Source organism: Rhodamnia argentea, chromosome 2 (genome assembly GCF_020921035.1).
Source record: "Rhodamnia argentea isolate NSW1041297 chromosome 2, ASM2092103v1, whole genome shotgun sequence".
Lineage (NCBI taxonomy): Eukaryota > Viridiplantae > Streptophyta > Magnoliopsida > Myrtales > Myrtaceae > Rhodamnia > Rhodamnia argentea.
The window spans coordinates 605,275-887,727 of NC_063151.1; the positions used below are offsets into that span (position 1 = coordinate 605,275).

Here is a 282,453-nt window from a genome sequence, read left to right on the forward strand (position 1 = left end):
ATTGTTTAGCTTAGTATGAGATCATGTCCCTCGTTCTTTAACCGCTTGAAACTTTTTTAATATTCGAAAGATGTCTCGACATGTTATGAAAAACTCGAGTTTAATCATTGACTTACAATATAGTTATCTTGGACGACCTATATGAGGGCATCTTCAACTTGTGGAAAGTTGTCAAATAATTAGATTGTTTAACAGTTATTTACTCGCTTGATAAGACAACTAGTAAAGCCGGTGAGTCATTTTCAAATGATTTGACTTCAAATCAAGAGTCTCATTTCTACTGGGTCTGCGGCGTCGATGTTGTGCTTGAATTCAAATGACGCAAATCTCCGCTCAACAATAACTCACTCATCGAGCTCATCACCCGAATAATTTCTAAAATATCATGATGTTTCAACGAGAAGAGTCGATCTCAGCCGTGCCTTGCCTCTGCTTATTCGAATTTAAATTCACAGTTCACCAAAGAGTAGATCGGATGTGACAAAATCCTTGGATTTCATATCCTATCCTAGTCCTACCATGACTATAAATTTGGACGATCAAACATAGCCTTAGTTTGGTAATAAGGATCGGAATTGCCCTAGTTTGGGAAATAACATTTGAGGATACCCCCTATTTGTAAAATAACTCACCAAATGAAGAGGCTTTTGTCAATCCACATCAATGCTAGTGGCCATACTTAGGTGGTTAGCTTGTTATGTACGTAAATGTAGAGTCTAATTAGCAAATAACCGTATCCGTGAGCATAGTGATTACCGACATCATTAAGAATGCGCTTGAAATGTATTTTCTCAGGAATTTTGTAATCACAATATGAGCCATCAATTTGTATTTTTGGTCAATTCTTAGGCAACATTGAATGATACAATGCTCTATTTCTTTGGTCGAAAGAAATATTCCATCCGTCAAGCAGAATAATACTCAAAAGGTACATAGAAAGTTTCCAAGTCTAGCAAATTCCAAATAACTGCAGAAGAAAGCAAATGCCGGAAAGTAAATGACAAAGCATAATCTCATCCCTTAAGAATCGATCCGTCGGCTTAAACGTTTTGTGGCCAATCACTAGATTCAGTGATTAATACACACCAATTTCTCCCATGCTATTTGCAACGACTCGTGGTACGTGTATTGCTTTAACGTTCTCATCACCATCGTTGAGCCGTAACACCAACATTAATATGTTGAAAGAACACAGACCAAATACCTATAAGGAACTCCCATATTTATATCTAGATCTAATTCGGGATCGTAACACCTCCTGAATCAAAACCTAAACCTAAATCTTCCTTGGTGGTTGTTGACTTGACGAATGGTCGAACTAGTCTCTACGTTCATCCAAAATTAGCTACAGAAATATATTCACATAGAAAAACTTCCAAAACAGAGTGGGAGAGAAAAGAAAAGACAATTTAGAAAAAGAAATGGAAGTCATGAACTCCCCACGAAGATCCCTAAATGGCCAACACTCGAATCAACAAGAACAAGTAGAAATCTTGAAGATGAGTTCAAAGAGAGTTAGAGAGAAAGGGAGAGGAAGAGGGAGAGGGGGAGGGAGAGAGAAAGAAGTGCGATGACGGCTGTTGGAAACCCTAGAGGGAAAGGGAGCGTTGAGTCGGGCAATTGAAAACGTCGCACGTACAATGCTCTATTTACCTTTTCTTTTTATTTACATTAAGATTGAGATGTCAAGATTGACACACGTTACACGGTGCACATAGTTGAATCAAAATGTAAAAAGAAAAAAAAAACACACAAAGAGTTGCCCAAAACATTTATCTTTATTTCTACTTTCATTTGGCTAAGACACTCATTTTTTTTTCATTAAATGACCGAAATATCCTCGTCACTTTCTCTTTTCAATTTATCATTTTTCTTATCATACTTACAGACAAATTATTTTTATTTCTATCATTTCTCTCATCGGTTTCACAACAAAAATGCTCCATTGGCTTGATTTAACTCATAGACGATGGAAGAAGTACCAATCAGCAAGGCTAATTAGTTTTTTGGATGAAGATAGAAGCCTCGATCAAGTTCAAGACCCGATGACGATAGAAGAAGTACCAATCAACGGGCTGCTGAGCACTTTGAAAGGGAGATCGGTATCATGTTTGCTGCTTAAAATTGCTTGAAACGCCTTATTTGTACCATCAGTGGTATGCCACAAACCCGAAGACCCGATGATCCTTTTGCTTTGACCTCAGCGGGTGACATTTTTGACTCTATTTTAGAGATGTCAAACGTAGAATACTTCCTATTGATGTGGGTCATCGTATAATCGTTGATTCACGGAGAAACTCCTGCATTGATTGGGGGCATCATGTTTACTCTACAACACTAAATAACTTGTCATCTTTTTTTTCAGAGGTTAAATATTAAACCTATTATACGGTGGCGAATTTAGTCTTAAAATTTTTCAGTTTTATCAATTTAATCCTAATTAAAGCTTTTGATAATTTTTCAATTTAGTCATTTCGACTAACTTAGCCCGAAAAATACTTATGTGGATACTCGAGTTAGCTCGGCTAGATCGGCGGATGGGCCACATTGACCTAGGCGCCGAAGATCAAAATGGCATCGTTTTCCGCAATTAAACAAAAGCCTCTGAACTTTAGAAAACTTTTTCGTGTTGGCATTCCGCTTCTACTTTAAATCATAGGCAGAGGGATGCACATAGTTATATGAATGCGTGTTACAAGAAGGTGAAGTTGTTAGCTGTATATCATAACATGATGATGCCAATTCGAGGTGAGAGATTTGGAAAAAAAATTAGGAATCTGGTAGCCCGACGGTTTGACAGTACTATCGGTTATTTCTGACTACAAGATTTCTCGGTCAATAAGTGTTTTATACAAAACACGCGGTGATGGTGTTTGAGGCTACTGTTGAGATTGTGCGGTCACTGACAATACTGTTAGGAAAACATTTCCCAAAATATTAATAGGGAGGCACCTGAACCACCTTCAACCAAGGTGAAGCCTCATAGACCTAAACATAAAAGATTAGGGGTTTACATTAGGTTCCGTTGAAGTGGCTATATTTCCAAACTTTGTTGTTGATTAAATTCTGACATGGTTTGTATATGTAAAATTTTGTTTGAAGTAAAGTTTTCATTGTTTCTTATCTATCTGTGACATTTCCTATTAAGAGTTATCACAGAATCTATCTTCTTTAATAAAAAAATCGATGAACGACTTTCGATGGAAAGTACTTCGCCAAGGGATCCAATTCGCACGGGAGTTCAAACTAATCTTTTTCTCATGGAACTTGTGATCTGCCCTTCTCATCTCTCCTCCTAGTTACTTTTTTCAAATCCTCCTCTCAATTAATCAAGAATTTACAACATTAATTGTATGAATGGAAAGGGAGGAATTACTTTATTTTTGGGGACTACTCCAAAAGAAATATTCTAATGGGTCTATAATCCAGCAAGTAAGAGAGAAAGCTTGATTTATTGAATTACACTAGTGGTGTTTTGACAGGGGATGTAAAAGCTTCGGATCGATGGAAGAGGCACTTAAGTCACTGAATCGCCTTAGGGAGTAAACTGTTTGATGAGGGAGAGTTCTCTTCACTTATACATGAATCTTTCATTGATGCTGCCGAATTATCCGCTGCGCTCCCGGTTGAGCTCATGGTGCTACCTCCGCTTTGATCGCCGACATTGATCTCCTTTCTAATCTCCGGTTCGGCTCTCTTTTCGGGACAAATTAGCAACTTCTCGCTGATACTGCCCGGAGAAGAGGAGCATGAAGACGTCTCAGACAAAGTCGTGCCGCTTTTCGCTTCGGAAGCAGCCCATCTACTGAGCCTGATCCGGTCCAATTCGTCCGCGACTTCCTTCATGGTAGGCCTCATGTCCCGGTGAGACGCGAGGCACCGGAATGCCACCTCGGCCACCTTCTGCACGGACAAGTACGTCCACTCGTCCTTGTGCACGTTGAGGATGGGGTCGATGATCTCATCCAACCGCGCCCTCCCAATCCTATCCGTGGCCAAATTGGCCAAGTTCACTTCGTTCTGAGGCCGCGAGAAGTCCACGACCTTCAACGACGTGATGATCTCCATGAGTACTACGCCTAAGCTGTAGACGTCCGACTTGTCGGAAAGATGGAAATCCTGATGGTACTGGGGATCGAGATAGCCCGGGGTGCCCTGCGGGGCGGTCGAGATGTGGGAGTCCTCGAGCATGCCGAGTCTCGAAAGGCCAAAATCCGCGACCTTGGACATGAAATTGTAGTCCAAAAGAATGTTGCTTGACTTGACGTCTCGATGGTATATTGGGGGCTTAATGGAGTGGAGATGGGCAATTGCTTGAGCAGTTTCTATGGCGATTTTGAGTCTGATCGGCCAGGCAAGTCCTTGACCCCTCTCCCTGTGCAAATGCTGGCACAATGTGCCGTTGGGCATGAACTCGTAGATGAGGATCTGCTCACCTTTCTCGATCGAGCAACCGAGGAGCTTGACCAGGTTGGGGTGGCTCACGGACGACAGGAGCTTGATCTCATTCATGACTTGCTCGACGCTGTCCCTCTGTTTGATCCTCTTGATGGCGACCCACTCCTCGTTGCCGTTCAATTTCCCCGCGTAGACTGTCCCGAATGCCCCGGTCCCCAACCTCTGCCTCTCTGCGAAGTAATTCGTGGCTCTCTCGATCTCTTTGTAGGGATAGAAGGTGATGCTGCTCCGGCCCGAGGCCTCGGACAGACGGCGCTGCACAGTGAGTTGAGCTTTCCACTTGTTCCGCCGTCGAAAGAAACAGCAGATCAAGCCCAAACTGATCATGAGGGAAGCCCCAACCACAACACCTGAAAACAAAGAAAATAGATGACATGAGACAGCATTTGAACAGGTATCGCCATGAACATTCCTATTACTCACGTGAAGTTATGATCATTTAATCAAATTTGACAGGAAGGAAGAAATTACCTCCAACTAGAACAATTATTCTGGTGGTTCCTCCACATTGGCCAGAGAGATACTTTGCAGGATTGCACATGAATGCGTCTGCTTGCAAGACAAAAATAAGAAAACGAGGTCAGCACTCAGCAGGATGAGGATTTTCGCAATCACGCACACAAAAACAGCACTGACATTTTTGACTCGATAAGCTCTTCGGAGCAGCCACGATCGGCACGATCGAAATCGATTCCCCATAAAGCCTAAGTTCCGGTATAAGCACAAAAGTTAAGAAGAGCTAGCTCGACGCCGAAAACATAGAACTAAAAGGAACAGTCAACTATCATCAGCTACTAGAATCCACGCGGATTTCCGTGGCGATATACGTTAGGAGATCCCACTTGTGGAGGGTTAAGTTCAAAGTTGTCGATCACAAGTGCCCTCCAAAGTCAACAGATTCTGGGCTTCGGATGGATCCCTTTGGAGCAAATTCGGCATCGTTCAAAAGAATCCACGCAGATTTCCGTGGCGACATCCGTTAGGTGAAACAGCCCATCCGTGAGCGCGACGGGCTCTCCCTTCTCTCCTCCCCCACGCGTGCCAGACAAAGGAGAGGACAATAATGGCGGGTCGTTCTTTAACGAATCAAGAAGAAAAATGGGACGCCGACCCACATATTATATCCCAATTTTGACCCGACTTTAGGACGAAACTTGGATTAAGACAATGCTAATTGTCTTTCAAGGGTCCCCCGTGTATTATTGTCCGAGCGCTAATGGGGTCGCTGTGCGTTTACTTTTTCTGCGTTTTAGTGGGCGAACGTGCTCGTTTAACCAAACCAACCCACCACGCCAACGAAATTCCATGCTGCTGCGTCAAGAAGGAGATGATCTCGTCCTCGACAGAAAATGCGGTCTCGTCCGGCCACGAGCTATGATGGCATCCACTTGAATAGGACTAGAAACGGCATCCCGTCCCCTCGACTCGATTGAATCCGCAGCCGAATTCGTGCGGCGTGCTTTATTCCCAAACGGTGATATGGAGGAGTTATTGCATGAAATTTCGTATACATACTGAATTGAATGCGAACATTTATAGAGGTTGGTCTCACCAAACTCCATTTATGCTAGAGCAGTAACATTGATACCTAGAGCCATCAGGATAGGTTATGATGCTAAAGCTGGGTGTGGTTCGCAATTATCGGTTGACTTTAGTGAAAGAAAAAATTAGAGTTATATCGATAATTTATGGTTGGAGAGAGGCTTTCGTGAGAATTTAATTCTTATATTGTCGTTCGCACGAAAGAAATTACCGGGCTACGATAAGGTGCAGCCGCAATTTCATAGGGGAAGTAAACATTGTAGACTCACCTGATTAGCATAGCAAACGGGTCGTATTCTTAACCTAATACCAGCCGCTGTGACAATTAGCATATTAATTTTTTTTAATCTCATTTAAGCATTTTTAGCACGAATTTTCAATTTAATCGCAGAAGATAATTGGTCAAAACAGTCAGATAATAAAACCCTCCAACTAACCTCTCTGGCAGCCGGTGCCGGCCAAGAACCCGTCGCCAAGGAACCCCTCCTTGCACTTGCACCGGAACCCATTTCCGCCGCCGTTCGGCAGCCCCAAGAGCTTAAAGCAGTCCGCGTCCTCGGAGCACTCGCAACCGTCGCCGTTCAGCCACCACACCAGCTGTAGCATCTGGATGCCCAGCGACACCGACACGTTGTTCTGCTGTTCCGCCGATATCGCTGACAGAAAGTACTGGCAGCCGAGGGAGAGGAGCCTACTGCGGTTGAGAAACGTGGCGGTGTAGCTGTTCGCCTCCTCGGAGAAACAGCTCATGCTGGTGTTGGTCTTGTTGCTTGGCTGGCAGAGGGACTGGAAATGAGCCTGGATGACCTTCGTATTGGGCACATCGCAGGGGGAGGCCTTCGTGCAATTGTTGAGCAGGATCGCGTTGTTCCCCATCGGCGCGTAGTTGCTGCCGTAGAGCTGCTCGATGGACCCGAACGGGCGGTCGCACTTGGCCTCGATGGTGATGGTGACGGCGTCTGGGCCAGCGGACTGCACTAGGAAATCCCCCACGAGGGCGTTCCCGTCCTCCGTGCAGTTGAGCTGGATCGGGCAGCCCGGGGAGAACCCAAAAGGGTACGTTAAGTTCTGCTTCGCGGGCATGCCAGTGCCGCAGGTCTGGCTGCAGGACGGCTGGACGGCTCTACGCCCCTCCGCCGTGATAATAGGCAAGACCACGCCGGCCAAGAGGAGGAGGGTGGACAGAGCGGTCTTCGGGATCATCGGCCACATCGATTTGGATGGCGTCGCGGTGTCTAGCGAGATTGCGGGTCGGTTTTATCAACGAGAAGCATGAGGAAGGACCGGTAACTGTCGGAGAGAGGAGCAAGGCACTCCCCTTTTCAGCGGATTAGGTTTGGTTTTTAGGCAGGGGATCGTGCTGGGGAAGAGAAGAAGAGTTAGAAGAAGGAGAGGTGTGGGAATCTTTGGAGAGTTGCTTAGGACAGAGAAGTTGTCTTTTCGCGTTCGAGGGAGCAAATATAACGGAAAAGCTGAAATGGAAAGAAACAGCGTTCAAGAGGACCAACGGGGTCGTGGCTCAGGATGTGCTTGTACCCATCAATGAGACAGGAATTAAGGCTGAGTCCTGGTTGAGCAAGCAAATGATTCTCCGTTCTTTTAAGGGGATTATGTCAAGTTGGGGTTTATTCAATTGCCATTTGGGTCCCCTAAGCTAGTCAAAATTGACACTTTGACCGCGGGCAAGACTGGAACGGTGGTTTGTCATTTTGAACACCCTCTTGAGAAATATTCATGGAGGAAAGGACGGGGAATAAAAATAACCCATCAATATTGAACATGATAACAAGAATGAATAAAAAATGACCCGATTATATTTTTATGGAGAGCTTCTAGATAAGCTAGCCACGCATCAACCCCATTAAAGCAAGAACTCAAGCCATTACCCAATAGCGACCAGTCACTTCGAACACAACATCATCTTGCCTTCAAATTATTCGGCCATTATGGAATATGCATTTGGTCGTCTGGATTTCTAACTAGGACATGACTGGATAAGATATGATATAAAATTTATGGATTTTGCTATATTATATCTATTATTTGTTGAATCCCAGTAATAAAATTGACTATTTTCACATCATATTTTGTCCATTGCTTAGTATGAACGGCATAACAGTGTAAATGAACATAGAAATTTCACAAATGGAGATGGTAAGAATCTCTCGCTACACTCTTGCCTACTTTATTTTTATTTACTTATTTTTTTTTGTTATTTTTCCTTCTCTTTTTTATTTTTTAATTTTTTTAGTTTTCTTTAATTCTCTTTTCCCCTCCTATCATTTTAAACTACACTAATATGCCTAAATTACCTAAAATAGTAAATAAATATAAATACAAATACTAATAGAAATAAATAAAAAAGAAAGTGTTGTTATTTTGTATTATCTATATTAGAATATATAATTTTAACTTTATTAATTTAAGAATTTTATTATTCGAGAAAAATAATTTTATATTATGAATAGGAGAAATCCGGTCTACCTTTATCTCACCTCCTCCATTGGATAATTTTATTCGAGATATATCCCTCTTATATGTTACATCCCAACTTATCATGCTTTGGGTAGGCACCAAATATAGGATTGAAAAATTTTGATCATATCCTGACCACCAAAAAGCAGGCGTTTGTTCCAAAATGCTAACGCCCCTCATTAAAAACAGCGATCCATTCTTTCCTCTGTGTGCACTGTCATGGCAAGGGATAGTGGCATCGGCAGCTACTGTGGCCATCATGGGGAAAGTTATAGAGAAAAGCCAGGGTTTGGAGGGTTAGATATTCAGATAATTCGTTGTCCAAGTATTTTTAAAAATTCGAGGGAAGGTTGCAGAGGGTTTTAGTTTAGGTACTTAAAAAAAGAACATGTTCATTAAACGGCAGTTTGTGTTTTCTTTGGCTATTGAAGCAATTGGCGCGTCGAAATCACATTCGATTATTTTATCACCGAGTGCTTATCTTTTGAATTTAACAGGTTGATCTGATGAAAAGCAATTTCAACATGTGGGCCAAAGAAAAAAACAATGTTCGAATCGATCGGGCTGCTAGCTCCTCCTTTTCACCTTTTTTGTTTGCTTCCCCTTCTTTCTTGGATTTTATCTTGTGAGGTGGTAAATTGGAGGAAATGGGTTTTGCTAGCAATGTCGTACAATCAAATTCTCAACGCCAAAATAAAAATCCATGTTGGAGCTTTGGATTCAAAGACTCGGTCGACGGGGACACCACCTTCATAGATCACGTAGAGACTCATCTATACTTAAGAGAAAAAGAAGTCTTCGTGCCGGTGCCGCTCAAAGAAAAGAAAAGAGAGAGAGAGAAAATAAAACATAAAAAATAGAGAGCCGTGTTCCGCTGGACAGTGTTTGTTTGTTCTACAGTTCTACTTAGTGTTCCTTGTCTTGGATTTTTCCAACGTAATAATCACTTTGTAATAATTGAAAGTTGAATATTCACTGCACGACGTCGTTTTCACGGGGCTCCCTCACTCCTCTTCTGTTTGGTTTCTTAACACTCCATGTCTTGACTCTTGAGCCGCATATATATATATATATATATATATATATATATATATATATATTATATATATATATACCAAATATTTTTTTTTAATAAGCATATAAATGGTTGGCAACCGCTTGATCACGTGTTACTGTTACCGAATGAATTAAATTTGATGAAGTTTGAACAAAGTTCGACCAAGTAATCAGGAGAAGTTAAGGGCTGTTCATGGATACATACGAGGAAATTCTAGCTTCCGAGTTACATCCCGCGTTGACTTCTCAACTGTGAATGAGCTTGAAGGGGAAAAATACCACAAAAAAAAAAAAAAAGAAATTCAGAACTTATTGTACTTGTGTCAAATTTAGTTTTAAACTTTTCAATTGTACCACTTAAGTCTTAAACCTTTTGACGTTTTGTCAATGTAGTCAATCTAGCTAGTTTTCACAAAAAAGTTGACATGAATGTCAATCGTCCTATGTGGCACGATTGATCTTGACGTAAATAAATTTATAGCTTTTAATATTCTTCTTTTCTTTTTCTTTTTCTTTTTTTAATTATAGCTGCAAAGGTCGCAACCCTCCCCCAGTTACAAGGGTTGAACCCTCTCCCAGGCCACAGGGGTCGAGCCCTTGCTGGATATGGTGGGGGCCGCCCTCGTTTGGGTGAGGGTTGCCCTCATTGGATTTAGCCAGGGCTTGACTCTCACAACTTGACCTCACAACCTGGGTGAGGGCTGCCCTTGTGGCTTCTATCAAGGGCTCAAACCTCATGGCTGAGCGAGGACTTGGCGACCCTTGCCCATGGCCGGCGATGGCCCGACCAAGGGCTACGATCCTCACTAGCGCTTGGCGAGGGATTGGCAAAGGTCATTGGTCACAATGAAAAAAAGAAACAAAAAAGTTAGAAAATTGTAAGATTTATGTATGTCGGTGCCGGTCGTATTACGTAAGACGGCCGGTATCCATGTCGCCTTAATTTGCCGCGAAAATTGGTCGGATGAACTACATTGACAAAATGTGAAAATGTTTAGGACTCAAGTGGTATAACTGAAAGGTTGACTAAATTGGTATAAATATAATAAAATTTAATTTTTTTTTTGGCATTTTTCCCGAGCTCATAGGCTTCAAGTTCTTGCTTCCTTTCTTCTCGGAAACCATTTGTACAGTCTTAGTAGCAGAACTGAGTGGAGTTTGTTCAGTCATTTTCTCTTCTTCCTCGTTCACACAGCCCCAGAGAGGTTCTAGCCTAGCTCGCGTGTCAGGATCCAGTAATCTCAACTGATGGGCTCTGGCCCCTGGGCATGCCATGCACATATGACCTCTACATTGGAAGGGTTCTTGCTGGGACATCGAACGTCTATTGCGGATGCCGAACATTGATCCTTCAACGCAATTAAGTTGTATAAATCATCAGACTCGACATTCCTTCATTTTTGCTCCTCTGATATATAATACCGACACTACATTTAGGGTTGCAAATGAAATGGCTAAATGATACCATAGGTCAATTTGTCGATCACCGGGTATGTCTGGCCAAATTGCCACCAAGCAGGTGCTACGTCATTGAATTCCACCAATTTTTCTATCAATTATGGTGGCTTGGAACGATAAGCTCTTTCTTTGCAAAACAGTCTCGACCTGCCAATTCTGCCCCCGTTTGTGATTCATCAGCAATCACCTGGTGCTCGAGCCCTTGACACTCACGCTCGCAACATCGACGCCATCTGGAACTTGACCCCTCCTTTCTTGGTGCACGAGACACGGCGGTAGAGGACCGGGATGATCCCGGCCTTGGCATCTCCGATTTTCTTGAACGTGGGCATGGAAAGGTCGAAATGTTCCCACGGAGAATTGCAAAACCGGGCTTCAATGTGATGGAACCCGCCTTGGGTAATTTGTTCACCCTTTAATTAGGATTACGTCATAGAAGTCTCACATTTGTAATTGTATCACTTAATTATAAGCGAAAAAAAAAGTGTATATAGCAATAGCTATTCATAAGTCCAAGCCATTTGGTGACTAGGGGGCATTGTCCCTTTGAGACCCCTGTCGGGCCGCCTGACCCGAACACCCTGCCCGTATTTTCTTGTCAATGGGAAGTATGAACTACACCCTACTACCATTGGGAGTCATTAGCGCAGAAGATCTCGAAACAAGTGCCACAGCCCAGGCCATCGTTGAAGAGCGATGTGCTCAATGTTGTCATGGCTAAATTGGCTGAGCCTTTACCTAGCCACAAGGGTTGAGCCCCCGACAGGGTTGAGCCCCCGACGGCATTGAGCATAGCGTTATTGGAGATAATTCGATTATTACTCTTGATTCTTTGTATTGCAGCATGTATATCTCCTTTTGATTGTGCATATCCATGATTTATATGTTAACTTATAATGAGTTAGGCCCATATACTCTTTATCAAAATACGGAAATGCACAGAAATTTTATATTTCTCTCTTCCTCGTATTTTATTGTCTTGAACTTTGACATTGCAGAGACGAATCATGCTATTTGGCTGCCAAATGATTTGAAGATAAGGTGCGTCTGCTTGGAGCGATACTTCCCGAGTCAGGTCAATTTTTTCGTCGATGGCTTTTCCCATACCCATTCGATATCCTGCCCCAAAATACGAGACCCAATCTTCTACCACACCAACAACAACAACTACGACGACGACGCGTATTAGAGATCTCGAGCCTTCTTATACGTACAGAGAAAAATAACTATGTCGATGGCATCCCGGCTCGATGTCTCTTAGAAGTACTTTAATCAAACTCGAGATGTGTTTTTCGAAAGGAATCCAAATTCTGTCTTGGTTGTGAATACGGGAGCACGAAAGCTTATGTTCATCTAGGCTCTCTGGAATGAGCAAAATGTTCAAAAAAAGGGGAATCGCTTATATAAGTGCGATGGGGACTAAAATGAAAAAGTCAACTGCATGTGTACATGAGACGAAGCTCTAAGACAGTACATCTTTCGCTTCCACTAGTCTACTAAACAGAAAAGGCCAAATTGCAACTGCTATGGCGCGGCAAAAGCGTCATCGATCCACCGCTTGGTGTTGCCGGCGATGGAGGCTCTCTCTGCCTTCTTGACCGCGGCGGAAGCCGCCCCCGGAGAGGAGCCAAAGAGGGACCGCACCGACGCCCGGAGTCTGTTCATGCGCTTCCGCAGCCGAATCCGGCGCAGCACCGCGTCCCTGTCTAGCACCTGCAACGAGTGAGGAGGCTTTATGTACACATGGCTGGTGACCACCGCGTTGTGGTCGGTAGTAGTTTCTTCTTCTTCTTCTTCAAGTTCGCCATCCACGGAGGTTCGCTCCCCGTGGGCGACGGCGACGCTGTTATCATCAGCTTTTGAGAAAGCGGAAGCCATCTTCACAAAGTGAAATGAGTGAGCAAGATCGTGATCACGAGCGTAAGCGACAGAGTCCTTTTATATACAGCGATTTAGGTGGATCGGTTTTGACGGGTTCGAGGCGGTGTCCACATAAAACATAATGAGACACCAAACATCATGGTTTCGATCGATGGTCGGTTAGGTTTCAGTGAGATTAAAAATGAAGACACGACCAAAAACATGAAAAAACGAGATGTTGAATCGATTGAAACCGGCACACGCGAATCCAGTCCACATCGTATCGTCGGATGAGATTGAATCGCGTGGGATCCGTCTCATCCAACGGTGCGTATGAACTGAGCTCACGTGAATTGGGTTTAGGCTTTACCTGCTTAGGGGACTGGGATTCCCTTCAAGAGTGGCTTTACAGAAAGGACGGAATCAGATTCGCCGGCCCACTCTCTTTGATCGGGAAACGGGGGGCAAAAGGATTTTGCTTTTGGTTTATCGTTTGGACTTTATTATTATTATTTTTTTTGCCTTTTCTTGGTTTGCCTATTGAGGTCCTTCTCGTGTTGGGTTGCTTATAGAACATTTCTTGTGTTTGTATGAATTAAGAGCAACGCTAACATTAACCCACGGTATTGACATTTTAAGTGCGACGATAAATTACCTATAGATGCTAACCTAATTTATTTATATCTATTATACATATTAAATTTGCAAGTGTTAGAAAGTATAATTCAAAAACTTAACCGATAAATGGAGAGAGATCACATGAATATAAAGAGCACTTAATATCCGTTGTCTATCGAGATTCTCAACCTTTTTTTCTTTTTTGACAATATATTATCATGACGTTGTCGCGGCAACTTTTGCTAAAATAAAAGGATGGACATCAAATAGTTAAACATAAAGCAAGAATCTCCATAAAAAAGAAAACTAAAATATATGGAATTGGAAGGTGATCTTAAATAAAGCGCCTAGAGAAGCAAATGAGAAAAGATTAAAAAAAAAAAACCATTTTACTCCCTCAAGAAAGTTTTACACCAGCACTCGCCTTTTTCATACCAAGTTAGTCACACAAAAGGGAAGATTCCAACAATTGGAGGAAAGTCATCAAGAGGTGAAAATTTACGTTGCTTTGTACTTTCATTTTCCTTATTGATACGATCTACTGTATGTGTTAAAAAAAAATTACACAAATTGTCCAAAAATTTTTAAACCTATTGCACTTTGGTCAAATCAGTTATAAGCATTTTAATTTTGTCAATTGAGTTCTAAACATTTTCACGTTTTTTCAATTATGTCCATTAGGCCAATTTTATTTGGAAATTGCTAACGTGGATATCGGTAGTACCACATAAGACTACCGATGCTGTCATGGATAATTTTTATAAATTTTTTTCTAAAATTTCAAAACTAGCTAATACTTGTTGGCCACAGGCAAGGGCTGCCCGACCCTCGCCGACAATGGGCAAGAATCACGGCCCTCACCCAGTGCCCGTTAGGGGTCATCGGCCCTTGCAAGACTTGATAGAAAAAAAAAGAAAATGAAAAGAAAATAAAAGAAACAAAAATAAAAAGAAGTATACAAATAAACTGTCATTGGTCAGTGCCGGGTTGTCCTACATGGCACCATCGGCATCCACATCAACGATTATTGGTTAAAATTGGACTGGATGGACTCAACTAGTGAAACGTGAAAATGCTTATGACTCAATCAACAAAATTGATATATTTAGAATTAAATTGGTTAAAGTGCAATAGGTCTAGGAAAATTTAGACAATTTTCCCTATCATTTGATATGTCTCACATTTTGTCTTATTAGGAGAATTAATCTATATGATAGGGTTTGGATCTACTTAATATAAATTTTCACTAAAACTCTAACGGAGAAATTGATTAATGAGGAGATATATTATGCTATAAATTTCTACATATTATTTCCGACGAGAATTCTCATTGACGACAACGTTTAGTGGAGAAAGGGTCGTCTTGACCACCCAATCAACCCTTGACATTTGTCCTTCTAGAGCCAACCGGTTCATGTATCACGGATCCACCTAATTGCTCGACGGGTTGATCTTGAAGTTGACAAGACATTGCTTTGCTGTTACCTCAAGCCACGCAACAGCACCATAACCATCTGAAAGTATTGGACATGCATTGGTCGTTAAAACGGTGCGGATGCCATTTGTCACTACCTTATATCCGTGGACCGCCAACTGTCCAATTTAATCCGAACGCATAGCGAAATGAGATCCAGATACTTTGTCTCTCACACTTTTTCTCTCTTTAAGAGGACACCCACCCTTCTCGACCTTACGCTCATATTCAATCTCTTCTCTAAATCTCCCTCACTTCCAATGTTAGTAAAATTGCTGAAAAGGCTTGTGCTTCCCGGTTCTAACTGCGACGCAACAAAATCAATATAATTTTAGACTTGCACAACGCGTGGCCATCTTGCTAATGTTGTGTAAACATGTCATAGTACAAAGATTTTTTCGGACATCTTTCTCGGAAGGACTTCTCAACAAAAACAAGAGAGAAGAAACTATCTTCCTTGGACTCCTAAGTCATAGTTGTTATGCACCCAATAGATTCGTCAAACGGGGTGAGTCGAGTTGGGTCATAAATAGTCCGATCAAAATAAACCAATTTCACATGTTTGTAGCCCATTTTTATTGAAATACAAAGCTAGTGACCCAAATCCGACTTGACTCGACCCATGCCTAACTCATACTCGACTTGATTCATATTTTCTTAAACACTTTCATATTTAATTTAACTAAAGAAAACTCATACTTGAATTGAAGTGAGAATGTGGAGTGAGTGTTGCAAGATCGAGCGAGGGCGAGAGAAAATGAAGAGGGAGTCATAGATGTGGATTGGGTCTAAGGAAGTTGTAAACTCATTTATGACCCATTCTACACTCCTAATATTTGAACCCCTTTATGACGCATTTATTGAATATGGCTAACCTATATAATAACTTGACCCATCATATATGGGTTAAGAAATGGGTTTATAATCCATTTTGACAGGTCGAGCACCTTGTGGTAAATTACTCTAGCTTTGCCACTAGGATTTCACATAAAACTTTCCATACAAAGGATCTTTATTAACATTTTGTAACTTTTATAATGAGAAAATTCCAAATAAGGGCCTGGAGTGCTATCATTTTCTCAAATAAAAGCTTGAAACGGACCTTGTTTCAAATAATGGCCGAAGTGTTATCGGTTTCTCAAATAATGATGTGAAGTGGATATTATTTCAAATAAGGATGTGAAATGGCCCTATTAGTATAAAAAATGGGTTTGCCCTCATCGGCTGGTCATGACATTTTCATCATTTACTTTTTTTCTTTATTTTTTTCCTTTTTCTATTTTTAAAAAAATAAAAGGAACTCAATTTTTTTTTTTAAAAGATATAGTTGACTTTGCTAGTGCCTTCAACGATCCTTGCTCGAACCTAGGCAAGGGTTGCGGCCCTCTCCCATGCCCTCGCATCTAGTGAGTGGGTTCTTGGCCCTCACTAAGGTGCTGGTGATGCCCCATCGGCGGTGTGGCGCACGGCTACAGGCGGGAGGGCGATCCTCACGCCTATATTTCTTGTTTCTTTTTAACTTTTAATTTGTTTAATTTTAATTTAATTTAACTAAAAATTAGGTTAAAATTATCTTTTGATGAAAGTGCCCTTGATCAACCAAAATATTTAGTTTGTTGGTCGGCCGGTGAGGTGACACCTTTATTTGAAACAACCATGATCATTTCTAGTCCTTATTTAAAACAAGTTCAACTTCATGCTGTTATTTGAGAAAATGAGTTCACGTCGGGCCCACATTTAAAATTTTTCCTTTTATTCGCATCATTGTTCACGATGTTTTCTTCCTTCTTCGGCTTATAATCTCAAATTATGAATTTAGCATCGAAATAGGATAATATCAAGCTAGTATGTCTTAACATACTCTCGTTAGGTAGGACAACCATAATAGGACGCATGTCATCCTTGCTTGTGAAAACAAGTTATCCTTTTAAAGGATATCAGATAAAGAAGAATTGCAATCCTGTCTACAAAATTTATGGCAAGTCAATCTAACCTTACCCGCCAAATTACTATCAAAGTCCCACAAATTTTCATTTTTATCTCATTCATTTGCGTGAGCATCTGGAAGATAAGTGTATGCCTAATTCTAGATTAAGTATTGTGTTTATCGTGTACGACTCATTTGATGGGACTCGACTAGTCGTCCATTCATTGAAGCTATGATTTGCGGGAGAACATGCACGCTCTTCGGGAAAAGTACCCAAAAAGTCATAAACCTATTACATCGGTATCAATTCAATCATAAATAGTTTAATTAGATCAATTTAGTCATGCATATTTTCATATGGGTACCAATTGAGTCCATTTGGTCAATTTTGTCTACTTTAGCGTCATCCATGCCACGTAGGATAGTAGGCATTCATGTCACCGATTTCCGATTAAAATTGACCGAACGAATCCAATTCGAACAAATGCAAGAAAAGTTTAGGACTAAATTGGTTTAATTGAAAGGTTTAAGACTGAACTGCTACAAATACAATATGTCTAGGACTTTTTTGGCACTTTTTCCCTAGCTCGTGTAATTCAATGATAATAACAATAATAATCAAACATGGACGTGATAAAGCACACCTGAGAAGGTTCAACAGTTATGTGTGTTCTTATGTCTATGTCGATGACATGACATATTGACCCAACAAGGAAACTAGGACGCTCTTCATACATCACACTTCACTATATGGAATGACACTAGGACGTTCTTCAGCTTGTTCAGAAAAAATTGGCGGAACATAAGCTAAGTTGCCAAATCTAAGGTATCTTGTCTAATGTTATCAGTTGCGGGATGGTTTGGCTTCCTCGCTTTTCTGCGTGCACGAGCACACGGTTCTGTAAATAGACTCCCAATCAAGAGTAACCAATTGCTTTCCTTTGACCTTTTACCATACAGAACGAACGAGATTATAGAGATTTACGGGCCATCACTTGAGGAAACTGCGATAACTTGCCTCAGCCCTAGCCATTCGGCAACTCCAGAACCGTCCGCTCGTGAGAGTCTCCATCAAAGTAGCTCTCTTTCAGGAGATAATATTGATATTAGGACGGAGCAAAGCAAGTTACGACACATCAATGGATGGAAGCTCAAAGGGACGAAGCAAAGGAAAAGGTTAAATATGGCTTTCGAGGGCAAAAGGGCGCGGCAGGTTGGACATCGTCCGGTCTGTCCAGTTTTAGACCTCCTTACCTTAAATTCCCCATCCCATTCCGCGACCGGCCGGTTGTAGTGATAACCCCCATTCATGCCCACATTATTGCTGCGAGACACATGTCTCGTGGGTGGTGCTCGTTGAAAGCTGCCACCCGAGCTTTCGCGGGGAAGACTTCAGCCGTGCATGGTTGCGGAAATGCCCGTCACATGGACCGCCATGATCACATCGCATTTTTGTCAGGATTCTTTCTCTATCGTTGGTTTGATTAGGGATGCTTTGTTTCTTGTTTTGGGTCCATGACAAAGGCCCGTTAGATTCTAGGACAAGACAGATGACGGGATATATCTTTTCATTGGGAATCGTACACTGACTTTCGAAAAAATAATACAAGTAAACAATCTATATCCATATCGATAGGTTATAATTAGAAAAAGAATACATCTGAAAATTATTATCGAAATTCGCCTAAACTAGACTATGCCTATTTCTAATTTTTTATTTTACTTTTTGTTTTTGTTCTTTTACTTTTTCTCCCACGCGAGTCCGGCGAGGACCGCGACTCTCGCTAGTGACCAGCGAAGGCCATGAAACCCTTGCCAGATTTGGGGAGGGCCTCCAGCCCTTGCTTGTGGTGGCTGAGGGTTGGTTGGCAACCCTCGCCTTTGAAAAAAAGAAGAAGGGAAAATAACAAAAGGAAAAGGAAAAAAAAATAATAAAAATTCTAGTTTTATTATTTTTATTTTAACAAAATTATAAAATTTTCCACAATGTTTTAATAATATAAATTTTCTAATAACTTATAATTTTTGCTAAATTGGATTAAATGTGAAATTTTTTTTGTAATATGGGTCGGGTATGGATAAAACAACTTGTATTACAATAAATGGGTCATGAACAGGTTAATGGATCAATTTAGATCGGCTCATTTATGACCCGACCTGATCCATCCGTTTAACAGGTCTAGACTCCCCGTAGAGACACTTTGCAGATCCACTAAACTTGTAAGAAAGTAGGAGTACAATGATAATCATCTCTTAAGATAATGGCACAAAGAGATTGGGAATACTCATAAATGTTTTCTCTCTTTTGCTATCCTCTATTTACTTGTCTTGGCTACTATCTCTAATTGTTGGTCTATGAGATGTAACTTTTAATCTAAAAGCGACAAGAAGAGAAAATACACAAAATCTCTAAAAGTAGTTGGCTTCACCCGCCAATACTTTCAGGCTTTCGCTCCTTGAAATTTCCCAGAAATTCAAAGAGAGATGATTTGCACGAATTGTCCTCATTGAAACTTCATTTGGATAGGCAATTCAGGCCATGATACAACGCAAGATCCCAAAAACTGGCAGAGATCGTACCTCTATAATATAATACCTAATTGAGCTGTGCGTAATAGCTTTTCATGCAAGTTTATTCGATGGAATTCACAAAAAGACATCACAGTTTCTTATTTCATACCATACACCTTCTTGAAAAAAAAAAAAAAAAGGGCGGCGCTATTTCTACTCTCATTTTAGCTAAAACACTTCTTTTTGCTAATTAACTTACTAAAATACCATCCTTTTTATTTAATTAAATGTTTTTTTTATCATGCTAATCCACAAATCTATCTTTATTTTTAGTCGATCTTCATAAAAATGGAAAAGTAAAATTGATCACAAATGAAAAAGATTAATTTGTTAAAAGCATAATAAAATGTCGAACATATTTGTACTTGGATATGTATTAACAAAGGATAAACACATAAAGGAAAAAAAAAAATGAAATTTCGCGCTGTTCAACTCTTGATACAAAAAGAGAAATTAATATGAATTGTAAATTCAATCTCATAGCAAGTGGATCCATTTACGCAAGTTTGAAAGTGCAAAATGTGAATAGATTTTAAACCCCATCTTGCAATTCATATTAAAATGTGAAAAGCTAAAAAAAAAAAGCACAAATAAGCGATTTGTAACTTTAGAAATCTACAAGTCTATTTGAAAATTATCCAAAAGATCAAAATCTATTTGATAGTTATATTGGATTTTAAATTTCAACTTTACAATAAATTCCCTCAAATTATTTCATAAAAAACCGACAGTTAATTGTGTGTTCATAAGGTGTTATAACTAGAAATTTTTAATATTTTATATAGCTTTTCTAATTAAAATCTCATAAAATTAAGAATAACGAACTTCTCTTGAAAAGTGATAACATGATGTATTATAGAATGATTTTTTATTAGGTGTAATTTGACATTTATATTGTGAATTTGATATTTAAAAGGGAAAAGAGAAATAAAGACAGTTATGTTAGTTAAATTGATAAAAAAAAAGAAATAATAACTTGAAGAAGGAAGATAGAGAGTGGTATTTCGGTCTATCGATTGAAAAATGAGTGCCTTAGTTAAAATGAGAATAGAAAGAGCGCCGTTAAAAAAAAAAAAAAGGTAAAATATTTTTTACGAGCAAATAAAAAAAAAACTCAAGATATTGAATCAGTGCGTGTGGAAAGGGCAAAAGAAAGGTAAAGGAGGAGTCGAGGGGATGCAAGAAATAAACATTTGCCGAGAATAGGGAGAGTGGACATCAACTGTCCAATGCCCTCCAAACGTAACCGCCCCCAGCGAATAAAACTAACCGACAACGTTGTTATCGGTGTCAGACCCCGCATTGTCAGGACCCGTAAACCGTTCACCAACCGCCACTCTCGTCCCCACACGTGTCGCCCCCTTCCCAATCTCAGCCGTCCGTTCCACCCCTCCTATTTACATCCTCCCTCCCGCCCTTTACTATGATTTCATGATCTTCTCTCTCTCGGAGAAACCCCCGCCTCCATTTTCCTCCTCATCCTCTTCACTCCGTTACCTGTCATTCTTCATCGACCTTCAATCTTTTTCTTTAAAACTCTTGCCGTCTTTCGTGCCGATTTTCGCCCTCGGGTTTGCGCCGTTCCATGCCCCTTATGTGAGAGAGAGAGAGAGAGAGAGAGAGATAAAAGAGTCATATATGGCGAAAGACGAGAGAGGAGGTGGCACCATGTTCATGGAGAGCAACACCATTCCGAGGCCCAAGTTCAACATGATGCATTCCGACCCCAACATGTCGGCGATCCCAATCCCCGACGATGACTTTCCGCACCGCCACAGCAGTGTTTCCCCTGCGAGCCCCACCTTCTACGACCACAGCCGGATGAGCGGCGAGGGGTCCCCGATGATGATGTCCCCCTGGAACCAGTCCTCTCCCTTCAACAAATCTGGGTGGTCCACCGCCTCTGCAAACTACGAAGAGAACGTCCCCCAGAACAGCCTCATCGGGTCGCTTGTCCGCGAGGAGGGGCACATTTACTCTCTCGCCGCCTCAGGCGAACTCCTGTACACCGGGTCTGACAGCAAGAATATCCGCGTATGGAAGAACTTGAAGGAATTCTCCGCATTCAAGTCCAGCAGTGGGCTGGTCAAGGCCATCATCGTCGCCAATGGCAAGATCTTCACCGGCCACCAGGACGGTAAGATCCGTGTCTGGAAGATCTCCCCCAGGAACCCGAGCCAACACAAAAGAGCCGGCACGTTGCCAACTCTGAAGGATATTTTCAAGAGCTCCATCAATCCAAGCAATTACATTGAGGTGAGAAAACGCCGGAGCGCACTCTGGATAAAGCATTCCGACGCGGTCTCATGCCTTAGCCTGAACGAGGAACAGGGTTTGCTTTACTCTGCTTCATGGGACCGAACCATAAAGGTGTGGCGGATCTCGGACTCCAAGTGCCTCGAGTCGATCAGTGCCCATGATGATGCCGTAAATGCTGTCGTCGCCGGTGTAGATGACCTGGTCCTCAGTGGATCTGCAGACGGGACCGTGAAGGTGTGGAAGAGGGAGATGATCGGAAAAACCACCAAGCACACGCTTGCCGAGTCGTTGCTGAAGCAGGAGTGCGCGGTCACGTCGTTGGCCATGAATCGGGCTTGTTCCGCCGTGTACGGTGGGTCCTCTGATGGGCTGGTCAACTTCTGGGAGCGCGGGAAGCAGTTCACACATGGCGGGGTCCTAAAGGGGCACAAGCTCGCGATCCTCTGCCTCGCATCTGCAGGGAACCTGTTGTTCAGCGGGTCTGCTGACAAGACCATATGCGTGTGGAGGAGGGACGGGATGATCCACACATGCCTGTCGGTGTTGACTGGGCACACCGGACCTGTCAAGTGCTTGGCCACAGAGGAAGACCCGGAGTCTGCCAGGAAGGGCGATCAGCGGTGGATAGTGTACAGCGGGAGCCTCGACAAGTCGGTCAAGGTGTGGAGCGTGTCCGAGATGGCACCTGATCTTAATCAGATGGCCATGATGCAGCAGCAGCAGCAGGTGACTTATGATGCGGACTCGGTACCGTCGGATGGAAGCTTCTCTTCCGCTGGCCGGAACAGCCAAAACCGAAGGTACTGACCCCATCGGGGCCGGCCCTCGGATCCTGGAGAATGTCCCAAAAAGGGATTGTGATGACACCTACCTGCTGACCTATGGAAATAATTGTAGTTGGATGTGACGAGTGGGAGTTTCTACATGCTTGAGAAGGTAGAGTCTGTGAGCGTTTGCCTACCACGAGAAAGGGAAGTGGAGAACGGAGAATTCAATCCCCCTTTTTTTTAAGCCTTTGTAAGACTTTTGTTGTGAACCCACGAGGAATGATTATTAACGAACTACTATTGTTGATTTTCCGTTTTCCTTCAGAAAGTAATTATTGCAGCAAGAATTTTGAGGTTTCTCATTCAGTAAGGTTAGCCTAGGTAGCAGCAGTTGTTCAAGCAGAAGTTCCACATTCGAGGTATTCTATGCCATTTTGTCCCTGGTTCTTTGTCCGCTAATTAAAATAGAATGCATTATTTCGGTCAGAGAAGAAGGGTTAGTCAAGTTTCTATATATCACCAATCTGGATGCAGAGAAACAAAGGACTCAAAATCAGAGTAGCTTCAGCCTCTAGGAGATGAGCATTGATAAGAGTTGAAACAGAAATGGTAAAAATCTGCCGTGAATTTTTTAACATAAGTGGACAAACCAGAGAGTTACAATAAGTTTTGATCATTTGTCATCCAGGGCATGATCCACGCCTGAGGGTATTACGATTCCAGGAGACGGTAAATAACGTGAACCCTAAACGCCACCTTCAATCGCTAGTTTGCCAAGGTAATCATATTGGCAGTTTTGCAATGGATCAGGAACAAATCAAAACATAAAGGACCAAAAAACCTTGGGAAGTAGGCAAACGATGGCGAATCCCCCAAGGCAGTGAGAAGATGCGGTAGGGAAAGAATTGGATTTTTATACCTCGAAACGATGCTCTACATGAGTAGTTCCTGCAAAACTGAAAATCAGATTTACCCACTGTAGAAGTACAAAATGTGCTACATATACCTAACATCACAAAACTATTAAAAAAAAAACAAAACAAAAATCCTGAGGACTACAATGCTGTGAAGCATGCTAAGCATTGAGCAACCATTAAATGGCTATAGAGATGAGGGTTCCCAAACATGCATGTACACCATGAGTGCCCTGGCAGCATACCACAACAGCTAGAACAAGTTCTCTGTCGCTTCTCAAGAGCTAGATAAGCTGATGCAATCCTCTCAAATGCATATTTGGTTCTCAGTGGGAATGTTTCCGTGAGTGGCTTCTCATAGTTTCACGATGCATGCGAGAGCACACCCCATTTAGGTGACCGCTCCTACTACCAGCTGCATTCAGATCGAATGCTAAGGGAACGAGGGACTGTCCTTCTAGTATTCTCACAACCTGCAATGCAATTGTAAGATAATGAAGAATTCTCTTGGATTCGAAATCATGGAGAAATAATTACATGAGTGCATGTTGTGAAACAATGCTGCCTTTGATTGTGCATATTTTTTATAGGATGGAGTAATTCAATGCAACAGTGAAGTTTAAACCTTTGACATTGGAGGCCTTGATTCAGGATCTGGATGAAGACATGATAAAGCAGCATGGCTCATTACTTGCAACTGATGGCCGAAATCTTGAGATTGGTTAGAGGCCAAGCAAGGGTCTATAAATGAAGAACAGTTGGATTTGACTTCTTTCAATTCATGTGCAGCAAAGGGGACAAACAACTGAGAGAAAAAACTTTCTCCCTTGAATTGCAGCTCGATGATTCTTCGCCCTGTCATCAGCTCTAAAAGTACCACTCCAAATGCATAGACATCAACCTTTTCCGAGATTTTTCCTCCATCAACAAACTCTGGTGCAAGATATCTGAAATTAAAGGTATACATTTGACATGATCGAGTGTTCTGGATTTCAAATGATTCTCAGAATTCAAAATTTTTGAGTTGTCGCCACAATCAATACTATCAGTATACCCTACCAGAAGGCAACAACATGATATCAGCCTAAATGTATACAGCTGAAGAAAAAAAAAATTTGGGGGAAAAACAAGAGATTGCATGCACTGCATGTGGCTAAAACAAACAAGATCAGCAAAATATACCCCGAAGTTCCAATGACTAGCTCCTCTGGGCCAATCTCATTTCCAGAATACCATCTAGCAAGTCCAAAATCAGCAACCTGAATTAAAGGGAAAAAAGGAAAACAGAGTATTATCAAAATATGCATTCTTCTACATCAAATTTATTTATTGCACTATCAGTCAGAAATTTTCATAAATGGAAGCGAAAAGACTTCAGCAGAAGATCGAGACATTTCCGCATGGTTTTAAATGCTCATCAGTCATCACACATTCATGATTTCACAAGCCATATCATTGGTTAAAGCACGCAGGCACAGTATGCATCCCTGATGCATAAGAAGATGAATTATATCCTTTTGAGGGTACGTGTCATCCAGGAACATAATCCATGATAATGTTAAAGGAGGTCTAACTTTGATTGTGAGATATCTGGATCTATGCAGTACCAGAGGTTCAAAATCGTGAGTCAGGAGGATATTCTTAGGTCGCATATCTCTGTGAACGATACAGCCAACTCTACAGTCCTCATGAAGATATCTTAAGCCTCTTGCAGCACCAATAGCAATTTTGAGTCGGGACTCCCAATTTAGAGTGTTGCTTTCCCGTCCTGGCAATAACACATGATGTTGGACATTAAGAATGCAAAATTATGAGAAATGATGCGTAAACCATGACGTGTAACACTTAATGTAGGATTATACAAGGAAACCTGACTTATGAAATGAAATCAAACTTAAGCAAAAAAATTAGCACAGGAAGGCATACCATGCAAATGGAAGTCCAGGGATCCATTGCACACATACTCATAGACTAGAAGTCTCTTGCTGCCCTCGGAGCAAAATCCAATCAACAGCACAACATTCCTATGTTGCGCGCAGCTCAACAACCTCACCTCCCTACAAAAGTCAGCATCTCCTTGGGCTCCACCAAACTTCAACTGCTTCACCGCAACCACCTGTCCATTACTGAGAATCCCCCTGTGGACCAATCCAAAACCTCCTTCCGCCAGAAAATTCGGATCTGCAAATCCATCTGTTGCTTCCTCTAGTTCTGCATATGAGAACCTTCGTGGGGGTTTTCCAAAAGTTGGTGCCTTGTGTTGACATAGCGAGCATAGGGGAGGTGGCACCGAGGAAGTTCTGCCTAAAGAGACGACATCCCTTATGCTTGCATTGACAACTTGATCTGGTTGTTGGGCTTGCCTTTGCCCTAAGCTCGCAGTATTCATGTGACTCTGATTATGTCGAATAAACTTGCTAAACCATCTTCTGGAGATAATTTTATGTGTTTGTGTAGCTTTTTGATTGTTTCCAATGGGGAGATGCTTTACATCACGCATCTGATTTTGGGGAATCCAATAAACCTTACTGCTGTCAACTGATAGAGATGATGGTAAGGTTTTTGAGAGAGTCACAACCTTTTCCCCATATGATTCAAGTACTGTAAAGGGGTATTTCAACTCATTCTTTGTCAAATATGGTGAATAACATCCTTTCCTCCGTCCTTCAAAGAGTGGATTTCTTTCGTATAAGTGAAAAAAAGATCCTGCTGTGTCATAACTTGATGACAAACTTTCTCCGATAGTTCTTGTATGAGGGCTAAACAATTCAGGACTGCTGACTGGAGTAGAATGCTTCATCCTGTAGGCATTGAACTCTCCGCCATCCACGAATGGAGAAGAAGTTGCAGAATAGAAGGGGGTCTGGAGTTCATTTGAACAACCTAAATTCAATCTGAGAACTTTTGCTTGAGAACCCTTCATCACCACAATATTGCAGCGGACTTCCTCCAAGCAATGCGTCAATTCTTGCTTTAAGTTCCTGTATTTGGCAAAAGAGTTTATGACGACTGAATGTCCAACAATGCCTTTCCAGATATGGAAGGAAGAATTAAATTCACAGACTCAGGTTCTAAGTACTAAATACTAAGGTAACATGATGAGAAAACATCAAGGGAAGTTGAGTGGAACAATGATTGCAGGCTCCTGACAATTACCAAAGCAGATTTGGCCAAAAAAAGAATACCAAAGAAGAAACAAAACGTGAATGGATTGTCGATTTGCAATGTCCAACTGCTTTTCAATGCATTGCAAGTTTGACATGAAAATTCACAGCATTGAGCGTGAGCTGAAATTCATTGGCGTCTACCAGTAGAAGTGGCAACAGCATCTATTAGGTAAGAGAATGGCACATGTCAATAACTCCATGAACAGTCCAAACAGAGAGAACTAGAGAATGCTCTGCTTAGAGTACCAATGAGAAAAACTACTCATCTACAACCAATTCCCCTTTGGGAGCACTAACACTATGGAACTACTCTAGAGGAATCTCCTCATGAGCCCTAAAAAGTTTATTAAGCTTAAAATGACAAACTATAAATCTAATTAAGATGCAGGAGGTGACATGTATGCTTCCCAATTCAGATTAGCAGATATAAGGGTAAAAAGTCAAACAAAGGTAAAAGTCATACCAAATAAAGACAATTTGTATTGATACAGTCCAAGGAAACAATAATACATTTATATTAAATTACTTGTCCAGTATGACCCAGTTGGCCCCACATTTGCGTGCTTCGTCCGCCACCACACCACCAGGTTTATCAGAAACCACCTTTATCCTCACTCTAACCTGTAACCAAGCTTTCATTAGCATCTCATGATTTTGACTATCAAAACAGACTAATGGCTGCTAAATTGAGGATGTACTGTTACATGAAGCTTTGACTTCATTGTTTGAGAAAGCTAAAAGCAACATCCACCATAGCAGAGGACCCATCAACCATTTCATTTTCAAACGACTACGGCAAAAGTTTTGATTAAAGCAACAAGTTGGAAAAGAAAGCGTATACCGACCCAGTTTCATTTTCAAACAACCAAGGCAAAAAAGTTCAACAAAGCATCAATCTGGAAAAAGAAAGTGACTTCCAATACAGCAAAGCCAGCTTTTGCTTTTTAGGCTCGAAGATGGTAGGAATGTTCAAATTTTCGGCAGGAACATCACTAATGCATAGTGAACCACACGTTCCAAAAAATTCACCGTGCCCCATTTTTGACCAGAAACTGAGGAAACGTTAAAAGGAAGGCTGTAATGTGGATGAGCGTGATTGGACCATACAAATCATTTTGATCAACAAATCTTTTGCTTTTGAAAAGGGGGAAACAGGAAATCAGATATGCGGGGCCTCAACCAAATTACCAAACTATATTAATAAAAAAAGCAATCACATGCTAATCATTTATGGAATCATCCAATTCTCCGACTCCGACGCCTCAAGCAAGCCCCAGAGACACGATCCACATTGGCGATTGCACTCACTATAAGATTCCATATTTCGCCAGCACGACAACAGCGTATAATAACAGACGATTGCTGTCTTAACAAGCCAAAGCAACCGGCCTTCACGACACTGCAGAGAAAGCGACCGAACTACGTCGTTTGACGGGTCAAACTAACTTCAAACCGATTCTCCAAGTACTAGCTAGATAGTAGAGGACGAAAGTCGCGATTAAAGCCGCGACGTGGCAAAAACTCACAAGTTCGAGTCCCTGACTGACCTCGACTTGATCGCGAAACTGCATAACCATCAGAGAACACGAGTCGGAGATCCGAGAAATCCGATCCAGCAGCTCGTCTCGGTTGCTGGCCCCGCCATCCCCGGTCGTTCTCGCGAAATTCCACAGCCTAATTCGACCTTCAACCACGCGACACAACACAGGCACACACGACGGACGCGTCAGGCCGCAATTAGCCGCTCCAAAGCGCGAGCGGAACCAATCATCCAGAAAAGACTAGACTTTGCCCATGGGGGGAGATGTGACTAACCCGGTCGTTTGCACGCGAAGATGGCGAGCAAGGTGACGTTGTCGCCGGGTTGAACAACGTGGGAGAGAGCCCACGCTAGCGCAGCCTTAGATACGACCTTCTCCGCTCTGACGGCGACGACGACCTTCTCCCGCCCCGTCCTGGCGGCGCGTTGGCTTAGAGCCCCGTCGTGTCCCGGTGCCGACATTCCTACTTGTCGGAAAACGTTTAGCCCGCGAAGTGGAACTGAAGAGCGTAAACTAGAGAGAGAGAGAGAGAGAACATTAATTGGTCTGGTTGTGGTCGTTATTTGGTATTTCAAATGTAGTAAGACTAAACCGCGGTTACGTGACCGTGGTTAAGTGGGCTTTGGGATTTAGTAGGGCCCATTTGAATTATTAATTTATCAATGCACGAAAATCGTTGCGGTTATAATGTTAATGATTGGAATATTCCGGAAAACAGGAAAAAATAATCGGAATTATGTGTGTAAACAATTTGAGATTTAGAGCCGAGGAAGTACTTTGAGTGACGTGGAATTGGGTGACCAGAAAGAGGCCATGAACGAGATTCCTCCTACCGCAGCTATAATACACAAAGAACGATGCGGGTCTATAGATTAGATCATACTAAGTAATGAATATGACCCCCTTATCTATATGCCAATTTACAATCTTACTATATTACTCATTTTTAGATGATGTTTGTTTATACCCAGTATTACTTTAGGGTTTAATACCACACACACATTAAAAAAAAAAAAATCAAACTAGTACACATGTGGCAAATTCACCTCAAACTAATTTTTCAATAACGAAAAACCCCAAGCTGGTACAACCGTGACAAATTTATCGTCCGTTAGTTTCCGTCGAATTGGGTGAACATCACAAAAAATTCTAAACCGATACACATGTGACAAACGGAGGATAAAAACCTTAAACTAGCACACCCCGTCAAGCGCCACAGGTTATTCATCTCGTAATTTGACGGTAAAATTTAACATAAATTGATAGAGGATAAATTTGTTACAAGTGTATTGATACGGAGTTACTCGTCGTATTAACCTTATTACTCGTGAAGAAAGAGGCATAATTTGAGTGGGAGGGGCAAAGCCCGACCAATGTAAGTACAGAAGCAAACTCTCGTGCAGAGGAAAAATGAATCGAGGGCAGAATTGCCAAAGGGAGGGGCCCCTTTTTTTGGGGGTCCCGGTCGGTTCGACGGTGGAGATTATATTGATAAGAATGGCTAACGAGACAAGGGAAATATTTTCTGATCCTAGCCACATGCCTCCAGCTGCTTCTCATGTCCTGTCCAATCTTGTAAGCAGATATTCTAGCCTGTTTGTCCATTTTCGGAACAGTGGTTGGTGCTCCTAGATTGAATCGATTAACTTAAGTAAACCAAAATAACAAAACAATGTCAGAAAAAAAAAAAGAGGAAAAATTTTCCATAAATCCATCCTCGTTTTTATGCCACACATATCAAACACCGCTGATATGTTTTCGAATCCCACCTAAGAACATACCTACTTTCAAGGTCCCACTTCAATTGGCATCGGGGTTTGCTTTTCCCTTTACGAGGATCAAACGTTTTCTTTTCAAAAAATTTCAAGGGATTCGAAGTGCTCTTATTTTCTTAAATAAAGGTCCCGAGCGAATATTATTTTAAATAAATGCTTGAAATGGTCATGTAGTCTCAAAAAAAAGGGCATGGCATAAGGGGCATTTTCGTCATTCCTCATTTTGATTTTTTTCCTTTTTCTATTTTTTTTTTAAAATAAAATAAAAAAACACAAATAAGTGGGAGAGCTGCCCCTCCCTTTATTTAATTTTTAAGAAAAAAGAAAAAGAAAAAGACAAATAAAAAAGAAAAAAATCAAATAAAGAGAAATGACGAAAATGCCCTTGAAACCAAACTAGTTTTTGAGACTTCATAACCATTTCAGGCTCTTATTTGACATAATATTCACTTTAGATCCTTGTTTGAAAAAATGAGGGCGCTTCGGGCTCTTATTTAAAACAAGCTTTGGTTGGAACCCTTATTTGAGAAAATGAGAACACTTTGGGAGCTTATTTGGAATTTTCCCTTTTCTTTCCGAATTCAACCATCTGCTGTCCCAAGTAGATCCATCCCAAGACCCATCTAACAAAAGACCCAAACCGAACCCAAGCTCATCCCCTCCTCCTCGGTGATGCCCACGACCGTCGTTAGAGCCTTGAGCTAAGCCATTGCCTCGTCGCTGGTAGCGACCCTCAACTGCACTCTTTTTCTCCCTCCATCCTCAACTTTTCTGTCACCACCAGGGGTGTAGTTGAGCCGAGCCGAGTCTATACCTTGCGAAGCTTGCCTTCGACCCAACTTATATGTGCAATGCTCGAAACTTGGCTTGAACTTGATTGAGTATTAATTTTCTTGCTTGAGCTCGACTTGATTAGAAATTCGATAGCTCGACTCGATCTCTAACATTTGACTTATAAAATGAAACTCAAATCGAGCTTTATAAGCTCCATTATCATGTAATTTTCATTATCTCGCACGAGCTTATTTACAGGATCGAGCTTGACTAGACAAAATGGTCACATAGTTTGAACGATAGCCCCGACTCCAAGAATTGACGAGTCAATCTTGAGTGTACTCACGAGTAATTTGATTCGGTTTCACCCTATTTGTCACTGCCGCTCTCTCTCACACACACATTTCTCAGCCCAACACTCGAACGGCTTGATGCTGGATATAGTCTAAGCTGGACGCCCCAATCAATCTCCACCAAGGCATGGAGGTCGATTTGATTTCGATCAAGCTCAACCCCTCGCCTAGCAAAGCAAACGTGTGATGTGTTCATGGGTAGATTGGTCTTTTTAGTCTGCAGATTTTATTTGGAGACTCAAAATGCATGTATCCAAAACTCAATATGCAAATTGACGGGAGAAATTACAAAAAAGCCTAAGATCGATTTTAATTGTGCTAGTTCAATTCTTAAGCTTTTTTTTTTTTTTGGTCAATTCAATCCCAAATCTTTTTCACTTGTGTTAATTCAATCCATCCAGCCAATTTTAATCAAAAATCGTCGATGTAGACTCTGACCGTCCTATGTTTTTTTTTTTCCCTTTTTTTTATGACATTTCAATATGACCGGTGAGATCGCCGGCCGGGTGAGGCTCGATCTCGCCGTCACTAGGAGAGTTCGGCCTTGCCCAGCCCATCTGATAATGATGTTTATGGCTAAATGAGATTGAATGGTCAGATCTTATTGATGATAGTGAGGAAAGTAGGGACAAGCAGAGCGGAGGGGGGGGGGAGGTGTTGGGGAAGAGATGCATTGCAATCATCCGAGGGATGATAATGATGATGTTGATGGCAATATGAGATTGGATGGTAAGATCTTATTCACGACGGCTATACCTGTAGGATTGGCATATGGGAAAGGAAAGTATGACCGGGTCCGTCCATACATGACCGGTCACACAGTAATACAGTATGCATGGAAGTGGTAAACGATAGTAATGACATCCGCCATCGCAATTCAATCTCGAACGCATCAGCCTTTTCATGCAACTCCTGATTATCTCGATTGATAGAGCTCGTCCGGTAATCTCGGCATGAGTATAACTTCGAGCGGGGTCGCCTTTATAGTCGTCAGCCCGAAACTCTCGGACATATCCACCGGCGAATCGCCTGAGGTTGATATCTCGAACGCATGCAGGAACCTAGCCAGCAGAAAATGCACCGTCCGGAGCCCGAAAGATATCCCAGGACAGATTCTCCTGCCGCCTCCAAATGGCAGGAGCTCAAAGTTGGAGTCCGTCACGTCCACGTCCTTATGGCTGCTCAAGAACCTCTCGGGCCTGAACTCCAGCGGATCGGACCATGTTCCAGGGTCGATGTGGATTTTCGAGATGTTCACGATCAACCTCGTGCCCTTGGGCACGTGGTACTCGCCGATGGTGCAGTCCTCGGTGAAGAGGCGCGGCGGAGAGAGTGAGACTGGCGGCTGTAGACGGAGGGTCTCCTTCACTATGGCTTGGAGATAGGTTAGGCTGGCGATGTCCGCTGCTTTCACACGCCTCCGGTTGCCAATCCTAGCGTCGAGCTCTTCTTGAGCTTTCTTCAGGATGGGAAGGTTGTTAAGCAACAGGGAGATTGCCCATGTCAGGGTAACCATCGTGGTATCGCTGCCTCCTGCAATCATCGCCTTTAAATACGAGAAACGCATATTCCTCGTCAAATTCGATTTCCACTTGAGAATCGGCCTTGAAAAATAAAGATAACATCAAACAAGATAAAGTAGGTTTTGATATTGAACCGGTTCAAACCGTTTGTACTTGATAACTGGCCTTGAAACCAGTTCAAATTCGATTTCCACTTGAGAATCGGCCTTGAAACTGATTCCAAACCTCTCCAATAACGATTGTACAAAGCTAATCTTTGGAAGAATCCACCGGTTCTCCGTATAAGAACAGGAATTGAATTGGTGAAAGTCGGTTCTCGAATTTTTTTACTTAATTAGAAATCGAACCGATCATGGTGTGGACGGGCTTGGAATCAATTTGGTTCATTTCCCAACTGGAGCCGGCCCGAAATTTCACCGTCAAAATTTAGTCCTCTAACTTGATGAGCAGCCTTTATAATCGAGTGCTCAAGCTCAAGCCTTTTTTTTATTTCCGTTCAAATTGGGTTCTCTAACTTACTCGATTTCCAATCTATGTACTTCTTGAATTGTGAAACTTAACTATGTCAATGTTGTTGTTCAATGTGGGCATTTTCTATAATATAGAATAACAGCGACGAAAGTGCTTTTGTTTTTCACCAATCAAAGAAAATAGAAAAAAACTTTTTTTTTTTTTTTTTTGTTGCAAAGTAATGTCTTTATATATACTTTAGTTCCTACTGGACAAAATCTTCAGAACAACAAAATATTTTGTCCCTTTTTCTGTATATTACATTAACCGCATTAACCGACCAGATTAAACACAATTGAATATATAATTAAAAAGGACTTAACGATAAAAATCAAGTGAGTTAGAGGACCTAATTGGCACCAAAAGAAGTTTAAGGACCCACTTAGAAAAAAAAACTGCACAAATTAGAGGACTTAAATTTGGACTTCATCTTTACGAAAATAAAGATAATCCCAATATAAGATATAAGTAATGACTGGATAAGAATTGTACATTCATTAGGAAGCTTCATATAAGTAATTATTCTATCAAAGACTGCTTTTGGAGGGAGGAAACAAAAACTTACCAAGCATGTAGATTTTATAATGGTGTCAGAATCATAACCTCCGATTTCCTCGTCGTTAAGGACCGAAAGCATTACGTCCATGAAATCTCTCTCACCGTTGGTCTCACCTGAATCCTTACTATTACTCTTGCGTTCCTCTAACCAGCCACCCAAAATTTTTTCTAGTTCTTCTGCGGTCCTCTTCATGGCCTTCACATGTCCACCTAAGTCGAGCCACCTCAAGAAAGGAAGAGCGTCCGCCGCTAAAAACATCCCCAGGAAGTGGAAGAAGTCTCGTAGGGCCTCGTGGCACCGCTGCTCCTCTTCCTTGTCCGTCCCAGGGTAGCGCTTTCCGGCCACGATTTTGATGATCACGTTGAGAGTCAACTTTGCAAACCACTGTTTCAAGTCGACTGTGACACGGCCTGATGAATCAGAATGTACTCAGATGTCATGCCAAATCGAAATTTCGATTATTCTCATGAGCTGGAAGAATTAAGGAACCGTGCACTCAATCTCGGACAATACTTCATTGATCTCGTGTCATTCTATGTAGTTTCTTTTTGGGCAAGAGAGCTCATGGTCTATCTATTAGTTTGTCTATATATCTCAAATAGCATCTCTAAAGCCGCGAACTAAGACAATCAATTTGGGACGAATTTGATATCTTAAGTGTAAATCTAATGAGGTGTTTAATCGAATTAACCAATCTTTACGAGAAAACTGACCCAAAAAAAAAAAAAATCTTTACCAGAATCCCTCATGTATGGCAAATCTGATGCATCAGTCGATGAATTCAACGTGGACAGAAATTCGTGTTTATAGTATGTTCGTAGTATCTTCCGGGAAATTACTTCTCGCGGGCTGAGGACGGCATGCTTGACTGGCTCTTAATCTAGAGAGCGTACTGTAATTTTAAATTTGAAATTTGATCATTTTCACGATCTTATACTATGAAAACAACCAATGTTTACCGAAAAAGAAAGATTACTAAGACGACCATGAAGAGGCCTGTCATCAAGAGCCACCAAAACCACATATTTAATGGCCGTCAGTATCGGAAGAAGCATAACCTGAATCATCCTTGTTCTCAATACAGAGCTCGTGTAGCTCTCGAATGGCCACGTCCGCTTCTGAGGCCAGAATAGGGTTGAGCAATGACTCGACCCTCCGGTTCGTGAGCAGTTCCATGGTGACCATCTTCCTCACCTCGCGCCAGTACGAGCCATAAGCCGCGAATGCGAACATGGCGTAGTCGTAGGCCAGGATCTTTGGGGCCAAGAGCCTTGGCCGAGTGGACAACGCAAGGTCGTTCTTGGTGAAACATTCCTTGGCCATCTTGGAACTGCTCACCACTAGGGCTGGGAACATCCCGAGCCTGATGGTGAAGATGGGTCCGTACTCGTCGGCCATGGACGCCAAGGTCTTGTGGGGAAGCTTCGATTTCGCCAGCACCAGCAAGTGACCTATGAGGGGCCATGAGCCAGCGGCTTCTGGAGGGGTTTTGAGCTTGCTAGACGATCTCGATTTGAATAAGACAAGGATTGATAGGAAGAAGATGGCTCGGATTATTCCGGACAAGTGCGATAGGTCTTGCAGCATAGAGTCCATTTTTGCTGCATATAATGTGTAGGAGCACCGAGGAAAAAGGATGTGATGCACTTGTGAGGGCTTCTAGCTCCAAATTTATTGCAAAAGACGGATTGAAAATTTGTGGCTGAGGACATTTTGTCCTCGTCGTTATCCTTGGGTGGTTGAAACCTAGGACGATAAGGTTTGTACGGATCTATGAGTGTCCTTTTCGAATTTTATCACAAGTGGGTTACTCTAAACATATTATCTTGACAAGAAATGTAAGACGTGTCTGCTTAAGTGTTTTAAGAGTGTTTGTCTTCCTTGTTGAAGGGTTTAGATCTGGATCACCATGATTGTATTATACGAACCAACGACTAGGGCTATATACAGTTCGGGTATCGGTTCGTCGATAAAATTACGAATTGTGAATCTTGACGTTATGTGCATTTCGTTTATTTGTGCATTGCTTTTGCTTGTGGGTTCGTCCAACCTTGAAGTTGTAATTGGGAGCCGCCCATGGGTGAAGTTGTAATTGCAATCTTTTTCAAAAATATATTTGTTTTTCTTATAGTCAGATTAGGAAAGGAACCCTTCTTACGAATTGGTTATCTAATTCTCGCCGGTCCCTACGGGACATAGCAATTCAACGACTTTGTTGCTCTCTCGGATTGCTTATTGAATCAAATAATTCTCATTCGACAAATTAGGAAGAACAAACAGAGAAAAAATAAAATATACTAGGATAGCCGGTAAGGGCTTATTTGGATCGAGACATTTCACCTGTACCTGATAAAACATTGGTGGATTTTTTGCACGTCATACTTTTTAGAACTTTTCTTCAATTAAAAGGTAAAGCATGGATCGATGAATATCACGCATTTTGATCGTGGGCTTATATCTCTCGTTGTGCGCTTTTTGTCTAGTCAAGTATCATCAACGACATATATTAGTCATCTATGATCGTTCCTAGGAAGAGCCATTACTCGGACAATTGCTATGTAGAGTTTGACTTCATTTCGAGCAGAGTTTGTCGGCCAGTGATGACTGAATTGTTATGTCAATCATTTTCTGTGACAATAGATCGGAAGAATTACATTGGTAGAATAAAAAAGTTCAAAACTGAATTATCATCCATACAATAAGTTTATTATTGATCGGGTGATTTCCCGTCACATTCAACTCTCACTTGGAGCTAATTAAATAGGTCAAACTAGCCTGCTGCAAATGTGGTCTTAGCTCAAAACATTCACTTGGAACTAATTAAAGCACTTTGCCTAAAGTAGACCAGATAACTTTTGTGAACTAGCCTGACACTTCCTATGCTCAGTCAAAAATGGCAAACCCGTTCTGACTTATCTAGAACAGTTCTTCGTGGATTCTAAAGTAACAATTTGAATTTGCATCAAATCGATCTAGGGCTGAGTCTTCGTTTCCAAAATACGTGGAGTACTGTCACTAGCGTGAACTTTCCCTATAACCTGGTCCATTTAGACTTGGCAATTTTACCAAATCCCAATTTGTTCACTTTCTAAACTTAGTTCCTTTCAAGTATATTGACGTACTCATATTAAAGAAATTGTTCTTCTTCTATTTGGTCCGTTCAAGCCCCCCCGAAGGTCCCATATCCCTCGCTTGTTCGCCAAAATACAAATGTCTTTCCAACATTGACACTTTTCACTCAGTACCCCTTTCTTCATTTACAAACTAAGGAAGCCCTTCACTAGCACAAACGTCATGGTATTAACATTAATGTATATGAACTTGTGTATATAGATTATATTAAATCCCCACGCTCGAATTTACATATTAGCTTACACATCATGTCTTACCACTTTCAAAATACATCAAGAAAATTTCCTCAACACCTTGAACTACATTGGTCGTCCAGGTTTAGATGAATTAGCTCCTTGCTTACTTGTTAATCATGTTGAAGTCGTTTCCATGAGGTTTTGGGTGTAATCTTGGCTTTACGTGCAATGTCATTCGTGAACTTTTAATTTATTTCATATAGTCCATGAGCTTTAAGCCAACATGCGGTGTCGTTCCTGGACTTTTAATTTATTTACAGTGGTCCCTAAATTATCGATCCGTGTTCAATTTAGTTCCTCAATTATATGAAACTGAACTTAAATTAATAAAAGGATAACATTTGATAGTTTCATATAGTTTAAAGATTCGATTGAACATTTATCAAAAGTTGAGGGATCACTTTGAGCAAACTAAAAGTTCGGGGATGATATTATACATTGAGCTAAAATATAAGGATTACATTGAACAAATTAAAAGTATAGATAGAGAGGACATTACACGTTTGGTCAAAATACATTGACCATTTGTCTAATTTCCCTTTTCAAAAGCTACCAAAACCATACCCACTTTTCGGGAGCTAATCTAGCTGAGTATTAACATTCTCGAGCTTGTGTGTGTATCTAACTCTTGACTAATTGACATCGCAATGCAATCGCCAACTCGAAAGCCTCTTCATGCAAGTGATGTCTTTTAAGAGCCAGACGTGGAGAGAGTGCACAACGCGGTCCTTTAATTGTACATTTCGGAGAGCTTTCCTTTCCGCATATAGACTCTCCATCACCTCCATCGATAGAGCTCCTGAGTTAATCTCGGTCTGAGCACAACCTCAAGTGGGGTCGCCTTCAAGTTCGTCAGCCCGAATATCTCAGACATGTCCACCGGCGAATCGTCCACGGTCGATATCTCGAACGCATGTAGGAACCGAGCCAAAAGGAAATGCACCATCTCGAGCCCGAAGTTCATCCCGGGACAGATTCGTCTGCCGCATCCGAATGGCAGGAGTGCGAAGTTGGAGTCCTTCACATCGACATCCTTATGGCTGCTCAAGAACCTCTCGGGCCTAAACTCCAATGGATCAGGCCATTCCCTAGGGTCGGTCTGGATTTTCCAGATGTTCAAGATCAGCCGCGTGCCCTTGGGCACGTGGTACTCGCCGACAGTGCAACCCTCGGTGAAGAGGCGCGGCGCCGAGAGTGGGGCCGCCGGGTGTAAACGGAGAGTCTCCTTCACTACGGCTTGGAGGTAGGTTAGGCTGGCGATGTCCGCTTGTTTCACATGCCTCTGCTTGCCGATCTGAGCGTCAAGCTCTTCTTGAGCTTTCTTCAGGAGGGGAAGGTTGTTCAGCAACAGGGAGATTGCCCATGTCAGGGTTACCATAGAGGAATCACTGCCTCCTGCAATCATCGCCTTTAGAGAAAAACAAACATGTTTTCCTTGTCAGAAGTGAGATAAGAACATTAACCACAATACCAATCTAATTTCACGTGCCCTTCCACTTTTTTTTGGCCTTTTCTCACTTCATGGGCAACAAAAATGTTGGTCCAAATCTGGTCCAATAACGAAAAAGGAGAAGCGTAATACGTAATTGAGTCCAAATTTAGTCCCACATCTGCTGCCCGTGATTGGAAGATGTTCAAAAGGCACGCTGACATTAGTTTAAAAATCAAAACAAGCCCACAATACTATGTAAGAAATAACTTTAGTCTAACTCCAGTCCCTCTGATTTGAGCAGCTTTCTGCTTTTTTTTTTTACACTAGTCATTCTTCGCAAAACGGAGTCTAAATCTATTGACAATAATTGATGAGTGGGCAACTAGTATTATGAAGAAGAAAAGACTGCTGTAACGGGAAGTGAAGAAAAAAATTACCAAGCATGTAGCTTTTATAACCGTGTCAGCATCATAACCTCCGATTTCGTCATCGTTAAAGACCGAAAGCATGACGTCCATGAAATCTCTACCACCATTCGTCTCTCTCAAATCCTTACTATTGCTCTTGTGTTCCTCTAACCAACCACCTACAATTTTGTCTAGTTCTTCTGCAGTCCTCTTCATGGCCTTCTCATGTCCACCTAGGTCCAGCCACTTGAGGAAAGGAAGAGCGTCCGCCGCTATAAACGTCCCCAATAGGCGGAAGAACTCACGCAACGCCTTTTGGCACCGCTGTTCCTCTTCCTCGTCCGCTGCACTGTAGCACTTTCCGGCCACGATTCTGAGGATCACGTTCAGAGTCAACTTTGCGAACCACTGCTTCAAGTCGACTGTGACATGGCCTGATGAATCAGAATGAACTCAGATGTTATGTTAAACTCAAGATTTGATTATTCTCTGTGTTCACCGGAAAAAAGAAAAATAATTGAAACAACCAAGGAAAGGCATGCATATCGTCAAGATCCACCAAAACCACATAGTGAATGACCATTAGTATCAGGAGAATACCTGAATCATCCTTGTTCTCAATCCAAAGCTCGTGCAGCTCTTGAATGGCCACGTCCGCTTCTGCGGCCTGGACAGGGTTGAGCTGCGAGTTGACCCTCCGGCTCGAGAGCAGCTCCAAGGTGACCATCTTCCTCACCTCGCGCCAGTACAGGCCGTAAGGCGCGAACGGGAACATGGCGAAGGAGTAGCCCAGGATCTTCTGGGCCAATTGCCGTGGCCGAGTGGACAACGCGATGTCGTTCTTGGTGAAACACTCCTTGGCCATCTCGGAACCGCTCACCACCAGGGCTGGGAACACACCGAGCCGGATGGTGAAGATGGGTCCGTACTGGTCGGCCATGGACGCCAAGGTCTTGTGGGGAAGCTCAGATTTGGCTAGGATGGGCAAGTGGCCTATGACGGGCCATGCCCCTGCGGCTTCCGGTGGTGTTCTGAGCTTGCTGGATGATGTCGATTTGAACAATCCAAAGATTGATAGGATGACGATGGCTAGGATTATTCCGGTCAGGCAGGATAGGTCTTGAAGCAGAGAGTCCATTTTTGCTGCGTATAACGTGCAGAAGCACCGAGGAGAAAGGTTGCGATGCGCTCGAGGGTTTCAACACGCTCCAAACTCACTGCAAAAGACAAAGAAAAACATTGAAAATTCGTGGCTATGTGTTTTCCAATCCACTTTGATTATGTTGTCGTTTAGTGGCTTAGGATAACATGATTTGCAAGTGGTAAGCGTGTTTGTCTTTTTAATTTAAAGGTTAAGTCTGAATTATCATATTTGTGCCTTTTTTTTTTAACGATCTCCAAGAACATAAACCCTGTGTATTTCATATAATTATGTAGTATCGGTGAAATGTGAAACCGCCACATTCCAAGAAGATTAGTGGGTACTAAAAAAATCTCGAATATTCTATTAATACAATACGATACGTATCTAATTGGATATATCAATATGTTGCTGATATCATCACTACATACTTATGCATGTTTTTCTACTTGGTACGCATACATATGCATGTATGTACCTCCGAACATACACTTAAATAAGTTTCGTATCCTGTTCCCCAGATATGACAGAGTTGGAATCAGATTCGTTTGTTTGGGCATTTGTCGCTTGTCTCGAAGAGACAAGTCCAAGAATAAGACACACGTCCTTTTATCTTTTTCTTCTCGATTCGCGGTTTGAAAATTCAGCGCAGGGCGGCTCCGCTGATCCCAATTCCACGGGTGGGCCCACACGTGGTTGTCGGCCGGGAGAGGATGGGTGGGGTCCAGCTCGGCCCACCTGCACGACTTTTAATGGGCTCATCTTGGGCATTCCACAAGTACTAAAGAAAATTTCTGACAAAAAAAAAATGTCCTTATCAAATGACTAATCTCATTCATTTGTAAATTTCTTGGTTGTCGTCTTTCGTTTTATCAAATAATTTGGGCCATTTCGACCGAGACTCATAAATAGTTTATTTCAAGATTCTTGTCAGTTTATGTTCATTCATTTATCGATTTCTTGGTTGTCACTTTCGCCTTGTCCTATGATTTGGGACAATTCGACGGAGACTAATAAATAATTCATCCCAAGATTCTACGTGCTAATGTTTCCGAATCAATCAAATTCAGTGTAGGCTTATATCTCACTGTGCGCTTTTGTCTAGTGTAGTGTCATCAATGACAATAAATTAGTGATATATGATCATTGCTCTATTTGTTCTATCTGGGCACCTTGACGATCGCACATCCCTCTCTTATCTATCAAAATTCAAATGCCTTTCCAACTCCCACTCAGTATTCCTTTCTTCATTTATAGACTAAGGAAGCTCTCTGCTAGCACATGCATCCTAATGTGTTAACATCATTTGTATGTGAACTTGTACATCTAGACAAATTATTTTGACTTCAAAGTACATGGAGCTTTCTCAACACCTTTGACTAGATTGTTTGTCCAGGTTTACATAAATTAGTTCATTGCTTAGTTGGTAATCATGTTAAAGTCGTTCATAGCGTGAATGCGTTTGACTTTTCTTTGTCGAATACGGAAAGCCCATACATATTCGTTCGGCTGCTGCTTACAATTTAGCTTCTTCTAACGTTGGAATCTTCATCGTCTGACGCTCTAGATAGATTAGTACAGCTCACGAGGCAATCTTGGCGCGAGCATAACTTCAAGTGGCCTTGCCCTTTTTATGGTGGCTCCGAAATCCTCGGACATGTCCACCGAGGATTCGCCGGGAGTAGATATGTCGAACGCATGCAAGAACCTAGCCAAGATAAAATGCAGCGACTGGAGCGCGAACGACATTCCAGCACACATTCTTCTACCCCCTCCAAATGGTAAGAGCTCAAAATTATGGTCCTTCGCATCAAGATCCTCATGACTGCTCAGAAACCTCTCCGGCCGAAACTTCAAAGGGTCGGGCCACAGTCTGGGATCGGTCTGGATTTTCCATAGGTTGAATATCATCCTTGTGCCTTTGCGCACATGGTACTCACCGATAACGCAGTCCTCAGTGGGTTCGCGTCCAAGCAGAGGGGATGCCGGGTACAGGCGGAGGGTCTCCTTTACTATAGCTTGGAGGAAGGCCAAGTTCGCGATGTCCGATTCGATCGGATGTCTTTGCTTGCCGATGTGATTGTCCAGTTCTTCCTGAACTTTTTGAAGGATGTGGAGGTTGTTCAACAACAGAGAGATCGCCCATGTTAGGGTAGCCATAGTTGTGTCGCTGCCTCCGGCTATCATTGCCTTCCACAAAGGGAAATAAAAAAAAAAGGTTTATTTTATGTAGCAAAGACCTTTTATGTCCTAGACATGAATGCTATCCTCAGTCACCACTAACAGACTAATACTAACATAAATCAAGTTTAATGAAAAAAATATTGCATGGCCTATATAGACTATATAAATCAAATCTATCTCAATCGTCATTGTGTAGACTCTTGACTTATAAATCATGTAATGACTTTTCATTTTAGAAGGCTTGAGATATCTCTATCTTATCTTACTATGTAGGCCTATTAGTTGATGCATTTATACTGAACACTTTTTTGATGTGATGTGCACCCACTCAACTAATTAGTCCTCCCCTTCATAAGTTGTTAAATAACAGGCAAATAATTGAATTCCCTTGGTTGGGGAAGAGACACCATTATCAACTGTGCCGAGACATCTATTGGGATAGAAAGAGACAATTGGCATACTGTGTTCAAATTCTATTTTTTAACAGGTTGGGAAGAAGATGATTAAGATTAAGGAAGAGAGCAGCCAATTTCCTAGTGATCAGCATTTAGAAAGAAACCATAAATCCACAGAAAAGGGGAATTTGAACAAATTAAGCATACCAAGCATGTGGCTTTGGCAATTGTATCAGCATCATAACCTGCGATTTCCGTGCCGTCAAGAGTTGAAAGCATGACATCCATGAAGTCTTGATCACCCCGAGACTTGTCCAAGTCGACCTCCTTCTTCCTTCTGTGTTCCTCTAACCAATTACTTAGGATCGTGTCCAATTCTTCCATAGTCCTCTTCATGGCTCTCTCATGCCCACCCAAGTCGAGCCACCGCAAGAAAGGAAGAGCATCCGCCACTGTGAACATCCCCATCAAACGGAAGAACTGCCTCACCGCGTTGTGGCACCGCCTCTCTTCTTCCTCGTCCATCGGGGCGGTGCTGCTGTAGCGGCCCGTGCCGGCTACAACGTTAAGGATCACATTCAGGGTCAGCTTCGCAAACCATTGCTTCAAGTCTACTGAGATATGGCCTGCGTTAGACAAAGAGCAAGGCACAACGTTCTATTGATAAGGCTTACGCTGTTTTCTTCAATCTAAACTACGTTGTTTGTAATTAAAACGGATGGATCATCACCAAACTGATGTACCTGAAGCATCCTTCTTCTCACTCCAAAGCCTGTGCAACTCTTTAATGGCGGGATCTGTCGCAGAGGCAAGTACCGGGTTGAGCAGCGACCTGATCCTCCGGTTAGAGAGCAGCTCCAAGGTGGCCATTTTCCTCGCCTCCCGCCAGTACGGACCGTAGGGAGCGAACGCGAACAAGGCATAGTCATAACCCAGAATTTCGAAGAACAGAAGCCGCGAGCGAGAGGAGAGGGCGACGTCGTGCTTGGTGAAGCATTCTTTGGCTATCTCGGAGCTGCTCACCACCACGGCCGGGAACGACCCGAGCCTGAGGGCGAAGATGGGTCCGAACTCGTCGGCCATGGACGCTAAGGTCTTGTGAGGAAGCATGGATTTCGCTAGAACCGGCAAGTGGCCTATCACGGGCCACCCACCTGCAGCTTCCGGTGGTGTTTTGAGCATGCTTGATGATGATATTGATCTCCATAACACCCGGAACGACAGAGCAAGAATCACCAGGACCCCAACCAGATTGGTGAAGTTCAAGCTTCCAAGTGGGAAGTCCATTTGGGCATCAACTGCCCCCTGATTGAGTCAATAGTTTACGCCGACTCGTTCTTATCTTCTCGATTGCAAGGTAGGTGGTGATTTGACACCCAAGGTATGTATGTTCCCCTTGAATCTAACGGATGGTCTTGAATAGTATTCTTGAGTCAGATCATAGAAAATTTGACGCGTGTCCTTATCGATCTTCCTCTCAGCAAATTTTCAAAATCATCGAGATATTCCGTCTAACTCTTTTCCCTCTTCTCTCTCTTTGCATCTGTCTTCGCGAGACTTTTCTCCATAACATTTCTCTCCCTTTCCACGAGAAATCTGCTCTCTCTCTCAAATCCCCCTTCACTCCCGAACGACCAACGAAAAACAAGAAATACTCGTTTTCAAACCCTAATCACCACGGCTAACCCTACCCTACTGGCCAACTTCATTGGCATTTTTACTACAAACATGAAAGCACAAACGACGAGTCCTTTTCAAATTGTAAAGAACTCAGATGCTATTTTACTTTCTGATGATACTGATATTTGAGATACCTTTTCAAAATTAATCATAGATTCATTTTTTTTAATTTATATTTCATTAGACTGAATTGTTGTACTGGTTAATTATATTCAGCAAATAGCTCATAAAAGAATTTAAAATGATTAAATTAAAAATAATACCGGTGTTGGATTCACAACTTACTTAAATCTAACTTATATCTATGACTCTCTCTCGCCTCTCCTCAATCTTATACTTGTTCACTCCGTACTCTTCCCTCAAGATGGATATAATTTTTCTTAGACTAAGTTAAATATAAAAGTGTAATATGAGTCGGATCATGTGTAAGTCGGGTCAGTTATTGGTCACTAAATTTGTATTTCATAGAAATGAGTCAAAACGGGCTAAGTGTGTCAATTTTGGATCAAACTTTTTCTGATCCGATATAAACTCAAATCCGACCTTCCCATTTGACGGATCTGAATCTCAACAGTGGCCCGCCGTATATAAAGCTGGGCACGCAAGTTTCATATAATCAAACTCCCGTGCAAAGGGTAAAAGATCAATGATAGAACTATCGAGGAAGCACTCTTTCTGGGGGTTCTCTGTTGGTTCTACTTTGGCTATTGCTTGACAGAGTGAATAACACCACAAATGAATATGTTTAGGACAGGCACATCAGCAGTCTTAAAATTCAGCATATGCGGTTCAGTTTTAAAGCTTTCGAAAAGTACAATTACGTGATCGAATGTGTTAGATCAGTGCAATTAGTTTTTATGGCAAATCCGTCCAATTTGATTAATGAAAAATACCGATGTGCTTATTTGTTATTAATACGTAGTGCCAATCTATGTAGCACCAACACTCTTCGGGAGGCTCCGTATCGTGTTGGATTTTCGACACATGGTCAACTCTTTCGACACGCCGGCGACGTGAGTGTCGGACATCCCGACACGCAAAATCCGACACGCATGGGTCAATTTTTAATTTTTTAGGGATAAAAATGTAAATTTATGGAAACCTAATATTCTAAAAACAACTCCACCAACAAATGGTGGATTGTTAGAATGGAGAATTTGTCAATTCGAAACAATGAATGATACAAACAAATAAAGGATTAATTTTTTTTTTATGTAAATTCATTCTAGGTTCTTTTTTATTTATTTATTTTTTGTTTGCAGATTTGAATCAAATTATCTTGATTGAAATAATCATAAAATGATAATTTTTTATGTATATGCAAAAATATACATTTAATATACAGCGTGTCCCAACGTGTTGGAATTGTCTATTTTTGAAAAATGACGTGTCAGCATGTCATGTCATATCGCGTGTCGCGTTTCAAGATCGGTGCTACTTAAATGTCAATGTGGCATTTTTTTTCATATAATTTTTGAAGAAATGAAGTCGTTGATGTAGAGATTCTTATTATTGGGTCCATTTTACAGTATAAAAAGATAAAATAACCTTAGACATTAAAAAAAAAAAAAAATTGGCGGCCTAACCTATGCCCTCACCTGTGGATGAGCACCACTGACCCACCATCGGCGAAAAGGGTCAGAGAGGTCGTCGGGCTTCGGTGATTGTCGTCAAGGGCCGCAAACCCTTGTCCAAATCCAGGGAGAACCGTTGGCCCTCACTAGACTCTTGCCCAGATCCGGCGTGGGTCAGTGGTCCTCTCCATATTTGGATGAAGACGAAATGGGATTGATAGAGAGAAATCGGGAGGTAGTCAATTGAAAGGGGGTTCTGCCAAAAAGCTCAGCACTAATTCTAGCTAGATCTGGGCATAACAAACCAGCAGCGGTTCAAGTCCAGCGACGATAAGACGAAGGGGTGAAAAGAACCGATGCTGAGGTCGCCCGGAAGTCTGAGATCAGGCGATTGCGAAGGAGCTGCAACTCCTTCCCGGATCTGAAATAGGAGTTTCCGTGGGAAATTGGCAATGACCGGCTCCGGTTCTTCAATTATTAGATCATCAAATATAGTTCGAGTTCAATGTAGTTTATGATACCAAGGTGATTCCGATCAACACATTCGTTCTCCGCCTCTGGTATCTCCTTTGCCTCCACCAGCGTCGAAAGCTCCGGCTCCATCACCTCCACCGCGTCGGTGAGGCACACATACGATGTTGGCACCCCACAGGTGAAGGCAAAGGTGAGGGCCTGCCTGTTTCTTCTTCTTCTTCTTCTTTTTTAACTTTTAGGCTTTTTTTATATTTTTGTTTTTATTTCACTGTACTACAAAGTGGACCATAAAAGAAGAAGATCCACATCACCGAATCTTTTCTTCAAAAATAATATATACATATATATATATATATATATATATATAAATGCCACATGGGCGCCTAGTTTTTAAAAAAGTTACTCAATATTTTCTGTTCACTTAATTAGACGGAGTTAATAGAAAAATTTGACTACACCAATTTGACAAATGTTTGGATTTGATTGTATTTTTTTAGAGTTTTAGTATTAAATTGCACGTTCGTGACAAGTTTTAAGACTTATGGTATGATCATCGCGTCTTTTTTTTTTTTTTTTTGTTCACACCACATGCCTCCAAATACCTTCATGCGCAATCTCTAAGCAGGTATTCCAAGCAGTTTGTCTATTGCAGGAATAGTGGTTGGTATTCCTAGAATGAATTCATGAAGATTAGTAACCAAACAAATAAAAAAAGGTAAAATTTCATAAATCATACTCATTTTCTATTTCGTAAATCATTCTCAATTTTGAGCTCATTTTCAAAAGGGTTAATACGAAATATCTCAAACTGATACACATGTGACAAACTTATCCCTAACTAACTTTTTTATCACAAAAAACTCCAAAGCGATACACTAGTAACAAATTTACCATTTGTTAGTTTTTGTTAGATTTTACCATCAAATTACTGAGTAGCGTGATACGTGGCGGTTGATGGGTATACCGATTTATGATTTTTACGTCACAAGTGCATTAGTTTGGGGATTTTCTTGATATTTATCCAATTTAACGGAAATTAATGGAGGATAAATTTATCACAAATGTACCAGGTTGGAGTTTTTAATGGTCAAAAAATTAGTTTGGAGTAAATTTATCACGAATGTATTAATTTAGGTTTTTTGTGGTCGAAAAATTATTCTTGGTTAACCACCCGCGCATGGCGTAGTTCGTTGAGCTTGTGCCTTCTTCATTTCATGAAAGGTTGACGGTTCAAATCTCCCGACCGCGTTCCACGATTTAAGTGGGGGGCCCCAGCGGTGGGTTGCTAGGCCGATCTTCCTCCGGGTATAGTCACGGGTTGGCTCTCGGGCCGGACGCCGGGTGAAGCCTGGTGGCCTATGGATCCTGGATAGAAAAAAAAAAACGAAAATTATTCTTGGTTTAATTTGTCATAGGTATACTAGTTTGAAATTTTTTGTAATATTAACTCTTTTCAAAACCTTCCATATCATCCTTACTTTTGGGATCCCATTTCCAAGTTGCATCCAAGTTTTCATGCTCTTCATTAATCTGCCAATTTTTCCCCCAAATTTACTTATCTTGTCGTCCTCAACCAATCCATCAGAAAACCCACCCAACATATATTGGGGTTGGCAATGCAACCCAGAGAGAGCGAGGTGAGAGGGAATAGGTTGTTTTAACACTTTGAAAAACTTTTGTTGAAGATAGTAAGAAATATTTTGACAGTAATTGAAACCAGATCAAAGGTGATATGTGCAAGTGATGCTATCAAACAGATACAAATAATAATGACCGGTTATAAAAAGGCACACGACAATTTGCAGTGGTTCAGCTTTATTTTCAAGTATCTGTCCACTCTCTTCGTAACAACCTTAACACGGGCTGAATTCCATTAGTAAACTTTAAGACAAGTTACAATCAACACGTATTGATAAGGGATTTAGTAGTTCAAGGACTTGATTACGCTATATTTATCTAATGCCCTTTCGGTACATTTTCTTTATCATAAAAAATATTTGTGCAAGCAATCTTAGTTGATTTCAAGCCTAAACCACTAACATGTCAGAATGATCAAGCGGATGCAAAATAAACAAATTAGATGCCTTAAATAAATTCAGAGAATAGGACCAGGACTTAAATACCTCAAGCGAGCAAAGCATAACCTTATCGAGATTAATTATCAAATATCCGCAACGTGCTAATTAAAAAGCATGTCTAACCAAGATATAATTTCTAATTACTAATGTAATTCTAACGATTTCATTTTTTGGTGGGTTTTCTCGTTTATAAAAATTGAACCATATGCTATGCTAATCTAAATGTAGACTAATGACGTGTAACCCTGATCTAATTTCAGTGATGGACAAAAATAATACACTAAACTAATAGACATGAATTCTAACTTATATGATCCTAAACATGCAATCACTAAGTGACATGTCAATAAGAATGACATGGCAATGACGTGGCAATGACATGACAACAATAATGATGTGGCAATGCAAGTGAATCTATATATAAAAATATATAAACTATAAGAATACCTAATTTGAATTTGGAAATAAAATAAATAATGAATTATGCAACTTCTTATGTAACTAAACATGCGATGCTTCCGACCAAAAAAAAAATATGCGATGCGATTTTTTTTTCCGTATATTTCATGATTCGAAAATTCACTAAATTAAAAACATTTAATAGAGATGAATATAATCAAATATTCACTAAGCTCAACAATGAAAATAATCAAGAATCCGATCTAACATCTCGCAGCTCGAATTCTTCTAATTGGTAAATGCCCAAAACTTATACAAATCACGTTAGAATCGAATAATCTAACTTAGGTAACATGACATTTGAATTGAATTTTGTCTTAAGAAAATACCTAATTTGGAAAATTTGCTTCCAAAACGATACTGGCAACAACAACCGGCGATGGTCATCCCCGGTGTGAGACAAACAGTGACGGCAAGGGCGTCCCGGCAAGGTTCACAGCAACAACCAGTCCGAAGACAGTGATTCCTCAGTGGCAGGAAAGAGACCTCACGGTGGGGACTTGCAGGTTAGGTTTGGCCTTTAGGCAATATTGCACAGTAAGTAATGGGAAGAAAATTCGTTGGAACCCATATAGAGCAAACAAAACTTTAGCAAGAAGTCGATCCACAACAGCTTAAGCATCGGAACACTCCTAACAGTGACGCAGGAGGCGCCGAAGTCCAGAGCATTTTCACAAGTGAATTTTGACCAAAGATTCTTTCCCCGATTTTTAACGATGGTCATTGTTGACCGAGTATTAGAAAGAAGGGATATGTTCACTATAAGTTTAAAACTTATCACCAAAATGCAATTAAGTCCTAAAACTTATCAAATTGGTGCAATTGAGTCCTTCCGTTAACTCTGTCCAATTCAGCTAACGAAAAAGGATAATATTATATTTTTTTATTACTTTTTCTCTCCTATGTGGCGCCGACGTCATTGAAACAAGAAAGCTAAGTCCAAAATGACCTTGTTTTGGTCAAAATTTCGTTATTAAATAAATATTAGTTAAATTAAATTAAGAAATAAACAAAATTACAAAAGGGAGAGAGAGAGAGAGAGAGAGAGAGAGAGAGAGAGAGAGAGAGAGAGAGAGAGAGAGAGAGAGAGAGAGAGAGAGGCAAAAGCAACGAGGGCCTCGCAGCGGCCGCCAAGCGATGGTGGTCGACTAGGGTTGTCGGGCCTTAGCCGGTGGTCGGCGACCCCGGCCGACAACAAGCGAAGGCAACAGCGGGCTGGGGTGGGTCGGGTGACAACCTCGGCAGCGGGCGCCCTCAACTCGGTCCGGACGAGGGCCGGCAACCTCGCCCAATCTAGGTAAGGGCTTGTAGGCCCTCACCTACCGTCGGCCGGGGTTGCCGGTCCTTCAGATTAATTGCGCCAAAAAAATTGTTGAGATGTCCGGTTCTCGCCGGAATCATAAGTGGCACGCCGACGTAGACAGTTTGTGGATTCCGATAGCAATTGGCCAAAAGGTTACACTAGAATTTGCGCAAAGGTTTAAGACTACATCGGTAAAATTAGAGAGTTTAAGACCAAAATGACATTTGTTACTTCCGCACGGTAAATTCAGGGCTGCATTGGTAATTTTCGCCACTCCACATATTAAAGTTTAGATATAATGGAACTTCGAATGTTCTGCTTTAGTTCTTACAGGAAGCCTTCCACATGCATGAATTCGTGTGACTAAACTCTTGTCCTCCTTTAATAGTTTCATTAATATACCTATAATGAACTGCGTATAGTTTTGCTTTTTTTTTCATTGGGGATTACTTTTCGGAAGGAAGTTGCTGTGTCGAAACCGAAAATGTCGTAAAGAAGAACGGTCGAAATTTATCTGATATTCCCAGTTCTTACTCTTGCAAATGAGAGACAAATCGGCAAAAGAAAACAAATAATAGATAATCAGAGCAACAGATAAAACGACTTTAGTGAAGCACCAACCCTGTTCCTATTTATTCACGAAAGACAAACTGGATCCAGGTCACCGATTGTCTGGACGTGCAACTGCCAATGATCGGACGAAAGCTAGGCATGGAGAGCCAATTCATTTATTGGTAACTTACCCACATAACTTTTAATAGTAACTTACCCATCTAACTTGTTTCTCACGCAAATTCGTAGACCTCGTTTGGCAATCTCGGCGCGAGCATTACCTCGAGCGGCGTCGCCTTATCGACCGTTATTCCGAAGCTCTCCAGCATATCCACTGGGGAATTGTCCGGAGTCGATACCTCGAACGCATGCAGGAGCCTAGCGAGCATAGAGTGCACCGATTGAAGGCCAAAGGACATCCCGGGACAAATTCTCCTACCACCTCCAAATGGCAAGTACTCGAAATTACGGTCCTTCACGTCAACATCTTTGTGGAAGAACCTCTCGGGCTTAAACTCCATGGGTTCTGGCCATGCTCTTGGATCGGTTTGGATCTTCCACAAGTTGAAGATCAACCTCGTCCCTTTAGGGACGTGGTGCCCGTCGATGAGGCAATCTTCGGTTGATTCATGTGGCACGGCGAGCGGGCCGGCCGGGTGTAATCGCAGGGTCTCCTTCACTATGGCACGTAGGTAACTTAGGTTGGCCATGTCTGATTCATTCACGTATCTTTGTTTACCAATTTGAGCGTCTAGTTCTTCTCGAGCCTTCTTCAAAATGGGAAGATTGTTTAGCAGCAAAGAGACCGCCCATGTTAGGGTGATCATCACAGTATCCGTACCACCTGAGATGATGGCCTTCAAACAAGAAATACATATTATTTGCAGGTTTGAGATATGAAGACTAAATAGGCATGATCACGATACTGTCAAAACAAAAGTGCATGTCGAATAAGGCGTGAAGGTCGGTCGGTCGGTGTGATGTGGGTTGAACATCGTCTTGCAATCTTAGTCACTGTTGTGACACAAATAACAAGTAGTAGAAGTCCGATACTCGTCTTACGAAATTTTCAGCGTCGGAAAACAAGGACTGAAACGTATAAAGCAGTGATTTTAAGAGTGGGAAAACAAGGCGTACCAGGCATGTAGCTTTGACGACTGTATCAGCATCGTAACCTCCCATTTCCTTGCCATTGATGGTCGAAAGCATGACGTCCATGAAATCTCGATCACCGCCCTTCTCACTCGTACTTTTGCTGTTCCTTTTGTGCTCCTCTAACCAGCCACTTAGGATTGTGTCCAATTCTTTTGCGATCCTCCTCATGGACTTCTCATGGCCACCCAAGTCCAACCTTCTCAAGAAAGGAAGAGCATCCGCCACCGTGAAGACCCCTAGGAAATGCAAGAATTCCACCAAGGCATGGTGCCACCGCTGCTCCTCTTCCTCATCCGCGGTGGCGATGCCGTTGCAGTAGCCCTTACCGGCTACGACCTTAAGGACAATGCTCACAGACAAGTTTGCAAACCACTGCTTCAAGTCAATCAAGATGTGGCCTGTGGTAGAGATAGGCATAGGATTAGGGTTTTTAAATGGAGAACTGAGAGATTTTATGAGACCACAACCAACTATTCTAAAAGTTGAAGCTGTTATACCATGAAAGAGTTGATGGGACCACAGCTAAATGTTCTAAAAGCTTAAGCTGATAAAAGAAAGCGTGGTTTAATATTTATATATTCCAACAAGAACACACTTCTATGTTAACGGAAAATGCTTGGCTTGGTTTTTTTCTCCACACCAGTAGTTGAATCGTTTCATACAGTAAAGTACCTGAATCATTCTTCTTCTCAGTCCAAAGCTTGTGCAACTCTCTAATGGCAATATCCGTCATCGAGGCCACGATGGGGTTGACCAACGACTCGATCCTCCGGTTAGAGAGCAGTTCGGTGGTGGCGATTTTCCTCACTTCGCGCCAATACTGACCGTAAGGAGAAAACCCGAAAAAGGCGTGGTTGTAGCCCATGACTTCAGTGGCCAACAGCAGTGGACGAGACGCGAGGGCAAGGTCGTGCTTGGTGCAGCATTCCTTGGCTATCTCGGAGCTGCTGACCACCACGACCGGGAACAACCCGACCCGGACGGTGAAGATCGGTCCGTACTCGTCGGCCATGGACCCGAAGGTCCTGTGAGGATGTTGGGATTTCGCTAGTATGGGCAAGTGCCCTACGACGGGCCATGCACCGGCAACTTCGGGTGGTGTTTTGAGCTTGCGAGATGAGGTCGATTTGAACCATACGTGGATCGATAGAATGAGGATGGCTAGGATCGTTCCATACAAGTGGGTGGAGTTCAGGTCTTGAAGCAGAGACTCCATTTGGAGTTTTCAGTAGATGGATCGTTTGGTTGTGTGTTGCTAATTTTTGGAGGACGAGACGAGAGCATGCGACTTATAAAGCTACAGGTTATGTTCCAATTGAGCATAAGAAGTCGCGACTCCTCGGATGATCGTTGATTACTCCCCGAGTGCGACGGGTAAAGCACATCCCACGTGTTTCGGAAGTACGATTCCTACGTAACTTAGAGCAATTGGACTTTTGTACTTGAGATTCTTGACGAAAGGGAAAGCAAAGCGCGCGTGTCATTGCAGAGTTCTATGCGTCGATGAATAATGTGGCTGTGTGGGTACGTAAAATTGTCGCAAGTTACACGCTAAAAGAAAGCCACGCTATTGATGGCAAGGAAAAAAGGGAAAATTACCATACACAAAAAAAAAAAAAAAATCCTAAAGTATTTGTGTTGATTGAGTCATATACTTTTTGAAGATTTGTCAATGTGGTCCATCCGATCAACTTTTATCCGTAATTGCTAACATGGATGGCATGCATCCGATGTGGCATGACCGGCGCCTACATGGATAATTTTAATAATTTTCTTTCATTTTTCTCTTCTTTTCCCAACGGTGGGTCAGCGAGGTTGCTAGCCAACCCTCGCCAGCCACAAGTTAGGTTTGGCTGAGGACCTCTACCCCTCTCCCAAATCCAATAGAGACGCAACCCTCGCTTGGATCTTCGCGAGGGCACAGAGGCCCTCACTCATGACTAGCAAGGGTTGCGACGCCCTTGGCGGACAACAAGCAAGGGCCCACCGGCCTCACCTAGACCTCGCCGCCTAGAGTTGTAAAAAACGCACAAAGCAAGGAAAAAAATAGAAAAAATATATGTAAAAATAGTAAAATTGTTCATGCCAGTTCATGTAACATAAGACGCTTGCATTTAGTGATTTCCGAACATAATTGGTCATACGAACAACATTGGCAAATCATGATATGTTTAGCACTAAATTAGCATAATTAAAATGTTTAAGACTGAATTGGCATAAGTATAATAGGTTTATGACTTTTTGTTTTATAATTTTCCCAAGGGAACACTTATATCTGTTTTAAATAATATGTATACGTAACGTAGTCTAAGAGGGAAAACCTGAAAGAAGACAATTCTGCCAAAATTGCAAAGTTCCTTTACCCTGAAAAAAACTCAGGTAGATGTAGTAGTACAATGGTAAATCCAAGCACATTAAGTTCATTATGAAAAAATGCGTACCTTTGGCAAGAGTTTATGAGTGAGTTCCCATGCACATTAAGTACATTAAGTTCTTTTGTAATTTTGATGGATACAGATGAGTGAGTTTATGTTAAGTCACTTAAATGCATTTAGTAGAACTCCTTTACTATTTTTACGTGGACAAAAGTAGTTTATAAAGAACATGGAAATCTCTAGAGCTTAATATACTTAAAACACTTACCACCCACCTGGGTGGCGCAGCTGGCTTGCGCACTCTTCCTCTCGCAAAAGGTCGAGTGTTCAAATCCCGGAGGCGTCGCGGGGTGACTTACCCGGTGGCACGTGTGTGGTGGCTAGCCCGTGTTGCCCCCGGGGTTTACCCCCCGGCTGCCGGCCGTGCGGGGGTTCCCTGGGTAATCAAAAAAAAAAAAAAAAAAATACTTAAAACACTTAAAAAAATGTAAAGTTAATTAATAAAACACAAATCAAATGATCTTCCGTGTAAATGTTCATCCATTGCGTTGTGTTCAATTCAAGAGGACATGCATCATGTACAGTACAGGTAAAAGGGATACCCTTAACACACCTATAAGACTTTACATCCCTTAGTCACAGACAAAACCACCAAAATGAACAAACCTACCAGGTCCCCATGCTCACCTATCCCAGGTTAAGAACTTAAGATGATATGGAATATTAAATCAAAACTACAAAATACAATCATGGGTTACAGAAAAATGTCTTACTCGATTTTATTGGAAAAGACTAATTAAAATGATGAGGTAAATAAGAACATTTCATATAAAAAGGAAAAAGGTAAAAAAAGAGAGTAAAATATACTTAAAAAATATTAAAATATTATGTCCCCGGACGGCCGGCGCTGTCTGGCCAACCAAAATTTACTGGATTGACTGAAATGAAACAATTGCAAAAAGGTTTAGACTGAATCGGCAAAAAAAAAAAAAGTTTATGACTGAATTGCCTCAATTGCAATAGGTTTACGACTTTTTTGGTAATTTTCTCTGCAATCAGCGCATTGAAAATCAAAATATTTCCTTGTTAAGTACATTTAACAAATGCTTTCCACGCACTCGTCAATAGTACTAAACAAAAAATAGCTACGGAACACCGTTTAGAACGTTTCATATAAAACTAGGTAAAAATATTAACTCAATTGATAGGGATTGGACCTTATCAATTTGGAATATAGCGAATTCAAAATTAAGGAAAGAAAATTATTTCCCGTGCATATGCGGAACATTGTGAATCACCTTTCTCCAGCCACGTTTTTCATGCAATTCACTTCATATTGTCCGTATGTTTTACCACTAATATACTTCAACTCACTCAAACAGAAAACTACAGTTCACGTTTTTCATGCAGTCCACTTCGTATCGTCCAAATGTTTAACCACTAATATTAAATTCAACTCACTAAATTAGAACCCCTGCAACAGAAATTACAATATAGCCGCTTGATCAAGATTTATGTATCTACAAATTAGAGCCAAAACTCAGAAAGAAATGCATATGATGCAGCAAGAGAAGGAAAGTAACTACTTAGAGAGAGAGAGAGAGAGAGAGAGAGAGATTTGAGTAACATATGCGTATTGTTAGTAAATATTCGTGTATTGTTTTTACTAACATAGAGCTGACAAAATTACATGCAACTGGACCAATTCTACCCGAGAGACTACCTTGAAAATCGGTCTCATTCCGATTCCAATAAATCTAAGCCACGGCCCACCGATGGAAGGGTCATAGAAGGTAAGCGGAGCAAGCGGTGTCGGTAAGCGAAACAGTGCCTTTGTCCGAGTGAAGAACCACTTGGGAACCAAACTAACTAGACTGAATTTGGAACCGGTTTCACAAAGCCCAAAACAACCTAGTTTTTCTCTTGGCATATTTTTCTCTATCTCTCTTGTTATCTTTTCTCTCCAACCCACTCAAGCACTTTGCGACTCTCTCTCTCTCTCTCTCTCTCTCTCTCTCTCTCTCTCAGCTCGCCCTTGCTTGTTTGAGGCTTGCAACTCTCACTTCTTCCCGACTCGCCTTTGCTCGTTCGCCCTCATTCATCTTTTACTCTAAACATGCTCATATTATATTGCTATAAAAAAATGAAATAAAAAAAAAGAACAAAAGAAAAATAGGTTCTTGGGCAGACCTGGAATCAAACCGGAAATCAAGGTAGATTCCAAAGTCAATTTCAGGGCAAACAAGGTAGGATCCAAGTTCCAAAAACTGAAAATCGATTCTTATATGGTAGATTTCAGGTTCCAATTGTGTAGCCTACCCACTCCAAAATTGATCGGCCCCAATAAAAGCAATACTTACAGGTACAGTTAGTTATTAAGCAGATGCAAGTACAAATCTTGCAACTTAACTAGAGCCATACATGGATTGATAGGATGTGGATGACAAGTACAAATCTTGCAACTTAACTACTTTTTAAGGAAGAGCATGTCACCTATGCAGCTTCCCCTCCTAGGAATTTTTTTTTTTTTTTTGGGTTGTTGGAGTTGGTGGGGGGGTCGAAATTCCTAAGACCATTGATTACTAATGCAAAGTACGATTGAAAAACAAATTATGTTCCAACTGAGCTTAAGAAGTTGCAAAGCCTCGAGGTAATTATTGATTATTCCCCGAGCGCTACGCGAAAAGCACATCCCACTTGTTATGAGAAAACGATTCCTGCATAAGTTTGGAGTAATTGCACCTTTTGTTCTGGATGACAGTGAAATCACATCTGCCTTTAATATTTCATCCAAATATCTAAACTTAGGTCTCTATTTTAAATAATTGATCACTTATAATAATTCCAAAGTCTTATGTGTTGGTTAATATTATGCTGGAGTTCTCATTTACGATGCATGAATCAAAGTATGACGAGTTAGGCCGGGCGAAAATTTATCGGTGCGGTGACGTTAAATGTATTAGGTACAATACAAACAATCGAGAAGAGGTGAATTGATTATTTAAGAAAACTTGAAACATTTTCGCATGAAGTGTTGGACATTGTGTAGAAAGTGCACTGGAATCATGCGCGTATTATAAACCGGTTATCTACGATCAAGAATATAAAGGAGTTAAACGGTTAGAAGAAATGCAAAGCATACTTATAGTGGTTCGGCCTATTCACTTGGCGGCCTACTCCACTTTCTCAGCTCTAATAGCATAAATCAATACTTACAAACGACAGCGATAATAAAAAGCAACAAATGCCACCTAAACTACCCAAAAAACGGACCAAGTTACTTACAATATATTTTTGACAAAGATATGAAAGGGGTATTCTATTTGGAAACTAATAATCCTGTTGATTTCCTAGTATTGTGGAAGATCAAATTGGAATTGGAAGTTGTTTTGTCGGCACAGAGGATAGGAATGAACGATCACTGTCGGCGGCCTCCCTTTCCACACCAGTGATCGGAATGTTCGGTTTGAGTCATAACTACTAGTCATTTCAAGTGAGCTCGTAATAACCCTACCATTGTAACCCTACCATTGGTTACAAGTTGGAATAAAACCGGAGTAATCTTACACTCGCGAGTCACGAGAGCGAAGAGGCGAAGAGAAGAGAATGGTGAAGAAAGACCAAAGTGCTATTTATTAAATGGATTGAAAGTAGATTTATAAATACTCATACGTGAAATATAAGAAGGCCCATTTAAATTAATGTAAGTTAGAATATGGGCTTGTCACACGTGAAACCCGTCTGTCTTAGCACGGGGCCGAAAAAGCTTCATATCATTTGCGATGCATGAACTAAGCCAGACGAGTTATGCTTGGCAATTATTTATCGGTGCCGACACATAGGCTTTTTTATTAGTAAAAAAGGGTGAGAATGGGCAACCAGCGCCGGCGACTTATCTCAGACGTTACTACAGGACAACGCATCTTAGACATTACTACAGGAATTCCACAATCATAATGTTCGACTTAAATCATTACCGTTACTCATTTTGAGCGAACTCACAGTCATCGTCAATTCATTGATGGATGCGCACACGTTGAACCAATGGCAAGGAGAAAATTGCCAACAAAGTCATTTTGAATATTTTTCATTAGTTGTTGCCAGAAAGGGAAAATTACCAAAAAAGTCATAATCCTATTGTAATTATGTCAATTTAGTCTTAAATCTTTTTTGTTAATTCAATCATAAACCTTTTACATTTATGTCAATTCAATCTATTTGGTCGGCCGACACCGACGTAAATAATCTTTAATAGTACTTTAATATTTTTCAAAATTTTTAATTATTTTTGTTTTTAATAACATTTTTTCTGTCTTTTTCTTTTCTTTTCTTTTCTTGTTAGGGAAGTAGGAGGCCGTTAGACAAGGACCTGCAAGCCCTCGCCGACCACCAAGCAATGGTCACAAGCCCTCGCTCGCAGCTGGGCGAAGGTCGCGACCCTCGCTGCGATCGGAAAGTAGCGAGGCCTCGTGGCCCTCACCCAATGGCTATCGACCTCCTACCAGCCCTAACAAATTAAATAAATAAAAAGACAAGAAAAAATTTATAAAAGAATAATTAAAAATTTTGAAAAATATTAAAATACCATTAAAAATTATCCACGTCGGTGTCAACCGACCAAATGGACTGAATTGACACAAAGACAAAAGGCTTAAGATTGAATTGGTAAAAAAAAAAGGTTTATGACCGAATGACATAATTACAATAGGTTTAAGACTTTTTTGGTATTTGTTCCTTGCCGGAAGCCTTGCTTATGCATAAATGCGTTGACAAACTCTTGTCCTAGTTTAATTTCGTTAATCAGCAAAATTTTTGGTACCTTCAAGTAACTCCGTACAGGTTTGCTTTTTCATTTGGAATCACTTTTCCGAAGAAGTTCCGGTGACGGAGTCGAAAAGTTAGTAAAGAACAATCGAAATTTAGGTAGAATCAAATTAAAAGTTTAGTCAACTTTTGGAGTAACAAGTGTGTCAAACAAATATGATGTTAATTAGGCTCCTTTTGTTTCGCGGAATAAGTTTTAGAAAAACATTTTTTTTCGAATTTTTTGGCGTTTGGTTTGTGAAAAATAAGCTAGTGTAAAAAAATATTTTTTACCCATAAGAAAAACTCATTCAAAAGTGAGGAAAATATATATATATTTTTTGAAGAGGAAAACATTTTCCTCATATTCCATTCCTCCTCTCTTTCAAATATTCTTTCTTTATAATGATTTTTTTAACTTTCTTTTTTGTTTTTTACTTATTTTTTAGAAATTCAAAAATTTTATAATTTTTTTTTCTCTTTTTAAAAAATATTTTCTTTTCTTTTCTCCTTCTTCCTCCTCCTTTCTCCACCTGCCATGCTTCCTCCGCCGATCGCGGACCTCGTCGACGGCCAACAACTCGTCAATCGCCCATGTCGTAGATCGATAAGCCCTAATCTCACCTGTGACCGATCGTCGACGGTTGTCGAGGCCAATGACTAGCCAAAATTAGAAGAGAGAGAGAGAGAGAGAGAGAGAGATAAAAAAAAAGATTTGAAATCTAAAAAAATGAAAAGAAAAAATAAAAGATATTAAAATGAGTCCATGGAGGAAAATCAAATCTGATTTCCATACCAAACGACGAAAAATATTTTTGGGTCTTTTTAGTATTTTAGCCAAATACCAAAAAGCATTATCATTTTCTTGGAAAATAACTTTCTTGAAAACGTTTTTCGAAAATCTCATTTTTTCGCAAAACAAACAAAGCATGAATGTAAGCTAGAGAAAACCAAGATGTCCGAAAAGATTGCTAAAATTAACTTGGGATGTTTTACTTCCATAATCATTTTAATTATTAGGGGTGAGCGGTTCCAACCGCTTCAGTATAGGTTCCACTTGAAACCTAGAACCTACTCTGCATATCTTGGAACTTAGAACCTACCGTGTCACAAGGTCTAAGGTCATACAGATTTCACTTATATTTTTAATTGGACGATTGTAGTGAATCATTACCTTTAATTACCACCATCTACGACTACAATCATTTACTTCAACTCATATTTAGACACACGAATAAATATGAAATATTAACAAAGTAAAAAACAGTCATAAATATAGCTGAAAATGGAAGCTCGGACTAGTGGTTATAGATTACATACTCATCACCGGACGTCATGGAATACCGCATGATCGCGCGAAGAAATATACCAAGAAAAATATAAAAATTTGTTACGAGTTACATTACAAATTTCATATTTCACCTATTTAGAACTTGAAACCTACCCGTCAAAATAAGTTTTTTCAATTTTTGGAACCTCGAATGTACCCTCCATACCTTGAAATCTAGAGCTAGACTAATTCCTCACCGGTCCGATTCCAGGTTCCAGATTCCAGATTCTACCCTAGAATCATGCTTATCCCTACTACTTCTTTTCCTCTATACTTTTTATCATGGATCGAGATTCTATTCTTCCTTTTCTGGTTAATAGATGAAATAAGCCCCACTTTCTTTCCCGTAGGAACATCTGGGCCTCCGATTTTAGCCAAGCGGCCGGCCTCAGCGATTTACATACCTCACGCTTTTACGGAAAGAATTACATGATGCTGATTTGAATAAAATCAAAACATATTTCATATGGTTATTTAATGAAGAAAAAGATAATATATCTGCTCCATAATATAAGAGATCGTTACACGTGACCTTAGGATTATTTAATGATTTGTTTATCCTCACTTATATGTAATTTAAGAAAATCCGATAAAATCATATGCAAAGATGATAGCGACGATATGTTTTACATGGGTTATGCATCTCTTATTCTCAAAGCATCCTTATTACTACCTTTTTTTTTGGGGGGGGGGGAGGGGGCGCAGTCGAAATACCAATTTCAATAGTTGGTTAGTGACAAAACATATGACTCGTTACAGCAATATGAGAGGAATATTATTAATCAACGTCTCCATAGCATTTGTTAAACAACCCCGATACATAAAAGTTTATCATTTTCAATGCATCTTTTTACTCATATTGTATGTAATCAATGCATCGGAAACGAAGAATGTCCTCAAGAAACTCGTTAGTCAAATTCATATGATATGCACGACATGTCTATAACCAAAATATCAATACGGTTTTGTACCGAAGATTAATCATTTATAGATGAGGGGGTGTGTGAACTTTTGATATGGGGAAGCCATGTTTGTCGCCGTTGATGGAGATAGAGGTCACTTGTGTAATCAGTAACTTACAAAAAACATTCGTATTATTATGAGACAACCGGCTAGGAAAAGTTTACACGACTCTGCATCGCACTAGTCGACAAATATAACAAGATGACAACCGGGTCAATCCATTCATCTTGTTGAATCTGATCGCACAATCGCCGTTCCCTGGAGGCTATCTCCAGCAAGACATGACATGAAAATGACCCGGCACATAATTTAGTTTGGATTAGTCCAAGATTCCCACTAGCTCTGGGAGTTCAATCATCAAGTGCAGAACAACGGGACTTTCCACTCCATAGATATTTATCAGGTTTGCTCTGAAAGTCCTCATGACTAACGTAATTTACGGAAGTCTGTTTTCTAGAAGTAATTCTGAAATGACAGCTACTACCATGACAATCTGATCATACTATTATTATTTCTAACTCTATAATTTTTCAATTAATGAGTACTTTATACAAAACACGCGATGATGATGTGTGGATCTATGATCAGAAATAACTAATAGTACTATTACATTGTCACGAAAGTATTTCCATTCTGAAATTGAAGGATTTCTTTCTTAAATAAAGCAATGGAACAAAAAAAAAAGTAATGTCACAGTAATAATCCTGAACCAAACTTAGGGTTAATAATTCATGCCTACGTATCAAATTCGAGTTAATTGAGCCGATTGCATGTCCCTGCAAAACCTTGTAATTTTTTATTTGCTATAAAAATTAAATTTTTTTTTTGCTAGAAGCTGTAAAAAATAATTTGTTCTATGGGAAAATTGTCCAAAAAGTACTAAACCCCGTTGCACTTTTGCCAATTCACGCATATTTTCTTTAAAGGGTCTGTAATGATATCCTCGATATATCTGCATCACCCTCAAAATCTCAGGACTTATTTACATTGACATGAAGCTCCTGATATTATTTGGATTTATTCTTTCTTCTTGGTCGATAGCGGACCTAATTCACAGAAGATCCAAAACCATCGTACGCAGCAGGAGACAACCGAGGCCTCACCGTAACTCGAAGCGGAGTGGCCTTGCCGATGGTCAACCCAGCAACCGCCGTCATATCCACGGCGCCATTGTCTCGAGCGGTGCTCACATCGAACCCGTGCAGCAAACTGGCCAGCGTCAGCTGCACCATTTGAACCCCGAAGTTTGCCCCGGGACAAGCCCTGCGGCCACCCCCGAACGGGATGAGCTCGAAGTGCTGGCCCTTCATGTCCATGTCCTTACACGTGCCGGCCAAGAACCGCTCAGGCTCGAACTCGTCAGGCCGCTCCCAGACGCGCGGGTCCCTCTGGAGCTTCCACAGGTTGGTGATGAGCCGCGTGCCAGCGGGGACGCGGTACCCTTGGATGGTGCAGTCCTGGGTTAACTCGCGCATGCCCGAGAGAGGGCCGGCCGGGTACAGGCGGAGGGTCTCTTTGACTATGGCTTGGACGTAGGGGAGCTTGCTCAGGTCCGACTCTTTGACCAGCCTGTCCCTTCCTACGTGGACATCCAGCTCAGCTTGGGCCCTCTTGATGGCGAGCGGGTTGTTCAGGAGCAAGGCGAGAGCCCATACTAGGGTGACGGCGGTCGTGTCCGTGCCTCCTGCGACCAGAGTCTGGAACATCAATTAGTAAAGTCCACTAGGAAGACAATAACTGCTAGTCTACAGGGATTGATCAAAATTCTTTGTGATCAATCATACAAATGTATGATTTTTCCAGTGTTCAATATGTCAAAAGCTTCTAAGCTAGTGAAATTTTGTAGCATCCCATGTATTTGGGTCTGCAAACCTTCAAAAATGAAGTAAAATCCAACACGGCAAGGAAAAGAAAATATATGTTGTAAGAGAGGAGAATCCAATACCATGGTTGTGGCTTTGTTGATCGTATCAGCATCAACATCCTCTGCCTTCGACTCATCTTGGACAGAAAGCAGAACGTCCATGAAGTCCTGCTCGACAGTAGCACCACCCGATGAAGGCTCCTCCTCCTCCTTCTTCTGGCGATGCTCCTCCAGCCATTCCTGAAAGATACTGTCCATCTCTTTCGCGGTCCTCTTCATGGCCTTCTGATGCCCTCCCACGTCGAGCCACTCCATAAAAGGGACGGCGTCTGCCACCACAAACAACCCCGCCAGGTGGAAAAACTCCCTCATCGCCTTCAGGCACCGCCGCGCCTTCCCCTCGTCGCCCCCTGCCGCACCACCGATGGCGTACCGCTTCCCCACGACCATTCGCAGGATCACGTTCAGGGTCAAGTTCCCGAACCACTGTTTCATCTCCACTGGGGCAAGGTCCGCAGCATCTTTTGTCTCGATCCACCTCCTGATCAGGGAGTAATGGTTAACTTCATAAAAGGTGCATCTAATTTGTGCTCATAGCTCATAGATTTGGTCGATTAATGTTTACTGGAAGTGGAAGTAATGCAACCTAGCATGATCCACCGGCTATGTACTGTGTCCTTAAACTCACTCTGTTAATCTAGTCTATGCATAGGAAATCAAGGTAAGTCCGATGAGTTCTCTCTTATTCGGAGACATCAGATGGTGTAATTATATGGATTACTTTCAAACTTGGTCTGGCCTACCTGTACATAGCTTTCAACCAAATCTCCATCTCTGACTCTCTGATATGGCTCAGCAGCTCAAGCCGGCGATTGGAGAGCAGCCCCAAGGCCGTTACTTTCCTCATCTCGCGCCAAAACACCCCATACGGGGCAAACCCGAAGTTCGCATAGTTATATCCCAAGAGCTTCCCGTTAATGAGCTTGGGACGTGAAGAGACCGCGACGTCGTGCACCGTGTAGCACTCCTTGGCCGCCTCCCAACTGCAAACCACCAACGCCGGGTGCATGCCCACACGGATCCTGAAGATGGGCCCGTATTTGTTGGCCAGATCACCCAAGGCCTCGTGTGGAAGTTTGGGTCCTGCTAGCAGGTGGAGATGGCCGAAAAGGGGCCACTTTCCGGCTGCTTCCGGCGGTAGTTTGTCTTTGCCGGCTCTGGATGACCTCCAGAGTAACCAAACCGTCAAGAGCAAGGCCGTTAGGATTCCGATAGTGCTGGCGTCAAGGCACGAGAAGAGGAGATTCATGGTGGCTCTCAAGAGCAAAGTCCATTGTTCTGTCATATTCGGTTTTAGCAGTCTATAAAAGGTACTCTCACTTACATATGTGTGTCCTTATCAAAATCACCTAAAAATCTAGGAAGAAAACATACGTAAATTTTGTCTAGTCTGCTTATAGGACAGGTGGTCTCCATCAGCTTAAGTGGCTCCTTTTGCAAGGTTATCACTTTCAATGTGTTTTTGGAAAAGTCTACGATGAGGAAAAATTCAGCAACTGTCGTTATTCTAGCAGAAGGAGACAAGCGCCGCTTCACCGTGACTTCAAGCGGAGTGCCCTGGTCGACGGTCAGCCCAGCAGCAGTAGTCAGTCATATCCAGAGTGTTATTGCCTCGAGCGGTCCTCACATCAAACCCGTTGAAATATGACACGGAAGCTAATTAAGACCTCGTAAATAAGTCAATGTGAAAAATCCAGAGAAATAACGAGAAACGATAAAGGATACCAGATTACGTGGTTCGGTCCGAATATCGATACCTACATTCAAGGAGAGAGTCAGTAAGAATAATACACTATAATCGGAGAATCGAAATTACAATCGCTCAATACGTTCGTATTTCCCACATCTAGATTATATACAAATCCTAAGTGTTTACAAATAAAATAACTCACAAGTGGATATAATAAAACTCACGAACCACAAAATTGAATTGCGTTCAAAACTCCTCGCAATCAAAGAGAGAACGTCGCTTGATCATTGTCTTCCTTCGTTGTTAATCTCTTCTTGCGCGGAGTCCACTGTGCGGCTCGGTGTTAGTAAAAGAAAGAAATCCTCCTTTCTCTTTTATTTCTTTCTTTCCTCTCTGGTGAAGATTTTCTTTTGTAATGGGACCCACCGACTTCTTTTCTGTTGAAGGACGTCCAAATCGTGGTCCACCGTCGAAGGTGAATATTTTCCTGCACAATCCAATCCGGCGGTGTTCTCACTTTTCTTCCTTCATTGGATAAAGCAAAATATTATCTAACCGCAATATACGATTAAGATATCTTGTGCATATCCACTAGTTAGTTCGTGTTATCCAATACGAGACGTTCCACGTCCATCAAATCGAAACAATTTTCGTAAACGGGTCAAATTCGAGATATAATTTAACAGAATCCATGCAATAAACTGGCCAGTGTCGGCTATGCCATTTGAACCCCCCAAAGTTCGCCCCGAGACAAGCCCAAGGACCGCCCCCAAACGTCCTTATGTGCACCGGCCAACAACCGCTCGGGCTTGAACTCATCGGGCCGCTCCCAGATGCGCAGATCCTAACGTTGGGAACATAAGACATGTCATTGGCAATGCTTGACACAAAGTCTCTCTTCTTGATTATTATTCTTTGACCGTGCAATGTGTCGAAAGCTTTAAACTGGTGAAATTTTGAAGCATCCATATGTTTGGGTTTAAAACCTTCAAAAATAGAGTAAAATCTAATGTTGCAAGGAAAAATGTAGCGTAAGAAATGCTTTTTCGGAGCTATCATGTTACCATGTGCTCCTGGATACTATGATAATGGCAGATTGCTTCATCAACTGACAATGAAGGACATTTTCGGTATGACCTGTATCAGATGAAATTCGCAATGTGGGTTTTTGCTTGACCTTGTACCAGCTGAAATCCTGTAATTTTCATATACAGCGAAGAGAAAAGAGTGCCTTGAAAGAATTCTCACTAGGCTGCTGGCTTCGCCTAACGCTAAGGGCTTCTAGGTCGAACGGAATTTGCTTTACTGAAACACCATAATCTCGGCACACATTGAGTTCGACGTCATGTATATACTACATATATGGAGCCCCTTCACAGAATTGACCAGTGTTCAACACCTAAAATAAAACACAATAAGAAGATGCTGTCCGTTGCTCAAGAGTAGCCAAATTGCCAAACAGCTCCGAATCCAACCATGGCCAACACAGTCAAAACAGTTATGGGAAAAGAGTTGCACCGTTCGACCAGACCATCTTAAGATAGCTTTTAATGGCATCTAGACAGGGAAAGAAGTCACCAGGGTCAGAGGGACCACGTCCTCGACCACGCGGAAGATGGTGACATCCAGGACGATGTTCTTAGCGATGCTGTTTGCGAGCTCGAACAGGCACACATCAGATTGCTCCAAGTTGTTCTCCAAAGCAAAGTTCTTCCATCCAGAAGACAGACCCCCACTCCCACGCCCCGTGAGCCTGTACCGGGCACGCCATGTGCCCTCGCCAACACGAAGAATCAAATCCTGGTTGCGGCGATCCATATGCGTTGTTGCCCAATCAGTAGGAATTGACTGTGTAGCAAAGAGATCAGCAATGAATATCACAAATTAGCTAGAAAGGCTGTGAAGTATAAGGAGCTAATAGAATGGACTAGGAGTACAAAGACTTACCAAATAAAATCTCTTATAGACGTGCGTGGGTCGCATAACTACCAGGAAGCTATCGCTTGATGCTGCAGCCCGCGCAAGCTTGAAAGCGGAGGATTCCTCCTCTTCTGTGACAGGTCTTCTGTTGGATGTGTAAACTGGAGAGCCCCGTGAACCGATAAACAGGGCCTTTGGTGTAGAATCTGTCATGTGCATACATAAAAAAAAGTGAACAATTAGAACCTTGGGCTGCTGATGGAGTACTTCTGAGAGAAAAACTAGAACTCCATTTAGGAATTTACACTTGTGGCATTATAGTTTCTATCTACTATCCATCTTGTTTTATTTGCACTGAATAAATCAAAAGACATATTTTCATCGCATGTGAGTAGTTCTTAAGTCAAATACCCGGTTTTTCCTCCAGACAATCAAAAGCGACAGACACTTTCTTTTTTGGAGTAGCCTTCTTCTTATTATGTGGCTTCCCCGAAGCACCCACCTCGACCAAGTTTTCAGAAGCTTTAGCTTGAGATAAGATATTGCAATCAGCTACTGTCACAGTCCCATCCTTCCAAGGATCCTCAGTAAGAGTTCGTTTGACATCATAAGACGCAGGGGTATGCACAGCCTCCACTGCAGAATCCCCGAGTTTTCGCTTTGTACCGCATTCTTTGTCCATCGGTTTGTGGCTGCATCTTTTATGGAAATACGCAGCCTCCTTCTCGCACAAACTATGCTGGTTGAACACTAAGACATTGAAAGAGGACTCTCCATTGTACCTGAATACTAAAATATCATTCTTCTCCAGAGCATGATCTTTCACGAAATCTTGCCAACCATGTTTGAAAAGCAAATTTTCATCATCAGCCACGGTGCCAACTGTCCATGTCGCGCCACTAGGACCCTTTAAGACCACATTCTCAGGTAACTTGCTTCTCAGATTCTCAGCAAATTTTTTGGGTATGGCCTGTGCACAGAGAAAATCTAACTACTTACTTTCGAGAGAAGGGACCACGACAAAATATGCCACGAAACCAGTGAACTCAACAAGAATCAAAATCATTGAAGAAAGAATCAACATTGATAAGTAAATTGACATCCAGAACTACAGCTGAGATCATTTCCAGCGAGCAAAATATAAACGTCATTGGCATCTTGATGGTCACAGGGATTTTGTGTTGTGGCCATCATTGTTATCTAATATCAGTCGTGCCTCTCACAGGTATGACTCTGCTTTATGGTCCCCAAAGCAAGTTTGACCGACTCATGCTTGCCACCATATTGACATAAATGAAAGCATAGTACCACTAACACAATGCGATTGGGATTCTTGTCACTCTTTTATGAACCGGGGTTTCTCTAAGACAATACTTAGGGCCACCCAGGACCTCCTCCCCTGTAACAACCTGTTTGTGATGGGTCGGATGGATTCTTGCGCGACCCAATTGGTGTAATCGGTGTTTCAAAAGGCTTATAAACTCAACATTGCGAAAGAAAATTTGTGATCGGCAACTTATTATGAGGAAAAATTTAGTAACTGATGCTGTTGCTGACTTAACCTAAGTCTGCCACTCTGGCCTACAGCAAGCCATAATCAACGAAGGCGCCCTCTTTTTAAGCCAACAAGGTCCACCTTCTTCAGTTTCCAAGCTGGTTTAACCACAAAAAAAAAGGGTTTTTTTTTTTTCCTTTCCTCTTGCTGGAAATAAGAGGAGTGAATGGAGGGAGGACTCACGAGCTGCTGATGAAAGTCCCCATGAAGAAACTGGCAGAAATGGATGGAATGGAAATGGGTCCAGTAGATCTCCTCTTCCCAGCTTCTGCATTCCTTGCATGTCCCCTCCATTTCTGACCTGGAAATCAAGAAACTTGTTACAGAACAAGAACGACTCAATCTGAAGAAATGTTCAAGAAATTGGAAGCAAACACTGAAATGAGAGAGAGTAAATGAATAACATTCCTACTCAAAAGTGCTGAGCAAAGATCGTTTCAAGAAGCTTGAGAAATTTCTTTTACCCTCCTGTCAGCGTGAGCCCTAACGCAAAAGGAACAGGTCAAGAGCACGAATCATCACTGGGGAGCGAAACCAAACCAGTAGTTACTTACTGTTACGCGGGAGTTAATGACGTTATGGGGTGGAGTGGAGTTACGGCATAAACGGGAGATTAATTAGTCAAGCCGGAGATACCCCCCCAAGAAGAAGATGTTGGTTCATCCCGTAAACCCCACGTGGCTTCCACCGACACAGCACACTGTTGCCGTCAAAGGACTCGGAGCTTGTCTCTTTAATTGCTGTTGACGTTTTAAAGCGTGGCAAAATCCCAAGAGGCAAGGGTTGAGCGATAGGACCGACCGAATCGGAAATCCTCCGGATCGAGTCGAAATGGCTAGCTACGTTCGGTTTCAAGATCTCCATTCGATTTTCGTCCATGAAATTGAAATCGGTAATTATCGGTACAGTTTCATAAAGAATCGAGACAGCCGGACCGATCCGATCCGATTAGTAATCCATTATTAAAATTAAAGTCCATGATGCTCTTCCTTATTAGTAATCCCTTGGTTCGGGAACCGGATCGGTCCGGTCCGATCCTTTATCTCAGAAACTAGGAATCAATTTTTTCGATCATGTTCTCAATTTTCTAGATGGAATCGGATTGGATCGGGAACGGATCACCGACCGACTCTCCCAAGCGGATGATGAACTTCCGTCAAGCGCCATCGTCCATTGAGCACGCGATGGTCACGTGCCAATCAAACCCTAAACGCCCCACCAAGAGAGCAAAATCCCTAAATCGTGAAATCTCCAAATAAGTATGAAGGGTCTTTTGGAATTTTGAGAACATACGGGTAATTGACTCATGGGTCTGCACAAAGACTTGACCACCATTTGGACGATTGACTTTTATATATATACACACACAACACTAGCTTCAGAGATTGGACACTTATCTGAGTAGCATCGATACCGGCACGACATACCAACACGTCCTTCTTAAAAATAGAGAATTCTGACATATTGAGACACATTGTATATTAAATGTATATTTTTATAAATGCGTTATAAATTGTATATGCGATGAGTTCCTTCTTTTTCTGTTATATCATGATTATTTTATTTTTTTTGTTCAACGACTGTATTAATTTTGATGAATGAATATATATGACTTAAGTATTTATGTTTCTGATATAATTTATTGAAAATGATTAAAATTGTCGGGATATTGGACTCACGTGTCGCTAGCGTATTTGGAGCACTAATCATTGATCGATCACATGTAGGAGAGTGTCGAGAGAGCGTCGGAAAGTGTTGAACAAGACACGTAGATCCCCAGTGCTTCTTGGACAGTTCTAATACTCAAAATCAAAGGCGGATAAGATTGCTTGCGTAAAGCATTGATTATACTGACGATGCAAGCTCCATTTGTCCTCTATTTGATTTTGACTTTACAGCCTACGCATTTTGACTTCTTCTAAATAAAAAAAAACAAATTAAAACTTGGCACATTGACAATTAGATGAAGATATGAATTTTCTTCACAAAATTTTATTATTTGACCAGAAAAAATCTTTTTTTTTATTCTTAATCTTAGGCAAACAAGATTAATATAACTCGAGAACGGAATTATGCATACAGTTATTGTATCATATGAAAATCCTTTTCCCCATAGGATCGCAAGTAAATTTTACACTTTTAAATTCTCTGATCGAATCGAACTTTTTACAGTGATAGAGGTGCCAATTTTCACTTTTCTCTTTTGTCTTTTTAAATAACTTATAACTCTATTTTGTTGCTGGATCGATGTTCCTGTCGCCGGACGACGCCCGGATACCGTAAAATTCACTATTCCGGCTGGGAAAATGTCGACCGAAGCAGATAAAGAGGCGATCACCGGATAAGAGCAAAGGTCGAGCCCGTTGGTCGCGTTGATGATGGTGATGCAATGTGGCTCACCGGACAAGAACCAAAGCCCATCAAGACGAAGTTGTCGCTCTAAAACTGTAGAGAGAGAGAGAGAGAGAAAGAGAGACAGACACCATGTTCGTGGCGAACCAGACAAGAACCAAACCCCATCACGACGAAGTTCTCGCTCAGAGAGAAACAGACACCATATCGTCTGTTTTTGTCTCTTCTGGGATTGTCTTCAGAGAATGAACGAGAGGGAAAGTGAAAAAAGATAACCATCATCTTGATTTGATGGGGCATGGAGTCACAAATGGAAGTCCAAACATTGAAACGATTTTAGATGACATGAAACTGATTTAGCCATCGTCTTTTGACTGTAGAAAATAAAGTTCAGCTCCCTTAAATTTGCTTCCTCCTCCTATGCCCTAGAAATGCGGACTCGCAGCAAAGATGGACTCACGAGCTCGAAAGTGCAAGTGTCGCCTTCCTCGACCCGATTGTCGCGGACAAAAGTGCGCAAGCCTTTGCTCAAACACCAGTAGCCGCGGTTGATTATGTCCTTCCTACGGATCATCGACACCGGCCACTTCTTCCCTCCTCCATCGCACAGCATGATGTTCACACGATCTTCCCGCTCCCCAATATGGTGGTTGCAAAACCATTTAGGAATAGGCTGTCGACACCAGTGAGAAGCAATTTAAATCTATCAAAACAAAAGACAAGCCGAATAGGAAATGCAACTGAGCGGATCGTATCAAAAGAGATAGGATTGTAGGGTCGAACTTACGAAGAGGGCTTGCTTAATGTGGTGTGCTTTTAAAGTTATCTGAAAAGAAACGCGATCTGTACCAGAAGATCCACATGCTCCATCTATGTCTCTCTCTGAAAAGGTCATTAATTAAAACTTTAGCACGAAAAAGGCATAAAGAAAATGTATCCAAACCAACTATAACATTCGCTAATATAAGCTGCGGGCTTTTTTTTACCAGGTTTGATCAGACTGGCCCCATTAGATCTAATTGCCTTGCTACTGACTCGATGAGAATTCTGAGCATGAAAAGAAGCTTCCCTCGGGCTCATAGTCGGGTCAAACACTTGCACCTTGAAACCGGCTTCTCCGTCGTACTGGAAGATCAGGAAGTCCCCAGTTTGTACGGAATGATCTTTCACGAACTTGGGCCACCCTCCACCGAAATAAAGCGTGCCCTCTTCTTTGATCAGGTCGACCATCCAGGAATCGCCGCCCGGGCCGGTTAGCGAAATCGCTCGAGGCCTCTGGTCTTTGATGTAATCTACAACGGCTGGTGGGATTTTCTGTGGAGATTAAAGAAGATGCTCAGAACCTCAAACATGAAACTCTATCGCATATTAAGGCCGCTCCGGATAAGCATTTACAGACGAGATTTCATGATTAAAACGATGAAGATTTTCTGTACAAAACGCTCCGGAATGTATGCTACTAACAAAGGCTGAATGTACAGAGAACAACCCATGAAAACGAGCTACTTTTTTGTTTTTTTTTTGTGTGTGTTGGCTCAACACTTCTAGTTACGGCTCTCCAAAAGTTAATCGTGCGCCAAAGAGAAAATGGCTGAAAGAAGAACAACCAGTCTAACTAAAGGAAGTTTAGTGCACGTCCATTTTTTTTTTCTTTTGTGGGCTCTGTTGCTTTAGAAACCTGTGCAAAGGGAGCCGTGGTTTCCGGATGTTGGCTCTCTCGCGGCGGACCTTCTGCCGCAAGCCCCTACCTCTGGGCGGCAGGTCACTGAGGCCGCCAGAGCCAGCCACAGCGAAGTTAAACCAATAAAACGAAGACTAGAACCGAACAAGAAGACCAAAGGAACGAATGTGGCCGAATGAGGTGGTCCATGCAGCGGTGTTCGCATGAACATAAAAATCGCAAAGAAGAAGAAGCGACGTACCATTCGTTCGGAACTGTGCTCGGCCAAGAAAAACTTGAAGAACGACGGTGGTTTCCCTGCATCCTCCATGGTTGGTGTATTGTTCTTGAGCGTTGCGTGCCTTAGACCGTTAACCACCGTTCAGTGAGCCGCGGCCGGCAACGGCGGTGGCTCTGTCTCGAGGTCGGAGAAGGAAAAAGGGTCAATGGAAGAGAGAGAGAGAGACTCCGGGAGCAACTTTCTGCCAAAAAAGACATCCCTTTCCCCCGATCAGCATCATGCGAAGTCAGACGAAAGGGAAAAAAGAGAAACCCCAAGCGCCCCACTAAATCGGGAAATCTTCAAATCTGAGAGGAAAGAGGAGGGGAATCGTGAAGGAGCATTATTATCTTGCAGCCCCTAAATCCATGGGTGCGGACCCTCAATCTCCAAAGGGAAAGGCGCAAATTTTATTCATGCCACGTTCGAGAAACCACCTTCCCAGGTTCACCTCAGATTAAAGAACAGGAAACTCTGTTCGGCGGTGCAGCTGGGGTCACCTGACTTTATGGCAGGTGATCCAAACGCCCTGATTCTTCTAATGGCTACACCAATGTTAATGGTATGGATTACACGTGGACTTGACACAGTCATCCAAATCTCAAGTTTGTCTCTGGAAACAAGAGAACTTTCTTTTTGGCTAATCTGATAACTGCAGCAGCAAGGCTAAAAACTACATGAGAAGATGCAAAAAACACCACTCTGTCTTTGTCGTTGACACGTCGCAGCAGGGAGAGAGAGAGAGAGAGAGAACCGATCCTTTGGCTTCTTGAAGAGGAGTGGGCGTTTCCCCCATGTGAGCTGAGAGCTTGCAAGACGATCAGAGATGGGTTGAAGAAACAGTCCCTTCGAATTGAGAGAGAGAGGGAGGTAAAGAATGGAAAGCAGAGGGAAAAGAGCAGGGGCTGGCGGTGAAAAATTGGAAACAAGGTGTCTCCTTGGGAAACAGAGGAGGCCCTAGCACGCCACCGCCCACATGGAGGCTTGAGCTCTCTCCTCCCTCTCAACCTCATACTCACTCCGTCCAAGAATTCCTCGCAGTCCCTCCACACATTTGTGTCGACTAAAATCTGTTGATGGCTGACCCATCAAGACAAACCTCAAAGAGCTTTGAAAAGAAAGAAGGTAAATATCAAAGCTCCGACCTTTGTGATGCTCCTTAACTGCCTTTATCGCGTGCTATTCCTTAGAAAGTTGCGTTCTTGTGGGACGAACAGGAGTCGCCAAGAAATCCCTTCTTGCAGGTGGTCGAGCCGAACACGATCACGCGAAAACCATGTCGAGCTCTCAACCCGTCGAGCACTTCAACGAAAGCCACTTGTAGCGACTGCAATATGACCATTGCAAGACACGGGGTATAGGGAGTAACATAAAAAAAAAAAAAAAAACTTCACTCGTGGAGAGAGAGAGGAGCATTACGAGCTTCTTCGCGTGGAAACCAGGGACCATGAACATTACGAGCTCCCGCGGCCACTGAAGAAGAAGAAGAAGCAGCTCCTGAGATTGAGAACACAAAGTAGCTATAAATTTTCTCGCCCTCAACTTTACCCGCACCAAATCCTCTGTTTTGTCTCTTCTGTGATTCTCTTCTCTTTGACCAAATGAATGAGATTGAATGTCAAAAAAATAAATAAATAAATAAACCAAACGAAGGCAGATGCTTGTTCTTTTGAGTGATCTTGTGCGCGCGGTGGAGTTGACAGCTTGATCTTTCCATTTTCGGACCAGCATGGAGAGTCCTCTCTTGTTTTGTTACAGAGCATCTTTCCCGGAAAAGCTGCGCCTCTTTCTGATGATCCGAAACGCGCCTTCTGCTGCTTCCAAATTTGAAATTTGGACCGGCCCGAGTCGGCTTGGGGCCAAGCCCAGCATGCAATCAAACATTTTTGGAATGATAGAGCTGCCAATTTTCTTTTTCGATTTTCCCTCCTGTTTTACCTTTTCTCTTTTTTAAATAACTTCGAGCTCTATTTTGATTTAGCCCCCACCCAAATTCCGTCCATCGGACGTCCTCAAATAATAGGCTCCGGCAAGAATGATTCGCAACAACGGCCGACTGTCGAAGGACGACCGCGATTTCGGCGAGCTCATTGGATTTCTCAAACTTCATCGGAACGGTCTTTCTTATTTAAGAAACAAAGCGAAGTGCTTGCTCAGTTACACTTAGTACCGCTGCGATCTCAGTCCATCGACATAGAGAGAAAAGCTAACAGATATGGATCGCTGTACAAGCCTCCGATTCGGAACGTCAGCTTTGTCCAAATGCAATGGACTAGAGTATCTACTGATACTCAACATTTTGCTGTACATCTTCGCTTCTTATTCACAAACACTTTGCACGTACGTAACATTTCACTCCAAAGTATACGCCTAGCAAATCTCGAAAAGGAAAAGAGACTTGGAAAAAAGAAGAAGATGCAATATAGAATAATAAGAAGCTTGGCACTGAATTAACCTAGAAACACTGAGTTTCCACAACATAACTCGGCATGGAGTCATGCATGACAGTTCAAACATCGAAAAGATTTTAGATAACATGGAACTGATTGAGCTACATTGTCTTTTGACCGTAGAAAATATAGTTCCAACTCCCTTAATTTGGTTCCTCCTCCCATGCCCTAGAAATGCGGACTCGCAGCAAAGATGGACTCACGAGCTCGAAAGCGCAAGCGTCGCCTTCCTCGACCTGATTGTCCCGGTTAAAAGCGTGCAAGCCTTTGCTCAAATACCAACCGCCGTCTCACAGTGTGATCCTTCCTACGGATCATCGACATTGGCCACTGCTTCCCTTCTCCGTCGCGCAGCGTGATGTTAACACAATCTTCCTGCTCCCCGATAAGATGGTCGCTGAACCATCTAGGAATAGGCTGCCGACAATAGTGAGAAGCAATTTACATCTATCAAAACAAACGACAAGCCGGACAGAAATGCGACCTGAGTGGATCGTAGCAAAAGGGATAGGATTGTAGGGTCGAACTTACAAAGAGGGCTTGCTTAATACGATATGCTTTTAATGTTATCCGAAAAGATATGGGATTGGTACCAAAAGATCCACGTGCTCCATCTATGTCTTTCTCTGAGAAGGTCATTAATTAAAATTTTAGCACGCAAGAGGCATAAAGAAAATTTATCCAAACCAACCATAACATTCGCTAATCTAAGTTGTGGGCTTTTTTTTACCAGGTTTGATCGGCATGGCCCCATTAGATTTGAAAAGAAGGGAGGAAAACATCAGAGCTCTGACCTATTGCGATGCTCCTTAACAGCTTTCGTCTCGTGCTATTCCGTAGAAAGTTGCGTTCTTGTGGGACGAACAGGCTTCGCCAAGAATTCCCTTGTCGCAGGTGGTCGAGCCGAACACGGTCACGCGAAAACCATGGCGAGCTCGTGCTTCAACCCGTCGAGCTCTTCCACGAAAGCCACTTGTAGCGACTGCAATATGGCCATTGCAAGACACGGGGTTAGTCAGTGATATCAAAAAAGAAACTTCTCTCCCGAGACAGAGACAGAGACAGAGGAGCATTACGAGCCTTTTCGCGTGGAAACCAGGGAACGAACATTACGAGCTCCCTCGGCCATTGAAGAAGAAGAAGCAGCTACCGAGATTGAGAACACAAAATAGCTTTAAAATTTCTCTCACTGAACCGTACCCGCACCATATCCTCTGTTTTGTCTCTTCCGTGATTCTCTTCTCTTTGACCAAATGCATGAGAGTGAACAAGAAAAACAAAAAATACAAAAAGAAAAGGCAGATGCTTGTTCTTTTGTGTGATCTTGTGCGCGCGGCGGAGTGGGAAGCTTGACCATATCAAGATCTTTCCGTTTTCGGACCTGCATGGATGGAGAGTCCTCTCCTGTTTTGTTGCAGAGCATGCTTTCCCGGAAAAGCTGCGCCCCCTTCTGATTCCGGGAAACACGCCTTTTGCTTCTTCCAAATTTGAAATTTGGACCGGGCCGAGTCGGGCGGGGGCCGAGCCCAGCATACGATCAACTTCCGGGTCTAATTTATCGGGTCAAGTTTTTAGAATTTTCAATTTCTCGTCAAATTTCCTCGTTTGCAAAATAAACTTGACATCCCCCCCGTTCAAGTTTTTCCCTTTTTTCAATATTCCGCTAATCAATACGAAAATGCTAGATGTGCTGAAAATTCTCACTCAAACCTTGCTTGCTAAGTGATCCGCCAAGCTTCGGTTAGGTACCGAAATTATCGGGATTCGTTAATTAAAAGAATGTCTTTTTCCAAAACACCTATTGGAAATTCCAGGACATTTTAGTATGCACGTGTCGCTAAGATTTGTTGGTCTACACCATATTGCTCCGATGGATACTGTCGAATGATAAGGTAGATAAGATTCGAGTGCCCGCTTGAAGTTATGTATGTGATGCGAAAGCACCTTGTATATCCGAATTCTCATTTAATTTTGAGGAACCGGTAATATCTCATCTAATGTGGGTCCAAATATTTTCGAATTCTCTTCGAAAATATTTTTTTAACTTTTCCAAAAAGATATTGAAGAATTCATCATAAGGTTGAAATAAAAAAAGTCAATAATACATAGAACTTCAGAAACTAGGAAGATTCCTTTAGGTCTTTTTCTTTAGATAACGATGATAATAGCTTCTTTTGCGATCATATGCATACCTCAATGTGAATAATGTTGAAGCATTAGTTAGAGATGATCGATGTTCTGAGTTAGAATGCCTTCAAATCAGTCATGAATCGTCGAAGAAGCCATGGAGATCGAGCCAAAAGAAAGGGAGAGAAACACTCACGATAAGACCCTACGAGCCCCCATCACCTTTTTGTGAGCAGATGCAATGCTCGCGAGAGTCTGTTATTTTCGGCTAAGGTTTTGTAGGCATGGTTTCGCTTGGAGGCCATTGTATTTTTCCGGAGCATTTGGTGAAATGTAAAATCAACAAGAGAATGAGCTTATAAGCAGATATGACCTACTGAAAGAGCCAACATTCAAACATGCCATAACCCACTCCTGATTTAAATATGAACTCCGTTAAATCGAGCCGCCCGGAATTTCGAATACCGTTAATCCAACAGGGAAACTTGCAACCATATCTTTCGGATCCATAAATCAACCCCGTGCCAAATCGTGCTCGTCGCTAATGTCGCGTCCATCAATATGCGGTGCTTGAAAAGAGGAGAAGAGCTTGTGAAGGCAAGGCTAGCTGTGGTTTTGCAGAAAGTGCTGGCGTTCCACAATCTTGTAGGCCTCCGAAGGACAAGTTGGATGATTTACGCCTACAAACGATAACGGCGTCTTCGTCCGGTGACCGACCGGGAGTCAGAAATTCAAATCACTTCTGCATATAATCTATTACTGCGCTTGGTCATATTAGCAGGACAAGGCACGAGACTCGTGAAAGGAATCCATCAAATTTCAGACAAAGTCCAAATCCTGGAGAACACAATGCAGTCAAAAAGACAAAAAGGGTTCGGGAGCAAAAACAAGGGAAGAGATTCTTGGGTTTCGTTTGATTTCAAGACATTCATATTGACCCTTGATTCATCATCATCCAATCCGAAGAGATTCGTTTGGTGGAAACTAGATTCACAAAAGTCAACCCACCACGAGCATTTTCCATAATCCCACATAATGAGACAAGACTTAGTGTCAACAACTAAGGACAAAGATTCTCCTAGCACTTGATTTCTTTTACATCATGCATCATCTGAACTCATATAAGTAAAGGGAGAAGTGGATGGAACGATGGAGGAGTTCATTCAAAGTCATCACACAGAACAATCCCTGTTGTGTTGCAGGTAGTGAGTATCAACTGGAAAATTCATGTCGAAATCCCATTGTACTTCCTGAACTGTTTATATTGCTAATCAGTACATCAAGCTCTACATGGAACTGAATCATGAGTAATACATAGGAAGCGAAGACATTTAGCAGATGTAATGTGACCACAAGAATAAACAAATTCATCTCCTCGTGAGGTTCGTCTCCAGTGAAAGAGCCCCGAAAGGGAGGGGAAAAGAAAAAAACCAGAAAGATAACCAAACCTTTACATGATTCTGCTGTTTGCTATGGAATCAACCAGTGAAAGCCTTGCTTCAAGCTCAAAAACTTCTACTGCAAAAAGCACCAGTGGCCTACATCGAGGATTTTGGATGAGAAAACCCATGGATGCCCCTTCCTACACTACGTTTCCGATTCCTCTGGGACGGTAGACAAAGCATCCGCGCTCACGAACGAAGGACTAAGGAATTTGGCAACAAATGCCCACATCTTGTAGACATCCTCGAAGTTGGTCAGGAAACCGAGCGACGCGGTAACAACCTCAACTCGGAAGAAAGCATTCTTCCCTCCCTGGTATCCATTCGCCATCGGCTTGCACAAGGCCATAGACTCAGGATCAAGAGGACCAAGTCGCTGTTTTGGCCCATCTACTATCCGTATGTGGCTAAGAATTCCGACCCCTAGCGATATTCCATTCTTCTCAGCCAGCTTCTGAACAATTTCTGGGTGGACCCACCCTCCTCCACTGTCTCGTATATTAAATGCCACAGCGGCGCCTCTCTCGTACTTAATCTTGGGGCCATATATTTGTACAAGGGGAAGTTTAACAGACCCATTTGAATTGGGTAACTGCAGTTGAAGTAAGGAAGTGACGAGCCAATTGATCAAAAAGCGTAGTCTTGAAGTGGTTTTGTTGAGACCTAACATGTTCACGTGATCAAGATGCCGGCAGATTACCTCCGGCTCTCGTCTTCCCCACTCTTGCCCATCGTCATAGTCCCCGTTGCTCAGCGAATCATCATCGCCAAGAGAAGTCATGGAAGCTTCCCCGGGATGATACAAGTGGCTCGAGCTTCCCGTGTGGTTGTCTTCCACACTGAAAGATACCCTGCGACCCATGCTCGCAAACCGGTTACTGTCTTCTAACATGGAGAATCTACTTCTTTCTCTTCCACCCAAAAGTCTGAACTCACCCTCTGTCTCTCTCCTAATAGCACTTTCTTTCACTTCTCGGCAAAAGTCCGATTTCAAGGAACTCTCCACTTGGCCATTCTGGAGACCATGATGCTGACTGGACGTGAATCCATTTATGCTGGCGCTCAACTTGGAACCGTTCAACCCAGGTTCGCCCTGGATTTCACGTTCTTCCTGTATCTCCCCTGAACAATGGGAGATCGCAGAAGCTTCCCTGCTTCCGACAGCAGAATCTAGCTCTTCCTCTTCAGGAATTCCCTTCACGCGATCCAACTCCTGCGACACTGATAGCACAGCTGCATCAAAAGACAACACGGGATCTTCCTGCAGCTTGAGATTGACCCTGCGCTCATCGTAAATGGGGCTCATAGATATCCTTGATGCAGGCTTAGGTGAGACACGCTTATTGTTTCTCCTGACAGAAATCCACGACTGCTGCAATGGTGGGCTCGTTTTGTGCCTGCTAAATTGGCCAGAGTGGTCAGAACCAAAGGGACTTTGACCTAGGTCGATCCAGTATGAATTGTCAGAAGAATCATCTTCACTAAATATAGGGCTCTTCATGACCTCTCCAACCGAAATGCTCTCCGTTTCCTCAAATATGGTGCTTGCCCCATCCCTCTCTGAACTGTTATCTTGTTCCATCTCAGTCTCAAAGACATCTCTCACTTGGTTGGATGTAAAGACACCTGAAAATGCAGGCATACTTGACCCACCTTGAGCTTCAGGTGTAGGTTCTTCTTTAACATTCATCACTTCATCTTCAAATCCGGCAAATACATCAAGACCTTCCATAGAATCACTCAAATATTGGGGAAACACGGGGACGATCTTCACCATTCCAGTGCCAGTGCGTCCTGACTGGTTTTGCAGGCTGGCCATCACAGACTTTTTTATCAAGAGGCATCCAAATCCTGTTGGGTCAGCCCCAAACACCCTGTAAAACGACGTGATGATAAAATCCGGTCGGAAGAGGGAGAGACCGAGAGAATCCATGTCCTTGGGACCCAGTGAACCAGCATCAAGTAATACATGCCAATTGTTCTGCTGTGCAAGTGCCATCCACTGGTAAGAGTACTTGGCGCCAGTTACTCTAGACTGAACAGGAAATACGAAAAGCCCAACGGCAGAATCCTTCTTCCTCCTTTTCTTACTTGATATTTGCTTCCTCAGCTCCCTGGAGCAAAGTTTCAAAGTAGGCCATTTGAACCAGGCGCTATGTACCTTAGCACCTTTTTCTTTAGCACTCTGAGCCATCCAATTGACAGATTGGCTCTCGTGATCGAACATGGTCAGCAGCTTCTTATTTGTATGGAAAGGATAAGACTCGGCCAGTAACTTAAATGCAGACCCTCTACTCTCGGTAAACACAAGTCCATATTCATTTTCAGGAATATTCAAGTAATCCATGATCCTAGTCTTGATATCATGTTCCGCACTACCTTTCTCAGCCCCGCCATACAAAGCATGGTTACTCAAATTCGCCGTTATCTCGGACAAGGTAAATGCTGACGACTCCCAACACTGCTGGGTCTGAACATAAGAGAACAACCCGAATCCGCAGTAATCGAGACATACCTTGGCAAAAGCTTCGGAGAGGTGTCCATACTCGTTCGATCTCAAATGGTCGATTCTCTCAGTGGACTCGAACTTGGGGTACATTGTGAGGAACAAGTTGAACGCTTCCGTTAGTTCGGGAACCGAGTCTTCGCTGCCGTAAATGCGTTCCGCAGCAAGGGCCGTGGCACGCAGGAACTCCTTCTGGGCATGAAGCCTGGCGAGAGATCTCGATCTCCCGATGCTGTTGTCTTGATTCGGGGACTCGGTATCGATGTCTTGGGACTTCTTGAGGGACCCATCTTCGGAAGCTTCTTCTAGAGCCTCTCTAAGCCTGCTCTCTTGCAGCTGGCGCAGTGTCGACGGCTTTCGCTTGCCGTCATCGAAAGCAGAGCCCTTTCTCCTCCTGCTTCTCTTCTCCAGGAATATGATTGCGGCACAGTGAGATATAGGCTTCCATAGTGAAAGATGCATGAATGCTTCCCACCAGAACACTCAACACCGAGCTGACAGTGAAGAAGAAGAAGGCAGTTTTTTTCCTCAGGTTTGAACCAGAACACGACTTTTATTTCAAGTCCGAAGTGAGGGCTAAAGATCAAAAGCAGATCCGCCAAATTTCAAATCACAAAGAGAAAGCAAAAGCGAGGGTCTATGAGATTCCCAGGAAAACTCTCTCTCTCTCTCTGTGCGCTTTTCAACTTCGGTTACCATACAGAGAGATACCATACACAGACACAGACACAGACACACACACTTTAGCTCTAGTTGATAACTGATGAGAGAAGCCCTCCCACTTTATGACCTGAAATTTCAAAAAACAAGCAGAGTCACCAAATATTTCTAGCATTAATATCCTTTGAACACCTTTTCTTTTTCCTGGGCTAACTAAGCCATGTCTTTAAAGCGAGAAGAATTAAAAGAGAAAAAGGAAAGAAGAACAAAGCGGGGGGTTTATCTAATAAGAAACGAACCTTTATTGCTCCCCATCAGAAGGAACATTAGCTTCTTTAACACCCCTCAAAGCCCCCATAATTTCAGGCGCTGTTCATACTGAAACTCCACCGTAACATCCGAAATGGAGGGGCATTCGCGACTCTTCAGCCCGGTGCGACACACAGATTACACATCAATGCCCTCGAAGACGAACTGGAGCCGTACAACACCGACGGACAAGGAGAATCGAAATTTGGTAGGAGAGTGTTTTCAGCGAGAGGAGGAGAGTGGGAGAAAGAGAAAAAAACAGAGACACAACCAGGAAAAATCCCAAATTTGTCACGTCCTTCGATGAAGAGGAAGAAGAGCAGCGGAAACAGCTCCAACGACTCCACCTCCCCCACGATCAGTAATCTCTCACCCTCACCAACCTCTCTCTCTCTCTCTCTCTCTCTGACTGTAGAGTGTTCAGAGCTGAGAGAAAGTTGGAAAAAAGAGAAAATGGGTTGACAGCAATCGTTAGAGATGGCAGGGGAGGAGGAAGGACTAAGGAGGTAGAGAGAGAGAGGTCATTAAATTCATCATTTACGACGGGAGGGTCAATAAAGACATTTGAGCATTCAATGCTCCTATTTCTTTTTGCGCTACCCCACCCCCCGCCGGGCCCTCGCCATTATTACACATCCCTCTTCCTCTTCTTCTTTCCCATTTTGCCCCTCCACCTTTTACCTTTTTTTATATCTTTTTTTAATTTTAATCTTCCCAGTAAAAAAAAAAAAAAAAACCACCACAGACTCACACAAAAGCCGTAAAGCACCCTTAATCGATTAAAAATTCAAAATGATGGCAGTTGACTTTGCGGCATCTGAAATGGAAGAAGGTTCACTCTATTTTTGTGCTTGTAGAGTTTCATATTCTAGACTTCATATGGTATTTGAAATTAGTAAGACCGAATATTTATCATTTGAAAGTATGGAAGGAAAACATAATGCGAAACAAAAAAAAAAAAAAATTGGCCGGGCGCATTATGCGAACATCGATTCTCGACGCGATAGGGGGACGGTGGAATTCAATTACACCACAGGCGAACACAACGAATTTGCCAGAGGAAGATAACGTGAAGGGTTATGTATTGATTTGAGGTTACCTCCCAACATTAATGCAAGGACATGGACATGGACATGGACATGGATTCTGTCAAGGAAGTTGAAGGGATGTTTATTGCTGTTTCTCGACATTGGTATGGGACCAAAGAATCTCATTTAACGCATAGTAGGTAGGACAAGTGAGGAAAACATTGAATGCCACTCCCCAACACAAAACCCTAGCTCTTGGACCATGGGCATTTTTGGAAGACAAGACCCAAATTATTATCATAATTATTTTTTTCTCCTACCCTTTTGTCTAATTGGACGACTCGCCACATTATTAACATATAAAATAATTTAGGGATTTTTTTTTCTTTATTACTTGTCTCTGTTTTCGAATAATTTATTGGTGAGAGATTGTGGGTTTCTTCTTCATTAGACTTGCGGGACGCAGGAGAGAGAGAGAGAGAGAGAGAGAGAGAGAGATCTTCTCTTGTTGAGTTGTCGCCATTAGCAAGGCTGGTCAACCCAGCAGTTTAAAATCGATGACAACTAATTTGGCTTGATACGTGAAATTAAAATAGCCAACTTTTTTGGGTGTATGGACTGAGAAAGCACGTGGGAGCAAGTCACGTCGGGTTAAGATAGGCTTTTCCGGTTCTTCCTTATCGATTCATCTCTTCGATATCATTAAGGATAAATTGTCGAGGTTAGCATTCAGAATCCGAAGAAGTGATTTTCTCGCTAACCCCAAGATGTGTAGAGAAAAGTCAAAATTCAAGACGCGCGACTTTGGTCATTTTATTAACTCCATCAATTTTATTGAGTAGGAATGAGGCACGTCCATGCATTTTCTCTCGAAAGTCTCCATCGACAAAAGAATCTCTCTAGAACCCCTCCACATGATTCCTTTCTTACGCCCGTTACCTTTTGACAATATGTCGGTTTAGGTTCTAAACTTTTCAATTGTGTCTACTTAGTTCTTAATCATTTACAAATTTGTCAATTCAATCCCAAATCGGAATGACTTCACTGGTAAATGGTCGAAAGATTTAGAATTCGATTGTCACAGTTGAAAATTTTATGATTAAAATGGCAAATCGTCAAAATATTTATAGCTAAATCAATAAAATTTAAATATTTAGGACCGAATTAGCTGTTGTATAATAAATTTAAGACTTTCGGACAATTTTCCCCACAGAACTCTCACCTTGTTCACTATTCAATGCGCAGCTCGCCTCCTCCTCCTCCTCCATAAATTCAATGCCGGCGAAGATTGTTGCCCCTCAAAGGGGTGAATCCGATCCTCTCCTTGATGAAGAAGGCATCGTGTATTATCTGTGGCTATCGGGCTCGAGATCTTGAGCATGTTTTTTTTGTTAATCCTTTTGGTTAATAACTCAATGTAGGAGTCGGTTGTAGACGTTATTCTTAACGGCGGGCGGGGTTAAAATCGGGAATTCGGGCCCCGACATCGTGGAACGCAACGGGATGTTGGGTTACGCTTTGGATTCCGAGGACTCGAGGAAGAGAGAATCTCAAGTCCTCGCGCGTCGCGTAGGTTCCGTTAAACGACAAATTAGGGCGTTCGCTGTGTCCTCCGTCTAATTTCTCGCGGGTTTTTGCCCGCGTCAACGGAGCGGGAAGGTGAGGACGAGAAAACGACGCTTTTGACCGAGGCGATCCGCGAAGGGTTGACCTCCGCCATCATTTTCCTCCCGTTGGACGGTGATCCTTGCGCCCTTTTTTCGTGGGCGTTGACGCAGAGGAGTCGTGCCCCATCATCAGCTCCTGCGGTACTTCGCATTAAACGCTGATTTGTACCATAAAATTGATTTGCTTTCGTTTGTTTTGAGCAATGGTATCGATGGCGATGAGGACCCATCCCCCTTTTTTTTTTTAATCAAAAGACATCTTTCTCACGGGTCAAATAGCGGCAAAGCAGTGCAATACCCTTGAAAATTGAAGTCTTAAATCGTGTTACGAAAGTGCAATTGAATAATAAAATTTTAAAAAAGTACAATTAAGTTATAAAATTTACGAGAAAATGCAATTGAATCGTAAAACTTTTAATGCAATCCAGTCCTAAAACTTATTAAATTTGTGGAATCAAGCCATTCAGTTAATTGCGCTTTTTGAAAATTTGAGGACTCGATTGCACTTTCATTGTGAGTTTTAGAACTTAATTACACTTTTTGAAAGTTTTATGACTCATTCCCATACACTTATCCCAAAATCGATAGGAGTAAATTTGGTTCCTCATATCCGTTGATATTACAACATATTGTCGCCAGAGCAAAAAGATTGAAAATTGAGATTTTCCTTTCGAAGGGTGTAACCTCCAAAATCGAGGAACATCCTATTTTCCGTGTCAAAGGTCAAATGCCTCGAAATTGAACTGCATCACCGTCAGGAATAAATTACAATAACGAGTATTGAATTTTATTGAATTTTGCAATTGATTTCTAACGAAGGGGGCCTATGCTCTATGGCAACATTAACCTCGTTCGAGGGAGAAGAGGAAAAGAAAGAAAGAGAAAATAATTGAGACACGCGGTGAACAGGAGACTCGTTCCTAATCCATATCGGTGGCAACTTGAGAAGTTCTAAAGATGGATCACGTGCATAGTCACGTGACAAAACTGGCAATCTATTTTGCCATATTCCAACTTTGTAGGTCCTAATTTGGGAGCTGTTTGTTGCCGATTCGAATTTGGCACCATCCTATCAATTTGACTCTCCTTCTTTGATTATTTTCTATGTTTGGTAATCAGGATAAAAGTCAAGATAAAAATAACTTTTATCTTGCCTCGTATTGGTTCCTATTCAAAACAGGAAAAAGTTGAATATAAAGAGCTATAGAATGGATAAAATTGTCCTATGAAAAAGGTGGGTTAAAGTTAGATATGACTTCCAATATTTATGGTATAAAAGCCATTTTTCTCAAAAAAATAAACTTCTTAAAAAATAAAACTAGAATAATAAATAAATACATATAATGTTGGAATTATGCTATTAAAAAGAAAACCCAAAGCAACAAAAGAATTAATTTTCGTTTTTATTTATTCTTGTTATTTTTTGTATATTTGAATTTCTTTCTACTCTATAATATATGTGGTATATATTTAGTATTTATTATTTTACATATTTCAGGTATAACGGTATAATTTATTATTTCATGAGTTTTTTTAATAAGAAGAAAAATAAAGAAAGAGATGGAAAAATAAAAAAATAACAAAGCAACTGAAAATGAAGTAGAAGAATCCAAATTTTAAATGAATAAATTCAAACTTAGAAAATGAAATTTCTAGTCCTTGAAGAATGAAGGACAGTGAATGGGTGGCGCTATTTCCACCCTATTTTGACTAATGCATTCATTTTCTCCAGTTAACTTATCGAAATACCCTCTCTCTCTCTCTCTCTCTCTCTCTCTCTCTCTCTCTCTCTCTCTCTCTCTCTCTCTCTCTCTCTCTGATCAATTTGTTGTTTTTTTATCAGGCTAATCTACAAAACTACATTTACTTCTATCATCATCTTATTAATTTCACAATACAAATGCTCCATTGCAACCATAAAGATGTCAATTTCCCATATTTTAATATCATTCTACCTAGAGAATGTTGTCAATTTTAATTTTTGATCTCAAATTTTCATTCACAAGAGATTCTTATTTATAACAGCTTATAAACACACAATTAAGTGCCTTCTTTTCTGAATAGTGCAACTGAAGCTATATTTCAAAGTTGAACATTAAAATTCAATTTTAATTATTTAGCCGATCTTCATAAAAAAAAAATGGAAAAGGGAATTGATCAAAATATGGAAAAGGTTAATTAGTTAAAAGCATGATCAAATATCAAGCATATTTATATTTAGACCATATGTAAATATTAACAAAGGATAAAGGCATAAAGAAAAAATATGAAAATCCTTATTGTTCAACTCCTGCTATAAAGAAAGTAACTTATATCGATTGTAAAATCAATTTCATAGCAAGTGGATGAAAACTTTAAAATGTGCTTAAAACTTTCCCCTAAAAAAAAATCTTAGCGGGTTTTTTTTTTTGGGTCCAAAATCTTAGCAGGTTTGAATGTGCATAATGCGTAAATAAATTTTCAATCACGTCTTGCAATTCATAATAAAATGTGAAAAACTCAAAAGAAAACACAAATCAACAATGTTTAACTTTAGAAAACTATAAATTTATTCCGAAAATTCACATACAAGATCAAAATCTGCTAGGTAATTAGATTGAGTTATAATTTTCGACTTTGAAATAAAGTTTATTACAAACCATCTCATAAAAAATGATAGTTAATTATGTGTTCATAAACCGTTATAATTAGAAAATTCTAACCTTTTATATAATGTTTGTAATTGAAAAATTGAGACCATAAATTAAAAATAATGACATCCGCTAGGCAAAGTGATAATATGATGCATGATTAGATGATATTTTATTGGGTGTAATTTGACAGTTATATTGTGAAATCGATAATTTAAGAGAGAAAATAGAAATAAAGGTTGTTATGTTGGTTAAGGTGATAACAAAAAAAAAAAAACAAATTGAAGAGAGAAAATGGCATTTCAGTCGGTTGATTGAAAAAAGGAGTGGATTAGCCAAAATGAAGATAGAAGTAGCGTCGCCTGCAATGAAATTTATATAAAAAAAAAAATTCGACCCTCTCCGTCTCCTTTTTCTCTATATTTCTAGTTAAAGTCTTTTTTTTTTTTTTCCTAGTTCACATTGAAGCTTTGAGAGTCATTTGTATTTTTTTAATTCACATCAAAACTCTAAAAAAGGGGCGAGAGGCTCGAAGTTTCTTCTCCTTTATAACTCTCTAGTTCATGTCAAAAGTCTACGAAAACAGTAAAAGAGTCCAAACTACTTCTCATCTATAACTTTATTATTCATATAGAAGTTTTATGAAAGTAGTGAGAGAATCAAAGCACTATATTTTTCGTAATTGCAAAAGTGAATGATCATATCTCTATCTTACTAGATTTGGCAGTGAATTACGAGAGATTCTTATAATCTGCCTTTGTGCATTTTCAAGTTCATTTACAACGATATGATGTAAATATCAAATAATTGACATTATAAGACATGAAAATATCCAACTTTATGACTATGATTCACCAAATAGTAGATAAGATATATTAAAATTCCTAGATTTCATATCCTGTCATACTCAATTCAAACTTGATTAGAAATCTCGACGACCAAACTGAGCCTTAGAGCCCAAGAGAATGCATTTCACATCATAAAAAAAATATATTTTCGATTTCTAAAATTGGAATTACTTTTTTTTTTCTTCTTTTGAAGAAAACGAAAATGGATTCCTGAGTCATATACTACACAACTCTTACGTAAGTGTACTCCATAACAATTAGAAAATTTGCTAATTTGTCGTTATTATAAGACATCGGGAGAATTGACACATAATCAACAACACCATTGCAATATTGAGAAGGGATAGTGACTTTTTTTTTAGAAATACTTAATAGGAAGAGTTATAGTTGGGATTTTCAATAATTATTAATATTAGAATAGGAGCTGCTAGTTTGATAGTTTAACAAGATCGTTAGTTATTTCGGACTACATGATGTCCTAGACAATGAGTGCTTTATGCAAAACACGCTAACATGGTGTTCGAATTTACGGTTGAGATTGTACCTTCCCCAAGAGTATTGTCAAGAAAGCATTTTTCTATTGGAATATAAGAACTAATATGTTAGTTTTTGTTGATAAGACACTTCACGAGGTAAGCAGAAATCGTAGTCGGAAACAAGACGAGCAAAGAGTGCAAGAGAAGTGCTCATTCCAAAGAAAACAATGGCTTATTTTGATTTATCCCCCATACAAGTGGACAACGCCAATTTCTCACGCTAATCTCACATTTGCATCTTCAAAATCCTCTTGACAATCAGCTAATTAACACTACTTTCTATTTCGTTACCTAAACCCTAACATTTGACACTTATAAGGTGGGATCGCTGTAATCAAGACAGCAACAGATTTGCAATTTTTTTGGCCGACTTCGACTAATTCATATAAATAATGTCGGGTTCGCTAATTAATTAGAAGATAAAATAACGAGTTATGTCGGGGGTGTGTTGGTTCTAGCATGCTCTCTGTCGCAGTAAAATAACCCTAGGAAAGCTTCGTAAGGATTCCAAATCAAGCTTTTAATTTAATCATGCATGCCTTGATAAGAACACACGTCATTAACTATGTCGCGAAGTAAAATATTGCTGCCTGTCCTGACATGCATGCGTTCTTACACCATCCACGTCGACGTCAAACTCAACCCCGAATTGTTAATCTTGCAACTTGGTACCGGGTGATGAAAACTACAAAGCTTGCAAAGCATGAAAAAAATTTGCCCAAGCTAGAAAGACGCACTAACCATCAAAGAGAAACGCACAAGCCCGTGTCACTACAAGCTTATCGCCAAGCTACTGCCTTTTTCAACGATGAGGGCCACCTTTTCTATTTTTGCCTCCCTGAATCGCTTTACACTTTTGCTTTCTGGTGCGTCTTTGAATTGGCTCTTTCCTTTCGTTCCCATGATGTCAATCCCCATTCAAAATCCCCTCTTTAACGTAAAGTTCATCCATTTCTTGGATATCATGAAGAGGGTCTTGACTCTAGTGGAGCCACACCAAAGCTTCAGGACAAAGCTCCTCGTTCGTCGATCCTCGAGAACAGAGAGATTTTAGACGAAAATCCCATGCAAATTTCAAATCTTTGGAAGTGGGGTCTTGTCTTAAGCACCTTTTGTTGACCTAGTGTCAATGTAGAGTTAAAGCTAATCGAGTCGCTTTAATCAATCAACTTCAAGTTAATCATCAAAGGGATAACATCATCGGAAGTGCTAAAATTTATCACATTGATAAATTTTAAGACTTAATTATACTTTCGTGATAATTTTTAGGACTTCTAATGCCCTTATCCTATATTAAACTAAGAAGACTTAATACAACAGGCACAAGTTTTTAGTTTCTAATTTGCTTGCTTCTTTTTTCCGGAGGAGTGGAGAATTATAATCCGGTGGGCCTTGCCCACATGCTTGATCAGTCAGGCCCGATCCATCGAAAGGAGAAAATCCACGAGAGGCAAGCCTAGTTAGATTGAATTGTTTTAAGAGTCATGTTGACAAGCATTTCGAGACACTTATTAAGTATGCTTAAAAATACATTTTTATCTTCAGACCCCAAAAAAATAAAAAATTACATTTTTATCTAGGGAGACCTCGTAGTTTTGTTTCTGATCATGTTGTTAGGGAGGCTAAGATTAGTCGTCCCTTTGTTAGCGATTCTATCGCCCCTTTCTTGCCTTACTCTGCAATTTTGCTTCGGGACCATGTACACATTATAATCAAAGCTGCCGTCATTTGGTTATGTAATAAGTAATTAAATCCAAACTCTGTTTAAGTTCGTTAATGAATCGTTTTGCCGGAAGACAACTCATTAGGATCACGATCGCGTCCTTCACATAAATAGAGCTTTAGAACTAGAGTAGAGACCATGAGCAGCATGTAATTTCTCCGGTTATTATAAGTTTTCGGGTCATCTTAAATTGTACATATTGCTTAATAAATCAAATTTCTAAATCGGTTTAGTATTACTTAGTTTAAAAGCAAGTTAACTAAATATATTAGCCACCGGGAGGTAGCACGTTTGGTTCGGCATAATTATCTTGATAACAATAACGTGGCAATAACAGATTAGATGCTTAAATAAGTAAAGACCTAACGTGGCGTATTATTATCATATGTACAACTTGCTAAAAGACCCAAATTGGACCATTGCAAATTCAGTCAGATTCTTCTTCAACGATACATGGCCATTTATTGAGAGAATTACCAAAAAAATCATAAACTTATTGTAATTATGTCAATTTATTTATATATATTTGCCAATTGAATCTTAAACCTTTTGTATTTATATCAATTCAGTGCATCCAATCAATTTTGACAGAAAATCGCTGATGTGGCTTGATCGGCATTGGCATTGCCAATTATTAATTTCAATTTTTTCAATTTTACTTACTATTATTTTTTATTTTTCATTATTTTTCTCTTTCTTTTTTTTCCTTCCTTTTTCCTTTGATCAATCTAGCTACCGGCCGGAGACGAGGGCTACCGGCCTCGCCATAAACCTAACAAGGCTCGCTCACTCCAATGGCCAACGGGGGTGAGCTTCTCTAGAGGCCGGCGAGGTTGCCTTTGGCCGGTCGTCGGACTGACCGAAGGAAGAAGGAATGAACAAAAAAAAAAGAAAGAGAGAGAAAAAAAAGGAGTTAATAAATAAACAAAATATTTAAAAAATATAGTAAAATAATATTTAAAATCGTCAACGTTAGGGATTTTCGGTCAAAATTGCAAAAGGTTTATAGCTCAATTGATAAAAAAAAAAGTTTAGCATTGAATTAACACAATTTTTATACGAACTTTTTAGGTTATTTTTCCCCCCGCTGCTCGTTTTCAGTTTGCATTAAGTGCTAATGATCCTAAATCCTGAAAAGAATTGGATGGTTATCTTCTCAAACGAACCGCCCTCAATTCAAGCACAGGCCCCCCGTTGAAGACGGTAATTTCGGCCGGGACATTATCCGAGTTCATTTTTAGACATGGGACAACTGAAATTCGTTGATCCCTCGGCCGGCCACCCTAGAACGCGCGATTTAGACAAGAGCACTCATGCCTTATCTGACCGAATATCCGTAGCCAAAACGTGTCCATTTTCGCCGGAAAGACCTTTTAAATCATAGCGGGATCGGCGAAAATTAGAGGCAAACTGCCATATCCCGCGCCACCGAAGCGTCCCTTTCCGGACGAAGGATCGAACTGCAGGGGACACCGTCAACGGAGCCTCTCGTCTGCACAGCTTCTTAGTTCTCATCTGCCCAGTTATAACGTCAGATCGTTCATCCTCGTCCTTTTGTGGATTACAAGAACCAAACCTTGGGCCTCCCAAGGTGGCGCAGCCCTCCTGGAAAATGCAGGCCTCGCGCTGCTGTTTACCGCTTGCTCTCCTCCTGTTCTCCTCCTGCTTTACATTTTCCTCTTGTCTATTGACCGCCGAAGCATCCCTGATCGCCCGCCGCCAGCTCTTGGCCCTCCGTGAGAACGCCGAGTTGCCCGACGGTTATGAATACCTGGTCGAGGTAAACGAGACTTTCGCCAATTCCAGGCTCAGGCGAGCGTACATCGCTCTCCAGGCATGGAAGAAGGCCATGTACTCAGACCCTCTCAACACGACTGGAAATTGGGTAGGGCCCAGCGTTTGCGAGTACAGCGGCGTCTTCTGCTCACCGGCTCTTAACGACCCGAACCTGAGTGTTGTTGCTGGCGTTGACCTTAACCATGCCGATATCGCGGGGTACCTTCCTCCGGAGCTTGGTTTGTTAGGCGACCTCGCTCTCTTCCACATCAACTCGAACCGGTTTTGCGGGGTCATTCCCGAGAGCTTCGAGAAGCTCACGATCCTTCACGAGCTCGATGTCAGCAACAACCGTTTCGTGGGGCTGTTTCCGAAAGTAGTTTTGTCCTTGCCGCAATTGAAGTATCTGGACATCAGGTACAACGATTTCGAGGGGAAATTGCCGCCTCAGCTTTTCGATAAGGACTTGGATGCGATCTTCCTGAACAACAACCGGTTCACGTCCACGATCCCCGAGAATTTCGGGAACTCCCCGGCCTCCGTTGTGGTTGTCGCCAACAATGATCTGAAAGGGTGCATTCCTAGAAGCATCGGCAAGATGGCTAACACATTGAATGAGGTCATTTTCATGAACAATGACCTCTCCGGATGTCTACCGCCCGAGATAGGCATGCTTGGGAAAGCGACGGTCCTGAATGTGGCATCGAACCCGTTAGTAGGTACATTGCCAAAGAGCTTGCAGGGCCTTTCCGCTATCGAGCAGCTGGATGTATCAGGGACCAAGATGACGGGGTTCGTTCCGGAAGGCATTTGCCGGTTGCCCAACTTGAGGAACTTCACGTTCTCAAACAACTACTTCAATGGCGAGGATCAAGCTTGTGAGCCACCTTCCAGGAGAGGCATTATCTTGGATGACAGAGAAAATTGCTTGCCTGCGAGGCCAAGGCAAAGGCCTGCTAAGGCTTGTGTTCCAGTGGTGAGCAAGCCTGTCAATTGCGGCAAATCTAGATGCAGCGGGCCATCACCGTCATGGAATCCGAAGCCTCCGGTTTCAACATCATCCCCTCCCAAGCGCAAGCTGCAACCACCGCCTTCTCCGACGCCTCGTCCTCGAAAATTGACACCACCGCCTGTTCAATCTCCTCCTCCTCCCGTTCATTCGCCACCACCTCCAGTACATTCCCTGCCGCCGCCCGTATATTCGCCTCCGCCACCCCCCACCAATCCATTCTCCTCCCCCAACGGTGCACTCCCCACCTCCCCCGGTCAACTCACCTCCCCCACCTGTTCGCTCTCCCCCGCCACCCCCACCCATCCACTCACCTCCACCCCCGATCAGGTCCCCTCCACCTCCAGTTAAGTCGCCACCGCCGCCCCCATCAGTTTTCTCACCCCCACCGCCAGTCCATTCGCCTCCACCACCAGTACATTCCCCACCGCCACCTCCTGTCTTTTCTCCGCCACCACCTCCAACGCCAACAATCATCCTGCCCCCAGAAATTGGCTCCCGATATCCCTCGCCTCCGCCTCCAGCATTCCCCGGTTACTAAAGACAACGCTATTCCAAGATGACTTGTCATTGTCCCCGACCCACTTTTTGACTCTGGCCGAGTTGGAATTATATGATCTGAAAGCGAGCGAGCAAGCAAAGCGTGCACGTTGCGCACAAACTTTTGCCAGATGTAGCAACCTATTGGATTACGATGAAGGTTCAGCACAGCTTGAAATGTGCCCTAGGGAGGCCCTTAAGTGACCTGACCATGGCAACGAAAACTGTACATCTTTCGACCAGACTGAAATTCTGATCTTGAGCTGTGTTGTTGTTTCATCAAATTTCTGATGTTCAAGGGGATCGGTTCGATGCATGTAAGGGAGCAAAACATGACTCGACTTGGTTCGGTTCCCTCTCTTTCTGTTTAATTTGTACAGAATAATGAGAAGGCGAACTGACATTGATGCCAAGTCGTGTCGGACCATGAAAACAAGTAAAGACACCCAGCCAAATATGTTCAGCCTCTCGATCAAACTTGAGATAATGCCCTTTGCAAAGAAAAACATCATTGGGGCAACTGCCAATCGGGGGGGGGGAATTACCAAAAAAGTCTTAAACCTATTTTAATTTTGCTAATTCAGCGTCGAACTTTTATTTTTGGGTCAATTGAGTGCTAAAACCTTTTGCATTTGTGACAATGTAGTCGATCCGGCCAATTCTGACTGGAAATGGCTAACGTTAGGCGGTCGGCACCGACGTTGACAATTTTAAACGATACTTTAATATTTTTCGAATTTCTTAATTTTTTTTCTTTTCTTTTTCCATATTCCCTTTTAGCCGGTCGACGTACCTCCGCAACAGGCCAAATGTGAGGGCAAACGAGATCCTACAACGAAACTCGCTCGAGGGCAAGCGAGATCCTCCGGTGAAGGTCGCCCTCGTCGGCCACTAGCAAGGGCAAAACCCGACCTTGCCATGCAAGTGGCTGGCGGGGGCGACCTCGGCGGCCTCGCCTCCGTTGATCGCCTTAACTTGACGATTGGCTGGAGAAAGAAGGAAGGGAATAAAAGAAAAGAAAGAGAGAGATAGAGAAAAAGAATAACTCGAAAATATTAAAGTATTATTTAAAATTGTCCACATAAGCGTATGCATTGATTTTCAGCCAGAATTGACCTAATTAAAAAAATTTAGGACTCAATTGGCTAAAAAAAATTAAGATTGAATTGACACAATTGTAATAAGTTTAGAAATTTTTTGGCGAGTTTTCTAGCAAAGGAGGTTTCTATGTAGTCACAAGGATCTAATCCTAGGGGAGGTGGAGGCTGTTGGATCAAGTGAGAGCAAGACTCACTTGTCGATAGAAAATATTGTAAGTTCCGGTAAGTGTTGTAGGAATTACGATAAATAAAAAAATAAGAAAACGCACGCGATTATATCCTACTACAACCGGAGGCGTTTGCCGACCCAGGTCGTGGGAGATACAAATAGCCCTTGATCCAAAGCATTAATGGATGGTGCTGGTGCAGTGTCGTGAAATGTTCAGGTGCATATCTGTATTTATATAAGAAGCCCAATCGGATAATGAATCCCGCATGTACTAGGTTGTCCAAAGTTAAAAGGAAGGAGGACACGTATTACGAGATGCGTTGTAATTCCCACTGGGATAATGTTATTATTGCACAGGGATTTTATGCACACATAAAAACAAGTCGCCCTCGTACGTGCAAAGGTTAAAGAAAACCATTTCCCCTCGTGATTCTCGATCCTGGGTCTCGTCAAAAGAGAGATGGACGGGCGGAGTAAAGGCGAGGCCCCAAACGCTAGACGACACCGAACCCCGCGTGGACAAAAGAGAGTATTACCTGGGAACTAGGGCTGCCCAACAGTGGGGCGCGGCAGGTCAGGAGGAATTGATGTGATTTTTGGAGCCTTTCGCTTCTCAGAAGGAGCAGAGGAACGAGAAAACCTGCTTCGTCGGTGGGGAGTCCTCCCGAAAGGACGAGGCCCGGCTACAGTTTTTTGGGGGCGATGAAAACGACGCTGCAGAGAGAGAGAGAAAGAGTCTTGGACTGTAGGGGGAAGCAGAGGGAGTGCAGCTGGATCGCGTGCCGGTCCAATTCTAGTAAAAATCTGTGCACAGGTTGAGGATCGAATCCGAGTGTCATCGAGCAGCACTGTGCTGCAGTGGTTTTGGCAGCAAAGAAAAGGAAAACCACGTTCGAAAAACCGAGCTAGAGAGAGAACAGAGGTCGCCCAACAGCTCCGGACGGAGCACTACCACCAGCCCGTCCAGTCCAGCGTTCCCCCCTCGCTTCAGCAGTTCAAGAAACTCCCGACGACTCCTTATCTTTCCCCCCGCGACGACGGGTAATTTCCCAAAGGGACCGTTACGACGGTCGACAAGAAAGGAAGAAAGAAGGAAGGAAAGAAACAGGGGAGGGACAAAAAGAAAATGGTGTAAAGAATTAAAGAAAGCGAAAGGAGAGAGGGAGAGAGCGCGCTACATGGAGGCCGGGAAATCCGGCGCGCGCTGCCGAGGAACACACGCAGCGCCTGCGAAATAATCAGAGAGCAGCATCATGCGGCGATGGCGTGCAATGAATGATGAGAGAGACAACATGATTTGATGTCGGGCAGCGTGGTGGTGGGGAAGCAATAATTGGGTCTCCCCCTCCTCTGTCTCGGTGGCGGTGCCTGGCCTGACCTGACCTGGTGCTCGCCACTGTTCATTTGTACCGTACGGGGCGGTGCTGGAGCTGGGCTGGGCGCCGGTGCTGTCTCTCTACTCTCCTTGGTTGGACCCCTCTGCATCTGACTTTTTGACCTTTGTATCATTGACATAATAATTTTAACCAAAGAAGAAACATTAACATAATTGAAATTAATAATAAATCGCTGTTCTGATTCCCCTACGTGCGCCGCCCGGATTGTATCGTTCTAATAATAATGGCGGTGCGTATAATTTCACCCCCGTAGACCAGAAATTACTCTTGTCTTGTCCCAGTAAAACTAAACCTTCAAATGAGAGACGCCCACGTGGAGGTCGTCCCCTGTCCCCGAGACCAAAGAACAAGAAGCCAAGCCCCGGAGTGGAGCGGAGACCACGGTCGCAAGGAAAGCTCAATCCCCGCCACGTGTCCTTCCCCGAGCAACATCGTACGGTGAAACCACCGCTTAAAAACACGCCCTCGCTCCTCTCCTCCTCCACGATCTTCTTCCTTCTCCTTCACTTTTTTACTCCACTTCCTCTCCTTCCAGGCCTTCGTTTTAGCACTCTTGACGGCCGCTAGGAAGACATGCCTTCGGACAAGAGCGAGCGCAGGCCAGCCCGGCCCCAGTGCGCCGCCGGTGGAGTTGGCCTGCACCCCCATCCGCCGCCGCAGACGGAGGCCCTGCCCTGCCCGCGCTGCGACTCCAACAACACCAAGTTCTGCTACTACAACAACTACAACCTCTCCCAGCCCCGCCATTTCTGCAAGTCCTGCCGCCGCTACTGGACCCAGGGCGGCACCCTCCGCAACGTCCCCGTCGGCGGCGGCTCCCGCAAGGCGGCCTCCTCGAAGCGCCCGTGCCCGTTGGCCCCGCCTCCTCCCTCTTCGTCTCCTTCCTCCAACTCCAACTCCTCCTCCGTGACCCAAGACCCCCTGCGAGGAGACAACCCGGGCTTGCTCCTGGCCCAGGCGAAGTCCGAGGTGGGCTCGGGCGACCGGGTGAAGAGGAGCGAGAATGTGGCGGGACTGGGGGTCGGTTCCGGACACCTGGGCTTCGCTTCTCTGCTTGGCTCGCAGGGGGGTCAAGGGTTTTTGGCTCTGGGCGGGCTCGGGCTCGGGACGGGGCTGGACGGTCTGGGGTTCGGGTTCGGTAGGGCGGTCTGGCCGTTCAGCGAAGCGGGCTTCGTCGATGGCGGAGGCGCGTATGGCGGCGGGGGACCTGTAGCGGCGGCGGGAGGCAGCGCGTGGCAGATGGGGAGCGGGGAAAGTGGAGTTTTGGTTGATGGGGATGGATTTGCCTGGCCGGAGCTGGCGATATCGATGCCGGGTCAGGGCCTGAAGTGAGAGTGCTCTGCTCTTTCTGCGTCGGGTTTTGGAGTCGGTGGGTGAGACTGGAGTCAATAGTGGTGGTATCAGGTTTCTTTTTTTTCTTCTTTTTTCGGTTTGGGGTTTGGGGGTTGGTGTTTTAGAAGGGTATAAGTATTCACTAAAATAGGGTTTAATTAAAGTTTACAGAGGAGATACTGTGATGACCACTGGAATGATATGGATGGTTAGCGTAGGCGGATCGTGGTCCGGTCAGTCCTTTAGGCTTCTTTCTGCGGTTTGGCCCATGACCCCCGCCCTGTATAAATCTTGGAATTTGGACAATCGAAATTGAAGTTAATGACTTGTCTGGGTTAGATTCGAGCTCTTGTTGCTTGCTTAGTTCCCTTTTTTTGGGTACTTCGGTTCTGTTCTGTTCTGTTCTGGTGTTCTGGTCTGGCGATGGAAGTCAAAAGAGTGTGAAAATTACGTGGATAGATGAGAGACTTGGGATTGGGAATGAAATGAGATGTGGTTTCAGTTTTGTCACCGCTCTATAGGGTTGTGATCTTTATTTTTAACACGGCCATCGGTGGTTTTGGGCGAATGAATGCCAAAAGAATTTGTGTTCATGCGGACGTCGATGGCGGGTCTCCATTGTCGAACGAGTCCTTCGTTGAGATATTAGAAAGGTGGATCCGTCACTTTGGTTGTTTGGACCTACCCACCACACCAACCCATTGATTCACCCCACGAGCATCCATGATGATCGCGCATCATCATCTCCAACCGAACGCACACGATTCAAACTGTGCCTGCGTTCGCGATCACCATCGCCATTGCATCGTTTCCCGCTCCGAAGAATCACGCATGAAAATCTTGGGAAGAAAACCCGTGTTCTTCCAGCTTCGGGGTGTCGGTAAAACCTTCCTTCCAAACATTTTTTCTCTAATGCTCAGTTTGTTTCGCGAAAAAATATGACTTTTTCAGAAAATGTTTTCGGAGAAAGTGAGGTTGTTTTTTCCCGTTGCGCACTTCCGAAATCTTCTTTTGGGGGTACCGTGGAAGATTTTTACGCAAGAAGAGCTGCCATTAGGGGTCATTCCTGCCTGAATTCAATGAATGGATCTTGGAGTACTCGGGGGCCCACTACGGTCACCGGATGATGGATAGCAATTGAGGTCAAAGATCGTACGTCGCTTATCCATTTACGCGGAAAAGATGGGCCTAAATCCAAAAGAAAACCTCAGATCCAGACAAAAAAAAGGAAACGGGGGAATTACTGCAAGAACGACGCCGGATTTTGCGGTTAGTACATGTTTCCCGGAAACTTTTCAAATGTTACACATTCCCTCCCTCAACTTACATTTTGATAGGGTCACTCATCCTTGGTTATATTGCCCATTAGCATGCGCAATGACTTCCTAATGGTTAAAATTGTATTTTCATCTTCTCCTTCTTTTCAAGGAAATCTCTGGTTTTTTACCGCTCCCTACAAGATTGAAAGTAATTAAGATAATGGAGAAAGAAAAATTAACAAAAGGTAAGTAAATTTGAAAAACGATTTTTAGTGATTTTCCCGACTCTTTCTCAGTTGGTGAGTTTTTTTTTTCTTTTCTTTTCACGTGGGCAAAAGAGTGTGTCCACTCAATGCTGTGTAAGTCACTACTTTATGCTTAACTTCAAGAAGGCAGCCCACCCTTATGCTTTCTATCGCGTAAGACGGCTGGTGACCACTTCAACGATTTTTGAATTAAATTGACTAAAATAATTATATGGACAAATCGTCCGAAATTAAAATTTTCAGATAGAAAAATTTTAAAACTGAATTGAATGTTGTAAAAAATGATTAATTCCTTGGAACATCGTTGACTGAAATTAACTTGTCGGGAAGTCAGCCGGCAAAGACGAGAAGATCTCGCCACTAAACCGATGTTAGTTGGTGGCGTCGGGGGCTTGTTGCTCGATTGGCATATGATACGTCGTTGAGATAATTGGACAGAAGAGCCTTAGCTTCAACCACTTAACAACAATAGAAAATTAATAAATCCTCGGACGAATCGATGGATGACGTATGTGCATGCGTCACACGAACGAGATTTACGGTCGTGCCAATGAAACAAATATTCAAAGCTATTTTATTTTTTCGACGGGGGAACCATCTTTTTCAGTTTATTTTGGAATTGGCCCCACTCCCCCATTTTCACTTTTTCTTCCCCTTCTGTTTTTCCCTCGTCTCCTCGCGTTTGAACGGACTTCCTGTATGCCACGTGGCATTCAAGAGCAACCAGAGCTATCTCGGTGCTGCGTTTGGTTCGGTGACGTGGCTCCTGCCCGCTCTTTTTTTTTTTTTTGCAAAGCTCACCGAATTCGTTGGATATTTTTTTTTGGAGTTAATAATACCATAAAAAATTTCAAAATTGATATATTTATGATAAATTTACCCCACACTATTTTTTTATCACAAAAAATCATAAACCGATACACTTGTGATAATTTATCCCAAATCGACAAATTTACCTTCCATTAATTTTCGTTTAATCTAACCGTCAAATCCTGTGTTGGATGACATGTAACAATTAATGTGCGTACCAATTTATGATTTTTACTCTCTTTTTGTTACAAGTGTATCGATTTGAGATTTTTTGTTGTATTAGCTCAATTTAATGAATGATAAATTTATCATAAGTGTATCAATTTAAGATTTTTCGTGATCACAGAAATTAATTTAGGATAAATTCATCACATATGTACCAGTTTATGATTTTTTGTAGTCAAAAAAATAGTTTGAGATAAACCCATAAATGGTTTGAGTTAAAGTTTGGTTCAAACTCTTCGGCGGTGTTTTAGTGGGGGTCGGGTTGTCCTACGCTAACACCTCCTTAGGATTTTTCGTGTAAAATCGGTCATAAAAAAAAGGTTTGAGAGTAATTTTATTTTTCTTGATAAAAAAAAATAGTTTGGAATAAATTTGTCATCAAAGGTGTATGAGTTTGAAGTTTTTCATAATATTAATCTTTTTTTTTTTTTCGCGAGATTTTTGTCACCATTGGGCCCTTGTCCATATCCGAAATGTCCACCAAGCACCGGATGTCCTTAGCCGCGGAGCCGGCGCTGCAATCGCTTTGGGTTGGGGCGTATAAGCTATCAATCCAATCTCATAAAATGTCACTCAAAACTGAGCGTTAGGAATACATTTCATCAACCGGCCTATATAAAAGTAGGGTACGAAAATATTTTAATCTCAGAAATCGGGCATGGTTTAAGTCCTCGCCACTGTACATTTCTCTTCTGTTTCCCATTAAATATTACGCCCGATCGCGACAATGCATTGTCGAGAATATCAGACTCAGTCTTGTTTCACAAGCTTCAGGTGGATAATGCCAATTTCGCCCTCTCCCCTGCCGAATCATTAGCAGATGTGAACGGGGATACTCTCGTCTTTTGACCCGCCGGAGACATTCCTGGCCTCTTGGGGCGAGCGAGGAAACCAGCCGGAAGGTGCGGAAAGGCCGACACTCCCAGTCAAAGTCAACCAATCCATAGGATGGTAGAAGATTACGCAAATACCCCTGGCCCTCATCCCAATCCTCACACACGACGAGCAGGTTTGTCCCGTAAATAAAACCAAGTTCAAACCCAGTTTTCGAAACCCGAAGCTCAGCCGCCGCCTATTAAGCTCATCATCGTCCTGTCGCCTGCACTTTTCCTTTTACTCGCATCTCCACAGCCTCTGATCCATTCCCCCCCCCTTCTCTCTCTCTCTCTCTGCTTTCTCTCAATCTCCTGAGAGAAAGCGGAATCGCTCACGCCTTCGACTCTTCACTCCGATTCATCATCACCCATCATCGGATTCTTCACAAAGCCCTATTTTTCTGATACCCAAACCGTAGATTTTCCCGTCTTCCTCTTCTTCGCCCCCGTTCCTTCCCCTGATCTTGACTTGGGGTCTCGATTCGCCCGCACGCCCTCTTGTTGCTCGATTCGTTCCTAAAAAATGGCGTTGATTTCTGCTCAGTAGAGTTCCTCTTGCACTTCGGTTTAGTCAACGAGAGAACTCTGTATCAAGTCCTCCTCTGGTTTCTACAACTAGCAGTTATGGCGATCCGTGTTACGTTCAGCTACTCCGGCTACATGGCCCAGAGCATCGCGTCCTCCGCCGGAGGACGCCTCAATGGTTGCCGGCTCTTCCAGGAGTGCTGGGTCCGGTCCCGCGTCCTCTGCCCGAGCCGGAAGCCCGACCCCGAATTCAGACCCCCGACGCCGGGGTTCGGCTTCTCGAATCGTTGCGCGGGCGGCTCGTACTCGACGCTCGCGGCCGAGGTTCTTGGGGCCGAGTGCAAGAGTCCGATTGTGGTCGGCTTGATCTCGTTGATGAGGTCCGTGTCTGCGAATTCGTGTTCAACCAATTCGATGGGCATCTTTGGGATCTCGCCGATCAAGGCATCCTCCATAATCCCCTTCTTGGAGGGGTCCAAGTGGCTGCCTTGCAACAACGAGGCCTTGCCGGGCTCGGCAAGTAACGATGTGGATAAGGGAGGGACGGTGCGTTGGGAGAGGGAGAACAGTGATGGCGATGAAGAGTGCATGAAGATGGCGGAGGTTCCCAAGGGCTCGGCCGCAAGAAGCGGGTGGATGGCACGGTTGCTCGGGGATTACTCCGAGGATGCTAAGGCGGCTTTCACGGCGTTGACCGTGAGTTTGCTGTTCAGGTCGTTCTTGGCCGAGCCAAGGTCGATTCCTTCGAGCTCCATGAAACCAACTCTGGATGTAGGTGACCGCGTTTTGGCTGAGAAGGTAGGGCTCTCCTTTCATTTAGTGTCTTTTGTTTGGCTAACTAATCTATACTTGTTGAGATTGTGGTGGAGGACTGAAATTTTCCGGCACTGGACCAGATTAGAGTGATAGCAACATGTAGCATATGATGCTAAGTTGGATTTAGCACTGGATGGAAATGGGTTTTCGGCATTAGCAATGGAGGATTTTTGTAGATGATAATTTTGTAGGGTAACCAACGACGCAATGCTGGTTTGACGAATTCGTCCACTATTGTACTTCATGACCTTTTTTAGTTTCTTCTTTCCAAGTTGGAGTTATAAACTTGCAGTAACTGAATGTTGATTCCTCATGTTTTGACATTGATCTATGCATTCCACATGGACTGTATCCCATGAAGTTTGCAATTTGCGTCCACTTGCGTAGGATTTGCATTTGCGGACATGTTTCGTGTCCGGACCTCATTCGCTTATCGATACTAACCTGATTTGTTTTGTTGGTGTTTGCTGTCTGTTGGCACCAGGTGTCATACTTTTTCAGAAGGCCAGAGGTTTCGGATATAGTAATATTCAAGGCACCACCAATATTGCAGGTTTCTTTTAATGAAATTTGAAAATTGCATTGAACCAAATTGTGATTGCTCCACAAAGTTTGCACGTTTCTTATTTGCTTCTTGCTTCGTTTGTGTCGTGCAGCAAGTTGGCTTCAGTTCAGCTGATGTATTCATAAAGAGAATTGTGGCGAAGGCTGGGGACTGTGTCGAAGTAAGTCTTTATCCTGCACCTTTTGTTCTGACTTTTTGTATTTTTTTTCCCCTTATGTTGTCCTCTCCACTCTCCTGCCTGTAAATACTATTTTTTCTCTGTGTACTAATTTTGGATGCCTGGTGGTTTTTATTGTAGGTTCACGATGGTAAACTATTGGTGAACGGCACTGCTCAAGATGAAGATTTCATCTTAGAGCCACTCTCTTACGATATGGAACCAATGGTAATGCTAATTGAAGCCGTACCAACTTAATTTGCTAATAGCATCACATGACCGTCATTTTGATCAAGTTTTCTGACTGTTTCTCATCAATTACAGCTTATTCCCGAAGGATATGTATTTGTAATGGGAGACAACAGGAACAACAGTTTTGACTCCCATAATTGGTGAGTTTTGTGTCCTCAGTTTGTTAATTTCCACCTGTTCTTGTGTAAAGTGATAGTCAAGTATATTGCAATACGGTGGAAAGAGACTTTTGCAACTTTTGTATGCACCTTCTATTACTTGGTTGTTTTCGGGATGCTAGGAGCTTGGTTCTGTTTTTTTTCCGTAGTTGAGCCCAGTGATCATCATTTGGGTCGTATATTTGTGTAATCGATTGTAATTCGCTTGATTCTGATTAGTGCGAATTCTGACCTATGAAGTTTTCATCCTTGCAGGGGTCCTCTTCCTGTCGAGAACATTGTTGGCAGATCAGTGTTCCGGTATTGGCCTCCCTCCAGGGTCTCGGACACTAGATATGATCCTCAATCTGCAAAAAAAGATGTTGCTGTTTCTTGACATAGCCTCAGGCTCGCTCAAAGGGAACTAGCTTTTGATTCCTGATCTAATTTAGGTGGTGATTTTCACAATTATTCTCCACTCCTTCTGGCTCATTCTTGGGCATTTGTGAACATATTCGAGTCTTCCTTTGACCTTGCACAGGCAGCTCACTTTTGCCTGTTTTTGATGGATTGTCTCATCCATCTTGTGAATAGTGAGAGGGGTAAAAAGAACAGAAAAAAGATCCAAAAAAAATAGAGAAAAACCAAAAATCCAAAAAAAGGGGAAAAAGAAAAAGAAAGAGGCCGACTGATCCAATAGTTTGTTCATTGGTTTACTTAGCCAGTGTTGCAATTTTTTCCTACCTGTAATGACATTTTGTTATATTTATAAGAGGAGTGGGGAGAATCTAAGATTTGTGCTGTAAGTAGCATTATCTTCATCTGTGTTTTTTTTTTTTTTTTTGATGATCAAATCTTCATCTGTGTTTTAAAGTGTGTATAAACTGAGAAATTTGCCAGTGCATTCTGTGAAGTGCATAATCCTTTGTGTCTCTGTTGATTTGTTCTTAAACTGAGAAATTTGCCAGTGCATTCTGTGAAGTACATATGCCTCGTCCCTTAGTAGATTTGTTTTCTTCAGCAGTTCGAAGCTGTTCTGCTGGATTGCTCGTTATTTCACTTTGGTCATCTCTTAGGTTTAAGTGTGGCTTGTATGTTAGCTTGAAACTTCACCACACTTTGGCCTAGTACATGTCCTTATTGTATTGAGTATGATGTCTGTATCAGCTTCACCGTATGCATGTCTCAGTTCGACTTTGCCAAAACGTAATTCATGTATGCGATGTCACATTTCTCTTCATGAAATAAGCATCATTAATACTTCTTTTTTAGTAGTTCGAAAAGGAGGCAGTTCTTGAGCTTGCCTCTGCACTTCCTCTGAAGCAAGAGATTCATGAAGACAATCCATTCTTTACTTCCCCCACAAAGAAGACGACAAAACAAACAAATGAATGCAGATCTGAGAGGGTATACACGAAGTGAAACAGTTCGAGATTAGTATAATGGTGGTGATGAAGCCATTAATCATATGACATGAACAGTACAATGGGATTTTGCTGAACTGAGTGAAAGCTAAATTTCTAGAGCCTTAGAATCAACCCCAGCCAAGCCTTTTGCTTTAGAATTGCGGGTAGTCAAACTCAAGCCGTCTACTCCTTCATTCATGTCCACCGTCTTGTATCTATACCAAGATGCGCACAGCACATAGAACCCAAAATTCACAACGCTTAGCCCTGCCAATAACCAGTAGAAGTAGTTCAACTTGTCCCGGTTCAGATTGTTACTCGCGAGCCATCCACCGCTCACTTTGTTCACCACTTGCACCACCACCGTGCTTAGGAAGTACCCGAACGCCAAAGAGCACCACGAGATGGCAGTGCTCAGTGACTTCATACCGGCCGAGCTCTCTGCGTAGAAGAACTCCAGCAGGCCCACTAAAGTGAACATATCAGCGGCTCCGAATATCGCGTACTGAAAGCCGAGCCAGAACACGCTCATGGGCAATGGCTCCGTGGAATCCACCATGTTGTGGTGGACAGCCACCGACTTGCGGTGGGTCTCCACCACTCCAGCCACCGCCATGGAAATGGCCGAGAGCACTAGCCCTATGGCAATTCGCTGTAGATGTCGGATTCCGGTGGGGATACCAGTGAATTTCCTGGCGATGGGGACGAAGATGCGGTCGTATATTGGGACTAGGATGAACATGAAGAGCAGGGGGATCACCGGGACTGAGGGGCCTGGGACACTGAATCCCCAGATGTGGGGGTTCATGGTTGTGCTTTGCTGGATCGTGAAGGTCTGGAGCTGAGCCAGGCAGGTGTTCATGAAGACCGTGCTAAGCACGATTGGAAGCATGCGGAGCAGGATCTTAGTTTCTTCGACTTGTGTCACCGTGCACAGGCTCCAGGGTCCAGTAGTTGATCCACTACTGGGACTCGGAGCGACTGCTGCTCGATCCAGGAATCTACAAATTAGTTCGTTGGGTTCCAAGGTGAGCTTACTTCCACAAGCAATTACGAGCTGCAATGTGGAAGGTAAAATATTCAAGAGGTCTCTCAGGTAAATTGCAACTTATATGTACCGGAATTGGTCTGTTCGGGGGAGAATTTCATCGTTTGCCCTGGGTTCTCTGTCATGCACCTCGTGCAATTCTTCTGTCATCGCCGGGATCGGGAGACTTGACTTCCTGATGGAGGCTACTATTACCTGAATTCAATAGAAACACAATAAGATCACCGCTTGGAATTTGCAGAGACTATTCGTGCTTGCTTAATCGCATAGCCACCATTCGGTATTTGAAAATTTGCGTTGAGAACCTGCAATAGTACTTCCAGTGGATGTTGTGTCGTCTACCCGAATGGACAATTTACTACTAAAGACATGGGACTGGCAGATTTATTATCCAGTTATTGTTCTCATACCTGCATAATCCGAACGAGGGGACTTCCCTTGGGCACATTGTTCCTGTAGAGGGACTTCCCCATGCACACAAACACCATGGCGAACAGAACAGCGACGGTGCAGACGCCGAATGACCAGTCCCAGCCCTGGTTTGTGCTTATCCACACGATGAAAGTGACCCCGATAATGGCCCCGATGGTGAGGCTGAACAGGAACCAGTTGAAGAAGCTGGACAGCTGGGTCGCCTCCTTCGGGTCCTTCTCATCGAACTGGTCGGCCCCGAGTGAAGGCAGAGCGGCCTTGACCCCGCTTGTCCCGAATGCGACTAGGTACAGGCCCAGTGTAGAGAATCGCAGCCTGGGTGCCGTTGGGAGCGTGGCACTGGCTCATTTGGTCCGGCATGAGGCCTTTGCAAGGAATCGGCCTCAGCTGGTGGAAGTGTGCTTGTACTGCCAGCAGGGCATACCCCTATTTATCAAAGCAATCACCATCATGAAAATCATCATCCATTTAAGGGCATAGTTACCTTGAATATAAAGCAGATGTTAACTTGGTTCAGCAAGCTAACTGTATTACAATTTTAGCCGGAGTTATCAGTTGGACGCTAACAGCTGATTCATCTAACAAGAATCAATCATGACAAACCAATCGGTCAACGACTCCATCATATGTTTCTCAAGTTTTATCAGAACGAGTATAATATTGTTGTCATTCACATAAATAGCCGGGCGAAATCCTTCCAAAACTACTGTCAAATAGAACCCTGTGGCATAACAAAAGTGAAAAAGTTAGATTGATGTTTTCACTTCATGTGGCAATTGCATATCGGGGGACCGGTCGCAACACGACAAGGGTCTTCCAGGTTTGCATCAGGAACATTCTACGTATGTGCACAAAGTCACGCACGAAAAGCACGTACCGCCAACTCGATGCAGCCAAAGAGGACGCAGGTCTTGAAACGGGACAAATAGGTGTCGGATATAAAGCCTCCGAAGAGGGCTAGGAGGAAGGATGTCCCCATGAAGTTGGTGAGGGTGGTGGCCGATTTGGTCAGGCCAAAGTTCATGTAACCGTAAAAGTAGGTCACCAAGCTCACCGCGTTCGATATGAACGCCATGTTCTCTAGTCCTTCGGTCGCTGCATTGATAACACATGTACATATACAGTCGGACTCGTGGTCGGAAATATTCAGATAAACAAGCTTGAGAAAGAGGATGTATGTATGTATGTAACTCACCATAAACAAAGAGAGTGGCCCGGTTGCCTCCCCGTCTCGCTTCTTTCTGTGGAAGGGACTTGACATCCCTATACATTCTCTATTAGGACAGAACAAGAATCACATCAGAAGAAAAGCCTCAGTGTTTGGTGGACAGTCTGACTCTAAGTCTGAATTTCAGATCATCCCAGAGCAAAGCCATGGAAGAGGGCATTATACTTCAGCAACTATCGCAACCAAAACTCGACGGGAAGCTTACCATTTTCGAAGAGCTCTCGGCTTGCATTTCGAGCGAGGAAGGGCCTAAGGGAGCGGTTGCTGAGGTGATGCGTGGACGCTCTAGTTGTGTTGCTATCTCCAGGGAACCTTTGCGTCTACATATATAGACAAGAAGTGTGCTGCGCATCTCTACGTGCTGACAAAACCGAGATCAGGAAAGCATCAGAAGGCATCTCCGAGTTTCGAAAGGGCTTTACCGGTTCTCTCGTTGTTCCTTTAATGCAAAAACCTTTCGCTTTCACTTCCCTTGCACCAGACACCAGACCTGAGGTGTCCATTGTCATTGGGTTTCCAAACTTTAATCTTCTTCACGTAGCAAAGTAAACTATTGAGGAAGGAGATTCATTGGTTGATCTGGTTAGTTGAGCCGGTGCTAACCACATTACATTATTATGTGACCTTGTCCTGTCCTGGAAACAGCAGCAATGGTACAGGCCATCGATATGATTAATAGTTAGGATGGTGGGACGTATTCAACGTTTAATAGCCATAGGGATGTAGTTTATTTCCCACAGGTACACGGGCAAACCTGCTTCGAAGTAAATTTGATGAATTCGCCAACCTTTCGAATTTGTAATTTGAGGGACGCATAAGAATGGAAGTTGATCCTGGTAAACGGACATTCTCCACGACCTTTTTAAGCTTATGCCGTGTTGGTTATTGCTGTCTTTCATTGGAAGCGAAAACGGTAAGAGGCCCTAGCCTCTTTTTATATTTTGATCACTCAGGGGCACCGGAGGAGAAGCCCGGCTTTCAATTCTTATGAAGATACTCAGAAGGTGAATTGTCGGTCGTAACTAAATGCAGGATTTGAATTCCTCCCGGTCGTGTGCAAAGGAACTTATATATGCTTGCGCGGGGGCATGAGAGCAGAGAGGTGGGCGCGGCCCGACACGAGAGTTGACCTAGAATATCGATTGACCGCAACACGAGAGAGAAATGTCGAATGTATAGTATCAACTTATATTGAAGAAACATCACCGCGTAGCTATATAGTCATGAAGAAGACTATGGTATAAAACTTATGTGCAATGTGTATAAGAGTCTCAAACTATCATAGTTCTCCGTTCACGATATGTCAGAAGACTGACTTGGTAATTGCCAATTCATAACACCAGTCCTTTGGAAAGGGGGGAAGTAAATGTGTGCGACTGGCTCCCCATAATCATTTGTTCGGAGACCAACCAACTTGCGACCTAACTCATACATGTGCATTGCATAATACATATACCTGCCGCAAAATGCCGTTTTCGTAGAAAACCATGTCGTCTAACAAGATAGTCAACGCCTAATAATGCTTGGATCTGCAGGTACTTCCATTATTAAGAGATAATGCGGAGGAATAAGCGTGCTTTTATATGACATCCGCCACATTGAATTTTCAACACGATCGTGTTTTTAAAATCTAGTCAAAAGACAAATCACTTCACCTCCCTCATGATGAAGACGGCTGTTCCGTTGAGCTTAGTCATCGACTTTTGCCTTCTTGCCCTGCCGCCCTTTTCATTAGGTTATGGGATAGCTTATTGAATCCTAAAATTTGTTGAAAAAGTACAATTGAGTTATAAAACTTTCAAAATGCACAATCAAGTCTTAAAACTTATAATGAAAGGACAACCAAATTTCAAAAATTTCAAAATGTACAATCAATTTTTGAAAATTTTAGGACTTGATTGCACTAATTCTACAAGTTCTAGGATTTGATTGTATTTTTTGAAAGTTTAAGAACTCGATCGCACTTTCAGGATAAGTTTTAGGAATTCTAACGCGCTTATCCCTTGAAATTATTCAAAGAGTCCAAGGGTTTTACTGTCCTCTTTATCTTTTGTTTCGATTTTCCTCTGCGATGTGTGATTACTAAGGGACGAGGCATATGTGTAAGTAGATTCTCCGATTCTCTCCGAAGTCAACCCTGTGATTGCCTGCACAAAAGCAAATGACGAGAGCCCTATTATTCTTTGTATGGAGACGACAAGATCTTGTCACAAATGGAGACAGAACTGGCTAGAGAGTGTATGCTGTCTTCCACAGGCAAAAGAATCAGCTGAAGAGACATGAAAAACTATCGAACGAACGACGACAAACGGCCATCTTCCAGGGGCATATAAACAATATTTGCAAGGTGGTTAAAAGGGAAGTGTCAAGAGACTTTATCAACTTCCACGAAAACGTAGTTCTTGGCGTTTTCCTCCTTGTGCTTGAGCAACAAATACAAGTTCATTCGCGTTGCTAGCTAGAGTCCAGACCTGCCAAACATGGCATGATCATAACTGGATGCCCAGAATCTGTTTTTTTTTTTTTTTTTTCGTAAGTTCATCTTCGGCCGATCGAATTTTGCTCAAATCTGCGGAGCGCTCCTCATCCAGATGTTGCGATTTCAAGGACACGCATGGCGGACCTGGTCTTTCGAAAGCCTTCTCATCTCATCCCCCGAGTTTTGAATTCTGTTTCCAGGGCTGGACGCCTATGCGTAATCGGATCCTGGTGTGGCAATACGGCGAACATATTTTGTATGGGCATTAGAGGACAAAAGGAACAGTTAGGGGGTCAATCCTAGGACTGTTTGGACTTCGCAAGCCAAATGATGCCATACATGGCAAACAGCAACATCTCTAACAATAAATCCGGGGAAAAAAGGCAATGGGTTAATGGAGATTCAAAAGAATCAGCCGTCGACTTTTTGAAGGGAAGGAACAGAAGAGCAGAAGGTGACTGCAGACGTGATGTTAATTGGACTTCACCAAACAAACAGGCCCTTTGATCCCTCATGAAATTAAGAGATTTCTTTGGAGGACCTGCCACATTGTCATCATTCCAACACCAGCAACCATCCAAAAGTGCCCTCGGCTGCGTTTGGAAAAGCTTTTGGGGAAAGCCTTTGGAAAAATGCAATACCTTTGGTCTAAAAGGATTTGGTGAATGCAAAGCTGTTTGGTACTGTATTAAAAGTGCCTTGAAAGAAAGTTTGGGAAAATACTGTTTGGTAAACATAAATTGGAATGCCTTTGGTGGTATTTTAGTATTTTTTAAATAATTTTTATTTGTTTTTTTTTTTCTTTTTTTTTTTTTTTCCCAACCCCTCCCTCCTCCTTCGCGATCCGGGAGCCGGGATCCCGGGTCCCCTCGCAGCCTGATTGCGTTGCTGTCTTCGCCTCCCCTAGTCCCTTTTGCCCTAACAATGCCCTCTCCTTCCAATTCGGCGACAAATTTGAAAGACAAACCTCGCCGATTCTACCTCTCAACTTGCTAAACTCCTTCCCAAGCCTTTTTATTTTAGGCAAATTCCCAAAAAAGTTGAAGCTTGTCTCATGTCGTAGCCTTCTTTTGAAGTAGGTCATGTTTTTTCTTCTTCCCAGTTTTTCCCACTTGACCATTGCTTCCTACTTCTTAGACTCATAAACCCTCTCAGCTCATCTCTCTCCTTTTTTCTTTCCTTTCTTTAATTTGATTTTCCTCCCCATCTTTTGCGAAGCCCGTTGTAATTTCGCTTCTCATTTTCCATCTCGGAATCGACATCCGAACGAAACCTACTTTTCCGCGCCCGGCCTCGCTGGTCGCGTGGTCGCTGGCGGTCGGCGCCGGGCGGGTTGGGTTGCCGCAACGCCGGCCCCTGGGGTCGTCTCCCCTGCGCTGGCAGGTCTAGCGAAGAGCGTGAAGTGCGCAGGCCAAACCGGAAAATCAAAAAATAGTTTGTTATGAATGCGGGGTTGAAATATTTTAAAATTTACCACCGGCAGGACGGGTGCAGACGGGGCCCTCCTCTCCTTCTTCTTCCACATTTAGACATTTTCCTTTGGTACATCCGTGAGAAATTGACTGCAACCTAATTTTGGGTCATCAAAAATTCCAAACCGATACATCCGTGAACAAGTTTGATCCAGACCAATTTTTGAGTTACTAAAAAACCCAAAGTGGTAGAGGGATAACACATTTACTATTCGTCGGCTTCCGTCAAATTTTACTATGAAATTAATAAGCTGAATGACACATGTTAATAACTCGGTTGACATGACAAGTCCACGTAGAAATCCATTACTCCCTCTTTGTTTCTTCAATTAGTCCTAATTTGAAAACAAAAGGGGCTCATTCTCTCTCCACCTTAGAGCACAAAAAACCCTAAGTCTTCCTCTTCATCGGGCAAACTCCTTCATTGTCGCCTTCGTCTTCGTGATTAGGCATCAAAATTTGTTTGAGCACGAGTTTAGCTTTGGTAATCTTGTTGCCTTTTGATTTTTTTTTCCAAATCGCGCTTCTCTTCGAACCACTTCCAATTGAAGCTATTGAACATCCTAATTTGGTGATTTGATGAGTTTGCCAAACAAACCCATAATAGAAAATTGAAGGCAAGAAGATTACAAAAGATAAAAGTGTGCTTGAGTGAGTTTCAATGCGTAATCAGAAGACGAAGATGATGATGAAGGAGAAGACAATCTAGGTTTTTTGTGACAGAGAGAGAGAGGATGAGCCATATTTATTTCCAAATCATGGCTAATTAAGAAATAAAAAGAGAGAGTTATGAATTTTCACGTGGACTTGCCACGTCAGCTGAGTTATTATTACGTGTCAACTAGCTCAATAATTTCACGATAAAATTTGATGGAAGTAATCCAAGGTAAACGTATCATGCCCGTACTATTTTAGAGTTTTAGGTGACCCAAAAATTAGTTTGTCATAAATTTATCATAGGTACACTAGTATTGGATTTTTAGTGACCCAAAAATTGATTTGGGATATATTTGATCACATGTGTGCCGATTTAAGATTTTTTGCGGTATTAACCAATTTATCTTTCTTCTTTAGATTGTTTATTAGGAAAACGCATATCCTAAAACAAATCTCCCTTCATCCACGAGGACAATTACCAACATATAAAACATTAAATTCTCGACAATTTCAAACCTGATAAATGAATATTATTCTGTTGTCATACATTTATATAAACAGTAGAAACACATTACTCCAACCCAAAATATAGCTTTAAAGCACTAACGAACCATCATTCCGTCGAGAAGAAATCAAACATGAATGTCAAGTGTTGTGCTACATTGTTGACTGTGGCAGTGAGAATCTGCCTATAAAATGAAAAACATAAAAACTAGGAAAAAGAATAAAATTTGGCTTTGACACTCCTTTTTTTTTTTTTTTGTGTTTTTACTATCATACCCTTTATGTGGCCCACCACTTATGGTACACATTTATATATATTATTTTATTTTATTATTGGGTCAACTCTTTTTATTTTTTTTCTTTTCCCTTGCGGGTCCCTCTTTCCTTCTTCTTTTTCTTTTTTTCATGCCTCCCACTCCTTTCTTTATTTTCCTTACAAATCATATATGTTTTCAATAGAAAAATTTCTTACTGGGCAACTCTTTGGATAACAGGATTTTTTTTTTCTTTTCCACTATAGAATGTTCAAGTCAAAGTTTCAATATAATATAAATCATCTCAACAGTTGCATGTTTATATCAAGAATCAAACACGTTTATTCATTTAGTGCATACTAACAAAGATTCACCTAGATGGTTTTGGGTTTTATGTGGGATTAGTTCTTAAATGTTGTGCGCATATTCGTGATGATGATGCCACAATGAACACAACTAGAGAAACACAATATAACTACAGCATTTTTGAGCAACTTTTGCTTGCAGTATATACGAACTCTTCTCCAAACCAGCCTTGGCGGTGGGTTTCTTTGGGCCGATCCCCTCCGGTATAGTCACTAGTTGGCCCTCGGGCCAGACACCCGGCGAAGCCCGGTAGGGCCGGTGGATCCTGGACTATAAAAAAAAAAAAAAACTCTTCTCCAAACCATAATTCCCCAAAATCCTCAAAGAAAAAAAAAACCTTATTTGCAAACTTAACATGAGATTAGCGTTGTTAATCTTGGATTAGTGGCGCTTTTGCTTTGAGAAGAAGTTAGGTGAGCACCTGTCATGCACATAAATCTAAAGCCAGAAGGAGCAAGAAAAGGCAAAGGAGAGAGAAAGCTAGAGGACCCAGAAGAATTTTGAATTTAGAGGTTGTGAATTGAATCAACATATAGAGATCTAGAAAAAAAAAACAGAAATTAATTGGAATAATCAATAAATTGATTTCGATGGTCTGCTACATGTGATCATTTTATACGCAGATTTCAATATATCTTTTTTTAACTTTCCATAGTGAAAAAAAAAAAACCTATTATCCAGAGACAGGCCTAGTAAGAGATTTTTCCATTGAAAACACGACTTGTAAGGAAAATAGATAAACGAGTGGGAGGCGTGAAAAGAAAGAAACAATAAGGAGCAAGAGGTGCAGAGAGAGAATAAAATGGACTCGCAAGGGAAAAAACAGAGAAGAAGGAAAGTGGGACTCGCAAGGAAAAAAGAAGAAACAAAATAAAAGAGAGGACCAAATAATAAAATAAAATGGACCATTCATATAAGTTTGCACTAGAAGTGGTGGGCCACACAAAGGACAGAATGGTCAAAACGTATAAAAAATTGAGTGTCAAAATCATAGGAGAAGTGGAAAAACCACTAACCAATAAAGAATTTAGTCATAACAGGGAGTCGTAGAGGCCCCACAAGAAAGGAAAATCCTGACTGGGAAATACCACCCCATAATCAGTCAGGTTATCAAGTCGTATTGTAATGGTATCTCAAAAGTTGATGATTTATCTTTCCTCCATAGGTTGATTATTAGGGAAAAACATAACTTCAGATAAATTTCCATCCATTAAAAAAAGGGACAGATATTAAAAGATAAAGCATTAACTTCTTGACGCTTTCAAACCCAACAAATGAAGATTTTACTAGTGTCATATATCTATGTAAATAGCAAAATCACACTACTTTGTCCCAAAATACAACAAAATTACTACGAATCATCTCACTCCATTGAAAACAAGTCAAACATGAATGTCAATAGTTGTACTATATTAGTGATGCTGGTGGCCATAATACTAGAAATGAGATTTGGACCAAAGCGATATTTATGGGCCTCATGGTCTTGTCCTTTGACATACAGGTGGTCACCTTCTCGGGAGGTCACCCATCTTCAGAGGAAGTGTTCCCACTTGAGCACACTTAACTTGAAATTCCAAAACTAAGCATTGTCGTTACGTGAAAGCTAAGAATCGCTTTCCCCTTGTTTGGTGCGGAGTTTGGTTCATTCATGCCTCATTCGCTATCTTAGAAATATGCCAAGAGCCACTCCTTGTTCGAGCCCTCTAGCCCCAACGACCATTCCCCACCCTCATCGGACCGAGTCATTACAAGCCCACCAGCTCTGATATCATATTGTGACATCCCTGGATTTAAATCACCATTTTGGGTGCATGTGAGCACCTTTCTAGGAGGTCACTCATCCCGAAACTTCTCCCACTTGAACATGCTTAACTTTGAAGTTCCAAAATTAGGCATTGCCATTACGTCAAAAGACGTCTCCGTGAGTTAGTTTCATTTTTCATATATGTATTCTAGAATCGCTCTCTCCTTGTTTGGTGCATAGTTATGTTCATTCCCACTTTATTTGCCATCCTAGAAACATGTCGGGAACCGCTTCTTATCCAAACCCCCTAGCCTCGGTGGTCACTCCCCGCCCTCATCGGGCCGGGTTGTTATATAACGGAAGGACTCGATTGCACTAATTTGACAAGTTTTAAAATTTCAAGTGAATATATTCAAAAAAAAGAAATAATAAATTGAAGAGAGAGAAGGGTATTTCGATCTATTGATTGAAAAAAAAAAATGAATGGCTTAACCAAAATGGCGGTTGAAATAGTGCCTCCCTTTCTTCTATTTCCCTTTTCTTTTATTAGTTGGTGTTGACGCTGAAATTTCTCCGACCGGTCAAAATTGTAAAATTCAAGATCCGAAATCTCTAACCATGATAGGACTCGACTCTTGACAAAAATAGTCGGATAAGAATTCCTAGCATATAGAAATTAGGGTCATTACTTTTCATTAGCAATTAGGCATCATTTCGTGAAGAAATCAGGAGTTGACCTTGGTCAAATTGAGAAAGTCAAACCTAAGTCTAAAATCAACCGATCATGTGATTCCATGCAAATAGTGTACACAAACATCAATTCTCGACCTCTGCATATAAAAGATTTACGGCTTTGAATTTCAAATTTTTATAAAATGGTCAAAGGTTGACTTTTCCGATCAAACCAAAAAATTTGACCTTCGATTGATCATTTCTAAAAATTAGCTTCTTTTAGACATTTGATATAGGGGAAATAAGATTTAAAAATTTTGGGACCGATTTATGTGGCCGGTGGAGACCAAAAGCTGACCATAGCACCCAAAAGGCCAAGCTCCAGACCTAAATCGAAACAGCAGAATTGAAGGGGGACATCAATGTTAGCTCTTTCCTAGATGGAACCCGCATGGGTCTTCATCCAAATGTACCATTGATAAAACCTAAGTTCTTTGTAGAAATTAAGGTTTTTGATTTAGATTGAATTTGGATGCAAGTGCTCTGAGGTTGAAGACGAAGTGAATGACTAAAGTAAACTTGCACCAGGTATTCATACTAATCAAAGGGGTGTGGCGGTTCACAAGCCGACGATGGTTCACAAGGAATGGTTCGTAGGACATGCCGAGTTGATCATGATGACCCGTCAAATTTCTGCAATTTGAGAGTAAAAAGCAAAAGCTATCGTTAGTTCATGGAATTCAAAGTGTTAGAATCATTCATTTATATCCACTCAAACAGTTAAATGGAATCATTCGTACCTTTTTGAATTTTTAAATGGGGCATATGTTTATATTAAAAATGACCAAATCTCTTAATCGACATGATGCCGTTCAAGGAAGCATAGAGCTTAGTTTGTTATGGTTGTCAACAAGTTATCAACAAACGAATATTCATCAGATGACCATGAAATGCACCTGTCAATACACGATGTTGAGTGGTCGATTGATCATAGCAATTCAACTATAAAACCAACGTAGCTAATGTCAAAGTAAATTTGACTAAGTGCTTGATGCAGAGAAATGAAAAGAAGAGATAAAGTAAAGATGCCGATTGATGCCTTAGATACCAATTGATGGTATCCAGTTGCACTCAAGGAGTTGTAACCGTGTGCAGACAAGATCGACGTGCAATCATGGGACAACTATTGTGGAATCGCAATTGTTACCGCTTGTAACCTCATGTAAAGTAATAATTTCTTGTGAGCAGTTACATGAAGTAGATTATGACAGGTGGTGTGTGGTAATTGTAGAGGGATCCACGGTTATCAAAACAATTTTTTTCTGCGTATTCTCAAATTATCAATATATTTTCAGTTTCCAATACTTGCATTTCTTTTCCTTTAATTTAGTCACTCTTAATCCTTGTTAAGAAATTCAATCAGTGCCGAAACCGCCTCCGATCCTCTTTCATAAAAATAAAATCAAAGTTCAACCTTTGGCGAAAGGTTTTTACCTAATTGGGAGATGTCTCGATTTCCAGTGAAATAGACAGGCAAAATCATCCTTGATGGTTTCCATATTTGGACAATTTCCTTCAATTTAGGTATTTTCTTATTATGAGTTTCCTTCAAAAATAAACTTAATACTGTTTAGAAAATAAAAGTTAGCATCTTCTTTAGCATTGCTCCTATGCAACTTATCCATTTTTCGTTACTATTACTTCGAAGGCTCAATTTTATAGTAAATGTCTTATTTGTTATTTGATTAGTCTCCTAAAATTATGTCAAATCGCTTAATTTTGTATATAAGGATTGGTGGTTTTTTTTTTTCCAACAGTAGATAATATACTTTTATGTAAAGCATGTAATATGTTTTTGTAGCATCTGAAAATATAGTAAAAACCATGACATAACAAAATTATGTACAATGACATCTCTTTATTTTTTCGCAGACACTCCACAATTCATTGTAGTTTTTTTTTCAATAAAAAGCTAAATTTAACATTTTCTTTTTTTAGGAACAACTTCGATTTAATTAAATTTCATCACATTTTCTTTGGTAATGTAATTGTGATTTTACTTTGGGAAATCTTTTAAGTGTTTTTTTTTTATCATCTTGTCATCCCATTGTTACGTGCATATAAAAATCGATTGATAAGAAGGAGTTCGGGGGTTATATGCATGGCAACAGCAAAAGGTTTATCTATGTTGTATTGTGTTAAACATTTGTTTATATTGGGAATTTTTCTTGGGAATTAATCTGTAAATCTACTAAAAAACTGTGGAAAAGAATTATGCTTCTAGAAAGTTTCTATCTGCGACAATGCTAATGTGTAATAGAAAATGCAAAAAGAGACTACATGGTGTTGTTAATACGAATGGTAACACCCACTTGGGAAATATACAAAAAACCGTGTTACATTCTTAACTATGGCAATGAGAATCTGCCTAGACAAAGAAATACGGAAGAACAAGGAAAAAGAGTAAATTTAGATCCATCATATTGAGCTTCAATTGGATTTTTATGCAATTTTGTCGAAAGTTGATTTATCTTTCCTCTATTGGTTGATTATTAGGGGGAAAACATATCCTCGAATTAATTTCCTTCCATCCAAAAAAAGACAGCTATCAACACATAAAGCATTAACTTCTCGACGATTTCATACCCAACAAATGAAGATTTTCCCAGTATCAATACATCTATATAAACAGCAGAATCACGTAACTCATGTCCCGAAATACAACAAAAGTACTGCGAATCATCACTCCATCAAAATCAAATCAAACATGAATGTCAAGAGCTGTGCTATATTGCTGTTGCTGGTGGCCACAATGGCACCGCAGGGAATAGTTACAGAGGCGCATTCTCAAGCATACTGTAGTATCACTTGCCCGTTAAAATGTGCGGTGTTCCCTAAACGAGGAGCCTGTCTTTTCCAATGCATGAGAAACTGTATCGGTCAGTCACTGATCGAGACACCGGAAGGCCAATGCAATTTTGATTGCGTGACATCCAAATGTTTCGATCCGCCTTCCGGTATGAAAGCAAAAGCTTCACCTTTAAATAGGAGATTTTGATTTGTACTTTTACTATGTGAAAATATTTGGGAATGTATAACATGGGTTTTTATGTGCTTTGTTTCGCTGCAGATGCCAACAAAGTCGAAGGTTGTGTGAAGTCATGCGCAGAAGGTTGCGAGAAATCTTAAGCCACTTAAGAGTCCGGAGGATCGTAGGTAAATAATAAAGTATGTAACTATAGAAAAGGCATCTTTGTTTAGTTAATTAACTGTCCTTTGGCCTCTATTCAATTTCATTGCGATCAGTTGATTGATCAATGATAGACATTTGCTGAGTTGGCCTTGAAGACTGTCGCGACCTAGAAAAATAAACGAGTTAATTTTCGGGCTAATGGATTATCGGGTTAATTAATTAACTAACCTAACTCGGACTCTCCCAGTCCATACCAAATCGCAACTTAGATTCAAATAATTAACATGACGTGTTTTGAATTGGAGTCGCCACTAATCATTTGGTGGTTGATTAGAAACCTAAATAAAATAGCGGGGAAAACTATCTTATTTGAACCGGGATTTTGAATTGGGATTTGGTTACGGATTTTCTACGCCATTTGTACCATTTTCATGAAAATATTTGATTTGGATTTTGATGGATTTTACTTGAAATTCAAAGATACAATTTTTTGGTTTTTTTCTTTTATGGGGATGTAAAACTTGAACTTTTACGATATACCCTGGGTGATTTAGAAAGAAAAAAAACGACAATAGTATTTACAGAATAAATTAACATGTATATGTAAATTTGGCGTGGAAAAAAATGTCAACCAACATACATTTTGTAGATCGAGATGGAAAGGATTACCTCATTACAAATCTTATAACGTTATGTTCCTTCAGATCCGGAGTTGGAAGCGGTCGAAATGGAGATGGCGTTGTCGGGTGGGCTATGTGTGGACTTCAGATGATGCTGACTAAAACATTTTTATTTTTCGATTTTTAGACTTTTTCCTTCTAAATTCCTCTCAAAACTCTCCACTTATTTCCCCCTTCCAAAAACCCATCCATCCTTCAAAAACTCTCTTTTCTCCCCTTTCTTCTTTTTTTTTTTTTTTTTTTCTGGTATTTGATGGGTTTCAGTATTTCACTGTTTTAGTATTTGTATCTAATTTGTTTTTTCCACTGCCTAGTCTCCATGAAAGTTTCCTTCATTATATGCTGCTAAAATAAATATATGATGATTTTTTAATTTTTGAAAATTGAAATGCAACAAAGACTTCTTTCTTCTATTCTTATTTTGTTTTATTAGTAGTGTTGAGACTTGTGGCACCATCGACATGTCAAAATCATAGAATTCGAGATTCGGAATCCATGATCGCATTAGAATGACAATAAATTCGGGCAAGAAAGTGAAAAATGTACGGTTTACGTGATTTTACATTAACAGCGTGTCCGTTTACTTTAACTATGTCAACATCATAATAAATAGAGCGCGTAAAAAGCAGAAGGAAAAAACAGAACACTGCTCTTCTCCCTGCTCATCTTTTGGCATTGCAGTCAGATTCTGCATGGGAAGCACCGGTCGTGCCATGCAACATATCGGTCGCAATCATTGTTCATCTCTCTCCCATGCGATGCGCGGAGATTCGATTCCTCTCTGTATCTTTCGTTTTCTTAACTTGATCAAGAAACAAATCAAGCAGAGAATCGCCTCCTTTCCTTGATGAAACACCAATGCACTATCACCCGCCCAGCAAACTGAGACCAAGCAGAGCTGTCAGTAACGCGTGCTTCTTCGCACATTCATACCAGCTGCCAAAAATGTTTTGGCCTGAGAGAATCCGTCACCAATCAGACCGACGTCGCTCTCTCCCTCTCCAAGTAGCAACTCTTCACACATGCGCCAAGGACTCCAACCTCGTCTTCGCTCCCATCTCCATCGACCTCTTGAAGGGCCACATCGATTTGAGCTCTTGCCCAGATGGAGCCCCCATGAGACTTCATCCTAAGCTACCATTGATAGAACCTAAGGCCAAAAGATAAAAACCCTAAATCGACCGGACCTAGTGGACCACGCAAACTCAATGATGGAGGTCTTAGAACAAGTAGGTTTTCCTTGATATTTCCTCAATGTACCAAGGAAAGCAGTTCCTAAGGAGCTGAGGAATACGAGGTTCTGTCAAGCAAGGACTTAGGGTAATCTGCGCAGCATCTCCCTCAAATTTTTTGAGGTGTTGGAAAAGACAGTTGCTTTCGTCTCCCTCTTTGAGTCTGTCGAAGTGAGACAGTTATGTTGAAGGAGGAATGTGGCAACTTGAGTCTTGGGAGCCATTGAAGCGTAAGTGAAAGATTATCAAATGTGCAGAAGTTGAGGCTCTAGGTTTGAATTGAATTTGGATGCAAATACTCTAGGTTGAAGATGAAGTGGACACTAAAAAATGAAAGCAAAATTGCACCAGGTATTTATACTACTCGATGGGTTGTGGCGGTTCGCAAGTCGACCACAGTTCACTAGTGATGGTTCGTAGGACATGCCGATCCGATCATGATGACGTGTCAATTTTCTACAATTTGAGAATAAAAACCAAAACTAACCATTAGTTTGTGGAATTCGAAGCATCGGGATTATTAATTCATGACCAATCAAACCGTCAAAGGTAATAAATCATACATTTTTGAATATCTAAAAGGGATATATGTTTATACCAAAAAATGACCAAGTATTTATAATCAACAGAATGTCGATTCAAGTAAGCCTAGAGCTTAATTTGATATGGTTGTCGGCAAGTTATCAAGAAAGGAATACTCACCAATGATCATGAAATACAACTATAGATACATGATTGTGAATGGTCGACGTTCATATCAATTCGATGTTAAAACCATCATAGCTAGTAATTTGACTAAGTGCTAGATGCAGAGAAATAAAAATTGAGATAAAGTGAAGATGTAGATTGAATCCGAAGATACCAATTGAAGGTTAAGTCCAGTGACACTGAAGGACTTGTAACCGCCAGCGAATAAGATTGATGTGCAATCACGGGGATTAAAATTGTGGAATGGCAATGGTAACCGCTAGTAACCATATGTTTTTTCTATGTGTTCTCAGTTTATCAATATATTATGAGTTTCCAATACTTGCATTTCTATTTCTTTCAATCTGTTTTTCTTAATTCTTCTTACACAATTTGGTTCCTATCTGAATCACTACTGATCTTTGTTTGAAAAAAAGATCAAAGTTGAACATCTGGCGAAAGGTCTTTCCCTAATTGCCCCATATCTTGATATCCGGTGAATTAGATTTCCAATATTGTCTCCCCGATGGTTTCCACATCTGGACAATTTCCTTCAATTTAGGCATTTTCTTATTATAAGTTTCCTTTTAGAAACCCAAAATGGTTAATACCACGGAAAATCCCAAACCGGTGCATACGTGACAAATTTACCACAAATTATTTTTTTGACCACCAAAAACCCCAAACCGATACACTTATGACAACTTTACCCTAAATTGGTATATCTATGGTAAATTTACCCTCCGTTAGTTTTCGTTAAATCTAACCGTCAAATTGCTAAGTTGGATGGCATACGGTAATTCACGGGTGTACCGGTTTGGGATTTTTACCTTCTATTTATCACATATTTATCGGTTTGAGGTTTTTCGTAATATTAATCTAATTTAATGGAGGGTAAATTTGTCATAAGTGTACCAGCTTTGGATTTTTTTCTGTCAAAAAATTAATTAGAGCAAATTTATCGCAAAAGTATTAGTTTAGGGTTTTTGGTGGCAAAAAAAAAAAAATAGTTTGGGGTAAATTTGCCACAGGTGTACCGGTTTGGGGTTTTTTAAGGTCAAAAAAATAATTTGGGGTAAATTTGTCACAAATATACCAGTTTGAGATTTTTTATGATATTAACCTTTTAGAAATAAAAGTTAGCATCTTCTTGAGCAGTGCTCTTATGCAACCTATCCATTTTTCGTCACTATTACTTCAAGGCTCAATTTTATAGTAAATTTATCATTTGTTACTTGATTGGTCTCGGAAAATAATGTCAAGTCTCTTTATTTTTTATATTACGCTTGTTGGGTTTTTCCTACCATCGACAAGGCACTTCTATGCAGAGCATGTACGAAGTTTTGAGCATGTGAAAATACAGTAAGAAACCATGACGTAACAAAATGATGTAAATGAGACACCTTATTATTTTTGGCAGACACTCCACAAATCATAATAATCCTTTTATCAATAAAACTAAACTAAGCCTAGTTATTTTTTTCCTTAAAATTTTCTTTTTTGAGAAGTTTTTAAATTAATTTTTTTTGGTTTCTTCTTCTCATGCCATTATTATTTGCATACAAAAATCAATTAATAAGAAAGAGTTAGGTGGTTATATGCATGATAGCAGTAAAAGTTTATTAATATTGGATTGTGTTAAAAGGTTTTTTATATTCTCTTTTACGTATTCTTGATAATTAGTCTGTAAGTTTACTAATAAATGTGGAAAGAATTAGGTTTCTTGAAAATTTCATTTTGCGACAATGTTAATACGTAATAAGAGAAAGAAATGGAAAAATTACCAAAAAAAAAGGTCTTAAAATTATTGCACTTATGTCAATTCAGTCCTAAATCTTTTAATTGCGCAAATTTTTTTGTCAAAAATTGTGTCAATTGAATTTTAAATATTTTTACATTTTACCAATTGAGCCAATTCAGTCAATTTTGATTGGAATGGCGACGTGGATGCTAGCATCCTACACAGTATGGCCAACTCTAACATGTACATTTTTCGATCATATATTAATATTTTTTTATTTTTTTTTTAAATGTTTAACTTTTCTTTGTGGAACTTAGGGACAGCCGGCCACAGGTGGCCTATCAATGAGTGAGGGCCGCGACAACCTCGCTTGACAGAGATCCGAAAAGAAAAGAAATAAACATAAAAATATTTCAAAATTATTAAAATATTATTAAAAATATCCACTCGGCGCCAGCGGTGTCACGTAAGACGGCTGGCGTCCACGTCAGCGATTTCCAACAGAAAATTTGCTAGATCGACTCAATTGGCATTGTTTAGAATTCAATTGGCACAATGAAAATATTTATGACCGAATTGGCAAAAATTCAATAATTTTAAGACTTTTTTTTTAGTAATTCTTCCAAGCGCAAAGTATTACATGGTGCTATGAATGGAAACACCAAGACATAAACAAAAAAAAACCACGTTATATTCTGGGCCACGGCAATGAGAATCTGCCTAGAAAAGGAAAAAGGGAAAAACAAGGAAAAAGAACAAATTTAGGTCCAACTTTTTTCAAATTTCAGTTGGATTTTTATGGGCAATTTTGTCTCTTCAAAGAAAATATACGGAGCTGCAGTAGCCCCATAAGGAAAGAAAATCACGACTTGGACTCCATAACTGATACGTTCATCAAGTCTTAATGCGACGACATTTGAGAAGTTGAGAATGTATTTGGGCTGATTGTTAGGGAAAAACATTCCCAAAATATATTTCCTTCGTCCAAAAAAGGGACAATTATCAATTGATAAAGCATTAACTTCTCAAGTCTTATTGTCATATTATTTTGAAAGTTGATGATTTACTTTTCTTCTATGGCTTGATTTTTAGGGAAAAACATATCCTCCAATTCATTTCCTTCCATCCAAAGCAAGGACAACTATCAACAGATAAAGCATTAACTCCTCGAAGCTGTCAAATTCGATGCATGATGATTTTCCCAGTGTCATACATCTATATAAACAACACAATCACGGGACTCAGTACACAACAAACATACTACGAATCATCACTTCGTTTGAAAACAAATCAAACATGAATGTCAAGAGTTCTATTGTGTTGGTGATGCTGGTGGCGACAATGGCATCACAAGCAATAGTCACTGAGGCGCATTCTCATGGATATTGTACTTTCGTTTGCCCGTTTAAATGCTCTGTACACCTAAGACGTGAGGCCTGCATTGCCCAGTGCATGAAGGACTGCCTCGATCCGCCGGTGGTTGCTACACTTGAAGAACAATGCAATCTTGATTGTGTGACGTCCAAATGTTTCGGCTCGCATTTTGGTACGAAATCAAAAGCTTCACCTTTTTAAATAGAACATTGTCTGTGCCACTTCTCTCTCTCTCCTCTCTCCATGTCTTTTTCAACCTCCAGCCATGGGGGAGGATTTGATTTCGGTTGTGTTTACCTTTGTTTTTGTTCTTTTCTGATTTCTTCTCTTCCGTTCTAAATCTAAAAGCCTTCTTCTCCCAATCTAGTTCTAGTAATGAGAGTTTGAATTTTATCGATATGCTTCTAGATCTGGGTACTGTCCTCTCCCGATCTAGAGACAAGAGTTTAATAAATATTCTTTAGGGGATTCAATGCGTGAATACTTTGTTCGTGTACAACTCCTTTGCCTCCAGATTCAATGGTGATTGCAAGAGGTCCGGCGTCTTGCTAAACAATGAAAATTTACTTTCCCAAATGTTAGATCTGTGTTCATTCAACCTCTTTTGGTTGTCTCTATACGCCGATGGTGTAGAGGAAGCGAAACTTAAGCGCGCACCGCTATTTGGCAACGCCGTATTTACTTGAAAAGGAATTTTCGCGTATGTTCATCACTGACGAAAATGCGAGATCTAATGATTGATTATTTTGTGACCATCCGTTCTGTGGAAGGAGTGTTCTTAATCGCTGCTCATTATTTGTTTCCTAGATATAGCCTTGTTGTGCAATATTTTGGGCTATTACTATGCTTTTTTTTTTGCTTTGCTAAGAAGTCTATGTAATTCTCATGTATCATTTTGAGCAATGAATTCGGTTTTTTTTTTGGACAAAAAAAAAAAAGAACACATGACCTTTTTTTTTTCTTTTAGTGTGTTATAATGTCTGGGAATATATAACATAGGTTTTTATGTGTTGTGTTTCGTTGCAGATGCCAAGAATGTTGAAGGTTGTGTTAATTCATGCTCAAACGGCTGCGAGAAATCTTAAGCTATTCAAGAGTCCGGAGGATTGCATTCGCAATGCCAAATAATAAAGTGTCTGTAGAAAATAAATTTCTCTTTGGGGAAGTAATTGTCCTTGGGCGTCGGACCAATTTCATTGTCTTGAGTCAATTGATCAATGACAGATATTTGCTGAGTTGGCGTTCAAGACTTTTTTCTTCTATTCCCTTCTTGTTTTATTCGTAAATGACCCCTGAATTTTCGCCTATAAGTCAAAATTATAAAATTCGAGATTCGAAATCCTTGACTGCGATAGGACTTGATTCTTGACCAAAAAGAGTCAAATAAGCATTTCTAGAATTGCATTTGTATACAGAATTACATTCATTACATTTTATCATAAACTAGGCATCATTTCTTGAATAAATGAGGGTTGACATTTCGGTCAAATCAAGAAAGTCAACCCTAAGCTCAAAAATCAACAAATCATGTCATGCAAATATTGCACACAAACATCAGTTCAACCCCTGTATATCGATTTAGGACTTTTAATTTCAAGTTTTCAAAAAATGGTCAAAGGATGTCTATGCATATAGAATAACTCTATATAGATGGACATCTTGGGGGAAAGAAGTCTACTTTCTAAATATTGACATAAAATGTAATGTAGAATAAGTCTATACATCTTATCATCCTTTCATTTGCTGGGAAACAAATGGAATCAAACTGTGAGACGTGATAACACTTTCTTTTAGGATTATTTGCCTCACAACATTGCCAATGGTCACCGGCAAAACTCTTCCAAGATAATAGAGTACCAAATGAGAATATAAGATAGCAATTCTGATATTTGTTCATGAACTCTCTAAAGAAACAATTGGAAACAATGGCTAAATAAAAATAGAAGTTTTTCGGTAAAAAATGAACGGAATCATATTGGATATGTTTAAGTGAAAATACACAACTCTTCATTTTGAAAATTGCGAATTCATATGCAACTATTCGTGTCTCAATAAAAGTGTTCGGACATGCCTCTTCATGTCCGAGTAATAGTAAGCTTCATGTTCGAGTAACAATTTTGGACACACCTATTTATCGGTTCAAAAGAGTCCTTCATGACCATTCATCATAAATGAAATCCAAATTAAGTAATTAAAAATTTGAAAATTAACAAAAAAAAAAAAAGCATCTCCTATTTGAATAGTCACACTATTTCACTAGAATATAATAATTAATTTATTATTTTAATTTCAAAAATAATAAATAATAAATGATAGGCAATTTTTATTGGTGACTACACAAGCGTGCAAAGTGCATATCCCTACGCTGGTATAGCGAGGTCTAGCCTACTTGCTCATTTCTTTATTTGAAACTCTATAATAGCCCTCTAACTTATAAAGTATTTTGCATTCTCCTATATTTCATATATGGGACAAGAAAAGTGCACTTTTTGTTTGTTTTACAAACAAACGTCAACATCATTTATACTATCATCATGAAATAAATTGGACCGATCACAATCATTAATTTCCCAAATGAATTAAAGAGTTAAATTGCCTTCCACAAATTTCAGTTTTAAAAATTGGATCTTTTCTATCCTAGATGAAATAACCATACTAATAATTTCAAAATTTTAAATGTTTTCTCTTCCAACGAATATGTGTACGCTTTTTAACATTGTATGTTTTATCAACTATACCTTTCTATAATTTGATGTTCTTCATAATAAATTGATTTCTCTTAATTATGTAGAATATAATAATAGGATTGAAATCGTGAAAAAAGTCCTAAACTTGTTGTGCTTTTGCCAATTCAGTCATAAACTCTTTAATTTTGTCACAGTCCTAAACCTTTTGCAATGACGTCAATTCAGTCTTAAACATTTTTTTTTGTGCTAATTAGCTCTAAATCTTTTGCATTTCTGCCAATTCGGTCACATTTGACCAACTTTGACCGGTGCTGGCGTGGTGTTGGGCATCCCAAATGTGGACGCCGATGCTTATGTGGAAAATTTTTAATAATATTTTAATATTTTCCAAATTTTAATGTTTTTCATTTTTTTTTTTTTTTATTTTCTTTTATTTTCTTTTCCTTTCTTCTTCCTCCAGCCGGTTGTCGATAGTGACCGGCTAGAGGCTAATGTCGGCAAGCTTTAGGCAAAGCTCACCCCTATCGGCTACTGGCATTGATGAGCCTCGTCGGCACTGGGCGAGGTAGGCCTCACCCAGCTATGGTGAGGGTCGACCTCGCCCAGGCCAAATCTAGGTGATCGCCGCATCTGTCATCTTCATCATGTTCAACACATGGATCTCGACCAAGCCGGCGCAATTTGGCCAGGCTCGATAGCGCCACGTGGTTGAAGAACCTAGATGAGTGAGATCTACGAATTTGAGGGCAGAGTTTCAGGAGCGAGAGAGCATCTCGTTGTCGATGCGAGGGGAGAGCGATAGATCGAGCTGCGAAATGAAGGGGTAACAATGAGGGGTCAAAGGGAGAAGGTCAGAGAAGAGGGGCGTGAGCGGACCTACAGAGGCGGGACTCCACGGAGAGAAAGGATTTGCATGCGAGGGAGAAGGACTTGTGGGCAAGTGGTTGTCATCGCCGAAGTGGTCGAGGATGAGGTGGATGATCTCTTCGCTGAGGCCATCGAAGGGGTCGGGTTGATCGTGAGGTGAGTCAGCGCCATTTTCTTCGTCTTCCTTCATTTGCTGCAGGAAACACAAGTTTATTGCAAATGGAGAAAGAAGAAAGGAAAAAAAAGAAAAATCAAAAAAATTAAAAAAATAATTTGAAAAAATATCAAAGTATTATTAAACTAGCTGGTTTTTTTCGAAAAATTCCATTTATTCTCATCTGGATGGCTGGCCTATCTAACAAAGAGATGTCCCTGAAACAGGGGATTCTCCGATCTAGCGAAGCATGTGTGTTGCCCAGGGCATAAGGGGCATGATGACTTGACGATTTAAACCCAATTCTCTCTCACAAGCGGATACGATTGACTTTAGCAATTGTTTACGTCTGTGACGGTGTCCAAGTCAATGTCGGCCGACATTCTCGTTAGCGTCGGTTGGCCAAAAGTTGGCTGGATTGACTAAATTAGCATAAATGCAAAAGGTTTGGACTACATCGGCACAAAAAAAAAAAAAGGTTTAGGATTGAAATGGCACAAATGCAAAAGTTTTAAGACTGAATTGGCAAAATTAAGATTTAAAACTGAATTGACAAAAATACAATAGATTTAAGACTTTTTAGATAATTTTCTCGATCGGGATCTCATCATACCATATGAACAACTTTTATTGTAGCTTTCACGATACTCTTCTCTCATTTGTTGTTAATATCTCGCACCGACAAAACATGTTAACAAGCATCTTGATTTATTTAAATTACTAAAAACATTGTGCATAAGTTCTCGAAAATTTGAAATGTGGAATAGTATTGGAGATTTCACAACACTTGTGTTACGTAGTCTCGTCCGGTAGATTCTCTCTGAATTTTCTTCTTGATTTTGATTATGAGTCTCCAACTCATTCCTTCAAGGGAAACTGGTACGGAGTCTGCTTGTTCCTGCAAAGGCTCTCCATTTCTTCCTCTCAATGGCAGATCCGTCGAAGCCCCCTTCACGGCTAGCAACCGCAGGCAACCTATTAGCGTCCACGACAGTTTTGAAGATGGCTTTCTCCGGCGCTGGTCATTCGATGGGGGCAAGTTCAGGATCAAAGGGTGAAAATATCCTTAGGGTTGGAAGCCTCGGGGGCTCTGTAGGAGCTGGGATTGGGATAGCCCTTCGACCACGAAGAGTGCGGCTCAATGGAGATGGTAAAGCCGGTGGAGGAACGAAATCTCTTTGTCTTGCATATAATTCCACGAAATGCTTCTTCGAAGTCAACGGAGGAGGAACAGAAGCAGCGGCAGCTTTGGCCTATCTTGAGACGACAGGTGCTGCTCGCCTTTCGGTCGTAACAAAAGTCGACTTTGTGGCCGACCCGATCACCCGTTTTTGTTCTTAATCATGGAGAAAGACTCCAGCACTGTTCGGTTCGGTAGGTCTGATCTTAACCCTGTTGGGGAGTGATTGGTGAGTCTGGTATAAAGACCAATGAAGAACCTCTTTCTCACGAGAAACATATAGTTAAGCTCATCTTCTGCGATGCTGATTCTCGGAAGCACAAGATGGCGCCACCACGAAGTACCTCAATAGCAGTTACCCTTCGCCTCTGTCCAACGCAATATGCAGAGATTCGATTCCTCCCTCTCTTATCTTTCTTGCTCTTAAACTTGAATTCAGTAGTTAGTGCATAACTTCCAGGTCTGGGCTCACTCTTATATGAAGACGCTCTCTAGCAGTACTCTTTAACTAGGCAACCAGTGTGGCTACTTCTCATGGGAAAAACTCTCTCCAAACCCCGTCCACCTCCAGCACCCAGCAAAATGGACCTGAGGGAATCGATCGCCACCCAGACCGACGTCGGCCTCGCCCTCTCCAAGCAGCTCCTCTTGACCCGGGCCAAGGACTCCAACCTCGTCTTCTCTCCCCTCTCCATCCACATCGTGCTCAGCCTGATCGCCGCCGGCTCCGCAGGGCCCACCCAGGACCAGCTCCTCTCTTTCCTCAGGACCAAGTCCACCGACCACCTCCACTCCTTCGCTTCTCAGCTCGTTGCCGTCGTGCTAGCCGACGGCAGCGCCGCAGGCGGGCCCAAGCTGTCTTTCGCCAACGGCGTTTGGATCGACAAGTCGTTGCCTCTCAGGCCTTCTTTCAAACAGGTGGTGGACGCGTCTTATAGGGCGGCCACTAACCTTGTTGATTTCAAAACCAAGGTCAACTTCTCGCTCCTAACCTTCCTATTTATCATAAATGCACAGATTTTCTTTGCGCATGGCCAGACCCCCTCTTTTTGCTTACCAATTATTTTCTTGGTTCTCTGATGTCTTTCCATTTTTTTTTTTTTTTTGCCCGACTTTCAATATCAATAGTCCGTCTATACTATTTTAAGCTGCGGAACCGATGATTTTGTTCTTTCTTACGTCTTGGTTAAGAATGTTGTTCTATGCTAAGTAGCTCCAATATTGACTCGTAACTTGCATACCCCTATCTAAATAGCTCCAATTGGAGTTGGGGTCCAATCTTTTTGGAGCAGCTATTTGGCGGTCCTTTCCATTGGCTAAAACAATGGCATTAGCTCCTTGCTTTCTTTTTTATATCAGCGTAGTACTCCATGTGCTAATCAGAATAAACTCATAGGCTGTTAAGGTGACTAGCAAGGTTAATGCGTGGGCTAAGAAGGAGACCAGTGGCCTTATAAAGGAGGTTCTCCCGGCTGGCTCAGTTGACGGTTCAACCCGACTCATTTTCGCGAATGCCCTCTACTTCAAAGGTGCTTGGCATGACAAGTTCGACGCTTCGAAGACAAAGCACGGCGACTTTTTCCTTCTCGATGGGACTTCTGTTCAAGTTCCCTTCATGACTAGTAAGAACAAGCAGATTCTCGAGGTGGGTGATGGTTTTAAAGTCTTGGGACTTGCTTATAAGCAAGGGGAGGACAAGCGTCGCTTTTCGATGTACCTATTTCTCCCAGACGCAAGGGATGGACTCCTAGCTCTCGTGGAGAAATTCACTTCAGAATCTGGCTTTCTGGATCGCCATCTTCCTCACGAAAAAGTGACAGTGGGGCAATTCCGAATCCCAAGATTCAAGGTATCCTTTGGGTTCGAAGCTTCAAAAGATCTGAGGAAGTTGGGATTGGTATTGCCGTTTTCAAGCGAAGGGGGATTAATGGAGATGGTGGACTCTCCTGAAGGCCGAAATCTCTATGTCTCGAGCATATTTCATAAATCCTTCATCGAAGTTAACGAAGAAGGAACAGAAGCAGCCGCCGCTTCTGCTGGGGTTATTATAACGAAGGGTGTGGATTTGCCGATAGACTTTGTCGCCGATCACCCGTTCTTGTTCCTGGTAAGAGAGGACATGACCGGAACAATTCCGTTTCTGGGTCAGGTGCTCAATCCGCTAGCCGGCTGATCATATGTCAATGAGGAACAACAATCTTATTCCTAACTAGATATGAACTCACATGAGAGGTGGTGTGGGTGATTGCATATGTCTGATGTATTAATCTATTAATGCACAATTAGAGAACGCTAACCCTTGTTGTGCTGCTGGGTGGGAATTATCATCACGTCTTCATGGACACCTATGGTCTTCGGTCTTCCCATTTCTATGCCGATGACTTGTACGATGCTGAACTCTTTGTTGGTCGGCTGAGTTGACTCGACTAATGTTCAGTTCGAAGGGATAAAATGTTCTTTTTTGTTTTCATGGGACAACCTTGATTGCTGATTCGGAATCTGCTGATAAATATTTATTTGTTGATGACTAGACTTGGACTTCGGTTTAGCGACTTCTAGATATGTTTTCATGATAATAGCATCTTGACTATTGTATATAGTTCTTAATCGATACAATTTTACTTCGATCTCTAAGAATCGGTGGATATGAATACGTTCGACCTTTGCGTATTGAGAATTGGCTATGCCAAATCCGCTTGACCACATATATTGTCGCAAGACTGTGCATTCTCACTCTCTCTTTTTACAACTGTTCGAAAAATCAGCTTGAACTCGTATATTCCCGCAGGACCTTGGAAGGTTTGCGGGACCTTCTATTCTTGCTGGGTAGGTTTAATCCCAGGAACCGTTGAGAATGCCCGGCTTACTGTCATGATGGCTTGTTGCGTTAATGCAAGATTGCGGTAGTACAAGTTCGGTTTCTCGGTTAGATTGCTGGTTAAGGAGCCGATGCATATGCATGAATTAGGCACTAATCACATATTCAACTCTTTAGGTCACCAACGTACAGATAAATTAAATTTGGAATACCCACTCGAGCTTTGGTCATTCCGTACCTCGCCTTTTAATTAATGAGTGTTTTATGCAATACACGTGATAATATTCAATGTGATACAAAAACTTCTTTCATAAATGAAGATGATGAGGAAATGGCACTAATGGCGAAGAAATTTAGAAGAACGACCAAAAATGAAAGAAGCCTCAAGAGGGAAAAGGCCATTCAAACAAGCTGAGCAAAAGACGTACTTTAATGACAAAGCAGGTCAGGATGTATTTGTTTTGAATGCAGGAAAGGTGATCACATCAAATCAAATTGCCTACTTCTAAAGAAAAAGAAAGGCAAGTTTGAAAATTCAAGAATGGACTAAAGGCAAAGACTTGGAGTGATATTGAATGTGAAGACAGTGATGATGAAGAGCACGCACACATGTCTAATGACAGGCTCTGACTCTGAAGAGGAAATCGAGGTAAATCAATCTGATGTTTCAAAAGAAGTACATGATTATATTGATGAGTTATGCTTAGAATACAAATCTCCCTTCAAATTGATCTTTGAGTTGAAGAGGGAATGTTCTAAGTTAAAGACAATAGGATTCTCCCAATAATGATAAGATTGACTTTCTACAAAAAGAAATTTCGCAACTTAAGGAAATCGAGATTTGTTAGCAAAAGAAAATGATTGCTCGTAACAGGAAATTTCAAATGTTACCAAAAAATTTTCTCTCGGTTCAGAAACTTTACATTTACTTTCTATACAAGTTCCATGTTATAATAAATCTGGACTTGGTCTTGAAAAAGAAAGTGATCTTCTAAATGATTTTCCTAAAGCTAAAGAGAGACTTAAACAAAGACATCCACTCCTCCGTCCTCCGCTCCAACTTCTTCGATCTCGTCGATTGTGGACTTTGGTCCCTCCTCCGACCTCCGTTCTGACGATCGCCACATTGTCTTATGCGGGAAGCTCCTCCCCCTACTGCTCTAGAGAACAAGAGATCACCACTCCAGACCAGCTGCGGAAGCCAAAAGAGCACGACCAGGAGGGCTCGATTGCCGAAGATCGGGAGGGGAAGTGCCGGTGTTACCTGATGGCGTTCACATTGGCAAGGTTCCCGACAGAGATGGCGCCGAGAGAGATGAGGATGAGGCAGAGCCGCGACATCGAGAAGAGGGCATCGTGCGACAGCGGCGATTGCAGCAACGAGCAAAGCGGAGGGGTTGTTTGGAATGTTGAAAGCCCTCGGATAGGGCCACTGTGTCTCGCTAGTGATTGGTCAAGGCCTCGTTGGGCTGCGTCTCGACATGATTAGGCTTGGAATGTTTAGCTGAAATCCCTTCACGAATTTGGTTTGGAATGTATAACTGTACATGGAAAACAACGGAATCAATGAAGAAAATAAGAAGAAAAATATTTTCTGTTTCATTTTTAGATTTCAACCAAACAACGAAAAAATATGGTCATTTTCCTGGAAAATAATATTTTCCAAGATTGTCATAACTTTTGTGAAACAAACGGAGCCTAAAATAGTAATGATTTTAGAAAAGATAAACTTTATCTTGCTGCCTATGAGACCCTATAAACATGCATTATGGAATCATTGGGAGCAGACGTTATTTGTCTCTGTCTATGTGGACACGGGACAGGCCCACTTCAAACTGTGGAAACAAATGAAGGCCAAGACACTCGATCACTAGTCAATCTCGAGTCATTTGCTTAGAGTTCATCCTCAATAGGAGACGAAATTCCAGCAGGATTATTCGAGGAGTTCTTTACGGGGTATGAGGCCACCATGGCTATGCCGCAGAGCTTTTCCTTAGCAGCAATGCCGCACTCCATCGTTATGTGGCCCTCCTCGCCCCATTCCGGACCCCATGTGTTAATTGCAATCGAGTACTTGGTACCCTGGACAATGCTCCTGTATCCGACGATTGCGACTGCGTGATTTGGCCTCATGCCACAATCTCCAGTGTATACGATAGATCGCCGATGGGAACGGCTCCAATGATCATATTCAATTGCTTTTAAAATGGAAGCAAGCATGTGAATTCTCAAATGAAACAACTCGAGCCAATGGCTAATTACCAATTTCGACACGCCTCTTGGAGACTCTTGAAACATCATAATGACAATTTCGAAAGAAGGATCAACTGTTATAGGAATAGTAGTGGTCAATCACCTTTTATTATCTGCAATCTGTCAGTTTTAAGCCTTTTCAAACGCTATTTTGATTTGGACCAAAAAAAAAAAAACGGTATTTTGATCCTTGTGTTCAAAATCGAACGCATCCCAAATCAGCTTGAGCACGTGTACTTCGGCATCTTGGATTCTCACTTCTTCTTTTGCAAGTTAATGAGGAATGAGCTGAAGCGTGCGCCGCTTATGCTGGATTGAAAAGTGTATCGGCCTATCTATCCTATCTATAGGCTTTATGAGATGACTATTCAATCCCTTAGTTTTGATTCCTTCGGAACCATTCTCTGATTAATGAGTTACATAAACGAACATCACTCGCATACTCCACCTCGTTTTTCGCACATTGTCAAAGCAAAACTGATTTGGGGGCATGAAGACTTTGTCGGTGTTCTTCTGTCAAATTCCTAGGCCCATAGACAGATGCAACCTGCGAACAGATCCCTCAGGCCTCCTAGTCTGAACAAAATGGCCCACCCATTCTTAAGCCCGAGAGAGAGAGAGAGACCGCGACGCAAGCGCAGTGCAGATTCTCGGAAGCACAAGATGGTGCCACGCGCTGCGTCGGTCGCACTCTATTCTTCAACCCCTTCTCACGCAGTGCAGATTCTGTAACGCGTGTTTCTTCTCCCGTTCACACCGGCTGCCGGAAAATGGACCTCAGAGAGTCGATCGCCGACCAGACCGACGTCGCCCTCGCCCTCTCCAAGCAGCTCCTCTTGACCCGGGCCAAGGACTCCAACCTCGTCTTCTCTCCCCTCTCCATCCACGTCGTGCTCAGCCTGATCGCCGCCGGCTCCGCGGGGCCCACCCGGGACCAGCTCCTCTCTTTCCTCAAGGCCAAATCCACCGACCACCTCCACCCTTTAGCTTCTCAGCTCATCTCCGTCGTGCTCGCCGACGGGAGCGCCGCCGGCGGGCCCAAGCTGTCCTTCGCGAACGGCGTTTGGATCGACAAGTCGTTGCCTCTCAGGCCTTCTTTCAAACAGGTGGTGGACGCGTCTTATAAGGCGGCCACGAATCTTGCTGATTTCAAAACCAAGGTTAGCCCTCGCTCTTTTTCTGTTTTTGGGTTCGAATACGTGTGGGCTTTCTTGTTTTTCTGTGGTCAGATGGTGCTGAGGCTGAGTGACTTCGCTCAGGTATTTTAAGCAGATAGGTGTTCTACCCACTTGCTGTTTCATGGGTTTAACACTTGCGTGGATTGAAATGCGAGTCTGTGTTTTATAGGTGAAAACACTTCGTAAAATCACTTTCTCTTCCAATTTTTCTTTGATTCGGGATTTGAAATACTGCTTGTAACTGGTTGACTTGTTAACCCCAACCTTCTGGAATGGAACATCTGGCCTGGTTAAGGCATTAGCTCTTTCTTGTTGGCTTGCTTTGGATTTATACACCTTCTAGGTGTATACTCCAAACATGCACAACCGATATGTAAATTCTCTAAATTGAGCTCATTGTAACCTTGTGTTAGAGGCCTCCATGATGAACATAAAAGGGTAAATTGATGGATAGTCTCAAAAATCTTCGTAAGCTTCGAATGAAAGCAGTTCAAGCGAGATGCGGCTGTCAATTGATTCTTCCAAACAATCATACAAAATTTACTTAATCCGGGCTTTAGATGATGATGTTTGAACCTATCAAGTTGGAAGGGACCTCGATTGCGCCCTGTACATGCATTTACTAGGATTTCCTATTGTCTGTCATATTATAAGCATGTTGAAGACGTAAACTTTGTGCTCCCAGATTTGAATTCGCTAGTGCAACAAGTTTTACCCTCCTAACCTTCCCATTCATCATCAATCTACTGATTTTCCACATATGAACTACATGGGCATTTGTAGCAGAGGCAAATATTGATATTGCATCTGGCTTCTGTGAACTTCTTACCATAACCATAGATCATATAATATAGAGAAATCGAAATGACCATATTAGGAAAAGAAATTAAGCATGGCTATTACAGAATACATTGCCCTCTAGCTGTGCGATCCCCAATCATAGGTTAACCTGTTATTTCTAATTGGGTATGAGCATACTTGTCATGATCAAGCAGTTTCAGTATGGCTGTAGCATATGTGATTGATATGTGTCATTGTAGATATTTCTGAAAATATAGTTGTAGATTAGTTCTGCAGCGTTTGCTACTGTATTCCACACAATGCTCTAAGTTAAGGATCTTGGAGAACTGATGTATCATGCAATCACCATGTTAAAGAACGTCTTTTGTAGTGACATGCCTCAAGTAGCGCAATTTCGACTAGTTAGACTCTCATATATGTGCCATGAGTACTAGTATGTTACCTTTGGTAGGACTTTCAGCAATCCTCTATTTGAATGTCAGTCTTTCACTTTGTTGGTGCATGGAGTTAGAGAATCATAGGGTGACCCTTTTTTGTAGGGATATCTTTGCTGACAGGGTTATACTTTTTTTGGTACCAATTATTTTCTTGGTTCTCTAATGTTCTTGTTGTTGCCTAATTTTCTATGTCAATGATTCCCCCATAGTATTTAAGTTGTGAAACTGATACTTTTGTTCTTTCTTATGTCATGGTTGAGAATGTGGTTCTGTGCTAATTAACTTTAGTCTTGACCCATAACTTTCATACTCCATAAATGGCTCGGATTTGAATTGAACTGCAATCTTTTCTAAGTTCTTACATGAATGTCCTTTCTATTTATTAAACAATGGTGTTAGCTGCTTGCATTTTGTGTCGCCTAGTATTCTATGTACTGATTAGAAGAGCCCATTAGGCTGTTGAGGTAGCTAGCGAGGTTAATACGTGGGCTGAGAAGGAGACCAGTGGCCTCATAACGGAGGTTCTCCCAGCTGGCTCAGTTGATGGTTCAACCCGACTCATTTTCGCGAATGCCCTTTACTTCAAAGGTGCTTGGAATGACAAGTTCGACTCTTCGAAGACGAAGGACAATGACTTTTTTCTTTTCAATGGGAATTCTGTTCAAGTTCCCTTCATGACTAGTAAGAACAAGCAGATCCTCAGGGCTTATGACGGTTTTAAAGTCTTGGGACTTCCTTATAAGCAAGGGGAGGACAAGCGTCACTTTTCGATGTATTTATTTCTTCCAGATGCGAGAGATGGACTCCCAGCTCTCATGGAGAAAGTCAGTTCTGAATCTGGCTTTCTGGATCGCCATCTTCCTTACAACAAAGTGGAAGTGGGGGAATTCCGAATCCCAAGATTCAAGATATCCTTTGGGTTTGAAGCTTCAGAAGATCTGAAAAAGTTGGGATTGATATTGCCGTTTTCGGATGGAGGAGGATTAACGGAGATGGTTGATTCTCTCGAGGGCAGGAGTCTATATGTCTCAAGCATATTTCATAAATCCTTCATTGAAGTTAACGAAGAAGGAACAGAAGCGGCCGCCGCTTCTGCTGGGGTTATTAAGCTGAGGAGTTTGTCTTTTTCGAAGAAGATAGACTTTGTCGCTGATCACCCGTTCCTGTTCTTGGTGAGAGAGGATATGACTGGCACAGTGTTGTTTGTGGGTCAGGTGCTCAATCCGCTAGCCGGCTGATGATACGTCAAGCAAGAGCATTAGTATTCCTAACTATGTGGGAACTAACACTAGAGTTTGTATGGTTTATTGTATACGTTTTGATGTATTACTATGTCAATGCACAAGTGGAGAGGACGCAATATCTTACTGTATTGTATCAATTATCATCACATGTTCATGGACATGTATGTCTTCCCATCTCTTTGCCATTTCTATTTTTTTCACTTAATAAAAGTATCGTGAATGTTGCATCTAGTGCTTAATGTTTAACTTTGTGTATGCCCCGTCTCTATGAAAAGAAAGGAGCACCACTCATTGAATTCATTGTCACGGAGGTATGAGTCTGGATACAGATGCTCTCTCTCCATAACTCTTCCTTCAGCAATATTATGCATGGCCTCCAAGAATCCACCTGCAACCAGGGCGACGTTGCCTTGACACTCGGGAAGCACTTGTTCCCAACTAAGATCAAGGACTGGAACGTCGTCTTCTCTCCTCACTCGATCCCCGCTGTTCTGAGCCTGCTCCTCTCATTCCTCCAGGGCAAGTCCATCAACCACCTCAATGCCTGTTTGCCGATGGCACAGGCGCAAAGGGGCCGAAGCTGTCAATCCACAATGGTGTTTGGGTCGCCAGTTACATGCCTCTCCGGAATTGTTTCAAACAGGTGGTGGGCACACTACCAGGCTGCTGCCGAGGCCGTGAGTTTCTAACCAAGGTTAGTTTTTCTACGGTCGTTGTTGATATTTTGCCAACATATTATCTTGTTCACTCACTGCAAGGACTTTCAATTTGTTGCCAATTTAAATTTCTTTCTTTTTGCCGTAGAACATCGAATCGCACATTGCAGTATTATAAACTAATTTGTATGATCAAGAGTCAACCATACGTCGAACATCGATTCACAAGTACCTGTAATGATATGCCCAACTAAAGGCTGTTATCATTGCTAAACTGTAACTTTTTGTAGAAATAATTTTGATCATACATATAAGTTCCGTTTGTTATGTGAAAACTGTGACATATCTAAAATATATTTTTAAGGAAGTTATTTTTCAACAAAATGGCAATATTTTCGGTGTTTAACCTGAAGGTGAAGGAGAAAGTATATTTCACTTTTGATACGAAAATCTGATTTGATTGACATGCACCATTCGACAGCTAATAACTTGTGTATGGGCAGCCAGGGAATCCAGTATGGACATAATTGTCTTGGGCCCGTCCGCAATTGCCCTTGACTCGACTCGAATGTCGATGATCAGGGCACGGGCACTTGATTCCTCGGCCGACTTTGGTAGGCTAGGGCATGAGCGTTGGGGGTACTGAGCCTGGCCTCGATGGACTCGAGCCCGAGCGAGGCCCAATGCACTCGGGCACCGATCTATCAAAGTATGCCTTGTGAACCTCGCTTGGGTGTTGGAGATTCGAGCTCAAGTATAAGGACCCTGCGCTTGGCCTTTGTGGATCCCCGAGCTTGGATATCGAGGCATCGAGCACAAGTATCAGCACATTCGGCATGAGTACCGAGGCATCGAGCCTAGCCTCAATGGACCCTAGTGTAGGCATCGGGATCCTAGGCTCGGCATCATTGGACCCGAGCGCAGTCGGTGTAGACCCAAACACGGGCACTAGGGTCGCATGCCCGGGCGTCGGAGACCTGGTCCCAAACGTCGGGGACTCAAGATCTAGTGTTGGGGCTTCCATGCCTAAGTATAGAGTTCTCGATTTCAAGCATTAATATTTAGTCATATTTTGAAAATTGATTTTTGATTTTCTATTAATACTATGGTGAAAATGCAAAATTTAGCAATGATGACAAACTTTAGTTGGGCATATCGTTAGAGGTACTTGTCCGACATATGGTTGACTCTTGATCATACTAATTAGTTTGAAATATTGCAACGTGCGGATCGATGCTCAACGGCAAAAGGGAAAGAAATTTAAATTGGCGACATGTTGAAAGTCCTTGCGGCGAGTGAACAAGATAATATGATGGCAAAAATAACCTTTTTTTTTTTTTCCAAAGACCGTAGAAAAAAAAAAAAACAAAGACCATAGAAAAATTAGCCTTGGTTGGAAAATCAACGTCCTCGGTGGCAGCCTTGTCAATCAAATCAAACTTTCGATATCAAATGATGATGAAGAGCACGCACACATGTCCAAAGGATGTGCTCGATTCTTAAGAGGAAATTGAGGTAAATCAATCTGATGTCTCAAAAGAAGTACATGATTATATTGATGAGTTATGGTTAGAATACAAATCTCCCTTCAAATTGATCTTTGAGTTGAAGAAGGAATGTTCTAAGTTAAAGACAATAGGTTTCTCCCAATAATGATAAGATTGACTTTCTACAAAAAGAAATTTCGCAACTTAAGGGAATCGAGATTTGTTAGCAAAAGAAAATGATTGCTCGTAAAAGGAAATTTCAAATGTTACCAAAAAATTTTCTCTCGGTTCAGAAACTTTACATATACTTTCTATACAAGTTCCATATTATAATAAATCTGGACTTGGTCTTGAAAAAGAAAGTGATCTTCTAAATGATTTTCCTAAAGCTAAAGAGAAACTTAAACAAAGACATCCGCTCATCCGACCTCCGCTCCAACTTCTTCGATCTCGTCGATTGTGGACTTTGGTCCCTCCTCTGACCTCCGTTCTGACGATCGCCACATTGTCTGCTGCGGGAAGCTCCTGCCCCTACTACTCTAGAGAACAAGAGATCACCAGTCCAGACCAGCTGCGGAAGCCAAAAGAGCATGAGCAGGAGGGCTCGATTGCCGAAGATCAGGAGGGGGAAGTGCCGGTGTTACCTGATGGCGTTCACATTGGCAAGGTTTCCGACAGAGATGGTCCCGAGAGAGATGAGGATGAGGCAGAGCCGCGACATCGAGAAGAGGGGATCGTGCGACAGCGGCGACGAGATTGTGAGGAGCGGCGATTGCAACAACAAGAGGAAAGCGAAGGGGTTGTTTGGAATGTTGAAAGCCCTGGGATAGGGCCACTGTGTCACGCTAGTGATTGGTCAAGGCCTCGTTGGGCTGCGTCTCGACATGATTAGGCTTGGAACGTTTAGCTGAAATCCCTTCACGAATTTGGTTCGGAATGTATAACTGTACATGGAAAACAATGGAATGAACGAAGAAAATAAGAAGAAAAATATTTTCTGTTTCATTTTTAGATGTCAACCAAACTGCGAAAACTATGGTCATTTTCCAAGACTGTCATAACTTTCGCAAAACAAACGGAGCCTAAAATAGTAATGATTTTCGAAAAGATAAACTTTATCTTGCTGCCTATGAGACCCTATAAACAAGCATTATGGAATCATTGGGAGCAGACGTTATTTGTGTCTGTCTATGTGGACACGGGACAGGCCCACTTCAAACAGAGAAAACAAACGAAGGCCAAGACACTTGATCACTAATCAATCTTGAGTCATTGCTTAGAGTTCATCCTCAATAGGAGACGAAATTCCAGCAGGATTATTCGAGGAGTTCTTTACGGGGTATGAGGCCACCATGGCTATGCCGCCGAGCTTTTCCTTAGCAGCAATGCCGCACTCCATCGTTATGTAGCCCTCCTCGCCCCATTCCGGACCCCACGTGTTCTTCGCAATCGAGTACTTGGTCCCCGGGACGGTGCTCCCGTAGCCGACGATTGCGACTGTGTGATTTGGCCTCATGCCACGGTCTCCAGTGTATACGATAGATCGCCGATGGGAATGGCTCCAATGATCATATTCAGTTGCTTTTAAAATGGAAGCAAGCATGCGAATTCTCGGATGAAACAACTCGAGTCAATGGCCAATTACCAATTTCGACACGCCTCTTGGAGACTCTTGAAACATCATAATGACAATTTCGAAAGCAGGATCAACTATTATAGGAATAGTAGTGGTCAATCACCTTTCATTGTCTCCGGATCCGTCGTTTTAGGCCTTTTCAAACGGTATTTTGATCCTTTTGTTCAAAATCGAATGCATCCCAAATCAGCTTGAGTACGTGTACTTCCGCATCTTGGATTCTCACTTCGCCTTTTGCAAGTTAATAAGAAAGGAGCCGCCGCTTATGCTGGATTGAAAAGTGTATCGGCCTATCTATAAGCTTTATGAGATGACTATTCAATCCCTTAGTTTTGATTCCTTCGAACCATTCTCTCGATTAATGAGTTACATAAACGAACATCACTCGCATACTCCACCTCGTTTTTCGCACATTGTCAAAGCAAAACTGATTTGGGGGTATAAAGGGCCTGTTTGGTTCAGCATTGCAGATGAGCATTTGAGCTCTAAAGTCCTTTAGCCAAATGCAAATGCTGTTTGGCTCAATATTTTTTTCACTTTGGCTAGATGCACTTGCATCCGAAATGCAAGTGTAAGGGACCTTTGGCCAAAGTCCCTCAAGAGCAGCTTTGAGAAACTTGCATTCTCGGGATGCAACTTCTTCACTTAAATGAAAATATAAAGACTTCCCTTTTTACCCTCATTCGCTAACAATAATCCCGTTTTGCCCCTTACGAAGAAAAAAGCCAGCCTTCGTCGATCTAAAAAGACCCGAGGCTTCCGGTTTGCTCTCACGTAAGGTGAGTTCCCTCGCAACACCCCTCGGTTCTCTCTCTCAACGTATCTCTTCCCTCACGGTGACCGCTCCATCTCTTCCCTCATGTTCGCCGTCGAGATCTCTTCCCTCACGCCCACCATCGGGATCTCTTCTCTCACGCCCTCTCTCACGCTCGTCGTTGGGTCTCTTCCGTCACGCTCGCGGTCGGATCTCTTGCCTCACACCCCTCACGGCTCACATCCGCGGTCGGATCTCTTGCCTCACGCCTTCCCTCACACCTGCCGTCCGGGTCCCCGCCCTCACGCCCAAAGCTCCCTCCCTTCCCAAGTTAGATTTCTTCGTTCATCTTGAGACTTTGTACTGTGTACTGCAATCTCTCTTCTTCTAAGACTTTTGTTGTTAAGAAATTGAAAGCCAGCAATTAGTCCTCATTTAAGAGGAAATTTGGTCTGGAGTTTCGTAGTCTATCGGAAATCGCCCATTTCTTCGGCTTCTGATTGTTCAAAATCGAAAATTTCTGGGAATAGCGCATTATTCTGTCTCTCCGTTAACCCCCCCGGAGACCCCGTTGAGTTCGTTTTCCCTGATTGTCAATTTCTGCAGTGAAATAGATCTTATTGACCCCTAATTGTCAATTTCTCCTTTTAAGGTAGATCTAGGGAGCAATTCGTTCTTCTTCTCCCCGTTATTAATATATTTAATTTCCATCACAGATTCACAGAAGTAGATGGCATAGTTTAATTCTGAAGAAATTGGCAAGTACTCCAACCAATACTCTAGTTTCCATTTGAGTTTCCCTCCCATACAAGTTTGCACTGTCTAGCCGAAAGTGCTATATGATCAACGCACTACATAGTCAATGAACTATTCAAAAGAAAACCGCAAACACAATCTCCATCTGAAAACCTTTTCTCCAGGCGCTTACCAAAGTCTGCAGGTAATTATTTGTTAGTTAAACTAACCGTAAAAGAATTAGCAAAATATAATCTGATTAAGAAATCGAGATTGCTCATAAACCGTAGAAATAATTAGACTATGGTCGCCTACAAGGCTTCCATACATGCTCGCATAACCGGTAACCGTTATTAATATATGTTCAAGCTGTGATAAAATGTCCATGATAGTAAAATGAGTGCCTGGAATTGTTTCTATTATGAATTTTGAATTTCCTAGTGCTATGGACTCTTATCGATGATTACCCTTCTGATCTACGAGAACAATTCTACAGAATAAGTTACCGAGAGATATGTCACTTCTCGTGCATTTGAATTGGCTTTCTCGTGGCATAGAAAGTAGAGGTCCATGGAAGCTGCTGTTAAAAGCCAAAAAAGAAATCATGTCAACATTGTGAAGAGCTGAGTTTTGTTTTGGTGGATACGGTTCTTTGGTAGTAGTTAAGTCAATGAAAATTAGCGATTCGGGAGGGAATTTAAGTTCAGGAGGGAATTTAGTTTTTTTATTTGGGTGGGATTATTGATGCCCGCAACTGATCTTTAGAGTAATTTTAATTTCATTTTTAGTTTTTTTTTTTGGTTGATTCCAATGTCTGTTGGCAAGAAGTGTGCATGGCTAGTGTGCTATAGTCTCTTCCTTTAACGGAACATGCCAAAGCGAGGTTAAGGCCAATGGTACTTTTGAATTCAACGGTGCAATTCTGACTCTAATATATGGCCTGGACCATTTAAGAAAACTAGTTGCTATCTAGCTGGGGATAGGGTGATTGAGACTTGATTGCTTTTTGACTTGACTACTTATATGAGGTGTGCTCTATCTTATTTGTTTTGCTGGTTTCATATATTTTCTTTTGGCCCTCTCAATTGTGTTTATGTTCACAGTATTAAAAGATGGTAAGTTCATCAAAGGAAAAAGCAATTTGGACTACTGAAGATGTGAACATATTTTGTAAGTTGTACATTGAGGAAATCGAAAAAGGCAACCGTCCCGCAAGCAACAAGAGAGATGGATGGGCAGTCATAATTAACAAGTTCGAAGAACTAATGGGTAAAAATTATAACAAAATTCAAATGAAGAGCAAGTGGGATAATCTCAAGGAAGAATGGAAAAGATGGAAAACATTGATTTATAGTGAAACAGGACTAGGATGGGATGACAAGAAGAAAACCATTGCTGCGATCGATAAATGGTGGAATGATAAAATTAAGGTTTGTATCGCTTCCTCTTTTATTTTTCTGCTAAATTGAATGTCATTGACACAACTTATTGAAATACTCTTATCATTATAACAGGATGATTATAGGTTTAAGCCTTTTAGGATGAAAGGCATACATCCCGATTTTGATATGCTGTTAGCTAAAATGTTCAGTAGTATAGTTGCTACTAGAGGAATCACATGGAATCCTGGACAAGGTTTACGTATTGAGGAGGATGTTGATGCCACACAACCTAATATCGCTGATGTTGATGTATCTGCTGATGAGATTTTGGAGTCTGAAGGTTGTGAAAATGTTGTTGAACAAAATGCAACTCAAACTCGTAAAAGAGTGATGCGGACTTCAACGAGGCAAGCTCGGGGAAAGAAAGAGAAGAGAATGACGCCACAACAACAGCTTGGAAACCAAATTGAAAGGATGGTTTCCGCTGTTGAAGGTAGGAGCAATTCCACATGTCAACCAGATTACGAATTTGGTCCTTACAAGGACCTCATGCAATTGGTGGATTCCATTCCCGAGATTGTGCAAGATGAAAAGTTATACTTTTTCGCAATAAAACATTTCAAGGAAAAGAAAGACAATTGGCAAGTCTTCATGAGCTTGAACAGTGATGCACTAAAAGTCAAGTATCTCAAGTTTGAGATGGAAGAGCTTAGTAATATCTAGGATATTGTAGCATTTTATTTGTACTCTTGACTATTGCTATTTTATTTTGTTGTGAGATTTTTATTTGGTTTATGTGTGAACCCAATGTGTATTGTTTGTTTTTAATGTAAAAACTGTTTCCTCGTTATTTTGTTTAATGCGTGAGGGCTATGTTTATTCAATTGTAAAAGCATGATATCTCCTTGTTATGATTCCCCCTAATGCTCTATGTATTCAATTTCTTTGAAAAACTTCTAAGTGGGGAAAAAAGAATTCTCCATGATAGAGATGGATGAGGTGAAGGGTTTTTAACATGGATAAGCTACTTTCTGTTGAAGTCACAGCTAATTGATGTTGACACTAGCATTTTGTTAATTGGTGTTAACACTAGTGAATGCTAATTGGTGTTGCATTTGGCGGGTTTCTTCGTAGACCTACAACTTGGATGCAAATCTTCGCCTCCTTCGCCTTTATCGGGTAATGCCAAGGTTACTACCATGATAATTGCTGATTCTTTTTGCCAATGTGAATTCATGCTGATGGTGCTGTGATTCTAGCTTTGAACTTTTAGGCCGATGATTTGATTAGCTATCTTGTCCTGATTTACTTCTTGTAGTTTTATATCGCTATTGGACTGCAGATGTTGCCCTATCTTTGCGGTTTGAACCCGAGAAGATGAGCTCCCAAATCGTTGCTCGCATCTTATTAAAGGTTCAACTTGCTAAGACATTGATATAATCTTGTATTCACCAATTAGCATTCACTAGTGTCAACACCAACTAGGGTTTTTAACTCAGCATTTTGTTTTTTTTTCCCCTGAGTTGAAGTCACGGCTTGTCGGTGTTGTTGTTTTGCAATGACCTATTGAGCTACTTTCTACGTAGATTGCAAATGGATCTTAAATGTGGCTGATAATTGAAATGAGTCTTAAATGTGGCAGATATCTCTGGTAGGAAACGTAAAGCTCCTCCCAAGGCTGCAGATCTATCTTAAAAGTGGCGGATATATGTTTACCCTTCTTTGATGAGTCCGAAGCATTGGTGGCATTTATTATCTTGAAGTATGGTACGTACAATAACTTTTGCGCACTCTGTTGAACAGTATAATGGAGAAAAGAGCTTCATCAATGATGTAGGGAAGGCGCCAAAAGGCGCTTCGTCATCTTGCAGCCGAGCATCTTTGGGATTTTATCCAAAATAGAGAACATTGCCCTGTAATTGATTGACTTTTGTCCCCTTTATTCTTTGGGAAGGTTGCAAAATCTTCTATTTTTCTGAAGATCTTTTCTCTATACTTGGTTGGATGAACGGATGTCTATTTCCCAGAGTAATAAATAATTGGCAGAGTTGTCTTAAATACCAGGTTTGACTGTTATCAACTCTCGGCCATGATAATAAGATCGTCTATTTTTGACCTGTTATTTGTTCGGGGTTACAACAGCATCCTCCCCCACTTTCACTTTTACAACAAAGTCTCCTATCTCCTATGCTTTCTGTTCTCTCGCTCTAGCAGAAATCGGGGGAAAAAATCAAGCAATTTGAAGGGAGTTCTTATTACTCCTTCTTGGGTACATCTTTTCTCATGCTTGTGTAAAATTCCAATTTTTTTATTTATCATTTCTTTTGTCCCTTCCTTGTCCATTATGGGAACTAGGAAAATTTGTCTAATTTCGCAATTATGGATTCTCCCGAAAGGCAAAAACGTAAAGAGGAGGAAGACAATTTTTTGGATATTCTCATAGTCACTCAAGCTGCTATTGCTTGTCAAGCGATGTACGTTTGCAAACAATCTTGCATGACTTCATCATATACAAGTTATGCATGGTTAAAAGAGTTGATGGCCGGAGATGCTACTCCGATTAGGTGCTATAATATGTTTCAAATGCATAGATCTGTATTTAACAATTTGATGCATGACTTAGTGACACGCTATGGCTTGAAAGGATCTAGGAATACCGACGTTGCAGAAATGGTTGGAATGTTTTTTTATATATTGGGACATGGTGCGGGTAATAGGTTAGCACGAGAGTGCTTTCAACGCTCGGGAGAAACCATTAGTAGGCACTTTAGCTTAGTTTTATATAAAGTATGTGATATGGCAAAGGATTTGATCCAACCAACCGATCGACAATTTCGAGAAGTTCCAGAGAAGATCAAGAAAGATCGACGATTCTATCCATATTTTAAGGTAATTTAACATTTTACAATAAAAAAATCAAACCTTAATGTAAATCAAGTAATATATGTGTTATTTGTTCTAGGATTGCATTGGAGCTATAGATGGTACTCATATCCCGGCGGTGATACCTACGTACGATCAAATTCGTTTTATTGGGCGAAAAGGAACGACAACTCAAAACGTGTTGGCCGTATGTAATTTTAACATGGAATTTATCTATGTTTTTGCCTGTTGGGAAGGACAAGCTCATGATACCCGTGTCTTCCATGAAGCCGTTGGAAGACGTGATGCACACTTTCCCCATCCTCCTCCAGGTTCATTAGTCAATGGTTTATCAACTTCATGTCCCTCTCAAATTATTATCTATGTGACATGTTAATTACATCTATGTTATATTTGTGTAGGTAAATATTATTTAGTGGATGCTGGTTATCCAAATCCCACTGGTTATTTGGGGCCATATAGACAAGTGAGATATCATTTGCCGGAGTTTCGACAAGGTCCTTCACCTACAGATTATCAAGAAGTGTTCAACCGTGCTCATTCATCGCTACGGTCAGAAATTGAGAGAGCCTTTGGCGTATTGAAGATGAAGTGGCATATTCTAAAAAAAATGACAAGTTATCCGTATGAGAAGCAAGTGCAAATTGTCATAGCGACAATGGCTTTGCACAATTATATACGGAGAAATGCCGTGAATGATATGGATTTTGAAGATGCCGATTTGGATCTTGAGTATGGATATTCAGTTGATTGCGACACTGTAGATGATGGGGCTAGTTCTTCAAATACTAATGCATCCTCCGATATGGCACATTTACGAGATGAAATAGCGATAGGTTTAGTTAACAATTAAATAGGCTTGTAATTTTTAGAGGAAAACTTATTTCTATCCTCAATGTATTATGTAATCATATTTTCCTAATTTTAAGGAGAAAATATAAAAATTGCAGCCTTTTTTCCTAATTTTAAAAAGATTAAAGTTAAAAAATATTGAAATACCAAAGGACTTTCCACATTTAAAAATTTACCAAACAACATTTTCTCCAAAATTACATCCAAATGCATTTTTCAATTACAGTTTACCAAACGGTATTTGCATTTCACTAAACCTCTTTGGCCTAAAGGTATTTGGATTTGCTCAAAGTCTCTTGGCTAAATGTTGAACCAAACATGCCCGAAGACTTTGGGTGCGTTTGGGAATAGCATTCCCAAGGGGCTTTGGGTGTCCAAAGCCCCTTGGGCCAAAATTTTGGTGTTTGGGAAAAATTTTTAAAACACCTTTAGGCCAAATACTTGCATTCACAAAGCCAAAAGCCCAAGGCAGCCTTGAAGGCTGCCTTGGCTTTTGACATTCTCGGAAAGCTGCCGAGAATAGTTAAATGGCTTTTTTGTTTTGTCCTTTTTGTCCTCAAAAATCTTTATAATTCCAATGTTGCCCCTTTCAATAGAAACCCTACTTCTACCGCTTTTTGTTTTACCGGATCTAAAGCTACCTCCTCCTCCCGAAGAAGCCCTCCATTTCCTGGAAGAGACGCCTTCTTCACCCATTCCCCTGCGATTCTCCGAAGGACGTCTACAAAGGGTTTGAAGCTCTCTCTCTCTCTCTCTCTCTTAGGTATACTCTTACACCATCGCTCGCTCGCTCTTCGTCTCCAAATTCGTCCGATCCTTCGGATTTTGCCCGCATTTCTGGTGAGTTTCGTTGTGGATTCTTTGAACGATTCTTCATCATGCTTTGTTTTCTCTCGCATTTGTGGAGAATTGAGGAGATCTAGTAGTAGCTCTCAAGTTCTAGTTTTGTTCCCCTGGGTCTTTCGCTTTTTTTGTCCTGTTTGGGCTGCTTGATCGGAAGAATCGCGGTTGGTTACATAAACGCGGCCAACGAAGGGGTATCGTCCGAAATGGGTTCGAGTAATTTTCCACTTTGACCCAAAATGAAGAACATGCAAAACTTTGAAATCATGGAAAGAATGCACCCCAGCTAGGATTTTTACGGGGTTTCGAAGAAAATCCCAACAAGTGAAACGAGACAGAGAAAAAGTATGTTACGATGATATCTTTATGGGTGTTGTACTTTAATGGGTTGTCGTCCGTTGGGGTGTGCGTGTACATGGTTGCTTGTGGGAAAAATTTTGTGTGGATTTGCTCGAAATGCAGCAATTCTGTAGATTTTGTTTCTTTTGTGTTTTTCCTTTTGAGAGTGTTGATGTTGCTGCTTGTGAATATTCTCTCCCACTGCAGTTGCTTTTTATTCATAAAAATGGTGAAAAATCATGCATTTGCGAGGCTTAGGAGATGGAAATTTTGGGTCCATGGAAAGGTAGAATGGACTCTATTGGCGGAACTTCTACCCTAACATTTCTGCCTTTCTAACGAAGAAGATGTGTTTATAGTGTGGTAGAGTTATTGGAGCAACTTACCGGTTAGAGGATTCACATATTGTTTAATGAGATTGCAGCTCCTTGCTTCTTTACTTGTTAACACTTGTTTAGCACATTTGCTCTTATCTTTTCATGTTGACAATAGAAAGTAGCTATTTTTTTTTGCTTTGAGTTTCAGATTTGAATTTAGAGTTAGCGGTTCATTAGTTCGAGTTGATAATGGGAAAGAAAGCGAAGAAGAAGCCTCTATGGATTTTTTTGTATTCTTGCGTCCCCTACCTCTAGGCATGTATTTCTTCATGGCAAAGTGACCCTTAGTAAAAATCTATCTAATTTATTTGCATCTCTCAAATTTTTGTCTTTATTTTACTAGAAGATGGCAAGTTCATCAAAGGAAAAGGCATATTGGGGCCCGGAAGATGTAGAAACTTTTTGTAAGTTGTGCATTGAACAAATTGAAATAGGCAATCGCCCTGCAAGCAACAAAATGGATGGATGGACAGTTGTAATTAACAAGTTTGAGGAGCTAAGAGGCAAAAAGTATGACAAAAATCAAATGAAGAGTAAGTGGGACAATCTTAAGGAAGAATACAAAAGATGGAGGAAATTGCTTCTCAATGAAACGGGGCTAGGATGGGATGCAAGGAAGAAGACCATAGATGCAAATGATGAATGGTGGGAGAGGAAAATTAAGGTGTTTATCTCTCTCTCTTTTTTTTTTTTTTTTTACTTTTTTGCAAGTTCATCTTTTATCATACAACTTACAAAAATATTCTATTATAACAGGAGGATCATAAGTTTAAGGCTTTTTGAACGAAAGGCATACATCCAGATCTTGAAATATTATTGGATAGAATGTTCAGGGGAACAGTTGTCACTGGAAGTGTCACATGGAATCCTACACAAGGTTTAGTCAATAATGAGGAGATTGAGGCCTCACAAGCTGATATGGGTGATGGTGCTGGATCTACTAATGATAATTTAGAGAATAATGCATGTGAAGATAATGCAGATGAAGATATTGCTCGACTAAGTCCAAGTAAGAGCAATAAAAGAGCAGCGCACAGGCAAGTTGGAGGAAAGAAAGGAAAAAAGTTGATTGGACCCGCTAAGCTAGCATCACAAATTGATAGACTTTGCTTAGCTGTTGAAAGTAGGAGTAGTGTATCATCTATTGCAAGGGAGTTTGATCCTTACAAGGAAATTATGCAAACATTGAAGGCTATACCTGAGATTAAGCAAGATCGAAAGTTGTACTTTTTTGCACTCTCACACTTTGCTGAAAAGAAAGACAATCGGCAAATCTTCATGAACTTGGATGGAGATGAAGAAAAAGTGGAGTGGCTCAAGTTCAAGTTGGAAGAGCACAATAGTCGTCATTAGGATATTAGCTACTTGTTTGAACTCTTTTATATTCTATTTTATTGTAATGTGAGACTTATTTGCAGTTGGTATGATTTGCATTCTATTTGCACTACGTATGATCTATATTCCAGTTTATGTTCTAATGCGAGACCTGTTTTTACTTGGTAATCTTTTGGTTGAGTGAATTTTACATATATATGATTGATGATTTCTATTTATGGATGATTTAGGTTATTTATCTATTTTCTAATTGTAACTCTATACTTTGTTACTTTGAACAGTTATTATGGATGATTCTCCTGAAGGGGAAAATCATGACAAAGAGGAAGAAGAATATTGGCAAATTGTGGGAATTGCTCGAGCTGCAGTGGCTTATCGTGCAATGTACAATTACAAAGAACCCTGTATGACATCTTCATGTCACGACCTAAAAAATAAACGAGTTAATTTTCGGGCTAATGGATTATTAGGTTAATTAATTAACTAACCTAACTCGGATTCTCCCAAGTCCATACCAAATCGCAACTTAAGGTTCAAATAATTAACATGCAACGTGTTTTGAATTTGGAGTCGCCACTAATCATTTTCGGTAGGTTGATTAGAAACCTAAATAAAATAGCGGGAGAAAACTATCTTATTTCCAGAACGGAGATTTTGAATTCGGGGGATTTGGTTACGCTAGATTACTCTAACGCCCTTTCGGTACCATTTTCATGAAAAATATTTGATTTGGCAATTTTGATGGATTTTACTTGAAATTCAAAGATGCAATTTTTTGGTTTTTTCTTCTTTTTATGGGGATGTAAAACATTGAACTTTGTACGATATACACCATGGATGATTTAGAAAGAAAGAAAACGCAGCCAATCACGAGTATTTACAAAAATAAATTAACATGTAATAATGCTAAATTTTGGGACACGTGACATGTCTAAAATAAACAAACAAATGTTCACACCAAACGATTACATTTTTGTAGATCGAGATGGAAAGGGTTACCTTCTATTCCACAAAATCTTACTCACGTACACGTTATGGCTTCCTTCAAGATCTCGGAGTTGGAAGAACGTGGCTATCGTCGAAAAAAGGCAAGCAGTGGCGTTGTTGGATGGTGAGAGGCGAAGTACGTGCCGGGACTCGTCGAAGATGATGCTCGACTAAAACTCTTTTCTTCACTCTCAAATTTTCTCTTACGATTTTTCTCAAGAACTCTCTTTTTTCCTCTCTAAAGAATTTCTCTCACAAATTCTCTCAATTCTCTTCCACTCTAAAACTATCTCAATTCTCTTTCACTCCCCCTTCTAAAACTCTTCTCAAGAGCTCTCTCTTTTATAGGCAAAGTTCTTCATCCTTCATTCTTCACCTTCATTTCTTCACCTTCCATCTTCATCTTCTCTTCTTCATCTTCATTTCTTCACCTTCCATTTTCATCTTCCCTTCTTCATCTTCATTTCTTCACCTTCCATTTTCATCTTCCCTTCATTATCTTCCCTTCATCATCTTCCCTTCTTCATCTTCTTTTCATTATCTTCCCTTCATCATCTTCCCTTCTTCATCTTCTTTTGGTATTTGCAATACAGTCCCTGAAGTTCCAAGTATTTGCAATACAGTCCACGAAATTTTAAGTATTTGCAATACAGTCCTTGAAGTTTCAAATCTTCTCGGTGTATTTTTCCATCCCGTGCCTAGTCTAGACGCATGCTAAATTAAGTGTTCCGCTTGCCCGATTATATGCCAATGCAATGTACGCTAAAAATAAATATGTGAGATGATTTTTTATAATTTTTATGCAAAAAATAGATTAATCAAAATTTAGGCGTCAACAGCTGCCCCTCTTTGAGTGGAGGCTCGTAGAGGTTCCGCTCAAAGACAAAATTGAATCCTAAATTTTGACATTGCAAATTATGGATGAACTTTTTGGCGGGAGTTTTAATCCCATTTTTTATGTAATGAAGTGATGCATGATATGCAAGACTGTAAATAACACGTGTCATAATTTCCCTTTTTCATGTTAGAGAAACCTGCACATGGATCGCATACAAGAATACCTGTTTTACCAAATTTCTCGTAAGCTAATGGTTCTCTTAATTTCCAAGCTTCTTTTTGCGGATGCAAGGATTTTAAGGTATTTGGCCTATCTGTTATCGGAGACTTCTCCCTAATGCAAGACAACGCAAGATATGTGTGTCGTTTGAGATCACAAGAGCTACGTCGTTGTGAGTCGAACGAAGTGGGATCAAGTTCACAAGAGCTACGTCGTTGTGAGTTGATTAAATGTCGAAATCGCCAGTGCATATGTCTTCACGATTCGATAAAGGGGAACCAAAATCATAAGAGCTACGTCGTTATGATTTGGTTTGGATCAAAAATATGGGTGCTTATGTCTTCATGATTTGATAAAGGAGCCGAAAATCATAAGAGCTATGTCATTATGAGCCGACTAAAGGTCAAGATCACCGGTGCATACGTCTTCGTGATACGATACCGAAATCATAAGAGCTACGTCGTTATGATTTGATGAGATGTCAAGATCGCAAGTGCATATGTCTTCACGACCTGACAGAAGAGGAAACAAAATCATAAGAGCTACGTCATTATGATTTGATAAGATGTCAAGATCGCCAGTGCATATGTCTACACGACCTGACAGGAGAGGCATATTGCCCGAATTGAACAATATTTGATAGGAGCACCATCGAATGGAATCGATAAGTACAAAAGGGGCATATTGCCTGAATTGAATCATAACAACTATCATGAGAAGAGTTGTTAATTTGAAAAGGGGTTTAGAAAACTTACCCGGGTTCTCCAAACGATTAATCAAGGAACGAAGCAGATTGCTGTATCGTACCTGGTAGGCATTTGCCAGCAAAACTTGCTCATTCAATAATCCTTGGATGAATTTCGAGACCTTGGGAGGGAACTCGAACATCGGGAATGTATTACCTATCATAGAATGTCAGAGGTAACACACACAAACATATTCAACAATGAGTATAATGCAATCACTCATACTATGGTTCATGCATAACCATTCTGTCAAGTTTGCATTACCAATTTTGTCCAGGGAGGTTCTCACATTACGAATACCTCGAATGTGAATTTGAATGGGGGGACTTCGGTCCGAAAGAGCTTTCTCTCACTCTCGAGAAAAGCTATTTATCCTGTCTGCAGGATTCAAGAGAAATCACTCAATCTTTCCATCATCGCATTCGATAAGGATCCAAGTAATCTCGCAATTGATACGACCGAGTCGATCTTGAGGTCTTGATTAGGACCGTAATGAGAGCTAGGTCAAAGGTTTACAAAGGGGACTCCGGTTGAGTCAAGGTCTTGAAATGAATTTCTTCATCATTTGCTCCGGATTTACAAGTCAAGAATCCTGCAAAAATGAGAGAGAAATAATCTTGCTCGAACTTCTTCGAGTGATGCTTAAAATCATTTAACTCTACGTTAACTCAAGTGCCCTAATCGGAAGAGACTTTGGAGGGTTATAACGTAGGCTAGGATTGGGGACCGAGGAACGAAAAGGCTCGTTTTGGCTCGGAAATTAAATGAGAAGGGGCTTGACGTTGGTGATCATCGCCGACTAGTCACCGATCTTGGTCTTCCGGAAATGTCTTCAGAAAGAATACCATCATTGAATGAGGGATGGTAGTTTTCTACCGAAAATTGCACTTTACAAACCGATTTCTTGGGGAGTCTTCTTCACAACAAGTGTCTGTCAAGGATTTGCAAGAGACACAATGCAAACATGTACATGGAATTTACAACTTAACATGCAAAAATGTACATTCAAAATTCAGAAGTACTTTACAAATGAATGTGCATTGGCCTTACTTTTGGTAGGCACTTTGCTTTTCCTATGCTTGAAATTTTCATATGAGATCGGCCTTTGCTTTTCTTACTCCCGACTCTCATTTTTCTTTTTTTCTTCTTTTTTTCGAGAAAAGATTTCTTTTCCTTTTTCTTTGAGAGCCCTTCGACATCTCTTTATTTTGCTTTTTTTTTGTTTTTTTGTTTTTTTTTTTTAGAGCGGGCCCTTCTCCTTTAAGCTGAGTTTGCCTCTCCTTTTTTTTACAATCCCATGACTTTGAACTAGGAATTACAACAAGCATAATGATCATTCGGGAATTCTCTGTTGACTCGACCATCTCCAATTCTAATCCTTGGGAAAATGCTATCTTCGCCTTTGGAATGAGCAAATGATCACCAACGGGGGTTTAAGAAATGAATTTGCAGGCTCAAGTGGGCTATGCAAAGAATGAAGTGTATAGGATAGAGAAGTGAATGATCTTCATCATCCTAAGGCACTTGAATTAAAATTCGAGTATAAATGCAAAGAAACACCCGTGATTAATGTTAGTCCGAGCAAGAAAATTTCTAACCATTTACCTCGTATTCTTTGTTAGAATTAACTAATCTGGACCCCGATGTAGGGTGGTTCTTGACGAGGGTAAAGAAATGAAACCACCGCTCAAAAGGGGTAATCAATGGATAACTTTGTAGTGTTTAGGATAGAGAAATGAACGCCTCCGTTACTTCGGTTATCGTACCTTTTGCGAGAAAACTCTTTACCTCGGGGAATGCGGAATTTGGCCACCGTTCATCTCGCCTGAAAAAATGGGACGTGTTTGGAAAAAGATTGCCTTTCATCATCCTGTCCTGCCCCATTCCATACATTCGATGTATCTTATGCGGTTCATGTTCCTTATTCAGAGTTGGTAAATTAAACATGAGGAACAGTCATGCGCAAACTATGCAATGTATAAGTGTTTTTGAGCATGTAAAATGCAGCAACTTTTTATCTTGGTGGACAGAATTCGCAAGCACATAAGAAACTTCTTAGGGCGTGGATCGTGAGTTGCCCTCGCTCATGCAAATAAGTTGCAAAACTTCATTATCCGGTTCGAGACATGAGATTGTCAAAGGCTCCAGGAATTTCTCATTTCATTAATTTTAGGGAGAAGGGATACTTCCCTATCTGGAAAGGCGATGACCCCTGTAAAAATCAAAAGGGAAAGCATCAATGTACGTTCTCATGTTCTAAACGAGTTGAAACGATACCGCTTTACCCTTGTACGTATTCCTTGTAAATTTTGAATTTGAAAAGATCGATTCATCTGGATCGGATTGTATGTTTGTGATGTTATCTCTCCGGTTTTGTAACCATTTGGGCTGAGCTTCAATCGGCATTGAACTGCGAAGTAAAAAGATTTTTATTAATCTTTGTACATTGACGCCAAATCCTAGGATCAAACCCGAGACGCCTCGGACCACTATCATTCCCCCGACCACTAAGCTGTGGTGTTGGTGATTTTCAACTTGTCATTGACATTCATCGGGATCCGATTGTACCCGGAGAAACCGTCCATGAATGAGAACAATTCAAACCCTGCAGCACCGAATACGCCCATCCTTCTTTATGACTGGGACTATATTGGCAACCAATCGGAATATTCTGTAGTCTCAAGGAATCCGACGTCAAGCACCTTCATGACTTCCTCTTTGATCTTCTGGACCAATTCTAGTCCGGCCCTCCTTGACTTTTGCACCACCGGCTTAGCCGAAAGATTTGTCGGCAAACAATGTTCGACAATGGAACGGTCAAGACCGGGCATATCTGCATAGGACCAGGCGAAAATGTCCTGGTAATCCTTCAGGAGCTTAGTCAAGCGCTCAGTCATCTCTTTGGAAAGGTTTGCCCCGATCTTAACATCTTTAGGGTTTTCCGCATCGCCTAGGTCGACCGAGACAGTTTGTTCACCGGTCAAGGGCTTGATCTCCTCATGTCGTTCGAAATCCCGACGAATTTCCTCATAATCTGGATTTGGACTCATCTAGGTAGTATACTTGAATCCACTAAGTTCCCCTCCCCTTGAAACATAAAGTAACAAAATCAAAAGGACAAACGGGGCTTAATTGCGGTATGATTTTTTTGAAGAACTTTTTTTTATTTTTATTTTTTCAAAACCGTGGGACATGAATTCTTGAAGAAGCCCAACCCTCGGTTCTTACCATGATGACAAACTTGTTGGTCGTTGGTTATCGTCATCGGGTTGGTTTGGGATACTTCAACAAGATTCGAAAAATGGTGCAATTTTATTGATATGAAATTACATCTTCTAAGAAAGAAAATCCAAGAGTGCAAGACAGAATAGAAATCCAAATGCGATCCAAAACCTAAAGGAAACGAGAAAATGTCCCACGTAGGGGATTGCATAAACATAAAGATGTTACTCCGAATCTAAACCCTCCAGTGGATCATCACATATGGCATTAATGAATGATTTGGAAGGTTTAGGCGCCAGGTAAGGTTCCTCCTTATGCGCTCCGTCTTCGGATATAGCAGCAATGGTTACATCATCAAAACAACCGGCGATATCGAAGACTCCTTCATCCTTACTAGCACCAACCTGTCGATTCCCAGCCCGAATACAGCATTAACTTTACCGGAATGATCGGCAAAGGATTATTATGGACATTTGGCTGTTTGTTGCCTTGGAATGAGAATGCTTTAGAATCCAGGAGATCTTGAATCCGATGCTTGAAGTACAAAACAGCCATCGGTGTCATGTCCAAGCTCCCCCGCAGTGGTAATCACATTTTTTCGATGGATCATATCTCGGCAAGCTCGTATCATCGGGTCGTAGAGGCTCGGAAGTCGATAAACCTCTCTTACGCAGAACCGCAAGTACCGCGACGGGGTTCCTGGTAGAGGGGTAAAGCGCCGAGGAGACCGTTGATTCCCTCTTTGTCGTTGCATGCCGAAATTAGCCTCTGCCGATTAGGAATCTGTACGATCGGCGTCCGGGTCGTGGGTTTTTGGCTGTAGGTCATGTTGACTGTGGGGCCGACTCCTTGTCTTTCCTTACCACAAACCTCTTAGTCGTCATGGCAACATCACCGTACCAACCTTTCTTCATGCCGTTCTCGATTTCTTGACCATTGCGATGAGATGGCTGAATGACGTGGAGCATCCCAAAATTCGAGTTCTCATAAGCGGCGGCGGGGTGGAAACAAACAATTTCATGAGTTCCCTTTCGGGAGGGACCGGTTTCAGGTGAGATGCCACGTTCCTCCACCTGGTGGCATATTGCTTGATTGTTTCTTCCTTTTTCATCTCAAGCTGCTCAAGGTCCTCTCCGGTGGTGAGCACGTCCAAGTTAAAGCTGAAATGTTTGATGAAAACATTAGCTGCCTTCTCCCAATCATCCATCCGGTAGATCTCGTAGTCCGTATACCATCTCATGGCAGCTTCTTTTAAACTAGCCTGGAAGGTCTGAACCATTAAGGGACCGTTGGTCGCATGCTTATTCATTCTTGCCTGGTACATCTGGACGTGCTGAACTGGGTTGGAAGTTCCATCATACTTCTCAAAGTCGGGCATCTTGAACTTCTCTGGCACCGTGACCTTTGAAAAGACAGAGACAGTCAACTGGGGTATGTTGTGAGTCCCCTCAACCTCTCGGATCCTCTGTTCCATTTGGGCCAACAGTTTGACCGTATCACCATTCAACCCGGGGGCCACGGGGTTGGCTTGAGGGATTGGGACTACGGGCGGCGTGCTCGAGTTCACGCCTGTGATGATCACATCCTCTAGCGGCATTGTCGGATATGGAGTAGCTTCTAGGGCTTTACCGACGTTGTCCGTAGGAGGAATTAGAGCAGGAATGGTTAGCGGCGGGCTGGAGGTGGATGATTGAAGTTTGGCGGCAAAGGCGGCCATCATTTCCTCCATCTTTCGGGACATCATCCCTTCAAAGCGCTCGGTCAAGGAGCCAAGTTTCTCATCCAGGGCAGCACTAACGGTGGCGTTGATGTCGGTCATCCTTTTTGCTACTGATCGGGTGATATGTGGAGGATCCTCGATAAATTACCTGTACATACGTAACAAACCCAAAATGAGTACGGGGAGCAAGAATAGCGAGCCGGCCCATGGCATCCCTCTAGACTCAAACGAACAAAGTGATTATGACCAAAGGATTGAAACATGTAATTTTCAGTTTATTCGCTTTTACGAAAAAATTCATATTAATTCGCACGTTGATCAAAACATGTCCAAATTTTACGAGCTTGTAGTTGAGAAGATGATGAACAACTTTTATGTTGGCCAATCGGACTAGAAATGCACGGGTCAAATCAGTTTAATGTGTTTTTCCAAAAATCACATTCAGAAAACTGTTATAACCGCAGGTAGTTGAAAAAACGAAAGGCCATCTTAAATTATGAATTTAATTCTGAAATTTTGTAGGATATTAGTTGAAACATAGGTCTACAACTTTCGTGTTTGGCACTTACTCAAAGCTCGATCGTAGAATTTAGTAAAAATCGCACAACAAGAACAAGCTAAATCAGAAATGAGGACAACTGATAAAATTGTAAAAGCTACGGAAGCAAAGTGCGAAATTGGAAATAAGACAACGATACTCCTAAACCATGGACCAGCTCAAAATAAAAATGAGATAATAGGGTAAAAGAGACAAGAAATTACCGTTCATAGGAAGAAAATGTCAATCACAAAGACATGCGCATGAATTGTGAGTTTAAATCTTATTCTATCTATCCAAAAGGCTTTTGCAAAGTGAAATGATGAACGAAACGACATGTCGCAGCCTCGCGCGCAATCATCATGACTAGTCGCAGCCTCGCGTACAATAGTCATGACTAGTCGGGTTCAATCACTTCGGCTTGGTTCGGTCGACAAGGGCAATTCTCATGCATCGTAGCCTCACGTGCATAAGAACGACCCTTAAGCCATTTTTTGAAAAATTTTCGGGATCCAGATGGGATAACCTTTAGCGAAGCCTTACCGCCAAGGTTAAAGGACCATCTAAATACCATCTTAAAACTATTAGTGTGACTCAGGTCCGGTCACGGGTTGTGTGCAGTGTAGTGCAAAGACGATAAATCATGCACAACAATTAAAAGCAAACACCGCTTCAATGATTCAAAAGTTAAATCACAATTCCAATTCACCAAGCCTGCAAAACAAAGGGTTAGCCAATCACTCCTCCCCTTATAACTCCCAATCTGCAAAAGCATTTAACACCTAAGAATGAGAATTCAACCAAAGTTTGCCAAATCAAGTGATTCCTTTTTCATGAAATTATCTGGCCTAAGTCCTCTTAAAGTCCCCAGCGGAGTCGCTAAGCTGTCGCGACCTAAAAAATAAACGGGTTTATTTTCGGGCTAATGGATTATTAGGTTAATTAATTAACTAACCTAACTCGGATTCTCCCAAGTCCATACCAAATCGCAACTTAAGGTTCAAATAATTAACATGCAACGTGTTTTGAATTTGGAGTCGCCACTAATCATTTTCGGTAGGTTGATTAGAAACCTAAATAAAATAGCGGGAGAAAACTATCTTATTTCCGCGAACCGGAGATTTTGAATTCGGGGATTTGGTTACGCTAGATTACTCTAACGCCCTTTCGGTACCATTTTCATGAAAAATATTTGATTTGGCAATTTTGATGGATTTTACTTGAAATTCAAAGATGCAATTTTTTGGTTTTTTCTTCTTTTTATGGGGATGTAAAACATTGAACTTTGTACGATATACACCATGGATGATTTAGAAAGAAAGAAAACGCAGCCAATCACGAGTATTTACAAAAATAAATTAACATGTAATAATGCTAAATTTTGGGACACGTGACATGTCTAAAATAAACAAACAAATGTTCACACCAAACGATTACATTTTTGTAGATCGAGATGGAAAGGGTTACCTTCTATTCCACAAAATCTTACTCACGTACACGTTATGGCTTCCTTCAAGATCTCGGAGTTGGAAGAACGTGGCTATCGTCGAAAAAAGGCAAGCAGTGGCGTTGTTGGATGGTGAGAGGCGAAGTACGTGCCGGGACTCGTCGAAGATGATGCTCGACTAAAACTCTTTTCTTCACTCTCAAATTTTCTCTTACGATTTTTCTCAAGAACTCTCTTTTTTCCTCTCTAAAGAATTTCTCTCACAAATTCTCTCAATTCTCTTCCACTCTAAAACTATCTCAATTCTCTTTCACTCCCCCTTCTAAAACTCTTCTCAAGAGCTCTCTCTTTTATAGGCAAAGTTCTTCATCCTTCATTCTTCACCTTCATTTCTTCACCTTCCATCTTCATCTTCTCTTCTTCATCTTCATTTCTTCACCTTCCATTTTCATCTTCCCTTCTTCATCTTCATTTCTTCACCTTCCATTTTCATCTTCCCTTCATTATCTTCCCTTCATCATCTTCCCTTCTTCATCTTCTTTTCATTATCTTCCCTTCATCATCTTCCCTTCTTCATCTTCTTTTGGTATTTGCAATACGGTCCCTGAAGTTCCAAGTATTTGCAATACGAGTCCTCGAAATTTTAAGTATTTGCAATACAGTCCTTGAAGTTTCAAATCTTCTCGGTGTATTTTTCCATCCCGTGCCTAGTCTAGACGCATGCTAAATTAAGTGTTCTGCTTGCCCGATTATATGCCAATGCAATGTACGCTAAAAATAAATATGTGAGATGATTTTTTATAATTTTTATGCAAAAAATAGATTAATCAAAATTTAGGCGTCAACACTTCATATACAGGAAATAAATGGTTAGAAGAGTTGATGGGCGAAGATGCTAATCCGATAAGGTGCTATCAAATGTTTAGAATGGATAGGATTGTGTTTAATAGTTTAATGCATGATTTAGTAACGAGTTATGGCCTTCAAGGATCTAGAAATATCGATGTAACAGAAATGCTTGGAATATTTCTTCTTATTTTAGGGCATGGTGTGGGTAATATGTTAGTACAAGAGCGCTTTCAGCGCTTTAGGGAAACCACAAGTAGGTATTTTAGCTTAGTACTAGATAAAGTATGTGCAATGGGAAAAGATTTGATCCAACCATATGATCGGCAATTTAGGGAAGTTCCGGAGAAGATCGGGAATAATCGGCGATTCTATCCTTATTTTAAGGTATATTTCACTTATGAAATATAAATGTAGAACTAAACATACATTTCAATTATACAATAATATTTTCATTTTCGTGTCGGGATTGTATTGGGGCTATTGATGGCACACATATTCCAGCAGTGGTACATACGCATGATCAAATTCGTTTTATTGGTAGAAAAGGAACACCGACTCAAAATGTATTGGCAGTGTGTAATTTTAACATGGAATTTATTTATGTTTGGGCTGGTTGGGAAGGGCAAGCTCATGATGCTCATATCTTCTGTGAAGCCATTGGGAGACATGATGTACAATTTCCTCATCCTCCTTTAGGTTCGTGAATTAATGATTTTTGTAGAGTAATATGTATTTATGTCTATGTTGATTGAATTTACATTATATTTTGCAGGTAAATATTATTTAGTAGATGCTGGATATCCAAATCGAACAGGTTATTTGGGGCCATACAAAGAAGTTAGATATCATTTGGCGGAATTTCGGCAAGGTCCCACACCTACGGGTTATCGGGAGGTATTCAACCGTGCTCATTCCTCGCTACGATCAGAAATTGAGCGAGCCTTTGGTGTATTAAAAAAGAAGTGGAAGATTCTAAAGCAAATGTCAAGTTACCCGTTTGAAAAACAAGTGAAAATTGTGATAGCAACAATGACTTTGCACAATTATATACGAAGAAATGCCGTCAATGATACACATTTTGCAAGAGCCGATTTGGATCTTGATTATGGATATTCGATTAATCTTAATGATGTAAATGAGGGGACTAGTACTTCAAATGATAATTTATCTTCTGACATGGAACTTCTACGTGATCGAATAGCCATGAGTTTAGTAAATTCTTAAGGATGCTTGTAATTTTCAATAGTAACGTAAATCTTGTATTGATGCATATGTAACTGTTTATTATAATGAAAGTACTCTCTTTTTAATTGCGGCTGAAGTCCACTTTGATATGATTTTTTTATTTATAAAATTGTTGGTATGTCTTTATCATATTATTCTCAATGCAAACATATAAATGTGGCTGTCATTGTTTTCTTTTTCTCATTTCAAACAAATTAAAAAAAATTCTAAATAGGTCACATTAAATGACTTTCCAAATATATATTTACCAAACAGCATTTTCCCAAAAGTCTTTTTCAAAGCACTTTTCAATTACAATTTACCAAACAGTTTTTGCATTTCACTAAACCCCTTCAGATTAAAGGTATTTGCATTTTCCTAAAGACTTTCTCCAAAAGTCTTTCCAAACGCAGCCTTTGTCTGTGTTCTCGTGTCAAATTCCTAGGCCAATAGACAGATGCAACCTGCGAACAGATCCCTCAGGCCTCCTAGTCTGAACAAAATGGCCCACCCATTCTTAAGCCCGAGAGAGAGAGAGAGACCGCGACGCAAGCGCAGTGCAGATTCTCGGAAGCACAAGATGGTGCCACGCGCTGCGTCGGTCGCACTCTATTCTTCAACCCCTTCTCACGCAGTGCAGATTCTGTAACGCGTGTTTCTTCTCCCGTTCACACCGGCTGCCGGAAAATGGACCTCAGAGAGTCGATCGCCGACCAGACCGACGTCGCCCTCGCCCTCTCCAAGCAGCTCCTCTTGACCCGGGCCAAGGACTCCAACCTCGTCTTCTCTCCCCTCTCCATCCACGTCGTGCTCAGCCTGATCGCCGCCGGCTCCGCGGGGCCCACCCGGGACCAGCTCCTCTCTTTCCTCAAGGCCAAATCCACCGACCACCTCCACCCTTTAGCTTCTCAGCTCATCTCCGTCGTGCTCGCCGACGGGAGCGCCGCTGGCGGGCCCAAGCTGTCCTTCGCGAACGGCGTTTGGATCGACAAGTCGTTGCCTCTCAGGCCTTCTTTCAAACAGGTGGTGGACGCGTCTTATAAGGCGGCCACGAATCTTGCTGATTTCAAAACCAAGGTTAGCCCTCGCTCTTTTTCTGTTTTTGGGTTCGAATACGTGTGGGCTTTCTTGTTTTTCTGTGGTCAGATGGTGCTGAGGCTGAGTGACTTCGCTCAGGTATTTTAAGCAAATAGGTGTTCTACCCACTTGCTGTTTCATGGGTTTAACACTTGCGTGGATTGAAATGCGAGTCTGTGTCTTATATGTGAAAACACTATGTAAAATCACTTTCTCTTCCAATTTTTCTTTGATTCGGGATTTGAAATACTGCTTGTAACTGGTTGATTTGTTAACCCTCACCTTCTGGAATGGAACATCTAGCCTGGTTAAGGCATTAGCTCTTTCTTGTTGGCTTGCTTTGGATTTATACACCTTCTAGGTGTATACTCCAAACATGCACAACCGATATGTAAATTCTCTAAATTGAGCTCATTGTAACCTTGTGTTAGAGGCCTACATGATGAACATAAAAGGGTAAATTGATGGATAGTCTCAAAATTTTCGTAAGCTTCGAATGAAAGCAGTTCAAGCGAGATGCGTCGGTCAATTGATTCTTCCAAACAATCATACAAAATTTACTTAATCCGGGCTTTAGATGATGATGTTTGAACCCATCAAGTTGGAAGGGACCTCAATTGCGCCCTGTACATGCATTTACTAGGATTTCCTATTGTCTGTCATATTATAAGCATGTTGAAGACGTAAACTTTGTGCTCCCAGATTTGAATTCGCTAGTGCAACAAGTTTTACCCTCCTAACCTTCCCATTCATCATCAATCTACTGATTTTCCACATATGAACTACATGGGCATTTGTAGCAGAGGCAAATATTGATATTGCATCTGGCTTCTGTGAACTTCTTACCATAGCCATAGATCATATAATATAGAGAAATCGAAATGACCATATTAGGAAAAGAAATTAAGCATGGCTATTACAGAATACGTTGCCCTCTAGCTGTGTGATCCCCAATCAAAGGTTACCCTCTTATTTCTAATTGGGTATGAGCATACTTGTCATGATCAAGCAATTTCAGTATGGCTGTAGCATATGTGATTGATTTGTGTCATTGTAGATATTTCTGAAAATATAGTTGGAGATTAGTTCTGCAGCATTTGCTACTGGATTCCACACAGTGCTCTAAGTTAAGGATCTTGGAGAACTGATGTATCATGTAATCACCATGTTAAAGAACGTCTTTTGTAGTGACATGCCTCAAGTAGCGCAATTTCGACTAGTCAGACTCTCATATATGTGCCATGAGTACTAGTATGTTACCTTTGGTAGGACTTTCAGCAATCCTCTATTTGAATGTCAGTCTTTCACTTTGTTGGTGCATGGAGTTATAGAATCATAGGGTGACCCTTTTTTGTAGGGATATCTTTGCTGACAGGGTTATACTTTTTTTGGTACCAATTATTTTCTTGGTTCTCTAATGTTCTTGTTGTTGCCTAATTTTCTATGTCAATGATTCCCCCATAGTATTTAAGTTGTGAAACTGATACTTTTGTTCTTTCTTATGTCATGGTTGAGAATGTGGTTCTGTGCTAATTAACTTTAGTCTTGACCCATAACTTTCACACTCCATAAATGGCTCAGATTTGAATTGAACTTCAATCTTTTCTAAGTTCTTACATGAATGTCCTTTCTATTTGTTAAACAATGGCGTTAGCTGCTCGCATTTTGTGTCGCCTAGTATTCTATGTACTGATTAGAAGAGCCCATTAGGCTGTTGAGGTGACTAGCGAGGTTAATACGTGGGCTGAGAAGGAGACCAGTGGCCTCATAAAGGAGGTTCTCCCAGCTGGCTCAGTTGACGGTTCAACCCGACTCATTTTCGCGAATGCCCTTTACTTCAATGGTGCTTGGAATGACAAGTTCGACTCTTCGAAGACGAAGGACAATGAATTTTTTCTTTTCAATGGGAATTCTGTTCAAGTTCCCTTCATGACTAGTAAGAACAAGCAGATCCTCAGGGCTTATGACGGTTTTAAAGTCTTGGGACTTCCTTATAAGCAAGGGGAGGACAAGCGTCACTTTTCGATGTATTTATTTCTTCCAGATGCGAGAGATGGACTCCCAGCTCTCATGGAGAAAGTCAGTTCTGAATCTGGCTTTCTGGATCGCCATCTTCCTTACAACAAAGTGGAAGTGGGGGAATTCCGAATCCCAAGATTCAAGATATCCTTTGGGTTTGAAGCTTCAGAAGATCTGAAAAAGTTGGGATTGATATTGCCGTTTTCGGATGGAGGAGGATTAACGGAGATGGTTGATTCTCTCGAGGGCAGGAGTCTATATGTCTCAAGCATATTTCATAAATCCTTCATTGAAGTTAACGAAGAAGGAACAGAAGCGGCCGCCGCTTCTGCTTGGGTTATTAAGCGGAAGAGTAGGTCTTTGTCGAAGAAGATAGACTTTGTCGCTGATCACCCGTTCCTGTTCTTGGTGAGAGAGGATATGACTGGCACAGTGTTGTTTGTGGGTCAGGTGCTCAATCCGCTAGCCGGCTGATGATACGTCAAGCAAGAGCATTAGTATTCCTAACTATGTGGGAACTAACACGAGAGTTTGTATGGTTTATTGTATACGTTTTGATGTATTACTATGTCAATGCACAAGTAGAGAGGACGCAATATCTTACTGTATTGTATCAATTATCATCACATGTTCATGGACATGTTTGTCTTCCCATCTCTTTGCCATTTCTATTTTTTTCACTTAATAAAAGTAGCGTGAATATTGCATCTAGTTCTTAATGTTTAACTTTGTGTATGCTCCGTCTCTATGAAAAGAAAGGAGCACCACTCATTGAATTCATTGTCACGGAGGTATGAGTCTGGATACAGATGCTCTCTCTCCATAACTCTTCCTTCAGCAATATTATGCATGGCCTCCAAGAATCCACCTGCAACCGGGGCGACGTTGCCTTGACACTCGGGAAGCACTTGTTCCCAACTAAGATCGAGGACTGGAACGTCGTCTTCTCTCCTCACTCGATCCCCGCTGTTCGAGCCTGCTCCTCTCATTCCTCCAGGCCAAGTCCATCAACCACCTCAATGCCTGTTTGCCGATGGCACAGGCGCAAAGGGGCCGAAGCTGTCCATCCACAATGGTGTTTGGGTCGCCAGTTACATACCTCTCTGGAATTGTTTCAAACAGGTGGTGGGCACACTACCAGGCTGCCACCGAGGCCGTGAGTTTCTAACCAAGGTTAGTTTTTCTACGGTCGTTGTTGATATTTTGCCTACATATTATCTTGTTCACTCACTGCAAGAACTTTCAAACTGTCGCCAATTTAAATTTCTTTCTTTTTGTTGTCGAACATCGATTCGCACATTGCAGTATTATAAACTAATTTGTATGATCAAGAGTCAACCATACCTGGGACAAGTACCTGTAATGATATGCCCAACTAAAGGCTGTTATCATTGCTAAAACGTAACTTTTTGTAGAAATAATTTTGATCATACACATAAGTTCCGTTTGTTATGTGAAAACTGTGACATATCTAAAAAATATTTTTAAGGAAGTTATTTTTCAACAAAATGGCAATATTTTCGGTGTTTAACCTGAAGATGAAGGAGAAAATATATTTCATCTTTTGATACAAAAATCTGATTTGATTGACATGCACCATTCGACAGCAAATAACTTGCGTATGGGCAGCCAGGGAATCTAGTATGGACACAAGAGTCTTGGGTCCAACCGCGATTGCTAGAGAATCTAGTATGGACACAAGAGTCTTGGGTCTGATCGCGATTGCCCTCGACTCAACTCGAATGTCGAGGATCATGGCATGGGCACTTGATTTCCAGGCCGACTTTGGTAGGCTGGGGCATGAGCACGAGGGTACTGAGCCTGGCCTCGGTGGACTCGAGCGCTGGCAGAGGGTCCCGAGCAAGGCCCAATGCACTCGGGCACCGGTCTATCAAAGTATGCCTTGTGGACCTTGCTTGGGTGTTGGAGATTCAAGCTCGAGTATGAGGATCCTGTGCTTGGCCTTTGTGGATCTCGAGCCTGGATATCGAGGCATCGAGCACGAGTATCAACACATTCGGCATGAGTATCGAGGCATCGGGCCTAGCCTCGATGGACCTCGGCGTAGGCATCGGGATCCTAGGCTCGGTATCGTTGGACCCGGGCGCAGGCGGTGTAGACCCAAACACGAGCACTAGGGTCACATGCCCAGGCGTCGGAGACCCGGTCCTAAACGTTGGGGACTCAAAATCTAGTGTTGGGGCTTCCATGCCTAAGTATAGAGTTCTCGATTTCAAGCATTAATATTTAGTCATATTTTGAAAATTGATTTTTGATTTTCTATTAATACTATGGTGAAAATGCAAAATTTAGCAATGACGACAGACTTTAGTTGGGCATATCGTTAGAGGTACTTGTCCGACATATGGTTGACTCTTGATCATACTAATTAGCTTGAAATATTGCAACGTGCGAATCGATGGTCAACGGCAAAAGGGAAAGAAATTTAAATTGGCGACAGGTTGAAAGTCCTTGTGGCGAGTGAACAAGATAATATGATGGCAAAAATAACCTTTTTTTCCAAAGACCGTAGAAAAAAAAAACAAAGACCGTAGAAAAATTAACCTTGGTTTGGAAAATCAATGCCCTCGATGGCAGCTTTGTCAATCAAATCAAATCAAATTTTCGAAATCAAATGTTAGAAAATATTTTCTTCTTCATTTTTTTTTTTTTTTTGGGTAAGGTAAGTGTGTATTGGACTTTTCAAATGGCTAGGTACAAGTAGACGCGGCCGGTTCGGTGGAACCGCCGGTTCCGGTTCAGGAACCGGCGGTTCCGGTTCCACGAAAAGGTGGAACCGGAACCGGCCGTGAAAAATGGCGGTTCCGGTTCCGAACCAGAACCGGCGGTTCCGGGCCGGTTCCCGGGCCGGTTCCGGTTCATTCCGATTCATTTTTAATAATAATTTTTAAAATAATAAATAATAAAATAAATATAATAAATTATAAATTATAAAATACAATTAAATTGTACATTGTAATAAAATATGGAAAAAAAAAAAAAAAGGAATGGGCTTGAACTTAATGAATTATCATTAAGCGACCTACATATCTTCTTGGGGATAGAAGAATCAAAGCCCATGTAGTTCTTTTTACCTTTGAGAACCCCAACTTACCTCATCGTCAATCGTCGCTACCCGTTGTGGTACCCGTGGCGGTGGTATCTCCAACATCATCGCTAAAAAATTCGTGTTCACGATCTAACTCTTGGTGTCGATATTTCGCCCTCGTCCAATCGCCGACACAAGCTTGAGCTTCCACGAGTCCGGGCTTAATCTTGAACGGCGAGAGTCCAAAATTAATCCTCCGTAACTAAATGCTTGTTCAACCGCAACCGTTGAAGAAGGGGTTGCTAATATTTGACGAGCGATGAGGGCGAGAACTGGATACTCGATTTGGTGACTCTTCCACCACTTCAGGATTTCAAATCTGTACTATGTTACGCATCACGAAACTCAAATTGAGTGGTTAAATATTTTTCTAATTCAGAAATATTACCCGTTGCCCCTTTTTGTTTTTTTTGCCTACTCTTAAGCATATTATACCCTCTACTAAGTGAACTACCACCTTCGCTACGTGAGGCGGTAGATTGTAAAGATCCGGAATCACTTAAACCATATCTACTACAAAATTCTCCATATAATGCTACTATAGATTCTTTAACATGTCCTAATATATTTAAAATATCTATTGAATCATCCAAATGTAAACAATCATGATAATACACATTCAAATAATCTTGTAAACCGTCTAATTTAATACGTGGATCAAAAACAATACCAACTAAATAGACAAGAGGAATTTGCAAATAATAATGCAACCATTTTTCTCGCATTACTAAAATAGTTTGACCTAATTCGGTATCTTTTTCATATTCACTAAAAACACTACTAATATTAACACACTCTATTAAAAATAAATGCGTTGTAGGATAATAAATACCAGATAAAGTCTTAGTAGCATCATTAAAAATTTTCAAAATATCTAAAATTTTCTTGCAAACGTCCCAATGTTGAGGAAGTAAAGTAATTTCGGGAATATTTTGTGAAATAAACATACATAATAAATCTTTATATTCAAAAGTTTGCCGAAGCAACTCGTACGTAGAATTCCAACGAGTCGGAATATCTTTTGGAAATCTTCTTGGCCTTCTCCCATTTTGTTTACAAAATTTTCCCCATGATTTCATACATTGGGGACGACTCCATAAAAATTTAATTGCACTTTTTATTGGGGCGAGAGAAGTGTCAAGAGTTCGTAAACCATTTTGTACACATAAATTTAAAACATGACAAGCACATCTAATGTGAAAAAAATTGTCCGCCAAAAGTGGGTTTGCAAATATTTTCTAATTCGGGAATAGAAGCGGTATTTGCGGCGGCATTATCAAAACCAATTGAAAATACTTTATTTATTAAATTATATTCTTCTAAAACTTGCCTAATTATTCTATAAATATTATGAGCCGAATGGCTTTCATCAAAAACTCGGAATGCAATAAGTCTTTTTTGAATCATCCAATTGTCATCTATCCAATGACACGTGACACCCATATAACAATGAATTTGCCAAGGATCACTCCAAATATCGCTACCTATATGCACACGTCCATTGAATTCCGCAAAAAATTTTGCTAAAGATTTTTTTCCTTTTTTATAAAGATGAAAAACTTCGCGTTTAAGAGTATTTTTTGGAATAGTTGGCGCTATGGAACCAACGCAGTATTTATCAAATATTTCATATTAAAATTTTCACCAGTATTAAACGGAGCATGATCAAGGACAACATATTCACCTAATGTTTGTTTATAAAGTGCTTCAGTGAAACGAAATAAAGGATGAGGCTTAGAAGTGGCGTACCCGGAAATTTGTTATTGCGTATTGTCGATCCCCGCTTGCGTTGGATGTTTTTTCGTCAAATGCCGACGGAATGTTCCGTAGCCGTCTCCTTTCGTGAATTTATAAGTTTGCGAACAATATTTACATTTTACATTATACTTACCTTCGACTTCATCACGTACCTTGTCGAAGTGTAGCCACAAGTCCGATGTATTATCTCGGCCCTTCCGTTCCGGCTCATTTGCCGTTGACGTTTCTTCGACACCAGTGGGAGGATGAAGACTTTCTTGTGTTGGGATGTGCTCGACGTTCGGAATCGGGACATAGTTGATATTATCGTCGTCGTCTTCCCAACTTGCATACTCACGAGGATCGTATTCATGAAAGGGATAGTCCGAATCTCCCATAGCCATCTTGCTCTTGTCAGCATTTCTGCTTCCACTTGCCATTTTTTGAGAGAATTGATCGGGATTGAGAGAATTGGGAGAATTTGAGCGATTTGAGAGGATTTCAGAGAGAATTCGAGAGATTGTTCAGAGAATTTGTGACAAAAATGAAAGGGGAAGCATATGTATTTATAGGCAAGAATCATTTTTTTATTATTATTTTTTTTTTAAAAAAATGAAAAGCAACGGCCCAAAGCCGCCGCGGGGGGGGGGGGGGAGCGGGGCGGAAGAGAGCCCAACGGCTCTGCCCCCCGGCCCACCTTTTTTTTTTTTTTTTTTGCGGTTCGGAACCGGCCCGAAACCGCCGGTTCCGGGCCGGTTCCCACGTTTCCGGAACCGTGGGCTCGGTCAACGGGCCGGTTCCGGGCCGGTCAACGGGCCGGTTCCGGGCCGGTTCCGGGCCCACGGGCCCAAATGGCACTCACTAGGTACAAGAGAGAAAACCGGACACAAAAAACCAAGAACCATGGGTGACACCATGAGTGCCAGAGATGGTTCAAGGGTGAACCGGTTGTAAAATACTTATGAACAAGAAGGCCGCATTAGCCTAAAGCAAGCAACAAAAATAAGAAAGGAGAAGGCTAAACATGTAGCCCAAACATAGGAGAAACCACGGAATAATGGAACAAAGTGCTGGGGTACAAAAGAGCTCAAGACACCTAGGAACATGATGCGATGGTGAATGATGTGTCGAGCATCAGCAAAAATGAGCCTCCAATAGTGGAAGGTGGAGTCGACCAGCAGGAAGATATGATGGTAGCTTGTAGCCCAAAAAATGAGCATCAGCAGCACGAGATATCATCCATTTCTTCTTCATTTTTATGCATCAGCCAAACATTAAAAATATTATTATTTTTTCAAGAAGTCATATTTTTTGGCAAAATAAACGGAGCTTACACATGTGTGATCAAAGGCTAAACAAAAGTTTAGATAAGATTAATCCAACAATTACGCGACTACATTATTGCAGAGCCCTTCTTTGACTGTTGCCTTTAATCCTGCCATCTATGTTTCGGGGATGCTGCTAAAATAATTAAATAAATAAAGTAAGAAATAATTACAAAAGAAAATGATGCTCTCAAAGCTTAACTATTGCCCCGTGTGACATGCCACCAAACCAGTGGCGGTCCAAATGGGCATCGATTTGATGATTATCCGATTGAAAAATAAAAAGGTCGTCCTCGATGGCAATCATTTCGTCCTCTCTATTCATCATCTAATCAAAAAGCGATACAGAGGTGAAGTCAAACGGCTCACGATGAAGATGTCCTATCACAAATAAGAGCAGTAGAACTTCTTCGATGAGCCCTACACCTATTGTAAAGATGCCCCTTCAATCATAAAACCAATTTTATCTTAAATTTTTGTGCAAAATCTCACTATAATCTTTTCCGATCAATTTTCACAGAAATCGCTGACGTAATTTTATGCCATGTGAGACGGTTGGCGATGACGAAGCCACCACATCAACTAATCTCGATGAAAATCGAATGAAACGACTATATTGAAATATCGTACAAATGTTTTGAGTTAAACTGGCAAAAATTTGAATAGTTTAGGATTGATTTTGTATCTTTACAATAAGTTTATTATTGATTGGGCAATATTTCCTAAATAAGAACCACTAGATGTTCGGAAAAATTACCAAAATAGTCGTAAACCTATTGCAATTGTGACAATTCAGTCCTAAAACTTTTTTTTTTTGCCAGTTGAGTCTTAAACCTTTTGTATTTGTGCCAATTGTGACAATTCAGTTCATTTGGTAATAGACAGCGCTTTTTCGGTAGTACGGGTAGTCGCCCAATCTTTAAGAGTATTCTAAATTGGTTCAAGCATATTGTTTTTATCTATTCATTTCCAGATTAAAATTTTTAAATTTACATCGAGTATGATATTTATTCAAATCACTCCTCTTGATATCTCGTATGTTTATTATCTATTGTCAAATTAACTAATCTTGAACTAATTTAATTGCACATACACGCATTTGATTGATTTCATATGATCGCAGTCTCTTCCCTTATCTAATCCGGACCCATGCTACACATACACATGTCAACATATTATAAAGTCGAGTTTGATATTTTACTTTTTCGATAAGATAAGATAGTGACTTTGAACTCATGATATTTTACAATAGAAGGAGATTCTAATTTTCATGGAACAATAATAGCGAGGGTCATGCTATGCTTTTTTCACTCTCTCTTTGACTAAGACACTCCTCGTCACAATGTTTTGACTATATTATTCCTCGTGGGATCCATTTTTTTGCCCACTATACCAAGACGATCGTTCAAGTTAAATGCGGTGCCTATTTTGACCTTATTCTTTCTCTTGCTTGTTTGTCATCCTCTTCTTCCTCATTGCCTGCTCTACCTACGTCCTCCGCTTTGCGCCCGAACCCAAAGGTTCCATCAACCGCGCCGTTCACTCACTTCGAAGTCTCGCCACCCCTTGCGGCCTCAACTTGCCGTCATCAAGACATCACTCTCTCGGCGACATCATTCGCTCCTCGATCCTGAACCTCTCGTCCTCTCTTGGTCTGGATCTTCCGCGTTAGCTTTGGTCACACCAATCTTGAATCTTGAGCATGCGAGGATTGTTGACAAGTGCCTGTGGCACGGTAAGGTAACCGTCTTATTATCGTCATCATCCTTTGCGACACCATCGGCGTCAGCAAGGTAGGCACGTCGAAGTAGGACTTTGACGGCCTGCGCGACCATTCTACTCGTGGAAGCACGTGGAGGCCTGTCACGTCCTCGAGGAAGTCCATACATGCATCTGGTCACACTCAATCGTCGGTGTCAAATAGTTACGAGACGTTCTGACATATGAAAGATCACACGTCGAGTAAGGCAAAGAGAACCTCATAAGTAATCATTACTTGTTAAAATCGATTAAAAATAAGATGGATTACTGTAGGCTGCACGGTATTGAGATCTTTCACGATAGGGCTCCCTTAGATGCAGAGATTGCTAAGTTTTGGGATAAATTGCCTTTGATTAGGAAACTGCTGTGGTCACATCGGAAGATTGAGTTCTTGTGGTGGGTAGACAGTACTACTATGGCGTTTGAGGTTCCATGGGAGAGGTGCAAGGACTCTAACATCGTGATAGCATGGTTAGAATGAGAAGGTGGATGGTCAAAAGTAAACTGGATTGGGTCGAATAATGGTAACTTCTTGCTTAGGAATTGTCGTTGGTCACTAGACGTTCTTGCTTCCCCGTTGCTCTCCTCGATAGGGTGCTGAACCATCCTCTCACCAAGCGGACCGAGCTTGGCTCGAACTTAGCCACTCCACCGTGCCTCTTCCATCCTTGCCATACTAAGGAGGAGCTTCACCGCCGGACGTCTTACCAACGACGGAATTTTCGAGATGCCTAGTAACTGTCGGTGGAACAAACAAAAGAGAGAACAAAGAGATAAAAAGGAAGAAAAAAAAAAAAGAACCACGTATTTTAAATGAAATCATCGCTTGAAAGTGGGACCCATAGGGACAATATGGTCAAACTTCGTGACAGAAAGTGTATTCGGCTGAGAGGGAGAGGAAAAAGCGGAGCCCAAATAGTTAGATATGGCCAAACTGGGAACGGGATCCGGAATCGAACCGGAACTGCCCCTCAAGGGCCGGTTCCAACCCGTTTAAAAAAAAAGGGAGGAAGCCTAGGGAAAAAGAGCCGTTGGGCCTAGGAACCGGCGATTCCGAATGGAAACCGGAACCGGAATCGGTGGTTCCACTTTTTAAGGAATCGGAACCGCTGGTTCTTGAACCGGCCACGTCTACTAATAGCTATTATAATGTCATGCATCTCACCGAGAGAAATTGGGCACATTAGTCATTTAGCTATATATCATAGCCTCAAATCAAATATACTTCATGCCAAAAAGTGCATTGTAAAACATCAAATTTATTCTACCACACATCACATTGAATATATATCGCTTGAATATACTAACGGGTTTGGATCTTGAGCTCTCTTATGGCGAAATGAATGATTTAAAAAATATTTTTTAAAATTTATTAATCATATATCATTTATAAAAATAAATGAATGAATAAATAAGAAAAATTCGTACCGTCTACGAAATATGTAAACATAAATTATTGTCCATTGACTAGTGAGTTGGGCAAAAAGGACGTTTTGAAATTGCGTTTCAAAAGTGACTTCACACCGAGTGTTGGGAAAGATTCGCAAAAACAGAGCAAAACGTCACACCCGTCGCTGTCGCCCACACGTCGCATTCATATTCCTCGGTACACGACGATCTTTTCTTAACGTAGTCCCCTGTCTCCATCCTCATCTCCCATCTCGGTCTCTCTCTCGCGCTCGCTCGGAGCTTCCTGGAACTTTAACCCCCCAAATACATAATATTAGAATTGGAGTACGCCATGTATTGAATTGATTATGAATAGCAGTAAATTTCCCGATCTTGATTCAATCCCACCGACCGTTCAGAACAAGAAAGAAACCACTAGTAATATAATAGAATTCTTCTCGATACTCGAGAGCCGATCTTAACCCCAAGAACGGGACCCGCTTTGCTTTGGGCCTCGGGTACCCTTCCTTTCTCAAGCTTTTCAACCGTCTTTCTTGCATCGTACTCAGCTTGATCCGAGCTTTGCTTCGCAGAAACCCCCCCGGGAAAGAAAGAAAGAAAGAAACGATACAGCGAGCTCAAGACTCGATAGAAGAGTCTCCTGCCTGAGGAAAGTCTTTCTGTGTGAAGAATCAAGAAGATGGGAGAGACTGCGAATCACAACCATGGGCCTCCGCCTGCACAGGGGGCGCCACCGCCTCAGCCACCGCCGCCGAACTTCGCTCTTTCTAGAGGACCCACTTGGGCTCCGGCCGAACAGCTCCACCAAGTCGACTATTGCATCCACTCTAACCCCTCATGGCGTCAGTAACTCTCTCTCGATCTCTCTCTCTCTCTCTCTTTTGAATTCATCATTTATGCTTCTAAAGTTTATTTGAATCTGTGACTGCTTAGAATTAAAAAAAAAAAAAAAAAAAAAGAATCAAAAGGGTAAAGCTATTTTATCAGAAAGGTGCATGCTTTATGATATTTTTATATTCCTCTAACTCACCTGGGGAAAGTATCTTGGTGGGCAAGATTCGTATTTTGTGCTTTTTGTTCATTTCGATCAGAATCTACTTTTTGTCCTATTCATTTGGTTCTCTTTTTCATGTGTAAATGATATGAACTTCTTCTCCTATTTCTGACGTTGCTGAAGATCTTATTAGTCTTCGGATTCCTTAAGATTCTGATTGACCCTTTGAGCTTTCTAAGCAGAGACATCAACTTAGGCTTCGTAAAAATTATTGCTGTCTGGGTTGAGTCTGCGAACTGATGTTGAAGAAAACACGTACCGATGAGTGTTCTTGAACTACTTTTACAGACGAAGCGGTTCTACTAGCATTTCAGCACTATGTCGTGATGCTTGGAACAGTTGTTATGATTGCCAGCACTCTTGTGCCTCGTATGGGTGGGGACCATGTAAGCTCATCCGTATACACTATTTGATGAGGCACTATTTGACTTAGCAGAACATGTTGTGATTTATTCTTGCAATCTGCAAACAGGGTGATAAGGCGCGGGTGATTCAGGCACTGCTTTTTATGACGGGAATCAACACTCTGCTTCAGACCCTTCTCGGGACAAGGCTACCTACTGTTATGGGAGCATCACTTGCTTTTTATCTGCCGGTGTTATCGATTATAAATGACACTTTGGACAAGAGCTTCAATTCAGAGCATGATGTACGTACCAGACAAAGACAATTCAGCAAAAGATTTGATTTAGTTATATGTTAGATTTAAAACATTGGTTTCCTGATGTTGACCATCAGCCTTTGGAGATAGTATGTGTTCTTTGGAGCATAGGAAAAAGCGTGGACAAAATCAGGAGAAGTTTAGTCATAAGTCTAACTTGTATGTAAAGATCGATAGTTAAAAGTAGTTGAAATTCATGCAAGTTCAATATAAAAGCATAACAGAGATTAGAAGGTCACTTTCAACGCAATAATTGAGATAATTAAATGACCATGGCCTCCAAAGCCAGCTCCTTAGAAATGCTTCTCGGGAGGACATGATTCTGTCATTGCATATTTTATTTCCCCTGTATTTTGGTGCTTCATCCTACTAAATGATGCATTGCTGATGTACTGTGCTTCTTATGCTACTTTCTTTTTTCCTCTTGGGTATCACACTCTTGTACCATAGAGCGATGTGCCAACTCCTTGCAATCAGACCTTCAGATGATAAATTTGTGGTGTGCTTGCAGAGGTTTCTGTACACAATGAGGACCATTCAGGGGTCTCTTATCGTTTCTTCTTTTGTGAACATCATCCTTGGGTATAGCCAGGCATGGGGAAACTTCACCAGGTTAGTTCTATCTTTCCTGTTCAATGTATCGTGTAACTCATGTTCTTCAGGAGAATCTAGATGTAAATTGTTCTATTTGTCTTTAATCTAATAAGTTTATGTTATCTGTGTACTAATAATTAAAACTCAAATCCAGGTTCTTTAGTCCGGTTATAATTGTAGCGGTGGTTTCTGTGGTGGGTCTTGGTTTGTTCATGAGGGGCTTTCCATTGGTAAGTTTCCCTACTGGAAGTTCAACACTATATTGGCTGCAGCAAATGTTAAATGCCTTAGAAAACCTGCTTGCATCTAGGCCCATTAGTGGTTGAACAAAGATCCTAGCAAAGCTGCTTTATAGTATAGGACAAAGATTAGTTGTTCCACAAGCTCTTTATTCTTTGCTTACGTAGCAAATGAACTCTGAATAGATTGAACCTTGCATTCCAGTAAGCCATTCAAAGCTCTTCTGTAGCATAGTGATGGCTTGTGCATTTTCGCTGATGTAATCTTCCTGTGCAGCTGGCTAATTGTGTCGAGATTGGCCTGCCGATGCTAATTCTTCTCATCATATCTCAACAGGTATAATAGAATAGCGCAATTGGAAGGGTATAGTTGAAACTATTTTGTTCTTTATACAAAAATGGGGTTCTATTTCTACTACAGTATCTGAAGCGAATCCGGCCTGGGGGCCATCCCGTGCTGGAGAGATATGGTTTGCTCTTATGCATTGGTATAATCTGGGCATTTGCGGCCATCCTCACTGTGTCTGGAGCTTACAACAATGTTGGAGAGCAGACGAAAACAAGTTGCCGCATAGATCACTCCTATCTTTTGTCATCTGCTCCTTGGTATGTTCCTATAAAAGAGACCTCTAGTGGCAATTATTTTTATTCTCCTGTTACTTTTCCCTTAAACTTTTTCTTGAGAAAAGGAGTTTGGTTTCTGATGCAGGATTAAGATTCCGTACCCATTTCAGTGGGGTACTCCCGTATTTAGAGCAAGCCATGTCTTTGGGATGATGGGTGCGGCACTTGTTTCTTCTGCAGAGGTGGTGTTTGCATAAGTCATTTAAGAATATGTCCATATTTATAAGTATTTCACTTATTGATATGTTTGGTGAACTCCAATGCAGTCAACAGGTACGTTTTTTGCGGCAGCCCGACTTGCCGGTGCGACACCTCCGCCAGCATATGTGCTCAGCCGGAGTATTGGCCTACATGTAGAGTCACAGATTTGCTTTTATTTGCTATGTTATTGTCAAATTTCTGCGGGGAGTAAACTATTGGTGCTATTGAACTTGATGTAATGATTCATATTGCAGGGTATTGGGATGCTGCTTGAAGGGATATTTGGTTCTGTTGTTGGTACAACTGCATCAGTGTATGAAACCCCCCTGCTTTGACTATTTATTTTGTAGTTATTCAGCCTTACCAAGTAATTATTTTTTTCCCCCTCAAGCGATACCTACTTGCAAAGTCAAGATTCGCCTCTATTATTCCTATAATAGATCTAGTTAATGTAGGTTGTGAAACTTAGGTCCATTCTGTACTGTATCATCTTTACTGATTTTTGGGCATGTATTCATAGGATAATTTAGAAGAAGGATCTCACATATTTGTTTTGCAATTATAATTGCAGAGAAAACGTTGGCCTCCTTGGACTTACTCGCATAGGGAGCAGAAGAGTGATTCAAATATCAACTGCTTTCATGATCTTTTTCTCCATATTTGGTATGTAATTTGACTCGGGTATGGTATTTATGACCATCATCTGATGTGGCGTTTGACTGTGTTGCATTGTCTGGCAGGGAAATTCGGTGCCTTTTTTGCGTCTATTCCTCTACCAATATTTGGCGCCATCTATTGTGTTGTATTGGGAATTGTTGGTATGTTAGCATTTTTGATTCAAGTATTTCCATTTCTCTTCCTTGTTTTTATCAATAAATCATAGACTAAAAACTCTCTTTTCTTTTATAGTTGCCGTAGGGATCTCATTCACACAGTTTGCAAATACTAACTCTATGCGAAACCACTACGTTTTGGGCGTCACGTTCTTCCTTGCGATATCGATAGCCGAGTATTTTGCACTGAACACCTCTGCAGAGGGTGTTGGACCTGTCAAAACTCAGGGTAGATGGGTAAGTTGTACAAAATGGTTTCCTCCGTCCTAATTTGTTTGGTGCTTCATTGTCTCGTCAGTCATTCAATTAGTTTGCACTGCGGGTAGGTGATAGGTTATATATGTACACATGGGCATGATATCACTTTATGTGATGCGTGCAGTTCAACGATATTTTGAATACCATCTTCTCTTCATCTCCGACCGTGGCGATGATAGTCGGAGTGCTGTTGGACAACACGCTCGAGGCGAAGGACACGGCGAGCGAGAGAGGAGTCCCTTGGTGGGCCCCCTTCCAGCGCAGGAAAGGAGATGTCCGGAACGAGGAGTTCTACAGCTACCCTCTCAGGATGCATGAGTTAATGCCCACCAGGTTTCTATGAGGGTACTTCAGTTTCCTTGTACATTTTGCATAGATTCCCAAAAATGCCGTTGTGCTTGTAACACTCTCTGTTGAATGATGGAATTACTCGTGTGCTAATTTAGTTTTAGCTGAACGTTTTCTCCTCCTCACAACGTTAAAACGGCAACCAACGGGGCAAACAGAGAAGGGTTTCGTCTTTTCATACCGATCGGATGAAGATCGAAACTGATTCTCTCTTCAGAATATGAATGAAGTTTTGTGTTTGTGCTAGACAGCTAGAGCTCTCCCGGCGGTCTTTCACTTTTGGTAGAAGGGTGATGTCTGTTGACCCTTTGTTTACAAAGCTTTTTGTGTTCTTTTCTTCCATGTATTGCGGATTGTCCAATCTCATTCACTTGAGTCGTGCGGTGTGAGCATCAAACAAGAGGGTGAGAAAGGCATTGTTGATCCGTCAGATGATTGGACGGTCCTGTATGCCATGATTTTGAACAGCGGAGAACATACTCGATCGTTCGATTCAGCGAGTGTCTCTCTGCGATGAGATTGAATTCAAGACCTAGACCCTGGACGAGAAACAAGGAGGTGGAGGCTGGGCGAAGTCGATTAAGAGACCTTACAGGTCCCAGCCCCAGTTGAAGCAAACACCATCCGCTGTGTGTCAATCGTGGGAGATTTTGATCACCGGGAGAAGCTTTAGCAAGTACACTCAGGTGTCTTCATGGTATGGATTTGCCAACCGTGGCTCGTCCGTACTCCTTGCAATTGGTCGTACCTTACTACTTAGAACATCATATTACCTGGCTTCATGATCAAAAAAGGTAGGATTCGCTCTTCTTCACTATTAAGACATGTGATAACAACATGTGACATAAAATAGAACTATTGTCGATAACTATTAGTAATGTTGTGGGACAACTAATTTTTTAAAGAGAGTTTTATAACGTTTCGGAGTCTTGATTCCATTTGTTTCCATTCGTTCACAATATTTCCCTATAATTATTACCAACATTTATTAGTGTGACTTACCAACTTTCTCTCATTAAATTATTAACTCATTGTACGTTATTAATTCTCATTTGAGTTTACCAACAGTCAATTGCTTTTCCTCATTTGTTTCAACCATTAACTAACCCTATGGAAGAGTTGGTTTTAAAAAACAAACTAATGTTCAAAAGGGGTTGGTAACTCAGAAGTAGTTGATAACTCAATCAAAGAAAAGTTAACAAATAAATGGAATTAAAGTTAGTCATTTCTCATAAGAGTCGGTAAATTTAATCTAACAAAAGTTGGTTAGTTACTCTAATTTAGATTGGTGACTTAAAGTTTATTACAAATGTGATGTTAGTATGTCGTGCAAAATATAAAATAAGTCGACAATTTCATTAAAAGTGTTGGCAAATTCCACATAAGTTACGTTACAATTTTCTTTTATCAATAGCTATTTGTTGCCACTCGTGTCGCTTGGTATTCGATATGCTTATTAGCAAGTACATATATTTTTATGTAATTTATGAAACTTCACATCAAATCGCAAGTCATACAGCCTAAAAAGAATTACGGAAGTTAAAAGAATTGCTAGCTATCAGATAATTGTAACTCAACTTTCCCTTTTTTTTTTTTTTTTGTCACGATGGTAAAACAGATGATTTTGAAGGGGGGCCTGAAAATCCAGTCCGGCCCAGTTTAGAAAAATGGGCCGGGCCGGTCCGGATTGACTGTTCGTCTATTTTGGCGCTCAAGCACCGTGGCGTTGGATCGTTCGTGGGACACAAATTGGGTCCACCAATTGCCTTCAGTGCCTCCATAATCATGTATCATCACCATCTTTAAGCTCACAGAAAACTACTGAAAATTCTGCGCCAACCCACTAAAAATTAACTTACCGTCACAGCCCCTCAAAGCTTTCTTCATCGCTCATGATCGGAAAACCCGAGAGGCGAGGCCATGAAGGTGAAAATTGGAAATGGGAAAGGGATCGCGGAGAAGACCGACACCATCAGGCAGAGCGAAAGTTTGGAACTGGATTCGCAACTTTGAAACTGTTAGGGAAATCCTTTATGATATATTGAAGTAATCAAAACGCTACTACTGTGTTTATTGGTTGAGTAGAATTTAGGTGAACGATGCACAAGCCTTTATGAAGATGGTGTCTTAACAGAACGTCTGAAGGTTATGAGTTAGCTATCAATGGTGAACAAGGTATTGGGCATAAAGGTACCTGAGTAGAAGGTGAACAAGCCTTGAACGGAAATTTCGGTAGAGCTTAGAGAGATCTTGAATAGGTGAACAGCGAGGTAATACCGCTACTCCCAATACACTTAGAGGGACCAAAAGATGAAAGTTCAAGTGAAGTTCATATTTGACCCCCCAAAAAAAGTAATGTTCATATTATCCCAGATATCATTAGACAATTGATATCTTCACACTCTATCCTAAAGCTGAGTATCACTAGATTCAGAAATTTATTTTTGACCGAGTGTGCAGACTCTATGCTAAAAAGATGAATGTTATCAGATTTAGGAATCTGCTTCTGACCAAATATTCAAACTCAAGCAGTATCATCAAATTCAGAAGTCTACTTTTAGACCCAGACTCCGCTGCCTATGTTAGCACAACTAGTAATCTAACTTGAATTTCCCACCATAGAAAGAGATGGTTGATCTTCAAATCTCATAGATAGTCATGGGAAGAAAATCATTTTCCCAAGACATCTTGATTGATTGACAATCATTATGAAGGCGAATTTCTTTGTTCAAACGAAAAACTCTACTTATGGAAACCCAAGATTTATTTTTATGGGCAGCCAAATCAACAGAGATTTTGATTTTATCATCCAATAGCTACTAAATCTTCTCCGTACAATCTCGTCCAACGGATTGATTGGAGAGTAATCCTTTGAAGATTGTCCAATAGCTAGATTGAAAGTGGAGTATAAAAAGAGACCATGGTGCTGAAGAAAGTAGAGAGATTAGAATAAAAAATTCCAAAATTCAAGAGAGCTTCATACTTGTCTTTTGTGTGCAACAAATTGTAATCCTTGAGAGGCATTGAGAGCGTGATCGTGTATGAGGTAGTGAGACTTATTAGACTTGAGTATCATAAGTCTATTATGTCATCTCTTATCAATTGATTAATAGAATCTAACCAGTAGACTGTCAACGTGAAAGAGTAGATCTAGGCTTCATCAAAGGCGAACCACAATAATTTTTGTGTGCAACTTCCTACATCTCTCAACTCTTATTTACTGTATCTGATAGTATTTTGCACACCAAGAAATTTGATTATTGTACAATCTCTCTTTAAACTCTGACTTCACGTTATAGTAATCTTCACTATTTTAATTCCGTGTTATTTTGTCAAGGTCTCTTAAAACTGCATATTCACTCCCTCTAGGTGATTGTGCTAGCCACCACATAAGCCAGTTTGAATCCATCTTCAATGAACGTAAGCAAGGAAACGAGGGGCTTGTGGAGGTCGTGCTTTGGAATTTGCCCATGGAATTCCTCTCAATAGAACTCACTGGATGAAACTCGAGTGGCACACAGAGTTCCTAGTCTTGCTCTCACATCTTCTTGTGAACATTCGAGCGATAGGGTCAATTATTTGATGGTGAAGATGGGATTCAGTAACGCCTTTTGAGCATTCGACTTCGTGCTCTCTGCCGTGATGGCGGCTGAGGCCAGAACCATTGTCGCCAGAGTGTCCGAAAACTGGCATCCCGGTTTCAACCACGCTCACTGGGTTCTCAGGAACTTAAGACAGTACAGTGAGTTAGATATGTTCGTCATAAGATATGAATAGTCGAACTTATATTCATTGTTTAAACTTCATTCACGGTTGAAGTTATGTGCACCCAGTGTTCAAGCACGAGCCGCCCCACAGTGTTTACTAGCTGTCCGAACCTGTGGAGCTTCATAAAGTGAGACTTCAAGGACGCGAAGCCTGTTCCGAGCACCCTGACAACGGCGTTGGCAATGGCGACGGCATTGAAGTGGATCTGAGCGGGAGGAGACTCTACGACTTTGCTTCATCCGATGGCGGCGACTGCAGTGCCGGGCCGATGAAGTTCTTCGTGGTGCCCATACGTGGTCTGCGAGGTTGATCGATGATATTGAAGGAGTAGACTACTTCCTTTGGTTCGGTGTGTTTCAGAGCGCTTTTGTTAAGACTGATAGTGAATAAGGTCCACTTTTCTGCCATAGCTAGAAAATGGACGACGATAATGGGCAACAAAATGAAGGAATTAAAGCAAATTAATTTCTTCTTTCTGTGATTAATTGCTCCCCATATAAACGTAGCATCTGTTGTTTCAAGTATTTGTTTTATGGCGTTGCCATGGTTGTTTTAATAAGCCAATAAAATCATTATGTCCTTCTCTTCCATCAAGCAATTTTATTTTTACTCTTTAGAACAAGAAATCAATCACTTTGAAATTTCATTAGCTTGTTCATTGTTGTCAATGGGCATATCAAAACACCGCAATGTGATAATTGTCCAAAAAGTCATATACCTATTATACGATGGCCAATTCAATCATAAAATAAGCATATCAAATTATCCAAAAAATCTTAAACCTATTCTACGGCAACCAATTCAGTCTTGAATTTTTAATTGTGCCAATTTAGTCATAAACCTTTTGATAATTTGCTATACTATTAAATACTTTTTTGTGTCAATTTAGTTATAAACCTCTTGAAGATTTGTCAGTTTAGTTCTAAACATATTATTTGGATATTTGGTTAGAATGATTACGGTTATTAAATCGTTAAAAATTTTGGGATTAAATTGGTAAATCATTAAAAATTTTGGGATAAATTAGCACAATTAAAAAGTTTAGTATTCAATTAGTTGCCGTACAATAAGTTTAGGACCAATTTTCCCTCCCTTTCTACGTAGTCAATATTAGCACTTAATTATGAGGAACTATAGAGGCCTCTAGTGCAAATTATGAATAACCGATTTGGTACATCCATGTTGCTTTTAGAATGAAATATTAGCTACGTAGCAATTGAAACCAAGATGTAGTGACCAATTAAGAAACCAACCAAAGTTGCATGCTCTAATCATAGGCAAAAATCCACTCAAGATTATGGCCGAGCATAAATTGGAACCGATTCTGACTCTCGGGTAGATATGGCGACGGGCCGGTTTGAGCTTGGAATCGGCCCGTGGAATAACCGAAACCGGCCCGTTGACCGGGATCGGCGGTTCAGAATCAGAACCGGCCTAGCCCCTCATGGGCCGATTCCGATTTTAAAAATTAGGAACCGGCTCGAAACCGGTGGTACCAGCCAAAAAAAAAAAATTTCCTCCCTCATGGCCGTTGCAATTATAACTCCCCCTTACTTTTTTTTTCCTTCTAAATTTCCTATAAATACCATTCCTCCCCTTTCAATTTTTCTCACAATTTCTCTCAAATTCTCTCAATTCTCAATTCTCTCAAATTTTCTCAATCCGCTCAATCCCGGCTCAATTCCGTCAATTTTCTGAATCGACTTTCCGCTTAATTTTCTGACAAAAATGGCAAGTGGAAACGGAGCTGGTGACAGGGGAAAGAGCCCGATGCCGATGGGAATGGGGGAATCCGATTATCCTCAACCTCATGATCAATATGATTCTCGTAAGTTTACATGTTGGATATATGATGATGATAATATCAACTATGTTCCCAATGTCGAGCACGTCCCAACGCAAGAAAATCTCCATCTTCCTACCGGCGTCGAAGAAACGTCGACCGCAAAGGAGCCGAAATGGCAGGCCCGGGAGAGTACATCCAACTTATGGCAACACTTCGACAAGGTACATGTAAGCGGAGACAAGTACAAGATAAATTGTAAATATTGTACGAAATCATACAATTTTAATAAAGGAGACAGCTATGGAACATACCGTCGGTATCCGATGCAAAAACATGCAACGCAAGCGGGGATCGATACTAGGCAATAACAAATTTCCGGGTACGCTAATCCTAACATTTCTCCTTTATTTCGTTATAGTGATGAACTTTATAAAGAAACATTAGCTCAATATGTTACTATTGAACATTTACATTTTACTACTGGTGAAAATTTTGGTTTGAATTTTTTTATCAACACCGCATGTCCTCTGCAAGCAAAACATATTCCAAGAACTACTCTTAAACGCAAACTTTTTAGGATTTATAAAAAGTAAAAAAAAGGCTTTGCAAAATTTTTTTACAGATTTCAATGAACGTGTGCATATAGGTAGCGATATTTGGAGTAATCCTTAGCAAATTTATTCTTATATGGGTATCACATGTCATTGGATAGATGACGATTCGAATATTCAAAAAAGAGTACTTGCATTTCGAGTGTTTGATGAAAGGCATACCGCGAATAATATATATAGAATAATTAGGCAAGTTTTAGAAGAATATAATTTGATTAATACAGTTTTTTTAGTTGGTTTTGATAATGCCGCATCAAATACGGCTTCCATTCCCGATTTAGAAAATATTTGTAAATCCTCTTTTGGCGGATAATTTTTTCACATTAGATGTAATTGCCATGTTTTAAATTTATGTGTATAAGATGATTTACGAACTCTTGAGACTTTTCTCACCCTAATAAAGAGAGCAATTAAATTTTTATGGAGTCATCCCCAAGTTATGAAAGAATGGGGCAGATTTTGTAAATCACATGGACAAAAACCAAAAAGATTTCCAAAAGATGTTCTGACTTGTTAGAATTCTACCTACGAGTTGCTTCATCAATCTTTTACTTATAAATATTTATTATGTACGTTTATTTCAAATAATATTTCCGAAATTACTTTACTCCAATAAGATTGAGTTGTTTGCAACAAAATTTTAGATTTTTTGAAAGTTTTTAATGATACAACTTATACTTTATCCGGTGTTTATTATCCTACTACGCATTTATTTTTAATAGAGTGTGTTAACATTGCGGGTATTTTTTGTGAATATGAGCAAAATGTTCAATTAGCTCCGACTATTATAGTAATGAAAGCAAAATGGCTGCATTATTATGCCCGTATTACTCTTATTTATTTGGTTGCTATTATTTTCGATCCACGTACTAAATTAGATGGTTTATATGATTATTTGAATGTGCATTATTATGATTGTTTACATTTGAATGAAACAATAGATATTAAAACTATACAAGTAGAGGTAAAAAACGTTATAAGAGCATTATATAATGAATTTTGTAATAGATATGATTTAGGTGATAGTGGATCTTCTCAACCTAGTGCCTTACAAAGGGAGGAGAGTGGTGGACTTAATAGATGGTACAATCTGTTCATTAATAGACAAAAGAGAGCAACGGGTAATATTTCCGAATTAGAAAATTATTGATCTATTGCTTTTGAGTATCGTGATTCCGAACGTAACACAGATTTCAAAATTCTGGAGTGGTGGAAAACTCATTTAACCCAATTCTCAATCTTCGCTCTCATTGCAAGACAAATGTTAGCAACCCCTTCTTCAACAGTTGCGGTTGAACAAGCATTTAGAAAAATACAATCAATCTAGTGATTGGACCGCCCAAATGTCGGATTGGAAACCGATCACTCCCACTTCAAATAGCGTAAAACGTGGAGAGAGAGATATTTGGATTTGAATTGGGATTCATCCTCCTCATCATGGAATAGATCGATTCCAACTTTCAACTTGGAATATGAAACATTTGTCTACTCTCGCTAGGGGAGCCTTTAACTATATGACAGATCCACTAACATGATCCGTCCGATCTCTAGCCGACAATAAGATGAGAATTCTTGACATGTTAGACTTCTAGTCTAGTCCTCTGAGTCTAGCCAGTGGTCTTGTCGCTTTCCTAGTCGGATGTTTTTCCTCTCTTCTTTTTTGTGTGTGTGTGTGTGTGTGTTATATAACTTATATCTTCATTCCTGTAAATTCCTGGAGAATGAAAGTTGAAACATGTTTGTAAATCCACCCCCGCATCTTCTATCTATATAAGTGAAAATGGAATACCATCCTTAACAGGAAATATCTTCTTTTTGTTCTCCATTTTTTAATTTATAAAGTCGCACGATGAAAAAAACATTCATGGCTCAACAGGTCCAAGAAAAACTAGTATTTAGTTAAACTACAACTTGAGTGGTGAAAACTGGAAACGTCGTACACCTTTCGTACCACATTTATCAGATTGTATTTACACTTTCGATTCTCAGTTAGATAAGAAGGAAGGAAGGAAAACCCCGCCGCCCCGCTTCAATGGAACGCCGAACCCGTCTCGCTGCTCTCGGCCAGGGCTGAGCTCATATACTCCCTCACCTCCTTCGCAATCACGTCCCTCATGACATCCCAGAACTGGCCCTCCGGCTGCTGCGGCAACCCCTCCCTCCGCCCCTCCTCCTCCTCCTCCCCCCCGCCGCCGGACCACCCCCGCCTCCTCCCGGCGGCCCCAGAGTCAACGCCGTCAACGGGTCCTCGTCCTCGCCGTTGTTGCTCCCGCAACACCAGCCGGCGCCGGAGCTGCTGCTGCCGCCCCCACCACCACCGCTTGAGTGACGCTCCGGCCGCCGCTCCCGGATCCGCCTCTTGAGGGTGGAGTTCCAGTGGTTCTTGACCGCGTTGTCGGTCCTCCCGGGGAGCAGGCGGGCGATGGTGGCCCAGCGGTTCCCGTAGCGGGCGTGGGCGGCGAGGATGGCCTCGTCCTCGGCGGCGGAGAAGGGGCGGTGCTCGACGGCGGGGCTGAGCTGGTTGCACCAGCGGAGGCGGCAGGACTTGCCGGAGCGGCCCTGGATGTGGCGGCTGATGAGGGACCAGTTCCGGGGGCCGTACCGGGCCACGAGGCGGGTCAGGACCTGGTCCTCCTCGGCGCTCCACGGGCCTTTGATCCGGTCTGGCTTGGCGGCGGCGGCGGCGTTGGACAGGGAAGAGTCGGAGTCCGAGGAGGAACAAGTGGAGGACGACCCCGCATTGAAACCTTCCATTCGTGCACCTAAGAAAGAAGAGTGCTGGTGGGTATATGTATATATGTACACACAGGCACGAAGAGAGAGAAAAAGAGAGAGAGGTTCGTGAACTTGGAACCTGTAACTGAGATGATTTTATAGCTGGAAGAGAGAGAGAGAGAGAGAGAGGGGTTACTTCCAGGAAGGTGGCTTTTGCAGAGTTCGGTGGGGTTAATGGGGGAAGAAGGATGAGATGGGGACTTAATTTTACAATTAATGGTAACCAGATGCAAAATATCCTTTCAGGATTCTGGTTTTCAATCTGGGGACACGCTTTGCCCTTCCCCCACGGTACGGACCCAACAATCATATCGGTCGTACTTCGAATTTGGGACGAGGGAAGGATTGATATTTTGCTGGTGGGTTGTATGTCCTAAGCACGTCCTTGAATTATTTCATCTGAACACTCAAATGTCAAAAACATCAGGTGGTTCTCGTTATGGGATTGCCCATTATGCAAAGGAACACCTAATCTCACGCAAACTTGCTCGAGGATGATCTTCTCGGCCGTCGGATTAAAACCCCAGGAAATTTTAGTCACTGATTGCTTTATCTATTGCAATGTTTTATGTTGGAATTATGATACGATGTATGTGACGTGGCGTTTATACATTAAATCCACAGAGCTTGCTAGCTAAGGGCTATTTAGTAACAATTATGATTCTTTGATTCTGTTCATCGAAATGAAAAAAATATGAGAAACATGTTTGGTAATGTTCTCTGATTCTGTTTTCGAGAATAGATTTGAAGTAAAAACAAAAATCAAAAAAAAGTTTATTCTTTGTTCTAGAATCACTTTTGAAAAACAAGACCAACAAAGTGAGAAGAAGGCTCAAGAAAGGCTCTCACTTTGTTTCCTTGACCACCCCCAAAAAAAAAATACCGTGGAAGAACGCTCGACCAGCCGGCTCCCCTCGCTTGTCCTCTACTTCTGTCACTTGACCAACCAGCTCTACCATTGCCATCCACAGCCGTTTGCCACTATCGTCAATCGCCATCTCCGGCCGCCGGAGAGAAAGGAAAAGGAAATATAAAATAAAATTAATATAAAAATATTTATTAAAAAAATTAAAAAAATGTTCACTAAATTTGTATCACATAAAAGTGTTTTAACAATATCATTTTTCTTAACAAATTATAAGTAAAAAATATTTTATGATTTGATTAAATCTAGAAGTGTTTAAGCAATACGGGTAGAGTCGGATATGGGTCGTTAGATTTGTACTACATGAAAATTGGCCAAATGGATTAAATGAGTTACTATGTGTCGGATCATATTCAACCCGACCCAAACTTAACTTGATTCACTTATTTGACATCTCTACTCATCGTTCAATTCCATGACTTTGTGTTTCCGACTTTTATAGTCTTGTTTATCATAGCAAGTAATTTAAATGCAAATTTTGTGTAGCAGTACCATTGAGTTTATGTTCAATATGTCTCTACATGATCAGCACCGACATGGAGCGTTCTATGGATTATTCACACTTCTTTCATAAGTAAATTTAAGTGTAAATTCGTGGTGGCAAAAATTTAAGTGCAAATTGGCTATCGAGCTTATGTTTCTTCCTGAAGGATCTTGCATGTGTCTTCATACTCCACACAATAAATAGGCTAATTACGGATTATACATGATATGTGTACATTTTATTAGTGACGCTATATAGATTGACTTTATAGTAACAAAACGTATTCCTATTTTGAGGGCAGAAATTTTGAGCAGTTACTAAACGATTTCTAATTTTCTAAAACTCGTCCAAAGAACATAACTGAAAAAAAAAAAATCCATTCTGAACAAAATTAATTTTGTTTTAATCCGAATCGTTGCGAAAAGGCATCTCAGGTATAAAATAAAAAAAAAAAGGCGAAAAACCACCCAGCAAAATCCACACCATCGGACCCAAAAAATAAACAAATAGGTAAATCCACACCACAACTGAGCCATGGTTCGAATTAGCTAGTCCCAAGGAAATCCGTGGATTTTGGAAGATTAACTACAACCGTGACATTACAAGTAAGTGCTGTAATACAAAATTTAAAGAATTGAGTGAGACATTGTCCCATTTTCCATACGACGGGAGTGGCGACGCTAGAAAATGCACCCTCTTTCTTAAAATATCTGTTGAGAGAGAGAAAGAGAGGTGTCAAATAGGATAAACGATATAAAAGATTTTCAAACTCTGATTCAATGTGTAACACACATCGATCTCTGAATTTTAGCTCATTAAACGATATTCTTTCTAAACTTTAAATTTCTTCAATTTGATTATTGACTTTTTGATCCACATTCAATTTAGTTCCTAGGTTGTATGGAAATGTTCAATATTGTCTCTAAATTTGAATTAATAGAATGATAATTTTGGATATTTTTATATTTTTTTGATTAAATTAAACATGTATAAAAAAATTTATGAATCACATCAAATAAAGTTGAAGTCAATATATTAGACAAAAGTTTAGAGATCGTTCCTGTCACTATGCCGTGTCGAGGACAGTGAAATCATTCTCGTACGGGGCATGGTGCGCTAACGTTGGTTGCGAGCGTTTAAAACATGGCAGGAAGCGAGGAGCTGTTCGGCACAGATTAAACGTTTTGCCTCTGAAATGCTCGGAAACGGCCGGGCCCCACCCGCCCCTCCCAGCCTTTTTTTGAAATCTTGACCGGCTTTCCTTACCTTTTGCCCCAGTTCGCACAGCTGGAACTCCGAATCTGTTTGATTTTTTGTCTCTGAATACTTGAATAGAATGAATCAACGGCCACCAATCGACCGGAGAGACAGAGAGAGAGAGAGAAGGCCCCCACTTTAAAAAAACCCGAGCTGGGAGATGGCTTCGACGCCTTGCACGTAGGTTGGGCCCACTACCAGCCTGGAAGAATCTCACGTGACTCGATGCGAGATTTCAGTTTTTTTTTTTTTTTTTTTTTTTGTGTTCGACCTACGACCGAATGCAACTTGAAATTTCAATTGCTCTGAGCCTGAGGTTTCTGTGGATCTTCGAGTGATCGATTCCAGCGTACCTACAAAAAAGCAACCGTTCTCTTTCGTCGTTCCTACTGCAAAGTAAAATGGTCAAAAAGGTCATTGCCACGCACGCCATGACGGTTTTCCAAAAGCATCGTAAACACGCGTCACTTTGTAATCATTATTATATAAAATTGAGATCACTACAACGTAATTTGATGGAGAAAAATGGCTGTAACGAAGCCTAATGTTAAGCCACTTGCGCATCCATCCACTCGCGCGCTCAACCCAAGCCCGCACCCATGAAAGGCACTGATCAAGGTCGCGAGCTGCCACGAGGTCAATAAAATCCTCAATGAGGTTATTCGAAGAGGAGAGAGAGAGAGAGAGAGAGAGAGAGAGAGGTGATCAAAAGGCAGCGAGGGCGGAGAAGGAGGCCAAAGGTGGTGAGGCTATTTCTGCCTATGGCGGCCGGTGCTAGTGGGTAGAGAGAGAGATGCTAGGGATCGCGGTGGTAGGATTTTGACAAATCATAAATTGTGCTTTTAAGACTAACATTTCAACTAAGGATACATGGATCAATTCACTTGTAGGGTTTTCTCCTATACAAATTTGTAGTTTCACAAATTTTTGTTTAACAAAATGCCCGCACGAGCACTTTTTCAATTTCTAAAATTAGGTTTTTCTTTCATTTAATAATGGAGTGCCCGACTCTTTCGATGCTCTTCATAGAAACTTATCTAGATGTTAGAACATCTGTCTTTTTTCAAAATTTTATGCACATAGTCTTTGACGAATAGATCGTGATGTAGATGTCCTTCGGGAAAGGTAAATTATAATTTCGTAAACTATGAGCTCATAATCTCTCGATCTAATATTTAATTTGTGTATTTAATGTATTCAAATCGCGAAATGATTTGTGTATTAGTCATCAGCATTAAATTTTATTACGAGAACATAGAAAGTAAATCAAACGAAAATCAGCCATCATCAATCAAACCATAGACATAGTGAGCAAATACACCCAAAGAATCCCAAGTTCCCAACTAGAAAAGGCCGAGCAAGTCGCTCCCCTCCCTCTTTTCCCCCAAATCTGAACAGGGAAAGGACAGTCATGATGACATCTCAGCCGCCCACGTGGCTCCATTTTTGGAGCTTTTGGCGTCTTGTGATGGACTCGTGATCAGGAAGTAAGCCTTTTAAGCTACACGGGGCGGTTGGGTAGTTGACGCCGCCAGCTGTCACTTTGCACTCTGCACCAAATCCGACGCCACCGACTAATGTTAAGTTCAGTGGATTATGTTACTATAATCCCATTATTTAAGGCCTAACGACATTATTGTTAGTTTATTGGATAGAAGCCATGAATCTTTGAGTGGATAACGATGTCCGCCAAATTGCAATTGGGACAATTTTAAGACTCGTCCAAGTATCTTTCAGATTTGAAGTCGAAATGCACCCGAGAGTTAACGTTATTGGGATATTATTCCTACTTCTCATTGACAAGAAAAAAAAACGGACATCTCGCTCTGTAGTAAACGAGTAGGGGTCCGAAAGAGCCGCCCTGATTAGAGGTTTCAAGGGAGTAGCGTCCCTTGGGCGTCAAAAAACTTTTATAATTTTAGTACATATTTTCTCATTGGTAGTTTAGGCATAAATAGCATTTGCTATACATACGCTTTTTCACTTATAATTAAGTGGTGTAACAAGAGATGCGATATGCTAATTATAGTGGAATACCCCTTTGGACATAATCCTAGTCTAAAAGCGAATCATGATAAAACATCGTGTCTCAATTTCTTTTTCTCACTTTTATACTTTATTTCATTGTGATTACGCATCGAATCTTTACAGATGGTGCACACGAACGCATGTTTGAGGCATGTATATTATACCACAAAGGGGATTGCCTATTATCCTCTAAGTATCATCGATGTACAACGTAAGAGTTAGGGTTATGCACTAGTCCCGATCCAACCGATGAATTGAAACAGCCCGCTCTAGGTGGTTTCCGATTGCAAAGTTGAAGCAAACCTTAACGAGTCAATTACTTTTTCCTTTTACTGTTGAGAAGCTCCCACTAATAGGAAATAGAAAAATCTATAACTAAATGAAGAAATCACAAGTTCTAGGAGTCGATGAGCTGGTTCCCAATTTCATATATAGGGAATCGACCTTGCCCGATCCGGTTTCAAGGTGGGTCCTACTCTGAAATCAATCGCCCCTAGCAAGAGTCGAATTTCGAAGTAGCAATTGGAGAGCGTGTTTGAGCCAAACTCGTCTTACCATGATAATAAATATCGTCCTTGATTTCCAAGGCTCCAAAGGGCGCTGCGCTAGGCAGTTTCAAGTGTAGTGGGTCAACGGGCACTTTTTTCCCTTTGACTTTGATTGGAACCCGGAACTGGAAGGCAGGCGGAGACAATCTGTCTGCATGAGCTGTTTGATTTCGCAGCTGCGGCTGAGCCGATTCAGTTGGGCCCGAACTGTCTCCGCTCAACGCATTTGCCGGTCGGACCGGGTCCCGCAAGGAAGTACGGGTCCCACCCCCCACAAAACCGCGTGAGCTGTCGTCCTTATGCGTGCGGAATGGTCAACAATTGGTTGTGGGGGGGTTGTTGGTCCTCTTTGTTTTCTTGTGGCCAGTCTTCGTCCCCACGCCCCTCTCTCCTTCTCTTTCTCATAAACACACATGATACCAAATTTTGGGGGGAAAAGATCCTACCGATGTGGTTAAACCGTTTTGAGCAAGTCGACCCGAACGACCACCGACTATTTCGGGGCGGTGCGAGCTCAAGATTGAGAGGTGCGAGGCGCGTTACTCGTGGATGATGCTATGGTGCTCTTGATTTATCATACTTTGAGCAAATTAATCGTTGGGTTTAGTTCAAGGAAGTTGGGATATGTCAACTAAAAGTCTTAAAACTTATCGCGAAAGTATAATTGAGTTCTAAAACTTTCAAAAAGTATAATTAAGTCCTAAAACTTGTCAAATTAGTGCAATCGAGTTCTTCCTTTAACATCTTCGACTTGTCTAAAGAAACATGTTGACGTGGCATTTTAAAATTAAATTTTCGCTCCTACGTGGCATTTTGTTGTTGTCGTTTTCCTCTTCAAATGTTATTTAAATTATTGAAAAACCAAGAAAAAGGTTAAAACTTAATTTCAAAAAGCAAAAACTTAAAATAAAAGGAAGAGTAGCTGGTAGGGCCTCACGGTGAGGCTAGGCCGTTGTTGTTGCCAATCGCCGAAGGAGCCAACGAAGGTCATCGGCCTTGGCCGAGGGTGGCCAGCCTTTGTCGGTGGCAACTGTTAGCATTCCAAGTCAAGAACTTCAATGGCTCCTTCTTCTCCTCCTCACTAGTCATTCCACTGTTGTCGCAACTTTGAGATAGAGCAGGCTTCTTGTTGGAGCCTTCTTTCTCCAAAGGCATGAAGAATCGCTTAGGGTTGGTGAGATCTCGCCTGGGGTTGGCGAAGGCCGGCCACCCTCGGTTTGGGTTGGTGACCTTTGCCGGATCCTTCGGTAATGGGTGGTCTCACTGGCGATGATGCCCTCATGGCCGCTTTTCTTTTGTTCTTTTGTTTTTTAATGTAAGTTTTTGCTTTTAAAAATTAAAATTTAACATTTTCTTGGGTTTTCAATTAATTTAAATAAGATTTAAAGAAGAAAATAATAAAAAATGCCACATAAGAAATAAAAATAATTTTAAAATGTCACATCAACATTTTCTTTTAGATAAGTTAATGGTGTTAACGGAATAACTCGATTGTACCAATTTGACAAGTTTTATTATTTGATTGCATTTTTTGAAATTTTAGGAATTAATTGTATTTTGCGGTAATTTTTAAGATTTCTAATGCACATATCCCAAAGAAGTTTATCATTGGATCTCATTCTCTTTGGCAACCCCAATCATTGGTCACCGTTAGGTTAAATCTAATCAATGACGGGATTTGTTCAATCTAAGTCATTGATAAGAAACATAACACTTTCAAGAATCCTAGATTTTTCAAATAATAAAATTTGGCCGTTCTTATGGTTACAAGGGTAACGAATTGGGGGATCGTTTATTCCTTACGAGCATCCTAAATCAGAGCACAAGTATGAGCATTCCGGATCTTCTTTTTGTGGTTATCTTTCTTATCGGAGTGCACAATAAGAGCTCGATACCTTCACTAAGAGAGATTATCAATAGGAAGCCCAAGTTCAAGTTCGTTAATATATCTAGTTGAACTTGCATTCACTCAAAAATTTAAGTCATTGAGTTGTGACATATGTAAGTCAATGAGTTATGACGTGCATTTCAACAATTTTCTCTTCACGTATGAATTCGGAGTTAGGCCTACTCCTCATTAATTCGGATACCATTCTGTATCAACACGTTTCAATTGAGGATAATTGTCCATAAGTTTCTAAACCTAAATTTACACAATTGAAAAGTTTATGACTAAATTGACAAATCATCAAAAGGTTTATGACTAAATTGGTACAATTGAAAGTTTTAGGACTATGTGCTTAATTTTTTTTTGGACAATTTTATCGTCTCAACTGGGATCTCTAACTTTTATTACGTGTGCTAACCGCAAGAACAACAACAACGCCCACCACCACCCCATTGAAAATTTAGTTTCTCTTTTGTGCTGTTTCGATAGTTTTCTAAAACAAATCTTTTGCTAATGTAATATGTCCAAGATAGTTTAAAGTTACCTACATACATCATGTATCAACCTCACAATTTTTTAACTGGTATATGTACATGAAAATTGTATCCACTAATTCTTTGACGATTGCCCCATTTGTGCAATGTACTACACCGTGCTTAGTTCACGTCTATGCTAGCTTAAAGCTCAGAACCATAATACTACATGAATTTCACAGAGCATAATCTTATGCATCGAATACTAATCTTTTTTTTAATCATTTGTTTCTCTCTGTATCACTCGAGCCCCATGTCGTTTCGATGACCACTAGTGTATGTCATAAACATTTAACCTTGATGAACAATGTTATGCTCTATGGACAAAAAAAGGTTTGTTGCACGCAACCATTCCGTCTTGGTTATCACTATAAAAGCGTTTTTTTTTTAGTATAAATGACATAAGGCGGGAATGGACGACCCACAAATTTCTCTATGCGTTGAGAGTTCCGCATAGGAAAAAGTGTCAGAAAAGTCCTAAACCTTTTATTAGTATCAATTCAATCCTAAACCTACCGCATTGATGCTAATTCAGGTATAAACCTTTTATTGGTGCCAATCTATTTCTATACTTTTTGCATTGGTACCAATTCAGTCTGAAACCTTTTGTATTTCATTTAATTTAGTCAATTCGGCCAATTTTTGTCGGAAATTTGCCGATGTAGATGTCGGTTGTCCTACGTGATATGATTGGTACTAACGTTGATATTTTTAAATATTATTCTAATATTTTTAAATAATTTAAATAATTTTTTAATTATTGAGAAAAGAAAAAGAAGAAAAGACCAACATATTTATTTAAAAAATAATTGAAAATATTTAAAAATATCAAAAAAATTCACGTGAGCGCGAGCAATGCTACTATGACAATCGATATTCACATCAGCGTATTTTCTGCCAAAATTGGCCGGATTGACTCAATTAACAGGAATGCAAAAGGTTGATAACTGAATTAGCATCAATGCAAAATGTTTAGGACTGAATTGACATCAATAAAAGGTTTAGAATTAAATTAGCACCAATGCAATAGGTTTAAGACTTTTTTAACACTTTCCCGGTTCCGCACCTATAATCGAAATGTACAATTTGACCTATGTGTACCGTTCAATTTGAGCAAACCCAACATCGTAGCACCGCTGATGCAAGTCGGGACGACGGCCATTGAAGAAAAGCCTGAACAATGTAACAACTCCGACGAGAAATTGATTAGCAAATTTCTAAATCCCCAGGTTATCGACGATTCATACCAATGGTCGCGAAAGAAATATGGGCTAGGCGTGTTGCAAAATCGAGCATGGCCTAGAATTCAGGGCCCATGAATACTCATAATGCATAGCTTTTGCGTGGAGGGAGTGGCTATTTCACTCGTTGGGGTCGGCGAAAAAGCCTTACATCCACAAGCACCTTACGGGAACGACTCATTAGTTGTGGGAAAAATGGAATACTGTGTGGATTAGTCGCATAAAACCGGTTCGATTGTTCACACCACAAGACGCGAGCAATTCCACATCCGAGCCACTCTCGCTCGCGTTTTACTCGGTTCATGACATCGGCAGTGTATTTCATGAGCTCGGAGTTTGCCTAACTAAAACGGGCTTTCTCGTCGTGTTAGACCCTCATGTCGATGCACACCGGTGCAAATGATACTCAAAATATACTTCCACACCCCGATGAGTTGCACGCAGTCAAGATAGATTATACAGGTAGATCAATGGATGCGATGGATCTTTCAGATTTGGATCCTAATTTGTTTACATAGACTATGGAAACGTCCACAAGGCGCGTGCAACAATTTTTTGGATCCCCTGTGCTTCTCTCCCCATCGAAGATGAACATCGTCCCGTCTATGTTATAGGAAAACCATAAACTTATTACATTTTTGCCAATTCGGTCCTAAACCTTTTAATTTTGCCAGTTGAATCTTAAACCTTTTCTCGTTTTACCAGTTGAGTTTATCCGGTCAATTTTAGTTGAAAATTGCTGACGTAGATGCCGGCTGAGTTCGTCCTTGTTGACTCGGCAGTGATGATGTAGACAACCTTTTGCTTTCATAATTCATCGTATTACAAGATACTAACCGATAAAATTATAAACCGATAATTATATAAGTATGATTATGTACCATAAATATGATTTTACGTTATATTATTTACACCAGTACATTGTTGTGCTAATACAAAAGTATTTATATTTTTAGAATTCTATCTAAGATATTGCATAACTTATAAAATAAGTTAGGACAATTAAGCATTTCTAGTCTATTATTGCATAGTAATTCAAAGAGGTGGTAAGTATACTAACTATCCTATACCCGAATGCCACTTTCGCCTGGTCGGTGAAAGATGACTTATTCGTAATAGTGGAACTATGTTGTAAATAAATACTATTGCTTTGCTGCTGTAATCAACATATGATCAATATAGAATATGAACTCATACATACTCTTTTAACTCTAAGTTGTAGCTTGACTGAAATTCTGTCACTACTCATTCAACATCCCTTCTTTCAAGTGAATACAACCATATGTTGCAAGATTGTTCACCCCAGGAAGAAAGGAGGAAGAAGAAGAAGAAGATGAGAGAGATCAGTGATCAAACTCTATGCTACAAGAGCTACAAGTATTGATCGGCCACGCATAGTATTACCGGCTTAGCGAACCCTGACAAAGAAAATACTGAGCTCCGGCCCTTGTGCCCCGTCCGGGTTGATCATGTACAAGGCCTCCGAGTCCTTCGACCCGACCGCCCTCTCGAACCTCGCCCTCAGGTACGTCAACTCTCCCTCCGGCCCCTCCTTCTCGCACGGAGGCGGCGACGGGAGCACGCCGGCGCCCATCGACACCCCTCGCAGCAGCTGCATCACGTGCACCTCGTCGTCGCTCATCTGCTTCCTCCGGATGGAGTAGCCCACCTTCCTCCCGTTGCAGTACACGGCCCACACGAACTCCTCCATCACTTTCTTCTTGTGCGTCCTCGTCTCGCTCTCCAGCGCGATCCTCACGATCTCGCTCGCCATCTCCTTGTGGAAGGCGCTGGTCAGCATGGGGAGCTCCAAGACGAAGATGGGCATGCAGTGAGGGTCTTCCTGGATGGCCAGGAAAATCCGGCCCTTCCGGTACCCGAAGATGGTCACCGTCGTCGCGCCGTCCTTGAGGAGTGGCTTCCGGGGCCGCCCGAGGAGCGCGACCATCTTGCACCCCGTGGTCAGCATGGGGAGGAGCTTGAAGAGGCGGAAGACGCCGCCGGTAGAGGAGGAGGAGGATGACGACTTGGGCCGCTTCTCGCCGGGGCCCGTGCGGGTCGCGTGCCGGAGTAGGGATAGTATTGCCGGGGGGTTGTCCATTCGGAAGTACGGACTGGAGTGAACCGGCGGCATAGTGCTAGAGATCAATGTCACTCCTGCCAAATGAGAGGAAAGAAAACAATGTGATCTTTGAAGTCGAAGGGTAGGACGGACTGATTACGCAAAGGAGCAAACAAGATAAATATAGAGAAAAGGGTAAAAGAAGTTGGGGGAGTTGGTTGGTCATTTGGCTTAGGACTTGTCCTTTGGGAATCTTTTTTGTAGTGGGGAAGACTAAGAGAGAGGGCTCAAATTTCTCAAAGTTCATTCAAGTTGGTTAAAAGAGGAAAATCAATGGGGACTCAAAAGCATGATGTGACCAAGTTTAAAGTGATGAAAAGGAAGGAGGAGGGTTTGGATGCGACGAAGAGATAAGAGGAGGCGGACCACATACGGAGGAAGCCTGATATAAAGAAAAGAAAAGAAAAACTCGGAAAATCGTAGGAATAATGTTAGATGTATCAAAATCTCTCTCCCAAATCGACTTAGCGAAAAGAAAATGACGTACTAAATTGATTTTCTAAATGACGTGATGAATTGTTATTTGAACGTCTGTGATCATATTATAATTTGTCTTATAATTTGATACGCCGACATAATTTATCGATCTTTTTTCATATCGAGCATTGCGCCGGACAAGAAAGAAATTTGTCAAAAAGAGAAAAGTGAAGGGCGTGGCAATGTGGCTACACCATGTGCCTCTCTGATCACTCCAATTGGATCATCAACATCATCCTTCTCCGCTTTATGCCTTTCCCATCTCCATCATCCCAAACTCCCACTAATTATTGAAGCCAGCCATGGCACCTTCTCTTTCTTTTCCTCCAGCTGCTAAGTTGCCTACTTGCTTGCTGGGTTGGCCCCTACTTAACTTTGAACAAAGTCTTATTATCTACGACGCTAATTTTATGTCGGTCGGCTCTAAACCGTCCACTGATCTACTATGATCAGAAGAAGAATAATAGTGATTTTATATGATTTCTTATGAATATTTTCTTTTCAAAGAAAATTTCAGGCAATTATTATTTTGGCCCCTCGAAAAAAGTTTGTGCATCTTTTGGCGTAAACCTCCCAGCAAAAGAGGTTGCAGCTCCAGTAAGAAGGGTCCCCTTTGGTATGACTATGACTAATTAGACAGAAGCACAGTTGTGTCGGCATCATACTTCTGGTCCAGGTGCATTGTCATCCATGAATTCCCGCGACGCGAGAAAGTTCATTTGTGGGGTTTTCCAATTTGACAAAAATTAAGCAATCTTGAGACTAGAGATTGCATGCAAAGTAAGCAACAAATGCGATAATCGCGATTTTTCATCGACCAGCTTACATAAGTAAACGAGTTAGTTCTGGGGTTGTCAAGCGGTAGTCATTTCAGCGACGCGTACGCTTGTCCATCTATAGATTTAGACAGATCAGATCAACGCAAGGCCAAGATCTTAAGAGGGGCTAAAGATTTCATGTGTGTTGCACAAGTTGGACCCTGCATAGATTAGTGGAATTAAGGGCATAAAAGTTCCAGTTCAATGGCATAAAGCAGTGACAAAACATGTGTTTGGAAAGTGTTAAACAACTGATTAAGCCAATATGAAATGATGTACTGGAGTTTTGGAATAGTTGATTGAGCCGATGATGTAATAAAGCTGTACTGGACTCCCTTTTTTTAGGTTAAAAGTCATCCGACCATGACCCAAAGACGACGAGGATATGCTGATCACTCATCACTTGTCAAATATGGTCTCCTCCTCCTGCAAATCCTTATCAATTCGCGCTCTAAAATCACTTCAAACCTTGAAGTGAGAACCTCATACAAGCAAAAAAGCAATCTTTAAATGATTCTCCAATCTAGAACGCGTTGTCGTTTTGCCTTCCAGTTAATGTGCCCATGATGGGTGGGTCGTCTAGTCCTCATGGAAACATTTACAGGCACTTTTGTTTGCGACACTTATCTGATCATTAGCATGAAATGAAAGCAGGTGATTTCGAGAAAAGGAAGGCCTAACCGAACAAGACGGCATGACCCACCAACATATGAGGATCCAAGACATATAATTGGCTAATTTAATTTTACCGATGAATCTCAATCCTAGGGCGTGTTTGTTTCACAAAAAATGAATAATTCAAAAAATATTTTGCTAGCAAAGATCACTTACATCGTTTAGAAAGAAAAAGAAAAAGAAAAAACAAACACGGACGATTCTTCCGAGCAAGGAAATGTCAGCATATAGTCTTTCTTAAGTAATGAAATGGTTTAAATTTAACGAAGGTATCTGAAATCAAGTGTTTTGCTGCAATAAGTGGGGCAGTGTGTGTCTATATATATGTATGTATATTCTGTTATATTTCCCATTTATCTTGTTTACGGAGCATGGCTAGCCTTTGAATAATATTCTCACCATAATATAGCTTTTAGGGAAATTATAGGGGAGGAAAACCATTCATCACGAGTCTCTTTTTCGCAACATAATGCAAGTGGAGCCTGCCATGATGCGTGCTACAAAAGCCTTGGCCGGATGATGTATCTATTTTGGAGAACTAGGATGGTTGGTGTTGTCTCTTGGCATAGTGGCAAAAGGACGCATATCAGATGGGATTGTCTTTAGCTGAGAAACTCAAAAGTGGGCAGGAGAATTAGAGTTGAGTTTACAGATGATATTTCAGTTGTAACTGTAAGCAACTGGGTAGTGTTAATTATGTCTTGTTTGTTACCGAGGATTTGTCAATCGGCATATGGTTATTGGCTACGGATTGTTCTTTTCATGCTACACCATATGAAAATCAGTTTATTACGTATAAATGCATCACAGTAAGGGCACAATGTGTGTGTACAATAATGTTAGCATTAGCGATGTCAGAATCAGAATCCATGATAGTATTTTAAGAACATTGAGTGGTATGATGCACGTTGCAAAGTTAAAGAAGAACCTCATTTCCTTCATTACCATTGATTCAGTTGGGTGTCAATTACTTCAGATGGTGGAGCTCCAAGGGTTATTTCTTGGCGATAAAGAAAGGAATCAAACATAGTGGCTCATATGAGTTCCAAGGGGAGATGATGACAAAATTCGCCATCGACACCTTAGATGTATTTGTTTGAGATATGAATTGAAGCATATGCATTTGGGCACATTTGAGAGAAGCTTGAAGGTTCCGAGTGAGAGAAAACTATTGTATGGTCTTATGGTTGGGGAACTAAATTTATGCAGGTGTTATTGACTCGAGCAAACAACAAAAAGTGCATTCTAGTATGACTATTAGAGAAACCACAGAAATTGCAGAGTTGATTTACTTGAATGATTGTAGGCTGTCATGATTTTATTCAAGGAAGATAATTACAAAAAAAAGTCCTAAATCTATTGTATGGATACTTATTCAATCATTTCATTTTTGCCAATTTAGGTTGACGATGTGCCAAGATAATCCTTCAAGCCATTTTGGCCGGAAATTACTAACGTGAACGCCGAGTGTCTTACATGGCATAACTATCACTCACATGGATGATTTTGCAATTCTTGAATAACTTTTATTTTATTCTTTTCTTTTCTTTTTCCTTTCTTTTTTAGTGTGGCTGGCAAATGCCATGATGCCCTTGCCAAATTTGGGCCAGAGAGGGCATTGCGACCCTCATCGGATTTGGTGTGGCCACACCGTCCAGATCTGGCAAGGACTTGGCAGCCCTCCTCTAGAACAATTGAGAGCTGCATACTGGTGAAGGGAAATAAAAAAGAAAAAGAGAAAAAGAAAGAAAAGGGAGAAAAAGAAAAGAAAAAAAAGCAAGTTTCGAAAAATTATTGCTCACATCGGTGCCGGCCGTGCCATGCGGGAAAGCTAACGTTCACATGAGCAATTTTCGGCCAAAATTGGACGGAAAAACTATATTGGCATAACATAAACAAGTTTAGGGCAAAATTGGTCAATTTGAAATGTTTAAGACTGAATTGACATCTATAAATATATTTAGAACTTTTCTAGTAATTTTTCCTTTCAAGGAAACGTGTCAAATTATTATGATGTCCAATCACTTATTTCCTTTGGACCGAAAAAAAAAATTTACTTGTTTCCTTATCATGTCATTTGGCCAAAAAAGGTCGATGTAATATGTTTGATGGTGCACTTCTCTCGAGTTTACTCTTGTTTTAAAGGTCTACAATTACAGGAGCACAAAGATTAGGGCTGGCCATGACGCTACTTCGACTGACCAACAGGCCAGATCTTTATATGTCCTAGAATCAATCGTTAACTTAGGTTTGAGTCTTCCGTTAACAACGTTGGACAAGGTTTGTCCGACTTCCAGTGATTGGAATGTATATTTTTCTCATCATGCAAAACCCATACAAAAGGGAGGCAGAAAGACACGATACGATGCTGGGACAGTAAACTAAAAATGGTTAATCCATGCTCTTCAAAAGCATAAGTCTTCTTTACGGCAATAATCGAAGAAGAAGAAGAGGTCGAGAATGGCCACAGTGTAAGACCATGCATGTGTGCTGGATATGGGGTTTCATTCACATCAACCCTAGCATAGTGGCCGGCGAGGACTTCCGGTAAGGGCCGCAGCCCTTGTTGGGCCTTGGCCAGTGGCCGGCGGCCTCCTATTGGCCCTTAACAATAAAAAAAAAAGAAGGAAAAAAATTGAGAAAAATTCAAAATAAAAAATTCTCACTTCAGCACCGATAGTATTACATAGGACAGCCGACATCCACGTCATCAATTTCAGATCAAAATCGACCGGATGGGCTTAGTTGGTAAAATGCAAAATGTTTAGGATTCAATTAGCACAATTAAAAAATTTAGAACTGAATTAGCATGATTTATTGCTTTTTTTTGTTATTCTCCCAATGAACCACATCATACACCAGTCATGCTCGAGCTCGAGATCGAGATCGGAGAGAGAGAGAGAGAGAGAGAGAGAGAGAGAGAGAGAGATATGACTGTGGGGTTACAGGCCGAAAACCTACACAAAGCATAAGTCGGCCATTATTGAAATCGGTGGTGGTATTGGGGCTCGCTGTCTCCTCCCTCGGGGCGGGTCCTCCCAGATTTTTCTATCAGGAAATGCGCTGTGAGGTGGGGGCGATCCTCTTGCCCCCGGGGCCAGCGTACCAGGACATACAGAGAGAGAGGCATGGCATGTTGCATTGTTCCTAGTTCCAGGAGTTGGCCTCGGGTATCATCTTTGATTGAGCAAAAAAGCAGCAAATCAGGTGAGGCAGCTGTTCCTTTAGGTTGCTGTTTCTTGCTTGCACAGAGACGTGCGTCTCTGCTCGTAGATGTCGTCCGTTTCGCAAGTGATGTTGAGGCAATTTCTAGTGGGGTCGTAAAGCCTTTCATAGATTGAGATTTGACCTTTGGACCCGATTGGAAAGGATAATATCCCATGTTTGTTATTGAAAGTCAGCAGGGATCCATTTTTTTTTTTTTTTTTTTCGAGTCCCGAAGGGAAAATCAGACCGGAAAGGTCAATTATCAATGCGGCATGCTAGTCTGAAAAGTTTGTAAATCTAATGGACGGAGTTGGGTTTTTTTGTTGACCTGCATATTAAGTAAAAATTTGATTATAAAGTTCGGTTGGAGGTTTGAACAAGCAAATGACATTACTAGTTTTAAGAAGTAGAATTTACGAGCATCGCAGAACTAGGGTAAAGTAAAAATCGTGATTGAAAAATAAGTCCGGTTGGTGAAGCAAAACCAATTTCCACCGTACACTCATTTTAATTTATGTTTATTTTTTATTTCTTTAAAAATCAATTTTTTAAATATTTTATTTTATCTTATTTTATCTTTTTTTTTTTTAATTTTGTCTCTTTTTATTTTTTAAAAATCATTGTGATCAATATCTTTTATTCTTTCCTGAGGCTTCGAGCTCGATCAAATTGGCGAGGCCCAAGCCTAGGCTCGCCGGTTCGGCGAGGTCGGTGAGGAGCCTTGCCTCGATGGGCTTGAGCTGACCATTAACGAGGCCATGTGGCTCTAGGCTCTCTACCTCGCCTCACTTGCCTATAGCGGATCGCTAGCTTGGGCCGTGGTTGTGAATTAGATGAAGAAGCCAAAGAGAAAAAAAAAGGGAAAAGAAATAAATTAGAAGATAAAGAAAAAGAGAAAAATTAAAAAGATAAAATTCTGAAAATTCTGAAAAAATAAATAAGAAATGAAAAGAAATAATTAAAAAAAAAAGAGATGTGAAAGAGAGAGGGAAGGAAAGATGAAAATATCTTTCCCACTAGCTTATTTTCTATGCACCAAACGTCGAAAAATCCGAAATTTTTTTTCTTGAAAATTATTTTCCGCGATTTAAAAAATAAACTTTATGTTGAAAGAAATGATTTTACCCAAAATTCATTTTCGAGGGAAGTGATTGATTTTCCTTTATTTAGTTGTGTGCTTGAACATGAAAGGATGTAGTTTTCGGCTATTTCGATTTTACTTCCAAAGATAGAATTAGATCATGTAAAGCTAATAAACTATATCAAGGAGATTGTAGATTATTGAATGATATATGAAGCTCTAATATTCGTAGTAGTTGTTATAGAAAACATCGGGTGAATGATACATCGATGAATTTTGAATGAAATGCTTTTGAAAAACAAATAGGGTATTAAGAAATCATACATAAACATACATGAAAGCATTCAATTTTTCATTCTTTTTCTTTGGTTTCGATATCACTGTTGGGAAGAAGTGAAGTGACAAGTACAATCGCTTTGACATTTTAAACAAATTCCTTTTGTGCTCTCCACTTCAAAGCCACGAAACAAAGTTTTAAGGGGGAAAGTCATAGATTGAAAGTTATATCTTACAATAAATGAGACTTGTCGGTTTAAAGTTTCCTATGTGATAATAGTGACCGGCAAGACCATCATGACTTTATTCTTATGAATTTGTTATAACTCATCCATGCATCAGGAACGGTTCCTTCATGTAGAGATGATTCGATCATTATCAAATATGGTTACGGATGACGGGTTGACTAGGACAGTAAAAACTAGAAAAATCTAGTAGGCTGGAGCAGTTCACGTTTTTGTATTGGCTCTTACAATCACAAGTCTTTTGCTAGGTCAAGTAAAATCATATTCATAACAAAACTTGCCAAAAGGGAGCGGATGGCGGATGGTCCGATACAGAACCGGGTGCACTAGATCACAATGGCATTGAAGGTGAATTGGAAACAAAGCCAAGAAACATCAAAAAGGATTAAAACCAGTGGGAGTAAGCTGCAAAATGAAAATCACAACACTAAGAAAGGCAAGCATAGTAACCATCTTATTTCAGCGAAAGAGCAGTAACAATGAGCGAGCATCATTGTTTAGTCGACAGACACTACCTTTCATGTATTGTAAACACTATCATTAAAGTCTCGCTGACCATTAAGAAATGAAAATCACAACACTAAGAAAGGCTAGTAACCATCTTATTTCAGCGAAAGAGCAGTAACCTTGAGTAAGCATCGTTGTTTAGTCGACAGACGCTACCTTTAATTTACCGTGAACACTATCATTAAAGTCTTGCTGACCATTAAGAAATGAAAACCGTCCAAGCATTGAGTGGGACATGATCAACTTCCATTCAATAGAAGAGCAGATCACCACCTTCATGAGACAAGCTCAGTCAAAGTTATCAATTTTGACTGGCGTGATCTCATCCGCAATATCAAAGTGCCCTACCAAACGTGCAAAAAACAGCATTTGTTGTTCCAGCGTGAATTTTATACTCTCAGCCTGCGAAACATTGCATGTCAATCTCCTGCATTGCACACACTACAAGTCACTTGTTTAAGTGAAGACTCCAGAAGAACAATACCTTGCGAAAACCATGCTGCTCGCCTTCGTATTCCACTAATGCAACAGGCAGACCTTTCTGCTTCAATGCCACATAAATTTTGCGAGCTTGACTTGGCGGTACCACCTACAAGATGTAGCAGTTTAATTGGCAAACCGCCAAGCAGCAAAGTTGTTAAAATGCAAGAGATGTTAAAAAGGTAAATCTGAAGGCTATTGATAAGATCAACTTATTAATTGAAAAGAACAAGTCGAACTTATCTGATGCTATTTAATTGACTTGCGTACCTTGTCTTCCAATCCCTGGAATAGAATTATGGGGCAAGAAAATTTCTCAACAAAATTTATAGGTGACCTCTCGTAGTAATCCTTTTCAGATCCTGCAGTGCGACGAATGCATAATCGGAAAAAATCCTTATCTAAGGGGAGATGAAACACACACAAAAGCTTATCTGAATTACCAACAAGGTTGTCAATGTAATGAGATTCAAATTTGTGCATTTCTTCTCTCAACATCTTCAAATCAGCAATCTGGTCAACAAAAAAACAGACAGGAAAATATTCTTTTTTAGCATTGTCAAAATTCAATGCATAAATAGTAGAAGATAAAGGATGAATTTAAAATGAATCTTCAGATAAACCAAATGAAATGGGGAAATATAAGTATCCAGAATTCCAAGTAAACACCAACTACAACCGATGCACATTAACAAACTGTAACAAAAACACGCCTTTTGGTAGTTCATGAATCTTGAAACTAAACAGTTGGCTCTTACTAGTAGACTTTTCAGTTGATCCATCTGATAGCAAGACACAATGAAGATGCTATAGATCAATCACAAGCACCAAGAAAGTCACCAAGAATGATCAATAATTATGTCGAAGGCAATTAATCCCCAGAAACCATAGCTCCTTTGGGTGTCCATGTGCTTTGTCAGGGTAAGATAAGAGCAACCTCCCTCTGGTGCCACCAGAAATAAGCCAGCTTCCCGATATTGGTGCCAAATGGTAAATTTAAATATTCCGAAACCGACGACAAAGTAAATGAACTCACACCATAGAGGGAGGCTCCTGCTTTGAAAGTTTCTCTAAATGCTAGAGCAGCTAAGGTAGTGTACCCACCAGCGGAGCCTCCAGTGATGCATAGACGAGTGTCATCCACCTTTCCACTTTCCACCTGGATGATCAAAGCAACTTTGTTGTGTTATAAACTTCACCATACTGAAATAGTTCTAGTATTCCAATTCCCAATGAGCACAAACAGAAAAACCGAGTTGGAAGTCACCTACCAAAAATTTAGCACAACTACAACAGTCATCAACATCAACTTCACCCCAGCGACCCAATAGCCGCTCTCTGAATTCTCTGCCATAACCTTGAAGAAAAGTTTTGGGACATATTTCAGTAGCACTGAAGAAGATCAACCAAATGAAGGGGCCAAAGCGAGTAGTTTTTGCAGCCATTTATGTTAATTAAACTCCACGAGGAATTGGTGACAATAAAGCGTAGGGCTGTCGAGATAGTAATGGTGGTTCATTATAAACAGGTTTTGCAGAAATCAAGAGAACGTTATGAAGAAGAAAGTTCTCATTTAGAGAGAAACCAGTGCTTCCACTGTAATTGACATCCACGAAGGCCCATCCTCTGCTGGTCCAGTACTGAATACTCAGGTTTAAAACTCCTCGTGTTTCACAAGTAGGCCCTCCTGTGCAATTTTCAGCATAACTACATAAACACACAAGAATAACCAGATTGATACGGTTAGGAATTGATGCATGACAATGCTGCATGAAACAAATAATTGACAGTTACTCCAGCCAATTTTTGCTTTTAAAGAGAGAGAGTGTGTGAGAGAGAGAGAGAGTGGGACTATTTTTAAAATTGTCAAAAAGACCATCTTTTTCTTGAAAAAATTAAATTGTTCAAAACCATGCCCATAGTCGAGATAAGTCTTAGCACTGCCCCTTCAATGTATGTTAGACCTTAGATACATCAAACAGCAATCAGAGGATAAATGGGAGTAAAAAACAGAATGGCAACAAGAGGGAATGCCAAGATTTGGACTTTTGACTTTAACCTCGGATACCATGTTGAATAATCATTTTCCCAAAAGCTTAAATTGTCAAGAAACATTCCCTCAAATGTACCCCATCCATATATGTCAACAAAAGTGTCAAACAATCATTAGATTCCATTTCACAACATATGACTTACATGGCAATCAGGTGTTAACACAACAATGTGTGCAGTATAAGTGCACAGCTGCATATGTACTGACTTGTTTTCTGCACCTATATTATCAATTACAGATGCCAGGTACTTACTCTGAAAATTCACAGTTGTATATGTACGGACTTGTTTTGTGCATCTATAATATCAAGAACTGATGCCGGATAATTATTTAGTCTGAAAATTCACTAATGACTCATAGATATGTATATGTACTGACTTGTTTTGTGCATCTATAATATCAGCAACTGATGCCAGTACTTATTTAGTCTGAAAATTCACTAATGACTCATAGATACGCATCAAAATAAAGACTTGATTTGACAAGTAAGGTCAATCAAAGCTTATTGCGAATGAAAAATACCAGTTTGGTGGTACAAAGTTCCCACGAAAGAATTTAGAGTGGGCAAGGTGAATTCAAGTATGACAAGAACTGAGTTGCATTTTTCTAGTACCATGGCTTTCTAACAACAGTGGAGGCTTTTCTTCCTGACAAGCTTGATAAACATGATTAGATGGAGGATAGAAGTATGCATAAGCATTTTGACCAGGAACTTCCGAAGGAAATTCAATCAGCTCTGGCAAGCTGAAATACGACTCGTACTTCAAACTGTCTGGTGAAGATGACCATACTATCCGAAAATCAATGGCTTTTGATCTTTACATCATTGAAAGTCACCTGCAAACCGTGACCAAAACGAAATTATAACAATAATGAGATAATGCTGATTATTACAGCACTGTCCACACTTCATCAAATATGAGGATATTACTAAGGTAGAGTATTGCAAGCACCTTAGCCACAGATGTTGGAAGTAGTCCTGATGCTCCCTCAACGTAAAGGCACATATTCCCTGAAGTCTGCAAAAGCAGAATGTGCGCAATTTACCAACCCATGAGCTTGAAAAATAGTTACAGCAACATCATGGAGAAGGTGTTGAACATACTATATCTTGTATGTCCGTGAATGGAATGTCAAGCAATGATAATGAGCGCTGAAGAACGTCAATAATCGCAAGATAAGATCTTCCACTTTGCCTGCAGGAAGATTTTAAATAGATTGATAAGAAAAATCGTACAATAATGTTCTATTAGGATAATGTTAAAACGGAAAAAATGCTCACTTGTAGCTGCAAGCAATCAGGGTCTTCTGTTCGTCACTCTGGATAACTTCATAAGAGTTCAAACCAAAAATCCATGATGGCCTTGCAAACTCAGCATTTAACGGATAAAGAGGCAGGACCTCATCAGCAGATTCAATCTGTTGAATCATGACACACAGCAAAGACATAAATCAGTTCCCTTCCAACACCATCATCGATGGTGCTATGGCAGTTTAAAGAGCTCACATATGCAATAAAGGCTCAGTCCCCTGCAGAAAACCTATAACTAACTCTCCTCATTCATGATTTTCACAGTGTGACATCCAAAGTCCACACTATTTGACTGATATGATCTAAATCCTTGTGAGTGTGATGTGGAAATTAAGGAGATCGACCAAATTTTCATATCAATCGCCATTAGAAAAACCCGCTTTGGCTTGATTACTGTAAGACATGATGGAGTTGTGGAGTCTGGCAGAGAAAAGTGCTATTAGAACAGAGAGGAAAATACGGCTTTAAATGGTATACACGTAATTTTCACAATAAATTTGTATGTCCTAGATTAGTGCTACATATTAAGGCAATGTTGCTTGTAATTGCAACTTGAAACTCGATACTGATACTGATAGCGAAACGATTGTGTAGTGCGGCAGCGTGGTCTTTCTCTTTTCTGATTTTAAAAGGGTTCTTATACGTGAAAATTCTTGTGTCTTTTTCTATAATTTCTCTTTTACATTTCACGCTCCTAACAACTAGTACCAAAGCCTTGTTAGGTGAACTAGCGCAAGTGACGAAGATGGACGAAGGGAAGGTGAAGATTGGTCGGTTCAATGGTAAATATTTTGGTTTCTAGAAGATGAAGATCTAGGATTCGTTGTATCAGAATACCTGCATCATCCTCTATCAGGAGAGAAACCGGATTCGATCAAGAAAGAAGACTTTGAATTGTTAGATTGGAAGCCCCATGCGTGATTCATCTAATGTTGGCGCAGAACATTGCCTTCAATATTGCCAATTAGAAGACAAAGGCAGAATTTATGAGGGCTTCGTACAACATGTAAAAAAAGCCTTCCGCGTCAACCAAGGTTTATCTAATACGCCATTTGTTCAATCAAAAGATGGACAAAGGTGCTCAGTGATGAATCACATCAACGAATTCAAGATAATCACAACTCAGTTAAGTGGAAATCAAATTTGATGATGAGGTAAAAGCTTTGAGTAGTTGGAGCATAAATGCGATTGTCGTGAACAGTTCGTCTAGTCTATAGAAGTTGAAGCTTCAGAAGATTCAAGATTTGACTCTTAGCGAGAATATTTAGAAAGGAGATTCAGGTGAATCTTTGGGCATTGTCTTGACTACTGAAGGCCGAGGGAGAAGTAATCAACAAGGTTAGATTAGAACCGAGGTAAAATCGAAATCTAGAGGGATAAGCAAATCGTGACCTTGTCGTGAAATAAATTAATGGAATTACGAAAAGAAGGACCCTCTAAATCGAGATTGTAGAACCCCACAAAAGAAAATTTGGTATTGGAATCAAGAGGACGAAAAAATGTCAATGCAACCATTGAAGAGACTTGTCCATGATGCCTTAATTTTGAACGATATCAATCCGATTGAGTCTTGGATTCTAGACTAGAGTGCGTTATTTCACTCTACTTTGTGCAGAGAATTAATGCACAATATTGTTGCTTCGAAAGTTTAGAAGAGTTTATCCTGCGGATGATGAACTTTTGGGTATAAGGGGTAAGGGTGATGTCCACATAAAGACTACTAATGGGTCTCAATACAAGTTGCATGATGTTAGATATGTTCTTGGTCTTAAGAGAAATCCGATCTCTACAGGTCAATGAGATGGCAGAGGATACAAAAACCTATTTTTGGGAACGACTCATGAACAATAGGTAAAGTTGTAGGGGAGCAAAGTTGGGAACACCACTCATGGCTGAAATCAGTCAAGACATAGTACCAGTTGCTGACTCAGTAAGTGGTTGTAAAGTGTGCAACTGCAGGCTTGGACACATGAGCGAAAAAGAGATAAAGGTGTTATCATCGGAGGGAAAACTGCCTGATCTTAAGTCCATTAATATATCAATGTGAGGATTGCTTTCTGAGCATGTAGAAACGTGTCAATTTTTTGAAAATTGGAAGAGAACCAAAGAAAGACAAGTTAGAGTTTGCATGCAAATGTCTGGGAGCTAGCCCCTGTGCATTCCCTTGGATTCTCAAGCTACTTCCTCGTGTTCATTAACGATTCCACTAAGGAGGTATGGGTTTATTTTTTGAAAAATATACCTAATGTGTTTAGTACTTTTAAAATATGGATAGTTGAAGTAGAGAAAGAGATCAGTCTGACGATTAAATGCCTAAGGTCTGACAATGGTGATTAGTATGATAGCAAGGAGTTCGAGCAGCTTTGTGCAGAGAATGCATTTGGGATGATAAGAACAGTTCTCATTTGACCACAGCATAATGGAGTTACTGATGGGAGGGAACAAAGACAGGAGATTAGAGAGATTGAATTGGATGGGGTTTCTACAAGTGTTTAGATCATGAATGCTAAAATTGTTGTCATGGACTCTGACCAAGAACCAGAACAAGAACTACCTACACCTAAACTCACTTTGAGAATATTTAGCAGAAAATTTAAACCTGCACAGAGGTATTTTCCATCATTGCATTATTTACTTTTGACTTATGCTGGCTAACCAGAAAACTTTTCAGAAGTGGTGCAGGTTAAAAATTCTGTTTAGTGGGAGTTGGCAATGTAGGATGAGTTTAATTCACTCGAGCTAAACAGAATTTTGGTGTCAACTTAGTTACTAGATAGGAAGAAAGCATTGCAGAACAATTGGGTGTACAAGGCCAAAGAAGAACCTAACGGCAACAATTGGTACAGAGCGAGGTTAGTAGTGAAAAACCTTTCAGCCAAAGGAAGGAATTGATTGTTATGAAATTCTCTCTTCAGTTGTGAAGTTGACTATTATCAGGATAGTGTCGAGTACTGTCGCTGTTGAGAATGTTTCACATCTAGAGCGGTTAGATGTAAAGACTGCATTCCTTCATAGAGACTTAGAGAAGGATATCTACATGGTACAACCATAAGGTTTTCACGTTCCTAGCATAGAAACTATGTCTACAAGCTGAAGACAAGTTTGTGTGGTTTGACACAGGCTCCTGACACATTTATGTGTGTCAACGGGTCACTAGATGTGAAATGGATCGCTGTTTATTTCAAGAAATTCAATGACAGCTATATTATTTATTTTTGTTTGTGCATGATATGCTCATTGCAGGATCTAGCATGAGGGAGATCAACAAACTGAAGCAGCAATTATCAAAGGAGTTTGAACTGAAGAACTTGGGAGTAGCAAATCAAATTCTTGGGATGAGGATTATGCATTTTCTTCTCTGATTTTTCTCTTTAACGTTTCACGCTTGGTCATTATGAAAGATCTTCAATGACTTGAAGCTCCTATAATATCTGGACGTTTCAAAATCAATATGCATAAAAGGTGATGACTTGGGGTTCGGTGACCAGTACTTACCCACTTATAGAGATTCCAAAATCCATTTTGCCTATCGGTAATGAAAAATAGTTCACCTGCATATGTTCAAAGCAGAATGTAATGTCTGCCAAGCCAATTAACTTTGACATTTCCTAATTATGTTTTCACTGTGATATTACATAATCCAGAGCTTCGACAGTAAAATAGATTTAGTATGTCCCCAGACTCAATCATCCGAGTAGAGTGGAAAGGAAGAAAAATAGCATTAAGTGTAAAAATAAATCACCAGTAAGCAAGAGCATACAAGACAACTCCAGATGCATATCTTAGCTAATGCATATTTAAGGGACAACATGAAAATACCAATGAAAAAAACTATAGAACATCATCCTGTCAACACATTATAAATACGACCAACATTCTCAGATCATCACGAAAGCAACAGAATAAACAAATCAATCAGGATGACCCGTATATGTTATTCAGGCATATTAGCTAGAATGGGGAATAGGCCATTTAATTCAACGATTATTTTCGGGGATCAGGCTCCTTTCATTGTTCATTCGGATCACAGTAGTATTCCAATCTTACATTTCTTCAGCATGGAAGAACAACAGGTGACAAACGAACTGGTATCATTAATGACAAATCAGGTCGCAGCAATTTCAAATTTAAATTGGCAGCCAAAAAAATAGAATTACCTTTTGGAGACCACTTAGGCTCGGTTGGTGACTCAACATGTTTAGGATCACGACCAGTAACACAGACACGCTTATAAATATCTCTGCATAGGAGTATTAAGAAAATCAATGTGACAAGGCAATGGCATGAATATAGTACATCAATAAATTATAAGGAAAGGTTACGAGTGTGTCTTACGAATCACAACGAAGAGTTGATCGGACAAAGTGACTGGAAAATGCAATAAGTACTGAATTTGCAACTCGCCATTAGCCATGGTTGTTCTAGGCCAAGGTATGAAGTTCAATGTGCAGCATGAGATGTAAAGTTTCACGACCACTCAAAGCTCAACACCATGGTTAGAGATGGTGATTACAGTTAGTTCTATCTATGCAGCAAAAAAAGAAAAAAAAGAAAAAAAAAAAAGACAACAATGTGATAGAAAATGTGCTTGGGTCTCTAAATATCAGCATTACCCAAAAAGAATATGTTCTGACATAAAGTTTCTCAAACTACATGCATGAACTACTATAATAGTGCACATAAGGTCACATGAGAATGTCAGGTTTAAGGGGACTCCGCATTTATTTGATTAAACAACCGTTATCTGTCTTACAAGTGAAAGAACTGTTGCAGCAAAACCTATGATTTATTGGCAATCAAAAAATGTAAGTGACAATGACTTTGTTAATGGACGTAAGGATGTTAACCGATCAAAAATAACATCAATCTCCATACCCAGCCTCTGAGATGTACCCAACCCAGAGTTCTGCTTTATCCCATGGCATATTGGGATGACCCCACTCGATCCATGCTATCTTTTCACCCTTTGCATCCATCCGTGGAAAAGCGTAGAAATCATTGCCACTGATTAATACTTTGGGCTCTAAATTCCATCCAATAATACAAAAACAAAACAAAGGAAAAAAGAAGAAGAAATCACTAGGTTTCTGGTATTGTAGTGAACAAATTAATGTAGCAGATAACTGATCTGGCATGTCCAGAAATTGTTTACCCTGTATATCCTTGTCACCAAGGCCAATAGCTACAACCGTAGAGGTTGGATTCGAACTGCTGTCACGCCGATCTATATCCATATAAAAGCAATCAGGTAAGCTCCTGTTGTATAGTCCCCGATAAATATGAGTAACAAAATAAGCTCCTTCAAAGAGTAGTTACCTTCCCTTACAGCAACATAACGGCCAAATCTATCATCGAAAACTCCATCTGCATAACAAACTGAAGGCCCGCCATAGTCTGGAGTAATTGGCAATGGAGGAGAATCTGTAGGAGACACAGAGCATAACCACACAAAATCGTGAGGCTCATTGATGAATGGCACACTGCTCCACAAAAACATCGATAAAACACAAAGCCTACCATAGATCTATTCTATAGACTAAGGAGAAATGATATTGTAAGGAACTTCACTGCAACTTTTCTAAAGATGCATATTCTATGCTTTGAGTAAAAGTTGCATATTCTATGCTTTAAGTTTAGTTCTTTTTCCCCTCCGATGGTATCTCAACATGTCCACCATCGATAAAGATCTAAGCATGAAGCTACCAAATCAACATGTAAACTTCTTCGTGAAGAGACTGAAGATTACAATTTGAAATCCCAAAGGAAGCACAGCAATTGGTGAGGTTACCTTTTAGGTGTAAGGACTGCTTGTACAGCCTTTGATCCTTGTAATTCGAGAAAACAAGAGTATCCCCTGAAATGCTAAAAGCACCACCACCATATTCCTGACACAGGGTCCTCACTGCAAACTCTTTGGGCGTAATGTCAACAGGTTCATCTCCTGGTTTTTCCGGTTCTTTCACAAGAACAGAGCGTCTAATAGCCATTATAACAATCCACAAGTCAGTACAATCCTGAAAATTCTCGAGACCCATTCATCTGACACAACCATAAAGATTATAACCTGGCAAGCGTTACACATCTATGGAAGCATCCTTCCAGTACCAACTCACAATACCCAGCAACTGAATATTGCCCCAACACTCGGTTTTTAATTAGTTTATTCCTCATGTTAAGAAAAATGGTAAATGGAGTTATATACCCCGATTCATTAGGACGGGACTCGAGCCAGACGAGACGGCCGTCGCCATCGACGGAGATGCCACCGAGGCTTTTGGAGGCGCCGGAGACGACGTCGGCGGTGATGGGGGACTTCCAAGAGCCATACGGAGCTGTGACTCTCTCTGTCTTAGCAGTTGCTTCTGAGGATGACGGTGAAGAAGCCATGGTCTTGCGCTTCCCGGGTTGCGGTTTGACCGACGACGACGACCGGGCAACAAGGATCCGAGCGAGAAGATTGAAATTGGACTTGGGGAAGAACAGAGGAGAGCAGCCAGTAGAAAGTTGCTATGGCTTGCGAGAGCTGTTTGAGTCAACACTCGACACTGGCCTTAATTTGGTTTAGTAGCTAATCACTTATACTAAACAAATTTTGTTAACAAGTACCCGAGGCAAGTCACTTTCACCACGTGGTAAAGATTTCAATGGTATACCTATGTCAATATTTTGAACTTTGGAATCCTTACGGTTCAAAATCCGCAAAATAATGTTTTGAGATGGAGAAAATCTATGTGGTGATCCATAACGATTATAAAAAAAAAAAAATCCCAAAATAATGTATGGTGGACAAAACTTTGTGGTCCATAACATAAAAAACAATATTGACACGGCAAATTTGTTCATTCAATTCAATAAAGCCCGTAAAAAAAAATTATAAGGGTACCATCATAAGAGGTTAACACAACAACATGGAACTCCTAGTTCGAAGCTCAGATTACATTTTTGTACTACTTCATTTTTCACTAGCTTCTCAATGTTTCTACACATCGGCGCCGCCATCCTGGTGCACTGTACAGAAGGGGTCATACGAAGCTGCGTTGGAAAGCCACCGTGCTTTTTGCAGCCTGCTGTTACCGGTAGCCACTTCTGCGATGATAAAAGCAAATTCATTCAATTTATGCTTAGCAGACAACAGAAGAAGCTCACGCAAAAAGCCATGAAATTCAATAATAAAACGCGAATGGGTACATACAAAGTCATGTGCCAGCAGATGCCAACCTTCACGAGACAAGCTCAGTCGAAGTTATCAATTTTGATTGGTGTGATCTCTGTCGGCGACATCAAAGTGTCCTACCAAACGTGCGAAAAACACCATTTGTTGTTCCAATGTGAATTTGATATTTTCAGCCTGCGAAACATTGCACTGTCAATTTCCTGCATTGCACACACAACAAACGACTTGTTTGTGTAAAGAGTCAAGAAGTACAATACCTTGCGAAAACCATGCTGCTCGCCTTCGTATTCCACTAAAGCAACAGGCAGACCTTTCTGCTTCAATGCCGCATGAATTTTGCGAGCCTGATCCGGTGGTACCACCTGCAAGAGGTAGTACATAATTGCCAAACTGCCAAGCAGCAAAGTCGTTGAAATGCCAGAGATGTGAAAAGAAATATGTGAAGGCCATTGATGAAATTTCATTTATCGATTGAGAAGAAAAAGTCAAAACTTATCTGATACAATTTCATAACTGAGGAAATTAAAGAGGACCCACGTTCCTGGCAGGAAACCATTGAAAAGAGCATGCCTTGCTTACCTTGTCTTCCAACCCTTGGAATAGTATTATGGGGCAAGAAAATTTCTCAACAGAATTTATAGGCGATCTCTCGTAGTAATCCTTTTCAGATCCTGCAGTGCAATGGATGCATAATCTGAAAAAGTCCTTAAGGGGAGATAAAACACACACAAAAGCTTATCTGAATTACCAACAAGGTTGTCAAGGTAATGAGATTCAAATTTGTGCGTTTCTGCCCTCAACATGTTCAAATCAGCAACCTGTTTGCAAAATAACCAACAGAAAAATACCCCTTTTTAAACAATGTGAAAATTCAGTGCATTGAAATTGCAGACAACAATGATGAATTTATAAAAGAGTCTTTTAGAAAATGGGGAGATTTAAGTATCCCAAATTCCAAGTAAACACCAACTATGACCGATGCACTGTGCCAAACTGGAATGAAAATACACCTTTTACTAATTCACAGATCCCTACACTAATGATCTTGACAGTCGACTCTTGCCAGTGATAGACTTTCCTGGAGATCCATTTGACAGCAAGACACAATGAAGATGCTAATATCATTCACTAGCTACAAGAATGTCATCAAGAATGATCGATGATTATGTTATAGGCATTAATCTCCAGAGTCCAGAGCTCTTTCAGATGTTGGCGTGCTTTGTCAGAGTAAGATAAGAATGACCTCCTGCTGGTGGCCCCAGAAAGAAGCCAGTTTCCTGACATTGCTGCCAAATGGTATTAACTATTCTGAAAATGACTACAAAGTAAAGGACTACAAAGTAAAGGAACTCACACCACAGAGGGAGGCTCCAGCTTTGAAAGTTTCTCTAAATGCTAGAGCAGCTAAGGTAGTGTACCCACCAGCAGAGCCACCAGTGATGCATAGACGATTGCCATCCACCTTTCCGCTTTCCACCTGGATGATAAAGCAACTTCACCATACTGAAATAGTTCCACTATGCTATTACCCGATGAGCACTAACAGAACTACCGAGTTGAAAGTCACCTACCAAAAATTTAGCACAACTACAACAGTCATCAACATCAACTATACCCCAGCGACCCAACAGCCGCTCTCTGAATTCTCTGCCATAACCTACAACAAAAAATTTGTGACATTTTTCAGCAGCCATGAAGAAGATCAATCAGATGATGGGAAAGATAACAATTTTTGCAACCATTTATCTCAATTAAACTCCATGAGAAATTGGTGACAATAATGCATTGGGCTATTGAGATATTACAGGTGCTTCATTACCAGCCAAAGTAGGCAAACAGGTCTTGCAGAATTCAAAAGAAAGATATGAAGCCGAAAGAGTTCTTGTTTAGAGACAAACCAGTGCTTCCACCGTAATTGACATCCACGAAGGCCCATCCTCTGCTAGTCCAGTACTGACTACTCAGGTTTAAAACTCCCCGTGTTTCACTAGTAGGCCCTCCTGTGCAATTTTAAGCAAAATTACATAAATGCCTATGAATTACTAGTTCTATACGATTGGGCGTTCATGCATAACAATGCCGCTTGAAACAATTAATTGACATTTACGCCTGCCTGAAACAAATGGAAAATATTAGTTTGGTTGGACAAATTCCCATGAAAGAATGTATAGATGGCAAGGTGAATTCAAGTATGACCGGAACTGAGTTGCAATTATTTAAGTACCATGGCAATTCAACAACAGTGGAGGCTTTTCTTCCTGACTAGCTTGATAAACATGATTAGATGGAGGATAGAAGTATGCATAAGCATTTTGACCAGGAACTTCAGTTGGAAATTCAATCAGCTCTGGCAAGCTGAAATAAGACTCGTACTGCAAATTGTCTGGTGAGGATGACCATATTATCCGAAAATCAATGACTTCTGACTTCTCATCATTGAAAGTCACCTACAGAACATAAACAAAATGAAATTATAACAACAATTAGAAGTACTAATTACTGCAGCACTGTCCAAACTTCACTAAATATGAGGAGATCACCAAGGTAAAGTATTGCAAGCACCTTAGCCACAGATGTTGGAAGTACTCCTGATGCTCCCTCAACGTAAAGGCAATTATTCCCTGAAGTCTGCAAAAGCAGAATGGGCGCAATATACCAAACCATAAGCTTGAAAAATTGTAACAGTAACTCATCATAAGAAGGTATTGAACATACTATGTCTCCTATGTCCGTGAATGGCATCTCAAGCAATGATAATGAGCTCTGAAGAATATCAATAATCGCAAGATGAGACCTTCCCCACTGCCTGCATGCAGATTTTAAATAATTGATATGAAGAATCATACAATAATTGCTATTAGGATAATGTTAACACCTTAGATCATCACATGGAAAAAGCTCACCTGTAGCTGCAAGCAATCAGGGTCTTCTGTTTGTCACTCTGAATAACTTCATAAGAGTTCATACCAAAAAACCATAATGGCCTTGCAAACTCAGCATTTAACGGATAAAGAGGCAGGACCTCATTCGTAGATTCAATCTGTTGAATCAGGAAGCACATCAAAAATATAATTTAGTTCCTTTCCAACCACAAGATTGATGATGCATGAGAGTATAAATGGCAGTTGAAAGAGCTCACACATTTAACAATGGCTCAGTCACCTGCGGAAAACCTATCTAAAATAATTTTTCCTCATTTATAACTTTCACAGCATGACATCCAAAGCCCACACTATTTGACTGATTCAGTCTGAATCCTTATGGTGTTTGCTATGGAAATTAAGGAGATCGGCCATATTTCCAGTATAAAACACCAAGAGGAAAACCTGCTTTGGAACGATACCGTAAGGCATGGTCGCTATGAAAGATTTTCAATGATATGAATAAACTAAAATATCTAGACTTTTCAAAATCAATAAGCATGAACTGCAACGGTTCAGGGTTAAGATCTTACCCACTTATAGAGATTCCAAAATCCATTCTGTCTATCAGTAATGAAAAATAGTTCACCTGCATGTGTTCAAAGCACAATGTAATGTCTAGCACACTTTCAAGCCACTTCATCATGAATTTTCTTCTTATGTAGTTACTGAAATACCACATATGCACAACTTCTACAGTAAAATAGCTTTACGATGCCCCTGGACTCAATCATCTGAGCAGAGTGACAAGGGAGAATGTTCGCCAAAACGTTGGAAATAGATCACCTCAAGAGTAAGTGCATGTCATGGAAAATACATGTTTAAGGGACATCACCACATGAAAATACCAATAAAAAACTGTAGAACATTATCCTTTCAACAAGTAAAAAATAACACCAACATACTCAGATCATCATGAAAGCACGATAATAAAAAAATTCATCAAGGTGACCCTTATTTATCATTCAGGAAGATTAGTTAGAATTGGGAATAAGGCATTTACATTCGACGATTATTTTGGGGGGTCAGGCTCCTTTTCTATTCATTCACATCACGGTAATACCAGAATCTTAAATTCTTCAGCTTCAAAGGACATCAGGTGACAAACGCATTTGTACATTAGAATGAGAAATCAATTTGCAGCAATTTGGGAATTTGGATCTGAGCCAAAAGATGGAAGTACCTTTTGGAGACCATTTAGGTTCAGTTGGTGACTCAATATGTTTAGGATCACGACCAGCAACACAGACACGCTTATAAATATCTCTGCATAGAAGTATCAAGAAAATCAATTTGACAAGGCAATGACGTGAATATAGCGCACATATAAATTATAAGGAAAGCTTACAAGTGCGTCTTAAGAATCACAAGGAAGAGTTGAACAGACTAAGCCGACCGGAAAAGAGCCAAGAATGCAACAAGTACTGTGTCGCATTTGCCACTTACTTGGCTCATACGCGCCATTAGCCATACGTTGTTCTAGGCTAAGCTAAGAAGTTCAATGTGCAGCATGAGATTTAAGGTTTCACGATCGTTCAAAGCTCAACACCATGGTTACAGATGATGATATACTTCTACGTTTTAAAACACATGAAAATTATGTGATAGGAAATGTGCTAGAGTCTCTGAAAATCAACACCGTCCAAAAACAGATTGTGTCTGACATTTCTTGATGTAATCTAAAGTTTTCTTAAACTGCCCATATGAATTACTATAACAGTGCACATAAGGTCCAATTAAAATGACCGTTTTAAAGGGACTCTAGTGTTAGCCATTAATTGGTTAAGCAACCCATGTCTGTCAACCAAGTGAAAGAATTGTTGCAACTAAACCTGAGATAAATTAGAAATTCAAGAATGTAAGCGACAATGGCTTTGTTAATGGACACGAGAAGGTTAACCAATCAAAAAGAGCATCAATCTCCATACCCAGCCTCCGAGATGTACCCAACCCAGAGCTCTGCTTTATCCCATGGCATATTGGGATGACCCCACTCGATCCATGCTATCTTTCTACCCTTTGCATCCATCCGTGGAAAAGCATAGAAATCATTGCCACTGATTAATACTTTGGGCTCTAAAATCCACCCAATAAAACAAAACAAAAGGAAGGGGAATAAAAATGGAAATCAGTAGGTTTCTGGTAATATGAACAAATTAATGTAGGAAACAACTAATCTGGCATGCCCAGCAATTATTCACCTTGTATATCCTTCTCACCAAGGCCAATAGCTACAACCATAGTGGTTGGATTTAGACTGTTCTCACGCCGATCTATCCATGTAAAAGCAATCAGGTAAGTGTCTATCTTATAGCCCCCAATAAACATGAGCCACAAAATAAGCACCTGAGAAGAGTGACATACCTTCCCTTACGGCAACATAACGGCCAAATCTACTGTCGAAAACTCCATCTGCATAACAAACTGAAGGCCCACCGTAGTCTGGAGTAATTGGCAATGGAGGAGAATCTGTCGGAGATACAGAGTATAACAACAGAGAACTGTGATGCTCATTGATGAACGATATACTGCTCCGTAAAAACTTCGATAATACACAAAGGCTTCATTAATCGAAACATGAAAACCCATGCTTCCTTCAGAGTCCTGGCTTACATAACTGCTTCCATAGACTAAGAAATGATTCGGAAGGAACTTGCCGCAACCATTCTAAAGGGCATTTATGCTTCAAGTTCTTTCTTTTCCCCCAATCGTTCTCACATGTCTACCTCAATAACGATCAACCAAATCCATTCGCAAACTTCTTTGTGAAGATACTGAAGACTACAATATAAAATCCACCCTTCAACATGCGTTACAGCAACTGCTGAGCTTACCTTTTAGGCGTAAGGACTGCTTGTACAGCCTTTGGTCCTTGTAATTCGAGAAAACAAGAGTATCCCCCAAAATGCTAAAAGCACCACCACCATATTCCTGACACAGGGTCCTCACGGAAAACTCTTTCGGCGTAACGTCAAGAGGTTCTTCTCCTGGTTTTTCCGGTTCTTTCACAAGAACAGAGCGTCTAATAGCCAATATAACCATCCACAAGTCAGTACGCTCCTGAAATTCTCGAGACTCATTCATCTGCCAAAACCATAAAGATTACAATCTGACAAGCGCTACACATCTATGGAAGCATCATCCCAGCACCAACTCACAATACCCAGAAACTGAATATTACCCCAACACTCTCTTTAATTAGTTTAGTCCTTAAATAAAGAAAAATGGTAAGTGGAGTTATATACCCCGATTCATTAGGACGGGACTCGAGCCAGACGAGACGGCCGGCGCCATCGACGAAGATTCCACCGAGTCTTTTGCAGGCGCCGGAGACGACGTCGGCGGTAATGGGGGACTTCCAAGACCCATACGGAGCTGTGACTCTCTCTGTCTTAGCTGTTGTTTCTGAGGATGACAGTGAAGAAGCCATGGTCTTGGGCTTCCCGGGTTGCGGTTTGATCGACGACGACGACTCGGCGACCAGGATTCGAGCGAGAAGATTGAAGTTGGACTTGGGGAAGAACAGAGGAGAGCTAGAAAGTTGCTATGGCTTGCGAGAGCTGTTTGAGTCAATGCTCAACACCGGCCTTAATTTGGTTTAGTAGCTAATCACTTACACTAAACAAATATTAACAAGTACCCAGAGGCAAGTCACTTTCACCCCGTGGTAAAGATTCCAATGGTAGACCTATGTCAATATTTTGAACTTTGGGATCCTTTCGGATCAAAATCCACAAAATAACTCATCCATGGATGGCTCAATTAATTAAGACGCATTTAAAATTATGTGATTAGATGCACTGATCCCAAGTTTGATTCCCTAACTGAGCACTTGTGATTTAAGTTGGGGTCATGGCGGTGAATTATTATACTAGTCTTCCTCAAGAATAATAGAAGTACACGCAAGTTAGCCCGAACACCTCGATTATAAAAAAAAATCCACAAAATAATGTATGAGATGGACAAAAACTTATGTGGTGATCCATAACATAAAAAAACAATATTGACACGGCAAATTTGTTCATTCAATTCAATAAAGCCCGTAAAAAGAAAAATTATTAGGGTACCATCATAAGAGGTTAACACAACAACATGGAACTCCTAGTTCTTAGTTCAGATTACATTTTTGTACTACTTCATTTTTCACTAGCTTCTCAATGTTTCTACACATCGGCGCCCCCATCCTGGTGCACTGTCCAGACAGGGTCATACGAAGCTGCGTTGGAAAGCCGCCGTGCTTTTTGTGGCCTGCTGTTACCGGTAGCCACTTCTGCGATGATAAAAGCGAATTCATTCAATTTATGCTTAGCGGGACAATAGAAGAAGCTCACGCAAAAAGCCATGGAATTCAATAATAAAACGCGAATGGGTACATACAAAGTCATGCGCCAGCAGATGCCAACCTTCATGAGACAAGCTCAGTCGAAGTTATCAATTTTGATTGGTGTGATCTCGTCGGCGACATCAAAGTGTCCTACCAAACGTGCGAAAAACACCATTTGTTGTTCCAATGTGAATTTGATATTTTCAGCCTGCGAAACATTGCACTGTCAATTTCCTGCATTGCACACACAACAAACGACTTGTTTGTGTAAAGAGTCAAGAAGTACAATACCTTGCGAAAACCATGCTGCTCGCCTTCGTATTCCACTAAAGCAACAGGCAGACCTTTCTGCTTCAATGCCGCATAAATTTTGCGAGCCTGATCCGGTGGTACCACCTGCAAGAGGTAGTACATAATTGCCAAACCGCCAAGCAGCAAAGTCGTTGAAATGCCAGAGATGTGAAAAGAAATATGTGAAGGCCATTGATGAAATTTCATTTATCGATTGAGAAGAAAAAGTCAAAACTTATCTGATACAATTTCATAACTGAGGAAATTAAAGAGGACCCTAGTTCCTGGCAGGATACCATTGAAAAGAGCATGACTTGCTTACCTTGTCTTCCAACCCTTGAAATAGTATTATGGGGCAAGAAAATTTCTCAACAGAATTTATAGGCGATCTCTCGTAGTAATCCTTTTCAGATCCTGCAGTGCAATGAATGCATAATCTGAAAAAATCCTTAAGGGGAGATAAAACACACACAGAAGCTTATCTGAATTACCAACAAGGTTGTCAAGGTAATGAGATTCAAATTTGTGCGTTTCTGCCCTCAACATGTTCAAATCAGCAACCTGTTTGCAAAATAACCGACAGAAAAATACCCCTTTTTAAACAATGTGAAAATTCAGTGCATTGAAATTGCAGACAACAATGATGAATTTATAAAAGAGTCTTTAGAAAATAGAGAAATTTAAGTATCCCAAATTCCAAGTAAACACCAACTATGACCGATGCACTGTGCCAAACTGGAATGAAAATACACCTTTTACTAATTCATAGATCCCTACACCAATGTTCTTGACAGTCGACTCTTGCCAGTGATAGACTTTCCAGGAGATCCATTTGACAGCAAGACACGATGAAGATGCTATACATCATTCACTAGCTACAAGAATGTCATCAAGAATGATCGATGATTATGTTATAGGCATTAATCTCCAGAGTCCAGAGCTCTTTCAGATGTTGACATGCTTTGTCAGAGTAAGATAAGAACAACCTCCCCCTGGTGGCCCCAGAAAGAAGCCAGTTTCCTGACATTGCCGCCGAATGGTATTAACTATTCTGAAAATGACTACAAAGTAAAGGAACTCACACCATAGAGGGAGGCTCCAGCTTTGAAAGTTTCTCTAAATGCTAGAGCAGCTAAGGTAGTATACCCACCAGCAGAGCCTCCAGTGATGCATAGACGATTGCCATCCACCTTTCCGCTTTCCACCTGGATGATAAAGCAACTTCAACATACTGAAATAGTTCCAGTATGCTATTACCGAATGAGCACTAACAGAACTACCGAGTTGAAAGTCACCTACCAAAAATTTAGCACAACTACAACAGTCATCAACATCAACTATACCCCAGCGACCCAATAGCCGCTCTCTGAATTCTCTGCCATAACCTAGAACAAAAAATTTGTGACATTTTTCAGTAGCCATGAAGAAGATCAATCAGATGATGGGAGAGAAAACAATTTTTGCAACCATTTATCTCAATTAAACTCCATGAGAAATTGGTGACAATAATGCATTGGACTATTGAGATATTAAAGGTGCTTCATTACCAGCCAAAGTAGGCAAACAGGTCTTGCAGAATTCAAAAGAAAGATATGAAGCAGAAAGAGTTCTTGTTTAGAGACAAACCAGTGCTTCCACCGTAATTGACATCCACAAACGCCCATCCTCTGCTAGTCCAGTACTGAATACTCAGGTTTAAAACTCCCCGTGTTTCACTAGTAGGCCCTCCTGTGCAATTTAAGCAAAATTACATAAACGCCTATGAATTACTAGTTCTATACAATTGGGCGTTCATGCATGACAATGCCACTTGAAACAATTAATTGACATTTATGCCCGCCATTTTTTTCTTTTCTTTTCTTTTCTTTTCGATCGATCGATCGAGAGAGAGAGAGAGAGAGAGAGTGATAACTGTTCTACATAGAATGGTTAAAAAGACCATTTTTCTGCAAATTTAAGTTGTCCAAGAAAGGCCGATATTTCATAGTGAGATGTGTCTTGGCACTGCCCTTCCGATCCTCCGATGTATGTTAGGACTTATATGTGGATGTAACAGCAATCAGAAGATAAATAGGAGTAAAAAACAGAATGGAAAAAAGAGGGAGGGCCGAGATTCGGACTTTTGACTTGAACCTCTGATACCATGTTGAATAATCATTTTGCAGAAGCTTAAATTGTCAAGTAACGTGCCCTGAATTTATGCCAAGCATGTATGCCATCAAAAGTGTCAAGTAATCATCAAATTCCTTTTCAAACAATATATGACTTACATGACAATACAGGATTTAAGAAGCGCAACACTCTATGCAGTATACCATATCAAATTACTTTCAAAAAAGCAAGTGCCCCTACATTAGTTGCATCTTCATTCAGCATCAGTTGTATATGTACTGACTTGTTTTGTGCATCTATAATATTTACAATTGATGCCAGGTACTTGTATTTAGCCTGAAAACTCACTACTTACTCATAGATTTACATCAAAATAAAGACTTGATTTGACAAGTAACATCAATTTATGATTCTTGCAAATGGAAAATATTAGTTTGGTTGGACAAATTCCCATGAAAGAATGTATAGATGGCAAGGTGAATTCAAGTATGACAGGAACTGAGTTGCAATTGTTTAAGTACCATGGCTTTTCAACAGCAATGGAGGCTTTTCTTCCTGACTAGCTTGATAAACATGATTAGATGGAGGATAGAAGTATGCATAAGCATTTTGACCAGGAACTTCAGTTGGAAATTCAATCAGCTCTGGCAAGCTGAAATAAGACTCGTACTTCAAACTGTCTGGTGAGGATGACCATATTATCCGAAAATCAATGACTTCTGACTTCTCATCGTTGAAACTCACCTGCAGAACATAAACAAAATGAAATTATAACAACAATTAGAAGTACTAATTACTGCAGCACTGTCCAAACTTCACTAAATACGAGGAGATCACTAAGGTAAAGCATTGCAAGCACCTTAGCCACAGATGTTGGAAGTACTCCTGATGCTCCCTCAATGTAAAGGCAATTATTCCCTGAAGTCTGCAAAAGCAGAATGGGCACAATATACCAAACCATAAGCTTGAAAAATTGTAACAGCAACTCATCATAAGAAGGTATTGAACATACTATGTCTGCTATGTCCGTGAATGGTATCTTGAGCAATGATAATGAGCTCTGAAGAACATCAATAATCGCAAGATGAGACCTTCCCCACTGCCTGCATGCAGATTTTAAATAATTGATATGAAGAATCATACAATACTTGCTATTAGGATAATGTTAACACCTTAGATCATCACATAGAAAAAGCTCACCTGTAGCTGCAAGCAATCAGGGTCTTCTGTTCGTCACTCTGAATAACTTCATAAGAGTTCATACCAAAAACCCATAATGGCCTTGCAAACTCAGCATTTAACGGATAAAGAGGCAGGACCTCATTCGTAGATTCAATCTGTTGAATCAGGAAGCACATCAAAAATATAATTCAGTTCCTTTCCAACCACATGATTGATGATGCCATGAGAGTATAAATGGCAGTTGAAAGAGCTCACACATGTAACAATGGCTCAGTCACCTGCGGAAAACCTATCTAAAATAAATTTTCCTCATTTATAACTTTCACAGCATGACATCCAAAGCCCACACTATTTGACTGATTCAATCTGAATCCTTATGGTGTTTGCTATGGAAATTGAGGAGATCGGCCATATTTCCAGTATAAAACACCAAGTGGAAAATCCGCTTTGGAACGATACCGTAAGGCATGGTCACTATGAAAGATTTTCAATGATATGAATAAACTAAAATATCTAGACTTTTCAAAATCAATAAGCATGAACTGCAACAGTGCAGGGTTAAGATCTTACCCACTTATAGAGATTCCAAAATCCATTCTGTCTATCAGTAATGAAAAATAGTTCACCTGCATGTGTTCAAAGCACAATGTAATGTCTAGCATACTTTCAAGCCACTTCATCATGAATTTTCTTCTCATGTAGTTACTGAAAAACTACATATGCACAACTTCCACAGTAAAATAGCTTTACGATGCCCCTGGACTCAATCATCTGAGCAGAGTGACAAGGGAGAATATTCGCCAAAATGTTGGAAATAGATCACCTCAAGAGTAAGTGCATGTCATGGAAAATACATGTTTAAGGGACATCATAACATGAAAATACCAATAAAAAAACTGTAGAACATTATCCTTTCAATGAGTAAAAAATAAGACCAACATACTCAGATCATCATGAAAGCACCATAATAAAAAAATTCATCAAGGTGACCCTTATTTATCATTCAGGAAGATTAGTTAGAATTGGGAATAAGGCATTTACATTCGACGATTATTTTGGGGGATCAGGCTCCTTTTCTATTCATTCACATCACAGTAATACCAGAATCTTACATTTCTTCAGCTTCAAAGAACATCAGGTGACAAACGCATTTGTACATTAGAATGAGAAATAAATTTGCAGCAATTTGGGAATTTGGATCCGAGCCAAAAGATGGAAGTACCTTTTGGAGACCATTTAGGTTCAGTTGGTGACTCAACATGTTTAGGATCACGACCAGCAACACAGACACGCTTATAAATATCTCTGCATAGAAGTATCAAGAAAATCAATGCGACAAGGCAATGACGTGAATATAGCGCACATATAAATTATAGGGAAAGGTTACAAGTGCGTCTTAAGAATCACAAGGAAGAGTTGATCAGACTAAGCCGACCGGAAAAAAGCCAAGAGTGCAACAAGTACTGTGTCGCAGTTGCCACTTACTTGGCTCATACATGCCATTAGCCATACGTTGTTCTAGGCTAAGCTAAGAAGTTCAATGTTAGCTTAGTTCAATGTGCAGTGTGAGATTTAAGGTTCCACGATCGCTCAAAGCTCAACACCATGGTTACAGACGGTGATATACTTCTACGTTTTAAAACACATGAAAATTATGTGATAGGAAATGTGCTAGAGTCTCTGAAAATCAACACCATCCAAAAACAGATTGTGTCTGACATTTCTAGATGTAATCTAAAGTTTTCTTAAACTGCGCATATGAATTACTATAACAGTGCACATAAGGCCACAATAAAATGACTGTTTTAAGGGGACTCTAGTGTTAGCCATTAATTGGTTAAGCAACCCATGTCTGTCAACCAAGTGAAAGAATTGTTGCAACTAAACCTAAGATAAATTAGAAATTCAAGAATCTAAGCGACAATGGCTTTGTTGATGGACACGAGAAGGTTAACCAATCAAAAAGAGCATCAATCTCCATACCCAGCCTCCGAGATGTACCCAACCCAGAGCTCTGCTTTATCCCATGGCATATTGGGATGACCCCACTCGATCCATGCCATCTTTCCACCCTTTGCATCCATCCGTGGAAAAGCATAGAAATCATTGCCACTGATTAATACTTTGGGCTCTAAAATCCACCCAACAAAACAAAACAAAAGGAAGGGGAAAACAAACGGAAATCAGTAGGTTTCTGGTAATATGAACAAATTAATGTCGGAAACAACTAATCTGGCATGTCCAGCAATTATTCACCTTGTATATCCTTCTCACCAAGGCCAATAGCTACAACCATAGTGGTTGGATTTAGACTGTTCTCACGCCGATCTATCCATGTAAAAGCAATCAGGTAAGTGTCTGTCTTATAGCCCCCAATAAACATGAGCCACAAAATAAGCACCTGAGAAGAGTGACATACCTTCCCTTACGGCAACATAACGGTCAAATCTACTGTCGAAAACTCCATCTGCATAACAAACTGAAGGCCCACCGTAGTCTGGAGTAATTGGCAATGGAGGAGAATCTGAAGGAGATACAGAGTATAACAACAGAGAACTGTGACTTTACCCAAAAAAAAAAAAAAAAACAACAACAGAGAACTGTGATGCCCATTGATGAACGATATACTGCTCCGTAAAAACTTTGATAATACACAAAGGCTTCATTAATCGAAACATGAAAACCACCACATTTCATTGCAAGCATGCTTCCCTCAGAGTCCCGGCTTACAATAACTGCATTCCATAGACTAAGGAGAAATGAAACGGGAAAGGAACTTGACCGCAACCATTCTAAAGAGGCATATTTATGCTTCAAGTTCTTTTCTTTTTGGCCCCCCAATCGCATCTCAACATGTCTACCATCAATAAAGATCTAAGCATGGAGCTACCAAATCCATTCACAAACTTCTTTGTGAAGCTACTGAAGACTACAATAAAATCCACCCTTCAACATGCGTTACAGCAACTGCTGAGCTTACCTTTTAGGCGTAAGGACTGCCTGTACAGCCTTTGGTCCTTGTAATTCGAGAAAACAAGAGTATCCCCCGAAATGCTAAAAGCACCACCACCATATTCCTGACACAGGGTCCTCACGGAAAACTCTTTCGGCGTAACGTCAAGAGGTTCTTCTCCTGGTTTTTCCGGTTCTTTCACAAGAACAGAGCGTCTAATAGCCAATATAACCATACATAGGTCAGTACGCTCCTGAAATTCTCGAGACTCATTCATCTGACATAACCATAAAGATTACAATCTGACAAGAGCTACACATCTATGGAAGCATCATCCCAGCACCAACCCGCAATACCCAGAAACTGAATATTACCCCAACACTCACTTTAATTAGTTTAGTCCTTAAATAAAGAAAAAAGGTGAGTGGAGTTATATACCCCGATTCATTAGGACGGGACTCGAGCCAGACGAGACGGCCGTCGCCGTCGACTGAGATGCCACCGAGTCTTTTGGAGGCGCCGGAGACGACGTCGGCAGTAATGGGGGACTTCCAAGAGCCATACGGAGCTGTGACTCTCTCTGTCTTAGCTGTTGTTTCTGAGGATGACAGTGAACAAGCCATGGTCTTGTGCTTCCCAAGTTGCGGTTTGATCGACGACGACGACTCGGCGACCAGGATTCGAGTGAGGGGATTGAGGTTGGACTTGGAGAAAGAAAGAGGAGCAGCGAGCGACGGTAGATATGGCCGCCAGAGCCATTTGACTCGACGCTGGCCTTGCGGTATTTATGTCATTATCTGATGAGCTTTCTGGTCTTGACATTCTTTGGTTGGGGAAGAATATAACGTCATGTCATGTCATCCTTTTGATAACATAAGAAAGGAGATGAGTCATTTGTATTGTTGCACTAATCAACTCGTGCAAACCAATTACACAACAAATCTTGTTAACAAGTGCCTCGAAGCAACGTAACTTCATCACGGTAATCATGTTGAGATTTATATGTGATGTGCCAGAAAAATTGCATATCGAGGAATTGGTGTCCTCTAGAATAATTAATATTACTTAGTTGGATCGATATTCATATGTTTAAGATTTTGAATAAATATGGACTCAACTAAATATGGTAACGGGCTAAAACTTAAGCAAAGTTAGAGTAGTACGTGTGAATGTATTGTAAATTAAGTCGGAGCATGACCGATCGTAGCGGAATTCCAATTGTTGGATTATGAAGCCATATTTTCTCTTTAGAGAGAAAATATATTATAAGTTTTTACGTGGAAATCCAATGTGGGAAAAAAAAACCTGAGTGCTGGTTTAGAAACCGCTCCACCATAGTAAAGGAACAAAAGGACATTAGGAGCGTCAATATTTGTGTATAACGCTTACTTTAGTGTTAATATATTTTTTAGATCACTTAAGTGTCAAATCGGAGAAAAACGATCATTTAAGTATCAATTCCTACCAAACAGTATACGTGGCATTTTGTTTATTAATTTTTCAAATATTAAACGTTATTTTTTCAAAAAAAAAAAATCTGGATCCACATGAATTGTTCAGCTTAAAAATAGTTAATTTTTTTAAACTTAAAATTCAACAGAAAAATAGCCTAAAAAATCAAAAATAAATAAATTTGTTTAGCTTATTTTTTAAATTTTTTTAATTTTTATTATCGCCTTAACAGCTCCGGCGAAGCTGCATAGATGCCACGTCAGATTTCCGACAAAACTCATCGGAATTAGTACTGAAATAATCGTTTTAAAAAAAAAAAATTAGCACTTCAATGGTCCAAAAAAGATATTAGCACTAAAGTGAGCGTTGTACACAAATATTGACACTTATAATATTCTTTTGCCATAATAAAGGGTTATAATTGACACTGTTGAATTTTGTCTCGAGTTTGAGCCATGTACAAAATCAAAGTGTGGTGATTTTTTTAAGGATAACTATCTTGGATTTTATATATATATATATATATATATATATATATATATATATATATATCATACTTCCAACCTCGGAAGCATTTGATACCCACTTCGAATCGCGAAAGCCTTTGTTATTTACTTCCTGGACCCAGATCCAGTAAGTATCCTTCCATATCTCACCTTGAACATCCTTGTTCATATATATGGGAATGACATATGCGGTAGTTACTTTCCTCTTGAGAGTGACCGGTTTGACCAATGGACACTCCATCCGGTGGACGTCTCTTCTTAGGGCGAATATCGAAGCCTCGTCTTTTCTAATACTACCAAAAAGGGGCCCACAATGAAGAGAACGAAAGGAAAAATTACTTTGAGGGCTTCTCTTTCTCTCGTCCTTTTCTAGGTGTTAGCCGCCGGCGAGTTCCTTGGGGTTTTCAACCGAGAGGCAACGCTGTCACGCTTGTGCCGCACAGCGAACTCAAGCGAGACGCCCAAAGGTCACCTCTTGTATTTATTAAATATCTAAAATATGATAAAGGAATATAGCCTGCACAAAAATATCTTAAAGGAGGAGTTGAGATAAATCTGGATAGAATTTTTCAAGAGAGTATATGCAAGGGACACTAGGCTTTTTTCACAACCATTGCCTCTCTTCTTCCATGTCAGGCCGCCTCCCTACCATGCCAAGCTGCCTCCATGGCTGGGCGGCTGCGGCGACAGTCAAATGTGACCGCCTCTCTAACGGCGATGTCTCGTCCTTGGTCAGCCGGCATGTAGTACGTGCGAATGAACGAGGATAAAGATGGCAAGGGCTGCTAGTCATGCAATTTCTAAACCAGGATGCAGTGCTACCTTGCTGCTCGAGTGCTCTCCCTCGTAGATGCAAAAATATTTCGGCAAAACTGCAGTAACCTCGTGTAGGCATCACTATTTAGTTGACAGGAACTAACCTTACTTCATTATAAACAACATTATCATTAGTGTCTTGTTGACAATTGAGAAATGAAAACCTTCCTAGCATTGATTTGGACATGATCAACCAGTCCAACTACAATCCTCTCACTCGAATTCTCGTCGCCCGGTCTCATGGATCAAACCCAACTCGGGAAGCACAAGACCATGGCTTCTTCACTCTCACACTCAGAAACAACAGCTAAGACAGAGAGAGTCACAGCTCCGTATGGCTGTTGGAAGTCCCCCATCACCGCCGACATCGTCTCCAGCACCTCCAAAAGGCTCGATGGCATCTCCGTCGACGGCGCTGGCCAGCTCATCTGGCTTGAGACCCGTCCTAATGAATCAGGATATGTAACTCCACGTACCATTTATTTTAATAGGAAGGATAAACTAATCAAACTGAGTATTCAGGCAGTATTGAGTTTCTGGGTATCGTGAATTGGTGCTGGAATGGTGCTTCCATAGATGTGTAACGATTGTCAGGTTGTAATTTTTTATGATTTTGTCAGATGAATGAGTCTCGGGAATTTCAGGATTTTGCTGACTAATAATGGATGGGTATATTGGCTATTAGACGCTCTGTTCTTGTGAAAGAACCGGAAAAACCAGGAGGCGAACCTTTTGACGTTACGCTGAAAGAGTTTGCCGTGAGGACCCTGTGTCAGGAATATGGTGGTGGTGCTTTTAGCATTTCGGGGGATACTCTCATTTTCTCGAATTATGAGGATCAAAGGCTGTACAGGCAGTCCTTACTCCTCAAAGGTTAGCTAAGCAGTTGCTGTAATGCATGTTGAAGGGTGGATTTTAAATTATAGTCTTCAGTCTCTTCACAAATAAGTTTACGCATGGATTTGGTAGCTCCATGCTTAGATCTTTATTGATGGTAGACATGTCGAGATACGATTGAAGGGCAAAAAGAAAAGAACTTGCAGCATAAATAGGTCTCTTTAGAGTTGTTGCAATACAGTTAGTGTAAGCGCCAGCAGGGGCTCCAAGGGAAGCATGCTTGCAATGAAATTTTATAGTTTTCATGTTTCGCTTAATGAAGCCTTGTGCTTTATCTAAGTTTTCATAGAGCCGAATGCCATTCATCAATGAGCATCACAATTCTCTGTTGTTATACTCATCTCCTACAGATTCTCCTCCATTGCCAGTTACTCCAGACTATGTTGGGCCTTTAGTTTGTTATGCAGATGGAGTTTTCAACCGTAGGTTTGGCCGTTATGTCACCGTAGGGGAAGGTATGTCACTCTTTTCGGGTGCTTATTTATTGGGGACTTATGCTCAGACACTTACCTGATTGCTTTTACATGGACACAGATCGGCGTGAGAGCAGTTTGAATCCAACCACTGCAGTTGTAGCTATTGGCCTTAGTGAGAAGGATATACTAGGTAAATAATTGCTGGACGTGCCAGATTAGTTGTTTCCTACATTAACTTGTTCACTACATTACCAGAAATTTGCTGATTTCCTTTTTTCCCCCTTCGTTTGTTTTGTTTTATTTGGTGGAATTTAGAGCCCAAAGTACTAATCGGTGGCAATGATTTCTTCGCTTTTCCGCGGATGGATGCAAAGGGTGGAAAGATAGCATGGATTGAGTGGGGTCATCCCAATATGCCATGGGATAGAGCAGAGCTCTGGGTTGGGTACATCTCGGAGGGTGGGTATGGAGATTGATGCTCTTTTTGATCAGTTAACCTTCTAGTGTCCATTAACAAAGCCATTGTCGCTTACATGCTTGAATTTCAAATTTATCTTAGATTTAGTTGCAACAATTCTTTCACTTGTTCGACAGATATGGGTTGCTTAAACAAATAAATGTTAACTCAAGAGTCCCCCTTAAACCTGTCATTTCAATGAGCCTTATGTGCGCTGTTTTAGTAGTTCATATGTGCAGTTTAAGAAAATTTTAGATTACCTTAACAAATGTCAGAACACAATCCATTTTTGGATGGTGTTGATGTTCAGAGGCTCTTGCATATTTCCTATCACATAATGTTCAGGTGTTTTTAATACATAGAAGTTACTGTAATCACCGTCTGTAACCATGGTGTTGAGCCTTTGAGTGATAGTGAAACCTTACATCTCATGCTGCACATTGAACTTCTAAACTTAGCCTAGAACAACATATGGCTAATGGCATGTATGAGCCAAGTGAGTTGCAACTGCGATACAGCACTTTTTGCACTCTTTGCCTTTTTCAGTTGGCTTAGTCTGATCAACTCTTCCTTGTGATTCTTAAACACACTTGCAACCTTTCCTTATAATTTATCTGTGTGCTATATTCATGTCATTGCCTTGTCGCATTAATTTTCTTAATGCTTCTGTGCAGAGAAATTTATAAGCGTGTCTTTGTTGCTGGTCATGATCCCAAACATATTGAGTCACCAACTGAACCTAAATGGTCTCCAAAAGGTACTATCTTTTGTCTCAGATCTAAATTTCCTGATTGGTGTAGATTGATTTCTCATTCAATGGTACAAGTCCGTTGGTCACCTGATGTTCTTTGAAGCTAAAGAAATGTAAGATTCTAGTAATATTGTGATGTGAATGAACAGAAAAGGAGCCTGATCCCCCAAAATAATTGTCAAACCTAAATGGCTCATTCCCAATTCTAGCTAATCTGCCTGAATAATATATAAGGGTCGCCTGGATGAACTTTTTATTATGTTGCTTTCATGATGATCTGAGTGTGCTGGTATTTCATGTTATGTTGTCCCTTAAACATGTATTATCCGCGATATGCATCTGGAGTCCTCTCGTATGTCGTATGTCTCTGCTTACTCGTGAGGTGATCTATTTCCAACATTTTTGCGAAATTTCTTCTTTTCACTCTGCTCAGATGATTGACTCCAGTGGCATCCTAAAGCTATTTTATTGTAGAAGTTGTGGATATGTAACATTTCAGTTAAAACATAAGAAGAAATTTCGTAGTGAAGTGGCTTGAAATTGTGCTAGACATTACATTGTGCTTTGAACACATGAAGGTGAACTATTTTTCATTACTGATAGACAGAATGGATTTTGGAATCTCTATCAGTGGGTAAGATCTTAACCCCGAACAGTCGCAGTTCATGCTTACTGATTTTGAAATGTCTAGATATTTTAGGTGCTTCATTTCATTGATCATCTTTCATAGCGACCATGCCTTATGGTAACCATTCTGAAGCAGGTTTTCCACATGGTGATTTATACTGGAAATATGGCCAATCTCCTTAATTTCCATATGAAACACCATAGGAATTCAGACTGAATCAGTCAAATAGTGTGGACTGAGCCACTGTTACATGTGTGAGCTCATTCAACTGCCATTTATACTCTCATAGCATCATCCATCATGCGGTTGGAAAGGAATTGAATTATATCTTTGATGTGCTTCATGATTCAACAGATTGAATCTATGAATGAGGTCCTGCCTCTTTATGCGTTAAATGCTGAGTTTGCAAGGCCATTATGGGTTTTTGGTTATGAACTCTTATGAAGTTATTCAGAGCGACCTTTACCAAAAAAAAAAGAAAGTTATTCAGAGCGACGATCAGAAGACCCTAACTGCCTGCAGCTACAGGTGAGCTCTTTTCGTGTGATGATCTAAGGTGTTTCATCATCCTAATCGCAAATTATTGTATAATTCTTCATGTGAATTATTTAGAAGCTGCATGCAGGCAGAGGGGAAGGTCTCATCTTGCGATTATTGATGTTCTTCAGAGCTCATTATCATTTCTCGACATACCATTCACGGACATAGGAGACATAGTATGTTCCACAACTTATTATGATGAGTTGCTGTTACTATTTTTCAAGCTGATGGTTTGGGCTATTGTGCCCATTCTGCTTTTGCAGACTTCAGGGAATAATTGCCTTTACGTTGAAGGAGCATCAGGAGTACTTCCAACATCTGTGGCCATGGTTCTTGCAATGCTTTACCTTAGTAATCTGCTAATATTTAGTGAAGCGCGGACAGTGCTGCAGTAATTAGTATTTCTCGTTGTTGTTATAATTTCCTTCTGTTTATGGTCTGCAGGTTACTTTCAATGCTGAAAAGTCAGAAGTCATTGATTTTCGAATAATATGGTCATCCTCACGAGTCAGTTTGGAGTACGAGTCTTATTTCAGCTTGCCAGAGATGATTGAATTTCCAACTGAAGTTCCTGGTCAAAATGCTTATGCATACTTGGAAAATTGCAACTCAGATCATACTTGAATTTACCTTGCAGTCTGTGTTCCTTTGTGGGAAATTTGTACCACCAATGTTTTCGTATAGAACTTTGAATACTGTTCATGTAATTTTGCTTAAATTTGCACAGGAGGGCCTACGCGTGAAACACGAGGGGTTTTAAACCTGAGTATTCAGTACTGGACTAGCAGAGGATGGGCCTTTGTGGATGTCAATTATGGTGGAAGCACTGGTTTGTTACGAAAAGTTCCTGCTCATATCTATCTCTTGATTTCTGCAAAACCTGTTTTCTGACTTTGGATATCATTACCATTTCGACAGCGTTATGCTTTATCGTCACCACTTCCTCATGGAGTTTAGTTAACATAAATGGTTGCAAGTATTGCTATCTTTGGCCCATCATTTGACTGATCTTCTTCATGGCTACTGAAAAATGTCACAAAATTTTTGTTCAAGGTTATGGCAGAGAATTCAGAGAGAGGCTATTGGGTCGCTGGGGTATAGTCGATGTTGATGACTGTTGTGCCTGTGCTAAATTTTTGGTAGGCGACAGCCGGTCAGTGCTCCTTGTGTAATGGAATACTAGAACTATTTCAGTATGGTGAAGTTGCTTTTATCATCTAGGTGGAAAGTAGAAAAGTGGATGGCAATCGTCTATGCATCACTGGACTCTCTGCTGGCGGGTATACAACCTTGGCTGCTCTAGCATTTAGAGAACTTTCAGAGCTGGAGCTTCACTCTGTGGTGTGAGTCCATTTACTTCATAGTCGGCTTCAGGATAGTTAAATTCATCATTTGGCATCAATGTCGGGAAAGTGGCTTGTCGCTGGGGCCACCAGCGGCAGGTTGTTCTTATCTTCACCCTGACAAAGCCCACAAATGTCTGAAAGAGCTATGGACTCTGAAGATTAATGTCTACAACATAATCATCGATCATTTTTGGTGACTTTCTTGTTGCTGGTGAATGATATAAAGCATCTCAGTTGTGTCTTGCTATTAAATGTATCTCCTGGAAAGTTTACTGGCAAGAGGCGATTGTTCAGAACAGTAGTATCGTGATCCATGAACTATCATAAGGCATATTTTCATTACAGTTAGGCACTGTGCATTGGTCATAGTTGGTGTTTACGTGGCATTCGGGATACTTGATTCATAAATTCATTGGTATATTCTACTATCCGATGCATTGAATTTTCGCAATGTTAAAAAGGGATATTATTCTGTCAGTTATTTCGATGAACAGGTTGCCGATTTGAACATGTTGAAAGCAGAAACACACAAATTTGAATCTCATTACCTTGACAATTTTGTTGGTAAATCAGAGAAGCTGTCATTCGTGTTTCCATCTCTCCTCGAATAAGTCCTTATACTGACCCTCCATCTGTGGCACTACAGTATCTGAGAAAGATTGCTATCAGAGATCGCCCATAAATTCTGTTGAGAAATTTTCTTGTCCCATAATTCTATTTCAAGGGTTGGAAGACAAGGTACGCAAGTCACACTCTTTCCAATAGTTCCCTGTCCCTCTCCTGTTCCTCCTCTTTCAATGTCCTAAGTTATGAAGTAGCATCAGATAAGTTCTATATTCTCTTATCGATTGGTAAGTAAATGTCATCAATGGCCTTCGGATAGTCCGTTTAACTTCTCTGGCATTTCAGCAACTCTGCTGCTTGGCAGTTTGGCAATTATCTACGACCTCTTGCAGGCGGTGCCGCCGGATCAGGCTCGCAAAATTTATGAGGCATTGAAGCAGAAAGGTCTGCCTGTTGCATAAGTGGAATACGAAGGCAAGCAGCATGGTTTTCGCAAGGTATTGTTCTTTTCGAGTCTTTACATAAACAAGTCATTTGTTGTGAGTGTGGTGCAGGAAATTGACATGCAATGTTTCACAGGCTGAAAATATCAAATTCACATTGGAACAACAAATGCTGTTTTTTGCCCGTTTGGTAGGACACTTTGATGTTCCCGACGAGATCGTGCCAGTCAAAATTGATAACTTTGACTGAGCTTGTCTCATGAAGGTAGTCATCTGCTCTTCTATGGTTAGTGATCTGCTGGCATCTGAGAGGAGGATTGGAACCTTGCTATCTACTGTCTGCAATTGTTATCACATGTTGCTATGCTGTGCATGACTTCGAACGTCCATCCGCATCATTCTATGTCTATCGTGTTTTTATAATTGGCCAGATTGCAAGTATGAAAGAATTGGCTTTTGTAATGGAATAGCGTCAATCACCCGTTATGTTTAATTATGATGGGCGAATTGCCCCTCGTTCTTGAAATTGATTTGATCGTCGCAGCTCTGCAATTGTGTACTTTTGGGTCCCGTTGAATTTCATGGGTGTTCGCCTGACCTTCTATTTTCCCTAAGCACAAATCGAATTCGCTTTTATCATCGCAGAAGGAGCTACTGGCAACAGAAGGCCACACCAAGACAGTTGCCTTTGCGGCCTCAACTTCATATCACCCGTTCAGCATAGCGCATCAGGATGTGGTATCGATCTGTAGATAAATTGGGAAGCTGATGAAATATGAAGTAGTACAAAGTGTAAACTGTACTTCGAAGTAACGAGTTTCAATATTGCTGGTGTTGTAACTTTGCTGTATCGTCAGACCATTTGATCTTGGATTTCAGGGACCTGGTATAGCAAAGGGGGTGAAACTTCCATCATGACCATTCCAAACAGGATCAACTTCACACCTCATCATGAAACATACAATATTCATGTTAAGATTTTGATCATTTCAATACCATGGTGTGTCGCAATGTTCGAGTTTTCAGTACCCGGCCTCTTGTCCTTTATCAGCCGGCATGTGTCATAAGCGCAGTATTAACAAAATCAAGAGCTTCAAGTTGTAATTTTTAAAAGAACCACGACTCTGTCAAAGTTAGACGGCTGATCTATACTTATTTTCATGATGGGTTTTTCTTTTCCCTTTTTCTTATTCGGGTGGAAGCATGTGAAAGGTTAGGTGTTGAAGTTTCCCACTTCTAGAAAGTTGACAGAAGTTATCATCCTGCGGACCAATTTTTCAACGAAATGTTTTGCTGACGCGAAGTGCTGAGATAAAATAACAGTACAGGGTAAGATGTTGCAATCATCAGGAAGTTTTCACCCTTTTTGGAGTCCTTTTCCTGGAGTCTCCAATTTTCCATCACTTTCACAATTCGATCATGAGTTAAAGAGAAGAATTTCGCAACCTGGTTTACGCAGGACACATGCAAAAACTCACAGAAAGTGCCGAGGAAACAGAGCATCCGTGCTGTATCAAACTCTCTGCATCCAGGTTGCTCACACCTATTAAGATTGATTACTCAAACAGGGGATCTCATCACATGGTCTTAATCACATATTCACGCGCACGTTGTCTGATAAAACGTTTGTATGACATGGTTTCCTTTCCCAATTTGAGATGAAGGATCGGCAGTCTCCAGATTTTCACCAGAAGACTACCTTTTAATGGTTTGCTTCCCATAATCCCCGGTTTCTGACGCTTAGATCACAAAACAGTAAGTCTCAGTCCGAGGCGGTCTGCTTAAATTTGCTCAATCAAAAGCTTGGCTGCAGGAACATATGCCGCAGAAAATCGATACTCTCTTGCCTAACATTTGTGACCACAGGGACATTAATCCGTCCGCAGTTTTGAAAAAAATTAAGAGCTCAATTGATCATTGAAAGAACAGGATCTTCTCCTTCATCATACAACATATACGAAACATGTTCCTCACGTAAAGATCTCTACACTTTTCGGAACAAAGAAACTTCTTTACATACTGTAAGGGAAAACCAACATTTCCAGACGAACAAAACATTCATGTTAAGATCTAATTTCATTGCCGGTACAATGACCCGAATCCGTTAGCCAGGCCATGGACCGCGGGATTGAAAGCCAGCCTCCCCAGGATCCCCTGCTTGTAAGGGAGGAAGGTTTTTTTCTTCAGATCGTTCGAGACCGCCTTGTTCACGGTGTAGTGCAGCTCGTGCGCAGAGACTGGGCCTCGCCGCCGCGACGCCGGCCCGGTGGGGCTGTCGATGGAACGGAAGCTCGCGTTCCTCACCGCGTCCTCCTTCTTCCCCACCGCGTACTTTCTGAATGGGTCCTTGTCCGTGGCCCGGCCCTCCGATGCGCTTCTGAACAGCAAAAAGTCCTTCAAGCTCCACTTCTTGGACGAACCTTTCGACGCAGCCGAAGCCGAAGGACCCGTGAGACAGGGGGGCTTGGACGTCGGCGTCTGTTTGGTCGGCTGTTTTTCTTCTTCCTCCCAGGGATAGGCAGAGACCCTGTACGGGGACAGCGACCGAGCCGCTCTCCGGCCAGAATCCGAACGTTGCAACCTCTCTCTGCCTCTGGCTTGGCGGGGCTCTGCGCTCCTCCTAGCGTTCTCGGTCGCCGCTTCGGAAGGGTCGCTTTCTTTTCTCGCTCTAGGTGAAAACAAGCCTCTGGCTTGCGATCTCTGAGCCTTGGGCGATGGCGCGAGCGGGCTCTTCGGAGGCGTCCGAGCTGAGCGGTCGCTCTGTAGCCTTGGAGGGTGCTTGAGCGGGCGGATTCTCCCACCGTCGAAGAGCTCCTCGGCCGAAAGAGAGTGCCTGTCGGAGTCCTTACTCAAGTCGAAAGCGAAGTTGAATCCATCATCACCATCATCTTTAAAATCAACAGGTTCTCTCCCAAAAGCCTTAGGCTGCGGTGATTTCGGAGTGCCGGGCTTCTCTTCCCAAACGAATGGAACAGCGGCTGAACATGAAGAAGAAGGAGAAGGGTCGCTGAGGTTTTTGGCTGAGAACTCATCGAACTCGCGGTAGAAATCGGCCACCCGAGCAGGGCTGTTCGGAGCGCTGAAGTAGTATTCGCCGAAGCGTTTTGGCGTGGACGGAGCGCTGGCGTGAGGCGAGGAACGGGAGCTGTTGAAGTCGAACTCCATGCTCGGCGGTATCATCACTTCCATGGTGAAGACTCTTGGCAAAAAGTTCAGTGGGACAGAGAGAGAGGGAGAGAATTATTGCCGAGGCTGACAGAATTAGGAGGCAGAGACAGAAGTTATATACAGGGGAGGAAGGAAACAGGGGAGAAAGAACAAAAGGATGGGTGGGGGGAGGAGTGGAGATTGTTGACCGTGGAGTCAAGATGAGGAGCCGCCACTTCATACTTTTTAGGGCTTGGATTCGCGTCTGCATGTGGATAGACATTGTGTGCTGCTTTCTCATTGCATTGAAATACCATAATAATGTGATGGGCCCTTTTTTTTGTGTGTGTGTGTCTTTTTGCGGAAACATTAGAATATGTTGCCGTCTTTATTGGTGACCCATACCCCACCAACGAGTCTGAATTTTCCTCGAGGCAAAAGGTTGGAGGCGGGGACGTGTGTAATTCTATAAAGAGGAGAGGGAAGAAGATGAAAATTAGAATTAGGATTAATACCATAAAAAAAAAAATTTCAAACCGGTACATCTATGATCACAACCTCCAAATTAGTATACCTTTGATAAATTTACCTTAAAAATTAATTTTTCGACTACTAAAACCTCAAACTGGTACACATATGACGAGTTTGCCCTTCGTTAATTTTCGTTAAACTTGATTAATACGGCAAAAAGTGCCAGATTAGTACACCTGAATAAAAGAACGGTAAAAATCTCAAACTAGTATACCTATCAACTGTCAAGTGTCATTTAATTCAGCAATTTGATGATAAAATTTAATAAAAACTAACGGAGAGTAAATTTATTACATGTGTATTATTTGAGGTTTTTAGTGGCTAAAAAAGTAATTTGAGATAAATTTTTAAATATATCGATTTGGGATATTTGACCTATTACTAACCCTTAATTTTTTAAGGGAAGGAGTGAGGTAAGATGAAAACAACGCGTAATCAGTGGCGTCACTTAGGGTTTGATTTCTTCTTCCCTTTTGTTTAACTGCCACGCTTTTTGAGTTGAATGGAAATCATGGCAGTCAAAGGAATTGATTTTTATTGCTCAGCTTTGTAGTGATCTGGGGTGGATTGGAGGTTAAGGTAAACGTTTGGAAATGTGGGGAAAAAGGGTTGACATGAGAGCCAGAGAGGTAGCAGATTTCTAGAAAGGCCAAAAGGAGACCCCGACCCCGACAGATCTTGTGATTGACTGTTGGGTTTGGAATGATGGGGAAAAGGTGCTCTTTTCGAATGACATATTGGCCTAGGCCTCACGTCAAGACAGGCACCATGAGTTATCTTGATTCCCTCTCCCTAAACAGTAAAATTTTCATGAGTCTGTCGGACCCCTTTGTCATGGTACTGATGTTCTCCCACATGATCTTAGGTTCTTAATACATGAAGTAAATAGCTTTAGGAATTCGTTCTAATTTAAACGCGTTGTTTTGGATGTAACAAGACCAATTCGAGTTCGTCACGTGACAAAAGAAAAAGGCCAAACAAATTGATTCAAATCCTCTAATGTTAGACCATCGAATAGGCCCAGTGACGAGACGTGTCAAAAATATGATGATTTACTCCTTTTTTTTTTTTTTTTTTGGACCATCTCAATTCTTCTGGCAATGATGATTTATTATTAATGCAATTATCTCTTGTTCCTGCATGTCTGTACAAACTTGGGGAGGGAAAAAGGAAACGGGATTCTTGGCTAAGCATAAATCTTTTTTGATACCTTGAGTAGGTACTATGCATCATTATGGTGCTACACCTCTCAAGCATAGCAAAAGAGACAAAGAACATGAATTATTGACAATCACAATCATCGATTATTGTCGGCTTGATTTTTCGTTTGTGAATATAGAACTCCATATAGATTTGGCCTCCACAAAGCAAATCCCCAAGGAGACACCTCATCCTCACAAAACTTCATCATCAAACTGGTCTTTGCCAAGGAAGCATAGCTTGCTTGTACAATCGGGCAAGTAGTTGAAATCTATAACAAACTTTAATTAGATCGAAAAAATTTGGAAACATAATATTCAAGGTCGATAGGCCGATAGCAATAAGGACGAAACTATTCCCTGGACGATGGAGTCGGCTCGATGTGTGTCATGATCTGTTGGATCGTACACATCTCGCCCACTAGAAAGCTACGAGTTAACAATCTTTATGTATAGGTTTGGTAGTGACAATTTAATGTGGACTGCTTCCAAACTTAAATTATGGAAGTTACATGACATCATCAGTTGATAAAATTAGCCAAGTTGGGATAAGATAGCTGCTTTCACACATTTATCGTTTTTTGGAGTTGGAAACACGTGCTTAATAAATAAAAAGAGATCGAACTTTTTGGAATTTTCAAGACTTCTAGAATTTAGACTTTTTTACATGAACAAAAATTCTCCATTTGTCTCACATCTAGTTTCTTCCCAAGACAGCTGTGTCTGGTGTAAGGTTCCGACATAAGTGGCCGTCAAAGGTAATTATAGGCTGATGTTTGCTTACGGCGAAGGTTATAAGTATGTAAAATATTGGAGAGGAGGAAACTGAAAGTGACATGCCCTAGAATGTAAGGAAATAATATATCCTTGACTATGAATGCATTCGTATCCACGAATAATTAAAAATTATTTTCTTTGAAAAGTCGATAAAAAAAATTGTATCCATTAAATATTTTCGTGAATGATAAGAATATTTCTTGTCCAATCAATTTTGTAAGGGATATGAGTGATTATTTTAGGAAAATGATTTCTAAATCGTTCATTTTTCCCAAAACAAATGAAAACCGTAAAGTACTCTCATACTAGCAATTTAGCAGTTTTGACAAAAAAAAAAATTTGCAGTTGAACTTGCGTTGATCTTCTCCTTTAACATTCTGATTGGTGAATAAGAAATTCTTGTAATCCATTCAGAGACCTAGATTGGCTGAGGGAAACACAACCAAAATGTATATAACATTAACGTATGCGAGTTATACCGTGTCAATATCAAGCTATATGTGTTTTTTTAATCCCAGTTCTTTTGCTGTCGTGTTTGTAGTTTGGTATGCTATTTTTGGAAGAAAATTACCAAAAAAGTTCTAAACCTATTGTAATTATGTCAATTTAATTCTAAATTTTTTTTTTCGCCGATTCAACCCTAAAACTTTTACAATTTTGCCAATTCAGTCCATCCAGCCAATTTTAGCCAACTAACGCCGATGTGGATGCCGATCGATGCCGGCCGTTCGGTAACATAATATTTTAATTTTTTTCCCGCTATTTCTGTACGGAGTAAAACTATACGATAAGCCCTAAAATTGATGTACGAAATGCATTGAGTGCTTAACTTGTTAGTTGGTACGACCAAATCCAAGCATGCATCAAGAAGTGCAATGAAATCCTTAACCCTTCAATTAATACATTTAAGTTATAAATTAAGCTATCCTTATCGGGAAAAAAAGCTGCTACAATGCCATGATTTTTTTGGGGTATGAACCCTAATTCTAATTTTCTTCTTCTTCTCTCCTCTTTATAGAATTACACACGTCCACGCCTCCAACCTTCTGTCTCGAGGAAAATTCAGACTCGTTAATGGGGGTGGGTCACCAATAAGATGGCAACATATTATCATGTTTGTGCAAAAAGACACAAAAAAGCCAGACCCATCACATTATTATTGGTATTCAATTCAATAAGAAATCAGCACACAATGTATACCCGCATGCGGACGCGAATCCGAGGCCTAAAAAGTACATAACAAATTCTTGTAATCCATTGGTACAACCAAATCCAAACATGTTTCAAGAAGTGCAATGAAATCCTTAACCTTTTAATTAATACATTTAAGTTATAAATTAAGCTATACTTTTATTGGGAAAAAAGCTACTACAGTGCCATGATTTTTATAAGGTGAGGGCTTCGCAGCCCTAGCCCGGTGGCTGGCGAGCTCTAGTGATCCTCGCCGGCCACAACTCCTCATGCCATAGGGGGAAGGGGAAAAAATAAAAAGAAAAGAAAAGAAATAAAAACAAAAAATATTAAAGTATTATTAAAATTTTGCCACGTCAATGTCGGTGATGTCACATCGTCGCTGGCCGGCTAAATGAATTGAATTGGCATAAATGCAAAAGGTTTATGATTAAATCGAGACAATTATAATAGGTTTAGATCTTTTTGGTAATCCATCCGATTTGGCGAAAAAAGGGGTAAATCTAAGCTATGTTTGCCATGACCAATCACCATCAATAAAGAAGAATCTTTTCTAAATAATTTGTGTGCGTTGGAACCACAAATACATTCTAACGATCTCTTCATCTAGACAGGTCATAGTACAATTTCACACTATAGCCCTATACACCATTATCACATATATATAAATAAAATACTAAGTCTTTTGAAAAGATGATTTTCATATAAATAAACTCTTGCGCCCAAAGTAATAAAACATGGTCGGAAAAACTTATACTGGTTCCCATTCCCATTTTGGGGAAGGCAGGCGGAGGTTGATAACCAGTGATATAGAAATTCAACGTTGAGGATCTGCTCATAATAAAAAAGAAACACACAATTGCGCGTGTCGTTGACTCTGAAAAGTATATGGCGATAAAAAACGTTTTCCTTTTTGCAGCGTCCGTCGGCCTTGCGTATCTGAACTGATAATTTTAGCTGCAATATTTTATGCCTAGGAAACCCTAGCAACCATAGGGATCGCCAGACTTAACAGCTTTGAAAAAAATGAAATGGCGTGAGTTGGAGATCACCTTTATACAACTCCATGCGCTATCTCCCCCAAGCTGTTCACCGCTTAATTGATTTTGCAGACCGTATAAAATATTACAGATATTAGTGTGGTTTTTGTTGAGCCAAAAGTTTAGGGAAAATGACAAGAAGTGGTGAAATAGCCAACGTTTTGTGCATGGCATGTGGTGGAGACCTCTAACTTGGCCATTGGTCCGTGGACTTATGCAGAACGTCGAGAAGCGGTTTGACATAGCGCCTCTCGAAGACCATCCAGAAGCAGGTGGAATCTTTCTAGCAGCTGCAGAATATTACGGACTTGGACGTTTGAATCTGAAATATGGAAATTTATATTCGTACAGTGGTGCCTGTGGCAACCCACTCCAGATCTCTTGTCAAACCGAAGCTTTGAAAAAGAGAAAAAAGCTTGTCCGACAAATCATTTTGAGAAATTATTCAACAATTAAAATTGCACTCGAGATGGTGATTAAAGATTTGGCAAAATGAGGAAGATTAACAGTTTCAAATGGGTAAAAAAACCATCCATGAGGGTCTTTGGTCTTTGGTGTTTGGTATTAAGTGTGAGGGCGAGAATCATAAGCAAAAGGGAAACAACTTTTTCTGAGAAATCCAATTGTCAGCATTTATGCACGGTTTTTCCCCCTAGACTAGCTTGAACCTCTAGTCTACTTTGTCAATTGAGAAAATGAGCAACACGGCAAAAAAGAATGCTCAACTTATTGTATTTGTGCTAAATCGATAAACTTTTGAATTATGCTAATCTTAGTCTTCAATTTTTTGCATTTATACGATGCAAGTAATTTCCATTACACTAATGCCTCCGAGTCATCTGAAAAAGGACTTGATTGTGTCTTCTTCCATAATTGACATTTTTTTTTTATAACTTTTAAATAATTTTACCAAACCTTTAGGTTTTCTCTTCTTTTTTTTTCTTTTCTCTACTCTTTTTGTTATTAAGTGCCGAAGAGGGTGACATTCGAAAGATTAAGAACATCCTTATATATGTAATATTTGGAATAGCGAATAATGGAAAGATATTTTTGCCAGGAATACACAATAGGGCCAATATGTATAAACAAAAAAGGAAAGAGAAAAGTATATAAAAATAAAAATTATAAGAAAAATATAAAAATGACTAGAATTGAGTTGACACTAATACAATACATATAGGATTTTTTTGACAATTTTCCCTAGGGAAATGACACAAATAGGCCTTGAATTTTGATTCGGAGAGCAATGTCGTCCATAAAATTTTATTTGTTCAATATGTTCGATGAACTTTAGTCTAATATGCAATATCGTCCATGAATTATTAAATATTTTGATACAGTTTAGGGACTATATTGAACATTTAAGAATAGTTTAGGGACCATATGGAACAAATTAAAAGTTTAGAGAACAACATTGCATATTGACTAAAGTTTAAAGACCATTCTGACCCAAAAAAAAAAAAATAGAGATCATATTGGACAAATTGAAAAATCAAAGGCCATATTAAACATCGAACCAAAGGTCGAGACAAAATTATCGATTTGCACACCATAAGCAAAGAAGCCTCCTAGTCTTGGCCTCGGGAGCTCGGATTGGTGTTTGGCAGCCCAATTGTCATCATAACCCTCCGAGGAACGGCTAAACTGTGCTATGGGCCTGAAGTCCACCAAATGGGCCCCGTCACTTTCGCTTGGGCAGTCTTCTCTTGATGTCAAATCCCTTTATGGACTTCTTCCCTTATGGGCCTCAAAAGATGGGCTAAGGCCCAATATAAAGTCGAAAGTAGTGGCGGCATCAATCGATGAAGTGGTTCGCCTAGGTTCACAGCCTATAATGCCCCGAACTCCTTCGAGAACGTTACCTATCCATACTACTTACATAAAATCTAAAAATTACAAAGATCATTCTTATACAAACTAATTCCATTAACAATCCAAAACTACACAAGTTTCGAAAAAGAAAACGTTCTTTGGTTGCCCGACTATGATACCTCGAGCTTCACAATTCCAAAATTCAACAATTTGCAAAATAGTGAGAGGGTCACGAATGTGTCAATGCCAATGCCATCATTTCATTAGAAGTTATTCATAGTACTATCTAAGTACGTCCCTTTCAAAGATTTCAAAGTTTACTTTATTGGATGATTGAGATCGCAGAAGGCGGTCGGACTTGAGTTAACATAGCAAATTGCGGACCTAGAGAGAGAGAGAGAGAGAGAGAGAGAGAGAGAGCGGGAGAGTCATTTTTCACTTGTTGAACATGAATGTCTCAATCTTTCGTAAGGTAACAATTCACTTGAATCGTCCATTTGAGGCCATGATCTATCTTCACAACTCAAATGGGAGATGCTTTGAAAGGAGAATCCATCGCTTGGTACATCATCCCAACCCTCAATAACAAAGATTCAATTGTAGAGATTGAAAACTCGTGAGCTTTGAGTTTAACCTTCATATAATGTGTCATGAAATTTAAATTTTCTCAATGTTGAAATTGTTGTTCCACATCGCTTGACAATGGATCCTATAAGCTCTTTACATTTATATAGGGTCTGTTTGGGCGTGATTCGTTCCAAAAAATGATACAACTGAGAAATCACTTTTTGGTTCAGCATTGCTGGATGATTTTTTTGAGAATCAAAATGCGTTTGGTGACTTTGTCAATTGAAAAATTTTGAAACCGGAAAAGAATTCTCAACGTGTTTGGTATTTGTGCTATCAAAATTTTTCGTTTGCTAATTTTTCATTTAAATCAAATAATTATATAATCACATTTGATGGCAAAGAGGGATAATAATCAAATAGTGATTATGGAGTAAAAAAAAAAAAAAAGTAACAAAATTTCCGTTCCCAATTCGTTTGTCGATTTTTCATGAGTATGCAATCGTTTATATTGTTTGAAAAGTAATTCGTATTACATTTACAGAATTTGTCTAAATCATTTGTTTGTTATTATTTATCGTGACTTTTAGATTGATTACCCAAAAAAAATGAAAGAAAAGCTCTTCATTGTGCAACCGTCTATAGTTTTGCACTCTTGTAATTACACATCGTAACTGCTTACAAGACACGCAACTCAACTACATTGATTTTTTCTTCACCCGACTCGACAAAATTTTTGTGCGGCTCGAAAAATGGAGAAAAAATGGAGATTTAGTTGACGACGCGGAGGGTTGGGTCCAATCTTTAATAAAAAAAAAAGATAAAAATTGAAAAAACATAATAGGAAATAAAAAATAAAACTTAATTAGAATAAAAACTAAAATAGCTAAAAATTTGAAAAAAAAAATGCGTATTAGAGGTCCCTTAATATAAAAAATAAATTAGATTTAAAATTTTTCTAAAAAATAATTTTTTAAATATAAATTTAAATTTAAATTGAATTTAAAAATAGGCTTAAAATTTTACAAAAAAAAAGGGGCGGGGAGGGGAAGATCTGATGACGAGAATTTTTTTTCAAAATTTTAGCTATTTTCAATCTTTTTTTTTTTATTTCCCCCATTTCTTAAATTTTTAAATTTTTTATTAAATTTTCCTTAAATAAAATTTTTAATTTAAGAAAATTAGTTTTTAGCAAATTTTAAAATTGAAGTTTAATTTATTTTAATTTATGTAAAGTTGAAAATCCACGTGGACTTTTTTTAAAAATAGTACCATTTTATATTAAAATTTTAATTATAAGTATGAGGGATAAGTCATAAGTATATTGTGTAAAAAAGTGATCCTCAAAAGTGTTCCAAAACACCAAAATAATCTTTTTTTTGCTTTTGAAAAGTGGTCCAAAAGTGTTCCCAGGACCAGAATCAAAATCATTTTTTTTTTCCATTACCAAACATGTTTCTGATTCTTTTTTGTTTAGGGGAACAAAAACAAAGAATCGGCATCACTGCCTAACAGACCCATAGTCTCCCTTCGTTTATTAACTTGAGCTTTTGGGCTGGTCATGGCTAAAGTGCCGGTCTTTTCTTGTGAAGAAAGGGACGAGAAATTAAAGGACACAACCCTCAACTCAAGTCCTTCCTTGGCAGCTTTTCTTCCTTGGTTGCGTATGGTAACGTTTTTGTTCCCGGAACAACTTTTAGAACATAAACATTTTTTTTCTGTTTTTTCGGCATCAAACGATTTTTGAGAACAAAAACGCGTTTGTTAACAGCAAAAAAAATTTGTTCCCGGAACAAAAAAAGAACAGAAACACGTTTGGTAATTGTATAAAGTTTCTGTTCCGGAACAAAAAAGAAGGAAAAAAGAAACGCATTTGATAACTACAAAAAAATTATTCCTAATTTTTTTCATTTAAATAAGGGGACTGTATATATATTAAAATTAAAATGTCTTTATCCTTTTAACTTACTAAATCAAATTAAATCGCATTTGTTCAATTTACTAAATCAAATTGGACCAATATATGTATAAGTAATTTATGCACGATTTATCAAATGATGATATGGCCGAGATCAACTATAAAAAAAAGCAGAAAGAGAAGACGAATTAGAATTAGACAACGATAACATCAAATATGATTTCTATAGATAGGAAAAATCACAATTATGAGTTATACGTAAATGTTCCCAAGTAGTTAAAAATATGATTACCTTTAAATGGGGACCTTAGAAAAATATTAATTACACTTTGAGTGAAATCGGGGACTAAAATGAAAAATATTAATTTTTCTAAACATGAGGACTGAAATGAGATGCAAGGTATCAAAATCTCATGTCATCACTCTAAAAGTAAAAATTTTGGCTAAAATGATTTAAAATGAAATTTTTTAGTCAATTTAGGATTATGTTCAATGCAGAGGCATGTGGTCCCAAACTGAATTTTTTTAAATTTAAGAGACCAAAGTGAAAAGGGAATTAAAATAAGAATATGGACTATTTTTGCACATTTTTCTGACCATGAATACTATTTTTCCATATTTTCGGCTCTTTTTATAATTAAAATAAATATGCAAAATATCAAAAATTACGAAAAATATTTTTTGTTCAAAATTGATTGCTAAGGCTAGGCCAAAGCTTCCAAGGTTGATTTTGTAATTTTATGAATTTTTTTTGGTATTTTTAATCAATTTTTTAAAATAAAATGATAAAAAATCAAGTGTCAACATCGTGCAAGAACAAAAGAGAAAAAAGTGTGTTAAAAAACAAAATTGTTCCCAATTGTTTCTAAAAAATGTTCCAAATGTGTTTTTCAAAAATGTTCCTTTTATCTTTTAACTTTAAGCTTTTGTTTGGTTTGGCAAAAGTGTTCCAGGTCTTTTGGACTTTTTGCAAAGAAAGGGACGAGAAATTAAAGAACACAACTCTCAACAAAAGTCCTTCCTCGGAAACTCATGGGCTTTTTAGTTTTTTGTCAATGCCTTGTGGCGACTGAAAAAGCAACTTCGACCATGGTCTGCTTCAATTGTGATGGCTGTGTGAATGGTTTTGGGCGTTTGCAGAACTAATGGAAAAAGGATTTCAGGACCACTTGTATGAACCAAATTTCTCCAGCATGACCACAAACCTATACATTCCAACGGGCCATCTTTCAAAGCATTTTGTTTTTCACTAGTGACTGCAGTCATTTCTCTCTCTCTGAAAACATGTACATCAGTACATTAACTGAGTTTAACAGGTCTTGCCGAGTCATGCATTGAAGTTCTCTCGCTGCATTCGCGGTTCAAGTAACTCCGATATTCGGCTCACATCGTGCACTAATGAAAGCTGGAATGCGTCGACATCATTGGGTTGGTGAACAGGTCATCAACACAGATCAAGTGACCCTTGCCATTGCGAAGCTTACGGCTCGTGATTTCAGGACCACTAAGGATACCTAACGCATTACCAGATTGCAAATGCTCTTTTCAGCAGCAATAGCTGTCCTTGAATACGAGACAGTTCATTGAAAATTCCACAAATATCGTCTCTTAAGCACCCCCTTTTTCCTCCATTCGCTGCAGTGTTGTCGGTGCAGGTCTCATTTACAAACATTGCAAGACAAAGGAGAGGGTCATTACTATTCAAACCTAATGTTCTTTAATGCCAACAACTTCCCAATACATCCTCTGGTTTAGTTTTGTGGTTAGTTGTCATTCCATTGAACTGAGGGTGATGAACAATGATGCTGTTAAAAGAGCCAATTGTCTGTCCCTGAAACTGAATTCCTCGCCGATTAAACTTGCTAGTACGCTACAACCAAACCAACATGTGGATACAATGTACTCCCGTAGTGTTCATCTCAAGTTCCTTCAGGGATTATTAGGATTACATCATGGGTGTGTTAACGGGGTCTACACGCAAATACAAAATGGAAGTAGGAAAACGAGAAAAAAAGAAGAAGACACAAAGCCTTCATTTATCCTAGAATGAACATGGTGTCTTCAAGTCATTGCTTTTCAATAGCCAAGCGCGTTCAGAACATCAATCTCAGAATCATTGACTATTTACATTTCCTCCCATGATCCATTTACAAGAAGCACAATCTGGCTGAAGAAATGGTTGCCCAGATTTACGAGAACCATTTATAATTTTGACTGCAATACTCATTATTAACACAGATTGTGCATGGAACCTATATCGAAGCAAGCAAATTGGAAAAGCTGGAACTTACTGTGTTTGTAGAAGATACCTAAAAGTGAAATCGTAGGGAACAACCTGAACAAACTTTGAAGGAGAGTTGCTTTTTCCCATCTCAAGAAACTTGATTGCTTCTTTTCCTAGTTCACTGGGTAACTGAAGACAAATCCAATCGAGCAAGGAGTCCAAGTCCTTGGCAAAGTCGAGCAGATACCAGTCCAGCAGCTTTGGGATCGCAAATTTCTTGGCAGAAATTCCGACTGCAGCCTGCAAATAGTCTCTTTTCGCTGCTTCAAGTTCATTCTCTACATGTGATGCCGTGTAGACTCGCACCTTCATTTGGAAAAAGGTCATAATAATTAAGAACATAAACAAGCATCAGATGCAGATGCAGATGCTTCAACGTGAGAAGAGATACTTCTACTGTAGAAATGTGCATGTAACAAAAAGAGCACAATGCTTGCATGGAACAAGTGACCCAAGAACAAAGGTGACAAAAGGCAAAATTTTGTAAAAAAAAAAAATTAGTGATTCCATTGGGCAAAATAAATTGGCCAGATCCATAGGTAGCCCAGAAAAATCCGGAGCCGAGAGTAACCCAGGTTGGAGGTTTTCTCAACCTTATCAGGTATATTTTCCTTAACAAGTCCCATGACCAAAATATTAAGAGCTCTCAGGGCGTGTCCGGTGTTACCTCTGAAACCATGTAATTTTCACAATGGATGCAGGACTAAAGCAGACAAAAATGAAGGCTCCATTCCGTGCATTAAACTTACAGCAGGGGATGACCAACTTCCACAGGAAAGTGCGAAAGTCACCAATGGTTCAGATAACTCCAATCCAAAGATTCTTCTTGCTGTCAACTCAACAATTTTTGTACCCTTTGAAGAGGTCTGAAATTAAGACCAGGAAGCTTGCTCAGTACAATTCAAAACCAAAATCATGGCCTTCATGAAGGTAAAATAGATGTGACTCACATGTTTTAAATGATAAGGAAGTCTGAGGATGAAGTGCTCGATCGTTATGCCGTTAAGAAGGTGTCCTCCAACATTTATTGTCGCCTGGACAAAATTTTGGAAAACTGCGTGTAAGTCACTAGCTGCTCGGCTCAAAGATCCGCATAAGCTATTGCTTAATTAACAGGCGAAGTACATAGAAAACAGAACAAAAAATAGATATCAATGTCTTCACGTGATTAGTGGACTTTATCAGCACTTTATTCCTAGTGGAAGGATTCTAAAGGTCATACCTGCTGCATCAGCGCAGCAACCACATGGGGACTCTCCGGTATTCCATGTTCGAGGAATGCCTGAAAGGACTCAACAACGTCGATGGTCATATGAGGGACTTCATGCTAAATAAATTATGATTATCACTGAATTTTTATTTGACGAGAAGCTAAAAATAAGGACAGTTTAATTATTGCCATGAATAGCCTCACATACTTTCATCATGCACGAATTATAAATGTTAATCCAGAATGCAAGCTTCTCCTGGTGAGTGAGATTTTCCAACTGGACACGCGCAAGTCTTCCGAGGAGCACTCTGGAAATCAGAAGACACAAATCTCCCGTTACATCGACAAATGTCTGTCAAAAAGAACACAAATCAATCGACTTCAATAAGTGATGACTCACTTCAATCTTTGCACCAAAAATACACAGTTAGTTGTTCTGTTTGGATTGATTGAGCCAACGTGAACTGAATGAAGATGCTTATATGGGCCGATATCTCTCTTTCCATTCTCTGAACGCATGCCATATGGATCAAGGAACTTCATTTCTGCACCGCCCTCCTCGCACATAGTCGTAGACAAGAAAGGTGAATTTTCAGCTGCAATCCTGCTCTTCTTTGAGCTCTTTCTCAAGAATATGCTCGATAGGCACTTCAAAACATTCTCGGAGATTTTGTTCGGGTTTTCATTGCCTCGCAGTCTGTCATCAGAAACTGTTTGGTTCCTTGCTTTTGCATTTTCTAGGTCTGTCACTCTACTCTCAAGCTGGACATTCAGAAACTCCATATTCAATGATCCACAGAACATAAATAACGAAAACTAGCTGTCGTAATTGAACATAATAATGACAAGAAGTAAAAAACTAGACCTGTGATTTCTGAGTTTCCAAATACTTCTCCGCCGTGACATTATCTACAGGGTATCCCTTTCTAGCAACTTTGGCTCCACAGGATTTATGTGTGGTAGATTCCTTCTTGTCCATTGTAGAATTGGTGCATGCTTGCTTATCTTCCCCACATGCATCTGATGAAAAGCAAGATAGATGAATGAGATGGACCCTGCAACACATTCTTGTAGAGAGACGAAGTTAATTTGGGAATCTGAGCGCACCAGGGCGAGACAACAAGTGCCCGGTTCGAGATGGCGTCGAGCTGCCAGCAATTTGAGCTTGGAATCTGGACTGTTCGGGTCTAAGATTCTTAACTGGGCTTGGTCTATGCAAATTAGATGAACTGTCAAAAACCTTCCCCTTGGATGATGAAATGTACACGGCTTCCTGATATAAGCCCTGCCTGAAATGTACCACCTGTTCTTCCAGCCGCAAAACCTCCTCTTCCAATACAGCAACCTCAGCCAGAAGTTCTAGAGTCTAAATTTCAGAAACCAACACACAGTTCATTCATCACAATAATGAAACAGTCACATTCATATAGAAATCCACGAAACATGAAACATTAACTAACATTTGTTGGGAGATAAGGGGGAAGACGAGGCAGAGTTCCTAAAGGTCTGGTAAAAGCTCTCTCAAGAGCCCTGTGAACGTTCTCTTCATGTCTAAGCTTCTTCTTCAACTTATCCACCTGGAAAACAGAAGTTTCACAAAATTGGTGATTTTTCTTTTGAAGGACTAGAGCCATCAAACAAGAAATTGTGGAAAGAAAAGCTCGGTACTAGATGCATACATCTTGTTGCAGTGCCAATTTTCTCTCTATGCTCGATTTTTGCTGACTGGCAGTTGGCTTTGTTGCATCCACAGATTTGGTCGCCATCATTTTCACCCTCTGTTATCCAACAATTAAGGAAACGATGAGCTTCTTCAAATGACAAAAAGAAAAACTAACAGCAGAAGTAGGAAAAACTAGCAATTGACAAAGATTCAGACATTATCTGAGATCTTTAAAAATTTTAATGCCTGGGATTACATACATTAGCAAAGCAAAAGGAAGAGAGAAAAGTCGAAACTTTCTCGAGAAAATTTGGAATTTTGCAGCAGATTCATAAAGTAAGTAAGGAGCGAAAAGAGGACGAACGGACGAAATGATAAGGGACAACTAAAAAGCATTTTCTACTCAATTACAACGTATATAAAGTCAATCCCTCATTCTCATGAGAATGAATGCATTCACAAACGATTCAGTTTCTCGAGCCTCGTCATAAAAAACTGTAAATCCATCTTTCCCGCGTAAAAGCGAGAAAATTTATGCTGATATAGTAGAAAAGCTAAGAACTTTGCTAGTTGCTACTATACAAGACGTGTTTCAAAATCCCCACTGAAAAGAAAAATCATTGCAATCTCGAAAATCAATTGGCGAAGGAACGGGAAACACAACTTTCGGAAACTGTGAACTTTACTTCGCCATGCTTCGCCGGAGCTTTCGTTGACTGTTGCAGCCTGGACCCTCCTCTGACGTTCATCGTCATGCTCTTTGCAACCTGCGCTCTGAGGACAAGAACACCATTCAGTCAATTCACCTCTATTCAACGTTGGAAAAGCTTTTGTTTTTCGGTCTCCGGGTCGACATTGCATAGAGAAAGATTGAACCTTCGAGGGCAAATCCCATCCAAAAGAGAGCAGAGAGCTTGGAGTTCCAGCAAGAAGAAACAGAGGGTCTGAAAGTCAAATGGAAGAAGCACGATGAGGAAGATTCTACGTGAATACGTAGGTGGGCAGAGGATGACGATGAGGAGACATGGTGGGTGCTTTTCCCTGTGTCTTCTTATGCTTCGCTGGACTGGAAGATTTATCGTAACCCAGAGAGAGAGAGAGAGAGAGCGAGAGAGAGAGCTCTTTTTGGCGGCAGGTCGGAAGTAAAATTCTTCCCTTGTAAAACGAAGACGAAATGGAAAGTAAAATCCAGCCACTTTACCCTTTAGGGAAATGCCAAAATACTAATTAAGCATGCTTATTATGAATGAGTTTTTTTTTTCTTCTAAAAAAATGTCTGGTGTTATTTTATATTTTCAAAAGTTGTTCCGGTCGACAATTTGTAGCAGATACGTTGCTCGGTTTGATTCGCATAATCGACTTATTGTTTGAAATGTTACAAATTCCGCTGGTGCGATGAACGAAAACTAAGAATGCAAATGAATTCAGGAAAAATCAGACTAAGAGCAAATTTTATATCCCTTTTTATTTTGTTAAGCTTGATGGGGGTAGTGGCCGCTCTTCCCAAATGGGAAGAATGAGATGAGGGGTTCGAATCCCCACCTTCGGAGGGGAGTGGAATGGAAACGCGTGAGGAGAAAGTAAGGTTTCGCAATCTGTATATGGCACATAGCGCACGCAATGTGATTTGTATAGTAAAATATGATATAATAGAATCAAACAAAAAAAAAATTATAAAAATTTGTTTGGTTACCCATTTGGACATTGTACCACACATTTTCCGAACTCAACCCAATTCATTTTCGGGCACTGGTCGTCATTCGATCATACGTTTCCATTTTTTTATGTGTGTTTTGCCTTATGATTGCCCATTTTTTTGCTGAAATCTTTGATTGGACTACAAGAGACTTGCACGTGCAAGGCATAATTTACCAGCTCAATTACTGTTCTTGAGGATTCCTTGGACAATTAACCATTTGTCTAATATTGGGTTGACCCCGGAGGAGAGTCGGAGTCTCTATCGCTACATAAAATGGATTTGCTTACAGAATCAGATCATGTTGTCTCGTGGCACGCGGTGAATTCGAAGAAGAAAAAAAAACTGTAAAAACTAAAATATAGGTAGTAAAATCTTGGGCCGGTATTGTGAAGGCAAAAGCTGCCTAAATCACATGATTGCCAACTAAACACATCTAAATTTAGTGGTCGTGGGTCGAATTTGTTTTCTCCATTTCGTTTTCGTGTAAACGGTTTAATCCTCGAAATATTAATCATAAATAACACGGAAAAAGTGGATTCGTCCTTTTCAGTATCGTCCGAATTTTTATGAGTTGCTTCATGCTGCTTGCTCATAAATACTGAAAAAAAAGAAAAAAATTCTTTCTTTAAGGCAAATTTCACGTGCTGGGCCCCGTGGTTCCATTGGCCTTACTGGGTCTGATGATTTCGACTCCAGCCTAACTAAATGCCAGCACAAAATTTTAGCCATGTCGATGTCGAGTCAACAACCACCTCTTCTTGACCGTCATGAATCTGGGAACGAGGAGTACACTTAAAAATGGCATTTAATTCATCGGATGATGCCAACTCCAGGTATGATCACAGTCCAGACGAAAGAGAAATCTTTTGCTGGAGCAGAAGCGATCGTGGAGGAGCGGGACGTTTGGTTCTGCTACTTCTGCAACGTGAATTAATGGAAGATCTTCACAGAGAGAGAGAGAGAGAGAGAGAGAGAGAGAGAGAGAGAGAGGGGGGGGTATTGAAATGTAATTGTCAATGTGCAATGCGATGTGAAGGAGAATGGCATGCACACATGGAGGTGGGAGGTGAAAATGTTCTAATTTTACCACCAAAATGATTAACAGAGGGATTAGTGTAATCAAGGCATTGGAGCTTCTTTGTCCCGATCCGGGTTTTCTAAATTAAGAGAGATTGGTTGGAAAGTTAGAGGAAAGGCCACGTGATAGCGGCCACCTTTTGAGCACCAATGGGGATCATAATGTTAGGGAAAATACATATGAGTAGGTTATCTGAAAAAATAATGTTTCTTTGTTAATTATTTATCCAGGAATTAATTGCCCCTTTTTTTTTTCCCTTGTTTACAGGTGGCGAAAACCCTAATCGGCCACCCGGCACATACAAGAAGACCTTTTGAATGTTTCAATTGAGTAGCAATGTGATGAGGGTATGTCATCATTAATTTGATCATGTTCGTTCATAGGAAAGGGAGAGAAGGCAAAAAAAAAAAAAATGGTCATAAAATCATGTGCATTGGAGTTGTCCTTTTTAACTGTTAGGTCAAGCACATCAAGTTCAATTATTAAGGCACGACTAAAAGTGCACGACCTGTTATAATGCATGCTTTGTCCAATACAAGATACATAGATGCGGTTTACCTCAAAGGGGTTGGTTCCGCTGGACAAGGGACGGCCATGGGCATGTGAGTTTACATCGCGAGTTCGATTGCTTCTATCCATGGAGTGCGACCGATTCCTTGGGGCCATCTGCTCGGGCGAAACCCTCGGCTTAATTGGACATGAGCTAGTAGATTCAGTTGAAAAAAATCGGGATTACACTGTCATAGAAAAGAAGGATCTAAAAGATTAGATCCAAAATCGTACATCAACCTAGAGAGGAGGAGATGGATAAATGACATTGAGGACATGCGTTAGGTTATTTGTGATACGACAATAAATTAAAAGTAGATGCATTTAAGTTAATATAAGTTTAGGGTTTTTCATGTGCTACACATTTTATTTACTCGTTTTATGTTCAGACCTTGCTTGTGTCTGGCCTTGCTCTTTCCCTTGCTTGGTCCCACCTGCATCAATATCTTTCCCATCGCTGTATTCCAACATTACCTTAAATATACTTCATCTCCAAGGAGATGTAGTTCCGAGAACAGATTAGAGCCACAAAAGACGACATCGAGTCATTGTCATTAGTTGAGGAGTCAATTTTGCTCAGTTGATTCTCTTCTCTATGGTATTGCTCCTCCCAAGATAAACAAAACATCAGATGCACCAATTATAACTTATAAGATACTGTGCAAATTGCTTGGTTTTGGCCCTTCTCAAGTCTTAACAATAACTTATAACATTGGCTGGAACTTAGACCATGGGTCCAGGTTTTTCTGGTCTGGTCTAAAATTCAGTAAAATAATTTAAATTTTCGGAGAAAGGTTGGTGATGGTGCACTGGATTGCACATAGTTTTGTGCCCCACAGGTCACCTTCTTTGGCCAAAAAAGAAAAAAAAAGAAGACTAAAAGACAGAGAAACATTTTACCCAGTTGCGTGTACCTTCTGCTAGATTCTTGTAATGTGCACGAATCTTAGCTTTTGAATCTTTTTCAACTGTTGTAGGGGACGTGAAAAAGAGAAAGCACGATTGTGAAATGCAGTCTATAAGATCGTGCATGGAGCTGAAGCTCTCTACTACTGCTTGACACTGTTCCTATTCCTAGTCCTTTTCTCTTCTTAACCCTAATTAGTCAAACTCAGCACCATCTCTTCTACTGCATGGGAATCTGGTTTTCCCTTATGGTTTTTAGTGATGTCGGTGAGGGAAGATTTGGTACGCAGAAGACAACCTCCTTGCATGATTGATCTTGGTATAACTAAGAGCTCTGGCTCTAGCCCAAGAACAGCTCATGCAAATCATTATAATCACGACCTAACTCTCTACGGTTTTGGGCTCGCCCTAGCTACTGTATCTAGTCAATTCATGAATTATGTACCTTATAATTCAGTGAAGGCCACCATCTCCACTGTTGAGCACCAATCTAAAATTATATTTATTTCACTAAAACCTTCATGATAAGGGAAAATAGTTTATATGAAATTGCTTTCGAAAAAAATCGAGTTTTCATTTGTTTGGTAGCTTAGGGAAAGTGATTTCCTTCTTACAAGAAGATGAAGTCATTTTCCTCCTATTTAAGCTTGTTGTTTCAATCCATGGAAACCGTTTGCCGTAGATTGATTAGTTTTCTTATAAACAAACACCGGGTAATTGAAAAAGAATTTTTCGAAAACAGTTTTGCAGCTTTTACTTCAAACAAACGGACGCCTTAGAGTGCACATGGTAACACTTCAGATTGATTTCTCAACTTCTCCTTAAGCGAGATGATTTTTACTTTTACTTGGTTAACTATGATCAAAATTCGTTTGATTATGGTTGAAAATTTCTACTTCTAGAACATTATAATATTACAAAATGTTGGCGGCGGCGACCGGCGGGGCGCTTTTGTGCGGTTGGCTGCGGCGATGGGCGGTCGATGGAGGTCAATGTGATCGAAGAGTGATTCTAAGGTGGAGAAGTAAAAAATTATTTCTCAAAGTTGGCAAAAATCTTGCCGGAAGTTAAAATTCTAAGTTGAAAATTCTATGAGTCAATTTTTTACCAAACAATTTCTACTTGCAGGTTTTTACCAAACGGTTTCATTACTCGAAATCAGTAAGTGTTTTCATGCAAGCCCTTAATGTCATTTGAACTGATCATATAACTTGTGCTGCACTTCCCTTGTGTAAATAGTTAGACACCGGTTCTATTCTAGCAAAATCGTATGGGCGCTTTCTGTTGGGATTTGGTTGCAAGAAATCCCATAATAAGTGAATGAGAATGAATGATGAATAGTCCCACATGGGAAAAAGAGTAGATGGAAGATGGGTTTAAATATTGGAACCTACAAATGAGTTTGGCCAAGGGACACCCACTTTTGTGGAAGGGAGAGGATACGTAAAGCTAGGTCGGTATGCCCGAGCACCCGCTCGGCTCGGTTCGGGTTGGGCCCGGGTTCGCGCGTTCCTTTATTTTTATTTTTTGGTCTAGCTCTACTCCTTTTAAACCGAATGGACACAATTCGAACAAACACTATTGAAATTTCTAAACATTCTTCGTCAACATATGTGTTTGTTGGAACTTTCTTTGAAACGAATATGTTTGTTCGAAGGGGGTGGTTCGTAATCCTTCATAGGCGAAATCGTACGGTTTCGTGACTTTGTGACTCTTCATCTATTTGATTCACTCATGACTCTTCAATTGTTTGTGACTATATATATAATGTTAGTTTTTGAAAACATACTTCATATCATTTTTTGCTCTCTTCAATACATTATTTGCTGATTATTTCTGCAAAATTGCGTTGGTGGAATCCTTTAAACACGTCCCTCGGAGGACAGATCCGTTCTATCCGAGAGACAATCGTCTAATTTCCTGGTACTATTGAGGGGGATTTGTCTTAAGGCAAACGACAATCGTTGGGCTCGATTAATTATTGACTTGGGTTAGTTGTTGTCGTTCAATTGCAATTTTTACATACGAACTTAGCCGACAACACTTTCTATGTTCTGAAAATTTGGACAACTTTTACCCCATATGTTAGATAACAAATCCCTCCTAATAATCTAGAACTTATATTATGGACCCCGAAGAACTAATGACATCTTCTCTTGTTCGTAGAGCTTATAAGGTAGGTTTTTTAGTGGTTCCTTGATCAAAGGTTGACTTGTGCGGTGTGCAATGGCCATAATAGAAAGGTTTTGCTAACATAAAAGTTTTTGGGTGATTATCTAACTGAAAAAGAGGAACTAGCTCGAGAAATTGACGCAAATAGATTCGATAGAAGTTGTTGGGGTAATTTGCAAATTCGACTTAACCCTGTACTTACACGTCGCAAGATTGATCAAACTCATAACTGAACTGGCATGAAGTCCCAGAGAGAGAAATCAGACGAATGTCAGCTAGAGGACATTCTATCTCTCCATCATGAATTATACGGAAGCGATTGTGGCAGTGCGAGGAAATTCGGGATCCAAGAATCGAGGTCAAGGGTTGTTAGCTCAGACTTTATAGCCAAGGTGGTCCTAAAATGCTTTCATGCCCATCTTTCCCATGGGTTTCTGGAGCCTCGCACTTTAAGTACGACGTCAGGCCATTATAGAAACTGCAAAAGGAGCCACGGGGACTTTTGTTGCAGTAGCCAGTTCTTGTAAAAGCCTACAAACGTACCCTTTTCCGAAAAAAGGAAGGAGAAGAAACGTGAGATGGATAATGACGAATGATTCCCGAACTTTGATCAAATATATAATTGATCTTTAAACTTTTAATATATTTAAATTTGATTCTTAAACTTTAGTTTAATGTATAATGTGATCCGTGAACTATCAATTTGTTCAATATAGTCATTGGACTTTTGATACATGTTTAATTTAGTCATTGACCTGTATGAAAATGTTCAATCCTATCATTCCATTAGTTCGAAGACTAAATTGAACATATATCTCAAGTCCAAGGACCATGTTGAGTAAAATAAAAAGTTCATGGATCACATTAGACAAATTAAAAATTCGTGAGCCACATTACACATTGAGACTAAATTTAAAGATCATTTGTGTCATTTTCCTAATATTGATATGCCTGTTTCAAAATTGAAACGAAGGATTGAACCAATTGCAATACCAAATTTTTTTTTCGGGACTCGTTTTTTCATCGAGATGCAGTATAATTTTCATGACTTTCTGTGAAAGCTGGCATCTCTTTTGAGCTTCTAGATTTTCTGTGGCGCTACAAATCTGAACCACTGGTAAGCTGTCTATTCTGTTGGTCCGGCAGAGTGCAAGCCCATGGAGGAGACATAAATAAAGCCACCATTATTGATCTAAAAAGCTCCATAGCCAAAGTAAATATAATGGCAATGGCCGTGCAATTATGCAAGTGAAAACATGTGAGTCTAGTGATGAAAAATAAAAAAAACTAGTTGATACCGACTTTATGATCTCAGTAAAAAAGGACCCCCTCTTCGTATCATGGTCTCCAGCTGGAACTGCTTACTATATGCATCAATCTTGACAGCCTCCTCCTACAGTGGATATGGCTATAAGATACGAGCATTCTCGGTCACTATCAAGATCTACAACTTCATGCAAGAAATTTTTTGGTTTCTTCTTGACGAAAGAGAGAGCAAAGGGTACTTGCTTGTTTCAGGTTTGAGAGAGCTAATCAGTGGTAAATGTCCACTTGAAACCCACAAGAGCACCATTTCCAATGATGCATGTTTGCGGGATCACTTGTGAAAACGACCCTGCGTTGCCTCGCTTGCAGCCATTTCTCAATTTCCTACCCAGAGCAAAAAAGAAAAGATGGTTTTTTCACACGCCCATTCAATTTCAAAGGACTAATTGAACAAGGACATCATATCAATTGACTAAAGCACAGTGGCTTCGTCTACAGTTAAATCCCATACAATCTTACATACACAAGTATATGCAACCTACGTGGAATTGAATATGAAGAGGGAAGTTACTACTTGCCACTTATTTTCGACCATATGATTTTTTAATCAACGAGTGTTTTATGCAAAACACGTGATGATGGTGTGTGAGTCTACAGTTGAGATTGTATAGTCCCCGACATTCTTGTCATAGAAGCATTTCCCTATGAAGAGAGGCTCCACGAGTTACCACGTGCACAATTTAGGGAAAACTACCAAAGAATTTTCTAAACCTATAAAATTTTTAATTGTGTCAATGAGTCTTCAACTTTTTCACGTTTTACCAATTCATTTCATTTTGCCAATTTTGACCATAAATCGCTAATGTGGATGCCGGCCTTCCTACGTGGCACAGCTAAAGCACTAAAGTAGACAATTTTTTTATATATATATTTTATATATTTTTTAATATTTTATAGCACCGTATTTTATTTTTAATTTTTTTTTTTTTTTTTAGTTCTTCCTCCATGGGCCTCACAGGGGCGATTAGTGCCTTTCAGCTAAATCAAATGCTAAAGGGTAGTTTCCGAAATTTAAGTAGGATTTCTAATTTCGTGTCTTAGTCCCTCTATATAAATAAGATGCGCATCCTCAATTGTATGCCTTTAGAATTTCGAATTAACAAGACATGATAATTTCTCTCAAACGAGTTATTCTTTCGATCCTTTATGTAATTCAATTTGGTGGTGAACCTCATAATATTTTGGTTCTTCATCGACTATGTTGGTGGTGTACCTTAAAAGTTCTTTATCCCTTCATGTCTTGGCGGTGAACTCCTGTGCTTCATATCCATTTTTTTCTCAAACACTTTTCGCTGGCCATGACTTGGGCTCGTCTAGCACGTGTCTATATGATCATGTTGCTTACAGAAGAGGAAGAAGAGCAAAGCAGACAAGCGTGGGATGCAACGATAAGACAAGGACATGCCCCTCAAGAAACCATTGTTTAACCCTGCGTCGTCGGTCGTGCATGGATCGGTCCTTGTCTTTTCATTAATTGAAGCAGAGAATGGTCCCCCTTTTCACTTGGGCTTTGGATTCCTCACTTCTTCCGACCCTCCTCCCCCCCCTCATTTAACAATATCGCACTTCTTTATTTTCGCGGGACTACATTACGTCAAGCAATTGCAATTTCAGGATTGCTGAAGAGATCCATCGTAAATCGATTTAGAACGATCGCACAAATAATAGAAGAAAAATGGATGACGCACGGTTTACCCAAGTTCATCTCAGAATAAGGCCATATCCTACAAAGAGATTTTCACTATGATTTTTGGTTTACAGCCGCACAACTCGTTACAATGATCAACCAAAAACGAGCATATATATATATATATATATATGCCATAAACGGGCCCCAAACCTAATATATCCGAAACCCCTTTTAATCCCTCAACAAATGGGCTAACTTAAACAAAAACCCAAATCCTTCAACAAACAAGTGGAACCCGGCCCGCCGACCGGGCGGAGGGACACCGGTGTTGGGGGCGCTTGCCCCGAACTCCCACATTTCTTGTGCGGGGGTCATATGTCGTCGGATCATACTTCAATTTCTCTAAGCTCACTAGACGTGCCCGATGTGAGAAATAAGGGTCCCGAAGTATTCGCCAACTCCAACCATTGCTCGATGCCAATAGTGTTGGCGATGCACGAAGCAGAGACGGGGCCGCATGAAGTGGGGCAGGCGAGACGCGATAACACTAAGCCGGGCAACTTTTGGATGTACCATTTCCATCATGTTTAGAAGCTCGGATAGGGTGCAAAAATAGCTTTGAGATGTCCACGGACCAGCCCAATCAATTGCTTTAGGACTGGATCGTGATTCCCAAACTCAAAATCAGCGAATGGGCTCAAGGCCCAACATATGAAATGGTTAGGTTATTATTAGTAATTTTTTTAAATGCTTAGTTTGAAGGCGATTCTTGAATTGAATGATCTAGTAAAATCTAAATATAATAAAAAGATTTGGAAATGAACAGGAAATGGAGACGTGACGGTCATTATGATGATCAATAGAAAGCTAAATTCAAGCGGTGGAACATAGGGATTGATATTGGGGCTCGGTCAAACAAGGAGTTAACAGAATTTGGAAAGAGAACGACAAACACCGTTAAAGATTTGAGTGGATGAAGGCAAAATATTCGGTGGAAGGATTCAAAAGTTCCCGTGACCTTCACAGCCTTTTAGAAAAGGAGGCAATCTCATCCACAAGCACGGGGCCAGCGAAGAACTCACCTCTTCATCTCATAGCCGCCATCGGTACGTCCTACTGTTGTTGTTCAGCCCGCCATCGTTCCAGTCCAGCTCTTGGTCGCGATGCTTCTAATCTTTCCTTGCAGGTTCCTCTAGGCCGTCACCAATCAATTCCGTCGCTGCTTGCACCTTTGTTTCAATAACCTCCTGTAGACTCCTGGCTGCGCCTCTACCTGACGCTTCTGGTGTGCTTGTTCAATCTCGCTGGGTTCCCTTTGGCGAACACCGCCAGTCCAATGCTCGCTGGCCTCACCGCAGCTACGCCTGGAACAACGTTGAGCTTCTGGCTGAATCGCACATCCTGTTTCCCATCTTCATTTGCCGAATCCCGACACTCGCCTCACTTGTTGTAGCGTGTCGGTAATCATTCGGTGCTGTTATTCCAGGTATGATTATTTCCAAAGTCTCAACGTAATGTTTATCTATTAGTAGTGTGATGATACTCTTGAGCATTGTCTGTGGCGGACAAAACCTCAACTTGGTATGTTTAATTTCTCTGTTCTTAAAAGTGAACATTGATTGGTCATTGGTTCTGAATCTGCATGCTGAGATGTTTCGGTAGATAGCTAATCATGTCTTATTTGATAAGCTTCATGTCTGGGTTTGAGCTATAAAGTAAATTCATGAGCACAGGTACTCTCGATTGTCAATCCGCTTCATAAATTGGTATTGAAGAGTTGTGATTAATTGATATTTGCTGGGAATTTCCACTTACATTTAGCTAAGCCAGTTTGACTACATTTTCCGAGAATAGTACTAAACTGAATTGACTTATATGTCTGGAGGGCGTAATCGATGCTTGTGATTTAGTCAAACCAGCCATTTGCCTTATATATGGTTCATATTATGTTTGATATGCGTAATGGACCATATAAATTTTGGCCGCTGAAAATTATATGTCTTCTAATTCTATGAATAACCTTGCGAATGACATATGTTTCAATGCTTCATGAGATTTGTTAATCGTCACATATTTAGCGCGCATTCATGGTTCCTATTTTTGTGCCTTTGCATTTAGGGTAACACATGTTTTTTTAGAATGCGTATAGAATTATGATGATTCATAATCTTCACTAAACAAAAACCAAACAAAAGGTGTCATTACAATCATACAGATTGCATGCAGGTTGAAAGTTAATTAGTGTCGTAGCACGCATGCCACATAATGTACATGGTTTAGAATTAATTTTTTAATAATCATGTCATGTAGATAGGTTTAATTAGTAGTTGCATCTCATGTATTATTCATATTGCATATTATGGAAAGAAAAGTTTAAAAAGAGTTAGTATTGCATCTTTAAGTGGAGATTTCTTTAATAAAAGTTATTAAGATTACATAAAGGGTCCTAGGATTTAATTTCATGTTTTCCTAAACATGAAAACTACGAAACAATTTCATATAACTTGCATCATAAGATTTAATCCATGATTAATTCTATCTCATGTCATAGCATCACGGCATATCATGTCATTAGCTTTAGAAATCAACTCAATAGCATTGCATCTGGTTAATTAATTATAGCGTATAACATGCATGACATTTAGGACTTTACGTTAGTTCACCAATGCATATTAGATTAAGTGCATATAATCATAGGATAAACAGGTAAACCTAAAAAGAATTAATTGTCGTCGCATCCTATGTACTAATTTAAGTTATCTCGTGTAGCTTAGGTCATGCATTAGTCGCACTCATCAGGGCTTTCATGAATAAAAGTCGCATTTATCATTACATATGTGTTTCCTGAGTCTAAGCTTGCAGAACCATTTTCTCGATGGATGCCGAATAGGGATCCAATTCTGTTTATCCATGCATTCTAGGTTCTTTAATCTTTTCGGTAATTTATTTGCAGTGTTGGTTATTCAGTGTTTCATTATCGATTGCGCATTCGCATGACCATTCACATGTTAATGGCATAGGATAAAATAAACTTAGATTGCATGCAAAAGCATTTTCGAGATGAAGAGAAAATGTACCAAAATAGCGTTAGATTAATCTAACGTAACCAAGACCCTAAACAGGCTCAGATAGTAAAATGTACTCTCACATTCTACTTCGGTATCTAATCTATCCATAACTAAGGTAAGTCAAATTGCATGTTTAAATTGAGTACCAACTTGCGGTTGTTAGGGCTTGTAAGAGCCCGCTTTAAGCAGCTTAGTAATCCATTAGCCTTCCCTTAGTGGTTCACGTGATGGCTTGTCCAACATAAGCACATAAGTTCTTTATAAATAGACATAATGTAATTTACTCTTCAATCATCGCTCAAGTTTCAAGTAGTTTCCTTTACTTCAGCCACTCCAATCAATTTCAACGTATTTGCTGGATTCTACCTCGTACAATCGAGGATCATTAGATTAAAAGAAACCCAACTTTCTCATAATCAAAATCACTTCGCATCACCCTTGCCGAGAGCTATGGGGATTGAAGCCTTCCATGTTCTTCCTAATGATATATTGGCGGAGATCATTGCTTGGGTCGCCGTCAACTTCTCGAACGATTCCTTCAATGCAAGAATAAGTTTACCAATATAATCTTCTCCTTCCAAAAAATACTCTCTAACAGTTGATTGAATGATTGTAGAGAATTTAAAAAAAAAAAAAACATGGGGCTAATTAAGTTTCTTTTGATAGCCTGGTGCTAAATAAATTTCTTCAGCTCCATGGGAGCTTGCTTGTACTATGAAAAAAATGATAACCAAAAAGCATTAAGAGTAGAAACATTTTCTAAAAAGTAATTTTTTTCCACCAATAGGAAGCCTGATAGATAGATAGTAGTAGGAAAATCATAAAATCTTATTCTTTTCAATATTCTGTCTCAGCAGTTGCAAGATCTAAATTACCCGAGAAGGCTATATATATAGAAAAATATCACTTAACAAAATTTCAAGATTATTGTGGTGACATCCCGAAGAAGGTGATGCCTTCATTCAAAGTTGGATCGACTGCAATAATTTGAAGGCTTTATATGTGCAAAGACTGTTACATACTTTATTACATGTTTTATCTCTCTAATTTATTCCCCATTATTTTGTTCAAAGCTAGAAATTGTCCATCAATAATTTAGGTATGTTGCAGTATGAATATGTAAGACTTGTGAACGTAGAGTTAGGAATGGCCTTACTGAAAAGGGCTATGCCAATTAGGCACCTTTGAGCTTCCTATGTTGTCGGGCTCCTCCTCATCAACTAGGGTGGTGAATTGTTGAAGGAAGGAGTTCGATTGTTAGGACAAGTCTACGAGAGTAGGTAAGTGGTGGAATGCCGCAAGAAGTATCTCGACGTCATGAGCAACATGTGTTGGAACAACGCAACAATCTAGAGAAGACTTTGCTCCCTTTGACTGCTGGATGCAAAGCTAGCACAGTAAGAGGATATGATTTGTGCATGATATCAACCATTACAATGATACTGCATGTGAATAATGCATTTGCCGAGAGGAGATAGAGATCCTCCACAAGGCCTGTGATCAAAGGAGATTTATTTTGCTTGCCTAACCTAGTTTCACAAGATGAAAACGAAGAGAAAGTGGAGAAAGATGAATCGTCAAGATCTCGTGAGTCATACTGTTAATCACAGGCATCTGCAATACTTGTGGAGAATCTCTATCTCCACTTGGCAAATGCATTGTTCACATTCGGTGTCATTGTAATGGTCGATGTCGCGCACCCATCATCTCCTCTTACGGTTCTCGCCTTGTATCCAGTAGTTTTAGCGAGCAAGGTCTTCTCGGAAGGTTGTTGTTTTGTTCCACCACATATTGCACACGATGTCGAGATACTTATTGCGGAAATCCATCACTTGCCTGCTCGCATAGACTTGTCTCAATAGTCGAACTCCTTCCTTCAATAACTCGCCACCATCGCTATATGGAGGAGATCGACGACATAGGAAGCTCCAAGGTGATCAATCAATGACCCCTCTTCGGTAGCTCCATTCCTAGCTCCACCTTCACGAGATTTACATACTCATACTGGAGCATACACAAATTGTTGATTTTCAATTTCTAGCTTTGAACGAAATTATGGGGAATAAATTATAGAGATAAATCATTTAATCAAACACGTACCAATTCTTGCATGTGCAAAGCCTCCAAATTATCGCATTTGATGCCCCTTTGAATGAAGACATTGCATTCTTCTTGATGCCACCATAATATCCTTGAAAATTTGTCAGAGTGATATTTGTTGATGTATATAGTCTTCTTCAGCTAGTTTATTAAATATTTTGCAAGTGTATGGGCAAAATATTGACGAGAATAAGATTTATGATTTACCTATTAATATTTATTAGGCTTCCTATTGGTGAAAAAATTAATTTTAGAAAATGTTTATACTCCTAAAAAGCATATGTACTTTTTGGTTATTAGATTTTCATTAATACAAAAGGTCGATCATACACTAAAATAAAAAAAAATTAATCATTTATCTAACAAGAAAGCAAGCTCCCGTGGAGCTAGAGAAAATTACTTAGCACTAGATTGTCAAAAGAAACTTAATTTGCCTTAGTTTTTTTTCTTTTTAAATTTTCTACATTCATCAATCCTTTAATCAATCTATGATCTGTTAGAGAGTACTTTTTTGTAGTGGAAGATTAGATTGGTACCTTATTCTCGCATTGAAGAAACTGTCCATGAAGTTGGTGATGGCCCAAGCAAGAATCTCCACCACCATATCATTAGGAAAAGAACTCTTACATATATCAAGCTTGTAATAATCATGGATTTTTTTTTTCAACTTGAAAATATATTTGGAGGTTTTTTTTCTTACATATTGTTGGCAGAAATACTTCACAGATTGAGTTAGTGAAGAAACAATTGAGCAAGTCTTTTCCTATGAAATACTTGGGCTTGGCGTAACAGATTTTTAGCATTAGAATTACCCAATACATAAATGCCAAGAAGTTGTTCTTGTCGTAAGAGAAGTACATCAAGAGAGTTCTTCATAAATTTCACATGGATAAGGCTAAAGTGCTTAATACTACTCTTTTTATCCACTTTAAGTTGGGTACGAAGCAAAGTCCAACGATTGATAAAGAGAAGAAAGACTTGGAAAGTGTTCCATATGCCTCGGCTATGGGAAGCATGATGTATGTGATTGTATGTACATGGCCAAACATGGTGCTTACAGTTGGCGTTACTTGTTGCTATATGTTAAATCCAAGAGGAGACATTGGAATACGGTAAAATGGATCATGAGGCATCTTTGGGGAACTTCGAGTTTGAAACTCAATTTCGGGACTGGGAAACTTGAATTAGTAGTACATAGATTCCGATTTGGTTGGAGATATTGATACTCATAAATCTAGTTTTGGTTATTAGATTCTCCTTTGGCAATGGTGTTGTGTCATGGAAGTCAAGTTTATAGAAGTGTGTTGCCCTTTCTAACACCGAACATAAATATATTGCAGGGTACAAAAGCTAGGAAAGGGTTGCTATGGCTGTAGAAATTCTTGGGAGAACTTAGGTTCAAGCAAAAAAATGCATGTGTTGTTTTGTGACAAACAAAGTGCAATGAAAAAGTAAGAATTCATTCTTGCATTCTAGACCGAAACACTTTGATGTTAGATATAATTGGATAAGTGATGTTCTAGATGAGAAGTTGTTGGAACTTGAGAAAATCCATACGGCCTATAATGGTTCTTGTAGAGTGAGGAAGACTACCAAGGGAGAAGTTTGAATATTGCGGATTGATAGAATTGAAGGTGAATCACTCCACATCAACGTGAGGGGAAGATTTGTTGGCCTGGGTTAACTCCCATATGGAGGAAGCCCAATGAAATGCAAGTCCAAAGGCATTAGCCCAAATGATTATCCTAGATAATAGAGTTTCTCTCTATTTTATGTGGTATCAACGTGATGCATTAGTAAGAGAGAAAGCAGCAAAATTTGAAAAGAGGGTGATGTCAAGTTTTCATCAAGCTGATAATCGAAGGTTGCATCATGTCCCCTACATCAGGTTTGCGGTGGGTTGAATCGAACTTGCGTTTTATTGAGATTTATCCTTGATCTCTTGTGAAGTTTATGTGTGTTGCCAAGAATGGTGCTCTTAATGTTGTTGTTGATATGTATCTTTAGTATTAACTAGAGAAGAACTTTGTTCACCCAAGTTTGTTGATAGTGAAGATCCGAGCAGACTACGGTCCCATGATTTTTTATCTTTCACCCAATTTTGTTGATAGTGAAGATTCGGGCAAACTACGGTCCCGTGATTTTTTATATCCTTATACCAAGAAGTTGTCCACATAAAATTGCCTTGTGTTTGCATACTTGGTATTATATTGCTTTGTTATATTGTTTCCTATTAGGTTTGCATAAGAGGGGAGGTTGTTTTGTTTCGCTGCGCTAATTCGATATTATTCATGTTGTCATTATTCTCCAACCAATGCGTCCTAGGTGTATCGATTTAAAATTCTGATGATTTTAAAATTAATTCAAGATTTTCTATGATGTTATCCTAAAATGGATGGTCCGATTCGAGGTTTCCCGATGCAAAGGTAGTTGAATTGTATCATGCTCTTTTAAGAGGAAGAACAAATCTCCTAGGGAACCATCTTAGGCTATATCAAAGGCATGATGTGTTTACTTGGTTTGGTTGTACTTCAACATGAATAGTGTGAATCGTTCCATACTTGACAGGGACGACTACTTGTAAAGCATACGTGTGAACTATGTCAATGTTAAGATGGGTGATCGACGTGATTTCAAAGGTATGATAAAAGCTCTAAAAATGTCATGTGATTTCACATGACATTATTCCTGGAATACTACATAGTTGGGAAGACCAATGTCTAAGATATTCGGAAAAATTGTTCAAAAATCTTAAACCTATTGCTCTTTTGTCAATTTAGCTCTAAATCTTTTAAATTTGCCAATTTTTTCTCATAAAAAATTTGTCAATTGAGTCATAAACATTTTCACATTTTGCTAATTGAGTCCATCGAGCCAATTTTGATTGAAAATCATTAACTGGATGTTGGCCGTCCTACGTGGCATGGTCGACGCTAATGTGAATAATTTTTAGTGATACTTTAATAGTTTTTTTGAAATATTATTATTATTTTTTGTTTTTCCTTTCTTTTTTTTTTGTTTCCTTTTTTGAACTGTGGCCAGCGAAGGTCATTGGATACTCGCCTAGTTCTGGGCAAAAACATCAAGACCTTGCCTGCTATCACAAAGAATCTTACACTATTGAAGCTACAATATACATTTGATGTAGGCTAACGATATCACTTAGAGGAGAGTGAAAAATGATTTCATATAAATGTGACAAAGCATGCGGAATTAATAAAGTCGAGTTGAATATGAATAGGATCGAGTAAAGCAGAGTGTGAATATAATCAGTATTCTGATAATATTCCGCAGTGTAGAAGCTTCCATCAAGTACTAAGTGAATATAAGTAGAGAGATAAAGACTTTGCACAATGAGCTTTATAGTGGTTCAGCTTAGTGTAAGTCTACATCTATTCTCCCATGCCAACAATTTATTAGCTGGATATCACTAATCAATAAATGAGAAATTACAATAGTAAGTTCTAGTTATACTCAAGCACTTATTCTTGAAGTTGGTGCTACTTATACTCAAGCTGATAGGACTCACTATCCCACATCTAAGCATAAACTATCACTTGTTGACACTTACCAAATGATTGCAATTGTATGCTCTCGGAAAACAAAACAATGTAAAGCTCTCTTCAAAATGTCGGCTTAGGAATTCTTGATCTCTCTCCCTTTGACACCTTAATCTATTTTAATACTTCTTTGCATCCGAACTTTCCGTTGGGCAATCTTCCAGAGGATCAATCTCCACACTAGTAGTTAGACAATTATTAAGAAGATTATGGTAGCCATTGAGGTTAAATAGTCAGAGATCTTGTATATTTGTTCGCTCAAACAATCAAATCTTGGTTCCCAAAAATGAAGTGCTTCAACTACGGAAGGAATCTTGCCTTCGGGATTATTGTTAATCATTGAAGATATCTCGCGTGATTAAATATATTGCGAAGATAATCTTTGTGATAGCAAGTCAATCAACATCTTCTATAATAGGAATTCATACCGGATCACGAGCTGTCTATGTAGAACCGATATAATATGATACGACACAACATACCGGCACATAAATTCTTCAAAAAATGAAGAATTTAGACACGTTGTGACACATTGTATATTAAATGTACATCTTTATACATATATGATAAACTATCATATATGTATATATATAAGTATGTGTGTGTGTGTATATATATATATGTATATGAGCGGTAAATTTCTTCTTCTATTAGGATTCATGATTAGATTTTTTTTTTTGGCTGGCCGGGCATATTAATTTTGTGGTAGCTGGATATATGACTTAAGTATATATCTTTTTGATAAATCAACATTTTGACTTCTAATTTTTTGAAAATGCTTAAAATTGACCCATGCGTGTCAAAATGGCGTGTTGGAATGCTATACTCGCGTGTTGCTGGTGCTAACCGTGTGTCGATCCCATGTTGGAGAGTGTCAGACATGACACATGACAAAGGCCCCCGAAGAGTGTTGGTGCTGCATAGATAGCTTGAAGATGTAATGCGATGAGATAAAATATCTCAAAATATTCTTCTTGAAGTTTGTGACAAGAGTTTCGTCACCTAGGATACGTGTTATGTTAATATGAAGCTATTACAATACTTTGCTAATATCCAGTGTCTCCCCGATATTAGAGTACAGTTGTATGCCTTGCTCATATCTAGTGAGAATGCTACTTATATGACGCAGCGCTTAGCGTGTGAATTTTAACAAATCTTGCTCAAGGAGAAATCTCAAAATTCAATAATCAATAATTATCCTCAAAAACATTATAATAACACCTTTTATGGGGTGTTAACCCTAAATCTAACCCTAGTAGGATTCTAAACATCAAAATTCAAAATTACAAAACTGCAATTAATAGCAAAATAAATCCCGAAAATACTAAGAAAAATAGGAAAACCCATCTAGACGATCCCAAATCGCCAAAATCTATCGTTAGTCATAGCCAAAGGCAGTGAATATTGATCGGGATGCCGTTTCGCTTCAGCCGACCAAATTTGAGCCCAATATGATGTCGTCGATGCGGTTCGTCGGTTTTTGGCACATCGTTGTTTTGCCTTCCGATTGGATTTCTGCCTATCCAATCGATCCAGAAATGCACTACTAATACATTCCACGTCATTATATTCACATTGCAATCGAATCTGCCTTTATGGGTATTATCAATTCTTACCAAGATACTTTAACCACGATATTGATGTAGATTCTAGAGACAAAAAAACCTCGATACTTTCAAGTCAAATATGAACCTTCCATTCTTCTAGACTTGTACATGTAGGTTTTTCTAGTTATTAAGAATCCTTTCACCGGTCATCTCAAGTCCTTTCAATGTAAATATTACCTTAAACATAAACATTTCTTGCATTACTCAAAATGGATATAATTCATGAATAGTTTTGTCAACTTCAAAAAATATTAGGAGGTTTTCTCCGCAACATTCACTTCATCATGAATAGCTTAAGTAGTTTCTCACCTGATTTTGTATAAATGAACTGTCTTTGTTAATCGGGGCTGACAATGCCGTTTCAAATTACTAATATAAGCTCTAAGAATGTCTTATAGGACCCATTATCACAACACAAAAAAAAAAAAAAAAATATAATAAATCTTAAAAAATTATTTTTTAAAATAAAAAAAATTAAAACAAACAAAAATCCACACCATAACAAAAAAAAAAAAAAAAAAAAAAAAAAAAACAAGCGTAACACACATTGGTGCCTCGATCATGAACCATATGATGCAAGAGAGAAGACGAAGGGTCTGTTTGGCGGTGATTCTGATCCTTTGTTTCTGTTCCCATAAACAAAAAAGGATCAGAAACATGTTTGGTAATGGAAAAAAAATGATTTTGATTCGGTGGGCACTTTTGGACCACTTTGAGAAGAAAAAAGATGATTCGTATTTTGGAACACTTTTGGGGATCACTTTTTTACACAATATACTTATGACTTATCCCTCATACTTATAATTAAATTTTTAATATAAAATGGTATTATTTTAAAAAAAAAGTCCACGTGGATTTTCAACTTTACATAAATTAAAATAAATTAAAATTCAATTTTAAAATTGCTAAAAACTAATTTTTCTTAAATTAAAAATTTTATTTAAGGAAAATTTAATAAAAAATTTAAAAATTTAAGAAATGGGGGAAATAAAAATATTTATATTTTAATTTAATAATTTAAAAATAATTAAAAAATTTAGATTGAAAATAGCTAAAATTTTGAAAAAAATCCCGTCACGATTCTTCCCCTCCCCCACCTTTTTTTTTAAAAAAAATTTTTTGGTAAAATTTTAAGCCTATTTTTAAATTCCAGTTAAATTTATATTTATATTTAAAAATTAGTTTTAGAAATTTTTAAATCTAATTTATTTTTTATATTAAGGGACCTCTATACACATTTTTTTTCGAATTTTTAGCTATTTTTTTTTATTCTATTAGTTTTATTTTTATTTCTTTTTTTTTTTTTTATTTATTTATTAAGATTGGACCCAACCCTCCGTGTCAACTAAATCTCCATTTTTCTCCATTTTTCGAGCCGCACAAAAATTTTTCGGGTGGAAAAATTAATGTAGTTGAGTTGCAGGTCTTGTAAGCGATTGTAATTACAAGAGTGCAAACTTGGGTTGTGGGAACTTTTTCTTTTTTTTTTGTAATCAATCTAAAAGTCACAAGAAATAATAACAAACAAATGATTTAGACAAATTCTGCAAATGTAATACAAATTACTTTTCAAACAATATAAACGACCATACTCATGACAAATCGACAAACGAATTGAGAACGGAAATTTTGTTGCTTTTTTTTTTTTTTGTCCATAAACACTTTTGTTATTTTCATTTTGTTGCTTTTTTTTTTTTTTTGCCCATAATACTTTTTATTATTTTCCTATTCTTTGCCATCAAATGTGATTATATAATTATTTGATTTAAATGACAAATTGGGAACGGAAATTTTGTGCCTACCAACGCGTTTTTTTGGGAACAAAATTTTAAACGTTCCAAACGCGTTCGATTCTCAAAAATCATCAGGAACGAATAAAAAAAGTGTTTTGATCGAATCATTTTTTGGGAACAGAATCACTGTCAAACAGACCCGAAGTATCTACTCTCTGTATCTTCACGCCTGAAACTATGCTAATGCTTGAATCGTCACAATCAAGTGTCTCCAGCTTAAGTAAGAAATTAGTTAAGGACCTTAAGTACAAGGAAACCGAAATCTGAAGAAACAGGTTTGGAATGCTAATCCAATCAAACACATTCAAGCTGGGAATGTTGTACTGTTAGGATCATACGAGTTGCTGCAGTAGTTCAACAATTTGCTTCTCCATGGCCATGGGGAAGTTCAACATCCTCGCGTTAGAGATACACGAAAACCGTGAGATAGGGGCACTAATTAGATTCTAACAAATGCTCTCGAGTGTTAAACAAATTTTGAAAATCTCTTGTGCGAAGTGAGAATCAATTGAGCATGTAAGGAAACTATAAGTACTTGAGAACGCCATACTTGCAGTAGAGTGAATGCGGCAAGATGCATAGTTACACCCAAAAAAAAAAAAAAAAAGAGCACTCGAGAGAATCCACAGAAGTGCCAAAGAGATCAGAGAACAAAGCCAGAAAGTTGCCTGTGTCCAAGTGCCAAAGAAGCAGAACAGCATAAAAACACAGGGAGCAAATTGCAGCGCATATTCCAAAATAAAACCATACTTTACATTATGCCCTTTTCCGTATCGCCTGGAACGCATTTCGTATCAGCAGCTCTCCATTTCAATTGCATCGGCCATTTAGGTTGTAGCTTGCCGTCGATATACACTCAAAGCAAAAAATTGCATCATTTTTGTTGATTTGTTGTTGCTATGAAACAGCATTTGACAGCTTATCACAGCGCGAAACATGTTGATTTCTTAACTTTTCTTTTCATGCTCCACTTATTACCGAGATTTGATCCTTAAAGTGCCACTGTAACTAAAGGTTATTGCCAACACACCGCAATACATGCAACTGCTGTTGCTATGAGCCATTTCCTGTCTACTGCAGTGTCGATAGTTGTACAACTATTCTTGTGACGCGGATATTTTTTTTTTGTTGTTGTGGTCTACTCATTGTCAGCATCCAGCTTTTATCCAAGATTTTCCTGACACGCCAATATCATTCATTACAATGTGATATAGTAACATGCTATGAAAACATGGATAAATTGTAATGTAAACAGCCTAGATAACTACGAAGTAACCAAATATATTTGTAAGTATTAGGTATTACTATTTGAAATCAAATTTGAGTCTCTCATAACTTACTCCTTTCCCAAAGGAACCCGCGTCTTTAAACATTTTCTCTATTTTTCCTTCATCTACAGAAGTTAGTGTACCGCTGAAAAACCCACATCTCCCACAAATGGCAAGCTTCATTGTCGGGGTTAAATTGAAAAACCAGATTCACTTACCATCAACGTCTTTACTATGATTTGGTTTCTTTTGACTATAATTAGTTGTACCTGATTGCTTACAATTTTGAGGGTTTCTAGATGTAGATATTAATTCGATCTCTTGTCAAACAGCTTATCTTTGAATTCATAATAGGAAATTGAGATTTTCTTTTTTTCTGCGATGTTGTTTTATTTGTAAGAAATAATAAAAATGAAAGAGAAAGTTGAATAAAAATGAAAGGACAAAAGAACAGAGACAAAGAGAGTGGGAAGGAAAGAGATTGGACAATGTTGTGGCCTGGTGGTGGTGGTGGGGGGCTCTCTCTGCAATCTCCATCTGCCCATTCTGGCGGAGCCAGTGGAGGCTTGAGTCCATCTCAGTCAACTTAGGCTTGAATGATCCACTGTGA

At 40.4% G+C, this 282,453-nt stretch overlaps 27 protein-coding genes, 2 long non-coding RNA genes and 4 pseudogenes across 39 annotated transcripts; 12 read left to right on the forward strand and 21 right to left on the reverse strand.

Annotated features, from left to right (window-relative positions):
• Positions 1-3,416: 3,416 nt before the first annotated feature.
• On the reverse strand, positions 3,417-7,566 carry LOC115751648 (wall-associated receptor kinase-like 14). The gene is made up of 3 exons (XM_030689598.2): positions 6,438-7,566; positions 4,930-5,007; positions 3,417-4,808 (listed from the first exon to the last, which is right to left on the reverse strand). Exons 1-3 carry the CDS (start codon positions 7,210-7,212, stop codon positions 3,523-3,525), a joined length of 2,139 nt encoding a protein of 712 aa, XP_030545458.1. The 5' UTR covers positions 7,213-7,566; the 3' UTR covers positions 3,417-3,522.
• Positions 7,567-20,883: 13,317 nt separating this feature from the next.
• On the forward strand, positions 20,884-22,772 carry LOC115751603 (protein JINGUBANG). Its single transcript, XM_030689538.2, has one exon. It carries the CDS (start codon positions 21,078-21,080, stop codon positions 22,503-22,505), a length of 1,428 nt encoding a protein of 475 aa, XP_030545398.1. The 5' UTR covers positions 20,884-21,077; the 3' UTR covers positions 22,506-22,772.
• A 603-nt stretch (positions 22,773-23,375) lies between these two features.
• LOC115751599 (inactive protein kinase SELMODRAFT_444075-like) lies at positions 23,376-28,627 on the reverse strand. 2 transcript variants are annotated; one of them, XM_030689532.2, is made up of 8 exons: positions 28,362-28,627; positions 28,094-28,230; positions 27,073-27,167; positions 25,306-26,360; positions 24,987-25,147; positions 24,562-24,638; positions 24,005-24,326; positions 23,376-23,852 (listed from the first exon to the last, which is right to left on the reverse strand). In XM_030689532.2, exons 1-8 carry the CDS (start codon positions 28,546-28,548, stop codon positions 23,706-23,708), a joined length of 2,181 nt encoding a protein of 726 aa, XP_030545392.1. In that variant the 5' UTR covers positions 28,549-28,627; the 3' UTR covers positions 23,376-23,705. The 2 variants fall into 2 exon arrangements, with proteins under 2 accessions (XP_030545392.1, XP_048130595.1); XM_048274638.1 differs by lacking the exon at positions 28,362-28,627 and having other exon boundaries at positions 27,057-27,167; positions 28,094-28,140.
• Positions 28,628-31,716: 3,089 nt separating this feature from the next.
• On the reverse strand, positions 31,717-35,316 carry LOC115751600 (cytochrome P450 CYP82D47-like). Of its 2 annotated transcripts, none has more exons than XM_048274819.1 (3): positions 34,640-35,316; positions 33,588-33,979; positions 31,717-32,535 (listed from the first exon to the last, which is right to left on the reverse strand). In XM_048274819.1, the coding sequence occupies exons 1-3, from the start codon at positions 35,175-35,177 to the stop codon at positions 31,906-31,908; spliced, it is 1,560 nt and encodes a 519-aa protein (XP_048130776.1). In that variant the 5' UTR covers positions 35,178-35,316; the 3' UTR covers positions 31,717-31,905. The 2 variants fall into 2 exon arrangements, with proteins under 2 accessions (XP_048130776.1, XP_030545396.1); XM_030689536.2 differs by having other exon boundaries at positions 33,588-33,991.
• Positions 35,317-37,621: 2,305 nt separating this feature from the next.
• LOC115751601 (cytochrome P450 CYP82D47-like) lies at positions 37,622-40,037 on the reverse strand. The gene is made up of 3 exons (XM_030689537.2): positions 39,389-40,037; positions 38,819-39,222; positions 37,622-38,357 (listed from the first exon to the last, which is right to left on the reverse strand). Exons 1-3 carry the CDS (start codon positions 39,924-39,926, stop codon positions 37,728-37,730), a joined length of 1,572 nt encoding a protein of 523 aa, XP_030545397.1. The 5' UTR covers positions 39,927-40,037; the 3' UTR covers positions 37,622-37,727.
• A 1,340-nt stretch (positions 40,038-41,377) lies between these two features.
• On the reverse strand, positions 41,378-43,833 carry LOC115751650 (cytochrome P450 CYP82D47-like). The gene is made up of 3 exons (XM_030689601.1): positions 43,252-43,833; positions 42,716-43,134; positions 41,378-42,119 (listed from the first exon to the last, which is right to left on the reverse strand). Exons 1-3 carry the CDS (start codon positions 43,793-43,795, stop codon positions 41,502-41,504), a joined length of 1,581 nt encoding a protein of 526 aa, XP_030545461.1. The 5' UTR covers positions 43,796-43,833; the 3' UTR covers positions 41,378-41,501.
• Positions 43,834-50,635: 6,802 nt separating this feature from the next.
• Positions 50,636-52,999, reverse strand: LOC115751658 (cytochrome P450 CYP82D47-like). Its single transcript, XM_030689608.2, has 3 exons — positions 52,456-52,999; positions 51,766-52,181; positions 50,636-51,485 (listed from the first exon to the last, which is right to left on the reverse strand). Exons 1-3 carry the CDS (start codon positions 52,997-52,999, stop codon positions 50,862-50,864), a joined length of 1,584 nt encoding a protein of 527 aa, XP_030545468.1. The 3' UTR covers positions 50,636-50,861.
• A 3,145-nt stretch (positions 53,000-56,144) lies between these two features.
• On the reverse strand, positions 56,145-86,620 carry LOC125312457. Of its 3 annotated transcripts, XM_030689498.2 has the most exons (4): positions 86,574-86,620; positions 83,720-83,721; positions 82,120-82,503; positions 78,437-81,950 (listed from the first exon to the last, which is right to left on the reverse strand). In XM_030689498.2, exon 4 carries the CDS (start codon positions 81,620-81,622, stop codon positions 78,800-78,802), a length of 2,823 nt encoding a protein of 940 aa, XP_030545358.1. In that variant the 5' UTR covers positions 81,623-81,950; positions 82,120-82,503; positions 83,720-83,721; positions 86,574-86,620; the 3' UTR covers positions 78,437-78,799. The 3 variants fall into 3 exon arrangements, 2 of the variants coding, with proteins under 2 accessions (XP_030545358.1, XP_030545359.1); XR_007197325.1 differs by lacking the exons at positions 83,720-83,721; positions 86,574-86,620 and adding an exon at positions 56,145-56,186 and having other exon boundaries at positions 81,819-81,950; positions 82,120-82,642; XM_030689499.2 differs by lacking the exons at positions 82,120-82,503; positions 83,720-83,721; positions 86,574-86,620 and adding an exon at positions 82,513-82,595 and having other exon boundaries at positions 78,437-81,831.
• Positions 62,174-64,456, reverse strand: LOC115751655 (cytochrome P450 CYP82D47-like). The gene is made up of 3 exons (XM_030689604.2): positions 63,922-64,456; positions 63,200-63,659; positions 62,174-62,951 (listed from the first exon to the last, which is right to left on the reverse strand). The coding sequence occupies exons 1-3, from the start codon at positions 64,425-64,427 to the stop codon at positions 62,301-62,303; spliced, it is 1,617 nt and encodes a 538-aa protein (XP_030545464.1). The 5' UTR covers positions 64,428-64,456; the 3' UTR covers positions 62,174-62,300.
• On the reverse strand, positions 62,301-64,463 carry LOC125313879 (cytochrome P450 CYP82D47-like). Its single transcript, XM_048274795.1, has 3 exons — positions 63,922-64,463; positions 63,200-63,659; positions 62,301-62,951 (listed from the first exon to the last, which is right to left on the reverse strand). Exons 1-3 carry the CDS (start codon positions 64,461-64,463, stop codon positions 62,301-62,303), a joined length of 1,653 nt encoding a protein of 550 aa, XP_048130752.1.
• LOC115751653 (B3 domain-containing protein REM16) lies at positions 66,193-68,952 on the reverse strand. Of its 3 annotated transcripts, XM_048273713.1 has the most exons (6): positions 68,898-68,915; positions 68,756-68,811; positions 68,425-68,644; positions 67,200-67,758; positions 66,816-66,994; positions 66,193-66,716 (listed from the first exon to the last, which is right to left on the reverse strand). In XM_048273713.1, the coding sequence occupies exons 3-6, from the start codon at positions 68,635-68,637 to the stop codon at positions 66,426-66,428; spliced, it is 1,242 nt and encodes a 413-aa protein (XP_048129670.1). In that variant the 5' UTR covers positions 68,638-68,644; positions 68,756-68,811; positions 68,898-68,915; the 3' UTR covers positions 66,193-66,425. The 3 variants fall into 3 exon arrangements, with proteins under 3 accessions (XP_048129670.1, XP_048129671.1, XP_030545463.1); XM_048273714.1 differs by having other exon boundaries at positions 66,816-66,998; positions 67,204-67,758; positions 68,756-68,952; XM_030689603.2 differs by having other exon boundaries at positions 68,527-68,644; positions 68,756-68,947.
• Positions 66,426-72,699, reverse strand: LOC115751605 (putative B3 domain-containing protein Os03g0621600). Its single transcript, XM_048274801.1, has 8 exons — positions 72,618-72,699; positions 71,643-72,009; positions 71,483-71,577; positions 71,156-71,368; positions 68,558-68,686; positions 67,200-67,758; positions 66,816-66,994; positions 66,426-66,716 (listed from the first exon to the last, which is right to left on the reverse strand). The coding sequence occupies exons 1-8, from the start codon at positions 72,684-72,686 to the stop codon at positions 66,426-66,428; spliced, it is 1,902 nt and encodes a 633-aa protein (XP_048130758.1). The 5' UTR covers positions 72,687-72,699.
• Positions 78,800-81,622, reverse strand: LOC115751580. Its single transcript, XM_030689500.2, has one exon. The coding sequence runs from the start codon at positions 81,620-81,622 to the stop codon at positions 78,800-78,802; it is 2,823 nt and encodes a 940-aa protein (XP_030545360.1).
• On the forward strand, positions 82,509-98,121 carry LOC115751585 (dof zinc finger protein DOF1.6-like). Of its 3 annotated transcripts, XM_048273715.1 has the most exons (3): positions 86,591-86,606; positions 95,551-95,556; positions 97,088-98,121. In XM_048273715.1, exon 3 carries the CDS (start codon positions 97,126-97,128, stop codon positions 97,882-97,884), a length of 759 nt encoding a protein of 252 aa, XP_048129672.1. In that variant the 5' UTR covers positions 86,591-86,606; positions 95,551-95,556; positions 97,088-97,125; the 3' UTR covers positions 97,885-98,121. The 3 variants fall into 3 exon arrangements, with proteins under 3 accessions (XP_030545366.1, XP_030545367.1, XP_048129672.1); XM_030689506.2 differs by lacking the exons at positions 86,591-86,606; positions 95,551-95,556 and adding an exon at positions 82,509-82,528 and having other exon boundaries at positions 97,082-98,121; XM_030689507.2 differs by lacking the exons at positions 86,591-86,606; positions 95,551-95,556 and adding an exon at positions 86,574-86,590 and having other exon boundaries at positions 97,082-98,121.
• Positions 91,722-94,165, forward strand: LOC115751583 (pollen-specific leucine-rich repeat extensin-like protein 3). Its single transcript, XM_030689502.2, is given in 2 exon segments — positions 91,722-93,565; positions 93,567-94,165. Coding segments are annotated over 2 exon segments (1,713 nt in total). The 5' UTR covers positions 91,722-92,173; the 3' UTR covers positions 93,888-94,165.
• A 3,389-nt stretch (positions 98,122-101,510) lies between the features above and the next one.
• LOC115751584 (probable thylakoidal processing peptidase 2, chloroplastic) lies at positions 101,511-104,577 on the forward strand. The gene is made up of 6 exons (XM_030689505.2): positions 101,511-102,642; positions 103,145-103,213; positions 103,317-103,385; positions 103,524-103,610; positions 103,707-103,774; positions 104,048-104,577. The coding sequence occupies exons 1-6, from the start codon at positions 101,944-101,946 to the stop codon at positions 104,166-104,168; spliced, it is 1,113 nt and encodes a 370-aa protein (XP_030545365.1). The 5' UTR covers positions 101,511-101,943; the 3' UTR covers positions 104,169-104,577.
• Positions 104,578-104,632: 55 nt separating this feature from the next.
• LOC125313831 lies at positions 104,633-119,407 on the forward strand. Its single transcript, XR_007197497.1, has 3 exons — positions 104,633-104,714; positions 110,811-110,818; positions 119,397-119,407. It is a non-coding gene; the product is annotated as an uncharacterized LOC125313831 (long non-coding RNA).
• LOC115751582 lies at positions 105,189-108,161 on the reverse strand (annotated as a pseudogene).
• Positions 119,408-130,239: 10,832 nt separating the features above from the next.
• Positions 130,240-132,153, forward strand: LOC115751659 (serpin-ZX-like). 2 transcript variants are annotated; one of them, XM_048274441.1, is made up of 2 exons: positions 130,240-130,800; positions 131,234-132,153. In XM_048274441.1, exons 1-2 carry the CDS (start codon positions 130,363-130,365, stop codon positions 131,999-132,001), a joined length of 1,206 nt encoding a protein of 401 aa, XP_048130398.1. In that variant the 5' UTR covers positions 130,240-130,362; the 3' UTR covers positions 132,002-132,153. The 2 variants fall into 2 exon arrangements, with proteins under 2 accessions (XP_048130398.1, XP_030545469.2); XM_030689609.2 differs by having other exon boundaries at positions 130,245-130,800; positions 131,225-132,152.
• A 3,407-nt stretch (positions 132,154-135,560) lies between these two features.
• LOC125313829 (serpin-ZX-like) lies at positions 135,561-138,814 on the forward strand. The gene is made up of 2 exons (XM_048274442.1): positions 135,561-136,059; positions 137,771-138,814. Exons 1-2 carry the CDS (start codon positions 135,670-135,672, stop codon positions 138,551-138,553), a joined length of 1,173 nt encoding a protein of 390 aa, XP_048130399.1. The 5' UTR covers positions 135,561-135,669; the 3' UTR covers positions 138,554-138,814.
• A 6,139-nt stretch (positions 138,815-144,953) lies between these two features.
• On the forward strand, positions 144,954-146,047 carry LOC115733203 (L10-interacting MYB domain-containing protein-like). The gene is made up of 2 exons (XM_030663871.2): positions 144,954-145,257; positions 145,342-146,047. The coding sequence occupies exons 1-2, from the start codon at positions 145,093-145,095 to the stop codon at positions 145,930-145,932; spliced, it is 756 nt and encodes a 251-aa protein (XP_030519731.2). The 5' UTR covers positions 144,954-145,092; the 3' UTR covers positions 145,933-146,047.
• Positions 146,048-149,226: 3,179 nt separating this feature from the next.
• LOC125313830 lies at positions 149,227-162,643 on the reverse strand. The gene is made up of 3 exons (XR_007197496.1): positions 162,402-162,643; positions 152,118-152,251; positions 149,227-149,237 (listed from the first exon to the last, which is right to left on the reverse strand). It is a non-coding gene; the product is annotated as an uncharacterized LOC125313830 (long non-coding RNA).
• On the forward strand, positions 150,811-151,868 carry LOC115731933 (annotated as a pseudogene).
• Positions 162,644-164,210: 1,567 nt separating the features above from the next.
• On the forward strand, positions 164,211-167,459 carry LOC115731931 (serpin-ZX-like). The gene is made up of 2 exons (XM_030662605.2): positions 164,211-164,705; positions 166,416-167,459. The coding sequence occupies exons 1-2, from the start codon at positions 164,316-164,318 to the stop codon at positions 167,196-167,198; spliced, it is 1,173 nt and encodes a 390-aa protein (XP_030518465.2). The 5' UTR covers positions 164,211-164,315; the 3' UTR covers positions 167,199-167,459.
• Positions 167,460-176,557: 9,098 nt separating this feature from the next.
• LOC115751625 (nucleobase-ascorbate transporter 3) lies at positions 176,558-180,981 on the forward strand. Its single transcript, XM_030689566.2, has 14 exons — positions 176,558-176,908; positions 177,409-177,506; positions 177,593-177,769; positions 178,293-178,393; positions 178,530-178,605; positions 178,892-178,951; positions 179,036-179,220; positions 179,324-179,420; positions 179,505-179,591; positions 179,694-179,752; positions 180,011-180,102; positions 180,180-180,257; positions 180,349-180,509; positions 180,655-180,981. Exons 1-14 carry the CDS (start codon positions 176,746-176,748, stop codon positions 180,871-180,873), a joined length of 1,653 nt encoding a protein of 550 aa, XP_030545426.2. The 5' UTR covers positions 176,558-176,745; the 3' UTR covers positions 180,874-180,981.
• A 7,961-nt stretch (positions 180,982-188,942) lies between these two features.
• On the reverse strand, positions 188,943-189,957 carry LOC115751623 (annotated as a pseudogene).
• A 9,897-nt stretch (positions 189,958-199,854) lies between these two features.
• LOC115751661 (protein MIZU-KUSSEI 1) lies at positions 199,855-201,100 on the reverse strand. Its single transcript, XM_048274566.1, has one exon. The coding sequence runs from the start codon at positions 200,854-200,856 to the stop codon at positions 200,131-200,133; it is 726 nt and encodes a 241-aa protein (XP_048130523.1). The 5' UTR covers positions 200,857-201,100; the 3' UTR covers positions 199,855-200,130.
• Positions 201,101-208,204: 7,104 nt separating this feature from the next.
• On the reverse strand, positions 208,205-225,602 carry LOC125313764. The gene is made up of 19 exons (XM_048273849.1): positions 225,316-225,602; positions 224,905-225,092; positions 224,435-224,539; positions 224,272-224,343; positions 223,999-224,146; positions 223,254-223,336; positions 222,604-222,659; positions 222,053-222,189; positions 221,865-221,955; positions 221,712-221,777; positions 221,374-221,596; positions 221,048-221,149; positions 220,721-220,806; positions 220,504-220,626; positions 219,898-219,967; positions 219,729-219,820; positions 219,407-219,511; positions 219,205-219,323; positions 208,205-208,417 (listed from the first exon to the last, which is right to left on the reverse strand). Exons 1-18 carry the CDS (start codon positions 225,498-225,500, stop codon positions 219,222-219,224), a joined length of 2,034 nt encoding a protein of 677 aa, XP_048129806.1. The 5' UTR covers positions 225,501-225,602; the 3' UTR covers positions 208,205-208,417; positions 219,205-219,221.
• On the reverse strand, positions 208,229-218,974 carry LOC115731060. The gene is made up of 19 exons (XM_048274824.1): positions 218,927-218,974; positions 218,178-218,482; positions 217,764-217,951; positions 217,292-217,396; positions 217,128-217,199; positions 216,851-216,998; positions 216,133-216,215; positions 215,471-215,526; positions 211,946-212,082; positions 211,769-211,859; positions 211,570-211,682; positions 211,277-211,479; positions 210,196-210,297; positions 209,882-209,967; positions 209,647-209,769; positions 209,054-209,123; positions 208,881-208,972; positions 208,615-208,719; positions 208,229-208,532 (listed from the first exon to the last, which is right to left on the reverse strand). The coding sequence occupies exons 1-19, from the start codon at positions 218,972-218,974 to the stop codon at positions 208,419-208,421; spliced, it is 2,241 nt and encodes a 746-aa protein (XP_048130781.1). The 3' UTR covers positions 208,229-208,418.
• Positions 225,603-226,086: 484 nt separating the features above from the next.
• On the reverse strand, positions 226,087-233,747 carry LOC115732519. 2 transcript variants are annotated; one of them, XM_048273847.1, is made up of 19 exons: positions 233,371-233,747; positions 232,960-233,147; positions 232,399-232,503; positions 232,236-232,307; positions 231,963-232,110; positions 231,202-231,284; positions 230,550-230,605; positions 229,998-230,134; positions 229,810-229,900; positions 229,657-229,722; positions 229,319-229,541; positions 228,312-228,413; positions 227,985-228,070; positions 227,768-227,890; positions 227,177-227,246; positions 227,008-227,099; positions 226,686-226,790; positions 226,474-226,602; positions 226,087-226,318 (listed from the first exon to the last, which is right to left on the reverse strand). In XM_048273847.1, the coding sequence occupies exons 1-18, from the start codon at positions 233,553-233,555 to the stop codon at positions 226,489-226,491; spliced, it is 2,046 nt and encodes a 681-aa protein (XP_048129804.1). In that variant the 5' UTR covers positions 233,556-233,747; the 3' UTR covers positions 226,087-226,318; positions 226,474-226,488. The 2 variants fall into 2 exon arrangements, with proteins under 2 accessions (XP_048129804.1, XP_048129805.1); XM_048273848.1 differs by having other exon boundaries at positions 226,087-226,340.
• A 2,635-nt stretch (positions 233,748-236,382) lies between these two features.
• On the forward strand, positions 236,383-242,702 carry LOC115751660 (annotated as a pseudogene).
• Positions 242,703-243,639: 937 nt separating this feature from the next.
• LOC115751604 lies at positions 243,640-245,056 on the reverse strand. The gene is made up of 2 exons (XM_048275174.1): positions 244,074-245,056; positions 243,640-244,043 (listed from the first exon to the last, which is right to left on the reverse strand). The coding sequence occupies exons 1-2, from the start codon at positions 244,935-244,937 to the stop codon at positions 243,825-243,827; spliced, it is 1,083 nt and encodes a 360-aa protein (XP_048131131.1). The 5' UTR covers positions 244,938-245,056; the 3' UTR covers positions 243,640-243,824.
• Positions 245,057-256,031: 10,975 nt separating this feature from the next.
• Positions 256,032-260,223, reverse strand: LOC115751656. The gene is made up of 12 exons (XM_048274902.1): positions 259,964-260,223; positions 259,774-259,861; positions 259,104-259,202; positions 258,885-259,001; positions 258,577-258,790; positions 258,290-258,444; positions 257,825-258,186; positions 257,633-257,732; positions 257,437-257,496; positions 257,165-257,248; positions 256,964-257,080; positions 256,032-256,520 (listed from the first exon to the last, which is right to left on the reverse strand). Exons 2-12 carry the CDS (start codon positions 259,840-259,842, stop codon positions 256,218-256,220), a joined length of 1,680 nt encoding a protein of 559 aa, XP_048130859.1. The 5' UTR covers positions 259,843-259,861; positions 259,964-260,223; the 3' UTR covers positions 256,032-256,217.
• Between the last annotated feature and the right edge of the window lie 22,230 nt (positions 260,224-282,453).

Coding starts and splice junctions, on each gene's coding strand:
- LOC115751584 (XM_030689505.2), top strand. CDS start 101,944: ATGGCGATCCGTGTTACGTTCAGCTACTCCGGCTACATGGCCCAGAGC. Junction 103,386..103,523: donor AGGCTGGGGACTGTGTCGAA/GTAAGTCTTTAT, acceptor TTTTTATTGTAG/GTTCACGATGGTAAACTATT. Junction 103,611..103,706: donor CTTACGATATGGAACCAATG/GTAATGCTAATT, acceptor CATCAATTACAG/CTTATTCCCGAAGGATATGT.
- LOC115751601 (XM_030689537.2), bottom strand. CDS start 39,926: ATGGACTCTCTGCTTCAAGACCTATCCTGCCTGACCGGAATAATCCTA. Junction 39,223..39,388: donor TGAGAACAAGGATGATTCAG/GTATTCTCCTGA, acceptor CTGATTCATCAG/GCCATGTCACAGTCGACTTG. Junction 38,358..38,818: donor TTATAAAAGCTACATGCTTG/GTAATTTTTTTC, acceptor TTTTCTCTAAAG/GCGATGATTGCAGGAGGCAG.
- LOC115751580 (XM_030689500.2), bottom strand. CDS start 81,622: ATGCATCTTTCACTATGGAAGCCTATATCTCACTGTGCCGCAATCATA.
- LOC115751603 (XM_030689538.2), top strand. CDS start 21,078: ATGGCGAAAGACGAGAGAGGAGGTGGCACCATGTTCATGGAGAGCAAC.
- LOC115751656 (XM_048274902.1), bottom strand. CDS start 259,842: ATGACGATGAACGTCAGAGGAGGGTCCAGGCTGCAACAGTCAACGAAA. Junction 257,497..257,632: donor ATAATTCGTGCATGATGAAA/GTATGTGAGGCT, acceptor GAGTCCTTTCAG/GCATTCCTCGAACATGGAAT. Junction 256,521..256,963: donor GAAGTTGGTCATCCCCTGCT/GTAAGTTTAATG, acceptor TTCCAAATGAAG/GTGCGAGTCTACACGGCATC.
- LOC115751658 (XM_030689608.2), bottom strand. CDS start 52,999: ATGGAGTCTCTGCTTCAAGACCTGAACTCCACCCACTTGTATGGAACG. Junction 52,182..52,455: donor TGAGAAGAAGAATGATTCAG/GTACTTTACTGT, acceptor TCTCTACCACAG/GCCACATCTTGATTGACTTG. Junction 51,486..51,765: donor TCGTCAAAGCTACATGCCTG/GTACGCCTTGTT, acceptor TCTTGTTTGAAG/GCCATCATCTCAGGTGGTAC.
- LOC125312457 (XM_030689498.2), bottom strand. CDS start 81,622: ATGCATCTTTCACTATGGAAGCCTATATCTCACTGTGCCGCAATCATA.
- LOC115731060 (XM_048274824.1), bottom strand. CDS start 218,974: ATGGCGGCGCCGATGTGTAGAAACATTGAGAAGCTAGTGAAAAATGAA. Junction 211,683..211,768: donor TCACGGACATACAAGATATA/GTATGTTCAACA, acceptor CTGCTTTTGCAG/ACTTCAGGGAATATGTGCCT. Junction 209,124..209,646: donor CAGGAGCCTCCCTCTATGGT/GTGAGTTCATTT, acceptor TTTGTTGACCAG/ATTGCTGATTTGAAGATGTT.
- LOC115731931 (XM_030662605.2), top strand. CDS start 164,316: ATGGACCTCAGAGAGTCGATCGCCGACCAGACCGACGTCGCCCTCGCC. Junction 164,706..166,415: donor TTGCTGATTTCAAAACCAAG/GTTAGCCCTCGC, acceptor AGAGCCCATTAG/GCTGTTGAGGTGACTAGCGA.
- LOC115751653 (XM_048273714.1), bottom strand. CDS start 68,637: ATGGAGGGGACATGCAAGGAATGCAGAAGCTGGGAAGAGGAGATCTAC. Junction 66,999..67,203: donor TTGATTGTCTGGAGGAAAAA/CCGGGTATTTGA, acceptor TGTATGCACATG/ACAGATTCTACACCAAAGGC. Junction 66,717..66,815: donor TCTATAAGAGATTTTATTTG/GTAAGTCTTTGT, acceptor TTTGCTACACAG/TCAATTCCTACTGATTGGGC.
- LOC115751599 (XM_030689532.2), bottom strand. CDS start 28,548: ATGTCGGCACCGGGACACGACGGGGCTCTAAGCCAACGCGCCGCCAGG. Junction 27,168..28,093: donor AGTTTCGCGATCAAGTCGAG/GTCAGTCAGGGA, acceptor GCTTGGTTACAG/GTTAGAGTGAGGATAAAGGT. Junction 24,327..24,561: donor CTAGTCATTGGAACTTCGGG/GTATATTTTGCT, acceptor CTTTAATTTCAG/ATATCTTGCACCAGAGTTTG.
- LOC115733203 (XM_030663871.2), top strand. CDS start 145,093: ATGGGTAAAAATTATAACAAAATTCAAATGAAGAGCAAGTGGGATAAT. Junction 145,258..145,341: donor GGTGGAATGATAAAATTAAG/GTTTGTATCGCT, acceptor TCATTATAACAG/GATGATTATAGGTTTAAGCC.
- LOC125313764 (XM_048273849.1), bottom strand. CDS start 225,500: ATGGCTTCTTCACTGTCATCCTCAGAAACAACAGCTAAGACAGAGAGA. Junction 224,344..224,434: donor TTATGTTGCCGTAAGGGAAG/GTATGTCACTCT, acceptor TTACATGGATAG/ATCGGCGTGAGAACAGTCTA. Junction 220,627..220,720: donor GTAGTTGTGCTAAATTTTTG/GTAGGTGACTTT, acceptor TTTATCATCCAG/GTGGAAAGCGGAAAGGTGGA.
- LOC125313829 (XM_048274442.1), top strand. CDS start 135,670: ATGGACCTCAGAGAGTCGATCGCCGACCAGACCGACGTCGCCCTCGCC. Junction 136,060..137,770: donor TTGCTGATTTCAAAACCAAG/GTTAGCCCTCGC, acceptor AGAGCCCATTAG/GCTGTTGAGGTAGCTAGCGA.
- LOC115751655 (XM_030689604.2), bottom strand. CDS start 64,427: ATGAATCTCCTCTTCTCGTGCCTTGACGCCAGCACTATCGGAATCCTA. Junction 63,660..63,921: donor TGGTTGAAAGCTATGTACAG/GTAGGCCAGACC, acceptor CTCCCTGATCAG/GAGGTGGATCGAGACAAAAG. Junction 62,952..63,199: donor TCAACAAAGCCACAACCATG/GTATTGGATTCT, acceptor TTGATGTTCCAG/ACTCTGGTCGCAGGAGGCAC.
- LOC115751600 (XM_030689536.2), bottom strand. CDS start 35,177: ATGGACTCTATGCTGCAAGACCTATCGCACTTGTCCGGAATAATCCGA. Junction 33,992..34,639: donor TGAGAACAAGGATGATTCAG/GTTATGCTTCTT, acceptor CTGATTCATCAG/GCCGTGTCACAGTCGACTTG. Junction 32,536..33,587: donor TTATAAAATCTACATGCTTG/GTAAGTTTTTGT, acceptor TCGTATTTAAAG/GCGATGATTGCAGGAGGCAG.
- LOC115751604 (XM_048275174.1), bottom strand. CDS start 244,937: ATGGAAGTGATGATACCGCCGAGCATGGAGTTCGACTTCAACAGCTCC. Junction 244,044..244,073: donor ACCCATTCAGAAAGTACGCG/GTGGGGAAGAAG, acceptor GCGGTGAGGAAC/GCGAGCTTCCGTTCCATCGA.
- LOC115732519 (XM_048273847.1), bottom strand. CDS start 233,555: ATGGCTTGTTCACTGTCATCCTCAGAAACAACAGCTAAGACAGAGAGA. Junction 233,148..233,370: donor TCCCGTCCTAATGAATCGGG/GTATATAACTCC, acceptor ATTGGCTATTAG/ACGCTCTGTTCTTGTGAAAG. Junction 229,901..229,997: donor CTGATTGCTTGCAGCTACAG/GTGAGCTTTTTC, acceptor ATCTGCATGCAG/GCAGTGGGGAAGGTCTCATC.
- LOC115751661 (XM_048274566.1), bottom strand. CDS start 200,856: ATGCCGCCGGTTCACTCCAGTCCGTACTTCCGAATGGACAACCCCCCG.
- LOC115751625 (XM_030689566.2), top strand. CDS start 176,746: ATGGGAGAGACTGCGAATCACAACCATGGGCCTCCGCCTGCACAGGGG. Junction 177,770..178,292: donor GCTTCAATTCAGAGCATGAT/GTACGTACCAGA, acceptor GTGTGCTTGCAG/AGGTTTCTGTACACAATGAG. Junction 180,510..180,654: donor TCAAAACTCAGGGTAGATGG/GTAAGTTGTACA, acceptor TGATGCGTGCAG/TTCAACGATATTTTGAATAC.
- LOC115751659 (XM_030689609.2), top strand. CDS start 130,363: ATGGGAAAAACTCTCTCCAAACCCCGTCCACCTCCAGCACCCAGCAAA. Junction 130,801..131,224: donor TTGTTGATTTCAAAACCAAG/GTCAACTTCTCG, acceptor ATAAACTCATAG/GCTGTTAAGGTGACTAGCAA.
- LOC115751585 (XM_030689506.2), top strand. CDS start 97,126: ATGCCTTCGGACAAGAGCGAGCGCAGGCCAGCCCGGCCCCAGTGCGCC.
- LOC125313879 (XM_048274795.1), bottom strand. CDS start 64,463: ATGACAGAACAATGGACTTTGCTCTTGAGAGCCACCATGAATCTCCTC. Junction 63,660..63,921: donor TGGTTGAAAGCTATGTACAG/GTAGGCCAGACC, acceptor CTCCCTGATCAG/GAGGTGGATCGAGACAAAAG. Junction 62,952..63,199: donor TCAACAAAGCCACAACCATG/GTATTGGATTCT, acceptor TTGATGTTCCAG/ACTCTGGTCGCAGGAGGCAC.
- LOC115751605 (XM_048274801.1), bottom strand. CDS start 72,686: ATGGAGGATGCAGGGAAACCACCGTCGTTCTTCAAGTTTTTCTTGGCC. Junction 72,010..72,617: donor AGCACAGTTCCGAACGAATG/GTACGTCGCTTC, acceptor TAATCTCCACAG/AAAATCCCACCAGCCGTTGT. Junction 66,995..67,199: donor TTGTCTGGAGGAAAAACCGG/GTATTTGACTTA, acceptor TGCACATGACAG/ATTCTACACCAAAGGCCCTG.
- LOC115751648 (XM_030689598.2), bottom strand. CDS start 7,212: ATGTGGCCGATGATCCCGAAGACCGCTCTGTCCACCCTCCTCCTCTTG. Junction 5,008..6,437: donor CGGCACCGGCTGCCAGAGAG/GTTAGTTGGAGG, acceptor TCTTGCAAGCAG/ACGCATTCATGTGCAATCCT. Junction 4,809..4,929: donor AATAATTGTTCTAGTTGGAG/GTAATTTCTTCC, acceptor CTTTGTTTTCAG/GTGTTGTGGTTGGGGCTTCC.
- LOC115751650 (XM_030689601.1), bottom strand. CDS start 43,795: ATGGACTTCCCACTTGGAAGCTTGAACTTCACCAATCTGGTTGGGGTC. Junction 43,135..43,251: donor TGAGAAGAAGGATGCTTCAG/GTACATCAGTTT, acceptor TGTCTAACGCAG/GCCATATCTCAGTAGACTTG. Junction 42,120..42,715: donor TTGCCAAAGCCACATGCTTG/GTATGCTTAATT, acceptor CCTTTGTGGAAG/GCAATGATAGCCGGAGGCAG.